General features: G+C 45.9%; 3 protein-coding genes and 1 pseudogene across 5 annotated transcripts; 3 read left to right on the forward strand and 1 right to left on the reverse strand.

Annotated features, from left to right (window-relative positions):
* Positions 1-4,446: 4,446 nt before the first annotated feature.
* Positions 4,447-5,308, forward strand: LOC109779579 (protein FLOWERING LOCUS T-like). The gene is made up of 4 exons (XM_020338217.3): positions 4,447-4,638; positions 4,747-4,808; positions 4,933-4,973; positions 5,082-5,308. The coding sequence occupies exons 1-4, from the start codon at positions 4,447-4,449 to the stop codon at positions 5,306-5,308; spliced, it is 522 nt and encodes a 173-aa protein (XP_020193806.1).
* A 27,688-nt stretch (positions 5,309-32,996) lies between these two features.
* Positions 32,997-36,629, reverse strand: LOC109744781 (G-type lectin S-receptor-like serine/threonine-protein kinase B120). 2 transcript variants are annotated; one of them, XM_020303928.3, is made up of 7 exons: positions 35,149-36,629; positions 34,744-34,839; positions 34,481-34,665; positions 34,150-34,360; positions 33,810-34,047; positions 33,532-33,682; positions 32,997-33,454 (listed from the first exon to the last, which is right to left on the reverse strand). In XM_020303928.3, exons 1-7 carry the CDS (start codon positions 36,404-36,406, stop codon positions 33,161-33,163), a joined length of 2,433 nt encoding a protein of 810 aa, XP_020159517.1. In that variant the 5' UTR covers positions 36,407-36,629; the 3' UTR covers positions 32,997-33,160. The 2 variants fall into 2 exon arrangements, with proteins under 2 accessions (XP_020159517.1, XP_020159521.1); XM_020303932.3 differs by having other exon boundaries at positions 33,595-33,682; positions 35,149-36,613.
* An 18,352-nt stretch (positions 36,630-54,981) lies between these two features.
* Positions 54,982-58,853, forward strand: LOC109744865 (G-type lectin S-receptor-like serine/threonine-protein kinase B120). 2 transcript variants are annotated; one of them, XM_073509637.1, is made up of 7 exons: positions 54,982-56,722; positions 57,039-57,137; positions 57,219-57,400; positions 57,522-57,732; positions 57,832-58,069; positions 58,165-58,315; positions 58,393-58,853. In XM_073509637.1, exons 1-7 carry the CDS (start codon positions 55,480-55,482, stop codon positions 58,684-58,686), a joined length of 2,418 nt encoding a protein of 805 aa, XP_073365738.1. In that variant the 5' UTR covers positions 54,982-55,479; the 3' UTR covers positions 58,687-58,853. The 2 variants fall into 2 exon arrangements, with proteins under 2 accessions (XP_073365738.1, XP_073365737.1); XM_073509636.1 differs by having other exon boundaries at positions 55,428-56,722; positions 57,216-57,400.
* A 34,890-nt stretch (positions 58,854-93,743) lies between these two features.
* LOC109744968 (receptor-like serine/threonine-protein kinase SD1-7) lies at positions 93,744-206,358 on the forward strand (annotated as a pseudogene).
* Positions 206,359-288,358: the final 82,000 nt, after the last annotated feature.

Raw genomic sequence — 288,358 nt, forward strand, 5'->3', positions numbered from 1 at the left:
AAGTGGAAAACATTGTTCATTTTTTAAAATGCTCGCATATTTTTGAAATGATCATAAATATTAAATTTGTTCATGAATTTTAACATTCTCTATGAATTTTTAAAACATTCATTTTTCCTAAAACAATATTCATGTATTTCAATGAAGAAAACGAAAATCTTTGTTGATTTCTAAAAATGCTTGCTTTTTCTGAAATGATCATAAATTTAATTTTTTTTCATAAATTTTAAAATTCTTTGTGAATATAAAAAACGTTCACAATTTTAAAAATATTCATGCATTTCAATAAAGAAAATTGAAACGTTGTTGATTTTAAAAAAGGCTTGAATTTTTTAAAGATATCATAAATTAAAAATTAGTTCGTGAAATTTGAAAGTCTTTGTGAACTTTAAGAAATTTTCTTGTATTTCAATAAAGAAAATGAAAGGAAAAGTTTAACAAAAGAAAGAAAATATATTAGAAAAAAGAACAAGAAAAAAAATCCAATAGAGAAAAGCACACAACAAAATTGACCGAAACAAGAAGAACTGTCTTATACATGGACTGGCCTAAGATAAGAGCACCTCTATCAGATCCCATACAAGCTCGTCGGCCCGTTAAATTCCGGTCGTTTCACAGGATTAAAAAAATGGACCGTTAAATTCCGGTCGTTTCACAGGATTAAAGAAAATGGCCCGATTAGATATTGTAAAAATGGCCTGGCCCGTAAAACGGCGGCGTATCCGCTATATATATCGAAACCCGGCCGTTTTAGGGTTTGCATCCGGCAAATCCCTTTTCTCCCCCGCCACAATTTAGCACCCTTCCGATGACAAATCGAGACCCTCCAGCCGTTGTTTGCCGCGCGCACAGACAAAAACAGCTGGCCCCGATGGCGAGCGTTGGACGCGGGTGGGGTGGCCAAGGGGGCCGCGGCAGCTCGCTGCCGCAGAAGCAGGCCCCCTCACCACGACGGGGCCGGAAGCTCCTCCCTCCGCCTGCCGGTGGAGGAGTAGCGCCGCGTGCAGGCACAGGAGCGCAGCGCCGGGAAGTAGTCATGGACGAACTTCCACCACCTCGACGGCATTTTCTGTCCGACGACCAAGCGCCTCCGGGCCGCGGAGCGTGAGTTCTTCGAGGCGAAGGAGGTGGTCACCGCAAGAGAAGAAGGGGCCGCCGCGCGGCTCGAGGCGACCAGGGAAGAGTATGTCTTCGCGCAAGCCCTCTCCAACTCCGCCATGGAGTATCATCTCCATGTCAAGAAGGATGATGAGTAGATTTACGTTTTTAATCTAGTATGTATGTTTAAGTTTGTCGTATGAACTATGTTTAAATCCAGGACAAGTATGTGGCGGAAACTAGTATGTTTAAATTGTGCAGGATGTGTTGAAGGATCTGATCTTTCGTGTTGTTTACGTAGGGATGCAGATGCGGGTCCCGCTACTCCTGCATAACATGGTAAGTTAGTTCAAAATAAACTGACAGCTCTAAACTCTTGTAATGAAGGGATGAGATTCTGCAAAGCTGGATGCAGGACGGGTCGGGCGCTCTGCACCCCTACGTTTACGGTACCGCAAATACGGTATACACTATCCCGTAAACGAAATTTGCGGTACCACAGTTTACGGGATCTGTTAGAGATGTTCTAATGACGCCCACGGGCAGTTTGCGTTTTCTCGACCCCCCATGGTGTGAGCGGAATAGGAATCACATCCCTCTCCTACAAGGCAATTCATCAAGGTTTCCATGGTGATGAAATTGGGACTTCATCAAATTCTGGTAAACTCTGTCATGAGAGTGGTCGTGGTGCCAGGCCCAGCCACGGAAGAGTTGTACGAGTGGTCGTGGTGCTGGTGCGTGTGCAAACCTTTTCAATCGCCATCAAGCGGGCCAGGGGAGCTGCTGCATGCCCGCGTGGACGCCACGCAGCGGTCACGTGATCACGCATCCTGTGCAGAACTATCGTGGTTGCGGCGCGCGGCAACATATATCCATCACCATGGCTCCATTTGCCCCTGCAGCCGCTCTCGCGCACGCGCTGACCCAATCACATAGTATCTCTTTTGTTGTTTTCGTCTGATCCGATACGGTAGATCGATCTAGCTAATCATTCTCTGTCGACATCGACATCACGTGCTTGTGTCTGGCAACGAAACTACTAGTACGTACCCTCGAAAAGAAAAGAACCACTCCCTCCGTTCCTAGATACAGTAAGTATTTGTCTTTTAAAGATTTCAACAAATGATTACATACAGAGTAAAATGAATGAATCTACACTCTAAAATATGTCTATATACATCCGTATGTGGTAGTCTATTTAAAATCTCTAAAAAGACAAATATTTATAAACGGAGGGAGTAGTTCGTCAGCACACACGCACGGAATACCGTCCTTGATTAGGTCTTTGGGTTTCCTTATGGGTTCAATATATATTAAAATAAGTTCCAAACTTTTAAAATATACTCTATTCAGAAAAAAATTGTGAGTTTCAAAATATGCTCGCCTTTTTCTGAAATGGTCATAAATTTAAAAATAATCCAATAGGGAAGAAACACACACAAAAAATGAACCGAAACAGGAAGAACTATCCTGCATGGACCGGCCCAAATAGCGTCCACAGCAGTGCACGTTTGCTCGACCACCCATGGTATGAGCGGAATAGGAATTGCATCGTCCTCCTGAAAGGCCATAAAGGTTTCCATGATGCTGAAATTGGGAATTCATCAAATTTTTGTAAACTCTGTCATGAGAGTGGTTTCAACGGTTTCTTTCTCCGTGTTATTTAATGGGGAACAAATTGAGTATTTTCAGCCTGCCAGGAATATTTGTCAAGGTGATCTCAACTCACCGTATTTGTTTTTACTAGCAACTGAAGGCATGTCTTGCCTTTTAAGGATTAGGGGGATGATGAAAACCTATGAGGCATCGTTGTGGTGCACTACGATAACTTGCTATTTTTTTACGGCAAATACCAGCGCGACACATCAGATCAATAATGTGTTTGAAATTAACTATCAGACCTCGGGACAGAGAATCAATCAAGACAAGTCATCTATTCATTTTAGCAAGGGCAGCCCAGAGGATGTTAGAGGAGAAATAAGAATTCTACTAAAGTTCCCAATGATGTTGGAGTTAGGAGGAACACAACGTTCAAATATCTCACTTATCGCATTTGGAAAGGCATCTAGGGTTTGATCGAGTAATCTTGTCAGCTACTGGGAAAGAAGTTCTTTTAAATCAGTAGCCCATGTGATTCCTACCTTCTCTATGTCTTGTTTTGTATTGCCAAGAGGCGTGTGGGCACATTAAGATTCTTAGCTTTTGGTGCAGTAAGAACGGACAAGGAAAACCTATGTATAAGCCGAATCCATTCTTTTTCGAAATCGATTTCGAAAAAGAACTGCTAATCCTTAAATTTTCGAGGAATCCTTCATCGGTGGTTATGAATGGCTGACATTTTCAATCATTTCGACCTTGGTTCCGTAGGCAAACAAGAAAGGTTGAGAAATAGAACCATCTGATTTGATTTGTTCCCAATAGCCATGAGATGGTCATCTGGATGATCCTTTTGTCAAAGGATGCTCCTATTACTCTCACAGTCTCTGAAGGATGAGAACCCACTATGTACTAGGTGATGATTGGTTCTGTGTGATCCTTTTGCACCGGTGTGGTCCTGTAACCTGCAAAACTCTGTATTACTCCTTATTTAATGAGATGAGGCAAAGCTTTTGCCTCCGTTTCCAAAAAAAGAAAAACCCACCCCAACAGGGAGTATAAGGCATCATCGGACACATGGCTACCCCATGGGATTGTTCTTTCTGGAATGCTTCAGACGATGACTTGCGTTATTTGCTTTTGGAATGTGCTATGGCTCACAGCGTTTGGGTAAGTATTGTCTCCATCCGGAAATACTTGTCCTAAAAATGGTTGTAGTAATACAACCATTTTTAGGACAAGTATTTCCGAACGGAGGGAGTAAAGTGCTAGATTGACCCTAAAAAAGGGAATTGCGTCCTGCTCCAAAAAGGGCCAGGAATCATGTCATACATTTTGTAAGTCCGTACTTGGTGCCAAGTGGAAATGATTCAGTCGCCGGATCGTAATGCGTACTCTATGGCGGCAATACTCTAGCCGTCCGATCAGAAATCAGGTGGGAGCAGCCACAGGTTCTCACGATGTCACATGTCAACACTTTATGCGGGAAACACACTTTTAATCCGGTATATCTTTCAAGCGCTGATTAGTCTAGGACTGGCGAAAAGGCACACCACACGTCGTATCCTTTGAACCATAATATGCGTGCGCCGGAATTTCACTGGGAGGCCTATAAATAGCATGTTACACCGCTGCATACGCCATATAACACCAAGCTAATTTCACGTACGGCAACACTGGCTAGCCACATCTACACCTAAGTGAGTCCTCAGCTCAAGTATATCAGGCGAGAGCGGCCGGCGGCGATCAAGCATGTCCTCGAGGGATCCGCTGATCGTCGGGAGGATCGTCGGCGACGTGGTCGACTACTTCGACGCGTCGGCGCGGCTCAGGGTGCTGTACAGCAACCGCGAGATCACCAATGGGTCCGAGCTGAGGCCGTCGCAGGTGGCGAACCAGCCGACGGTACAGATCACAGGGCAACCCGGATCACTCTACACGCTGGTGAGTGCTCATATATACGTTACCATAGATCATCATTCGTTTTTACCATGCATGCATGAATGCACCGTGCAGGCGTAAATAACGTGTGCCATGTTTATTTGTTACTAGGTGATGGTAGACCCTGATGTACCTAGCCCAAGCGACCCTTCCCAACGGGAGTACCTCCACTGGTACGTGCATCATCATGCACTACAAAAAAAAATCACTCACTTTTTCTCAAAAAAAAATCACTAATTTGTACTACCAGCTAGTTAGGCTAACTGACCCAGTTTAATTTCTTGCCTGCATATACAGGTTGGTCACAGACATACCAGAACGATGTGACGTGAGCTGTGGTAAGAAATTGATCTATCAAGGACATGTATATATCCTTGTCTTTTATAGTATGAAGGAAAAAAGCCACCCAGCCGGCATTAAAGACCTCTGTGTGTTTGTGCATGCAGGAACTGAGGTGGTGCCGTACGAGAGACCGCAGCCGACGGCGGGGATCCACCGTGTGGCGTTCGTGGTGTTCCGGCAGACGGCGCGGCAGGCGATCTATGCACCAGGGTGGCGCTCCAACTTCGTAACCAGGGACATTGCGGAGTGCTACAGCCTCGGCGCTCCGGTCGCCGCCGCCTACTTCAACTGCCAGAGGGAGGGCAGCTGCGGTGGCCGGAGGTACCGGTGAAGCAGCAAAGCTGGCTCTACGTACGTACGCGTGATCGCTCCATGCAGATGTGTCACACAAAATAAATAAGTAAATGGATAAATATGTGTCTAGGTAGCTGCTTCTCAAACTTCCTGTGTAGTACTGGCTATCTATCTGGACCGGCCGTATGTAATTGTCCGAATATATATTGTGCACTTGGTGCATGACCTAAACAAAACATTAAATAATTTTAGGGAGCGTCTATAACTCGTCTACACCTGCCATCATTGTGATTTGAACTGGATTTTTCGCTTCTCCTCTCCCTCGTCTACGTTGATTTTTTTTGGCTGGGCTAAGAGCATCTACAGCCGGGGCTTGGCAAATCCGACCCGCTGTACATCTGCGGACGCACCCGGACATGTCCGTGGACAATGACCGATAAGCCTTCATATTTTGTCCGCTACATCCAAATATCTCAAATCTATACAAACCCTGCAAAATAAACATCTACGTACTACATAGATATCCTATCTACCCTACACTACTCGCCACCGGAGATGTCCACGATCTCTGTGCTGGGTTCTGAGTAGATGGCCGCCTGCGGCAACTCCGGCTCATCATAGGACTCGGGACTCATTAGAGGCAAAGATTTCGTCGATCTCCGCCCCCTGCTGGCGGAGGAAGCGACGGTTAGCCGCCACTGCGGCCTTCGACTAGATGGAGTCCAAGATGGCTGAGGGAGTCCTGGACTAAGGGGTCGTCGGGCGTCTGGCCTATTATCCATGGGCCGGACTGATGGGCTGTGAAGACATGAAGGCCGAAGACCGTACCCGTGTCCGGATTGGACTCTACTTGGCGTAGAAGGCAAACTTGGCGACCGATTATGAAGAATCCTTCTTATGTAACCGACTCTATGTAAAACCCTAGATCCCCCGGTGTCTATATAAACCGGAGGGGTTAGTCCGGAAAGGACACACATTACCATAGTCATATAAGCTAGACTTTTAGGGTTTAGTCAGTACGGTCTCGTGGTAGATCAACTCTTGTAATACTCATATTCATCAAGATCAATCAAGCAGGAAGTAGGGTATTACCTCCATAGAGAGGGCCCGAACATGGGTAAACATCGTGTCCCCCGTCTCCTGTTACCATCGATCCTAGACGCACAGTTCGGGACCCTCTACCCGAGATCCGCCGGTTTTGACACCGACATTGGTGCTTTAATTGAGAGTTCCACTGTGTCGTTGATGAAAGGCTCGATGACTCGCCTTGTCCTTAAAGACAACATCACCGCCGGGGTAGCTCTTGTTGGGGAACGTAGTAATTTCAAAAAATTTCCTACGCACACGCAAGATCATGGTGATGCATAACAACGAGAGGGGAGAGTGTTGTCCACGTACCCTCGTAGACCGACAGCGGAAGCGTTATCACAACGCGGTTGATGTAGCCGTACGTCTTCACGATCCGACCGATCAAGTACCGAACGCACGGCACCTCCGAAGTTCTACACACGTTCAGCTCGATGACGTCCCTCGAACTCCGATCCAGCCGAGTGTTGAGGGAGAGTTTCGTCAGCACGACGGCGTGGTGACGATGATGATGTTCCACCGACGCAGGGCTTCGCCAAAGCTCCGCGGCGGTATTATCGAGGTGTAATCTGGTGGAGTGGGGCACCGCACACGGCTAAAATATCGTATATCAAGTGTGTCCATGGGGTGCCCCCTGCCCCCGTATATAAAGGAGCAAGGGAGGAGGAGGCCGGCCCTAGGAGGGGGCGCACCAAGTGTGGAGTCCTACTAGGACTCCCTAGTCCTAGTAGGATTCCACCTCCCATATGGAATAGGAAAAGAGGAAGGGAAAAAGAGAAGGAAGGAAGGGGGAGCCCCCCTTCCCTAGTCCAATTCGGACCAGACCAAGGGGAGGGGTGCGGCCACCCTTGAGGCCCTTTTCCTTCTTTCCCGTATGGCCCAATAAGGCCCAATACGTATTCCCGTAACTCTCGTGTACTCCGAAAAATACCCGAATCACTCGGAACCTTTCCGAAGTCCGAATATAGTCGTCCAATATATCGATCTTTACGTCTCGACCATTTCGAGACTCCTCGTCATGTCCCCGATCTCATCCGGGACTCCGAACTCCTTCGGTACATCAATATACATAAACTCATAATAAAACTGTCATCGTAACTTTAAGCGTGCGGACCCTTTGGGTTCGAGAACTATGTAGACATGACCGAGACACCTCTCCGGTCAATAACCAATAGCGGGACCTGGATGCCCATATTGGCTCCCACATATTCTACGAAGATCTTTATCGGTCAGACCGCATAACAACATACGTTGTTCCCTTTGTCATCGGTATGTTACTTGCCCGAGATTCGATCGTCGGTATCTCGATATCTAGTTCAATATCGTTACCGGCAAGTCTCTTTACTCGTTCCGTAATACATCATCCCGCAACTAACTCATTAGTCACAATGCTTGCAAGGCTTATAGTGATGTGCATTACCGAGTGGGCCCAGAGATACCTCTCCGACAATCGGAGTGACAAATCCTAATCTCGAAATACGCCAACCCAACAAGTACCTTTGGAGACACCTGTAGAGCACCTTTATAATCACCCAGTTACGTTGTGACGTTTGGTAGCACACAAAGTGTTCCTCCGGTAAACGGGAGTTGCATAATCTCATAGTTATAGGAACATGTATAAGTCATGAAGAAAGCAATAACAACATACTAAACGATCGGGTGCTAAGCTAACGTAATGGGTCATGTCAATCACGTCATTCTCCTAATGAGGTGATCCCGTTAATCAAATGACAACTCATGTCTATGGCTAGGAAACATAACCATCTTTGATTAACGAGCTAGTCAAGTAGAGGCATACTAGTGACACTCTGTTTGTCTATGTATTCACACATGTATTATGTTTCCGGTTAATACAATTCTAGCATGAATAATAAACATTTATCATGATATAAGGAAATATATAATACTTTATTATTGCCTCTAGGGCATATTTCCTTCAGTCTCCCACTTGCACTAGAGTCAATAATCTAGTTCACATCGCCATGTGATTTAACATCAATAATTCACATCACCATGTGATTAACACCCATAGTTCACATCTCTATGTGACCAACACTCAAAAGGTTTACTAGAGTCAATAATCTAGTTCAGATCGCTATGTGATTAACACCCAAAGAGTACTAAGGTGTGATCATGTTTTGATTGTAAGATAATTTTAGTCAACGGGTCTGTCACATTCAGATCCGTAAGTATTTTGCAAATATCTATGTCTACAATGCTCTTCACGGAGCTACTCTAGCTAATTGCTCCCACTTTCAATATGTATCTAGACCGAGACTTAGAGTCATCTAGATTTAGTGTCAAAACTTGCATCGACGTAACCCTTTACGACGAACCTTTTGTCACTTCCATAATCGAGAAACATATCCTTATTCCACTAAGGATAACTTTGACCGCTGTCCAGTGATCTACTCCTAGATCATTATTGTACTCCCTTGCCAAAATCAGTGTAGGGTATACAATAGATCTGGTACACAGCATGGCATACTTTATAGAACCTATGGCCAAGGCATAGGAATGACTTTCATTCTCTTTCTATCTTCTGCCGTGGTCGGGCTTTGAGTCTTACTCAATTTCACACCTTGTAACACAGGCAAGAACTCTTTCTTTGACTGTTCTATTTTGAACTACTTCAAAATCTTGTTAAGGTATGTACTCATTGAAAAAACTTATCAAGCGTCTTGATCTATCTCTATAGATCTTGATGCTCAATATGTAAGCAGCTTCACCGAGGTTTTTCTTTGAAAAACTCCTTTCAAACACTCCTTTATGCTTTGCAGAATAATTCTACATTATTTCCGATCAACAATATGTCATTCACATATACTTATCAGAAATGTTGTAGTGCTCCCACTCACTTTCTTGTAAATACAAGCTTCACCGCAAGTCTGTATAACACTATATCCTTTGATCAACTTATCAAAGTGTATATTCCAACTCCGAGATGCTTGCACCAGTCCATAGATGGATCGCTGGAGCTTGCATATTTTGTTAGCACCTTTAGGATTGACAAAACCTTCTGGTTGCATCATATAGAACTCTTCTTTAATAAATCCATTAAGGAATGCAGTTTTGTTTATCCATTTGCCATATTTCATAAAATGCGGCAATTGCTAACATGATTCAGACAGACTTTAAGCATAGATACGAGTGAGGAACTCTCTCATCGTAGTTAACACCTTGAACTTGTCGAAAACCTTTTGCGACAATTCTAGCTTTGTAGATAGTAACACTACTATCTGCGTCTGTCTTCCTCTTGAAGATCCATTTAATCTCAATGGCTCGCCGATCATCGGGCAAGTCAACCAAAGTCCATACTTTGTTCTTCATACATGGATCTCATCTCAGATTTCATGGCCTCAAGCCATTTTCCGGAATATGGGTTCATCATCGCTTCCTCATAGTTCGTAGGTTCGTCATGGTCTAATAACATAACCTCCAGAACAGGATTACCGTAACACTCTAGTGCGGATCTTACTCTGGTTTACCTATGAGGTTTGGTAGTAACTTGATCTGAAGTTCCATGATCATCATCATTAACTTCCTCACTAATTGGTGTAGGAGTCACAGGAACAGATTTCTGTGATGAACTACTTTCCAATAAGGGAGCAGGTACAGTTACCTCATCAAGTTCTACTTTACTCCCACTCACTTCTTTCGAGAGAAACTCCTTCTCTAGAAAGGATCCATACTTAGCAACGAATGTCTTGCCTTTGGATCTGTGATAGAAGGTGTACCCAACTGTCTCCTTTGGGTATCCTATGAAGACACATTTCTCCGATTTGGGTTTGAGCTTATCAGGATGAAACTTTTTCACATAATCATCGCAACCCCAAACTTTAAGAAACGACAACTTTGGTTTCTTGCTAAACCTCAGTTCATAAGGCGTCGTCTCAACGGATTTTGATGGTGCCCTATTTAACGTGAATGTAGCTGTCTCTAATGCATAACCCCAAAACGATAGTGGTAAATTGGTAAGAGACATCATAGATTGCACTATATCCAATAAAGTATGGTTATGACGTTCGGACACACCATTATGCTGTGGTGTTCTAGGTGGCGTGAGTAGTGAAACTATTTCACATTGTTTTAACTGAAGGCCAAACTCGTAACTCAAATACTCTTCTCTACGATCAGATCGTAGAAACTTTATTTTTCTTGTTACGATGATTTTCCACTTCACTCTGAAATTATATGAACTTTTCAAATGTTTCAGACTTATGTTTCATTAAGTAGATATACCCATATCTGCTCAAATCATCTGTGAAGGTGAGAAAATAACGATATCCGCCATGAGCCTCAATATTCATTGGACCACATACATCTGTATGTATGACTTCCAACAAATCTGTTGCTCTCTCCATAGTTCCGGAGAACGGTGTTTTTAGTCATCTTGCCCATGAGGCACGGTTCGCAAGCATCAAGTGATTCATAATCAAGTGATTCCAAAATCCCATCAGTATGGAGTTTCTTCATGCGCTTTACACCAATATGACCTAAACGGCAGTGCCACAAATAAGTTGCACTATCATTATTAACTTTGCATCTTTTGGCTTCATTATTATGAATATGTGTATCACTACGATCGAGATCCAACAAACCATTTTCGTTGGTATGTATGACCATAGAAGGTTTTTATTCATGTAAACAGAACAACAATTGTTCTCTAACTTAAATGAATAACCGTATTGCAATAAACATGATCAAATCATATTCATGCTCAACGCAAACACCAAATAACACTTATTTAATTTCAACACTAATCCTGAAAGTATAGGGAGTGTGCGATGATGATCATATCAATCTTGGAACTACTTCCAACACACATCGTCACCTCGCCTTTTACTAGTCTCTGTTTATTCTGCAACTCCCGTTTTCGAGTTACTACTCTTTAGCAACTGAACCAGTATCAAATACTGAGGGGTTGCTACAAACACTAGTAAGCACACATCAATAACATGTATATCCAATATACCTTTGTTCACTTTGCCATCCTTCTTATCCACCAAATACTTGGGGCAGTTACGCCTCCAGTGACCAGTCCCTTTGCAGTAGAAGCACTTAGTCTCAGGCTTAGGTACAGACTTGGGCTTCTTCACTTGAGTAGCAACTTGCTTGCCGTTCTTTTTGAAGTTCCCCTTCTTCCCTTTGCCCTTTTCTTGAAACTAGTGGTCTCGTCAACCATCAACACTTGATGTTTTTCTTGATTTCTACCTTCGTCGATTTCAGCATCACGAAGAGCTCGGGAATTACTTTCGTCATCCCTTGCATACTGTAGTTCATCACGAAGTTCAACTAACTTGGTGATGGTGACTAGAGAATTCTGTCAATCACTATTTTATCTGGAAGATTAACTCCCACTTGATTCAAGCGATTGTAGTACCCAGACAATCTGAGCACATGCTCACTAGTTGAGCGATTCTCCTCCATCTTTTAGCTTATAGAACTTGTTGGATACTTCATATCTCTCAACTCGGGTATTTGCTTGAAATATTAACTTCAACTCCTGGAACATCTCATATGGTCCATGACGTTCAAAACATCTTTGAAGTCCCGATTCTAAGCCGTTTAAGCATGGTGCACTAAACTATCAAGTAGTCATCATATTGAGCTAACCAAACGTTCATAACGTCTGTATCTGCTCCTGCAATAGGTCTGTCACTTAGTGGTGCATCAAGGACATAATTCTTCTGTGCAGCAATGAGGATAATCCTCAGATCACGGATCCAATCCGCATCTTTGCTACTAACATCTTTCAACATAATTTTTCTCTAGGAACATATCAAAAATAAACACAGGGAAGCAACAACGCGAGCCATTGATCTACAACATAATTTGCAAAATACTATCAGGACTAAGTTCATGATAAATTCAAGTTCAATTAATCATATTACTTAAGAACTCTCACTTAGATAGATATCCCTCTAATCATCTAAGTGATTACGTGATCCAAATCAACTAAACCATGTCCGATCATCACGTGAGATGGAGTAGTTTCAATGGTGAACATCACTATGTTGATCATATCTACTATATGATTCACGCTTGACCTTTCGGTCTCTGTGTTCCGAGGCCATATCTGCATATGCTAGGCTCGTCAAGTTTAACCTGAGTATTCCGCGTGTGCAACTGTTTTGCACCCGTTGTACTTGAACGTAGAGCCTATCACACCCGATCATCACGTGGTGTCTCAGCACGAAGAACTTTCGCAACGGTGCATACTTAGGGAGAACACTTTTATCTTGAAATTTTTAGTGAGAGATCATCTTATAATGCTACCGTCAATCAAAGCAAGATAAGATGCATAAAGGATTAACATCACATGCAATCAATATAAGTGATATGATATGGCCATCATCATCTTGTGCTTGTGATCTCCATCTCCGAAGCACCGTGCTCGTGATCTCCATCTCCGAAGCACCGTCATGATCACTATCGTCACCGGCGCGACACCTTGATCTCCATCGTAGTATCGTTGTCGTCTCGCCAACTTCTTGCTTTTACGACTATCGCTACCGCTTAGTGATAAAGTAAAACTATTACATGGCGATTGCATCTCATACAATAAAGCGACAACCATATGGCTCCTGCCAGTTGCCGATAACTCGGTTACAAAACATGATCATCTCATACAACAAATTATATCACATCATGTCTTGACCATATCACATCACAACATGCCCTGCAAAAACAAGTTAGACGTCCTCTACTTGGTTGTTGCAAGTTTTACGTGGCTGCTACGGGCTTAGCAAGAACCGTTCTTACCTACGCATCAAAACCACAACGATAGTTTGTCAAGTTGGTGCTGTTTTAACCTTCGCAAGGACCGGGCGTAGCCACACTCGGTTCAACTAAAGTGAGAGAGACAGACACGCGCCGGTCACCTTTAAGCAACGAGTGCTCGCAATGGTGAAACCAGTCTCGCGTAAGCGTACGCGTAATGTCGGTCCGGGCCGCTTCATCTCACAATACCGCTGAACCAAAGTATGACATGCTGGTAAGCAGTATGACTTATACTCACTTGTGTTCTACTCGTGCATAGCATCAACGCATAAAACCAGGCTCTGATACCACTGTTGGGGAACATACTAATTTCAAAAAATTTCCTACGCACACGCAAGATCATGGTGATGCATAGCAACAAGAGGGGAGAGTGTTGTCCACGTACCCTCGTAGACCGACAGCGGAAGCGTTATCACAACGCGGTTGATGTAGCCGTACGTCTTCACGATCCGACCGATCAAGTACCGAACGCACGGCACCTCTGAACACGCAAGATCACCCCGGTATCTGTTGTTGTATGTATTTTGCATGGGGAGAAGGGAGAAGGAGAAGGAAGATTTGGTTGAAGCGAAGCTCGCTCATGCAAAATACATACAACAACAGATACCGGGGTGATCTTGCGTGTTCGTAGGTGCCGTGCGTTCGGTACTTGATCGGTCGGATCGTGAAGACGTACGGCTACATCAACCGCGTTGTGATAACGCTTCCGCTGTCGGTCTACGAGGGTACGTGGACAACACTCTCCCCTCTTGTTGCTATGCATCACCATGATCTTGCGTGTGCGTAGGAAATTTTTTGAAATTAGTATGTTCCCCAACAGTGGTATCAGAGCCTGGTTTTATGCGTTGATGCTATGCACGAGTAGAACACAAGTGAGTATAAGTCATACTGCTTACCAGCATGTCATACTTTGGTTCAGCGGTATTGTGAGATGAAGCGGCCCGGACCGACATTACGCGTACGCTTACGCGAGACTGGTTTCACCGTTGCGAGCACTCGTTGCTTAAAGGTGACTGGCGGGTGTCTGTCTCTCTCACTTTAGTTGAACCGAGTGTGGCTACGCCCGGTCCTTGCGAAGGTTAAAACAGCACCAACTTGACAAACTATCGTTGTGGTTTTGATGCGTAGGTAAGAACGGTTCTTGCTAAGCCCGTAGCAGCCACGTAAAACTTGCAACAACAAAGTAGAGGACGTCTAACTTGTTTTTGCAGGGCATGTTGTGATGTGATATGGTCAAGACATGATGTGATATATTTTGTTGTATGAGATGATCATGTTTTGTAACCGAGTTATCGGCAACTGGCAGGAGCCATATGGTTGTCGCTTTATTGTATGAGATGCAATCATCATGTAATAGTTTTATTTATCACTAAGCGGTAGCGATAGTCGTAAAAGCAATTATTTGGCGAGACGACAACGATACTACGATGGAGATTAAGGTGTCGAGCCGGTGACGATGGTGATCAAGCACGGTGCTTCGGAGATGGAGATCACAAGCACAAGATGATGATGGCCATATCATATCACTTATATTGATTGCATGTGATGTTAATCCTTTATGCATCTTATCTTGCTTTGTTTGACGGTAGCATTATAAGATGATCCTTCACTAAATTATCAAAGTATAAGTGTTCTCCCTGAGTATGCACCGTTGCGAAAGTTCTTCGTGCTGAGACACCACGTGATGATCGGGTGTGATAGGCTCTACGTTCAAATACAACGGGTGCAAAACAGTTGCACACGCGGAATACTCAGGTTAAACTTGACGAGCCTAGCATATAACAGATATGGCCTCGGAACACGGAGACCGAAAGGTCGAGCGTGAATCATATAGTAGATATGATCAACATATTGATGTTCACCGTTGAAACTACTCCATCTCACGTGATGATCGGACATGGTTTAGTTGATATGGATCACGTGATCACTTAGAGGATTAGAGGGATGTCTATCTAAGTGGGAGTTCTTAAGTAATATGATTAATTGAACTTAAATTTATCATGAACTTAGTCCTGATAGTATTTTTGCAAATTATGTTGTAGATCAATATCTCGCGTTGTTCCTTCCCTGTGTTTATTTTTGATATGTTCCTAGAGAAAATTATGTTGAAAGATGTTAGTAGCAAAGATGCGGATTGGATCCGTGATCTGAGGATTATCCTCATTGCTGCAAAGAAGAATTATGTCCTTGATGCACCGCGAGGTGACAGACCTATTGCAGGAGCAGATGCAGACGTTATGAACGTTTGGCTAGCTCAATAAGATGACTACTTGATAGTTTAGTGCACCATGCTTAACGGCTTAGAATCGGGACTTCAAAGACGTTTTGAACGTCATGGACCATATGAGATGTTCCAGGAGTTGAAGTTAATATTTCAAGCAAATACCCGAGCTGAGAGATATGAAGTCTCCAACAAGTTCTATAGCTAAAAGATGGAGGAGAATCGCTCAACTAGTGAGCATGTGCTCAGATTGTCTGGGTACTACAATCGCTTGAATCAAGTGGGAGTTTATCTTCCAGATAAAATAGTGATTGATAGAATTCTCTAGTCACCATCACCAAGTTAGTAGAACTTCGTGATAAACTATAGTATGCGAGGGATGACGAAAGTAATTCCCGAGCTCTTCGTGATGCTGAAATCGACGAAGGTAGAAATCAAGAAAAACATCAAGTGTTGATGGTTGACGAGACCACTAGTTTCAAGAAAAGGGCAAAGGGAAGAAGGGGAACTTCAAAAAGAACGGCAAGCAAGTTGCTACTCAAGTGAAGAAGCCCAAGTCTGTACCTAAGCCTGAGACTAAGTGCTTCTACTGCAAAGGGACTGGTCACTGGAGGCGGAACTGCCCCAAGTATTTGGTGGATAAGAAGGATGGCAAAGTGAACAAAGGTATATTGGATATACATGTTATTGATGTGTACTTACTAGTGTTTAAAGCAACCCCTCGGTATTTGATACTGGTTTAGTTGCTAAGAGTAGTAACTCGAAACGGGAGTTACAGAATAAACAAAGACTAGTAAAAGGCGAGGTGACGATGTTTGTTGGAAGTAGTTCCAAGATTGATATGATCATCATCGCACACTCCCTGTACTTTCGGGATTAGTGTTGAAACTAAATAAGTGTTATTTGGTGTTTGCGTTGAGCATTAATATGATTTGATCATGTTTATTGCAATACGGTTATTCATTTAAGTTAGAGAACATTTGTTGTTCTGTTTACATGAATAAAAACCTTTTATGGTCATACACACCAACAAAAATGGTTTGTTGGATCACGATCGTAGTGATACACATATTCATAATATTGAAGCCAAAAGATGCAAAGTTAATAATGATAGTGCAACTTATTTGTGGCACTGCTGTTTAGGTCATATTGGTGTAAAGCGCATGAAGAAACTCCATACTGATGGATTTTGGAATCACTTGATTATGAATCACTTGATGCTTGCGAACCGTGCCTCACGGGCTAGATGACTAAAACGCCGTTCTCCGGAACTATGGAGAGAGCAACAGATTTGTTGGAAATCATACATACAGATGTATGTGGTCCGATGAATATTGAGGCTCGTGGCGGATATCATTATTTTCTCACCTTCACAGATGATTTGAGCAGATATGGGTATATCTACTTAATGAAACATAAGTCTGAAACATTTGAAAAGTTCATATAATTTCAGAGTGAAGCGAAAAATCATCGTAACAAGAAACTAAAGTTTCTACGATTTGATCGTGGAGAAGAGTATTTTAGTTATGAGTTTGGCCTTCAGTTAAAACAATGTGAAATAGTTTCACTACTCACGCCACCTGGAACACCACAGCATAATGGTGTGTCCGAACGTCATAACCGTACTTTATTGGATATAGTGCAATCTATGATGTCTCTTACCAATTTACCACTATCGTTTTGGGGTTATGCATTAGAGACAGCTGCATTCACGTTAAATAGGGCACCATCAAAATCCGTTGAGACGACACCTTATGAACTGTGGTTTGGCAAGAAACCAAAGTTGTCGTTTCTTAAAGTTTGGGGATGCGATGCTTATGTGAAAAAGTTTCATCCTGATAAGCTCAAACCCAAATCGGATAAATGTGTCTTCATAGGATACCCAAAGGAGACAGTTGGGTACACCTTCTATCATAGATCCGAAGGCAAGACATTCGTTGCTTAGTATGGATCCTTTCTAGAGAAGGAGTTTCTCTCGAAAGAAGTGAGTGGGAGGAAAGTAGAAACTTGATGAGGTAACTGTACCTGCTCCCTTATTGGAAAGTAGTTCATCACAGAAATCTGTTCCTGTGACTCCTACACCAATTAGTGAGGAAGTTAATGATGATGATCATGTAACTTCAGATCAAGTTACTACCAAACCTCGTAGGTAAACCAGAGTAAGATCCGCACCAGAGTGGTACGGTAATCCTGTTCTGGAGGTTATGTTACTAGACCATGACGAACCTACGAACTATGAAGAAGCGATGGTGAGCCCAGATTCCGCAAAATGGCTTGAGGCCATGAAATCTGAGATGAGATCCATGTATGAGAACAAAGTGTGGACTTTGGTTGACTTGCCCGATGATCGGCAAGCAATTGAGAATAAATGGATCGTCAAGAGGAAGACGGACGCTGATAGTAGTGTTACTATCTACAAAGCTAGACTTGTCGGAAAAAGGTTTTTGACAAAGTTCAAGGTGTTGACTACGATGAGATTTTCTCACTCGCAGCGATGCTTAAGTCTGTCCGAACCATGTTAGCAATTGTCGCATTTTATGAAATCTGGCAAATGGATAAACAAAACTGCATTCCTTAATGGATTTATTAAAGAAGAGTTGTATATGATGCAACCAGAAGGTTTTGTCAATCCTAAAGGTGCTAACAAAATATGCAAGCTCCAGCGATCCATCTATGGACTGGTGCAAGCATCTCGGAGTAGGAATATACGCTTTGATAAGTTGATCAAAGGATATAGTTTTATACAGACTTGCGGTGAAGCCTGTATTTACAAGAAAGTGAGTGGGAGCACTACAACATTTCTGATAAGTATATGTAAGTGACATATTGTTGATCGGAAATAATGTAGAATTATTCTGCAAAGCATAAAGGAGTTTTTCAAAGAAATACCTCGGTGAAGCTGCTTACATATTGAGCATCAAGATCTATAGAGATAGATCAAGACGCTTGATAAGTTTTTTCAATGAGTACATACCTTAACAATATTTTGAAGTGGTTCAAAATGGAACAGTCAAAGAAAGAGTTTCTTGCCTGTGTTACAAGGTGTGAAATTGAGTAAGACTCAAAACCCGACCACGGCAGAAGATAGAAAAATAATGAAAGTCATTCCCTATGCCTCGGCCATAGGTTCTATAAAGTATGCCATGCTGTGTACCAGATCTATTGTATACCCTACACTGATTTTGGCAAGGGAGTACAATAGTGATCTAGGAGTAGATCACTTGACAGCGGTCAAAATTATCCTTACTGGAATAAGGATATGTTTCTCGATTATGGAAGTGACAAAAGGCTCGTCGTAAAAGGTTACGTCGATGCAAGTTTTGACACTAATCTAGATGACTCTAAGTCTCGGTCTAGATACATATTGAAAGTGGGAGCAATTAGCTAGAGTAGCTCCATGCAGAGCATTGTAGACATAGAAATTTGCAAAATACTTACGGATCTGAATGTGACAGACCCGTTGACTAAAATTATCTCACAAGCAAAACATGATCACACCTTAGTACTCTTTGGGTGTTAATCACATAGCGATGTGAACTAGATTACTGACTCTAGTAAACCCTTTGGGTGATGGTCACATGACGATGTGAACTATGGGTGTTAATCACATGGTGATGTGAACTATTCATGTTAAATCACATGGCGATGTGAACTAGATTATTGACTCTAGTGCAAGTGGGAGACTGAAGGAAATATGCCCTAGAGGCAATAATAAAGTATTATATATTTCCTTATATCATGATAAATGTTTATTATTCATGCTAGAATTGTATTAACCGGAAACATAATACATGTGTGAATACATAGACAAACAGAGTGTCACTAGTATGCCTCTACTTGACTAGCTCGTTAATCAAAGATGGTTATGTTTCCTAGCCATAGACATGAGTTGTCATTTGATTAACGGGATCACCTCATTAGGAGAATGACGTGATTGACATGACCCATTACGTTAGCTTAGCACCCGATCGTTTAGTATGTTGCTATTGCTTTCTTCATGACTTATACATGTTCCTATGACTATGAGATTATGCAACTCCCGTTTACCGGAGGAACACTTTGTGTGCTACCAAACGTCACAACGTAAATGGGTGATTATAAAGGTACTCTACAGGTGTCTCCGAAGGTACTTGTTGGGTTGGCGTATTTCGAGATTAGGAATTGTCACTCCGATTGTCGGAGAGGTATCTCTGGGCCCTCTCGGTAATGCACATCACTTAAGCCTTGCAAGCATTGCAACTAATGAGTTTGTTGCGAGATGATGTATTACGGAACGAGTAAAGAGACTTGCCGGTAACGAGATTGAACTAGGTATCGAGATACCGACGATCGAATCTCGGGCAAGTAACATACCGATGACAAAGGGAACAACGTATGTTGTTATGCGGTCTGACCGATAAAGATCTTCGTAGAATATGTGGGAGCCAATATGGGCATCCAGGTCCCGCTATTGGTTATTGACCGGAGAGATGTCTCGGTCATGTCTACATAGTTCTCGAACCCGTAGGGTCCGCCCGCTTAACGTTACGATGACAGTTTTATTGAGTTTTGATGTACCGAAGGAGTTCGGAGTCCCGAATGAGATCGGGGACATGACGAGGAGTCTCGAAATGGCCGAGACGTAAAAATCGATATATTGGACGACTATATTCGGACATCGGAAAGGTTCCGAGTGATTCGGGTATTTTTCGGAGTACCGGGAGTAGGACTCCTCCTTTCCTTGTTGGAGTAGGAGAAGGGAAGGGAGAAGGAGAAGGAAGGAAGGGGGCGCCCCCCCTCCCTAGTCCAATTCGGACCAGACAATGGGGACTCCCCCCCTTGGCGCGCCCTCCTCCTAGGCCGGTGGCCTCCCCCCTTGCTCCTTTATATACGGGGGCAGGGGGCACCCCATAGACACAACAATTGATCCTTGAGATCTCTTAGCCGTGTGCGGTGCCCCCTCCACCATATTACACCTCGATAATACCGTTGCGGAGCTTAGGCGAAGCCCTGCGTCGGTGGAACATCATCATCGTCATCACGCCGTCGTGCTGACGAAACTCTCCCTCAACACTCAGCTGGATCGGAGTTCGAGGGACGTCATCGAGCTGAACGTGTGTAGAACTCGGAGGTACCGTGCGTTCGGTACTTGATCGGTCGGATCGTGAAGACGTATGACTACATCAACTGCGTTGTGATAACGCTTCCGCTGTCGGTCTACGAGAGTACGTGGACAACACTCTCCCCTCTCGTTGCTATGCATCACCATGATCTTGCGTGTGCGTAGGAAATTTTTTGAAATTACTACGTTCCCCAACATTAGCAACCATCGTACAAAAGTACAGCGCGATGGAGAGCGCCTGGGAAACTCGGGCAGCTCGCTGGGAACCGTCAGTCCCAACCCAACTCCCCCTACAGGCGAAAACGGCACACCCTCGTGGCACGCCCAGTCCAACAGTTAAGAAACACAAAGCCGCTATACGACACGGCACCGTTCTGGAGGGGTAGCTCGATGGCCCATGCAAAATACATACAACAACAGATACCGGGGCAACCCACAACCTTAGAGTATGTTGGATACTACGACAGGTATTCAAGAGCGGCGAAGACATCCTTATCAAGGACGCCCCGGAACAGCATCCCCCAGAAGACGACGACCCAAGAGTATTGACGGTCTTTGAGACATTCGCTTCAAACAACAAGCGCAAAAGGGCACTTCGTGAGCTCAACGAAGTCTGCCAAATTGTTGTAATAAACCCATGGAACGACACGGCTATAACATTCAATGCCGGTGACGAACCAAAGTACAGAGTAGTACGAGCGCCAGCCGCGTTAGTCCTCAATCCCATCGTGGATGGGTTTCGACTCACCAAGGTCCCCATGGACGGCGGCAGCGCACTAAATCTCATTTATGAGGATACACTCCATAAAATGGAAATAGACAGGAGCCGCATCAAGCAAAGTAACACAACCTTCCGGGAAATTATTCCTAGTCGGGAGGCGTGATGCGCGGGCAAAATCACACTTGACGTGGTATTCGGCACGCCGGAGAACTATCGGTCCGAAGAAATAACTTTCCAAGTGGCCCCTTTCAGCAGCGGATATCACGCCCTGTTGGGGCGGGATGCTTTTACACGCTTCCAAGCAATACCTCATTACGGGTATATGAAGCTCAAAATGCCCAGACCAAACGGTATAATCACTCTCGTAAGTGATCCGGACATAGCACTCCGCGCTGAAAACAAAACTGCATCCCTGGCCCTAGAGGCGCTGTCCGAAGCCCTCATGGCCGAAGAATTAACCGCACTACGCTCCACGATGGACAGGGACGATGTGATCCTCGACAAATGCCCCAAATCCACCTCATTCAAACCAGCAGAGGAAATAGTCAAATTCCAGGTCCACCCAATGGACCCCAAGAAGACAGCATCTATCGGAGCTCAACTGAACTCAACAGTTGACGCCGCACTACGAGAATTCCTGCGCGAAAACTGGGACATATTTGCCTGGCACCCTTCGGATATGCCAGGGATCCCACGCAAGTTGGCCGAACAGAGCCTCAACATATTAAAGGGATTTAAACCAGTCAAGCAAACACTACGGCGCTTTTCCGAACCCAAGTGATAAGCCATGGGGGAGGAGCTGGCCAAGCTTATCGAGGCCAGATTCATTAGAGAAATCAAGCATCCGGACTGACTGGCAAACCTGGTGATGGTACCAAAGAAGGATAAATCCTGGCGCCTATGTGTCGATTTCAAGGATCTCAACAAGGCTTGCCACAAGGATCCTTTTCCCCTTCCCCGCATTGATCAACTCATTGACGCCACCACATGACACGACTCACTGTGTTTCCTCGATGCATATTGTGGATACCATCAAATCAAAATGAAGGAATCCGATCAAGCTGTAACAGCATTTGTTACCCCATACGGGCCATTCTGCTTCAACACTATGCCCTTCGGGCTCAAGAACGCCGGCGCGACATACCAACGCATGATTCAGACATGCCTGGAGAAACAGATCGGCAAAACGGTCGAAGCTTACGTCGATGACGTCGTCATCAAAACTAGGCATGTCGAAACACTAATAGACGACCTACGTCTTACGTTTGACAACCTACGGGCATACAACATTAAGCTCAACCCTGAAAAGTGTGTCTTCGGCGTCCCCACTGGAAAACTGCTGGGCTTCACCGTTTTCACTAGAGGAATTGAAGCAAATCCGGCTAAAATTCGAGCTCTGTCACAGTTGGCTACACCAACAGACCTCAAACAGGTCCAAAAACTGGCGGGATGCGTGGCAGCACTAAGCCGCTTTATCTCCAGACTAGGAGAAAAGGCACTACCACTCTATCGCCTCTTACGGCGCACTGATAACTTTGAATGGACATACGCGGCGACTGCCGGACTGGAGGAAATAAAGACCCTCCTAGCAAGCAATCCAATCCTGGCCGCACCAAACGCGGGTGAACCCATGTTGCTATACATATCGGCAACACATCAGGTGGTGAGCGCCGTGCTCGTCGTCGAACGAGAACAGGACGGACACAAATTCCCACTTTAAAAACCAGTATACTATGTATCTACTGTCCTCACACCATGCAAATCTCGGTACCCCCACTACCAAAAGATAGCATACGCGGTCTTCATGGCATCCCGCAAGCTACGACACTACTTCCAGGAGTGTTCAATCACGGTGGCTTCTGAGGTCCCACTCAATGACATAATAAACAACCGCGATGCCACGGGACGTATCGCCAAATGGGCCATAGAGCTACTTCCATTCGACATAACATACAAGCCACGTCGAGCCATCAAATCTCAAGTACTGGCCGACTTCGTCGCCGAATGGACATAGGCCAAACTCCCTAAATTGTATGGCGCATACTCCAACTGGGTCATGTATTTTGACGGCTCCAAAATGTTGGCAGGACTAGGAGCGGGAGTCGTATTAACATCCCTCACTGGAGACGTCGTCCAGTATGTACTCCAGATATTATACACAGACTCCAACAACGCAGCCGAATATGAGGCCCTACTGCATGGTCTTCGGATGGCCACATCCATGGGCATACAATGCCTGGAGGTGCCCGGGGACCCGAACCTCGTGATATCTCAGATAAACGACGACTTTGACGCTAAAGATCCAAAGATGGCAGCTTATCGCAATGCCGTATTAAAAATGTCGGCTCGGTTCGAGGGGCTTGAATTCCATCACGTTGCCCGAGAAAGCAATCAAGCAGCGGACGTCCTGGCTCGCATCGGCGCTAAGAGCGACCCCGTCCCACCTAACATCTTCCTGGAAAGGCTCTTCAAGCCATCCGTGGTGTGGCAAGGGGAGGGCGGCGACCACAGTTCAGATCCGAACATAACCTCAAATGCCGAACATACAGACAGTGCCGGGGGCTCAGCCACCGAAGTAACATCGTCGGCCCATCTCATTATGGCAGTCATTGCCCCATGAACCGAACCCTTCTTGGCCTACATTAATAGGAAGGAGCTCCCCGACGACCAGAATGAGGCTCGCCGCATTGTCAGGCATTTGAAGGCCTACAAGGTTCACGACGGAGAGCTCTACAAGGAAAGCACTACCGGAGTACTTCAAAGATGTATCTCCGAAGAAGAGGGGCGGCAGCTTTTAGCGGAAATTCACGCTGGCCTCGGCGGACACCACGCCGCAGCTCGGGCCCTCGTTAGCAAAGCCTTCCGCACGGGGTTTTATTGGCCGACAGCCCGAGCGAACGCGCAGGACCTTGTCCAACGCTGCGTCGGATGCCAGCTCTTCGCCAACCAAAGCCACATGCCCCCAACTGCCTTGCAAACTATCCCCATTACTTGGCCTTTTGCAGTTTGGGGCCTGGATATGGTTGGACCCCTTAAAGGGGGAAGCCATAAGAAAAAATATCTGCTTGTTATGGTGGACAAATTCACTAAGTGGATAGAGGCTAAACCGGTCAAAACGGTTGAGTCCAGCCTGGTGATTGACTTCATATCCGGTGTGGTGCACCGTTATGGTGTCCCACACAGCATCATCACCGACAACGGCTCTAATTTCACAGCCGACAAGGTAAAGACCTGATGTACTAATCTGGGTATTAAACTCGATTACGCCTCCGTCTACCACCCACAAACCAACGGTCAAGTCGAACGAGCCAACGGTCTTATTATGAGCGGCATCAAGCCCAGACTAGTGCGGTCTTTGAAAGAATCAGACAAGCACTGGGTTTAGGAGCTCGACTCCGTACTCTGGGGGCTGCGAACCATGCCCAACCGTACTACCGGATACACACCTTTCTTTATGGTGTATGGCGCAGAGGCCGTATTGCCCTGCGATATTATTCACGAGTCACCTCGAGTGCGTATGTACGAAGGGAGAGAAGCCGAGCTTGATCGGCAGGATAGCCTAGATGCCCTGGAGGAGGAACACGATGTCGCAAAAGCTTGTTCAGCATTCTACCAACAGCAGGCTCGAAGATACCAAAGTAGAGAAGTACGGGCCAAGACTTACAATGTTGGCGAACTCGTTCTACGCCTGCCGGAGAAGAAAAAGGACAAACTCAAGCCCAAATGGGAGGGTCCCTTCATAATTGACGAAGTTCTCACCGGAGGAGCGTACCGTCTTCGTGATGCATCAGACAATCGCCTCGAGCCGAACCCCTGGAACGCGGCCAGACTCCGAAGATTCTATGCCTAGCGCCGAACTCCTTGTTCGTCCCCTTCTCCCCTGTGGTTTCCATTATTTTTTCTCTCTTTTCCGATTACTTTTTCATTCTTCACTTTAAAGTTTTGGTACGGCTAGACCGCACACCACTAACACATACATATTTAAAATATGTATGTCCATTATACCTGGGGGCTTCTTGGACAGAAGCTTTTTATCATTATTCCTCGAGCATCAAGCTCTTCACATATGAGTTTTAACCCAACTCGTGCACCCTCTCGGCAGGCTGATATCTTCCATAGTTAGATACGCCGCCGCGCTCCCTTGAGCAGCTCTACAAACTCCTCCATACTTCCTGAAGGGGAGGCGGACGGCCATAAGGCCTTGGCCACGCTCCGCCTGGCTAGCCGAGCATGCTCGTGCACTTGTGACAGCCTTTGCAGCAGATCACTTGATGATCCAGACACCTCCTCTTCAGGACGGCCCGTCAATATACCTGCAAACATGACTATATCAGTCCCATTTATCTATGAGCTACTTCAAAAATAGTTCGGACACATACTGAAGATGCCGCCCCGCAGTTTTTTGTTTTCCTTCACGGAATCAGCTAGCTGGACTCTAACATCTTTCAACTCTTCACCCAATGCAGTGTTGGAATCCTGTAGCTTGTTTTTCTCATCTCTGACGCGGGTCAGCACACGCTCGCCTGCGACATGTTGCCTTTTCGCCTCTTTTTCTCCCTCTTGGGCGACCTTGAACTTCTCTTCAAGTTGATCAGACGGCCCTATAATGCGAAATCAGCAGCAGCATTAGCGCAGTGGGTACACAATTATTGTTCCTCGGTGGAGGGGAACAATACCAGAGGACGACTTCTTCAAGTTTCCCAGTTCGGCGGTAGCAGCTTTTAGCTGCACCCGACACTGCTCCAGCTCTTGGGCTAGCAGGCCATTCTTCTCTACAAGAACCTGGTTGTTCAACGATCCTTAAATCAGTTGTGCCAACCTGCTTTCAGTCTCGGGGGCTACGGGCATATGGTTATCCTTTTTTTACAAAGAAAACTTACCTGCACATCTGTTAGATATTGCCTTGTGGCTTTTCTAAGCCCGTCTCGAGCAGCCCGGATGTATGCGTCGCCCGAGCTAAAGGAATTGAATGCCTCGTCCGAGAACTTGGGGTCTCGTAAAACAGCCCTGCAGCGCCGATGATTCATGGTGCTCTCTACCTCCGAGTTGGTGACGGACATATTGTCCGAACCCTCGGCCGAAGGACAGTCCGGCGTTGTTCCTACATTGGCCCTCGTCTCCCCGACTGGATCTAAATCCTGGTTGTTGGGAGCGCGGCCGGCCGGGCCCCCGGATATAGTTAGGCGAACCTTTTTCCTGTATCCAAACAAACGCAGAAGTCACAGACGGGTATGGTCGCTGAAAAGCATATTTTTCCGTACCTCCTCAATGAAGGCCCGGCTACGTTTTCACGGGCCTTCCTCTTCGAAGGCTTGCCCGACGCAGGAACCGATCTCTTCGGAATCGCCGAACGCCTCCCCTGTGGAGCATAATACAGTGCGGCGGGTGAGGCGGGATAAAAGCACCATTGTAGAGAAGGCGTTTCTGGATCACTTACATGTGAAGCAGGGAGAAGGCCAGGGTAGTCGGCGGTGATGGCCACTTCTGTGCCGTCATAGCTCGCCTGGTAAAATACCCCCTTTGCGAGTATCACGAATATGTCTGGATCCTCTTCAAACCCGGGATCAAGCTCCCGGTTGTGGTTCTCCGGCTGTGGGGCAGGACTATAAAGTCCTTCAGTGACCTTCCGCCAGTGCTGTCATAACAGACGGATTTGAAATTATTAAAAATAATCCGGAAGCAAAATGAGTGAAACAGAGGGGTTGAGGCTTACCCAACTGGGAGGATTATACATAGAATACCCATCTCTGCGCTTAATGCGAAGAAATTCCTCTTCTTCTCCTGTAAACAGCTCGGCCAATATCTTGGCCAAAGCGGCGGAGGTGTCCGGGCCTTTCCGGCCACAGCGGGAGGCGTCATCCTCTCCGTTATAGTGCCACATTGGCAGCCCTCTGTATTGAAGTGGCTGAACCCCTCGCACTATGGAAATCACCATAACTTCGACTATTGTAAGTCCAGACTGAGCGAGCGTCTTTATCTTGCTCAGGAGCTGACGAACTTCTGCGCTGTCATCCTCTTCAAGACTCCGGGGATGCCAACTGTGGCGTTTCTTCAGCGGAACACTCGCGAATTCAGGAAGACCCTTTCGAACCGGGTCAGGAAGTGCGACGTCCTCAATATAGAACCATTCAGAAGGCCATTCTTCAGATGCCTTCCTTGGTGTGCCGGACGGATATCCGGTATCGGCGATACGCCACACTTCGGCTCCGCCCACCTCAAATATAGACCCCTCATGATTGCGTGGGACAAGACAGAACAATTTCCTCCACAGCTCAAAATGGCTTCAATGCCCAGAAATAATTCGCATAAAGCGACATAACCCGCAATGTGCAGAATGGAGGCAGGGGTGAAGTTGTGCAGCTGGAGGCCATAGTATTCCAGAAGCCCTCGGAGGAACGGATCACTACTAGGAAAAGGCCTGCTAGTGGCACACCTGTTTTGGCCATTAATGGCGCACTACAGGTGCGCCACTAGCATCACGCCACTAGTAATTAATACTAATGGCCCACCCCTGGTGCGCCATTATTATACCAGATACTAATGGCGCACCAGGGAGTGCGCCATTAGTATATCACACGGTGCGCCATTAGTATACGAGATACTAATGGCGCACCACATAGAAGTGCGCCATTACTAACAATATTTTTTCAAATTTTTTTCAATTTTTTTTTCAAATTTCTTTTTTCGTTTTTTTCTTAATCTTGGGTCACCATGGCTTAATCTTGGGTCAATATGCTTAATCTCAAGTCAAATTGAACTCCGTGCTCAAACTTCCCGAAAGGTCATCCATCCTCACACTACTCCAGCCCAAGCACGCTTAACTTCAGAGTTCTATCCAACCCCAGCACCAGCTCACTTAACACGCACTTGTTGATATATCTAGCATATCAATCCTATTAAACCTTGTTGATGTCTAGGACTTTGTTCATGCTCATGAGTGTGCTGAAATTTTGAAAAAATATTTTAAACTTTCATTCATATTACGTATCATATTTTGAATATTTTTTAAAAAATATCAAAACTAATTTTTTTTCTGTTACTAGTGGCGCACCTAGCAAATGGTGCGCCACTACTAAGTTTGAATTTTTTTCCATTTTTCCCCTCTAGATCTTAAAAGCCCCGTAACTTTTTTCTGTTAGGTTTTTGGGGATTCTAAAAATGTTCAACGGGGTTCCCCTAATTGAATTAGGATGTAACTTTTCGAGTAGATGATTTTTCATATAAAAAACTTTTTAATCCGAGTTTGTATGCAAAAGTTATGCCCATTTTACAAATTTCAGAGAGATTTTCCAAAAAAAGTCGAAATTCATATTTGTAAATTTTCCCAACAACTAGACCACATATCACATACGAAAATTATTTTATTTTTTTGACATTTCTATCATTTTCTTTTATTTTTTTAAACTGAAAAGGCGGTCCACGGGGGAGGGGGGAGGGAGGGGGGTGCAGTCGGTGGTTTTTGGGCAAAACTAGTAATGGCGCATCGTGGGTGTGGTGCGCCATTACTAGTTAACCACACCCACGGTGCGCCATTACTAGTTTTGAAAAAAATAAAAAAAATAGTAGTGGCGCACCGAGGGTGTGGTGCGCCATTACTAGTTAAAACTAGTAATGGCGCACTATCCCCTGGTGCGCCATTACTAGTTTTGAAAAAAAAAATTGTTAGTAGTGGCGCACCGTGGATGTGGTGCGCCATTAGTATTTGGACACTAATGGCGCACCAACACATGGTGCGCCACTGCTATATAGTAGTGGCGCACCACATGTGTGGTGCGCCATTAATGTTCATATTATCTATAGGCCTTTTCCTAATAGTGGATGGATGGAAAATCCGACGCCTCTTAGCAGGTAGGGGATGAAATATACTCGCTCTCCCCCGGATGGATTGGGAAAGTCCTCTGCCTGAGTCTCACCGTTGAAAAAGTCTAGCCCCGCTCGGACAGGGACTAGATCTGCAGGAGAAAGAAATCCCTGCGTTTGCAACTTCGTCAATTGGATGTGGGACACTGAACACCTCTCCCACTCGCCTCTCTCTGGGCCGGAACGGGTGGAGGAGCTGGGGACGCTAGCCATCTGGAATGGTTTCTCTTGAACAATCTCCGGGGATTTTCTCTGGGTGGTGCCCGATGGATCTAGGATCCGATCTCTTTAATAGCCGCTCTTCCTTGCATGGACGGGGTGTTATCTGCAAAAATACCCTGACCTTCCACCTTCGCTTGACGCGTGGAAGACGAAGTTATTTAACGCACAGAAGCCGAGGGGAGCGACATTGGATCAATGGTCGAATACTTTACTTGGAGATCATTAAAGGAGGAACCCGTCTTGCAATCCCGAAGACAATTTGTGTGCTGAACACCTCGCTATTGAAGACTGGTTCGGGGGCTACTGAGGGAGTCCTGGACTAAGGGGTCCTCGGGCGTCTGGCCTATTATCCATGGGCCGGACTGATGGGCTGTGAAGACATGAAGGCCGAAGACTGTACCCGTGTCCGGATTGGACTCTACTTGGCGTGGAAGGCAAGCTTGGCGACCGATTATGAAGAATCCTTCTTATGTAACCGACTCTATGTAAAACCCTAGACCCCCTCGGTGTCTATATAAACCGGAGGGGTTAGTCCGGAAAGGACACACATTACCATAGTCATATAGGCTAGACTTCTAGGGTTTAGCCATTACGGTCTCGTGGTAGATCAACTCTTGTAATACTCATATTCATCAAGATCAATCAAGCAGGAAGTAGGGTATTACCTCCATAGAGAGGGCCCGAACCTGGGTACACATCGTGTCCCCCGTCTCCTGTTACCATCAATCCTAGACACACAGTTCGGGACCCCCTACTCGAGATCCGCCGGTTTTGACACCGACAATGGCCGCCTGCTCCGCCGCCTCCTCCTCTTGGGACATCTTGAACTCCGCCATGGCGTCCTCCATGGTGATGCCCATAGCCGCCTCCTCTACGGCGTGATCCTCCTCCTCCTCCAGATTTACCCCTCCATGGGTTGGGGGGCGTGCTCCACCTCCTCCTCCGGATCCACCCCCTCCATGGGCTGGGGGTCCTGCTCCGCCTCCTCTTTGCTCCTGCGGCTCCGTCGAGTCCAGAGGCAGGTCGGCTGTGATCCAGGCTTCGCTGCTTGCCCGGATCTCCTCGAGCAGCTGGAGGCACCGCTCCAGTGTGAACATATCATAGGTGGTCACTCTCTGTCAAGCCATGGTGTCAGCGGTCGGAGAGCAGAAAGGGAGAGAAGTAGATGCGGCTCGGGCTGGCGGCACCAAGAGGGAGGGAAGTAGATGCGTCTAGGGCTGGGGGTCACCGTCCGGCTTAAATATCACGATTTTGGCCCTCAGGCGGCGAGCCGGAGCGGCGCCACAGGGCTCAACCCCCTAGGAGACGCCCGTTGGACCATTGGATTTCTGCGTGTTTTCATGTGGAACCCAAACCAGTAGGCAAGAACGAGCGGGAGCCGAAGCGTATGAGCTGATAAAAAAACTAACGAAGCTGAGGGAGAGCGATTAAGAGATATGTGGGCCGGCCCAGATGGACGTCTTTCAGACGCCAGTTTTCCAATTGGGGCGCGACTATACCTCGCTTCTAGCGAGTCTGATGGAAGACTCACCTGAAGCGAGGAGCCAGATGGGCCGACCCAGGCGCACGGGAGGCCGAGACCTAATTTTTTTTGTTTTTTCATGTTTTTTGTTTTTGTTATTTGCTTTCATTTTTTTACTTTTATTTATATTCCAATATTCTAAAAATATATATTAAAAAAATCACTTTACGTAAAATCATTTGAGAAAAATATTAACCAAGCATTTGAAAAATATTTAATGCATATAGAGAAAATGTTTCTCATGTATACACAAAATATAAATGTGTATGGAAAAGGTTAATTGTGTATTTATAAAATGTTAACCAAGCGTTTGAAAAATATTGTACTTGAAAAATGTTAATCAAGCATTTGTAAAATGCTAAATGTGTATAGAAAAAATATTGACCATGTATTCATAAAATGTTAATCAAATATTTGAAAAATGTAAATATGTATAGAAAAAATGTTGACCATGTGTCAAAAAACTTTTTTTAATCAAGCATTTGAAGATGTTAAACGTGTATAGAAACAATATTGTATTCAAAAACTGTTAATCTTGTATTTAAAAAATGTTAATCTAGCATTCGAGAATGTTAAATGTGTATAAAAAAATCTTGACCATGTACTAAAAAATGTTATTCTAGCATTCGAAAATGAAGAATGTGTATAAAAAATGTTAATCTTGTATTTGTAAAAAGACAATTAAGCATTTTAAAAATGTTAAAATGTGTGTGGAAAAACGGTGATGATGCATTAAAAATGTTAATCTTGTATTCGAAAAATGCAGACGTCTATTAGAAAAATGTATTAGATATATACCAAAAAATGTGCAATGTGTATGAAAAAAAGAAGATATCCAAAAATATTAGTTTTCAAAAAATGTTAATAATGTATTTATAAAATTTCTAACATGTATATAAAATGTGTTTATGATTTATAAGAAAATGATGTATTTGTACGGAAAAAAGTTACCATGTGTTCTAGAAAAAATACCTGATGAAAATCGATGGAAAACAAATAAACGAAAAAGCAAAAGCGAAGAAAACGAAGAAAGAAACAAACAAAACCGAAGTGTAACTAACAATGAGAGAAAAGCAGAAGAAAACCAATGAAAAACAAAAGAAACCAAATTTATAATGAAGAAAAGTCAAAGAAAAAAAACCGAAGAAAAATGAAGAGAAAAAAAAGACTGAAGAATGATTAAATAAATAAAGAAAACATGTTTTTTAGTCTAAATAAAGAAAACAGGTGAAAACAATAAAACATGAGAAAAAAAGAAGAAAAATGGAAAACTGAAGAAAACCATTCAAGAAATAGAGAAATCTCGGAAGAAAATGAAAAACACGAAAAAGGAAAAATGAACGAACTAGCGAAGCGAAGGGGTTGAAAGGCAGCGAGCGTGGGAGCAACAAATGGGCCGGTCATTTACTGTAGTAAGCACGACGAAAACCCTTCAGCGGGCCGGGCATGCATCTCTCTGTAGGCGAGATATATACCTACCCCTAAAAAAAGGGCGAGATATATACCTGGCGCGTGATAAGTGCCGGTTAGGAGGTCTCTAAGGGATTGGCAGTGAAGTCGCTTCTGTCACGGCTTGACGAGCCGCGTGACGGTGTGGGTAGACTGAAGCCGGTCTCCCGCATCAAAGGCACCGCAACTACGGCGACGTGTTCCCCGGGCCGGATAGGAGGGCAGCAGGGGGACTCTGAAATGACACGGAGGAGCATCGGCTTCCCTTTGTGCACGCCATTCTAGGCCGTCGTCCAAAAACACTTTGAACTCGGGTTAGTCTGTCAGATAATAATCAACGAAAACAGATGATAGACCTCCTAACATTTCTACCGGTGCTGACGCAGTCCGCAAGTCTACGAGAGCCTTCAAGAATACTACGTATGTACGACCTAGAATGTTCCAAGGATACAAAGCCTTTTTTGAATAATAGAATGTGCCGCAAACATTAATTTATATTTCAAAACAATTCATGCCACACCATATATGATCACTAGAAAAGAGTGTTGCACAAGCTTGATGGATTCGTGAAATTTTCAAGCTAAATGCAGAAGAGGTAAAAGTACCATGTGATTATGTTCTGGAGGCACAATATCTGTTGCACTTAAACTATTAAAAGGATGATACAGTGCCTACAGTGAAGGGCAAGAGAGGCATTACCATGAGGAAAATCAGTAGAGGGATCTCGGACCAATAACATCAATGAGCAAGACACTGCAGATGCAAGAAAATCATTTGTTTGAAATAGAGCATTCTGAATTAAGTTGTTCTCGATTCACAGCCTTTCTGTTTACAACGCAACGGCTTACTGAAGAAATCGCATTCGAAATATCTGTAGATCGTAAAGTTTACGGCTTCAGATACTGAAATTTGCATATATAACGCTTAACGCCCCTCTACTGCTGTGATACTCACTGCATTCACAGAGTTTTCCCTTGATTCTTCAGTTTCGAAATTCTGTAGAGCAAAAAATGCAGGCTGCTTTGGTGCTGGGAGCAACGCACTTTCATTCTCCAGCATAAAAGTAACCGATGACATGAGTGGCCTATCATCCGGACGGTCTTGAACACACAAGAGACCGACTTGAATACACCGTACAACCTCATGAAGTGAATAACTCTCAGCAAACGAAGAGTGCACCAGTTCTGTTGCTTTTCCATCTGCCCATAGTCTCCATGCCTGAGCCAATAGAACCAACTGATGAGCAAGTTACAATGTTTGACATATTAAAATTCTGTTCATTTCTTTATACTTACATAAGTTGTGAGGCTAACAAAGTTCTCTACTAGTTGCGATGAGGTGATCTTCAAGCCACTTACAATCTCCAAGAGAAGAACACCGAAGCTATACGTGTCGGATTTTACAGAAAAGGCACCTCCCATAACATATTCAGGCGACATGTAACCACTGTTTAGGCAATTTTAAAAACAAATGTATAAAAAAAATTGCGGGAAAAAAACAAATGTATAATATGGGATAACTAGACAATAGAAATTGGAATATTGAAAGGTGGCCAGTTGCTTGAATTACTTACTATGTCCCAACAACCCGGGTAGTTTTTGCTTCTTGTTTGTTTCCACCAAAGATCCTTGCCATACCGAAATCTGATATTTTGGGAGTCATTTCGGAATCCAACAAGATGTTGCTTGGTTTGAGATCTCTGTGAATTATAGTTAATCTTGAATCTTGATGGAGATAAAGAAGACCTCTAGCCACCCCTTTAATTATTTGGAAGCGTGTAGGCCAATCAAGCACATATTGTCTTGTATCATCTCCAAAGATGAATAATACACGAAGTATATTATCATTAGTGATCTGTGATATCATTTTGGCTAATCGAAAACTTGTAATATGTATCAGAAGTCTGCACATACCAAAAAGGAAGGCGTCCAAGCTTTTGTTTGGTAAATATTCATATATAAGTAACCTCTCATCCCCAAAAATACAGCAACCAAGAAGTCTAACAAGGTTTTTGTGCTGCAATTTGGCAATCAGAATTATCTCATTTCTGAACTCCTGTATCCCTTGCCCAGAACCCTTACTAAGTCTCTTGATAGCAACTTCATTGTCCCCTTGAAGGATTCCCTGCATGATTGCATCATCCTAAATTGTGAAACAATGATAGCAATTTTTTTCATAGATAAAAGTGTTCTTTAAAAACAGAGTATTTCCTACTAAAATCGTGGATGCAAAGCGTTTTGTTACCTTGTAAACTTTGCCGAAACCTCCACTTCCGATTTGTTTAGAGTCAGAGAAATTATTGGTTGCAGTGGAAATATCTTCAAAGCTAACAAAAGGGAAGTCCACATGTTCACCTCCAATCTCATTAGACGAGCTAAGGTAACCTAGCATTGCTCCATTGTGGATTCCATACTTCTTTCGTTTGCTTGCTAAAGATCAATACATTGTTATTAACACTCACAAAATGAGGCGCAATTTTGAAAACGAGGGGCATTTTTTTATTATACCTCTGTATTTGAATATCCCGACAAGGAGGCATGCGAGTATCAACACGCAAGCCATGGTTGGGACTACAATTTTTACCAATTTGCTATTATTTCGAACTGCAAAAGAATCATGTATAAATTTAGCACATCGCTCTTTTTGAAGCGAAAATAATTTACAGAACCATGAGTGATCCGTGGACTGAATAAATGTGTTACCATGAGTATGTTGCATTATGCTCGTATAGAATAATTATATATCTACTGCTTACCCCCACACCAAATTATTGGAGGCAAAAAAGTATTTAGCGGTTACTGCTATACTGTTAAGTTCGTGTATTTAGTAGATGCCCCACGATTAAATGTTGGTGTTGATTTGATAACATTAAGTGCCAAGATAATAAAAGGTTAGAATGGAGTGGTGCATACCAGGAGAGTTGGCAAGCCGAAGATACAGGTTATCGTCATAGTTGCTATACTTCCCTGTGTCGACAAGCTCCCCTGTCCAAAGCAAGCACCTTGACTGGTCGGCCATAGCGCCGTTACTGCTCAAGTTTGTGTAGGAGTAAGCTGTACATGAGCAATTGTTGCTGCAGTCGGTCGTGCATTCGTCAAAGCTTCTGTTGAGGACATGTAAAAACTTGTCAGGGGCCTTCATCCTAGGCAAGGGCACGAAATGACTTGGCTTGCCGCATTTCAGTGCCTTGGTTCTTCTACATCCGCTCGAAAAGTTAAGACCAGCGGGTTCAAACCCATCGAGACAACGGCATGTTGCGACAGTCCCCATGCTGTCGCAATAGCCGAATGGGCCACATGAAGCATAGAGGTCACAGCTGCTAGCGGGGTGCTCGGTGACGGTCGCCCAAGATGAGCGGTTATTCCAGATAAGAAACCTGAACACGCCCATGTAGTCAAGCATAAGGCGTGAATAAGGTGAACCCTCATAGACGAGGAATTTATAGTAGAACCCGTCCCCTGTTCCAGTAACAACTTCGGTGAAGATTGTGTTCTGGTATATGCCACTGCCGACCGACTCATTATTTAGCATACTGAGGCGGCAGTAGGGCATGGTCCCCTGCCAAATGACGAACTGAAGGTTCGATTTGGGGTCAAGGCCCAAAGAAAAATCTCCAGTGGATGGGTCAATGGGCCCCTTCCAAGCAATTAGGCGTCTGACAACACGAGCCCTCTTGCTCAGGTAGATCCTCATACCGGGGAGAATGGTGTCTGTCGGGTAATCAAAACTCTGCCATATGGATGTGCCATTTGGAGACTGGAGGACAAAGTTCCCCGACGAACGCAGCACCGCAGTAACTCCCACGCCCGTGATGCCGCTCTTCACCACCCAACGAGTGTGACCTTGGGAGTCAGACAACACCAGGTCGGAATTGTTGGTGATGGCGAGCATCGGAGATGAAGTTGCGGCGATTGGATAGTCGCGGTTGGCGGTCCATACAACGGTGCGGCCAGGGATGCTGTTGTACCATATGCCAAGGTACAAGCTTGTGTTGGAGCTGTTCGGGGAGAAGAAGCCGAGCGCAAAGTCCCCGCCCTTGGAGACGAGCATGTCGCCGGCGGAGAGCGGTTTTGCATCTGTGAGCTGGTCATCGGATTGGCAGAGTGAACTCAGCAATGGGAGGATCAAAATTGGAACACAAGAAGTGCCCCTAAAGGCCATCTTCCACATCTTCCAGCAAGAAACCAGCAAGAAACTGATTGAGGGGTATGTGGTTCTTCAGACCAGTCCGGCTGCAGAGATGGAATTGGAAGATAAACTAGAAACTGGACAACCCATCGCATAGCTACAAGGGAGTAGTAATATTGTAGGCCAAGAAAGCAGGAGACCTGACTCCAAAGTCTCCCAAGGTCGCCGCACGCGCAAAGAAAAATGGCTGCCAGGCTTTCAGATTGGAGAGTGCGACAGGGGGGAAACCTCGCTCTGTAAACGCGTCGCTTGCCGTGGACCACGAGGAGGTGTTTGGTTCAGAATTCAGATAATGCCAACGCAAATGTTAACGAAATCAGAAGACGCTGATAATGGAAATGGGATGGGAAAAACTCAACTTTGTCTGTTTTATCAGAACAACAGCCATGCGTCGCCGCCACGAACACACACTGCAAGCACCGACACCGAATCCAAATCCAAAAGGCCGTGCAGCTGCTACCGTCGACGGCGGCTCGCTGCTCTTCGCAGCGTACTGCCGCCCCACGGGCGTCGCGTCGTCCTCCGGGACCGCCGCCATGAACGGCTCGCCGGCGCCGTCGGATAGGTCGAGCGACGCCGCCAGTTAGAGCCGCCTGGCCGGGTCGGCTGCTCTCGGCTCCCGCATCCCACGCGAACCCCGGCGCCCCCGCCTCCCGCCGGTGGACTGGAATCGGAACGACGCCGTAGCTCCCCCATTCGCGCCCGGATTGCTCGAGGAGTTCGATGAGCCGAGCCGAATGGATTTGGGGTGGCTGCTGCTGGTCCAGAATTTTCTTTTCGAGGGATTGGTTGCGTTTTTTTATTAGGGGGATCGGGGATCCTATTTGGCGCGCGGGTCGCTGCTTATCTATCTTGTTCCCGGTTTTGGGATGGTTCTCTTTTATTCTGTTTTTCCTTTCCATCTTTCCTTTATTTTTTCATTTTCGCTCGGAAAACACTGCCCTTCAGCCGGCGGATGCAGGCGCAGCGTCCGCTGCTTGCTTAGCCGTCAGATCAGTCCCGATCAAACGCCGGCCACAAGTTAGTCTTGCGGGCAGTTTTTTTTTTCTGTAACAAGGGTCTTGTTGAGAGCGGCGATGTAGCTCACGAGCTCGCCTGCTCCCGCTAGGCATGCGAATCGAACAAGGACGTGTGGTGCGATGCATTGAATGCGAGCGTAGAGGGTAGCAGTGGGCTACGTACAGTGGAACAGTGGTAAACGCTCAGGCGCCGTTTGATATGACGATGCCGTCACGGCACAGCGTGCACATGTTCCCACTGTACAGGACGCCGACGATTTAATCCGATCTCTGCACCACTCTGATTAAAACGCGTGGCTCAGTCATCATGACGTTAGCTTTTTGGTCATTTCCCAGCGTCTTGACTTTTAACTCCTTGGATCATTACAGTCAGCTAACACAAGTGTGATAGTACAGAGTCTAAGCATGCATGGTGCGACCAGCAAAGTATGATTCGGCCACGCTGCAAAAAAAGATGACATGTAAAAATAGTACTAATATTTATGGCCCGTGGAAAGGCAAGCATTGTATTGCTTGTAGTATTACGACGTCGAATGCCGAAAGGTTGTTGAAAATGGAATATCTAAAAACAAGCTTGGTGAGAAGGTATTAGCTGAAAATGTGAGTAATGGTAGGTTAGAAAAAATAGGACAAGCTTGGCAAGCATTGTGAAAATATTTTTCAAATGTTTCGAAACATTTTCTTGAATTGTCAACAATTTTGAAATCCGAATATTCATAAAGAGAAAAAAACACATTTTCAAATTCCAAACTTTTTTTCAAAAATGTGAACATTTTTGGGAATTACGAACATCTTATGAAAAACAAATTTTTTTTGAAAACATGAATCATTTTTTAAATCCCTGGACATTTTTTAAAGTGCTAACACTTCTAAAAAACAAGAAATTTTAGACGAACAAGTTTGGAACCTAAACAAAATTTTAAAGTGCGAACAAAAATTCAAAATTTGTTCCCATTCTTAAGATTTTCAGAAAGTGTTCGCACTTTAACATTTTGTTCAGGTTTAAAAAATTGTTCCCATTTTTTCAAAGAAAATGTCTATGTTTAAAAAAAATCGAGTTCTGAAAATTTGTTCGCACTTTAAGATTTTGCTCAGGTTTCATAATTTGTTCCCATTTTATCAGAAAAAGTTTATGTTTACAAAAATTGAGTTCTGAAAATTTGTTCCCACTTTAAAATTTTGTTCAGGTTTCAAAATGTGTTCCCATTTTTTCACAAAAATGTTTATGTTTGACATATGTTCGTGTTTGGAAAAAAAATTCGCACATCAAAATTTGTTCTGGTTTCAAAATATGTTCCTGTTCTCAAAAAATACTTGCGATGGTATGTCAGCTTTGTCAATTGCGGTGTTCATTTGTATTTCATTCAAAAATGAAAGCAAAAAAACAGACTTCCCATTCGGTGCCCTAAGTATTGCCACCTTTCGTAATGCTTGCTTGATCGCTGGTCTGCGCTCGGACTGACCAACTATGCATGTGAGAATACTACCTCCATGTGGCCACGACGTACAGTACCTCGACGTCCGTCCATTGTCCTGGCTAACGAGCGTCACGGCTATGTCCCATCCGTACACATTAACTGTCCCGCGTATACGGCTTAACTACGGCGACCAGTCCAGATCTCATCGCGAAACAACGCTTGGAGATACCGTGAGCACGCGTGGACGAGCACGCCAGTGGATTTTCGGGGTCTTATTTCATTAGATTTCTGCAACACAGAACTAGTTTCAGAAAGAGAAAAAACGATTTGGTGGTGAAGATTTTTTTCTGCGACAGGGGTCTTGTTTCAAAACGTTTCTGCAATAGACGTCTTGTTTCACGAAGATTAAAAATGGCTCGATGATGAAGTTTTTTTTCTTTTGCAAAAATGGCATGGTTTTAGAAACATAGTCCGAGTTACAGAAAGCGTCGGAGGAGCGCCTCATGTTAGATAGTGAGTGGTCAGACCTTGCAACATGATGCATGTTTCAGAAACATAGCTCCAGTTGCAGAAAACGCGGAAGGAGCGCCCGACATGAGAAGTCGTCATTGTGCTGGAGTGGAGCTGGCGGCTGCTCGCGGGTCTGAGGCGGAGGAGGAGCAACTCCGGCGAGCGGCATCGCCTAGGCGCGTGGCGTGTAGTCTCGACGGACCTTTGCAACAAGGTCCTTGTTGCAAACCCCCTAAGCACAACAGGGTAGTTGTTGCAAAGGTCCTCGACTAGCTAGGACGGTAGGACGGACGTCTATTGTTATAAATGTTTCGGCAACACCGCTCTTGTTGCAAGGAAGGTCATGCACGTGGATGGGTAGATCGGATGGCCATCCTCGCGTCCATCCAACGGCCAGTTAGGCGGCGGATATTTTTCTACTTATCCACCGATTCGTCGGCCAAATCCCCGCCGGTCGCCGCAATTATACTTCCTCCTCTACCTCTTCGGCAGAGTAATGCGGGCACGAATCGAATAAATAATTTTACCGATGCAGGGATGTACCGGTGAGCAATCCACCGTCCGTCGTTTTCGTCAAGATCCATGCAGGTTTATACTCTATTTTCAAATATCAGACTACACTAGTAGAAAAAGGGCCTATTGTCCCGGTTGGTAAGGGCCTTTTGTCCCGGTTTTTGAACCGGGACTAAAGGGTCGTTACTAATGCCCTAACCCTTTAGTCCCGGTTCTTACACGAACCGGGACAGATGGGCCTCCACGTGGCCGGTGCGGCGAGCCCAGGCAGGAGGGCCTTTGGTCCCGGTTGGTGGCACTAACCGGGACCAATAGGCATCCACGCGTCAGCATTTCAGGGGCTGGGGTTTTTGTTTTTTTGAAGGGGGGGGGGGGGGGTTGGGGATTTTGGGGGGTTAATTTAGGTGTTTCATATATTGTGTTAGCTAGCTAATTAATAGAGAGAAGTGTCCTCTCTTATCTCCGTGCTTGGTCGACGCTACGTACTATATACGTATGGAGAGGACTAGACACGCTAGCTAGTAATCAAATGAAGGAAACAGAAGATCGTCATGAACATATGCATACAGAGAGAAGTGATATCGACCACCTCTCCTTCTCCGAGAGATTGGTCGAACAACAAGTTCTCGTATATCTATCCGACACTACCGGCTACATATATACAATAATTATCTCTAACAATATAATCTCCTAATTAAATTGTAAGAACACAAGGTCCACATAGTATTCTCCGTTTTCAGCGATCACGTGGTCAAGGAAGAATGCCGCCAATTCCTCTTGAATTGCTCGCATACGATCTGGTGCTAGGAGTTCATCCCGCATCCGAAAGATCTAATTTGAAGAAGGGGGTCAATACATATATATATGAATAAATGAAACTCAACACAAATGATGGTAATAAAATAAAATTGTGAATATTATTGCTTAGGCACTTCATATTGTTCGTCAGAGTAGCCCCGCTCACAGGTCGTGTAGCGGATGGACTCGCAAACGTAGTATCCACAGTAATTATTCCCGGGTTCCTGCCACAACCACTTTACAAGAAATAGAGGTCAATCAAACTGATAAGCAAGCATGCTAAATGGTATTGATGAAACTAGCGCTTGAATCACTAGGAGATGCGCGGAACATGCTACTATAGTACTTACTTTCGGGTGTTTAAATTGCAGCTTCTTCGGCAGTCCCGGAGCTTTTTTGGTGAATTTTCTCCAAACCCTGCCAGACAAAGAAAACAATTACTTGATATCAGGAAATGAACAAAGTTGCTGATATGGTGGATAATGATCGATTTAACTTACTTCTCAAGCATTTGAGTCATGTCCGCATAGTCCTGGGGATCTTTTCGTCTCGAGTCTAAGACGGTTACTACTCCCTGCTCAAGCTTAATCTCTAGGAGAATATAGTGGAAGCTGCGCACGCATGCATAAGTCATCAATTACATTACTATAACCTGGACTAATAAGGGAAACCGAATATGCACAAGACAGTAACACTCACTTGAAGTTGTAAGGAAAGAGTATTATATCTTTGTTTTCATTTATTACCAACGATCGTAGCAAGTTGGCCTCGGTATTTTCGGCATGATATTTAACCTCAGTTGCATCTATGAGATTTGTGTTAATGAACCGAATATCACCGATTTGTCTTTTCTTCAATTCAGCGATCTTCAATCTGCATAATATAGTGAGGATAATTATAAATACATGCAATGAAAGAGCTGACCTATATAGAGAGACTTAATGACAGAAGTAATACTACTTACAGACAGTAGCAAGTGATCGTTGATTTATCGAGGGCCTTTTGATTGAAAAACTGGAATAACTCCTCAAATGGAACATTCAATAGTTCAATTCCAACGAGGTCATGCTCCGGTTTAACTCTCAGCGTCAAAGTATTCGTCCCCCCAGACTCTCTGCAGGTTTTCATGTACCAATCATGTAATCTTTGCATCATCGTTGTTAGAGACCTTTCATCTTTGACGAGAGGCTTCCCGTAATGGTATTTGTGTTCGTCCACCTCCAAGATATCATAATGTACATCGTCGGCCAGGTAATCTCCAAGATTGCTATAACCGGGCACCATCCTCGGATCATTAGAGACGATGTCGCTAGACACCTTGAGCGGGGGGCACGATTGGTTTGCTTGTTCGCCGAGCTGGGCAATTTTTTTCCCAGCTCGTCGTTCTTTTAACCTTTCATCACTGACAGTACTTCCCGACCGCTCCGCTTCGGCAAATGTCTTTGCAATAATGCGCTCATAGTTGCCTTTCGGCGGAGACTTTGGTGGTTTTGTCAGGGCAGCCAAAGTGCTCTTCGCTTTCACCGGATCTACCTTCTCCTCCGGAGGTGGATGTTTATTTGCTTTCACCCCTTCAAAGAAGTTCGTCACTTCGGCTCGCACGATCTTCGTGGTTTCCTCCTCGGTCCTCTCGTATGGTAACTTCTCTGGAGTCTTCAAAGAAGGACCAAATCTGTATTGCCTCCCGCCTCTGGCTGTACTGCTAGACGCCGGCAGAGCAGATGGAGCGGCTGCGGCTGTCTTCTTTCCTTGCTTACGAGGTGGAGGAGAAGGACTACGACGCGTCGGAGCAGCCGGAGCGGCGGCGGGTCTCTTCCGCCCTTGCTGGCGAGGCGGAGAAGGAGGTGGAGTGCCGCCACGCGCCGGAGAAGGAGGCTGAGTGCCCTGATCACTCGCCGGAGGAGGAGGCGGAGTGCCGCCACGCGCCGGAGAAGGAGGCTGAGTGCCCTGATCACTCGCCGGAGGAGGAGGCGGAGTGCCGCCACGCGCCGGAGAAGGAGGCTGAGTGCCCTGATCACTCGCCGGAGGAGGAGCGGAGGAGGAGGCGGAGTGCTCTTACTCGCCGGAGGCGTCCAGTTTGGAAGGTTGATGAGCTCCTTCCGCCATAGGCATGGAGTCTTCAGAGCAGAACCCAGCCGAGTCTCCCCTTCACCGGTAGGGTGGTCAAGCTAGAGGTCCTCAAATCCCTCCGTTATTTCTTCCACCATCACCCTAGCATATCCTTCTGGAATCGGCCGGCAGTGGTAGGTTGCGCCGGGTTCAGGAGGTAAAACAGAGCCAACAACCGCCTTGACTTTGAAGTTCTGCCATTGCGTCATAAGGTGGCAATGTGGAGACTCCATGATAGCATCCACGAGGTAGCTAGCAGGAGCCGTCAAGACATGCTCCGGCTGAAGCAGCTCGGTGGAAGCCATGCTGCTTCTCCGCTAAGATGGCGGGGTAGCTTCGGGGGTAGTTTCGGCATGTCGATTGCCGTCTCGTTCCTCTAGCGCTTGAACCGTTTCGTGCAGCTTCTGAATTTGGGTCAGCTCCACTTTCTTCCTCCTCTCCTGGCTTTTGTAACCGCCTGCGTCCGGAAAACCAGCCTTCCATGGAACGGAGCCTGGTGTGCCTCGTGTCCGTCCAGGGTGCTCAGGATTCCCGAGGGCCATTGTGAGCTCGTCGTTCTCTCTGTCTGGAACGAACGTCCCTTCCTGCGCTGCAACGATATAGTGCTGAAGCCTCTTGACTGGTATTCTCAAAAGCTTGTCCGTCCAAACACACCTCCCTGATACAGGGTCCAATTTTCCGCCAGCCCCGAAGAACCAAGTCCGGCAACGGTCTGGCCAGTTCATTGTCTGTGGTTCGATCCCTTTATCAAGCAGATCATTCTCAGTCTTGGCCCACTTAGGCCGGGCTTTGAGGTAGCCACCTGACCCCGTGTGATGGTGAAGCTTCTTCTTCGCAGCATTCTTCTTGTTTGTCGCTGACATCTTCTTACTCTTTTCTGATGTCTTGTGGGCCACAAATGCGGGCCAGTGATCTCTGATCTTCTCATACCGGCCGATGAATTCTGGTGTCTCTTCTTTGTTGACAAACGTTTTCAGCTCATTCTTCCACCTCCTGAATAGGTCTGCCATCTTCTTAAGAGCATGAGACTTGATTAATTGCTCTTTAACTGGCTTCTCCGGATCCTCCTCTGGCGGTAGGGTGAAATTTGCCTTCAGCTCAGTCCAAAGATCATCTTTCTGCATATCATTGACATAAGACACCTCAGGGTCTTCCTTCTTAGGCTTATACCATTGGTGGATGCTGATCGGGATCTTGTCCCAACAAGAACCCCGCACTGAGCAGCAAATGCATCCTTTGTCCGGATGGGTTCAACCGGTTGGCCGTCGCGCGCGATTGCTGTGATCTCAAACCTTTCATCCGAGCGCAACTTTCTCTTTGGGCCTCGTCTCTTTACCGAAGTTGTGCTCGATCCGGAGGGCTAGAAAAAAGAAGAAAGACGAGAGTTAATTAATATGTGTACATACCAAAATAATGAATGCATCAATTAGCTAGTCAGCACATGCTTAATTAACTAATATATTTACCTGGCCGGACTCTGTTCGGTCACCGGAGCCGTCACCACGGGCTCCTTCTTGCACCAGCATTGGGTCACCGGAGCCATCATAATCATGTCTTTCCTCCGCCACTCTTCGATCACCATAGCCTGCTTCTTCACCCTGTTCTTCCAGACCATCATTGTCGTTAAGATACGACAAGATATCACCTCCGGCTAAGATTATGTCCCCCAACACCTCTTCTGCTTCCTCGTCTCGTCCGTGCTCCATTGTTTCTGCAAATATTACAACATGGCAATTATTACACAAACATGACAGCAGGTGGATATATTAGTGCAAACGTAGACCTAGCTTATTCCGGGTTTGGGGTGGCCTCGGCAACGCTGCAAGGGTAGGGGCGCGGCGGGAGGGGGTAGGAGACCGACATCGTTTTTTTCTAGGGTTTGGGTGTCCTCGAGAGTATTGGTCGAGCGAGAGGGCTGGGGGGTGCTCCCATGGTATAAGTTATCACGGTCGAAGTTATCCGGGAGGGGGTTATATCGACAACGATGACATACATACATGGGAAAATAATGTTATCGGGGAGGGGGTAGGTTGACCCCCCCTCGTGTTGAAGTTATCGGGACACGGGGTATATCGACAACGACATATCCGATAAAAAAAATAAGAAGACGAAGAAGAAATAAAAAGAGGAGAAGAAGATATTAATAGAGGAGAAGATTGAAGAAGAAATAAAAGGAGGAGAAGAAGAAAGGAATAGAGGAGAAGATCGAAGAAAAAAAGAAGAAAAAAAGAGGAGAAGAAGGAAGGAATAGAGGAGAAGAAGAAAAAATAGAATACTTCTCCTCTATTCCTTTCTTCTTCTCCTCTTCTTTTTCTTCTTTTTTCCTCTTCTTTTTTATTTCTCTTCTTCCTCTCCTCTTCTTCTCCTTTCTTCCTCTTATTATTTTCGTTTTCCCACTCCTTCTTTCTCTTCTTCTTCCTTTCCTAGCTAGATATATAAAACTTTTCTAAAAATGTAACTTTTGCATATATAAAACTTTTCCATGGATCATCATTTCTCATATATATCCATCTATAGCCACATACATATATAAATGAAAAAAATGCTATGAACAAAAATACATATATACTTGGTAAATATTCTATGAACATCGTTTCTCATATATATCAATGCATACATCCATGGATCATCATTGCTCATATATCCATAGTCATATATAAAAACTTTCTGTATATGAACAAAAAACTTTCTATGAACAAAAAACTTTCTATGAACAAAAAAACATTTTTGACATATTTCGCACATTCTAAATTTTCCTAACTCTTTTACAACCACAAAAATTACTCCAACTTCATGACAGTACCCACACTCAAAGAACATATATAGATAAAACTTTTCTAAAAATCTAACTTTTGCATATATGTATTTTTAAAACATCATTACAATTGAAAAAATACATACATACATACAAAAAACATGTAAAAATACATACATACATATATGAACATACATAAAAAATACATATATCTAAAAAATACATCGGGGCATGAGCGGCGCGCGGCGACGACGTCGGGCGAGGGTGCGGCGACGGCGAGGGCGCGGGCGACGGCGACGATGGGCGCGGGCGCGGCGACGGCGAGGGCGCGGGGCAGGGGCGGCGCGCGTCGGGGCAGGGACGGCGCGCGGCGACGACGTCGGGCGAGGGCGCGGCGACGGCGAGGGCGCGGGCGACGGCGACGACTGCGGCGAGGGCGGCGGGCGGCGTCGGGGCAGCCTGGCGGCGTCGATGCCGTCGAGGGGTCGTCAGAGGCAACTGCGAGATGAAGATGAAAATTTTCACAAGTGTTGGTTATATACCCAGAGCTTTGGTCCCGGTTCGTGGCACCAACCGGGACCAATGCCCCCCTTTAGTCCCGGATGGTGCCACCAACCGGGACCAAAGGTCAACCGGAACCAATGCCCCCCTTTAGTCCTGGTTGGTGCCACCAACCGGGACCAAAGGTCTCTTTTCAGCAGCCCAAAGGGCGGGAAGCGGCGGCCTTTGGTCCCGGTTGGTGGCACCATCCGGGACTAAAGGGGGGCATTGGTTCCGGTTGGTGCCACGAACCGGGACCAAAGGTGTGCATTGGTCCCGGTTCGTGGCACCAACCGGGACCAATGTCCTGCGCCTGCCAAAGCCGCGGTGCGGTGGGATGTTTAGTCCCACCTCGCTAGCCGAGGAGCGGCATGACCTGTTTATAAGCCCTGCCCCGCCATCTCCATTGAACTCCTCTGAACTGCAGGCCTCTAGGCCTAATCTTGCACTGCTATGCCTGTGGGCCTGCTGGGCCTTCTGCGGGCCTGAATCCTGGCCCATGGATGGGTTTCTAGTCGTATTCAGGCCGTGGTGGCCCAGTAGGTGGCATTTTTTATTTTTTCCCAGTTTTTTGTTTTCTTTTTTGCTTTATTTATTTTATTTTGTTTCTACTTACAACAAAATACTTATTTATTTTATTTTATTTTGTTTCTAATTACTTATTTATTTTACTTTATGATAATTCTTTTTGCTATTAAAGTTTCTATCAAAAAAAGTTCTTTATGAAAATTCTTTTTTGCTTTTAATGATTTTGAACAGAAAATACTTCGATAATTTTAGTTGCATCAATTTTATATGATTTTAGTTTCAATAATACTAGAGGTTTCTTATAATGTTTTGAACAGAAAATACTTTGTTAATTTTAGTTTCATAAATTTTATTAAAGTTTATTTTATTTTGTTTCTACTTATATATTTTAATAAAGTTTATATTATTTTGTTTCTAATTACTTTTATTTTATTTGTTATTTTTCATGCACCATTTTTCATGCATTTACTAATTATTTTGAGCTATAAGACCCTAAAATTGAGAAGCATTTCAAATGAACTCTGAAAAGGTTGAAAGTTGGCATGGTATCATCATTTCATCCACATAGCACGGGCAAGAAATTTAAGAGGGTTACGGCAAAAACTAGATGCACTTCGTGTACAAAACGGACAATGGTATCATACTCGTCTGTTACAAAGTTGGCATGGTATCATCATAATAGTTGCGGGAGAAAGTCTTCACTTTTTCTTCGCTTGTGTCATTTGCTTATTGCGCCGTAACCATGGATAATCTTCATCGTTTATCAGGATGCTTGGGTCAGCCTTGACTTTGAAGGGAGGAATTTCATGAAACTTTTCATAATCTTCAGACATGTCTGTCTTGCCCTCCACTCCCACAATGTCCCTTTTTCCCGAAAGAACTATGTGGCGCTTTGGCTCATCGTATGATGTATTCGCTTCCTTATCTTTTCTTTTTCTCGGTCTGGTAGACATGTCCTTCACATAGATAACCTGTGCCACATCATTGGCTAGGACGAACGGTTCGTCAGTGTACCCAAGATTGTTCAGATCCACTGTTGTCATTCCGTACTGTGGGTCTACCTGTACCCCGTCTCCTGACAGATTGACCCATTTGCACTTAAACAAAGGGACCTTAAAATCATGTCCGTAGTCAAGTTCCCATATGTCCATTATGTAACCATAATATGTGTCCTTTCCCCTCTCGGTTGCTGCATCAAAGCGGACACCGCTGTTTTGGTTGGTGCTCTTTTGATCTTGGGCGATCGTGTAAAATGTATTCTCATTTATCTCGTATCCTTTGTAAGTCAATACAGTCGAAGATGTTCCCCTGGACAACGAGTACAACTCATCACAAACAGTGGTGTCACCTCTGAGACGTGTTTCCAACCAACTACTGAAAGTCCTGATGTGTTCACATGTAATCCAGTAGTCACACTGCTCCGGGTGTTTGGAGCGCAGACTGTTCTTGTGTTCATCGACATACAGGGTCACCAAGGTAGAGTTCTGTAGAACTGTGTAGTGTGCTTGAGACCAAGAATGCCCGTCCCTGCATATTATTGAGTCTGCTCCTAGCGTGCCTTTTCCAGTCAGTCTCCCCTCATACCGCGATTTAGGGAGACCTATCTTCTTAAGGCCAGGAATGAAGTCAACACAAAACCCAATGACATCCTCTGTTTGATGGCCCATGGAGATGCTTCCTTCTGGCCTAGCGCGGTTACGGACATATTTCTTTAGGACTCCCATGAACCTCTCAAAGGGGAACATATCGTGTAGAAATACGGGCCCCAGAATGACAATCTCGTCGACTAGATGAACTAGGACGTGCGTCATGATATTGAAGAAGGATGGTGGGAACACCAGCTCGAAACTGAGAAGACATTGCACCACATCACTTCTTAGCCTTGGTATGATTTCTGGATCGATCACCTTCTGAGAGATTGCATTGGGGAATGCACATAGCTTCACAATGGCTAATCGGACGTTTTCCGGTAGAAGCCCCCTCAATGCAACCGGAAGCAGTTGCGTCATAATCACGTGGCAGTCATGAGACTTTAGGTTCTGGAACTTTTTCTCTAGCATATTTATTATTCCCTTTATATTCGACGAGAAGCCAGTCGGGACCTTCATACTGAGCAGGCATTCAAAGAAGATTTCTTTCTCTTCTTTCATAAGAGCGTAGCTGGCAGGACCTTCATATTGCTTCGGAGGCATGCCGTCTTTTTCATGCAAACGTTGCAGGTCCTCCCCTGCCTCAGGTGTATCTTTTGTCTTCCCATACACGCCCAAGAAGCCTAGCAGGTTCACGCAAAGGTTCTTCGTCACGTGCATCACGTCGATTGAAGAGCGGACCTCTAGGTCTTTCCAGTAGGGTAGGTCCCAAAATATAGATTTCTTCTTCCACATGGGTGCGTGTCCCTCAGCGTCATTCGGAACAGCTAGTCCGCCGGGACCCTTTCCAAAGATTACGTGTAAATCATTGACCATAGCAAGTACGTGATCACCGGTACGCATGGCGGGCTTCTTCCGGTGATCTGCCTCGCCTTTGAAATGCTTGCCTTTCTTTCGACATTGATGGTTGGTCGGAAGAAATCGACGATGGCCCAGGTACACATTCTTCCTGCATTTGTCCAGGTATATACTTTCAGTGTCATCTAAACAGTGCGTGCATGCGTGGTATCCCTTGTTTGTCTGTCCTGAAAGGTTACTGAGAGTGGGCCAATCGTTGATGGTTACAAACAGCAACGCATGTAGGTTAAATTCCTCCTGTTTGTGCTCATCCCACGTACGTACACCGTTTCCATTCCACAGCTGTAAAAGTTCTTCAACTAATGGCCTTAGGTACACATCAATGTCGTTGCCGGGTTGCTTAGGGCCTTGGATGAGAACTGGCATCATAATGAACTTCCGCTTCATGCACATCCAAGGAGGAAGGTTATACATACATAGAGTCATGGGCCAGGTGCTGTGATTGCTGCTCTGCTCCCCGAAAGGATTATTGCCATCCGCGCTTAAACCGAACCATGCGTTGCTTGGGTCAGCTGCAAACTCAGCCCAGTACTTTCTCTCGATTTTTCTCCACTGCGACCTGTCAGCGGGTGCTCTCAACTTCCCGTCTTTCTTACGGTCCTCACTGTGCCATCGCATCAACTTGGCATGCTCTTCGTTTCTGAATAGACGTTTCAACCGTGGTATTATAGGAGCATACCACATCACCTTCGCATGAACCCTCTTCCTGGGGGGCTCGCCGTCAACATCGCCAGGGTCATCTCGTCTGATCTTATACCACAATGCACCGCATACCGGGCATGCGTTTAGATCCTTGTACACACCGCGGTAGAGGATGCAGTCATTAGGGCATGCATGTATCTTCTGCACCTCCAATCCTAGAGGGCATACGACCTTCTTTGCTGCGTATGTACTGTCGGGCAATTCGTTATCCTTTGGAAGCTTCTTCTTCAATATTTTCAATATCTTCTCAAATCCTTTGTCAGGCACAGCATTCTCTGCCTTCCACTACAACAATTCCAGTACGGTACCGAGCTTTGTGTTGCCATCTTCGCAATTGGGGTACAACCCTTTTTTGTGATCCTCTAACATGCGATCGAACTTCAGCTTCTCCTTTTGACTTTCGCATTGCGTCCTTGCATCGACAATGACCCAGCGGAGATCATCATCATCGGGCACTGGTTCCTCTTGATCTTCAGCAGCTTCCTCCGTTGCAGCATCATTGGGCACATCGTCTGGTTCCTCTTGATCTTCAGCAGCTTCCCCCGTTGCAGCATCACCGTATTCAGGGGGCACACAGTTGTCATCGTCCTCTTCTTCTTCGCCGTCTTCCATCATAAACCCTATTTTTCCGTGCCTCGTCCAAACATTATAGTGTGGCATGAAACCCTTGTAAAGCAGGTGGGTGTGAAGGATTTTCCGGTCAGAGTAAGACTTCGTATTCCCACATGTAGGGCATGGACAACACATAAAACCATTCTGCTTGTTTGCCTCAGCCACTTCGAGAAAATCATGCACGCCCTTAATGTACTCGGAGGTGTGTCTGTCACCGTACATCCATTGCCGGTTCATCTGCGTGCATTATATATAATTAAGTGTGTCAAAAACCATTACAGAACATCATGAATAGATAATTAAGTGACCAAATTAATAGAACACTAGTACAAAACAGGGCTTTCGTCACAGGGCAATTTTCACATTAGTCCCGGTTCAGTCACGAACCGGGACTAATGTGAGCATTGGTCCCGGTTCGTGCGGCTAAGGCATTAGTCCCGGTTCACCTGGGCCCTTTAGTCCCGGTTGGTGCCACGAACCCGGACTAAAGGGTGCGATGCCCATTAGTACCGGTTGGTGGCACCAACCGGGACTAAAGGTCTAACCTTTAGTACCGGTTGGTGCCACCAACCGGTACTAATGGGCTTTGAGGCATTAGTACCGGTTCATGGCACGAACCGGTACTAAAGGGCCCATTTTCAAACTCTACCCCTCCCCCCCCTGTGGACCGCCTTTTCAGTTTTAGAAAAAACAAAAGAAAATGATGGAAATGTCAAAAAAATAAAATAAAATAAGTTTCCCATGTGATATGTGGTCTAGTTGTTGGGAAAAATTAACAAATATGAATTTCGACTTTATTTGCAAAATCTCTCTGGAATTTCTTAAAATGGGCATAACTTTTGCATACGAACTCGGATGAAAAAGTTTTTTATATGAAAAATCATCTACTCGAAAAGTTACATCCGAATTTAACCGGGGGAACCCCGTTAAACATTTTCAAAATCCTCAAAAACCTAACAGAAAAAAAGATACGGGGCTTTTAAGATCTGGAGAGGCAAAAAAATTCAAAAAAATTCAAATTGTGGTCAAACTGTGGTCAAACAATGGTCAAACTAATTATTCTAGAATATTAGTGTTACTAAATAATTATTTCAGTTTTTTTGAATTTTGGTCAAATCTGGTCAAACTGTGGTCAAACAATGGTCAAACTAATTATTCTAGAAATATTAGTGTTAGTAAATAATTATTGTTTTTTAAAACAATAGTTTCAAACTCAAACAGTGAAATGTGTCACTTCATGCTCAAGCTAAATTCCTGAGGGTTAATAGAATTGACATCTTACTATTGTCAGGAAAACAACAAGTGCAGACTTGGAAACGAGGGAGAATAGAACCCGGAAGTTAAGCGTGCTCAGGCTGGAGTAGTGAGAGGATGGGTGACCGTCCGGGAAGTTAGATGATTTGGAATGATGAGGGGTGATTAGAGATTAGAGGATAAATTGAGCAGTGATGAGGGGTGGTGATTAGAGATTAGAGGTTAAAATAATTCAGAAATTTGAAAAAAAAAATTAAAAAAAATTCGCAAAAAAAATTTCAAAAAAAAATCATAAAATTTCCTTTAGTCCCGGTTGGTAGGTGGAGCTCCAGGGTGCGTCCACGTGGACGGCCTTTAGTCCCGGTTCGTGTAAGAACCGGGACTAAAGGGGAGAGGCATTAGTAACGACCCTTTAGTCCCGGTTCAAAAATCGGGACTAAAGGCCCTTACCAACCGGGACAAAAGCCCCCTTTTTCTACTAGTGGAAGTTCATCATCACATTAAAACCAAAGTACATACATAGTTCTCATCTAACAACATATAGCTCTCCAGAGCATCTAATTAATTAAACCATACATTGAAACTATGTAAAACATTTCAATGCGAAAACAAATGCGATCATAATCGCAACCAAGGTAACAATTGATCCAACGACATAATGATACCAAGCCTCGGTATGAATGGCATATTTTCTAATCTTTGTAATCTTCAAGCGCATTGCATCCATCTTGATCTTGTGATCATCGACGACATCCGCAACATGCAACTCCAATATCATCTTCTCCTCCTCAATTTTTTTTATTTTTTCCTTCAAGTAATTGTTTTCTTATTCAACTAAATTTAACCTCTCGACAATAGGGTCGGTTGGACTTTCCGGTTCAACCACCTCCTAGATAAATAAAATCTATGTCACGTTGGTCGACATAATTGTCATAAACAATAAATGAACCAAATAGTTATAAAAAGATAATATATACCACATCCGAATCATAGACAGGACGAGGGCCGACGGGGGCGGATACCAAAACCATCGCACTATATAATAAGAAGGAATAATAAAGGTAACAAAATTAGACAAGTATCTATCTGAAGTAAGAATTTTTTTCTTTCGAAAGAAGATAAGAACAAGAGGCTCACCATAGTGGTGCTGGCGACGAGATCGGCGCGGGCGATCGACGGCGGTGAAGACGGGGACGGGACGTGACGGACCGCTAAACCTAGACAAATCTCGGGGAAAATGGAGCTCGGAGGTCGAGTTTCGAGAGGAGAAAGATTAAATAGTGTGGCTCAGACATTTCATCGAACACCTCATGTGCATAGGAGGTGAGCTAGAGTACCCAAATGCCCTCCCCTCGACGGCCAGAAAAAATGAGCACTGTGGAGTGCTCTGCTGCGGCGATGGGGTATATATAGGCAGCTCATTTGTCCCGGTTCGTGGCTAGAACCGGTACTAAATCCGGGCATTCTGTCCCGGTTCATGCCAAGAACCGGGACCAATGGTTGTGGGCCAGGAGCGAGGCCCATTAGTCCCGGTTCGTGCCTCAAACCGGGACAAATGGTTCCATACGAACCGGGACCAATGCCCACGAGGCCCCGGCCGGCCCCCTGGGCTCACGAACCGGGACGAATGCCCCCATGGGTCCCGGTTCGTGACTGAACCGGGACTAATGGGCTTGCCATGCCCGAACGAAAGCTCTGTTTTCTACTAGTGCTACACATAGCAATACATGTACTAGTGTCAGATAGTGTCAGCTTTTACAGAAGAGAGAGAGAGAGTTAGAGTGAAGACAACGGTGCATGCATGCATTCACTCACGCCATACATATGACATGCATTTTATTTTTATCCTCATATTTTTAATGACTCATATCTTTTGAACCAAATGTCCATTATTGAAACTTTTTGTATATTTGAATTTGTGGTGACATGACCTTCATAACAAGATCAATTTCGGATATGTATTAAATATATTTTATTTTATATATTTCAATTATCTCCAAAATCACTTTCATAAAACACTAAATTGTTTCACTATTTCATAAAAGTTTTTTCTAATGTTTTGCTCATTTTCACAAACTGGAATATGGAACTCACAAAGATACTGATATATTTGATGTAGTAGTAAATTCAACACAACGAAACAAACCAAGTTCTCATATTTCAAATAACTAATTTCACATATTTTGGTGCGGGAAATAAGCACCTTGACAAACACACTGAAAAATTGAGTGAAATATGTGGACAACAACTTAGATGGTTTGAAATAGTCAATTTCACATATTTTAAATAACCTATTTCACTAATTTTTTATTTTTATATTTCAATTATCTTTTAAATCGCTTTTATAAAACATAAGATTGATCCGCTATTTCATAAAAGCGTTATTGACTGTTTCGCTAATATCAATTAAAAAACCATTTCACTCGTTTCAAAAATAGATTTCACACATTTCATAAAACACATTACTCTCATTTGCAAATAGCAATTTCACTGCAAATTTACGAAATATATTGAAATGTATTCCGCTCATTAAAACTATTAGTTTCAAACACTGAAAAATTAGTTTCGCAGCAAAATTTGGTTTTTTTATTTCACTTTTATTCAAATAACTTATTTCACTCATTTCAGAAAACACACTGCACTCATTTCCGAAATATAGATTTCACCCATTCACTAGTTTCAAAAAACACATTACACTCATTTTCAGAAAATGTATTACACTCATGTCACTAGTTTCCAAAATAAGTATTTCACAAATTTGAAACAACGCATTTCACTGATTTGGAAAACTGATTTCACTCATTTCGATAATTGATTTCAATCATTTCGAAAAATTTAATTTGTTATGAGTGAAATTAATATTTTGATATGACTGAAATAGAAAAATTAAACTAGTTTAAATATATTCAGGATTGGTCTCATTCTAAACATCTTATGTTCAAGAATTTGAATATATGAAAATTTTAAATAATAGAACAATGCTGTAAAAAATATTGGCCATCTAAAAATGTAAACAAAAATAAAATGCATGGACTTGTTTGAGAGAGAGGAGAGATGCTCCATGCATGCGTACATCTCACTGTAAAAAGTACTGCCACTCCTGACATGGGCCCTATTAATCTCACATTGATTTGACTATATATAAAAGATTAACTGTCACAATACATGATTATACATATGAATGGGCCCGGCTTAAAACACATCACAAAGCTGAACGGTAGATGGTTAGCCGGTAGCTCCCAGCACCGGTAAAAGAGACTTTGCGGGGCACGAATGGAGAAGGCAAACGGTAGCTCAGATTCCAATCGACCATGGCGTCGAGGAACGGCACCGGGACGAAGAGGCGACGGCGGCGTCCGCGGCTGCGGTGGTTGCCGCCTTGGCGGCGGCGGAAGGAGTTCGCCGTGGTTACCTTCATGGGTTGAGGGAGAAGCAGGAGCTCGCTGCCGTGGCGTGACCCTCCACCCGACGCACGCGTCCGAGGTTTCCCCTGTCGCACTCTCATTTCCATAGTCAAATTTCCCCGACGGAGACTTCAAAACTCAACACCTAGCTAGCAACGAATTATTCCTTGCGCAGACACATTTACTCGTCACGTCGTTGAAGACTTCAAAAGTCAAATGTCGTCGAGGACTTGTTCACGCAGACACATACTCACTACTCTTGCTCGCATTGTCCAATTTTGACTTGGCCGGAAGAAAAATCCCCAACTACAAAGTCCACTCCCTGCAACAGCCAGCCCAATTGTTCTCAAGAACTATGTAGTAGTAGTTTCCTTCTTCGCAGGAAGATGAAGCAGGCCGGCACGCCGTGCATTCCAGTTTTCATCCTCCTGTTCTTCGTCAGTCCATTCTGCAGATCCGATGACCGGCTGTGGCCTGCAAAACCGCTCTCCGCCGGCGACACCATCGTCTCCAAGGGCGGGGACTTTGCGCTCGGCTTCTTCTCCCCGGACAGCTCCAACACGAGCCTGTACCTTGGCATATGGTACCACAACATGGCTGGTCGCACCGTCGTATGGACCGCCAACCGCGACGATCCAATCCCCGCCGCTTCATCTCCAACGCTCGCCATCACCAACAGTTCCGACCTGGTGTTGTCCGACTCCCAAGGTCACACTCCTTGGGCCGTGAAGAGCGACATCAAGGGCAGCATGGGAGTTACTGCGGTGCTTCTTGACACGGGGAATTTTGTCGTCCAGTCACCAAATGACACATCCATTTGGCAGACCTTTGATCACCCTACGGACACGCTCCTCCCAGGTAGGACCATGTTGAGCAAGAAGGGCCATGTCGTTTGGCGCCTGATTGCTTCTAAGGGCCTCAATGACCTGTCAACTGGAGTCTTTTCTATGAGCCTTGATCCTAGCTCGGACCTTCAGTTTTTCATTTGGAACGGGGCTAGGCCCTATCGCCGCCGCATCTTCAACGGTGAGATGGCGGTTGGCACATTATACCAGAACACTGTCTTGTATGAAGCCATTATCAGGACAAGGGATGGGTTCTATTATGATTTTAGAGTTTCTGGTGCCTCGCAGTACGCACATCTTACGCTCGACTACATGGGTGTGTTGACTCTGAGCTTGAACAACCGCTCGTCATGGAGAACCATCACCGCACCCCCCGCTAGCTGCAACATCTACGCTTCGTGTGGCCCGTTCGGCTATTGTGACTACACGGCGGCTGTCCCGACATGTAGTTGCCTTGATGGGTTTGAGCCCTCTGGTCCTAACTTTTCAAGCGGATGTAGAAGAATCCAAGACCTGAAATGCAGCAAGCAAAATCATTTCGTGACCTTACCTAGGATGATGCTCCCCGACAAATTTTTACGTGTCCACAACAGAAGCTTCGGCGACTGCATGACTGAGTGCAGCAACAATTGCTTGTGTACAGCCTATGCTTATGCCAACTATAGCACTAATGATGCTACGGCCGACCAGTCAAGGTGCTTGGTTTGGACAGGGGAGCTTATCGACACAGGAAAGTTTAGCGAGTATGGCGAGAACCTGTACCTCCGGCTTGCCAACTCTCCTGGTATGCACCAACCGATTCTAGGCTTCTAGCCTAAACACTAACATTTAATCATGGGGCATCTACTAAGTTTATGAAGTTAACAGTATAGCAGTAATGGACAAATACTGTTTTTTGCATCTAACTACTTTGGTGTAAGCATAATCGATAGATCTATGACTATTCTATTGAGCCATAATGCAACATTAGACCTCTTTTTACAATAAGCCTAGCAGTAATTCTAGAGGGTTATGTATGTGTAGCACTTTTATTCGACCCATGGTTCACTCATGGCTGTAAATTAGCGATTTGCTAAACTTACACAGTATTCATTTTGCAGTTCAAAAGAATAACAAATTGGTAAAGATTTTACTCCCAACCATGGCATGCGTGCTGATACTTGCATGTACAGCCCTTGTCAGCATATGCAAATACAAAGGTAGACTGAAAAAGGACCCTTATTTTCAAAATTCTACTTCTTTTTACGAGTGTTAATAATAAAAGTATTAATCTTTAGCAGGCACACGGAAGAAGAAGGAAATACACAATGGACCGATGCTAGGATACCTTAGCTCGTTCAGTGAAATGGGCGGTGAACATGTGGAGTTTCCTTTTTTTAGCTTCGAAGATATTGCTGCTGCAACGGATAATTTCTCTGAATTTAACCAAATTGGAAGCGGAGGTTTTGGTAAAGTTTACAAGGTAGCAGAAAGCCTTGCCTCCTCAGTTGTAGTAGCACGTTCTCTGTTTTTGAAGAATAATTTTATTTGTGGAAACGATTGCTTTCATTGTTTAATAGTTCAGGATGATACAAAACATGTAGGGAATGTTGCAAGGTGACAAAGAAGTTGCTATCAAAAGGCTTAGTAAGGGCTCTGCTCAAGGGATAGAGGAGTTCAAAAATGAAATAATTCTGATTGCGAAATTGCAACACAGAAATCTTGTTAGACTTCTTGGTTGCTGTATTTATGGAGATGAGAGGTTACTTATCTATGAATACTTACCTAACAAAAGCTTGGATACATTCCTTTTTGGTATGTTCAAACTTCTGATGCATATCACAAGTTTTTGATTAACCAAAAGAAAATCACTCATTACTGATGATATATTTCATTTATTATTCATCTTCGCAGACGATACAAGACAACATGAGCTTGATTGGTCCATACGCTTCAAAATAATTAAAGGGGTAGCGAGAGGGCTTCTTTACCTCCACCAAGATTCAAGATTAACTATAATTCACAGAGATCTCAAACCAAGCAACATCTTGATGGATTCTGAAATGACTCCCAAAATATCAGACTTCGGTATGGCGAGGATCTTTGGTGGAAACAAACAAGAGGCAAGCACTACCCGGGTTGTGGGGACATAGTAAGTAATTCAATGCACTAGCTATGTCTCAAGGTTCCAATTTCTACCTTCTAGTTTATCCCAAATTATGCACCTCACTGAATTGTCTAAAACAGTGGTTACATGTCGCCTGAATATGTGATGGGAGGTGCTTTTTCTGTAAAATCGGACACCTATAGCTTCGGTGTTCTTCTCTTGGAGATTGTAAGTGGCTTGAAGATCACCTCGCCGCAACTCGTAATGAACTTTGTCGGCCTTACAGCTTATGTAAGCATGGATAAATGCGTAGAATCTGAATATATCAAACATAGTAAGTTGATCATAAGTTGTTTCTATTGGCTTAGGCATGGAGACTGTGGGTGGATGGAAAAGCAACAGAACTGGTGCACTCTTCGGTTATTGAGAGTTGTTCACTTGATGAAGTTCTACGGTGTATCCATGTCGGACTCCTGTGCGTTCAAGACTGTCCGAATGATAGGCCACTCATGGCATCAGTTACTTTTATGTTGGAGAATGAAAGTGCACTGCTCCCAGCACCAAAGCAGCCTGCATATTTTCCTCTACGAAGTCTCGAACCAGGAAAAATAAGGGGAAATTCTATGAATTTAGTGAGTATCACAACACTTGATGGGCGTTAGATGAGAAGCCGTACACTTTACCAGAAGCTGATACTTTATGATGTACAAATATGTGGAGTGCAAAAAACATTTAGTAGGTTGTTGTGTCATAGTGAAAAGGCTGTGAATTGGGAACTGACAAGGAATGTAGGCACTGTATCAGTATGTTAACAACTTAAATTGCAGCAGATATCATGCTCATGAACAAATCACCTGGTACACTGGTCTCTTTCTACATCTAACTCGGATTATCATTGTAGATGGAGACTATTTGCTTATCTCTCTTCTTAGTATGTAATGTTAGCCTAAAAGTTCCACAAATCAATCAAATTGAGAACACTATTATTAAGCTGCACTTTTGTCTGCTTGACAGATACATGCCTTTAGTCTTGTATTATGAACATGAAGTTGTCTTTACCCATATGAATGTTGGTCATGGTAAATGTAACCTGCTACATAATCTCCTTGTTGCCTTGATTTTGAGTTTTTGACATGTATTCCTGATGCCCTTTTTTCCTTTATAAAGAAGGTACTGTTTTCACATCTCCTATATCACTAACAACACGTTTGGCTCCTGTCATTTGACTCGGAATTCCGACCCTAACTTGTTTGGCTGCCATGGATTTAGACACAGGATTTCATTTGACAATTCCAGCGAATGCAATTGAAACTGGACCGAAATCCCTTCTCAGACCCCCCCCCCCCCCCCCCCCCCCCCGTCTTTATGTAACTGAACAGAACGAAGAAAAGAAGATCCTCGAGCAATGAAAATCTTTCTTGGGTGGTGCTAATAATGCAAAGGTTCGGTTTTTATGTAACTTTGGCTAGATTGTGATCATTTGATGTTGTTATGAACCTTTGCCGTATTGCAAAGATTAGCTTTTTACAAAGTCTCATGTTGAAGTTCTATGCATTCGCATGGTTCAGTTAAATGCAAAACATTGCTATGTGTGAACAAACAAGCTGTCAATGTTGACGCTGGTACAGATTTATTCATCCTATTTATTACTAGCACAAAGGCTAGTTCGTTGGTGCTGGTACAGTCTCATGCTCATCTTGGTTCTGGTACAGATTTAACCTCAAAATCCTAGTGGCAGCCAAACATCAAATTTGGATTTGGAATCTAGATTCAGCCAAATGAAATGAAATCAGGGAAAGCCAAGTGAGCTGTAAGCTCCGTGGGGAAAATCGCCAGGGAGCTAAGAGCATCTCCAGCCGTGCCCCCAACAGGCCCTCCTCAGGCGAATTTTTAGCATCGGCGGGCGAAAATCGGCCCAGTCGCGCCCCCAGGAGTCAGGTTTTCACCGGGTTGAGGCGAAATAACAGCCGGCACACCCGAGCCGAACCCGACGCGCTGGGGGGCGCCGACACAAGCGAAAAGGGATGTGGGGCCGCTCCGTCGGCGAGAGGAGGGCCTTTTCCCGCCGTTTCTTCCCGCTCCCCCCGCTTCCCTCCCATTCTCTCAATTCCTCCCGCCATTCTCCTCCTCCTTCCCTCGCAGCCGGCCGCCATGCCGCCGACGAAGTACATGTTCCCCCGCGCCGCGACGGGTGCGTCTGGCGCCGTTGCCCAGCCGAAGAAGAGGAAGCTGAGGGCGCCGCCGTCCAAGCCCCCGGGCATGTCCAGCGCTGACTGGAGGGTTGAAGTTCAGCGCCGGGAGGCTGTCACCACCGACCAGCGGAATAGGGCCAACGCCAAGAAGGCCCAGGACAGCGCAGCGTGGATCGCGGCTGCGGCGGCGGCGGAGCGGTCGGCCGACCAAGCCACGGCGGCTCGCCTGGGGATGATGAACCCGCCCGGCGACCACGGCCCGTACGCGCCCTGGAGCCAGCAAAGCGTCGGTTCTCCGGCCGGCTTCTCGTCGTCGCCGCAACCCTGGGGCTGCACGCCGTCGCCGGGCTACGCCGACGATGACGCGCACGGCGGGTTCAACCCCAACATCACCTTCCCCCATGGTCACCCGGCCCAGCGCACGCCCTCGCTGTTGGGGAACATAGTAATTACAAAAAATTTCCTACGCACGCGCAAGATCATGGTGATGCATAGCAACAAGAGGGGAGAGTGTTGTCCACGTACCCTCGTAGACCGTAAGCAGAAGTGTTATGACAACACGGTTGATGTAGTCGTACGTCTTCACGATCGACAGATCCTAGTACCGAAAGTATGGCACCTCCGCGATCTGCACACGTTCGGCTCGGTGACGTCCCATGAACTCATGATCCAGCAGAGTGTCGAGGGAGACCTTCGCCTGCACGACGGCGTGATGATGAAGCTACCGGCGCAGGGCTTCGCCTAAGCACTGCAACGATATGACCGATGTGGATTATGGCGTGGGGGGGGGGGGGGGGGGGGGGCGCCGCACACGGCTAAGATCAACTTGTGTGTCTATGGGGTGCCCCCTCCCCCGTATATAAAGGAGTGGAGGAGGGGGAGGGCCGGCCCTCTACTATGGCGCGCCCTGGGGAGTCCTACTCCCACCGGGAGTAGGATTCCCCCCTTCCAAGTAGTAGGAGTAGGAGAGAAGGAAGGGGAGGGGAGAGGGAAGGAGGGGGGGGCCCACCCAATTCGGATTGGGCTAGGGGGCGCGCCCTCCACCTTTTCCCTTCCTCTCCTCTATTCCACTAAGGCCCAATAAGGCCCATATACTCCCCGGGGGGTTTCGGTAACCTCCCGGTACTCCGGTAGATGCCCGAACTCATCCGGAACCATTCCGATGTCCAAACATAGGCTTCCAATATATCGATCTTTATGTCTCGACCATTTCGAGACTCCTCGTCATGTCCGTGATCATATCCGGGACTCCGAACTACCTTCGGTACATCAAAACACATAAACTCATAATACCGATCGTCACCGAACGTTAAGCGTGCGGACCCTACGGGTTCGAGAATTATGTAGACATGACCGAGACACATCTCCGGTCAATAACCAATAGAGGAACCTGGATGCTCATATTGGTTCCTACATATTCTAAGAAGATCTTTATCGTTCAAACCGCATAACAACATACGTTGTTCCCTTTGTCATCGGTATGTTACTTGCCCGAGATTCGATCGTGGTATCTCAATACCTAGTTCAATCTCGTTACCGGCAAGTCTCTTTACTCGTTCCGTAATGCATCATCCCGCAACTAACTCATTAGTCACATCGCTTGCAAGGCTTATAGTGATGTGCATTACCGAGAGGGCCCAGAGATACCTCTCCGACAATCGAAGCGACAAATCCTAATCTCGATCTATGCCAACTCAACAAGTACCATCAGAGACACCTATAGAGCACCTTTATAATCACCCAGTTACGTTGTGACGTTTGGTAGCACACAAAGTGTTCCTCCGGTATTCGGGAGTTGCATAATCTCATAGTCATAGGAACATGTATAAGTCATGAAGAAAGCAATAGCAATATACTAAACGATCAAGTGCTAAGCTAACGGAATGGGTCAAGTCGATCACATCATTCTCTAATGACATGATCCCGTTAATCAAACGAAAACTCATGTCTATGGCTAGGAAACTTAACCATCTTTGATTCAACGAGCTAGTCAAGTAGAGGCATACTAGTGACACTCTGTTTGTCTATGTATTCACACATGTACTAAGTTCCCGGTTAATACAATTGTACCATAAATAATAAACATTTATCATGATATAATGAAATATAAATAACAACTTTATTATTGCCTCTAGGGCATATTTCCTTCAGTCTCCCACTTGCACTAGAGTCAACAATCTAGATTACACAGTAATGATTCTAACACCCCCATGGAGTCTTGGTGCTGATCATGTTTTGCTCGTGAGAGAGGCTTAGTCAACGGGTTTGCTACATTCAGATTCGTATGTATCTTGCAAATCTCTATGTCTCCCTCCTTGACTTGATCGCGGATGGAATTGAAGCGTCTCTTGATGTGCTTGGTTCTCTTGTGGAATCTGGATTCCTTTGCCAAGGCAATTGCACCAGTATTGCCACAAAAGATTTTCATTGGACCCGATGCACTAGGTATGACACCTAGATCGGATATGAACTCCTTCATTTGCTGCTTCCGAAGCAGCTATGTACTCCGCTTCACACGTAGATACCGCCACGACGCTTTGCTTAGAACTGCACCAACTGACAACTCCACCGTTTAATATAAACACGTATCCGGTTTGTGACATAGAGTCATCCGGATCAGTGTCGAAGCTTGCATCGACGTAACCATTTACGACGAGCTCTTTGTCACCTCCATAAACGAGAAACATATCCTTAGTCCTTTTCAGGTATTTCAGGATTTTCTTGACCGCTGTCCAGTGATCCACTCCTGGATTACTTTGGTACCTCCCTGCTAAACTGATAGCAAGGCACACATCAGGTCTGGTACACAGCATTGCATACATGATAGAGCCTATGGCTGAAGCATAGGGAACACCTTTCATTTTCTCTCTATCTTCTGAAGTGGTCGGGCATTGAGTCTGACTCAACTTCACACCTTGTAACACAGGCAAGAACCCTTTCTTTGCTTGATCCATTTTGAACTTTTTCAAAACTTCATCAAGTTATGTGCTTTGTGAAAGTCCACTTAAGCGTCTTGATCTATCTCTATAGATCTTGATGCCCAATATATAAGCAGCTTCACCGAGGTCTTTTATTGAAAAACTCTTGTTCAAGTATCCTTTTATGCCATCCAAAAATTCTATATCATTTCCAATCAACAATATGTCATCCACATATAATATTAGAAATGCTACAGAGCTCCCACTCACTTTCTTGTAAATACAGGCTTCTCCAAAAGTCTGTATAACCGTATGCTTTGATCACACTATCAAAACGTTTATTCCAACTCCGAGATGCTTGCACCAGTCCATAAATTGATCGCTGGAGCTTGCACACTTTGTTAGCATCCTTTGGATCGATAAAACCTTTAGGTTGCATCATATACAACTCTTCTTCCAGAAATCCATTCAGGAACGCAGTCTTTACATCCATTTGCCAAATTTCATAATCATAAAATGCAGCAATTGCTAACATGATTCGGACGGACTTCAGCATAGCTACGGGTGAGAAGGTCTCATCGTAGTCAACTCCTTGAACTTGTCGAAAATCTTTCGCAACAAGTCGAGATTTGTATACAGTAACATTACCGTCAGCGTCAGTCTTCTTCTTGAAGATCCATTTATTCTCGATGGCTTGCCGATCATCGGGCAAGTCAACCAAAGTCCACACTTTGTTCTCATACATGGATCCTATCTCAGATTTCATGGCCTCAAGCCATTTCGCGGAATCTGGGCTCATCATCGCTTCCTCATAGTTCGTAGGTTCGTCATGGTCAAGTAACATGACCTCTAGAACAGGATTACCGTACCACTCTGGTGCGGATCTTACTCTGGTTGACCTACGAGGTTCGGTAGTAACTTGATCTGACGTTATATGATCATCATCATTAGCTTCCTCACTAATTGGTGTAGGAGTCACAGGAACAGATTTCTGTGATGAACTACTCTCCAATAAGGGAGCAGGTACAGTTACCTCATCAAGTTCTACTTTCCTCCCACTCAGTTCTTTCGAGAGAAACTCCTTCTCTAGAAAGGATCCATTCTTAGCAACGAATGTCTTGCCTTCGGATCTGTGATAGAAGGTGTACCCAATAGTCTCCTTTGGGTATCCTATGAAGACACATTTCTCCGATTTGTGTTCGAGCTTATCAGGTTGAAGTTTTTCACATAAGCATCGCAGCCCCAAACTTTAAGAAACGACAACTTGGGTTTCTTGCCAAACCACAGTTCATAAGGTGTCGTCTCAACGGATTTAGATGGTGCCCTATTTAACGTGAATGCAGCCGTCTCTAAAGCATAACCCCAAAACGATAGCGGTAAATCAGTAAGAGACATCATGGATCGCACCATATCTAGTAAAGTACGATTACGACGTTCGGACACACCATTACGTTGTGGTGTTCCGGGTGGCGTGAGTTACGAAACTATTTCGCATTGTTTCAAATGAAGACCAAACTCGTAACTCAAATATTCTCCTCCACGATCAGATCGTAGAAACTTTATTTTCTTGTTACGATGATTTTCCACTTCACTCTGAAATTCTTTGAACTTTTCAAATGTTCCATACTTATGTTTCATCAAGTAGATATACCCATATCTGTTCAAATCATCTGTGAAGGTGAGAAAATAACGATACCCGCCGCGAGCCTCAACATTCATCGAACCACATACATCAGTATGTATGATCTCCAACAAATCTGTTGCTCGCTACATTGTTCCGGAGAACGGAGTTTTAGTCATCTTGCCCATAAGGCATGGTTCACAAGTACCAAGTGATTCATAATCAAGTGATTCCAAAAGTCCATCAGAATGGAGTTTCTTCATGCGCTTTACACCAATCTGACCTAAACGGCAGTGCCACAAATATGTTGCACTATCATTATCAACTCTGCATCTTTTGGCTTCAATATTATGAATATGTGTGTCACTACTATCGAGATTCAATAAGAATAGATCACTCTTCAAGGGTGCAGACCATAAAAGATATTACTCATATAAATAGAACAACCATTATTCTCTAATTTAAATGAATAACCGTTTTGCATCAAACAAGATCCAGATATGATGTTCATGCTTAACGCTGGCACCAAATAACAATTATTCAGGTCTAAAACTAATCCCGAAGGTAGATATAGAGGTAGCCTGCCGTCCGCGATCACATCGACTTTGGAACGATTTCCCACGCGCATCGTCACCTCGTCCTTAGCCAATCTTCGCTTAATCCGTAGTCCTTGTTTAGAGTTGCAAATATTAGCAACAGAACCAGTATCAAATACCCAGGTGCTACTGCGAGCATTAGTAAGGTACACATCAATAACATGTATATCACATATACCTTTGTTCACCTTGCCATCCTTCTTATCCGCCAAATACTTGGGGCATTTCCGCTTCCAGTGACCAGTCCCTTTGCAGTAGAAGCACTCAGTCTCAGGCTTAGGTCCAGACTTGGGCTTCTTCACTTGAGCAGCAACTTGCTTGCCATTCTTCTTGAAGTTCCCCTTCTTTCCTTTACCCTTTTTCTTGAAAGTGGTGGTCTTGTTGACCATCAACACTTGATGCTCCTTCTTGATTTCTACCTCCGCAGCCTTTAGCATTGCGAAGAGCTTGGGAATTGTCTTATCTATCCCTTGCATATTATAGTTCATCACGAAGCTCTTGTAGCTTGGTGGCAGTGATTGAAGAATTCTGCCAATGACACTATCATCAGGAAGATTAACTCCCAGTTGAATCAAGTGATCATTATACCCAGATATTTTGAGTATATGCTCACGACAGAACTATTCTCCTCCATCTTGCAGCTGTAGAACTTATTGGAGACTTCATATCTCTCAATCCGGGCATTTGCTTGAAATATTAACTTCAACTCCTGGAACATCTGATATGCTCCATGACGTTCAAAACATCGTTGAAGTCCCGGTTCTAAGCCGTAAAGCATGGCACACTGAACTATCGAGTAGTCATCAGCTTTGCTCTTGCCAGATGTTTATAACATCTGGCGTTGCTCCTGCAGCGGGTTTGGCACCTAGCGGTGCTTCCAGGACGTAATTCTTCTATGCAGCAATGATGATAATCCTCAAATTACGGACCCAGTCCGTGTAGTTGCTACCATCATCTTTCAACTTAGCTTTCTCTAGGAACGCTTTAAAATTCAACGGAACAACAGCATGGGCCATCTATCTACAACAACATAGACATTCAAAATACTATCAGGTACTAAGTTCATGATAAATTAAAGTTCAATTAATCAAATTACTAAAGAACTCCCACTTAGATAGACATCCCTCTAATCATCTAAGTGATCACATGATCCATATTAACTAAACCATGTCCGATCATCATGTGAGATGGAGTAGTTTTCAATGGTGAACATCACTATGTTGATCATATCTACTATATGATTCATGCTCGACCTTTCGGTCTCAGTGTTCCGAGGCCATATCTGCATATGCTAGGCTCGTCAAGTTTAACCCGAGTATTCTGCGTGTGCAAAACTGGCTTGCACCCGTTGTATGTGAACCTAGAGCTTATCACACCCGATCATCACGTGGTGTCTCGGCACGAGGAACTTTCGTAACGGTGCATACTCAGGGAGAACACTTGTACCTTGAAATTTAGTGAGAGATCATCTTATAATGCTATCGTCGAACTAAGCAAAATAAGATGCATAAAGGATAAACATCACATGCAATCAATATAAGTGATATGATATGGCCATCATCATCTTGTGCCTTTGATCTCCGTCTCCAAAGCACTGTCATGATCACCATCGTCACCGGCGCGACACCTTGATCTCCATCGTAGCATCGTTGTCGTCTCGCCAACTATTGCTTCTACGACTATCGCTACCGCTTAGTGATAAAGTAAAGAAATTACATGACGATTGCATTGCATACAATAAAGCGACAACCATATGGCTCCTGCCAGTTGCTGATAACTTCGTTACAAAACATGATCATCTCATACAATAAAATTTAGCATCATGTCTTGACCATATCACATCACAACATGCCCTGCAAAAACAACTTAGACGTCCTCTACTTTGTTGTTGCAAGTTTTACGTGGTTGCTACGGGCTGAGCAAGAACCGTTCTTACCTACACATCAAAACCATAACGATTTTTCGTCAAGTATGTGCTGTTTTAACCTTCAACAAGGACCGGGCGTAGCCACACTCGATTCAACTAAAGTTGGAGAAACTGACACCCGCGAGCCACTTGTGTGCGAAGCACATCAGTAGAACCAGTCTCGCGTAAGCGTACGCGTAATGTCGGTCCAGGCCGCTTCATCCAACAATACCGCCGAATCAAAGTATGACATGCTAGTAAGCAGTATGACTATTATCGCCCACAACTCACTTGTGTTCTACTCGTGCATATAACATCTACGCATAAACCTGGCTCAGATGCCACTATTGGGGAACGTAGTAATTTCAAAAAAATTCCTATGCACACGCAATATCATGGTGATGCATAGCTACGAGAGGGGAGAGTGTTGTCCACGTACCCTCGTATACCGTAAGCGGAAACGTTATGACAATGCGGTTGATGTTGTCGTACGTCTTCACGATCGACCGATCCTAGTACCGAAAGTACGACACCTCCGCGATCTGCACACGTTCGGCTCGGTGACGTCCCACAAACTCACGATCCAGCAGAGTGTCGAGGGAGAGCTTCGTCAGCACGACGGCGTGATGACGGTGATGATGAAGCTACCGGCGTAGGGCTTCGCCTAAGCACTGCAACGATATGACCGAGGTGGATTATGGTGGAGGGGGGCGCCGCACATAGCTAAGAGATCAATGATCAACTTGTGTGTCTATGGGGTGCCCCCTCCCCCGTATATAAAGGAGTGGAGGAGGGGGAGGGCCGGCCCTCTACTATGGCGCGCCCTGGGGAGTCCTACTCCCACCGGGAGTAGGATTCCCCTCTTCCAAGTAGTAGGAGTAGGAGAGAAGGGGAGGAGAGAGGGAAGGAAGGGGGGCCGGCCCTCCACGCAATTCGGATTGGGCTAGGGGCGCGCCCTCAACCTTTTCCCTTCCTCTCCTCTATTACACTAAGGCCCAATAAGGCCCATATACTCCCCGGGGGGTTCTGGTAACCTCCCGGTACTCCGGTAAATGCCCGAACTCATCCGGAACCATTCCGATGTCCAAACATAGGCTTCCAATATATCGATCTTTATGTCTCGACCATTTCGAGACTCCTCGTCATGTCCGTGATCATATCCGGGACTCCGAACTACCTTCGGTACATCAAAACACATAAACTCATAATACCGATCGTCACTGACCATTAAGCGTGCGGACCCTACGGGTTCGAGAATTATGTAGACATGACCGAGACACATCTCCGGTCAATAACTAATAGAGGAACCTGGATGCTCATATTGGTTCCTACATATTCTAAGAAGATCTTTATCGGTCAAACCGCATAACAACATACGTTGTTCCCTTTGTCATCGGTATGTTACTTGCCCGAGATTCGATCATCGGTATCTCAATACCTAGTTCAATCTCGTTACCGGCAAGTCTCTTTACTCGTTCCGTAATGCATCATCCCGCAACTAACTCATTAGTCATTTTGCTTGCAAGGCTTATAGTGATGTGCATTACCGAGAGGGCCCAGAGATACCTCTCCGACAATCGAAGCGACAAATCCTAATCTCGATCTATGCCAACTCAACAAGTACCATCAGAGACACCTATAGAGCACCTTTATAATCACCCAGTTACGTTGTGACGTTTGGTAGCACACAAAGTGTTCCTCCGGTATTCGGGAGTTGCATAATCTCATAATCATAGGAACATGTATAAGTCATGAAGAAAGCAATAGCAATATACTAAACGATCAAGTGCTAAGCTAACGGAATGGGTCAAGTCGATCACATCATTCTCTAATGACGTGATCCCGTTAATCAAACGAAAACTCATGTCTATGGCTAGGAAACTTCACCATTTTTGATTCAACGAGTAGTCAAGTAGAGGCATACTAGTGACACTCTGTTTGTCTATATATTCACACATGTACTAAGTTTCCGGTTAATACAATTCTGGCATAAATAATAAAATTTATCATGATATAAGGAAATATAAATAACAACTTTATTATTGCCTCTAGGGTATATTTCCTTCACTCGCCCGCCTTCACCAGCGTACAGTATCCCCCGTACAACTACTCCCCGCCTGCGTACGCATCCTCCCCGACACCCCATCTCCGTTGTGGCGTGCTGCGCTTCTCTCAAGCATCCACGTCGCATCTCGGCGACACTGACGCGAACGAAGCCGACATGGACGACATCATCACGGCTGGCTCGGCCGCCGCCGCCGCGTCCCCCGGTACTACCCAGGACAACATAGTGGACCTCAACGGCGACATGGATGACGAGCTCGAGTATGGCGAGGAGGAGCCAGAGCCGGACGAGGAAGAGGAGGAGGAACCGGCGCATGCTCCGGCGAGGAAACGGAAAAAGAAGAAGGGGGCGGCTAGGACCGGCGAGCCACGCATCAAGTGGGCGTCCAAGGAGGACGAGTGCCTCGCCGAAGCGTGGAAAGTCGTCTGCCTCGACCCGATCACCAGCACGAACTAGAGCATCGAGACGTATTGGGACCGTATCAAGGCCGAGTTCGACGAGCGCAAACTCGTCGACCCCTACTTCAAAGGCATGTACATGCAGCGCGGGGCGAAGGCAATGGCGAACCATTGGGGGCTCATCCAATTGGCGTGTAACAAATGGCATGGGATCGTCGAGGAGATCGCGGCTCGCCCAGAGAGCGGCACCAGCATCGAGGATCAGGTACGCCGACCTCTCCCTTTTTCTTTTCGCCGGGCGCGTGCCGCTCACTAATAGTTCCTCGGCGCAGCTAGTGCGGATGTTCAGCATGTTTCGGCAGGACAACAACGACCAAGATTTCAAGTACCTTCACGTCTTCAAACGGATCAAGAAGTGCGACAAGTGGGCGGATGTCCGGCGCACCCTCACCAAGGCCAAGGAGACCTACAAGCCGGACGCGCTGACGCCGGGCGCGGGCGACGGGCACCCGAAGGCAACAAAGGGGCCAAGAAGGGGAAACACGCCGACTCGGCAACGGCGCTAGTGCAGGAGTCCATTGAGCACTGCCTCGCTGACGCGTAGGCCCGGGCCGCCCTGCATGAAGAGAAGACCGAGGCGCGGTGGTCGGCGTTGATGACGAACAACGCCATCAAACTCGACCTGCTCCGGACCAACGTTGGCGCGAAGAAGAGGAACACCAACCTGGCTTTCCTGTTGGGCGGGACGGACATGCTCCAGAGCAACGACGAGCAGGTCAAGGCATGGTACTTGGCGGAGCGTGGCCTCATCCTGAACCAGCTGCCGTCAACGGCGCCGCCAACTCCCACGCCCACGCCGCCGCCGCCGCCAAGCCCGAGCGATGATGCCTCCACGATGCCCAGTAGCACAGACGCCACGCCGACGCCGCCCAGCACAGAAGCAGCTTCGACACTGCCAAGCCTGCGCACGCCGACTCCGCCGACGCAAGAGGCCGACCCCGCCATGTGATGCCTTGTCCATGCGTCCTTTTATTTGTACGATGAACTTTCCATCCGATCGCCTAACTGGGACGCAGATCGCCGGACTTGCAGCATTTTTTTGTGAGCGGGAATAACCAAGTTTGAATTTGCCGTGACTTGGGGGGCGGCGCCTGGGGGCGTGGCTGGGAGCTAGATCACCCCCATGGGCCAATGTAGCGTCGGCTCGCTCCCAGGCGACTCTTTTTCGGCACCCTGGGGGGGGCAACGGCTGGAGATGCTCTAACGAGGCTATCGATTTTGCTAGATGTGGACGTGTTGGTGAGGTGGGCGATTTGTGGGTCCTTTTGTCAGCGGTGAAGAGGTATGGGCCTGGGCTGTCGATGCGTAAGGGCCTCCCCTGGGAGGCTTTTTCTGGTCAACATCGGCGTGGCTGCTGGGCCGTAGGTGGTCGCTCGGCTGTCTACAGAGGTTCGCCGTCGGGCCGGCGTCTACCACGCCCTGCTGGTGAGGCTGCCGTTCGAGGGGGCAGGTCAGTGCATGCGCTCCTGTTGGTGGAGCTTCGGCGTCCCTGCCGGTGGCAGCTTTGGAGGGGGTCTCCTCGCCTGTGGGGTGTTGGATTTTGGTGGGGTTTCCCGGATGGCCTATGATAATCCCCTAGTGTAGGGAATCATCGTAGCAATTTCCAAAGGTGGAAGTGATAAGTATGGAGTGTCGAGCCCACAAGGAACTAAAGGTAAGATCAATATTCTCTCAAGCCCTATCTGCCACTGATACGACTCTACGTACACCGAACGTTTGCTTCCAACTAGAAACGAGAAATAAAACTACGTTGTGGGTATGAAGAGGATAACTTTGCATGATATCGGAGAGCAAACATATAAAAGTAGTTGCTGTTATCATAAAGTTAGAATATTACTAAATATTATAAATAGCGAGTGTGGAATAATGATGGATCGGTGTGCGGAATTGTCCTAGGCAATTATTAACAAGACCGGTAGTCGTCATTGCAATTTCATATGAGGGAGAGGCATAAGCTAACATACTTTCTCTACTTGGATCATATGCACTTATGATTGGAACTCTAGCAAGCATTCGCAACTACTAATGATCATTAAGGTAAAACCCAACCAAAGCATTAAAGCATCAAGTCCTCTTTATTCCCATACGCAACAACCCCCTTACTCGGGTTTGTGTTTCAGTCACTCACCAACCCACTATAAGCGAATCATGAACGTATTGCAACACCCTACAGCGGGAATCCCTCACGCTTGCGCGACACGGAGGGCAACATAGGACAGCACCAAAATAAAACATACAACTCGTACCAATCTAGATCATCAATCAACCCAAAGACAAAGGATATCTACTCAAAACATCATAGGATGGCAACACATCATTGGATCATAATATGTGGCATAAAGCACCATGTTCAAGTAGGGATTACAGCGGGGTGCGGGAGAGTGGACCGTGTAAAAGAGATGAGGATGGTGATGTTGATGAAGACGGTCACCGCGGCGATGATTCCCCTCTCAATGGCACTCCCGTGCCACCAAGAGAGAGGAGGAGAGGTTCTCCCCCTTGTGCTTCCTCCTCCATGGCCTCCCCCCTAGATGGGGAAAGGTTCTCCCTCTGATCCTTGGCCTTCATGGCAATGATGGCCTCTCCGGGATACTCCTCCATGGCCACCGGTAATGATGGCCCCTTCCGGCAGGGTGCCGGAGAGGGCCTAGATTGATTTCTCGTGGCTACAGAGGCTTGCGATGGCGGAACTTCCGATCTAGGTTAATGTTCCGAGGTTTCTGTATTTATAGGAATTTTTGGCGTCGGTCTCACGTCAAGGAGGTGCCCGAGGCGTCCACGAGGCAGGCCCACGCGCCTGCGGGGGGGGGGGGGGGCACCCTCGTGGACGCCCCGGGACTCTCCTGGCCCAACTCTTCTACTTCGGGGTCTTCCTTTTCTGTAAAACTCAAAAACAAGGAAAAAACAGAAACTGGCACTGGGCACTAGGTTAATAGGTTAGTCCCAAAAATCATATAAAATAGCATATAAATGCATATAAAACATCCAAGGTTGATAATAATACTTCATAAATTATAGATACGTTGGAGACGTATCAGCATCCCCAAGCTTAATTCCTGCTCGTCCTCGAGTAGGTAAATGATAAAAGATATAATTTATGAAGTGTGAATGCTAGCAAGTGCATAAGTTTCATCAATAATAGTTTCGAACACTTTTTATAGCATCATTATATATCATAACAGTAGCTCATCTTCATAAAACTTTTCATGATCGAGTAACAAGCTATTCACATGTTAAATTATAGATCATAAACTTTCTTGAAACTAACAAAATATATTCTCAGTCATCAAACAATTGCAATTCATCTTATTTTCAGGAAGGGTCTATGTCAGAGCTTTGATTTAGCAAACTCCACATACTCAACTATCATTTAACCTTTCATAATTGCTAACACTCACGTGATATTTATGGGTTCAAAGTTTTAATCGGACACAGAGAAAGATAGGGGCTTATAGATTCGCCTCCCAACCTTTTACCTCAAGGGTAATGTCAACAATAATAGTTCATGATAACTTACATCCAATTGGATATATATATATATATATATATATATATATATATATATATATATATATATATATATATATATATATATATATATATATATATATTAGGATCTTTCCAACACAATGTGCTTGCCAAAGGATAAAATGTAAAAAGGAAAGGTGAAGATCACCATGACTCTTGCATAAGGTAGAAGATAAAAGTAAAAGATAGGCTCTTCGCAGAGGGAAGCAGAGGTTGTCATGCGCTTTTATGGTTGTATGCACAAAATCTTAATGCAAAAGAACGTCACTTTATATTGCCACTTGTGATATGGACCTTTATTATGCAGTCCGTCGCTTTTATTTCTTCCACATCACAAGATCGTATAAAGCTTATTTTCTCCACATTAATAGATCATACATATTTAGAGGGCAATTTTTATTGCATGCACCAATGACAACTTACTTGAAGGATCTTACTCAATCCATAGGTAGGTATGGTGGACTATCATGGCAAAACTAGTTTAAGGAATGTTTGGAAGCACAAGTAGTATCTCTACTTGGTGCAAAGAATTTGGCTATCATTAGGGGGAAAAGCAAGCTCAACATGTTGGATGATCCAAGACAATATACTTTATTTCGGATACAAGAAAACAAAACCCATTACGTTGTCTTCCTTGTCCGACATCAACCTTTTAGCATGTCATATTTTAATGAGTGCTCACAATTACAAATTATGTCCAAGATAGTATATTTATATGTGAAGTCTCTCTTCCTTCAATATTCTTTCATGAATTGTTCAAGTGACCAATTCTACGTTTGCTAACTTCCAATAAGTTTACTACCTATACTTATTCTATGTGAAGTCATTACTCCCCAAGGTATAAGCATATGAAACATATATAAATTCAGGTTTATGATATTTCAATTATTCAACCATTTACTCATAGGATATACGTGAAGCACGCGAGTAAATGACAAACTACTCCAAAAGATAATAGTGAAGGACACTGAGTAGTCAAACAATTAACTAGACATGGAGGATTCTTTTTCATTTGATAATTCAGATCCCATGATTTTATTCAAACAGCAAGTAAAAATTGAAAATACGCTCCAAGCAAAACACATATCATGTGACGAATAAAAATATAGCTCCGAGTAAGGTATACCGATAGTTTTGAAGATGAAAGAGGGGATGCCTTCCGGGGCATCCCCAAGCTTAGGCGCTTGAGTCTTCCTTGAATATTAACTTGGGGTGCTTTGGGCATCCCCAAGCTTAGGGTCTTTCCACTCCTTATTCTCCTCATATCGATATCTCACCCAAAGCTTGAAAACTTCAATCACACAAAACTTAACGGAACTTCGTGAGATAGGTTAGTATGATAAAGAGTGAACCATTCACTTTGGTACTGTCAAAGACAAGTTTCATAATTGTTCTCACACAATGCCTACTGTACCGTATCATTTCTACAATTTATATTGAGAAATATAAGCCATAGAAACTAGAAAACAAGCAAACTATGCAATGAAAACAGAATCTGTCAGAAACAGAACAGTCTGTAATGATTTGAACAGCAACCATACTTATGCTACTCCAAAAATTATGAAATAAATTGGTGGGCGTGAGGAATTTGTCTATTAATCTTCTGAAAAAAGAATCAACTCAAAAGCACTCTTCTGTAAAAAATGACAGCAAATCTCGTGAGCGCAAAGTTTCTGTTTTTTACAGCAAGATCACATTAACTTTCACCCAAGTCTTCCCAAAGGTCTTACTTGGTACTTTATTGAAAAAAAGCTATAAAACATGATTAATACAGTATATTAATCATGTAAACACACAAAAACATAAAGGGTAAATATTGGGTTGTCTCCCAACAAGCGCTTTTCTTTAATGCCTTTTAGCTAGGCATGATGATTTCAATGATGCTCACATAAAAGATAAGAATTGAAACATAAAGAGAGCATCATGAAGAATATGACTAGCACATTGAAATCTAACCCAATTCCTATGCCTAGGTATTTTGTGAGCACATAATTTATAGGAACAAGAATCAACTAGCATAGGAAGGCAAAACAAGTATAACTTCAAAACTTTAAGCACATAGAGAGGAAACTTAATATTATTGCAACTCCTACAAGCATATATTCCTCCCTCATAATAACTTTCAGTAGAATCATGAATGAATTTAACAATATAACCATCACATAAAGCATTCTTTTCATGATCTACAAGCATAGAAATTTTACTACTCTTCACATGAGCAAAATTCTTCTCATTCGGAATAGCGGGATCACTAATTCCTAAAGTTGACACTCTTCCAAACCCGCTTTAGATGATAGTATTATTCATACTCAAAAAGATATAAGTGAAGTTCATGGAGCATTCTACAATTAATATATACTAACCAATATCCAAGCTCAAACTATATAAGCGAAGCACACGAAACATTCTATAAAACCATACTCAAAAGATTTAAGTGAAGCACAGGTATCAATTCTATAAGGTCATACGTAAAAGATATAAGTGAAGCACGTGAAGTATTATATAAATTGATGAAGAGATATCTCATACTAGCATGGTTCTTAAAAAAAAGGAAAACACAAGGGACACAAATCATGTGAACAAAACAAAAACCGAGGTATACCGATAATTGTTGAAGAAGAAAGATGGGATGCCAACCGGGGCATCCCCAAGCTTAGATGCTTGAGTCTCCTTGAAATATTTACTTGGGGTGCCTTGGGCATCCGCAAGCTTCAACTCTTGCCTCTTTTTATTCTTCTCACATCGGTAACTCCTCGTTCTTCGAACACTTCATCCACAAAAACTTTGTGAGCTCTGTTAGTATAACAAAGCAAATCACTACTATAAGTACTGTTGCAAACCAATTCATATTTTGTTTTTGAATTATAGCTACAGTAATATAACTTTTCCATGGCTTAATCCACTGATAGAAATCGATAGTTTCATCAAAACAAGCAAGCAATGCATCAAAAACAGAATCTGTCTTAAACAAGACAGTCTGTTGTAATCTGGAAGTTTAGCAAACTTATGTAACTCCAAAAATTATGAAATAAATTTGAGAATTTGAAACATTTGTACAGAAGTAAGGTGCAAAAAGTTTCAGATCCATTTGACTTTCCAGTAAAAAATGTAAATTCATGCACTACAGCCAAAGTTTCTGTTTTTGTTCTGCACATAGTAAACAAGCAATCTAATCATCCTAAAACCAAAGCTTGGCACATTATTTTTATAATACAATGGATATATACAAGGGGATAATTATTTACAGAGAAACTTCCATGAAAAATTCTACATTGTTTCCGTGAGCATGAACACAAGTGCTCAAGGTCGACCCTCACGTCTTCAATGCATAACTTTCCAATCACTTCTCTTTTTGAAAAACTTTTTAGGCATGAGAGGCAAGTAATAATTTTTTTTGTATTTTCATTCTTTAATTTTTTTTGTATGTTTCACCCACAACTAAACAGAAACAAAAATGAAAAACAAAATCTACTTAGTGAAGAAAGCAAACAAGCTCACACGAGAATATCAACCCCACGCTATTGCTCCCCGGCAACGGCGCCAGAAAAGAGCTTGATAATCCCCAAGTGTAGGGAATCATCGTAGCAATTTCCAAAGGTGGAAGTGATAAGTATGGAGCGTCAAACCCACAAGGAGCTAAAGGTAAGATCAATATTCTCTCAAGCCCTATCTGCCACTGATACGACTCTACGTACACCGAACGTTTGCTTCCAACTAGAAATGAGAAATAAAACTATGTTGTGGGTATGAAGAGGATAACTTTGCATGATATTGGAGAGCTAAAGTATAAAAGTAGTTTCTGTTATCATAAAGTTAGAATATACTACTAAATATTTTAAATAGCGAGTGTGGAATAATGATGGATCGTTGTGCGGAATTGTCCTAGGCAATTATTAACAAGACCGGTAGTCGTCATTGTAATTTCATATGAGGGAGAGGCATAAGTTAACATACTTTTTCTACTTGGATCATATGCACTTATGATTGGAACTCTAGCAAGCATCCGCAACTACTAAAGATCATTAAGGTAAAACCCAACCATAGCATTAAAGCATCAAGTCCTCTTTATTCCCATACGCAACAACCCCCTTACTCGGGTTTGTGTTTCAGTCACTCACCAACCCACTATAAGCGAATCATGAACATATTGCAACACCCTACAGCGGGAATCCCTCACGCTTGCGCGACACGGAGGGCACCATAGGACAGCACCAAAATAAAACATACAACTCCTACCAATCTAGATCATCAATCAACCCAAAGACAAAGGATATCTACTCAAAACATCATAGGATAGCAACACATCATTGGATCATAATATGTGGCATAAAGCACCATGTTCAAGTAGGGATTACAGTGGGGTCCGGGAGAGTGGACCGCGTAAAAGAGATGAGGATGGTGATGATGATGGTGATGTTGATGAAGACGCTCACCGCGGCGATGATTCCCCTCTCAATGGCACTCCCGTGCCACCAAGAGAGAGGAGGAGAGGTTCTCCCCCTTGTGCTTCCTCCTCCATGGCCTCCCCCCTAGATGGGAAAAGGTTCTCCCTCTGATCCTTGGCCTTCATGGCAATGATGGCCTCTCCGGGATACTCCTCCATGGCCACCGGTGATGATGGCCCCCTCCGGCAGGGTGCCGGAGAGGGCCTAGATTGATTTCTCGTGGCTACAGAGGCTTGCGGCGGCGGAACTTCCGATCTAGGTTAATTTTCCGAGGTTTATGTCTTTATAGGAATTTTTGGCGTTGGTCTCACGTCAAGGAGGTGCCCGAGGCATCCACGAGGCAGGCCCACGCGCCTGGGGGGGTGGGCACGCCCCCACCCTCGTGGAAGCCCCGAGACTCTACTGGCCCAACTCTTTTACTCTGGGGTCTTCTTTTGGTGCATAAAAAATTGTCAAAAATTGGCACGTCAATTGGACTCCGCTTGATATTCCTTTTTTGTCAAACTCAAAACAAGGAAAAAACAGAAACTAGCACTGGGCACTAGGTTAATAGGTTAGTCCCAAAAATCATATAAAATATCATATAAATGCATATAAAACATACAAGGTTGATAATATAATAGCATGAATACTTCATAAATTATAGATACGTTGGAGACGTATCAGCCTCGCGTCGGCGAGCGCTGTGTTGGTGACGGGAGTCAATAATATGGAATCGTTTATGTGATCTCCTGTTAGCTTGCCCTCGAAATAGGCTTTCGCCCCGCTTTATAGATAAAACATACGTCCATACAACCAAGTCTCAACCATAGTCATAAAAGGAAACTGCTGGGGCCACAACACAAAAATGGCCAAACGAAAGAAGAAGAAACATAAAAAGGCCGCCAGGGCAAGCTACAAAGCAGACGAACGGTCGGAGAGCCGACGCGCAGAAGACAGCAGAGCGTCCAGATAGAGCTGAAGCCGGTCACCATCTCTCGGCCTAGCGAGCGGATGCCAGTGCTGCAAGAAGGCAAGAAATTTGAAGAACGAGTGAGAAGCACGCCGCGGGAATACCCGCTCAATCACCATCTTATTGCGAGTAGTCCAAAGAGTCCACATCATAGCCGCGAAGATAAGCCAGAATAGTCAGCGCTTACGGCCAACCTGAGTGGCCCTTACCTGCAGAAACTCTGCAAGGTCATGGGCCTCCCACTCCGGTCCGAGAGCCTCACGAACAAAGCACCAAAGTGCATGTGCTGCTACACACGAGAACAAAATGTGCGTTCCCGTTTCCGAGACGATTCAAAGGGGGCAAAGGCCATTGCCCGGACCATGGCGTTTCAGCAGCTCGGTCCTTGAAGGTAAACGATCTCTGAGAAGCTGCCACACAAAAATCTTGATCTTCAGGGCATCAGCGCCTTCCACAATGGGGATAACCACTTGAGAACTGATACGTCTCCAACGTATCTATAATTTTTTATTGTTCCATGCTAAATTATATTCTGTTTTGGATGATTAATGGGCTTTATTATACACTTTTATATTATTTTTGGGATTAACCTATTAACCGGAGGCCTAGCCCAAATTGCTGTTTTTTTGCCTATTTCAGTGTTTCGAAGGAAAAGGATATCGAACGGAGTCCAAAAGGAATGAAACCTTCGGGAACGTGATTTTCGGAACAAACGTGATCCAGAGGACTTGGAGTCCACGTAAAGCAATCAACGAGGAAAGAACGAGGTATGGGGGCACGCCCACCTCCCCCAGGTGCGCCCTCCACCCTCGTGGGGCCCATGGTGCTCTACCGACGTACTTCTTCCTCCTATATATACCCATATACCCTGGAAACATCAGACACGGTGCCAAAACCCTAATTCCACCGCCGCAACCTTCTGTACCCGTGAGATCCCATCTTGGGGCCTTCTCCGGCGCTCCGCCGGAGGGGCATTGATCACGGAGGGCTTCTACATCAACACCATAGCCTCTCCGATGATCTGTGAGAAGTTTACCTCAGACCTTCGGGTCCATAGTTATTAGCTAGATGGCTTCTTCTCTCTCTTTGGATCTCAATACAAAGTTCTCCTCAATCTTCTTGCAGATCTATTAGATGTAAATCTTCTTTTGCGATGTGTTTGTCGAGACCGATGAATTGTGGGTTTATGATCAAGTTTATCTATGAACAATATTTGAATCTCCTTTGAATTCTTTTATGTATGATTGGTTATCTTTGCAAGTCTCTTCGAATTATCAGTTTGGTTTGACCTACTAGATTGATCTTTCTTGCAATAGGAGAAGTGCTTAGCTTTGGGTTCAATCTTGCGGTGCTCGATCCCAGTGACAGAAAGGGAAATGACACGTATTGTATTGTTGCCATCGAGGATAAAAAGATGGGGTTTATGTCATATTGCATGAGTTTATCCCTCTACATCATGTCATCTTACTTAAAGCATTACTCTGTTCTTTTGAACTTAATACTCTAGATGCATGCTGGATAGCGGTCGATGTGTGGAGTAATAGTAGTAGAAATGCAGAATTGTTTCGGTCTACTTGTCGCGGACATGATGCCTATATACATGATCATACCTAGATATTCTCATAACTATGCTCAATTCTATCAATTACTCGAGAGTAATTCGTTTACCCACCGTAATACTTATGCTCTTGAGAGAAGCCACTAGTGAAACTTATGGCCCCCGGGTCTATTTTCCATCATATTAATCTCCCGACAACAAGCTATTTCTGGTGCCGTTTATTTTGCTTTCTTTACTTTTAGTCTTTATCATAAAAATACCAAAAATATTATCTTATCATCTCTATCAGATCTCACTCTCGTAAGTGACCGTGAAGGGATTGACAACCCCTTTATCGCATTGGTTGCGAGGTTCTTATTTGTTTGTGTAGGTGCGTGGGACTCGGGCATGGTCTCCTACTGGATTGATACCTTGGTTCTCAAAAACTGAGGGAAATACTTACGCTACTTTACTGCATCACCCTTTCCTCTTCAAGGGAAAACCAACACAGTGCTCAAGAGGTAGCAAGAAGGATTTCTGGCGCCGTTGCCGAGGAGTCTACGCACAAGTCAACATACCAAGTACCCATCACAAACTCTTATCCCTCGCATTACATTATTCGCCATTTGCCTCTCGTTTTCCTCTCCCCCACTTCACCCTTGCTGTTTTATTCGCCCTCTCTTTTTTCGTTCGCCTCTTTTTCGCTCTCTTCTTGTTCGCTCGTGTGTTGGATTGCTTGCTTGTCACTATGGCTCAAGATAATACTAAATTGTGTGACTTTACCAATACCAACAACAATGATTTTCTTAGCACTCTGATTGCTCCTCTTACCGATGCAGAATCTTGTGAAATTAATGCTGCTTTGTTGAATCTTGTCATGAAAGATCAATTCGCCGGCCTTCCTAGTGAAGATGTCGCTATCCATCTAAATAGCTTTGTTGATTTGTGTGATATGCAAAAGAAGAAAGATGTGGATAATGACATTGTTAAATTGAAGCTATTTCCTTTTTCGCTTAGAGATCGTGCTAAAACTTGGTTTTCGTCTTTGCCTAAAAATAGTTGATTCTTGGAATAAGTGCAAAGATGCTTTTATCTCTAAGTATTTTCCTCCCGCTAAGATCATCTCTCTTAGAAACGATATTATGAATTTTAAGCAACTTGATCATGAACATGTTGCACAAGCTTGGGAGAGAATGAAATTAATGATACACAATTGCCCTACACATGGTTTGAATCTTTGGATGATTATACAAAATTTTTATGCCGGATTGAATTTTGCTTCTAGAAATCTTTTAGATTCGGCCGCGGGAGGCACTTTTATGAAAATAACTTTAGGAGAAGCAACTAAACTCCTAGATAATATTATGGTTAATTATTCTCAATGGCACACCGAAAGATCTACTAGTAAAAAGGTGCATGCAATAGAAGAAATTAATGTTTTTGAGTGGAAAGATGGATGAACTTATGAAATTATTTGCTAATAAGAGTGTTTCTTCTGATCCTAATGATATGCCCTTGTCTACCTTGATTGAGAATAATAATGAATCTATGGATGTGAATTTTATTGGTAGGAATAATTTTCGTAAGAACGCGTATAGAGGAAACTTCAATCCTAGGCCGTTCCCTAGTAATTCCTCTAATAATTGTGGTAATTCCTACAACAACTCTTATGAAAATTTTAATAAGATTCCCTCTGAATTTGAGACTAGTGTTAAAGAATTTATGATTTTTCAAAAGAATTTCAATGCTTTGCTTGAAGAAAAATTGCTTAAAGTTGATAAATTGGCTAGGAACGTGGATAGAATTTCTCTTGATGTTGATTCTTTGAAACTTAGATCTATTCCACCTAAGCATGATATCAATGAGTCTCTCAAAGCTATGAGAATTTCCATTGATGAGTGCAAAGAAAGAACCGCTAGGATGCGTGCTAAGAAAGATTGCTTTGTAAAAGCATGTTCTTCTAATTTTTACGAGAATAAAGATGAAGATCTAAAAGTTATTGATGTGTCCCCTATTAAATCTTTGTTTTGCAATATGAATCTTGATAATGATGGGACTGGAGATGAGCCACCTTTACCTAGAAGGCGTTCCAAAAATTCGGAGTTTTTATATCTTGATGCAAAATTTGGTAAAAGTGGGATTGAAGAGGTCAAAACTTTAGATATCAATGAACCCACTATCTTGGATTTCAAGGAATTTAATTATGATAATTGCACTTTGATAGATTGTATTTCCTTGTTGCAATCCGTGCTAAATTCTCCTCATGCTTATAGTCCAAATAAAGCTTTTACTAAACATATCGTTGATGCTTTGATGCAATCTCATGAAGAAAAACTTGAGTTGGAAGTTTCTATCCCTAGAAAACTTTATGATGAATGGGAACCTACTATTAAATTAAAATTAAAGATCATTTATGCTATGCTTTGTGTGATTTGGGTGCTAGTGTTTCTACGATTCCAAAAACTTTATGTGATTTGCTAGGTTTCCGTGATTTTGATGATTGTTCTTTAAACTTACACCTTGTGGATTCCACTATTAAGAAACCTATGGGAAGAATTAATGATGTTCTTATTGTTGCAAATAGGAACTATGTGCCCGTAGATTTTATTGTTCTTGATATAGATTGTAATCCTTCATGTCCTATTATTCTTGGTAGACCTTTCCTTAGAACGATTGGTGCAATTATTGATATGAAGGAAGGGAATATGAGATTCCAATTTCCGTGAAGGAAAGGCATGGAACACTTCCATAGCAAGAAAATTAAATTGCCATATGAATCTATTATGAGATCCACTTATGGATTGCCTACCAAAGATGGCAATACCTAGATCTATCCTCGTTTTTATGCCTAGCTAGGGGCATTAAACGATAGCGCTTGTTGGGAGGCAACCCAATTTTATTTTTAGTTTTTTGCGTTTTTGCTTCTGTTTAGGAATAAATATTTGATCTAGCCTCTGGTTAGATTTTTTTTTGTGTTTTAATTAGTGTTTGTGCCAAATTAAACCTATAGGATCTTCTTGGATGATAGTTATTTGATCTTGCTGAAAATTCCAGAAACTTTCTGTTCACGAAAACAATTGTTAAAAATCACCAGAACGTGATAAAATACTGATTCCAATTGAAGCAGATCAATAAACAAATTATCTAGGTCGTCCAATTTTGGTAGATTTTTCTGAGTTCCATAAGTTTGCGTTAGTTACAGATTACTACAGACTGTTCTGTTTTTGACAGATTCTGTTTTTCGTGGGTTGTTTGCTTATTTTGATGAATCTATGGCTAGTAAAATAGTTCATAAACCATAGAGAAGTTGGAATACAGTAAGTTTAAAACCAATATAAATAAGGAATGAGTTCAATACAGTACCTTGAAGTGGTGTTTTCTTTTCTTTCGCTAACGGAGCTCCGAGATTTTCTGTTGAGTTTTGTGTTGTGAAGTTTTCGAGTTTTGGGTAAGGATTTGATGGATTATGGAACAAGGAGTGGAAAGAGCCTAAGCTTGGGGATTCCCAAGGCACCCCAAGGTAAATCTAAGGACACTAAAAAGCCAGAGCTTGGGGATGCCCCGGAAGGCATCCCCTCCTTCGTCTTCGTCCATCGGTAACTTTACTTGGAGCTATATTTTTATTCACCACATGATATGTGTTTTGCTTGGAGCGTCTTGTATGATTTGAGTCTTTTCTTTTTAGTTTACCACAATCATCTTTGCTGTACACACCTTTTTGAGAGAGACACACATGATTCGGAATTTATTAGAATACTCTATGTGCTTCACTTGTATCTTTTGAGCTATATAGTTTTTGCTCTAGTGCTTCACTTATATCTTTTAGAGCACGGTGGTGGATTTGTTTTATAGAAACTATTGTTCTCTCATGCTTCACTTATATTATTTTGAGAGTCCTACAAAACAGCATGGTAATTTACTTAAATTGGGAAATTAGTCCTAATATGCTAGGTATTCAAAATTAGTAAAAGCTTTCTTACGGGTGTGTTGAATACTAAGAAAAGTTTGATGCTTGATAATTGTTTTGAGATATGGAGGTAGTGATATTAAGGTTGTGCTAGTTGAGTAGTTGTGAATTTGAGAAATACTTGTGTTGTAGTTTGCAAGTCCCGTAGCATGCACGTATGGTAAACGTTGTGTAACAAATTTGAAAAATGAGGTGTTCTTTGATTGTCCTCCTTATGAGTGGCGGTCGGGGATGAGCGATGGTCTTTTCCTACTAATCTATCCCCCTAGGAGCATGAGCGTAGTGCTTGGTTTTTGATGACTTGTAGATTTTTGCAATAAGTATGTGAGTTATTTATGACTAATGTTGAGTCCATGGATTATACACACTCTTACCCTTCCATCATTGCTAGCCTCTTCGGTACCGTGCATTGCCCTTTCTCACCTTGAGAGTTGGTGCAAACTTCACCGGTGCATCCAAACCCCGTGATACGATACGCTCTATCACACATAAACCTCCTTATATCTTCCTCAAAACAGCCACCATACCTACCTATTATGGCATTTCCATAGCCATTCCGAGATATATTGCCATGCAACTTTCCACCGTTCCGTTTATCATGACACGTTCATCATTGTCATATTACCTTGCATGATCATGTAGTTGACATCGTATTTGTGGCAAAGCCACCATGCATATTATCATACATGTCACTCTTGATTCATTGCCCATCCCGGTACACCGTCGGAGGCATTCATGTAGAGTCATATTTTGTTCTAGTATCGAGTTGTAATCATTGAGTTGTAAATAAATAGAAGTGTGATGCTCATCATTCATAGAGCATTGTCCCAAAAAAAGAGAAAGGCCAAAAGAAGAAAAAAAAAGAAAGGCCCCAAAAAAAGAAAAAAGGGGCAATGCTACTATCCTTTTCCATACTTGTGCTTCAAAGTAGCACCATGATCCTTATGATAGATAGTCTCTTGTTTTGTCACTTTCATATACTAGTGGGAATTTTTCGTTATAGAACTTGGCTTGTATATTCCAGCAATGGGCTTCCTCAAATGCCCTAGGTCTTCGTGAGCAAGCAAGTTGGATGCACACCCACTTAGTTTCTTTTGTTGAGCTTTCATACATTTATAGCTCTAGTGCATCCGTTGCATGGCAGTCCCTACTCCTCACATTAACATCAATTGATGGGCATCTCCATAGCCCGTTGATTAGCCACGTTGATGTGAGACTTTCTCTTTTTTTGTCTTCTCCACATAACCCCCATCATTATATTCTATACCACCCATAGTGCTATATCCATGGCTCACGCTCATGTATTGCGTGAAAGTTGAGAAAAGTTTGAGATTGCTAAAGTATGAAACAATTGCTTGGCTTGTCATCGGGGTTGTGCATGATGAGAGCATTCTTGTGTGACGAAAATGGATCATGACCAAAATATATGATTTTGTAGGGATGAACTTTCTTTGGCCATGTTATTTTGAGAAGACATAATTGCTTAGTTAGTATGCTTGAAGTATTATTACTTTTATGTCAATATTAAACTTTTATCTTGAATCTTTCGGATCTGAATATTCATACCGCAGTTAAGAGAATTATATTGAAAATTATGCTAAGTAGCATTCCACATCAAAAATTCTGTTTTTATCATTTACCTACTCGAGGACGAGCAAGAATTAAGCTTGGGGATGCTTGATACGTCTCCAACGTATATATAATTTTTTATTGTTCCATGCTAAATTATATTCTGTTTTGGATGATTAATGGGCTTTATTATACACTTTTATATTATTTTTGGGACTAACCTATTAACTGGAGGCCTAGCCCAAATTGCTGTTTTTTTGCCTATTTTAGTGTTTCGAAGGAAAAGGATATCAAACGGAGTCCAAACGGAATGAAACCTTCGGGAACGTGATTTTCGGAACAAACGTGATCCAGAGGACTTGGAGTCTACGTAAATCAATCAACAAGGAGAGCACGAGGTAGGGGGCGCGCCCACCTCCCCCAGGCGCGCCCTCCACCCTCGCGGGCCCACGTTGCTCCACCGACGTACTTCTTCCTCCTATATATACCCATATACCTCGGAAACATCAGACACGGAGCCAAAACCCTAATTCCACCACCGCAACCTTCTGTACCCGTGAGATCCCATCTTGGGGCCTTCTCCGGCGCTCCGCCGGAGGGGCATTGATCACGGAGGGCTTCTACATCAACACCATAGCCTCTCAGATGATGTGTGAGTAGTTTACCTCAGACCTTCGGGTCCATAGTTATTAGCTAGATGGCTTCCTCTCTCTCTTTGGATCTCAATACAAAGTTCTCCTCGATCATCTTGGAGATTTATTTGATGTAAATCTTCTTTTGCGGTGTTTTTGTCGAGACCGATGAATTGTGGGTTTATGATCAAGTTTATCTATGAACAATATTTGAATCTCCTCTGAATTCTTTTATGTATGATTGGTTATCTTTGCAAGTCTCTTCGAATTATCAGTTTGGTTTGGCCTACTAGATTGATCTTTCTTGCAATAGGAGAAGTGCTTAGCTTTGGGTTCAATCTTGCGGTGCTCGATCCCAGTGACAGAAAGGAAACGACATGTATTGTATTGTTGCCATCGAGGATAAAAAGATGGGGTTTATATCATATTGCATGAGTTTATCCCTCTACATCATGTCATCTTACTTAAAGAATTACTCTGTTCTTTTGAACTTAATACTCTAGATGCATGCTGGATAGCGGTCGATGTGTGGAGTAATAGTAGTAGAAATGCAGAATCGTTTCGGTCTACTTGTCGCGGACATGATGCCTATATACATGATCATACCTAGATATTCTCATAACTATGCTCAATTCTATCAATTGCTCGACAGTAATTCGTTTACCCACCGTAATACTTATGCTCTTGAGAGAAGCCACTAGTGAAACTTATGGCCCCCGGGTCTATTTTCCATCATATTAATCTCCCGACAACAAGCTATTTCTGTCGCCGTTTATTTTGCTTTCTTTACTTTTAGTCTTTATCATAAAAATACCAAAATATTATCTTATCATCTCTATCAGATCTCACTCTCGTAAGTGACCGTGAAGGGATTGACAACCCATTTATCGCGTTGGTTGCGAAGTTCTTATTTGTTTGTGTAGGTGCGTGGGACTCGAGCGTGGTCTTCTACTGGATTGATACCTTGGTTAAAACTGAGGGAAATACTTACGCTACTTTACTACATCACCCTTTCCTCTTCAAGGGAAAACCAACGCAGTGCTCAAGAGGTAATAAGAACTGGTAGCCAGCATAGCGCCTGATAAGCGGAACTTATGGAGAATTCTCCCGAAGGAGAAAGACTCCAAGAAACAGTGTCAGGATCCTGGGACAAAGGAAGAGGTACTAGTTCCCTCAAGTTTGCCCATTCCTGCACCTCTGCTGGTCCGAATGAGCGGCAGAACGCAGTGTTCCATCCCTCATCCAAAGCAGCCGCAGAAACAAGAACAGCCGGGTCGTCACAAATCGCAAAGAGCCTCGGAAACCGCATGCGGAGAGGCTCCCCATCAAGCCAGGGGTCCAACCAAAATTGGGTCCCAGACCCATTACCAACCGAGAACCGCAAACCCAGCCTAATCTCATCCTTAATGGCCTGGACAGATTTCCAAAACTGGGACCTAGCCGAGTGCGAGCAAGCTAAGAGGGGCTGCTTGGACTCAATCAGTTGCAGCCACAAACCTCCATCTCCCCGCAAGATCTGCCAAACCCAACGAAGTATGAGCGCCACGTTCATACGGCGAGACGCAGGGATGCCCAACCCACCCTGTTTGCTCGCCCTCCATGGCCTCTGCATCATCCTCCACTGCTACCTCTTGAGCACTGCGTTGGTTTTCCCTTGAAGAGGAAAGGGTGATGCAGTAAAGCAGCATAAGTATTTTCCTCAGTTTTTGAGAACCAAGGTATCAATCCAGTAGGAGGCCACGCACGAGTCCCTCACACCTACACAAACAAATAAATCCTCGCAACCAACGCAATAAAGGGGTTGTCAATCCCTTCACGGTCACTTACGAGAGTGAGACCTGATAGATATGATAAGATAATATTTTTGGTATTTTTATGATAAAGATGCAAAGTAAGATAAAAGGCAATAAAAATAGCTAAGTGTTGGCAGATTAATATGATGGAAGATAGACCCGGGGGCCATAGGTTTCACTAGTGGCTTCTCTCGAGAGCATAAGTATTACGATGGGTGAACAAATTACTGTTGAGAAATTGACAAAATTGAGCATAGTTATGAGAATATCTAGGTATGATCATGTATATAGGCATCACGTCCGCGACAAGTAGACCGACTCCTGCCTGCATCTACTACTATTACTCCACACATCGACCGCTATCCAGCATGCATCTAGAGTATTAAGTTCATAAGAACAGAGTAACGCTTTAAGTAAGATGACATGATGTAGAGGGATAAACTCATGCAATATGATATAAACCCCATCTTGTTATCCTCGATGGCAACAATACAATACGTGCCTTGCTGCCCCTACTGTCACTGGGAAAGGACACCGCAAGATTGAACCCAAAGCTAAGCACTTCTCCCATTGCAAGAAAGATCAATCTAGTAGGCCAAACCAAACTGATAATTCAAAGAGACTTGCAAAGATAACCAATCATACATAAAAGAATTCAGAGAAGATTCAAATATTGTTCATAGATAAACTTGATCATAAACCCATAATTCATCGGTCTCAACAACACACCGCAAAAGAAGATTACATCGAATAGATCTCCATGAGAATCGTGGAGAACTTTGTATTGAGATCCAAAGAGAGAGAAGAAGCCATCTAGCTAATAACTATGGACCCGAAGGTCTGAGGTAAACTACTCACACATCATCGGAGAGGCTATGGTGTTGATGTAGAAGCCCTCCGTGATCGATGCCCCCTCCGGCAGAGCTCCGGAAAAGGCCCCAAGATGGGATCTCACGGGTACAGAAGGTTGCGGCGGTGGAATTAGGTTTTTGGCTCCGTATCTGGTAGTTTGGGGGTACGTAGGTATATATAGGAGGAAGAAGTACGTCGGTGGAGCAACGTGGGGCCCACGAGGGTGGAGGGCGCGTCCAGGGGGGTAGGCGCGCCCCCCTACCTCGTGCCTTCCTGGTTGATGTCTTGACGCAGGGTCCAAGTCCTCTGGATCACGTTCGTTCCGAAAATCACGTTCCCGAAGGTTTCATTCCGTTTGGACTCCGTTTGATATTCTTTTTCTGCGAAACTCTGAAATAGACAAAAAACATCAATTCTGGGCTGGGCCTCCGGTTAATAGGTTAGTCCCCAAAATAATATAAAAGTGTATAATAAAGCCCATTAATGTCCAAAACAGAATATAATATAGCATGGAACAATAAAAAATTAGAGATACGTTGGAGACGTATCATCCACGCGTGTGGCTGGGATGCCGCCGATATATAGGATGCGTTTGGTTTGAAGGACATGCTAGGGTGGCTATGGGCATCTCTATCCAGCAGGATAACGATAACCATATATTTTGTTTGGTTGATGGATGAGATTAGCCTATGTTTTGTTTGGTTTGAAGGTTAAATCTTGGCTAGGGATAGCCATTTTTCTGTTTGGTTGGTGGGTGAGGTTAGCCATTTTTCAATATGAGGCAATCAAATATGATATGTACAACAGCAAGTATAAGAACATTTTTAGAATCTTGAGCACCATACCAAAACAAACTCCAGCAAGTTATAATGCACGAAAAAATAAATTTCAGCAAGTTAGAATGCATGAAAGAACAAATTTCAGCAAGTTATAATGCATGAAAGAAAAAATTTCAGCAAGTAATAGAATATATAGCTTGACATTCCATAGAATACTAGATCAAATATATAGTTATACAACCCATGCATAGTTCAATGTTTTGGTTGTAATCAAAAGAACATGTCCATACAACCCATAGCTCCATTGTTTTGGTTGTCATCAAAAGTATAAGTCAAACTACCCATATAAACTCATCATGCTTTGGCTTCAGGGAAGGTACTCTTCAGATACCTAGAGACCCAAACCTTTCTCTGAACATCTCCCAAGACCTTGCCGTTGCAACACGAGGATTGTGAACCAAATAGGCACCAAAAAATGTTTCGCGGGCTCCCTTCGCGCCCCCCGCGCGCGTGGGATGCCCACATCCGCGAGATTTTCGCGGACCCGCGGAGCCGAGTTTTGGAGGAATATTTGAAGCATCTAGCCATCCCTATCCCAACTCGCCCGTGAAACAAACGACTGCTATCCACCTAAAAAACGCCTATCCTTGTCCCATAGAGGGATAGCCCAGCATCCAAACGCATCCATAGGCGAGGAGGCGACGGAGACCCAAACACAGAGTGGTCGCAGCTTGACCTGGCTGAAGCTGAGGCCTCCACGGACTAGACGACGCTAACCCCAGCAACATCCATCTTCTTGTGAGCGCCATGCTTCTCGCCCCCACTTGCTTAGGTAAGCGCATGTACATCCTTCACGTGATTCAGTCAGCAAACATGCATGCTTCCTCTGTACTTCAATTACTAAGGCTCTCTGTTTTTTTGAATCTATGTGTGGACAATTTCGTACACCAAGGCGATTTTAGTTCTCCCCTTTTAATCTCACTTTGGATAATTTCATACACAGAGATGATCTTACTTCTCGATCTTACTCACTTTTATTTCATCTCTATCCATCGAGTAATGGAGTAGTTGAAAATAATGTGCCTAATTACTAAGCTGCATCCATTGAATTTAGAATACTTATATGACAAACATCCTTTCCTGCACTGAATTGAAGGGTGAATAGTTAGCAGAAAAATGTTTGGGTGTGCAGTATGAAAATGAGTATTCAGTTTCATATACGTGGAATGTAGGATACAAATTATAGTTTTTTTCCTGCTTTACATAAACATGAAGAAACCGATACCTTAAATATGCAATTGGTGGTTTGGTACTCTGGAAGATGTTTGTGTAGGTATCTTTGGTAACCTGGCTACATGATAACAATGCCGGTCAGTAGGTGTATACCTCAACAGTGAAGCAGAGAACTCTGCAAGTTATCGAGATGAACTACTTTTGTACAAAGCGGATAATTGAAGTTGTGATGCCATTGTTTAAGCCTTCTCCATATGGTGTCCAGATAGTGAATGCGTGCTCGAGGCTTGGTAGGGTCAGTGGCAGGTGTAATGTAAGCATTATTGAAAACTTCCTGTTTTTCTGCATGATATTTGCATTTAACTACTTGTTGTTACATGAATGGTACCTATGTTTTTTCGTACTAGAGAATCGGTGATGCAAGCCTAACAAAGCAACTATTAACTGAAGACCATTTTATCAGAGGAGTTGATTGATGCGATGGCCATGAAATTTATTGAAAAAGTGATACAAGATAGTTGGTCCTCCGTTGAGTGGCCTCGGATGTACGCTAACTATTCCTTCTCAAAGCTTGCTGTTAAGACCTATACAACACTTCAACGAGCCTTTTGAACAAGTCTGAATTCACAGAGATTTAGATTAACTATTTCTGTTCTAGCCGGGTAAAGACTGCATAACTGGTTGGGAAGGGACATGTCTGCCAAAGAAGATGCCGATACTGGAGTATGGCTTGCTCCACGAACAACCAATGTTCTTTGCCGAGAGACGAGTGACGTGTTTCTAAGGGGCTTATTCTTTCCCTTGTTCTAGCTCCTACCTACAAGTTGGAGAATGAAACGACCCAGTGTGACGAGTAAATAGCATAAAATTACTACTTTACAAGCTAGGGTTCTAAAAAACTACAGTTTTTTAATTTTTCTCAGATAACTACCAAGTGGGTGGTCGGCTGTTTCAAAAAACCCAAAAAACCGTTGATTTAGAATTGATCCGATTTATGACAGATCGGGCCCGCCCCTAAACAAACCGTTTGTTTGACCGGTTGTTTACTGTTAGCTGACATCTGGGGCCCACATGTTAGCCATGGAGCAAATAATCAAAGACATTTGTTAAAAAGCCCCACCCATGCGAACAGGTGGAGGACGAGGACCAGATCGAGGGGGAAGAAGGACTACTCGATCCGCCGCCCGTCTGCCCGCCGCCGGTGATCACCGGGGCTCAACCCCGGCCATTCCTCCGGCCCACCTCCTTCTCACTGACCTCTCCACACCCAACACCGAGCCAGCGGCCGCCTCGTGTTGCGCTCGGCCACGCGTGGACGTCGCAGCATAGGCGACTCCCGAAGATGCGAGGCAGCGACACCTGGCGGGCGGCGGCTCCAGGGCAGGCGGCGAGGACTCCAGGCGTCGCCCCATTGTGGTGCATGGCAGAAGGCGGCGACCCCAGGCGGCGCCCCATGGTGGCCCGGCGTGGTGACACTAGGCGGAGCGCCATGGCGGCGTGGTGGCGACCCCAGGCAGAGCGGCGTGGCAGCGCGATGGCAGCGACTCCATGGCCAGGACATGCTGGCCGGATTGCTCTTTTAAAATGTCCAAGGACCAGATTGCTTTTAAAGATAATTATAAGGACTTGATTGCTTTTTAAAAATATTTGGAGGGGTTATTCTGTAAAAAAATTCTATGAAAGCGACACTGACATGTGGGCCCCACATGTCAGTTAACGGTCCAACACACGGTCAAAGAGACGGACTGTGTAAGTGCGGCCCGACCTGTTATAAACATGTTAAATTTTTAAACAACATGTATTTTGGTTTTTTTAAAACAATCGACCACCCATTTGGTAGTTATCTGAGAAAAATTAAAAATCGGTAGTTTTTTAAAATCCTAATATGTAAAGTAGTAGTTTTATGCTATTTACTCCAGTGTGACAGACCATTGCGCTGCTAAAATGACACCAAAAAGAGAACGCCGACACTAGTCCAACCTAGACAAAACTACAACCTATGGCCCTAGAAAGCAAGCATCCCAGCCATGAACAATCAGATACCCATGTAAGAAAAACGGCGCGGCAAGGCGTGCGACCGCTTCTAGTACTGATATATTGTGTGATATGAATGTTGATAGAACTTCTGATTTCATGCCAGTACAAATTAATTTGTGTAGCGATTTTATAGTAATTAGTGTGTATCATCCTGAGATTAATCTTGGTCAGACGCGATTTTAAGCGGACAGAAGAGAAGTCGCCACGCACGACGCAGCCAACAGCGTGCTATTATCCTCGTTTGTGCCGCAGCAAGCATACCCACATATGCCCGGCCGTGAGGTTTTTCCCCTGTCGCCCTCTTACTTTAAACTCCAAGCTGGACCTCCCAGTAGTGACGATTTTTCTTTGCATGAGCAGTACCATCAATGCTGACTTTGGGGTCTGCTCTCCTTTGTTATGGTCTAGGTCGACCTTGCTGTCTCATCAATACCAGTCCTTTCTAGATTGTACTATTGAGGTGCAATAAAAGTCCAGTCTAGATTGGAAGGACGAGGAAGTAGTTTCCAACCACACATCCACTCACTAAGCTGTTCCGAAGAAGAAGAAAACTGTCCCGAAGAACCATCACCTCAATTGTTATATTCTATAGCCGCGTGCTATTTTCTTCACTTCGGCACAAAGCATTTTCCGATGAATATGGCCACATCTCGCATCCCCATTTTCATCCTCTTCTTCCTAAGCTCATTCTGCAAATCCGATGATATATACTCTTACACATGCAAAGCCACTTTTTTCCGGCGACAAGCTCGTCTCCAGCAAGAGAGTGTTTGCTCTTGGCTTCTTCTCCCCAGCAAGCTCCAACACGATCCTATACCTTGGTATATGGCACAACCAGATCCCCGATCGACGCTTTGTGTGGGTCGCCAACCGCGATAACCCAATCACTACACCTTCTTCTGCCATGCTCGCCATCACAGACAGTTCTGACTTGAGGTTGTCGGGGCCCCAAAGCATCACTTCATGGACGGCGAAGATTAATATCACCTCTGGGGGAGGTGGAGTTGTTGCAGTGCTGCTGGACACAGGTAACTTTGTCCCCCACTTTGCAAACGGCACATATATTTGGCAAAGCTTCGATCGTCCAACCGATACCATCCTATCAACCATGAAGTTTCTTGTGAGCCACAAGGGACAAGTAGTTGGGCGCCTCAATGCTTGGAAGGGCCCGAATGACCCATCATCCGGGAACTTCTCCTACAGCGGTGCCCCAGCCTCCCCGGATCTTCAAATGCTCATTCGGCATGGGACCAGACCGTACTACCGAGGTGTATGGAATGGTCGAACAGTGTCCGTGTGAAACGAGTTGGGAAGCGTAGAACCCTTCGTCTGGGCCGCATTGCCTTATATAGAAGATATGCCATGGCTTACAAGGAAGGAGGGTCGATCGAGAAGAGGAGATCCAGACCCCATCGGTTATAGAGAGGAATAACAGAAGAAGGGATAGAGAGAAAGATTACTGGTTAAACTACCTCTCCTATCACTATACAACTCATTCTAACACTCCCCCTCAATCTGAACCGAATGAACTTTACCAAGGTTAAGATTGTTCTTGAACTCATTCAACCTTCCCGTAGTAAGAGGTTTTGTGAACCATCAGCAAGTTGATCTGCAGTTGGTATAAGACGAATATCAAGTAGCTTTCGAGCTACTCTCTCTCTGACAAAGTGGAAATCAACTTCAATTTGTTTGGTACGTGCATGGAAAATAGGATTAGCTGAGAGATAGATTGCACCATATTATCACACCATAATCTCGCAGCATGTGGACCCTTGATTCCAAGCTCATATAGTAAAGTCTGTATCCACATTACCTCAGCTGTAGCATTAGCCAGAGCTTTATACTCAACCTCTGTACTTGATCTAGAGACAGTAGCATGTTTTCTTGCACTCCATGACACAAGATTTGTTCCCAGAAACACAGCAAGACCACTTGTGGACCTTTTGTCATCAGCACACCCTGCCCAGTCGGCATCAGAATATGCAGTAACAAGCATAGATAATGACTTGGTAATCTAAAGTCCAAGGCCTTCTGAGAATTTAAGATACCTTCAAATCCTTTTGACTGCAGTCCAGTGAGTTGTTCTAGGTGCATGTAAATATTGACATACCTTATTGACAGAGTAAGAAATATCAGGACGAGTAAGAGTCAAATATTGTAAAGCACCAACAACACTTCTGTATTTTGTTGCATCTTCTGGTCCAATTACCTCTCCACTTTCAACAGTAAGTTTTTCTGAAGTTGAAATTGGTGTACTCACAGGTTTGCAATTTTCCAATCCTACTCTGCTGAGTATGTTAGTGGTGTATTTTCCTGTGTGAGAAGTATACCATCCTTTATATGATTAACTTCTATGCCAAGAAAGTAATGAAGATCACCTAAGTCCTTGAGAGCAAACTCCAACTTCAGATCTTTAAGCAAACAAGTGGTAGCATGTGAACTTGAACTAGCAACAATTATATCATCAACATGGACAAGCACAAATATAGTGATATAATCTCTATTGTAAAAGAACAATGAGGTCTTTGCTTTAGATGGTGTAAACCCAAGTTGTTGTAGTTGCATGTTCAATCTTGAGTACCAAGCTCTCGGGGCCTGTTTCAAACCATACAAAGCTTTATCCAACTTACAGACATAATGTGGTTTACTTTGGTCCTCATATCCTGGTGGTTGCCGCATGAACACTTCTTCTTCAAGAACACCATGAAGAAACGCGTTCTGAACGTCTAGCTGTCGTAAGCTCCATCCTCTGGAAATAGCAATAGACAGTACAAGTCAAATAGTAGCTGACTTAACAACAAGACTAAATGTATCTTCATAATCAATACCAAACCTCTGTTTGAAACCTTTGGCAACTAGTCTAGCCTTGTATCTGTCTATGCTTCCATCAGATTTTCTCTTTATCTTGTATACCCATTTGCAATCTATGACATTGTGACCCTTCCTTGGTGGTACTAAATGCCATGTTTTATTTTTCATGAGTGCATCATATTCATGATCCATAGCTTCTTTCCAATCTTTATGTGCAAGGGCATCATGCAAATGAGTTGGTTCACCAACACTACTGAGAAAAGCACGCTAAATTCTGTCATACCTGACCGTACCATCAGTGTATTCTTTGTCCTTTATAATACCTGACTACGATCTAGTGTGCCGACGAGAAGATTGATGAGGTACTGGTGTTGTAGGCGTAGAAGATCCCGGTGCAGGAGGTTCTGTAGGACCCGGCGCAGAAAATTTTGGCTCCCGATCCGAGGAAGATAGACGTGCAGGATCTGCAGGGGATCCTGGCTCGTGATCCGAGGGCGATCCTGGCCCTGCAGGCGCCCCGCTGTCGGCGGCTGGCTCGATCCGCGGGCTCCCAGCGCGGCGTGCGACGCATGGAGACGCATTCTATCCCGCGCGTGGGCTGGCGGGGTCCACCAGATGCGGGCTATCGGCCACATCCGTCTCGGGACCGGCTGGGTCCACGCTGGCGTCCACCTGATTGGCTGCATGGCGATCTAACTCGGATCGCTCAACAGCAAGGGCAGGCCTGGCGCGAGGATCAGCGCAGGATCGCGCGCCCCTGCCAGGTAAATCAGCCGCGGATTCTGTGTCGTTTTTGTCCTTTCCCGCACACATAAAATGATGACCCAAACCTGCACATACATCATCAGAACCACAATTTTTGATGGAATTTTGCACACAGTCAGTTTTATTTAATTCACCCCCGTGATCTGGAAGGAGTGCTATCTCAGCACGAAGAAGGGCTCCGGCGTTGGGATGAAGTTTGGCAAATGGAAAGAGGGTTTCATCAAAAACAACATCTCGAGAAATATAAACACGTCCAGTTGCAATCTCTAGGCATTTGTACCCTTTATGAAGATTACTATAGCCAAGAAAAACACATTGAGTGGAACAAAGCTCAAGTTTATGGCGATTGTATGGACGTAGATTGGGGTAGCAAGCACACCCAAATATTTTGAGATAATTGTATTCAGGTTTTTGATGATATAATCGCTCCAATGGAGTGGTGTTGTCAATAACTTTACTAGGGAGACAATTAATAAGATAGGTGGCAGAATGAATGCTTCATCCCAATTCTTGAGAGGCATAAAAGCATGAGCAAGTAGAGAGAGACCAACTTCAACAATGTGGCGATGTTTCCGCTCAGCGGAGCCGTTTTGTTGGTGAGCATGAGGGCAAGATACATGATGTTCAATGCCTATGCTACGAAAGAAAGAGTTGAGCTTCTCATACCCCCCTCCCTAGTCACTTTGGACTGTCAAATTTTTTCAGTCAAAGTGTCTTTCAACAAGTTTTTAGAACTCTTGAAACACAGAGAAAACATCAGATTTGTACTTAAGCAAATAAATCCAGGTAAACTTGTTGTAGTCATCAATGAAACTGACATACTATTTTTCCCTTCTAAAAGAATCTCTAGCATGACCCCATACATCACTGGAAATAAGTTCTAAAGGAGCATGAGATACACTATTTTACTTGGGATAAGGGAGTTGATGACTCTTGGCACATTGACAAGCTTCACAAATAGACTCACTAATTGGACTATGTGACAATGAGAGATTGCCTTTATTGACTACTTGTTTAACTATGATCGACGATGGATGTCTTAATCTTTTATGCCACCTTGCCAAAGAGGGCTTGATGACGGAGTAGACTTGACGACGCTTGCGACTAAGTGCTCCGGATGTGATGGGGTAGAGACCTCCAATGCATCTACCGTGATGGAGGAGTTCCCTCGTTGCCCGGTCCTTTGTACAAAAGTAACGAGGGTGAGTTTCAAAGAAGATATTATTATCATTGGCTAAACGAGACATGGATGCAAGGTTTTTGTCGGCTTGAGGAACATGAAGAACATGTTTTAAGACTATATCACGTTTAAGAGTACGGGAATTAATAAAAGCTTGACCAATGTGTCGAATATCCATACCTCCACCGCTTGTGGTGTGAATTTGATCATTGCCATGGTACTGTTCACGGAGGGCAAGTTGCTCTAGTTCACTTGTGACATGATCCGTTGCACTAGAGTCAACGTACCAAACTCCTTCTCCTCCTTGTTCACGCATGGCTGCAGCAACATGACGAGCATCGGGGACATAATTTTCATCATACCGGTGCCAGCAGTCCATGACTTCATGGCCCGCCTTCTTGCAGAGCTGGCATCGAGGACGTGCACGGGAGGAAGAGGCACGTCGGTTGTTGTTGTTGTTGTTGTTGTTGAAGCCGCCACCCCCTGCCCGGTAGTTGTAGCCGCTGCTGCCGCTGGTGTTGTTGTAGCCGCTGCTGCCTCCGGTGTTGTTGTAGCCACTGCTGCCACTGTTATTGTTGTAGCCCCCATCGTTGTTAACGCGCCCACGCCCACTGCTGTGTTGCCCCTGGTGACCGCGCCCACCGCCGCGGCCACGAGAGGCAGAGTTGGCGGAGGACTGGTGGATGTTGGCGCCGTGGAGGAGGCTGAGGCGGGCGTCGAAGCTCAAGAGCTGGCTGTATAGCTCCTGAACTGTGACCGGTTCCACCCGAGCAGCAAGGGCTGAGACCACAGGATTGTAATCCATGTCTAGTCCGGCAAGGATCTTGGACACAATCTCCGGATCAGAGAGCGCGGCGGCGGTGCAAGCTACTTCATCGGTAAGACTTCTAATTTTTCCAAGATATTTAGCCATGGTCGTGTTACATTTCTGGAGATTCGTGAGCTCGATGCGGGTGTTGATCGCTTGAGCTTGGCTTTGGGCAGCAAACATGGCATGGATGGCACGCCATACTTCGGCCGGCGTCGGAAGTGTCGCGACCTGTGCCAGGATCTCGCGGGAAAGAGAGCCCATCAAGAATCCTTGAAGTTGCTGCTGCTGTGCATACCAGAGGGATCATGCAAAGTTGACCACCTGTTCTTCCTTGGCGTCCTTGGTGATGGTGAGCGTCGCCGGCGGTGCCAAGCTCTTCTCGTCGAGGTGGTGTTCCATCTGCGCGCCCTTGATCTAGGGCAGCACGATGGCCTTCCAGAGCAGGAAGTTTCCCCTCGTCAGCTTCTCTTGGGGTGGCGATCCGAGGAGGGAGGTGTTGGTGGAGGTGGAGGATGAGGCAAAAGCGGAGGATGAGGAGGTAGTGAGCGCACCCATGGTGCTGGGGTGATGGCGGCGGAGGTGGTAGACATGTGCTCGGTCGCGGAAGGTAGCTAGATGCGATCTATTCCTGATCTATCGAGGAAGAGGCTCTGATACCATGTGAAACGAGTTGGGAAGCGTAGAACCCTTCGTCTCGGCCGCATTGCATTATTTAGAAGATATGCCGTGGCTTACAAGGAAGGAGGGTCGATCGAGAAGAGGAGATCGAGACCCCATCGGTTACAGAGAGGAATAACAGAAGAAGGGATAGAGAGAAATATTACAAGTTAAACTACCTCTCTTGTCCCTATACAACTCATTCTAACAGTCCGGTGGCATGTACTTGATTAATAGCAGCTCCATCATCGTCAAAACGACCATCGACCTATAAGGTGAACTCTACTTTATGTTCAGTCTCCGATGGATCACCATTCACCTTCTTCATGCTTGAGCACACTGGCAAGTTGACATCTCTAAGCTGGAACAATCAGTCATCCTCATGGGTACCCATTGCCTCCCACCCTGTTGCTGCATGTGACATCTACTCTTCATATGGACCGTTTGGATACTGTGACCTCACCGTGGGAGGGGAAACTTGCCGGTGCCTTGATGGGTTTGAGCCTAGTGGTCTTGACATTTCAAGAGGATGTCGGAGAAAGGAAACACTAACATGCGGAAAGCAATCTTATTTTGTGCCCTTGTCTCTGATAAAGGTCCCCGACAAGTTCCTGCATATACTGAATAGAAGCCTGGAAGAGTGTGAGGCTGAGTGCAGCAGCAATTGCTCGTGTACGGCATATGCTTACACATCTTTCAGCCATGATGTTGCTAAGGCCGACCTGTCAAGGTGTTTGGTTTGGACAGGAGAGCTTATCGACACTGAGAAGTATTCTGGCGACTCTTTTTTTACTCCAGGGAAATCCATTAACGCTGGCGAAAATCTGTACCTCCGGCTTGCCGACTCACATGGTATGCACCATCGCATCCTAGCTTCTTTTGTTTACCTTCTTTCAGATTCATTTTAGCTTATTTCTTGAGTTCATAGTGGGGGTTGTCCAGATGCTTTTCATGGACACTTTTCCCTTATACCAGTCTGTGGCAACAAACTAAATAAAACTAATGTCTAAACACTTACACAGTAACATTTAGGCATATAGGAATGCAAGACAAAAAATTGGTGTGAACTTACTCAAATGCACATGTGCTACTAGCTTTCCTGCACGCGCAATTAATGGATGTTTTTCACTGCAAATAATGCACGCCTGAATCAGCCACTGACTGAATGATTAAAAGAACGACACAACATTAACAGAAAAAATAGTTCCTCCAAAACCAACTTGTCGATGATTATTAATGTTCTTAATTGTATACAAAACATGCACACATTGAGTCACAATTAGACTCCGCCTGCTTTTTGTGTAACGTAGTTTTATCTCTTATGCTTCATGATTTACATATGTACACTGAGTTCCTTGGTTTGTGACTATACCGTACGTGGAAAGCTAACAATTGAGACGCAATCCGTATATTTTTGTTGGTGTCTTTATCTTTGGTTGCTCAGATGCCCAAATGAAGAAAAAAAACTATTGTTTAATTAGATTGTTTTGATACGCTGCATGGAGTACCTCAATATGTATTAGTCCCTCCGTCTCTAAAAAGAAGGCCTATAAGTTTTGTTAAGTATGCTTAGATTATTCTTGGTTAGCATACCTTCCTACATTATTCTCCAAGAATTACTTGTGTGCCAGCATTGGCATTAGATCAATTACGTCGTGAGCTTTAATGCCGCTCCCTGCCACAGCTAGCAAACTCACAATGCCATCGTGAGGTTTCCTCTGTTGGCCTCTCAGCTCCAAACTCCGATATGGAGCTGTAAAGACGAATTTTCTTCGCGCATGCAACACACTCGATGGAGAACTTTTAATGATATGAAACTATGTTTGAAGATCTTCTAATTATTGAGTGTGCTTTATTTAATGATATGGAATTTTCTTAATTGTTTGATGTTAAACTCGGTAATTTTTTTAATGATATGGAATTATTTTTCAAAGAAAATATAAGCATATCATTTTCAAGTACCAAATCTAAATACTTCTAATAGCATCAATAATTAAAGTGTTAGAAGTCTCATCTCCAAAACATGACGATTTGGTGAACCGGAGTGAGTAACATGGAAGATCCTTTGTATTAGGTAAAAATAACATTCCTTTTAACATCATTTTCGAAATGGCAGGATTCTTTCCTTCATTAAGAAAAGAGTTGTTTGGTTAAGTAGGAAAAATTGAGTGAAACCAGATTTCTTCTGGCCTTCACTTTTGAATGTGTTGACAATTCCTATTTATTTTTCATGTCTAAGATCTGAAATTGACAATAACCAATTAATTATTTCACTTGGATTGGTAGTTTCTATACGAGCATATTTGCAAGATCAATACCTTAAAAGAGGTAAAATATCACAAGCCTTGATAATTTGGGTTCTTAAATTTCGTTATAATAAGAGCTTAAGTAGCTTCATGGATCTCTATCATGGTATTTATGCTAGTGAATTACAGATTTCTGAGTAGTTGTTTTCTACAATTGACAAGAAGACCAATCTAGTAAAGATTGTACTTCCAACACTACAAAAAAAAGACACATCCGTGACATTTTGGGCCGAACGAAATTTTTTCCTGTCATACTTATGACACTTCTATGATGATAATTGTGACAAAACCCGGTATCATCATAGATGTGGTGGGGTCCTACTTCTATGACAAAAAATCATGACAGAAAATGGGCTTTTCGTCCTGGGCGGGCCGGAGACGCAGCTGCATGACATTCTTTGGGCCGTCCATGACGGAAAAAACCGTGGTAGAAGCGAGGGCGAGGAAAATATCAGGGTGTTCCCGGTTACGGTGGGTGGTCGGGGCCGAGCGATGCGCGTTTCTCTCATACACGCACGCGCGTGGGTGCGAGGCATTGGGCTCTAACTGAACCCGAGCGATTGCATTGCAGGCTACGTGTTACTAAACCCGATCGATCGATCGATGGCTGTTAACTGAACCCGATCGAGCGATTCCTTCGCTACTGCTGCTAACTGAAGCCGATCGATGCTACCTCTGGACGAATAGTGAGCGTAGCTGGGGGGGTTTGGATGAACAGTTCCTAGTGGGGGTGGATGAACAGGACCCCGTGGTGTTGCCTCTGGATGAATAGGACCCCGATCAGTCGAGCCAGTTGGGGCTGGATGAACAGGACCCCGTGGAGGGCTGGATGAACAGGACCACCCCGTGGAGGGCTGAATGAACAGTAGACGGTGGAGGGCTGGATGAACAGTAGCCCGTGGAGGGGTGGTTGAACAGGAGCCCGTGGAGAGGGCTGGTTGAACAGTAGCCGGTGGAGTAGCGCGCGGTGGAGGCTGGATGAACAGGAGGCCGTGGATGAACATTCGCAGGTGGAGGCTGGGGTAGGTCGACGGTGGATGAACAGTAGCCCGTGGAGGCTGGAGGGAGTCGATGGTGGAGATGAACAGTATCCCGTGGAGTCCCGTTTTGCGGTACGCCACACCCCTCCCGAAAAACAGGACCCCCGTTTCGACCGTAGCGCCCCAACACAAGTCTGTTTCCTCCGTTTTGCGGTACGCCACACCCCTCCCGATCAACAGGACCCCCATTTTGACCGTAGGAGGTCCGTTTCCTCCGTTTTGCGGTACGCCAGACCCCTCCCGTTGAACAGGATCCTGTTTCGACCGTGGCCGGTCGAACACAAGGCCGTTTCCTCCGTTCTGCGGTACGCCAGGCCTCGTTTCCACCGGCTGTTCCGTCCAAGCCCTCCCGATGAACACGACGACGTATTCCGTTCCGACCCAGCCGGTTGGCTCCCCATGAACACGACGACGACGCAGTTTCTCCGTTCCGACCCAGCCATGTACACAAGCCCTGGCCGTACGTATGCGCGAGTAGGCATTCGAGACCCTGCCCGTATGTACGTACGTGGCCGTATTTTCTTTCTTGCACACTGGCCGCTGTACGTACGTGTACATGCTACGTGCGCGCCTCTACTACGACACATGCGCGCCTCTACATCGACCAGTATGTACGTACACGTTCGCGACCAGAATGACAACGCTACGTACGCTTCGACCAGGTGGGTCCCGACTGTGAGGCACTTCCTTGCGTGCGAAGATGTAGCTGGTGGGTCCCAGCAGTCAGGGGGGCGAATCGTTTTTTTTGCCTGGACGCACTTCCTTGTGTGCGAAGATGTAGCTGGTAGGTCCCAGCAGTCAGGGGGGAAACGTTTTTTTCATGAAATACGGTGGACCGTCCGGTGGGTCCCCGCTGTCAGGTGCAGGAATAATTATTTTCCGCGTAATAAGGAGGCACTTCATTGCGGCTGCCATGGACCCAGCTGTCAGCCTCTCCACGTACAGTACTCTTCCAATAGAAGTCGGTCATTGACCATATTGACCACGCCGCGCCAAGAGCACCAAGGCGGTGGACGACGGCGAGGCCTAGGAAGGGGACGACGTGGAGCCAGGGAAGACACGACAGTGGATGCCCACGCGGAGAGGAGTACGAGGGTTCACTGGTTCGGCTGCGGTGTGAGGCTGTGATAACCCACAAGTATAGGGGATCACAACAGTTTTCGAGGGTAGAGTATTCAACCCAAATTTATTGATTCGACACAAGGGGAGCCAAAGAATATCCTCAAGTATTAGCAGTTGAGTTGTCAATTCAACCACACCTGGAGGACTTAGTATCTGCAGCAAAGTATTTAGTAGCAAAGTAGTATGGAAGTAATGGTAATGGTAGCAAAAGTAATATTTTTGGGTTTTGTAGTGATTGTAACAGTAGAAACGGAAAAGTAAATAAGCGAAGAACAATATGTGAAAATCTCGTAGGCATTGGATCGGTGATGGAGAATTATGCCGTATGCAGTTCATCATGTAACAGTCATAACATAGGGTGACACAGAACTAGCTCCAATTCATCAATGTAATGTAGGCATGTATTCCGAATATAGTCATACGTGCTTATGAAAAAGAACTTGCATGACATCTTTTGTCCTACCCTCCCGTGGCAGCGGGGTCCTAGCGTAAACTAAGGGATATTAAGGCCTCCTTTTAATGGAGTACCGGACCAAAGCATCAACACTTAGTGAATACATGAACTCCTCAAACTACGGTCATCACCGGGAGTGGTCCCGATTATTGTCACTTCGGGGTTGCCGGATCATAACACATAGTAGGTGACTATAGACATGCAAGTTAGGATAAAGAACTCACATATATTCATGAAAACATAATAGGTTCAGATCTGAAATCATGGCACACGGGCCCTAGTGACAAGCATTAAGCATAGCAAAGTCATAGCAACATCAATCTCAGAACATAGTGGATACTAGAGATCAAACCCTAACAAAACTAACTCGATTACATGATAAATGTCATCCAACCCATCACCGTCCAGCAAGCCTACGATGGAATTACTCACGCACGGCGGTGAGCATCATGAAATTGGTGATCGAGGATGGTTGACGATGACGACGGCGACGGATTCTCCTCTCCGGAGCCCCGAACGGACTCCGGATCAGCCCTCCCGAGAGAGTTTAGGGCTTGGCGGCGGCTCCGTATCGTAAAACTCGATGAATCTTTCTCTCTGATTTTTTTCTCCCCGAACACGAATATATGGAGTTGGAGTTGAGGTCGGTGGAGCTCCAGGGGGCCCACGAGGCAGGGGGGCGCGCCCCCACCCTCGTGGAAAGGGTGTGGGCCCCCTGGCCTTGATTCTTTCACCAGTATTTTTCTTTATTTCCAAAAATAATCTCCGTGAAGTTTTAGGTCATTCCGAGAACTTTTGTTTCTGCACATAAATAACACCATGGCAATTATGCTGAAAACAGCGTCAGTCCGGGTTAGTTCCATTCAAATAATGCAAGTTAGAGTCCAAAACAAGGGCAAAAGTGTTTGGAAAAGTAGATAGGATGGAGGCATATCAACTCCCCCAAGCTTAAACCTTTGCTTGTCCTCAAGCATTCAGTTGATAAACTGAAAGTGATAAAGAAAAACGTTTACAAACTCTGTTTGCTCTTGTTGTTGTAAATATGTAAAGCCAGCATTCAAGTTTTCAGCAAAGATTATGAACTAACCATATTCACAATAACTCTTAGGTCTCATGTTTACTCATATCAATGGCATAATCAACTAGCGAGCAATAATAATAAATCTCGGATGACAACACTTTCTCGAAACAATCATGATATGATATAACAAGATGGTATCTCGCTAGCCATTTCTGAGGCCGCAAAACATAAATGCAGAGCACCTTTAAAGATCAAGGATTGACTAAACATTGTAATTCATGGTAAAAGAGATCCAGTCATAGTCATACCCAATATAAATTAATAGTAATGGATGCAAATGACAACAGTGCTGTCCAGCTGGTGCTTTTTAAAAAGAGGGTGATGACTCAACATAAAAGTAAATGGATAGGCCCTTCGCAGAGGGAAGCAGGGATTTGTAGAGGTGCCAGAGCTCGATTTTAAAGCAGAGATAAATAATATTTTGAGCGGCATACTTTCATTGACAACATAACAACCAAGAGCTGGCGATATCTTCCATGCTACACACATTATAGGCGGTTCCCAAATAGAATGGTAAAGTTTATACTCCCCCTCCACCAACATGCATCAATCCATGGCTTGCTCGAAACAACGAGTGCCTCCAACTAACAACAGTCCCGGGGGAGTTTTGTTTGCAATTATTTTGATTTGATTTGCATAAAGCATGGGACTGGGCATCCCAGTGACCAGCCATTTTCTCATGAGTGAGGAGGGGAGTCCACTCCTCTTGAGAATAACCCGCCTAACATGGAAGATACGGACAGCCCTAGTTGATACATGAGCTATTCGAGCATACAAAACAGAATTTCATTTGAAGGTTTAGAGTTTGGCACATACAAATTTACTTGGAACGGCAGGTAGATACCGCATATAGGAAGGTACGTTGGACTCATATGGCATCACTTTGGGGTTTAAGGGATTGGATGCACAAGCAGTATTCCCGCTTAGTACAAGTGAAGGCTAGGAAAAGACTGGGAAGCGACCAACTAGAGAGCGACAACAGTCATGAACATGCATTAAAATTAATAAACATTGAGTGCAAGCATGTGTAGGATATAAGCCACAGTAAACATAAATATCGTGAAGGCTATGTTGATTTGTTTCAACCACATGTGTGAACATGTGCCAAGTCAAGTCACTTGAATCGTTCAAAGGAGGATACCACCCCATCATACCACATCACAACCATTTTAATAGCATGTTGGCACGCAAGGTAAACCATTATAAACTCCTAGCTAATTAAGCATGGCATAAGCAACTATAATCTCTAATTGTCATTGCAAATATGTTTATTCATAATAGGCTGAATCAGGAACGATGAACTAATCATATTTACAAAAACAAGAGAGGTCGAGTTCATACCAGATTCTCTCATCTCACTCAGTCCATCATATATCGTCATAATTGCCTTTCACTTGCACGACCGAACGATGTGAATAATAATAATAGTTCACGTGCATTGGACTAAGCTAGAATCTGCAACAAGCAAAAGAAGAACATGAACTATTTTTGGGTTTTCTTTTAATTATTACTACTACAGCAGGGAAATAAACTAGCTAAAAGCTATTACTATTTTTTTAGTTTTTCTTAAGGGTTTTCAAACACACAAGAAGAAAGCAAGAAAAAGAAAATAAACTAGCATGGATATTACAGTGAAAAAGTATGAGCACCGACAACTAGCATGAGTGTGTGAATATGAATGTAATGTCGGTGAGAGATACGTACTCCCCCAAGCTTAGACTTTTGGCCTAAGTTGGTCTATTGCCAGGGCTGGCCTGTCGGATATCCAAAGCTGTAGCTGGGGTCATACTGTGATGCAGCAGTCATTGCACTGTGGGCTGCAGCTTGGAGGCGAGCTATCTCAGCACTCCTCTCGTACTCAGTTGCCTCCTCCTCGGTTATGAAATATCTCCCCTTTGCCTGAAAGTCAAAGAAAGTAGAAGCAGGGAGAGCGACGTGATAGGTGCGTCGTCTGTCAAAGATTAGTCGGTACTGGAGGAACTGATCATTCCTCTGAACAAAACAATGGCGAACCATATCCTCATAATCCAAATAAGCAGAGGGCAACTCAATATCATCCTCACGTATGGGTATATCAAGAAAATTAGCTAGACGGGTTGCATAAATTCCACCAAAGAAATCTCCATTAATTCTATTATTATGCAACCTACGTGCAACAATGACTCCCAAATTATAATGTTTATCTCCTAATACAACACTCCTGAGAACACTGAGGTCAGGGACACACATGTGACATGCTTCATCCTTACCATTTATGCACCTACCTATGAAGAGAGCAAAATAATGTATAGCAGGAAAATGAATGCTCCCTATGGTAGCTTGTGTTATGTCTCTAGACTCCCCCACAGTTATACTAGCAAGAAAATCTCTAAACTCAGATTTGCGAGGCTCACTAGTGCTACTCCATTGTGGAAGTTTGCAAGCAGTATTAAAATCCTCCAAGTCCATAGTATAAGAATTTTCATAAAGATCAAACAGGCAGTTTGAGAATTGCGTGATGAAGAAAATTCAAACCTTCTCACAAAGGAATCAGTGAGATAGTGGTACTGACGGCACTTATCTGTCTCAAAGCTCTCAAGATCAGCGTTACGCACATATGTGTCAAATTCCTCCTTGATTCCTGCTCGAACCATAAGGTCCTCTGACGGCCATTCACAAGCCCGCACCTGAGCGTCCCTTGGTGGTTCATCGTCGGCATCGCGCATTGCGAGCCTGGGTCCTTGCTTCCTTGAAGCCACCTTGGTACATTTTCCTAAACATATTTCTTCCTCTGAAAAATTTCTGAAAATTTTAGTAACTTCAAATAAAAGTGAACCAAACTCAACAAAATTGATAGCAACAACTCCCACAAGTGCCTAGAGACTATATCATGCATTAGAACTACTTGGAACCATATAAATTTGACATGCAAGCTCAAGAACATGGTCACCTAGGAAGAACAAATTTGCAATGAATAAAGTACTAGAACAAAAACTAATTGGACCATTGGAGGAGTCACATACCAAGGAACAATCCCCCAAAGCAGTTTTGTGAGAGGTGCTTTGAGCAAGGAGATCGAAAATCGCAGCAAAATGAGCTAGAACTCGTGCTTGAGCTGGTTGGTGATTTTTTTGGGAGGAAGAAGGAGTGTGTGGGTGCAGGAATAAGTGGAGGGGGGCCACCATGGGCCCACAAGGCAGGGGGCGCGCCCAGGGGGTGGGCGTGCCCTCGACCCTCGTGGTCAGGTGCCAGCTCCCCCTGCTGTGTTCTCAGTGCCAGATATTCTCAAATATTCCAGAAAAGAAAAATCATATTTAAATTTCAGGATATTTGGAGAACTTTTATTTTCAGGGTATTTTTATATTGCACGGATAATTCAGAAAACTGACAGAAAAATAATATTTTTGGTTTATTTCAACTAAGTAACAGAAAGTAAAAGGAGGGTACAGAAAGTTGTTCCTTCTAACTTCATCCATCTCATGCTCATCAAAAGGAATCCACTAACAAGGTTGATCAAGTCTTGTTAACAAACTCATTCCGAATAACATGGAACCGGAGAAATTTCGAATAACACTATGTTACCTCAACGGGGATATGCACATCCCCAATAATAAGAATATCATATTTCTTCTTGACGGTAGGTAGAGGAAATTCAAAACCTCCCAAAATAGTCGATGGAATTTTTCCAATAGAGTTTATACTATGAACTTGAGGTTGTTTCCTCGGAAAGTGTACCGTATGCTCATTACCATTGACATGAAAAGTGACATTGCCTTGGTTGCAATCAATAACAGCCCCTGTAGTATTCAAAAAGGGTCTTCCAAGAATAATAGACATGCTATCGTCCTCGGGAATATCAAGAATAACAAAGTCTGTTAAAATAGTAACATTTGCAACCACAACAGGCACATCCTCACAAATACCGACAGGTATCGCAGTTGATTTATCAGCCATTTGCAAAGATATTTCAGTAGGTGTCAACTTATTCAAATCAAGTCTACGATATAAAGAGAGAGGCATAACGCTAACACCGGCTCCAAGATCACATAAAGCAGTTTTAACATAGTTTCTTTTAATGGAGCATGGTATAGTTGGTACTCCTAGATCTCCTAGTTTCTTAGGTATTCCACCCTTGAAAGTATAATTAGCGAGCATGGTGGAAATTCCAGCTTCCGGTTCTTTCTTTTATTAGTAACAATTTCTTTCATATACTTAGCATAAGGGTTCATTTTAAGCATATCAGTCAAATGCATACGCAAAAAGATAGGTCTAATCATTTCAGCAAAGCGCTCAAAATCCTCATCATCCTTTTTCTTGGATGGTTTGGGAGGAAAAGGCATGGGTTTCTGAACCCATGGTTCTCTTTCCTTACCGTGTTTCCTAGCAACAAAGTCTCTCTTATCATAACGTTGATTCTTTGATTGTGGGTTATCAAGATCAATAGCAGGTTCAATCTCTACATCATTATCATTGCTAGGTTGAGCATCTTCATGAACATCATCATTAACATTATCACCAGGTTCATGTTCATTACCAGATTGTGTTTCAGCATCAGAAATAGAAATATCATTTGGATTCTCAGGTGTGTCAGCAACAGGTTCACTAGAAGCATGCAAAGTCCTATCATTTTTCTTTTTCTTCTTCTTAGAAGGACTAGGTGCTTCTATATTAGTTCTCTGAGAATCTTGCTCAATTCTCTTAGGATGGCCTTCAGGATACAAAGGTTCCTGAGTCATTTTACCAGTTCTAGTAGCCACTCTAACAGCAAAGTCATTATTCTTACTATTCAATTCATTGAGCAAATCATTTTGAGCTTTAAGTACTTGTTCTAGTTGAGTGGTAACCATAGAAGCATGTTTACTAATAAGTTTAAGTTCACCTTTAACTCTAGACATATAATCACTCAAGTGTTCAATCATATAAGCATTGTGTTTTAATTGTCTACCAAAATAAGCATTGAAATCTTCTTGCTTAACCATAAAATTATCAAACTCATCCAAACATTGGCTAGCAAACTTAGTAGGCGGGATTTCAGCTTTATCATATCTATAGAGAGAATTTACCTTTACTACCTGTGTCGGGTTATCAAGACCATGTGTTTCTTCAATAGGTGATGGATTAAAATCATGTATTTCTTCAACAGGCGGTAAATTAAGACCATATATTTCTTCAATAGGAGGTAAATTCTTAACATCTTCAGCTTTTATACCTTTTTCTTTCATAGATTTCTTTGCCTCTTGCATATCTTCAGGACCGAGAAATAGAACACCCCTTTTCTTCGGAGTTGGCTTAGGAGTTGGTTCAGGAAGTGTCCAATTATTTTCATTGGTCAACATATTATTCAATAGAATTTCAGCTTCATTTGGTGTTCTTTCCCTGAAAACACAACCAGCACAACTATCGAGGTGGTCTCTGGAAGCATCGGTTAGTCCATTATAAAAGATATCAAGTATTTCATTCTTCTTAAGAGGATGATCAGGCAAAGCATTAAGTAATTGGAGAAGCCTCCCCCAAGCTTGTGGGAGACTCTCTTCTTCAATTTGCACAAAATTATATATTTCCCTTAAAGGAGCTTGTTTCTTATGAGCAGGGAAATATTTAGCAGAGAAGTAATAAATCATATCCTGGGGACTACGCACACAACCAGGATCAAGAGAATTAAACCATATCTTAGCATCACCCTTTAATTAATGAGAACAGAAATATTTTATGGATATAATAGTAGCGAGTTTTCTCATCATTAGTGAACAGGGTGACTATATCATTTAATTTAGTAAGATGTGCCACAACAGTTTCAGATTCATAGCCATAAAAAGGATCAGATTCAACCAAAGAAATTATATCCGGGTCAACAGAGAATTGATAATCCTCACCAGTAACAAAGATAGGTGAAGTAGCATAAGCAGGATCATACTTCATTCTAGCATTCAGAGTTTTTTGTTTCAGCTTAGCTAATAATTTCTTAAGATCACTTCTATCATTGCAAGCAAGAAAGTCTCTAGCAATTTCTTCATCCATAACATAGCCCTCAGGCACAACAGGAAATTCATATCTAGGGGGAGAATCTTCATCATCACTTTCATCAATATTATTAGTTTCAATAATTTCATTCTCTCTAGCCCTAGCAAGTTGTTCATCAAGAAATTCACCAAGTGGCACAGTAGTATGAAGTATAGAAGTAGTTTCACCATAAGTATCATGCATAGAAGAAGTGGCATCATCAATAACATGCGACATATCAGAATTAATAGCAGAAGCAGGTTTAGGTGTCGCAAGTTTACTCAAAAAAGAAGGTGAATCAAGTGCAGAGCTAGATGGCAATTCCTTACCTCCCCTCGTAGTTGAGGGATAAATTTTTGTTTTCGCGTCTTTCAAGTTCTTCATAGTGACCAGCAGATATAAATCCCAAGTGACTCAAAGAATAGAGCTATGCTCCCCGGCAACGGCGCCAGAAAATAGTCTTGATAACCCACAAGTATAGGGGATCACAACAGTTTTCGAGGGTAGAGTATTCAACCCAAATTTATTGATTCGACACAAGGGGAGCCAAAGAATATTCTCAAGCATTAGCAGTTGAGTTGTTAATTCAACCACACTAGATAACTTAGTATCTGCAAAAAAGTATTTAGTAGCAAAGTAGTATGGAAGTAATGGTAACGGTAGCAAAAGTAATATTTTTGGGTTTTGTAGTGATTGTAACAGTAGCAACGGAAAAGTAAATAAGCAAAGAACAATATGTGAAAAGCTCATAGGCATTGGATCGGTGATGGAGAATTATGCCGGATGCGGTTCATCATGTAACAGTCATAACATAGGGTGACACAGAACTAGCTCCAATTCATCAATGTAATGTAGGCATGTATTCCGAATATAGTCATACGTGCTTATGGAAAAGAACTTGCATGACATCTTTTGTCCTACCCTCCCGTGGCAGCGGGGTCCTAGCGGAAACTAAGGGATATTGAGGCCTCCTTTTAATAGAGTACCAGACCAAAGCATTAACACATAGTGAATACATGAACTCCTCAAACTATGGTCGTCACCGGGAGTGGTCCCGATTATTGTCACTTCGGGGTTGCCGGATCATAACACATAGTAGGTGACTATAGACTTGCAAGAAAGGATCAAAAACTCACATATATTCATGAAAACATAATAGGTTCAGATCTGAAATCATGGCACTCGGGCACTAGTGACGAGCATTAAGCATAGCAAAGTCATAGCAACATCAATCTCAGAACATAGTGGATACTAGGGATCAAACCCTAACAAAACTAACTCGATTACATGATAAATCTCATCCAACCCATCACCGTCCAGCAAGCCTACGATGGAATTACTTACGCACGGCGGTGAGCATCATGAAATTGGTGATGGATGATGGTTGATGATGACGACAGCGACGGATTCCCCTCTCCGGAGCACCGAACGGACTCCAGATCAGCCCTCCCGAGAGAGTTTAGGGCTTGGCGGCAGCTCTGTATCATAAAATGCGATGAATCTTTCTCTCCCCGAACACGAATATATGGAGTTGGAGTTGAGGTCGGTGGAGCTCCAGGGGGCCCACAAGGCAGGGGGCGCGCCAAGGAGGGCAGGCGCCCCCCCGCCCTCGTGGAAAGGGTGTGGGCCCCCTGGCCTTGATTCTTTCACCAGTATTTTTTATTATTTCCAAAAATAATCTCCGTGAAGTTTCAGGTCATTCCGAGAACTTTTGTTTCTGCACATAAATAATACCATGGCAATTCTGCTGAAAACAGCGTCTGTCCGGGTGAGTTCCATTCAAATCATGCAAGTTAGAGTCCAAAACAAGGGCAAAAGTGTTTGGGAAAGTAGATACGACGGAGACGTATCAGGCTGCCGTCGCCGCAGAATAACAGGGGGTGTGGGTGAGTAGAGGGATGGCCTGGCCAGCGGTGGGAGTAGTAGGGGGCGGTGAGGCCTGCGCGGCATCACAGTCGGCCACGGGAGGCAGGAGCATGCGGCACGACCGGCGCTGCTTTGGGCTGCTGGAGCGAGAAGACCAGAGGTTGAAGAAGCACTACGGCCGTTGGATAGACATCGTACGGTCACTGGAGCTAGAATCGTTCATATTGACTAAGTTGACAAAGCACTCCATCCCCGTCAACTTAGTAGGCCCTCAAGTCAGCCTCCCACCAAGGTGGGTCCCAACTAGCAGGGGGAGTGTTCATTTTTTTGTGCATAATAAGGAGGCACTTCCGGTGGGTCCGAGCTGACAGCGGGGGGAACATTTTTTTTCGCGAAATACGGTGGCCCGTCCGGTGGGTCCCAGCAGTCAGGGGGGAACTTTTTTTCACCAAATACGGTGGTCCATCCGGTGGGTCCCTGCTGTCAGGTGGAGGAATAATTATTTTCCGTGTAATAAGGAGGCACTTCCTTGCGGCTGCGGTGGACCCAGCTGTCAGCCTCTCCACGACAGTACTCTTCCGATGGAAGTCGTTCCTTGACCACGTTGACCACGCCGCGCCGAGAGCACCAGGGCGGTGGACGACGGCGCGGCCTGAGAAGGGGACGACGCGGGCTCGGGGAAGACGCTGCAGTGGATGCCCACGCGGAGAGGAGTACGAGGGTTCACTGGTTCGGCTGCGGTGTGAGGCTGCCGTCGCCACAGAATAACAAGGGGTGTGGGTGAGTAGAGGGATGCCCTGGCCAGCGGTGGGAGTAGTAGGGGGCGGTGAGGCCTGCATGGGAGGCGGGAGTAGGCGGTCCCGCCGGCGTTGGATTTGGCGGCTGGAGCAAGAAGATCAGAGATTGAAGAAACACGATGGCCGTTGGATTGACATCCAACGGTTACGTCTGCTAGAATCGTTTGTTGACGTATATAATAACTAAAAAAATCTTGCATACGCGTCAACTTAATAGGCCCATAAGTCAGACCATTCCCTCTTTTTTTAATAATTTATATATAGCTCATTGCGACTTCTTATGCAATTTATTGCAGTCCATTTTTTGGTTGGCCAGGGCCAATTTCGCATATTTCTATGGGTTCCAATCTATTTTTAATAGCGAAGTGTCGAGCCAGATTTAAAGTACTTTGAAGATATATTTAAATTAGGTTAATGCCCAGTGAAATAGGAATCTGAAAATGTGAAAAAATTCAGAAATTATAAAGTAATTGCCAATTTGTCATCTGTTTTTATATTTACAACCCATTTCATATTACTTTCAAGATTTGTAGGCGTCTTAAAAGAGTTGCAGCCCATCAGGGCGTAGAAAAATAAGTAGGCCTGGATTGGGTATTCTTCAGAAAAAATAAACTGGGCTCATTTTCACAAAGAAAAAATAGCTGGGCTAGTCACATTGTGAACATAAAATATAAGCCTGGGCTAGACGGGCCATAGCCCAGTTCAAACCCTGCTCCGTCTCAACAATAACAAAAAAATACTGCCCGAGCAGCTACGTCCCAGGTGTCAGCCGATCTTGTGCTGTTCTCTTGTCTATTGACTATATACGCTCACAATGTCGTGGGTCCCAGATGTCAGGAAAACACTGGGAGGAAGCATTTTATTTTTCCATACGCTGACTTGGTGGGCCCGTACTGTCATCCTCTCCACGTACTTCTGCCGATTCCTGTTGTTTGTTGACCATGTTGACAACGCGAGAGGGCGGCGCCGTGGCGAGCGCACCAAAGCGCGCAGAGGACGACGGCGAGGCCTCAGACATCGGCGTTAACGATTTAGGAGACGGTGGGGCGGCGATGCGTGCGCTGAGGCGCAGCCAGCCGTGGGAGGCGGAAGCAGGCAGCCCCGCCGGCGCTGGTTTGGTTTTGGCGGCTGGAGGAATACAGGACTGAAGAAACACGACAGACTGTAAAAGCAGCAGGACTACTTAACAACCTTAACTGAAACCAGCAGGGGCACTTAACAACCATAGCTGAAAGCAGTATGAGTACTTATACAGGTTCAATCGTATAAACCACGCCTGGAGCAGTGCTACTTTGCCTACAGTTAACCAAGGGTGAGGCCGCCAAGCCCCAGGACAAGGCCCAGGCGCCACCCCGCGCATCCACAACCTTCTGAAAGCGGCTTCATCTCGCAATGTGGTCAATAAACAGGATATTCGCTTTAGAGCCATCGAAAAGCAGGAACATAATCTTCTGTCCTATTCTCTAAGATGGATGGGCCTTCATTATTTGAGACCACCCATGAATAAGTATCTTTTCACCTCCAAGGGGAATGGAGTAGGTCGACATAAACATCATGTTGTGACCAAGCGCAAGTCTGACTCGACCATGGTCAGGCATCTGTATAGGAACAATAGAACTGGGCAGTTTCTGTTTCAAGAAGATCACAGCTGTAAAACTGTGTATAAGCAATAGTTTATGAACAACATATATAACAGAAAATAGCTCGTACCATAAGTTTCTCGACACAGTTGGACCTGTTCAACGAGTGCAGTAGTGGCACACATATCCCACGTGGCCTTCCACCATCGAAACGCCCCACAAGGACCTCAAGACGATCAATAAAGTGTAGGAACTTGTGGATGTCATCCCAGTCAACTTTAGTGCCATCACTAACAGCCGAGTTGTTACAGAATAACAAACGAGCAGCTTGCTTAATTCTGAAAAAACCTACACGTGCCACCAATTATAAGAAAATATTAGTTAGAAGTAGCATCCTCGTGAGAGATTCATTGCTACTTCTAAAGTTAAATTGTGATTAGTTAGATAGAATAGGTGGATTAAGAAGTAATCGGGGCAACAAGCAAGAACCAGATACAAAACTAACATGGATGAACAATTGGAACGACGTCGGGCTGGAAGATCGCAGTGAAGATGAGACCAGGTTCTGCTATTTCCATCAACATTCGTGCGCCAACTTTCAGTCCGTAACACTTGAGAAAGTTTATCCAAGTTCGGCCATAAAAAAAGCAGCGATCTTCTTGGTTCATGAACCCAATTCGGAACTTATATCCATGGCTTGTCTTCATTGACCATTAAACTGGTGTATTCAGTTATGGCAAGGCCGAGCATCTTGAGTACATGTGTTCTGGCAGAGGTAATAATGCACTGCAGGAAAAATAATGTGAGAACACAATGTATTCCCTATCCAAATCTAGAAATAATTTCCTCCTTCACGTCAGTGTTGACCATTGTACTGGTAGTACCTTTTATCCAAATATAGCAATCCAAATTTCCAAATTAGTCGACAACATGTTCAAAAAAACCCCACCCTCCCGGATAGAAAAGAGGATTCTAGGAACATACTGTGCGCGTTTTAAAATCCTGTGTTAGGATGAGAAGGAACAAGTGTGGCGTCTCGCCGAGGGCACAGAAACCTGTAGGGTCCTCGCACTTTGGGCACTGCAAATGAAACACACTAGATTCAGTAGGAAGAAAAATGCATCAACGGCGACAACTACCATCCTAGGATTACCCGCGACCAAGGGACTTGGATTTATCGGGGATGGATGAAGAATTCGTACCTGGTTCTCCATGAGAAAACCCTATGCAATCGCTGAGAGGGGGTTTTCTTTGAACAAGCAGACGAGGGAGAAGGGGATTCAGGCCTAGTGAAATATTGCCGCTTCGTCCGTCCAGCTTACTGCTAAAGCTGGAAGGGGGGGGGTTTGTGATTTGACGGCTCATTGGGCATTCCCGCGGCGCTACGACCGGGGTGTGTCTACCGTGCAGTTGTGCACTCTAATTTGTGCATATGGCACGTGGACCCTGTTGCCGGATGCCCCACATATCAGCGAAAGGAAGTAGAAAGACAGGAGTAACTAGTTACACAAAAATATATTTTTGACAGAGAGATACTCCCTCTGTAAAGAAATATACAAATCTTTTATATCACAACTTTATACATAAGAAAAATCAAGGGGAATATATATATAACATATATAATTATTAAAAACAGAGTTGTTTTTAACACAGTATAGATGAGTTGGTGATGATGGTGTGCCTGCCATCCTGCAATATAGGCTGTCCGATTTATATCTGACGGATAGGAAGGAAACTATGTCAATTTTGCAAAAAGGTACCCACACACCTCTCCACATTTGCAAATAAGGCCTTCCCTCGTTCATCCTTTTCTCTCACAAGATAAAATACTCATACAAATGCATCTTGATGTTACGTGCAATGCACGGGCATTATGGGGGTTCAACTGAGAATATAATACTCAGACAGGCTCACAGTTCTGGACTTTGGGCCGCAGGCCCACCCTGCATGTTTGGGGGGCCCATGTGTTCTACCTCAGCGCTTTTCATATTGCAAGCGATTGGTACGGCGCTGGTTTTAGATGCTGTCACAAGGCGAATACACAAAATTGAATAAAGCACGCCAGCTGTTGGAATGAAATCGAACGACAGTACCTAACCAGCAATGAGAGCTGCAATTCTATCAATGATATACCATGTGATAAATAATACTGCCGTATTACTTATACACACAGGACACTTGTTTCACCATGCCAGATTATTACATCAAAATCTTTCGGAGGATAGATCAGTTCGGCAGTTGCGTGCTGCTACTGAAGAATTTCAAAGTTGATTTGGACCAGCTCTCCTTGCCGAGAAAGTTTGATTTTGAGATCATCCCCTACCGCAAGATATGATTTAGATTTGAACCTTGACCATCCTTTAGCATCAATCATCAATGCGACCATCCTTTGTACTTACGGTATATTGAGCAGGTTCATTCACACCAAGGCTGCGCATGGTAAGAGAAACTTGGCCGCTGTCGCCCGGATTGTTGAACGACTCCCTCGTTGCTCTAGGAATTCTCTTTTTTGCAAACAAGAAGACATACCCAAATAGTTAGATCAACACAACGAATCATGCGAAACAACATGGAAAGAAAAAAGAAAAAAACACTTGGGCGGCCAATGCTTACCAAGAAGGTGGACATGTCGGTTTTTGTAAGGACTTTGGTATATGAAGTGCGAACTGCAACCCAGTCTGTTGCTGGTGCAACTGCTCGTTCGGTTGCCGCTGCACAGGCCGGATCAGATGCAAGTGCAAGTGTTGGTGCAGGTGCCGAAGCCGCTACTGCTGCCGGAGATGGTGCTCCTTGTAGAGCTGGTGACGGTGTTGGAGCAGGTGCCGGTGTCGAAGCCCGATCCTCCGGTAGATCAGCCTGATCCGCTAACGCGGTCGGTGCCCAATCCTCAACTGGCTCAGATTGAGCTGTTGTCGCTGTCAGTGCTAGAGCAACTGTCGGTGCTCGATCTATTGCTGAAGGTGGTACCGATGTGCGAGACAGCGGCGATCGTGTCTGGTCTGCTATGATCAGCTTTCTAACTTGACTAGGCTTCGTGACCGTGATCCAGTTTTTTTCTTCATTTCTTTTAAACGCGAGAAGGACTAATTGTGGCATTTTTGTTAAACCAAACTGCAGTTCATCATAGGGATTCAGCTTGTACTCAGACAACAGACTGATCCAATTTTTTCCAGCAATATAAGTGATGGACAGTGCCTTCGTTACTGACACGACATAAGAAGTGAAACCTGCAAAAATAGCCATCGTAGAGCAAACCAAACGGTTTATTCTGTGATGAATGTCACATGGCAAAACCTGCATTGTAAAATTGCAGGAAAAGAAAGAAAACATGACATTAAATCAATAAGATTTAGAAAGTAAATCAATAAGATTTACTTGATGTGACACGAGTGAATCCTTACCAGGAAATCACTATGTTGAAGTACTAAACAGAAGATTGATCGTCCAACTACGGGTGGCGTGCAGTGGCCCCGCCTACTCCCACAAGCAGGACAATCCAAAGGTCGTGACAAATCGTATGGACCGATCATCCATGGGAATGGAAATCCTGGTGGGTGCGATAAACCTTGCAATGCATACAGATATTGGAGTGTAACCATAATTGATAAACCGTCCTCACAAAAAAGATGATCCAGATACTTCAAAATATACAGACTGAATTGAGTGGACAGACATTAACATAGACCATTCTCAGGACTGACCACACACCAAAAGCGGCAGTACTAATAAACAATACAGGGTTCACAAACACAAATCAAGTACTGAACAATAGTACTTACTAGAGACAAGCAAAGTTGTACTAATTAAACTCTGCAGACTATTTCTTGCCACCGACCTACGGGATGAACCCCGCATAACTGACTAGGCCATGGACTTCATGAGAGATGTCTACATGCACCATCACCATCTCGTCAACCTTGGAGAACCTAACAGAGTGGTCTTTCCACTCATAAACATGATCATGAAGACAGGCCGCATCAGATTTGTTGGGAAGCTTTACAAGAACCACACCTTCGTAATCGAAGGCATAGCCAGGAAATTGTTGTGGTCAAGTACAGCCTCGAGAACACGCCTGACAACAATGCTACAGGAAAACACTAGTTCAGGACACATGGCGACAAGGACACAGCAGCTGTATAGTTTTGCAGTAGAACTCATCCTCAGGTGTTCCAGTTCACAAGGCATGACTTTGAGAACTTCATCTCCACCGCGGACTTGGTTCTAATTCAAACAGAAACCATATTTTATTACTACCTCCGTTCAGAAATATAAGATGATTTTCGATATTATACTCCATATATGACTACATATACGCATAGAAATGAGTGAACAAAGACACTAGAACATGTCTTCAAAGGCATGAGAGCAAAGGGATTACTTGCAATATCCATAACACAAGTTACTGAGGCAAATATACCCTCTTCAAAGGTAGCATTGATGTTCATAAAGTACTCCCTCCGTCCCAAAATTCTTGTCTTAGATTTGTCTAGATACGGATGTATCAAGTCACATTTTAGTATTAGATACATCCGTATCTAGACAAATCTAAGACAAGAAATTTGGGATAGAGGGAGTAGTTGAAAGTAATCTATAAGAAATCAGTGTCAACCTCTCGCATGTTTTGGTCAAAAGAGAAATTTAGAACCGTCATTTGGCACACAAAAATCACATGCAAGATCACCCAGAAAGTTGTACTACTAGTACTAGTACTGCGTGTTAAATGAAAAAACACGATCAAGATCGAGAAAAAGATCGTCAAGAAGAGATATTACCTGGACTTGCTTAATGAGGGATCCCGAAGAGGGGGGCTTGGACAGGGCGATGGTTTTGAGCTTGTCTGCAGTAGTCTCGGCGGGGTGCTTGCGCTTCTTCGTACGATGAGCCTCGACGGTTTTGGCCAGAGCCATAGACATCACTTCGGCCGGTGCTCCAGCATCCATCAAGAAACTGTCAAATAGAAATAAAAGAAAATAAACCATAATCACAAACCCAAAAGAAGAAAAGAGAGGGAGTTATAGGATCAGTCTCGGGGTTGCAAGACCGGGCCTTGGCCAGAATCAACACCATTGATGCGCTCACCTTTCCTTCTTTGGGAGAGAAGAACAATGGCAGAAGCAGGTCGGGGTTTTCTTGAAGAAATGAGGAACAAGATGAGGGAGAAGCGAGTTGGGTAGAGAGGAAGCTGAGAGAGAAGAGTGAAATGATGGTTGCTTCGTCCGTCCAACTTACTGCTGGAATGGAGGGGGTTTTGTGATTTGACGGCTCATTGGGTATTACTGCGGCGCTTCGATCGGGGTAGTCTACCGTCACTCTACTACGGAGTAATTTCGTGTATGGCTGGTGGACCCCGATGCTGGTTGTCCCACACGTCGATGAAAGTGAGTAATTTTGTGCATGGCTGGAGGAGGATCCGCATGGTAGAGCGTGTCCACTGTGTTTCTGAAGAAAAAATGATTACAACAAGCGTTTCCACTCTGACGACGGAGGAGTGCGAAACACGACAGCCACTTGAACATACACAGTGCTCCTACTACTAGGCATGTGCAGTGGTTCATACGTTAGTACTACATAATCTTGTTGCTAGTGTAGTAAGATATGACGACAACAAATGATGTTGTGCGCATGTCAACTATATGAACAGTAATATAGTAACATAGTACCGCTTTCTCGACTGTCCGGTCGAGAATGAACGGTGAGATCAATGTTAACAGAACTAGGTCTACAGCGCACGGAGAGTACGGTGCTACAGTACTCCACGAAACATGAACCATATGAAGCACGAATAGTGTTAGGCAGGGTGTATGAATGGTGCACGGGATCGGAGCAAAAGTTCCCTTCTCGACCCACTTTTGGGTGTTTGGCAGAGTGCATGAAGGGTGCATGAGTCCACACTAGTAGGTTAACACAAATACATGAAGAGGAAACAACTATATTGAGATGAGAATGCAACCAAACACACCCACACGCTTTGTGCTACAGTGACTGATCTGCACCGTCTGAGTTTGATCCAATGGTCATGTTGTGCCGAGACATGGACATGCCCATGCAGAGGGCGCCTAAACACCACCGAAGTCCCTCTGCTTCTCGAGGCGCACGACGTTGGTGATGCAGGGGGCGAAACGGCTGAAAGGCAATGCAATCTACGGGAAGGCGTAGGGAGCCAGCCGAGGAGCAGGGAATCTTTTGGTTTTCACCATGGTAAAACACCAGTCGACGACTTCTCACATCAGGGAGCAGTGGGTTTTACAGGCGGAGTCATCGTGACTAATTGCTGCCGCGCCTAATCTCGTCAATCAAAAAATTAAAAATCCTGCTGCGCCTGCTCCCGTCAATAAAAAAATTAAAAATCCTGCCGCACTCAAACACCAGAGCAACGCCGTGGTGGATATTTAAATTTACCTGCCGGCAAGTAGATAAAAAAAGGGGTGAAAAAACAAATGTGGCGGCGGCCTAGCTAATCGGTCGAACTAGCCCAACTAGCTAGCCACCGTGCTTCACTGATGTACTCGGCGGGAAAAGTGTTGTTTCGTGATTTGACGACTCATTTACTTGCTTCGGCGAAAACGCGCGGTATGGCGTCCCACATCAGGAAGAATATATGCGTGCACCACCCGGGAGGACCCCGAAACCACGCGGTAGGGTGTGCCATGTCTCGGCACGGAGGAAAAATGTGCGTGTAAAAATTTACTGTATCAGACGTAGTACCTATGGTTCGACCTCGGGACCCAGCCAGTCGGTCAAAAACACCCCACTAGCCATAGAGCTTCATCATGCTAACATGGCACGGAGGATAGGTGTGGTTAGCTCCGTCTCGACCAGCCACAACATCTCTTGTTCTAGGCGATTCTTCTATTTTCCAAGCTTTTTTTTAGTTGTAATAACACCACGGCAAGCTAGCGCCGCTCTTCGTGTGTGCCCGTGCCAAGGTTAGACGATGGAGAGAAGAGAGAGATCGCAGACCTGGGACCCACCATTAAGTGAGTCAACGGTCATGCACGTGTTGATGACGCACTCCCTCTACTCTACTCAACGTAATACTGTATAAAATCAAGTTATGGGACAAAGCCAACAACCGTTGTTGTTTCAGGCTATCGACTTATGCTTTGTAGTCCAGGTTGCCAGTTCGAATCTCGTCTTTCAGATTTGTTAGGTTTAGGTCCAAATTTGATTAATGACAAATGGGACCCCCGTGTGTTGTTCCGATATTTCAGTGTAGGATGGTTTTTTTGAACAAAACACTTTGCGCGGTTAGACAAGTAACGGCACAAGTTACACGTATTTTGCAAGTTTACGAACAAAAATGACAGCGGCATAGAATATCACATCCACCCCGCAGCTTAGATGCTATGGTGATACGAGTTTTTACACCGTTGGAACTGAGATCCAATGGCTTGGGAGTAGTCTTTGTAATTATGCGCAATTTCCAAACTATCCAAAGGTTTTTTTGCAAATAAAACATCCAGGCCTCGTGTGTGCCGCTGCATCTTGGATCCAACGGATCCCCGTTGCTCATATTAGGTGCTCCCCATAGTTTAATTACCCGCTACAGTGATATGAGCATCTAGGTCGTATGATCAGTGATCAGATGGCACATGCGTAGTACTTGTACTTTCTGCGCAATTCCCAAACTCTCTCAGCCGTATATTGCAAAAACATTCAAACCTCCTACTGTGGGCCGTTAGATCTCCGTGAACTCGTATCACCATAGAATCTACGGTGCGGGAGCACCTCATATTCTCCCGTGCGAGAAAACATAAGGTGCTCTCGCAGCTTGGATGCTACGGTGATACGAGCTTCGAGGTCGTTTGATCTGAGATCCAATGGCATCTGAGCAGTCTTTGTGCTTGTAAGCAGTGGCCGAACTCTTTGGGGGCTTTTTTGCAAAAAACCATCCGAACCACCGAGGAGGTGTTGGGTCACAAATCCAACGGCTCCGAAGAGCTTGTATCACCAAAGCATCTAAGGTGTGGTAGCACATGATATTCTTACATACAGGAGAATATGATGTCCTCCTTCATCTTAGATGCTACGGTGATACGAGCTTCGAGGTTATTGGATATGGGATCCAAGGGCATCTGAGTAGTTTTTGTACAAATTGTGTGCAATTCTCAAACTCATCAAGGTTTCCTGTAAAAATATTAAGACATCATGTGAGCTGCTATATCTCAGATCTACAAGCTCCAAGCAACTCGTATCGGCATATAGCATCTAAGGTATGGGGGCACATGATATTCTCCCGGGGAGGAGGGGTGGGGGTGCACAACCAATCGGTGGTTGGGAGGGTGGGGACAAATATAATCTAAACAACCCTAAACAGAGCTTCACAATTTCATCTAAGGTCGAGGGGGTGACCCCCGACAATCATAGCTCCGCCTATTTAAACACAACATTTGCATGTACTATAGTACTAGATTTAATATTCATGTTTCAGTTTCATGTTCGTTTCAAATATTGAATTGAGGACCATGCATGTCTTACATTTTACTCCCTTTGTTCCTAAATATTAGTCTTTTTAGAGATTTCAAGTGGACTGGCACATACGGATGTATATAGACATATTTTAGAGTGTAGATTCACTCATTTTGCTCCGTATGTAGTCGCTTGTTGAAATCTCTAAAAGACTAATATTTAGGAACAGAAGGAGTATTTTTGAATTCGTGTCATACATGCATGGTTTGGAAAAATAGATGCACTATACTTATTGGATTGTTGTTGTGTTCGTGTGTGGGTGTCTCTCTTTGTGTGTGTGTGTGGTCATATGCTTGATACATACAAAGTTTTCTGACCTCCATATTGTTCATCTTTAAAATTCGAATTTGCATTGAAAAACTTACCAGGGATACCATGAAATGTGAAATCCACGTTGAGATCACTATATCACAAACTCACTCTAATTCAACAACTCGTGATAAATCAATTACCACATTGAGATTAGTATTTGCAAGGAAAATACGGGCATTGTAATACACATAGATTTGTTTGGCAATTTAAAAGGTTCCTTTCGTATTCTCGAATGGTAGGACCCAACGGCGTACCAGCCAGACCTTGGCTCGTGTTGATCCTAAAAAAATAAAAAAATAAAAACAAAACCGAGCTCGTGTCTTTCTGGTGGCGTGCGTGGTACGCACATTAGGCAACCCCAACCAGTCGAGCCTCCGCGTTTCGAGTCGAAATATCTGGCGGCCAGAATTCCAGTCCTAGGAAATTCCCCTCATGTCCCCGGTCCATAATGACTACCAATGAACAACGGAGGGATGCTTTAGTACCTAGACAACGTTACCTACCGTGCCGAGCACGGTTCAATTCCCTCGGTCGCCGCTCGCCAAGGTCACCCGTCAACTGCATTGCCTAGTACTACTACTACTACACCAGGATGAGCACATAATTGAGCCTGTTTGTTCGTGCCTAGTACTTGAGTTAATATATCAGGTAATGCACTTGTACGGAGGGATTATCCTTTTGCTCTGCATATATAACTTGTCTGAAGTCTAACTAAGCAAAATGTTTGACCAAATCCTTTCTTAAGAAATACAACAGGACAGATGTATGGCTTGAAAATTTATTGCATGATGCAGGTTATGATATTGTTTCGAATCCTGGATCTTAAATTTTAGAAAATCCAAAAGTGACCATAAATTCTTGAAACAGAGCATGGTCACGTGATATGGCACAAATATTACTTCATAATTTTTTTCTTCAATTTGAGACAAGCTGCTTATGACAAGTTGCACAAATGAAGAGCCAAGGTATTTTGGAACAAAGACCTGTCACGTTAAGGCGAACGCTTTCACTATTGAAACCGTGGGCGTTTACGTGCTGCCACGAGTCCCGCTTCTCATCGGCAGGTGCCGTCCGAGCACCGTGTGAGTTGACGGGAGGTGTGCGAGCAGACCGCTGGGCCGGCTGACAGGGAGGCGTGCGAGCAGACCGCTGTGCAGGCTCACCGGGAGGCGAGCCCTTTGACCAGGCTCCGCCGCCCACCTTCGTCCCAACTGCTCCCACGTTTAATGTCGCCGGTGCCGCAGTTTAGAATCAACCCCGCACTACCTGGTATCGCTACAATCTTCTCTCTTCCTCTCTGATTCTCCTGTCGTTTACCTCCAACCAGCCTGACCTAAACGTACGCCATGCCGCATCACGATGGTCTGCCCTTAGTCTTCCAGTTTCGTGAGGAAGACACCCAGCCGGAGTCTCAAGAACATAAGGCGCTTTGGGACGAGCTTGAACTGGACTTGCGGGAAGACGCCGCGCCTGTCCCCGCTCCCGTTCTGGCTCCCGTCGCCCTGACTGTGCCAGCGCCCATCCCCGTGGCATTGATGAGCTGGGAGCCCACATTGTCGCCGAGCTTGATGCCACGGGGTTCCACGAGGTCCCCGCCGACTTTCACGCGCCCGTGCACCTACCAGCGCATGCGCCTGCGCGTGCACTGACGCGCACGCCCGTGCTGGTGCCCGTGCACCTGCCAGCGCATGCGCCTGCGCGTGCACTAACGTGCGCGCCCGTGCTGGTGCCCGTGCACACGAATGTCTCCGCCGCGCCATTGATAGCGTCTGTCCCCGCACGGGTGCCAGTGCCCCCCCTCAGCGGCATGGATGGCCGCCGTCGACCGCTTACTTGCACCAACGCCAGTAGCCTCCTCCCGCCAGTTGACTCGCTCCGAAGTCCAGAACATTTTGGCCTTCCTTGAAGCTAGGCCAACGTCCAGGAGTACGCCAACAACGGCGCAAGGCGCCACCATCGCCGTCAGTCAGTGGCCCGACGACACACAGAGCACGGCAGAGGAGCCACTTCCCACCGCAAGACGCCCCCACCGCCGCCGCGTAATCTAAATTTGCCATGAAAAACGTTCGGATTGCCATGCTTAAAATCCGAACGTTTATCATTTCCGTTTATTTTAGATCGATCGTCGTATAATTTAAAGTCGGGTCAGACTAAACGAAATCTATGGTTTGATCGATTGAATGTTCTGCTAGAGCCGTATCAAATTAAATATAAAACGTCATCAAGCCACATGTATTCCTTGTCATCCAACGACCTAGACTGCTTCAATGTCGAGCGTTGAACACGTTTAGCGTGCAGTTAATTTCAAGCAAAAAATAGTGCTAATCACATAATAACATGCAAATAATATCCTACTTAATATCCGCATGCACTTAATATACTTCCAAATTAACGTGCATTGCACGTACACACTGACTAGTGCTGCTAGCATGTGAAACTGGTGCCGTAACTTGTGAACGCGTCCAGATATGGTCAACGGCAACATCGCCCGCGAGTTCTTCGTCTTTGCCCGTGCGTCTAAACGCAGAAGGGGAGGAGAGACAGAGAGCACACATGGAACCCACCAGTAAGTGAAGGCGAATAGTACTAAAAATAATATTACATGTTATCAATTAAATAGGTTGTGGTAATATAAAAACATTATGTGAACAAAGGGAGGTACAACAAACATTGATGTTCTACGTATGTTGCCTATTGACGTGCGGCTTGAAGGCCCTGGTCACATGTTCGATCCTCGTCCTTTATTTTCTTAATTTGTATATGGGTCCAAATTTTTTTCATGACATGTGGGCCCCTCGGTGTGTAGTCTGTAGCACTTTAATTTGTGTGTCGAAATTTGTTCCATTCCAAGTGGACTATCGGTGTGTAGTTTTGTAGCTTATTTATAATAATTAAAGAGAACAACATAGTTTTTTGCAATAATACCATGGTGCGACGTTGAAGGCGAGAAATGACGTGCGAGAGAGCGATGACCGAGCCAGAGGGAAATCAACTAGGGGAGTTGCGGGGGTTGCAACGGTGTTTCGAGTAGTTGTGGGCCAAATGCTACGGAAATATAATCTAAACCGACCGGAATAAATGCCTACATAAATTAATCCAAGTTTGGAGTGCCCCTCGCAATGTAAATAGCTCCGGCTTTGCGAGGGATGGAGAGGTAGCTTCAATGTGTGGAAGATACGGCGTGAGACAGCGAGGTCAATCAAGAGACATACAGATAGAGACAAAGTGAGTGTGGTCCGACATTCATTGAACAAATATATATGCTCTGGAGAGATATTGTCCGATTGAGCTTTTGGTAAGGGTGAGGGCTGTAAGATAGAGCTTGAGAGATGATCCAGTCACAGACGTGTAGATATATTTTGTGCGTGGGAGGAAGCAAGGTCAATCGATCACATAGGGTCGTCGTGCGATCAAAAGAGTGAGACGGGTTGGAGAGAGTGACCTAGATAGACAATGTGCGTGAGAGAGTATACAATGTGAATAAGTCGAATTGGGCTCAAACATGGTGATATATCATTTTTGTCCGAGAAAGAGCGAGGTCAATCGAGACATACAAAGAGAGAGAGAGAGGGAGAGAGAGAGAGAGAGAGCGAGCATGCCCCGCCATGAGGTTGAAAGAGTGGGGGCGGCTTTGATGGACGGACCTAGATAGACAATCTGCGTGAGAGAGTATAGAGTGTGTCGATCGAGGCCCGAACAGGGAGATATATCATTTGTGTGTGAAAGAAAACAAGGTTAAACGAGACTCAGATAAAGAGAGCGAGATTGAGCGAGTGTGGCCCGCCGTGCGGAAGAAAGAGTGAGACAGTCTCGAGGGAGTGACCTAGATAGACAATGTGCGTGCGTGCGCATGAGATGTTGGGGGGCTAGATAGGCAATGCATGTATTTAGCGCGAGAGGGTGAGAGGGAGAGGGGGGAGAGAGAGAGAGAGCTCGACATGGGGTGCAATGACGGGTGTGTGAGGTAAATACATTTCGTAACAGAGTGGAAAAAGGGGGTTGTGTAGTCGAGAGAGTTAGAGATCGAAAAATGGAGAGAAAGAATGGATGTGTGTTGGAAACTGATAGCTTCCTAAGGTGGTTAGGAGAGGAAGATTGACCGATACAGGAAGTATGTAGCGTGTGTGCGGGGGGGGGGGGGGGGGGGCTAAAAACAACATTTGAATGTAGATAGTACGAGACTTAATATCGATGTTTCAATTCGGTGTACATTGTAAGATTTGAACTGAGGACCATACATATGGGTAATTATTTTGAATTCGTGCCATACTAGGTTTCGAAAAGTTGACATTGACTCGATTTGTTGTGCTATTTTGTAGGTCATATGTTTGAATCCATCCAAAAGTTTTCTCACTACCATGGTGTTCATCATATACATATGAATTGTACTAAAAAAGTAGCATGGATATAGTGAAATGTGAAATCCACGTTAGAATTGGAGATCGCTATGTGACACACACTCTAATTCAAATAACTAATTATGTGACACACACACTCTCTAATCCACGTTAGCGTGGATACCGTTTCGATTTTTTTTCAAATAACTCCTCATTAATTAATTTATAGTATCTCGTTTCGAATGACTAATTGTTGCAAGGAAAACACGGGCATGGTAATACATACAGATTCGTTTACAAATGAAAGAAGATTCGTTTGCATTCTCAAATGTAGGCGCACCAGGCAGACCAGGGTCGTGTCGTGGTGGTCGCGTGTGTCGGACGGACGCTTAGCACCGAGCCACCCACCCCCTCCCCCCCAAAAGGATGATGACAAAATAAGTTCGCGCTTCCACGTTTCGGATTGAAATATCTGGCGGCCCCAATTCCAGCCCTGCAAAATCTCCCTTCTCCATCGTCCCCTTCCGCGCCCAGATTGCTCAAATCCCTAATTCGCCACCAACCCAAGCAAAGTTCAAATCGCCCCTCGTCTCGTCTCTTTCCCCACCTCTGTGCCGGATGACAACGACGAAGACGACGGTCGTGCTTCACCACCGCACCGGAGCTACCTCATCTACGCCCTCGTCCACTGCACCGGGTGGTCCCCGACAACGTCGGCCGCCGCAACCGACGTGCCTCACAGACACCGACTTCCACCGCATCAGGTGCGCTTCACTGACGCCATCTCCCAGCTCACAGGGGCTACTTCACCGAGCACATCGTCGCGCCTCCGCCCCCCGAGGCCGCTGGGGCTTCACCAACGGTCTCGTCCACCGCATCATAGCGCTCCGCTGCCACTCAAGATCTGCATCCATGCGCGGCCAGCCAACGCCAGCGCATCACCCTCAACGGCTCTGAAGTGACCCGCACTCTAGCTAGGCGAGCATGCCCAAACGCCGGCCCGAACTAGGTATCCACACATCACTCCCTTGTGCACTGTTCCGACGATGTTTGGATATCCTTTCACTGCTCTCTTAGCTTACACGCCTATCCAAATCTGACTTTAACTCTGATTTCTTCTGGAGATATCATCTGAAACAAGCAAATCCATTTTTAGCGAAGCATGACGGTGCTACGGGATCTGGTACACATCCTGCACACCCGTATAACCTTGTAAGTATCTGTCCTCCGGTACAACAGCAAGGTCGATTCCTCTTATTTGATCAGCCATTCGCCATGTCAAAAATGCAGAGGGGGATGCAAGGAGCACAAGGCCTGCACATCCAAGCAAGTGGTAACATGGACTTGTACATGGAACATCCCAAGCGCAAGTAGAGCTGCAGTGAGCCTGTACAACGAGCTAGCGAAAGTCCCTGCATTTCATTTAATTCATACTGGCATTCATGTATGATTTGTGTGCAGTGGCGGATCCACGAATTCAAGTTACCAGGGGCGAACATTTAACTTAAAAAATACGAAGGTACTTGCACTCCGGAAATCAACATAACTTGAGAAATGTGAAGCTACATGCACTTTGAAAACCAGCTAATGATCCAAAGTAGTTCAGATTATAAACACTAAACGATGCAAGCACCAAAAAACACAAAATGCAACATGGTGTACAAGGACGACAAACATGGTCTGTACCTGCTTGAATTATTTGTTCTCTGGCTGAAAATATCAAAGTGTAATTGCACCTATAACTAGTGCGCAAACTGCATATCAATATATCTATCCTGCACAAGTATGCCAATAGTTTCAAACAACAGATTAGAAAAGTATTTATGCTACGTTGTCATGATACGGGGACTTTCTGGTAGATTGCCTCGACGTTTCCTCAAGCCATGAAAATGCACTATAATTTGCTTGTCATCAATGCCTGCAAATCTCCATGTCTCTCTCAACATAGCAGATCATCATTAGACACTAAATCCTTCAATGGGAGCTTGCAAAATGCTTGCATTAGATGCCTCATTAGACACTATATGTTCATCACCAGGAGCATGTAAAATGTTTGCATCAAATCCTTCATTAGTAGTCTGTTCATTAGACACTTGGCCAGAAATTGAAGAGTTGAATTAGATATAATCAGGGATGTGATGTACCTGCTCATTGCGCATGCTACTCTTGCAAGCTGTGACTGTCCGTTTGCGCAAGCTCGATGCCATGCCCGTGCTGCCGCCGCTGCCTCCCACGCAGGCTACACCCAGGGTTGGATCTTCATCTTCTTGTCCTTCCGTTCGCTTGAAGCCCGACGACCGCCCTCCAACGAGGGCGCGAGGAAGTGCTGTGTTGGTCTGTCCAGCGGTGGCTAGGTTAGGAGCAAACCAGACTGGAGGCTGGAGCGGATGAATTGGGATTTTTCCTGCTGTCGATCGATATGGGAGGCGCTCGTTTGGGCCGCGAGCCTGCTACAAGGCCTGCCTTGCACTTATGTTATTGGCCTATCCAAATTGAAACATTTTTCTTCATTTCTTACATTGCCTGCTCATGCATTGGGACGAACAAAACTAGCCTGGGCCAACCTGGACGACTCAAACTAGGTGCACACTTTCAGGCCACCCGAGGCGGCCGCCCATACCAGCCCCTATGGTGGCGTCGCCCCTTTTTGCGTGTATGATAGGGGTAGTGAAAAATATTCCAGTGGCGCTTTTGATTTACCCACAGAATGGTTGAATTGCTTGTTTCTATGAACTGAGTTCGCCAATAATGTGAAGGATGCCAGTCTTTTCATCCTATTGTAGATTGCTTAGATCTCGATATGCCAAAAGTAATCGCATGAAATATATAGTAAAAGCCAGTGTGATGTGTGTGGCTACAACTAGTCTGACTACACGTCCTCATATAACATATCAAGGACGCACCATCTTACCAGATTAACCATTCGACTTACCAATGCAGTGTGGGAAGAAAGAAGTATTGGGACTGCGTATCCAAGCAATTGATGCCATGGACTCCTTCGTACAACCTTGTAAGCGAAAAAGAAGTTGCAGTGTGCCTGTACAAAGAACTAGCGTAAGTTCGGTTACCTGCTTCTCGGAATTTTAGTTAGCCACTTATTGCAAAATTGTTCAATTACGTTGCTTGGCTTAGTTTAATTTGCCTATTAATCCTATTATAGACTGCGCCTATCTATGTGTTTGATACTTACTGTTAAGAATTACCTATTTGCCTGAACTTAAATTGCTACTTGTTTGTTTAACTGCTTTGCTGCTGCAACAACGGGTTACAATGATGTTAATAACTACTTTTCAGCATCGAATTGAAACTCTTTAATTCCTTGTTTGTTTAACTGGTTTGCTGTTATAACTCCTAGTTGAGATGTTTTGCTAACTTAAACTTTTCTGAATCCAATTGGAACTTTAATGGCAAAACAGGTTAGCCCAAGATCAAAGAGCAAGGTCCCCATGGACGTTGTATCATCTCACAGCAGTGGCACCGACCTAATCGTGCATTATGAATTTCCAACTGCTGATGCTCTAGAGGCTAAACTAGTGGTAGAAAGAGATTCTGCTTCTGCACTTAGAGATGAAGTTGACATGTTGAGGAAGCAAACAGCACAATCAGTAGCAGTACTCAAGACAACCATTAAATATTTGGTGGATTTCAAAACGAAGAAAGCTGAGACTGACCACATTGTTAAGGTCCTGAAGGAAAAAAGGAAATTAAATTCCCACTTGGTAAATCATACGTGAAATGTTCTTTCCATCGTTGAATACCCTTTGTGTTGTTCGTGTAATCAATCAAACAATTTGTTTTAGAGATCATGTAATAATTGTTTTTTGTTTTTTGTTTTTTGTTTTTTGGTTTCTAATTTTATTTGAGCACAAGTCTGTATTAATTGATAAGACTCGGAGACATTTCATTTTGATTGCTGTGCCAGACCTACAAATGTGGCAATCGGGCTGAATGTGCATTCAGCAATAATAGTAGTATAGATGGACCATAAGTGGCACGCATCAGAAAGGGCCAAGATGCTATAGTAGCTTGGCTAAAAAAAGGATGTTGTTGTAGCAAAGAAAAGTACAGCGGCCTGGCTTATGTATGTTAGTTGATATTATTGATCCATATACTCTATAAGTGTTTATATGTTTGTTAGTTCTGTACATTCTTGGTTGATTGACTCGGTATTTGAATCTTGATACATCGCTTGTGTACATATCTAAATGGGAGTACACATTATGCTGCGTGTGACATTTGAGTTGGACATGAAGTGTTCAAAATATTCGAATTCACCTTAAACTGGATTCTAGCTTCTGAATTTGAGTATTGGCATTTGTAAACCATATTCATATATGACAGTGGAATACATCTTTGTCGTCCTTTTGAAGATATATAAAAACACATAGAATGATTTATAAAGATTCGTATAGGAATACAAAATGGATTCGGATTTAGTTGCCAGGGTAAACGTGGATGCTTATTGTCCCAAAATTCGAAAGAAGCGGCAAAATGTCCACTCCCACGTCGGCTGCCCGAAGCCAAGTGTTTGGGAGATGGAAATTACTGTCTACCCATTACACGGACAATCAATCGGCCCGATTTCCACTGCTCTAAATAGGGGTAGGGTAGTAACTTCAATTAGACGTGACACGACCGCCTCTGAGCCCATTCCGACATGGTGGGTGATAACCCACAAGTATAGGGGATCGCAACAGTTTTCGAGGGTAGAGTATTCAACCCAAATTTATTGATTCGACACAAGGGGAGCCAAAGAATATTCTAAGTATTAGCAGTTGAGTTGTCAATTCAACAACACCTGGATAACTTAAGATCTGCAGCAAAGTATTTAGTAGCAAAGTAGTATGGAAATAACGGTAACTGTGGCAAAAGTAACAGTAGCAGTTTTTTAGTAATCGTAACAGTGGCAAAGGAAAAGTAACTAAGAAAAGATCAATATGTGAAAAGCTCATAGGCATTGGATCGGTGATGGAGAATTATGCCGGATGCGATTATTCATGCAACAGTTATAACATAGGGTGACACAGAACTAGCTCCAATTCATCGATGTAATGTAGGCATGTATTCTGAATATTGTCATATGTGCTTATGGAAAAGAACTTAGATGACATCTTTTGTGCTACCCTCCCGTGGCAGCGGGGTCCTATTGGAAACTAAGGGATATTAAGGCCTCCTTTTAATAGAGTACCGGACCAAAGCATCAACACTTAGTGAATACATGAACTCCTCAAACTACGGTCATCACCGGGAGTGGTCCCGATTATTGTCACTTCGGGGTTGCCGGATCATAACACATAGTAGGTGACTATTGACTTGCAAGATAGGATCAAGAACTCACATATATTCATGAAAACATAATAGGTTCAGATCTGAAATCATGGCACTCGGGCCCTAGTGACAAGCATTAAGCATAGCAAAGTCATAGCAACATCAATCTCAGAACATAATGGATACTAGGGATCAAACCCTAACAAAACTAACTCGATTACATGATAAATCTCATCCAACCCATCACCGTCCTGCAAGCCTACGATAGAATTACTCACGCACGGCGGTGAGCATCATGAGATTGGTGATGGAGGATGGTTGATGATGACGACGGCGACGGATTCCCCTCTCCGGAGCCCCGAACGGACTCCAGATCAGCCCTCCCGAGAGAGTTTAGGGCTTGGCGGTGGCTCCGTATCGTAAAACGCGATGAATCCTTCTCTCTGATTTTTTCTCCCCGAACGTGAATATATAGTTGGAGTTGAAGTCGGTGGAGCTCCAGGGGGCCCACGAGGCAGGGGGCGCGCCCCCACCCTCGTGGACAGGGTGTGGGCCCCCTGGTCTTGATTCTTTCACTAGTATTTTTAATTATTTCCAAAAATAATCTCCGTTGATTTTCAGGCCATTTCGAGAACTTTTATTTCTGCACAAAAATAACACCATGGCAATTCTGCTGAAAACAGCGTCATTCCGGGTTAGTTCCATTCAAATCATGCAAGTTAGAGTCCAAAACAAGGGCAAAAGTGTTTGGAAAAGTAGATACGATGGAGACGTATCAACTCCCCCAAGCTTAAACCTTTGCTTGTCCTCAAGCAATTCAGTTGATAAACTGAAAGTGATAAAGAAAAACTTTTACAAACTATGTTTGCTCTTGTTGTTGTAAATATGTAAAGCCAGCATTCAAGTTTTCAGCAAAGATTATGACTAACCATATTCACAATAACACTTAGGTCTCATGTTTACTCATGTCAATGGTATAATCAACTAGCGAGCAATAATAATAAATCTCAGATGACAACACTTTCTCAAAACAATCATGATATGATATAATAAGATGGTATCTCGCTAGCCCTTTCTGAGACCGCAAAACATAAATGCAGAGCACCTTTAAAGATCAAGGACTTACTAAACATTGTAATTCATGGTAAAAGAGATCCAGTCATACTCAATATAAATTAATAGTAATGGATAGGCCCTTCGTAGAGGGAAGTAGGGATTTGTAGAGGTGCTCTCCAGCAGATGCTTTTTAATAAGAGGGTGATGACTCAACATAAAAGTAAATGGATAGGCCCTTCGCAGAGGGAAGCAGGGATTTGTAGAGGTGCTAGAGCTCGATATTGAAATAGAGATAAATAATATTTTGAGTGGCATACTTTCATTGTCAACATAAAAACCGAGAGATCTCGATATCTTCCATGCTACACACATTATAGGCGGTTCCCAAACAGAATGGTAAAGTTTATGCTCCCCCTCCACCAACAAACATCAATCCATGGCTTGTCCGAAACAACGGGTGCCTCCAACTAACAACAATCCTGGGGGAGTTTTGTTTGCAATTATTTTGGTTTGATTTGCATAAAGCATGGGACTGGGCATCCCGGTGGCTAGCCATTTTCTCGTGAGTGAGGAGCGGAGTCCACTCCACTTGAGAATAACCCGCCTAGCATGGAAGATACAGAAATCCCTAGTTGATACATGAGCTATTCGAGCATACAAAGCAGAATTTCATTTGAAGGTTTAGAGTTTGGCACATACAAATTTACTTGGAACAGCAGGTAGATACCGCATATAGGAAGGTATAGTGGACTCATATGGAATAACTTTGGGGTATAAGGGATTGGATGCACAAGCAGTATTCCCGCTTAGTACAAGTGAAGGCTAGAAAAAGACTGGGAAGCGACCAACTAGAGAGCGACAACAGTCATGAACATGCATTAAAATTAATAGACATTGAGTGCAAGCATGAGTAGGATATAATCCACCATGAACATAAATATCGTGAAGGCTATGTTGGTTTGTTTCAACTACATGTGTGAACATGTGCCAAGTCAAGTCACTTGAATCATTCAAAGGAGGATATCACCCTACTATACCACATCACAACCATTTTAATACCATGTTGGTACGCAAGATAAACCATTATAAACTCCTAGCTAATTAAGCATGGCATAAGCAACTAAAATCTCTAACTGTCGTTGCAAATATGTTTCTTCATAATAGGCTGAATCAGGAACGATGAACTAATCATATTTACAAAAACAAGAGAGGTCGAGTTCATACCAGCTTCTCTCATCTCAATCAGTCCATCATATATCGTCATAATTGCCTTTCACTTGCACGACCGAACGATGTGAATAATAATAATAGTGCACGTGCATTGGACTAAGCTAGAATCTGCAAGCATTCAATACTAAGGAGAAGACAAATACGGGCTCTTGGTTAAATCAACAATAATGCATATAAGAGCCACTTCAACATTTTCATTATGGTCTTCTCCTCTCGACCCCCAAGGAAAAGAAAAGAAATAGAACTATTTACACGGGAAATGTCCCAACAAGCAAAAGACGAACATGAAATCTTTTTGGGTTTTCTTTTTACTTATTACTACTACAAGCAAGAAAGTAAACTAGCTAAAAGCTACAACTAATATTTTTTATTTTTTCTTAAGGTTTATCAAACACACAAGAAGAAAGCATAAAAAGGAAGATAAACAAGCATGGATATTACAGTGAAAAAGTATGAGCACCGACAACTAACATGAGTGTGTGAACATAAATGTAATGTCGGTGAGAAATACGTACTCCCCCAAGCTTAGGCTTTTGGCCTGAGTTGGTTTATGCCCATGGATCAAACTTGTAGTTGGGGTCGTACTGAGATGCAGCAGCTATTGCATCGTGGGCTGCGGCTTGGAGGCGAGCTGTCTCAGTCCTCCTCTCGTACTCGTTCGCCTCCTCCCTGGTTATAACATGTCTCCCTTTTGCCTGAAAGTCAAAGAAAGTAGGAGCAGGGAGAGCGACGTGATAGGTGCGTCGTCTGTCAAAGATTAGTCGGTACTGGAGGAACTGATCGTTCCTCTCAACAAACTGATTACGAACCATAGCCTCATAATCTAAATAAACAGGAGGCAACTCAATATCATACCCACGTATGGGTATATCAAGAAAATTAGCTAGACGGGTTGCATAAATTCCACCAAAGAAATCTCCATTAATTCTATTATTATGCAACCTACGTGCAACAATGGCTCCCAAATTATAATGTTTATCTCCTAATACAACACTCCTGAGAACACTAAGGTCAGGGACACACATGTGACATGCTTCATCCTTACCATTTATGCACCTACCTATGAAGAGAGCAAAATAATGTATAGCAGGAAAATGAATGCTCCCTATGGTAGCTTGTGTTATATCTCTAGACTCCCCCATAGTTATACTAGCAAGAAAATATCTAAATTCAGATTTGCGAGGCTCAGTAGTGCTACCCCATTGTGGAAGTGTGCAAACAGTATTAAAATCCTCAAAGTCCATAGTATAAGAATTTTCATAAAGATCAAACAGGACAGTTTGAGAATTGCGTGATGAAGAAAATTCAAACCTTCTCACAAAGGAATCAGTGAGATAGTGGTACTGACGGCACTTATCTGTCTCGAAGCTCTCATGTTCAGTGTTACGCACATATGTGTCAAATTCCTCCTTGATTCCTGCTCGAACCATAAAGTCCTCCGACGACCATTCACAAGCCCGCACTTGAGCTTCCCTCGATGGTTCATCGTCTGCATCGCGTATTGCGAGCCTGGGTCCTTGCTTCCTTGAAGGACCACCTTGGTATTTTCCTAAACATATTTCTTCCTCTGAAAAATTTCTGAAAATTTTAGTAACTCAAAATAAAAGTGAACCAAACTCAAAAAAAATTAATAGCAACTACTCCCACAAGTGCCTAGAGACTAAATCATGCATTAGAACTACTTGGGACCATATAAATTTGACATGCAGGCTCAAGAACAGGGTCACCTAAGCAGCAAAAATTTGCAATAAATAAAGCACTAGAACAAAAACTAATTGGACCATTGGAGGAGTCACATACCAAAGAACAATCCCCCTAAGCAGTTTTGTGAGTGGAGCTTTGAGCAAAGAGATCAAAGATCGCAGCAAAATGAGCTAGAACTCGTGCTTGAGCTGGTTGGTGATTTTTTTTGGGAGGAAGAAGGAGTGTGTGGTGGCTGGAATAAGTGGAGGGGAGCCACCATGGGCCCACGAGGCAGGAGGGCGCGCCCAGGGGGTGGGCGCGCCCTGGACCCTCGTGGCCAGGTGCTTGCTCCCCCTGGTGTGTTCTCAGTGCCAGATATTCTCAAATATTCCAGAAAAAATCATATTTCAATTTCGGGGCATTTGGAGAACTTTTATTTTCGGGGTATATTTTTTCTTGCATGGATAACTCAGAAAACAGGCAGAAAATACTATTTTTGCTTTATTTAATCTAAATTACAGAAAGTAAAAGGAGGGTACAGAAGGTTGTGCTTTCTAACTTCATCCATCTCATGCTCATCAAAAGGAATTCACTAACAAGGTTGATCAGGTCTTGTTAACAAACTCATTTCGAATAACATGAAACCGGAGAAATTTTGAATAACACTATGTTACCTCAACGGGGATATGCACGTCCCCAACAATAAGAATATCATATTTCTTCTTGATAGTAGGAAGAGGAAATTCCAAACCTCTAATAGTAATAGTTGAAATTTTTCCAATAGAATTGATACTGTGGACTTGAGGTTGTTTCCTCGGAAAGTGTACCGTATGCTCACTACCATTGACATGAAAAGTGACATTGCCTTTGTTGCAATCAATAACAGCCCCTGCAGTATTCAAAAAGGGTCTTCCAAGAATAATAGACATACTATCGTCCTCGGGAATATCAAGAATAACAAAGTCCGTTAAAATGGTGACGTTTGCAACCACAACAGGCACGTCATCACAAATACCGACAAGTATAGCAGTTGATTTATCGGCCATTTGCAAAGATATTTCAGTAGGTGTCAACTTATTCAAATCAAGTCTACGATATAAAGAGAGAAGCATAACACTAACACCGGCTCCAAGATCACATAAAGCAGTTTTAACATAGTTTGTTTTAATGGAGCATGGTATAGTTGGTACTCCAAGATCTCCTAGTTTCTTTGGTATTCCACCCTTAAAAGTATAATTAGCAAGCATGGTGGAAATTTCAGCTTCCGCTATCTTTCTCTTATTAGTAACAATATCTTTCATATACTTAGCATAAGGATTCATTTTAAGCATATCAGTAAAACGCATACGCAAGAAGATAGGCCTAATCATTTCAGCAAAGCGCTCAAAATCTTCATCATCCTTTTTCTTGGATGGTTAAGGAGGAAAAGGCATGGGTTTCTGAACCCATGGTTCTCTTTCTTTACCGTGCTTCCTAGCAACAGAGTCTCTCTTATCATAGCGTTGATTCTTTGATTGTGGGTTATCAAGATCAACAACAGGTTCAATTTCTACATCATTGTTATTACTAGGTTGAGCATCAACATGAACATCATCATTAACATTATCACTAGATTCATGTTCATTTCCAGATTGTGTTTCAGCATCAGAGATAGAAATATCATTGGGATTCTCACGTGTGTCAACAACAGGTTCACTAGAAGCATGCAAAGTCCTATCAATTTTCTTTTTCTTCCTTTTAGAAGGACTAGGTGCATCAACATTAGTTCTCTGAGAATCTTGCTCAGTTCTCTTAGGGTGGCCCTCAGGATAAAAAGGTTCCTGAGTCATTTTACCTCCTCTAGTCATAACTCTAACAACATTATCATTTTCCTTACTATTTAATTCACTGAGCAAATCATTCTGAGCTTTAAGCACTGATACGTCTCCAACATATCTATAATTTTTAATTGTTCCATGCTATATTATATTCTGTTTTGGACATTAATTAATGGGCTTTATTATACACTTTTATATTATTTTTGAGACTAACCTATTAACCAGAGGCCCAGCCCAGAATTGCTGTTTTTTTGCCTATTTCAGTGTTTCGCAGAAAAAGAATGTCAAACGGAGTCCAAACGGAATGAAACCTTCGGGAACGTGATTTTCGGAACGAACGTGATCCATAGGACTTGGACCCTACGTCAAGACATCAACCAGGAAGGCACGAGGTAGGGGGCGCGCCTAACCCCCCTGGGCGTGCCCTCCACCCTCGTGGGCCCCATGTTGCTCCACCGACGTACTTCTTCCTCCTATATATACCTACGTACCCCCAAACTACCAGATACGGAGCCAAAAACCTAATTCCACCGCCGCAACCTTCTGTACCCGTGAGATCCCATCTTGGGGCCTTCTCCGAAGCTCCGCCGGAGGGGGCATCGATCATCGAGGGCTTCTACATCAACACCATAGCCTCTCCGATGATGTGTGAGTAGTTTACCTTAGACCTTCGGGTCCATAGTTATTAGCTAGATGGCTTCTTCTCTCTTTTTGGATCTCAATACAATGTTCTCCCCCTCTCTCGTGGATATCTATTCGATGTAATCTTCTTTTGCGGTGTGTTTGTTGAGACCGATGAATTGTGGGTTTATGATCAAGTTTATCTATGAAAAATATTTGAATCTTCTCTGAATTCTTTTATGTATGATTGGTTATGTTTGCAATTCTCTTCGAATTATCAGTTTGGTTTGGCCTACTAGATTGATCTTTCTTGCAATGGGAGAAGTGTTAGCTTTGGGTTCAATCTTGCGGTGTCCTTTCCCAGTGACAGTAGGGGCAGCAAGGCACGTATTGTATTGTTTCCATCGAGGATAACAAGATGGGGTTTATATCATATTGCATGAGTTTATCCCTCTACATCATGTCATCTTACTTAAAGCGTTACTCTGTTCTTATGAACTTAATACTCTAGATGCATGCTGGATAGCGGTCGATGTGTGGAGTAATAGTAGTAGATGCAGGCAGGAGTCGGTCTACTTGTCGCGGACGTGATGCCTATATACATGATCATACCTAGATATTCTCATAACTATGCTCTATTTTGTCAATTGCTCAACAGTAATTTGTTCACCCATTTATGCTCTTGAGAGAAGCCACTAGTGAAACCTATGGCCCTCGAGTCTATCTTCCATCATATTAATCTTCCAACAGTTAGCTATTTTTATTCCCTTTTATTTTACTTTGCATATTTATCATAAAAATACCAAAAATATTATCTTATCATATCTATCAGATCTCACTCTCGTAAGTGACCGTGAAGGGATTAACAACCCCTTTATTGCGTTGGTTGCGAGGATTTATTTGTTTGTGTAGGTGCGAGGGACTCGTGCGTGGCCTCCTACTGGATTGATACCTTGGTTCTCAAAAACTGAGGGAAATACTTACGCTGCTTCACTGCATCACCCTTTCCTCTTCAAGGGAAAACCAACGCAGTGCTCAAGAGGTAGCAAGAAGGATTTCTGGCGCTGTTGCCGGGGAGTCTACGCAAAAGTCAACATACCAAGTACCCATCACAAACCCTTATCTCCCGCATTACATTATTTTCCATTTGCCTCTCGTTTTCCTCTCCCCCACTTCACCCTTGCCGTTTTATTCGCCCTCTCTTTTTCGTTTGCCTCTTTTTCGCTTGGTTTTCGTTATGGCTAGTCCCCTATCTTCTCCGTTGTCTCCCGAGAATGAAGTTCTTAATTTTAAGCAAAGGGAGGGAGAAAATCTAGAAGACGCTAGGTATAGAATTTGCAATGCTCAAAATAGATCTACCAGGAAGCAATCTACTTCCGTTCTTCTCCGCAATTTTTATGTAGGCGCTACTCCTTGGTACAGATATATCCTCCATACCATTACCGGAGGGAATTTCTTGGGTGGCTATACTTTTGATTCTTATAATGCCATGATAGATTTGTTTGGCTCACCACCTCTTTTGGTTAATGGAACTATGTTAACTTTGGAGCATGTAATGCAAAGACTTGAAATCATTGAAAATAAAGTTGCTACCATAGAGTTAATTGAAAATTTGGATAAAAAGATCCACAACCAAATTACCCAATATGGATCTAAAGTAGGAGTCACATTGAAAAACATTAAGGAGAAGGAACCCATAGTTAATGAAAGAATAAATCCGGATTCCACTAGAATCGATAAACTTGAGGGTATCATTACCAACTTGGGAACCGCTTTTTCTCCCGTAAAGAATACTCCAAGTCCTCCAACTAAAATTGCCAAGCTTATGTATGTTCCTAAAAATAAGGGTGAATCCTCTAGTAAGGAAACTGCGGATCTCAAATCTATAAGTATTCATCCCAATCTTTTTGCTATGATTAAGGAACCATTTGCTACAAATGAATTTTTAGGTTTTGTGCCTAGAAGTTTGATAACTAATAAAAAGAAAGAAACTCCTAAGGGTAATAGATGTCTCATTGAAGAATTGCCTACCAAAGATGGCAATACCTAGATCTATCCTTGCTATTAGCTAGGGGCGTTAAACGATAGCGCTTGTTGGGTGGCAACCCAATTTTATTTTTTTATTTTTTTGCTTTTTGCTTCTGTTGAGGAATAAATATTTGATCTAGCCTCTGGTTAGATGTGTTTTTATGTTTTAATTAATGTTTGTGCCAAGTTAAACCTATAGGATCTTCTTGGATGATAATTATTTGATCTTGCTGAAAATTCCAGAAACTTTCTGTTCACCAAAATAATTGTTAAAAATCACCAGAACGTCATAAAATATTGATTCCAATTGCTTCTGATCAATAAACAAATTATATAGTTCTTCCTATTTTGGCTGAATTTTTGGAGTTCCAGAAGTTTGCGTTAGTTACAGATTACTACAGACTGTTCTGTTTTTGACAGATTCTGTTTTTCGTGTGTTGTTTGCTTATTTTGATGAATCTATGGCTAGTAAAATAGTTTATAAACCATAGAGAAGTTGGAATACACTAAGTTTAAAACCAATATAAATAAGGAATGAGTTCAATACAGTACCTTGAAGTGGTGTTTTGTTTTCTTTCGCTAACGGAGCTCACGAGATTTTCTGTTGAGTTTTGTACTTACATAGCGCACCAGATGCAATAGTGCAGGATCCGTCTCGTGATCTCCATTGGCAACCTGGGGTGGCCTACCATACCCGTCACGGCTGGGGTGGAAGTAGAACGAGCGACAGTTAACTCTGGGCGACAAGTGCCGGAGTTTAACTATAGCCTCTCGGGCAGCTAGTTGGATGGCTTGTGGCTCAATGGAAGTTGTCCTTCCGGTGAACCTGTAGGGGCGTTCTGGAGATAGACCCCTACCATAGATGTGCACTGTGGCCCAGAATTGAAGGCACTCACCGCTCATGGGTCCTTGATACACAACATACTCCGGGGGCCCTTCTAATGCAAAGGCACGGCGGGTGAGGTTTGCTAGCACGGTCACAAAACCTCCAAGGTTGTTTGCCGTGGTTTCATTGTGCACGACGGGGCCAATATAGGTGTCGGTCACTAGCGCGTGATCGATAGGCTAGGCTGATAGGTTGGGCACCGACTGCCAAAGGTGTCGGGGTCACTGTGTGGCTATCTTACACGAGAAGCTTGGCCAGGGTTAGGTTAAGGTCTGGTGGGTTGGTTAACCTAGGTTTTTCGACCTGGCTAAGATAGGATTAGCCAATGGTCAGCCTGGCTCTGATACCAAGTTTGTCAGGACCGGTTTTCGGGATATTAATTTCCCAGAAAATGGCCCTTGTGCTCACCAGCCCCAGGATTACTGTTAGCTGATGAGGCACCAACTTGATACAGAAATTCCAAGCAAAGTACAAAATATGTAGTACAAGACCATTGTGGCCAATGAGTACAACAAATGGTTTCTAGTGGTTGATGGCGGAAGCGGTTTGCAGAACATCAGCGCCCATGGGACTCAATTTCCCCCAGGAACAGCTGACCTGGATAACTCCTATCTTCGCGAGGCTGCTATCACCGTTGCTTAGGTTCCGGGGCTGTCATCGCAACGCTCCTCTCCAAGCAAGAAATCTGGCCAAGACAATAGCCAGGGACAAGCCAGTGAGTACTTTTGAATGTACTCGCAAACATTATGAACACGGGTATAATACAACGAAAGATAATCATGCTCTGAAATATTCTATGATCACAATGTCAGTCACGAAATAAACAAAATCCATGATGCACGCATGCAGGTTGTTCATATAAAACATGCCTATGCAATCAGAGAATAGAAATAGAATGCACCGATCGGGTGTCTGAAGCGACGCCTCGAAAGGTTAATAGTATAAAGCATGCCTCAGTCCGGCGTCTGAGCGACACCACATAAAGGGCTTATAGGTAAAATAAGTAACAAACATGCCACAGTCGGGCGTCTGGGCGACACCACATAAAGGGCTTATAAAGTAAACAGATAAATAGCATGCCACAGTCGGGCGTCTGAGCGACACCACATAAAGGGCTTATAAAGTAAACAATCAACAAGCATGCCACAGTCGGGCGTCTGAGCGACCCCACATAAAGGGCTTATAAAGTAAACAATCAACAAGCATGCCACAGTCGGGCGTCTGAGCGACACCACATAAAGGGCTTATAAAGTAAATAATCAACAAGCATGCCACAGTCGGGCGTCTGAGCGACACCACATAAAGGGCTTATAAAGTAAACAATCAACAAGCATGCCACAGTTGGGCGTCTGAGTGACACCACATAAAGGGCTTATAAAGTAAACAATCAACAAGCCTGCCACAGTCGGGCGTCTGAGCGACACCACATAAAGGGCTTATAAAGAAAGTAACCACCTTGAATATCCAGGAGGTAGAACCATCCCAGGGATACTCAATAATTCAAATAATATAAAGAGTTGGTCCATAATAATAATAATAATCATAATCATCACAAATCACAAGTCATAATCCATGTTCTGGTTTAGCAGTTTCTCCTCCGAAGACCGACACTAAGACCGACACTTGACCCATCCCAGACTGTAGTCCTGAACCATAGACATGGCTATTCGAATAGATATAATCTCTGCAGAGGGTGTACTCTTTACCCACGAGTAACGGATTTCTTTAGTCCATCGGGACTAATTCCGTCTACGGTCTTTTAATTGAAAACACACCTAACTGCACACACCAGCCTAACTTACCGGTGTCTGGAATTACCCACGACACCCGTTAAGCGAAACTCTAAGTGGGGAGGCTACAACCTCGATTAGCATGGGATCACAAAATTTATACCGCGCGCAAACTAGGGGAGCTACCCCTTTCGGCTCCAACCGAAAACACCCATGCCCCCGGACCAGGTGGCATGCCTACCGGCTGCAGCCGGTATCTTCCACCATGGCCTCTCTGTACGGTGTGTGCTAGAAAGGGGTTGACAACTTACTGAACCGTACCCTACATATGGCAGGGACAAGTGGTAGTACAAAACAAGTATGGGGGTTACTGGAACAAGACTCGATCTATGGTCGACTCAGGAGGTTTAAGTATTTCCTGCATGATTAGCATAACAAATATATTTCAACCAACAGACAGAATCACCACTCAGCATACCTCATCCTGCCATACCGGACACAATCGTCTCGACGAGGAACTAGAGACAAGCTCGTGTCTACCCAAGACAGAGGCTTTCTTGGAGTCCTTTTGATATGCATGAAAGGCATGCGATGGTGATTACTATCACAACGCATCCATTTCCAACAGCAAAGAATCTTCATTATGTACTCATGCGTATGATCATATCATTGCATAAAATAATGAAAACTCCGAGACGAGGGGTGTTGTAAACATATCACACAACACACAAAAATATTATGCCAGGGTTCAGAATGCTTGCCTTCAAGTTGTGGAGAGGCAGGGTGCATTCCAGAACTTTTGAAAGTTTTCTCCTCTCTCCAAAAATCTTTGCATTTACGCCTCCACTTACGCCAGCGTGGACCGGACCGTGGTCACTGACAGTGGGTCCAGGGGGCCCACTGGTCAGGTTTGCCTGGTCGCCCGCGCCTCCTTCCTCCTCAGGCCGAACAGAGGCGGGGCTCCGGCGATCATCGCCGGCGATTGGCGGCTCCTCGCGGGGTTCCGAGGGCGGGGATGGATTCGCTAGTCTAGGGCGGTCCTCCCGGTGGTCGAGGAGGTGGCGGGGATGGAGGGAGTCGCCGGCGGCGAGCTTCGCGGCGGACGGTGGCTTCGGGAGATTTGGGGCTTTGGGCTACGGTGGCTCCCCGTCGAGTTGGAGGTGCTGGGTGGCTCCGCGAGACCGAGGGGAAGAGAATGGGAGCACTGGATGGACGGGAGGGGTTCTGGTTGCGACTGATTGGACCGGAGGGCGGCGGCGGCTGTACTGGCCGGAGATGGGGGAGATGGCCTCCCATCGTCGATTGCTGGCTATGGGGGCCCTAGGGCATGGCACGAGGTTGCTTGAGGGTCGGACGAGTTCCGGGGGGGCCTCCATTGATAGTGTAGCTAGGTCGGTTCCGCGGCCGAGGATAAGAACGCCGCCGAACCGCCGTTCTGTTGCAGCAGGGGGACGTGGCGGCGACGAGCGCTTGCAGACGAGCTTGTGGATGAGTTCGGACTGCTCCAGAGGGCAGCTGGCGCACGCGTGTGGCTCGGGCGGCGCCGTCCATGGCAGCAGCTGCTGTGGCCGGCCGCTAGCGGCCACGGCCGACCTGACGGCGGCGCTGTGGAGCTCCAGGAGCGGCTCTGCGGCGAGGGAGGAGTCGGGGCATGTCGGCTGCGAGTGGGAAAGGGCCAGAACGAGCGCGGAGGGGCGGCAGTGGGACGCGGAGACTCATGCGCACGCACGTGCAAAACGCGTGCTCTGGGCACGCCCAGCGCACGGACGCTACGTGCTCGACGCAATGACAGGGCGTGCTAGAGGATAGGATGAGGCTGGGGATTAGCAGGCCTGGGTTAGGGTTAGCTACGAGCTTAGTGGACAAGCTTGTTGGGTCAGAAGATCAAGTTTACAATGCAAACAAAAGATCATGCTAAAACTGTGCATGCACTCAAGGTGTTTGACAGAATGCCAGGTGCATCTAGGCAACTCTTGGGGTGGCCAAAAACTCCACATCATAGTCTCTTTGGATGATAAAAAGAGGGTGGCAAGGTTAGTTTGTCAAAAACAAAAACTTGTTAGTGCAAGTTTTTGAGAAAACCAAATCTGGACAGAAACTAAAGGCTGTAATTGCATGAACCAAACATACTCCAATGAGTCCACTCTCCTGGACTTAAGGGTTTTGTAGGGTGGTTTATGAGCAGGAAAAAGAATCATGGGTATTAGGGCAAGTTAAAATATGGTTGTAGTAGAAAACACCTCGCTGGACCAGAGAGTAAAAGAGGATGTTTTGCTCAAATTTTTCAAACAACATCAATGGGTTTTTTCATAAAGTTGAATATTATACTCCTATTAACATCCCCTAATTTTGGTGGAAGTTTTAACGGAATATTTAAATAGGTTGTAGTGCAAAAGTGCAAACTGGACCAGATTTGAAAAGTTGGGGTAGAGCTCAAAATATCCAAATGACTAAAAGACATTTTTGCACAAAAGTGATGTGGAAACATCACATGACATCCCCAAATTTTGGTGAAAATTTTAAATGCATTTATCAAATGGTTGTAGTGCAAAAGAGGCTCTAAAGCTTATAAAAATCATTTTTAAAAGAATAAAGTTCAGGAAAAACAATTATGCAAATAAATGCACTGATAAAAGAAATGTTTTCTTGAGAGGGTATACAAGTCCAATAATATTTTTGGAAAGTTTTCACTTGGGGTAAAAACTCCACAATATCAAAGAAAAGAGAGGTTCTGAAATCAAAAAATAAATCCAGAAAATAAAAATTTAATTTCCTCGCAAATTTTTAATTGATAAATCATGGTTAAATTTTTGGGGTGTTACAACACTACCCCCCTAAGAAAATCTCTTCCTCGAGATTTGCTAAGGGCCGGTTTGAAAATATTACTGTGGGTGTCGCCGGGGTTGGTTTTTGGTAGCGACGCCCGGACTTAAAAATGCAATCATACACCAACATACTTATGCATGGCTACTATTTAAAATAGGGGCGCACAAGCAAATAGCATTAAATTACGGCGATACAGGATCACACAGTTACAGGGCGTGGACATACTAAGACTCGGTACTACTCGAGCGACTTAGTCTACTTCGTTCATATCTAGGCGGGCATGCCTTGTGGACTTTGAGGTTTCTCCACGGGTTTCACCGTCGGGATTAGCTGGAGGGGGTTGAGGGGCTGCAGAGTCGGGGTAGCGATGATGACCATCGCGGGGGTTGTTGGCCACAATCCCGTTGGAGCGTGTTCCCAAAAGGCGACGAAGCCCTTCTGGGGACATCAAAGTATTTTGGTCGATGGCTGGGGCTGTCCTCAGGGACTCGATCGGTTGTCCGAACAGCACGACTGGGTTGTCGGCGTCGGGCTCATCTTCTCTTCTCACCGGGGCTCGGCGAACCAGTTCTCCACGAGCTGCGGTCAGATCAAGGGTGATTTGATCGAACAGTTCCTCTAGTGCACTTACATAGCGCACCAGATGCAATAGTGCAGGATCCGTCTCGTGATCTCCATTGGCAACCAGGGGTGGCCTACCACACCCATCACGGCTGGGGTAGAAGTAGAACGAGCGACAGTTAACTCTGGGCGACAAGTGCCGGAGTTTAACTATAGCCTCTCGAGCAGCTAGTTGGATGGCTTGTGGCTCAAAGGAAGTTGTCCTTCCGGTGAACCTGTAGGGGCGTTCTGGAGATAGACCCCTACCATAGATGTGCACTGTGGCCCAGAATTGACGTCTCTCGCCGCTCATGGGTCCTTGATACAAAACATACTCCGGGGGCTCTTCTAATGCAAAGGCACAGAGGGTGAGGTTTGCTAGCACGGTCACAAAACCTCCAAGGTTGTTTGCCGTGGTTTCATTGTGCACGACGGGGCCAGGCATTATAGCTCGGTTTGGGAAAGAGGGTGTGCTGTGCTGTGTTGAGGTTAGCGTGCCCTTTTTATAGAAAAAGGAGACGGAGCCTTCCTTCGCACGCTTGCGAATGAGACAATATAGGTGTAGGTCACTAGCGCGTGATCGATAGGCTAGGCTGATAGGTTGGGCACCGACTGCCAAAGGTGTCGGGGTCACTGTGTGGCTATCTTACACGAGAAGCTTGGCCGGGGTTAGGTTAAGGTCTGGTGGGTTGGTTAACCTAGGTTTTTCGACCTGGCTAAGATAGGATTAGCCAATGGTCAGCCTGGCTCTGATACCAAGTTTGTCAGGACCGGTTTTCGGGATATTAATTTCCCAGAAAATGGCCCTTGTGCTCACCAGCCCCAGGATTACTATTAGCTGATGAGGCACCAACTTGATACAGAAATTCCAAGCAAAGTACAAAATATGTAGTACAAGACCATTGTGTCCAATGAGTACAACAAATGGTTTCTAGTGGTTGATGGCGGAAGCGGTTTGCAGAACATCAGCGCCCATGGGACTCAATTTCCCACAGGAACAGCTGACCTGGATAACTCCTATCTTCGCGAGGCTGGTATCATCGTTGCTTAGGTTCCGGGGCTGTCATCGCAACGCTCCTCTCCAAGCAAGAAATCTGGCCAAGACAATAGCCAGGGACAAGCCAGTGAGTACTTTTGAATGTACTCGCAAACATTATGAACATGGGTATAATACAACGAAAGATAATCATGCTCTGAAATATTCTATGATCACAATGTCAGTCACGAAATAAACAAAATCCATGATGCACGCATGCAGGTTGTTCATATAAAACATGCCTATGCAATCAGAGAATAGAAATAGAATGCACCGATCGGGTGTTTGAAGCGACGCCTTGAAAGGATAATAGTATAAAGCATGCCTCAGTCGGGCGTCTGAGCGACACCACATAAAGGGCTTATAGGTAAAATAAGTAACAAACATGCCACAGTCGGGCGTCTGTGCGAACACCACATAAAGGGCTTATAAAGTAAACAGATAAATAGCATGCCACAGTCGGGCGTCTGAGCGACACCACATAAAGGGCTTATAAAGTAAACAATCACCAAGCATGCCACAGTCGGGCGTCTGAGCGACACCACATAAAGGGCTTATAAAGTAAACAATCAACAAGCATGCCACAGTCGGGCGTCTGAGCGACACCGCATAAAGGGCTTATAAAGTAAACAATCAACAAGCAAGCCACAGTCGGGCGTCTGAGCGACACCACATAAAGGGCTTATAAAGTAAATAATCAACAAGCATGCCACAGTCGGGCGTCTGAGCGACACCACATAAAGGGCTTATAAAGTAAACAATCAACAAGCATGCCACAGTCGGGCGTCTGAGCGACACCACATAAAGGGCTTATAAAGAAAGTAACCACCATGAATATCCAGGAGGTAGAACCATCCCAGGGATACTCAATAATTCAAATAATATAAAGAGTTGGTCCATAATAATAATAATCATAATCATCACAAATCACAAGTCATATTCCATGTTCTGGTTTAGCAGTTTCTCCTCCGAAGACCGACACTTGACCCATCCCAGACTGTAGTCCTTAACCATGGACACGGCTATTCGAATAGATATAATCTCTGCAGAGGGTGTACTCTTTACCCACGAGTAACGGATTTCTTTAGTCCATCGGGACTAATTCCGTCTACGGTCTTTTAATTGAAAACACACCTAACCGCACACACCAGCCTAACTTACCGGTGTCTGGAATCACCCACGACACCCGTTAAGCGAAACTCTAAGTGGGGAGGCTACAACCTCGATTAGCATGGGATCACAAAATTTATACCGCGCGCAAACTAGGGGAGCTACCCCTTTCGGCTCCAACCGAAAACACCCATGCCCCCGGACCAGGTGGCATGCCTACCGGCTGCAGCCGGTATCTTCCACCATGGCCTCTCTGTACGGTGTGTGCTAGAAAGGGGTTGACAACTTACTGAACCGTACCCTACATATGGCAGGGACAAGTGGTAGTACGAAACAAGTATGGGGGTTACTGGAACAAGACTCGATCTATGGTCGACTCAGGAGGTTTAAGTATTTCCTGCATGATTAGCATAACAAATATATTTCAACCAACAGACAGAATCACCACTCAGCATACCTCATCATGCCATACCGGACACAACCGTCTCGACGAGGAACTAGAGACAAGCTCGTGTCTACCCAAGACAGAGGCTTTCCCGAAGTCCTTTTGGTATGCATGAAAGGCATGCGATGGTGATTACTATCACAACGCATCCATTTCCAACAGCAAAGAATCTTCATCATGCACTCATGCGTATGATCATATCATCGCATAAAATAACGAAAACTCTGAGACGAGGGGTGTTGTAAACATATCAAACAACACACAAAAATATTATGCCAGGGTTCAGAATGCTTGCCTTCAAGTTGTGGAGAGGCAGGGTGCATTCCAGAACTTTTGAAAGTTTTCTCCCCTCTCCAAAAATCTTTGCGTTTACGCCTCCACTTACGCCAGCGTGGACCGGACCGCGGTCACTGACAGTGGGTCCAGGGGGCCCACTGGTCAGGTTTGACCGGTCGCCCGCGCCTCCTTCGTCCTCTGGCCGAACAAAGGCGGGGCTCCGGCGATCGTCGCCGGCGATTGGCGGCTCCTCGCGGGGTTCTGACGGCGGGGATGGATTCGCTAGTCTAGGGCGGTCCTCCCGGCGGTCAAGGAGGTGGCGGGGATGGACGGAGTCGCCGGCGGCGAGCTTCGCGGCGGACGGTGGCTTCGGGAGATTTGGGGCTTTGGGCTACGGTGGCTCCCCGTCGAGTTTGAGGTGCTGGGTGGCTCCGCGAGACCGAGGGGAAGAGAATGGGAGCACTGGATGGACGGGAGGGGTTCTGGTTGCGACTGAATGGACCGGAGGGCGGCGGCGGCTGTACTGGCCGGAGATGGGGGAGATGGCCTCCCACCGTCGATTGCTGGCTGTGGGGGCCCTAGGGGGATGGCACGAGGTTGCTTGAGGGTCGGACGAGGTCGGGGGGGGGGGGGGCGCCTCCATTTATAGTGTAGCTAGGTCGGTTCCACGGCCGAGGATAAGAACGCCGGCGAACCGCCGTTCTGTTGCAGCAGGGGGACGTGGCGGCGACGAGCGCTTGCAGACGAGCTTGTGGATGAGTTCGGACTGCTCCAGAGGGCAGCTGGCGCACGCGTGTGGCTCGGGCGGCGCCGTCCATGGCAGCGGCTGCTGTGGCCGGCCGCTAGCGGCCACGGCCGACCTGACGGCGGCGCTGTGGAGCTCCAGGAGCGGCTCGACGGCGAGGGAGGAGTCGGGGCGTGTCGGCTGCAAGTGGGGAAGGGCCAGAACGAGCGTGGAGGGGCGACAGTGGGACGCGGCGACTCGTGCGCACGCACGTGCAAAACGCGTGCTCTGGGCAGGCCCAGCGCACGCACGCTACATGCTCGACGCAATGCCAGGGCGTGCTAGAGGATAGGATGAGGCTGGGGATTAGCAGGCCTGGGTTAGGGTTAGCTACGAGCTTAGTGGACAAGCTTGTTGGGGTCAGAAGATCAAGTTTACAATGCAGACAAAAGATCATGCTAAAACTGTGCATGCACTCAAGGTGTTTGACAGATTGCCAGGTGCATCTAGGCAACTCTTGGGGTGGCCAAAAACTCCACATCATAGTCTCTTTGGATGATAAAGAGGGTGGCAAGGTTAGTTTGTCAAAAAAAAAACTTGTTAGTGCAAGTTTTTGAGAAAACCAAATCTGGACAGAAACTAAAGGCTGTAATTGCATGAACCAAACATACTCCAATGGGTACACTCTCCTGGACTTAAGGGTTTTGTAGGGTGGTTTATGAGCAGGAAAAAGAATCATGGGTATTAGGGCAAGTTAAAATATGGTTGTAGTAGAAAACACCTCACTGGACCAGAGAGTAAAAGAGGATGTTTTGCTCAAATTTTTCAAACAACATCAATGGGTTTTTGCATAAAGTTGAATATTATACTCCTATTAACATCCCCTAATTTTGGTGGAAGTTTTAAAGGAATATTTAAATAGGTTGTAGTGCAAAAGTGCAAACTGGACCAGATTTGAAAACTTGGGGTAGAGCTCAAACTCTCCAAATGACTAAAAGTCATTTTTGCACAAAAGTGATGTGGAAACATCACTTGACATCCCCAAATTTTGGTGAAAATTTTAAATGCATTTATCAAATGGTTGTAGTGCAAAAGAGGCTCTAAAGCTTATAAAAATCATGTTTAAAAGAATAAAGTTCAGGAAAAACAATTATGCAAATAAATCCACTGATAAAAGAAATGTTTTCTTGAGAGGGTATACAAGTCCAATAATATTTTTGGAAAGTTTTCACTTGGGGTAAAACCTCCACAATATCAAAGAAAAGAGAGGTTCTGAAATCAAAAAATAAATCCAGAAAATAAAAATTTAATTTCCTGGCAAAATTTTAATTGATAAATCATGGTTAAATTTTTGGGGTGTTACAATACGCTCTTTCACACATAAACCTCCTTATATCCTCCTCAAAACAGCCACCTTACCTACCTATTATGGCATTTCCATAGCCATTCCGAGATATATTGCCATGCAACTTTCCACCGTTCCGTTTATCATGACACGTTCATCATTGTCATATTGCTTTGCATGATCATGTAGTTTATATCGTATTTGTGGCAAAGCCACCATTCATAATTTTTCCATACATGCTACTCTTGATTCATTGCTATCCGGGTATACCGCCGGAGGCATTCATATAGAGTCATACCTTGTTTTAGTATCGAGTTGTAATCATTGAGTTGTAAATAAATAGAAGTGTGATGATCATCATTCATAGAGCATTATCCCAAATAAAAAGAGAGAGAGAGAGAGAGAGAGAGAGAGAGAGAGAGAGAGAGAAAGGCCAAATAAAAAAAGGGCCCAAAAATATATATAAAAAGGGACAATGCTACTATCCTTTTTTTCCACACTTGTGCTTCAAAGTAGCACCATGATCTTCATGATAGAGAGTCTATTGTTTTGTCACTTTCATATACTAGTGGGAATTTTTCATTATAGAACTTGGCTTGTATATTCCAACAATGGGCTTCCTCAAATGCCCTAGGTCTTCGTGAGCAAGCAAGTTGGATGCACACCCACTTAGTTTCTTTTGTTGAGCTTTCATTCATCTATAGCTCTAGTGCATCCGTTGCGTGGCAATCCCTACTCCTTGCATTAACATCCATCGATGGGCATCTCCATAGCTCATTGATTAGCCGCGTTGATGTGAGACTTTCTCCTTTTTTGTCTTCTCCACATAACCCCCATCATTATATTCTATTCCACGCATAGTGCTATATCCATGGCTCACGCTCATGTATTGCGTGAAGGTTGAAAAAGTTTGAGATTACGAAAGTATGAAACAATTGCTTGGCTTGTCATCGGGGTTGTGCATGATGAGAGCATTCTTGTGTGACAAAAATGGAGCATGACTAAACTATATGATTTTGTAGGGATGAACTTTCTTTGGCCATGTTATTTTGAGAGGACATAATTGCTTAGTTAGTATGCTTGAAGTATTATTACTTTTATGTCAATATTAAACTTTTATCTTGAATCTTTCGGATCTGAATATTCATACCACAATTGATAGAATTACATTGAAATTATGCCAAGTAGCATTCCACATCAAAAATTCTGTTTTTATCATTTACCTACTCGAGGACGAGGAGGAATTAAGCTTGGGGATGCTTGTTACGTCTCCAACGTATCTATAATTTTTGATTGTTCCATGCTACATTATATTCTGTTTTGGACATTAATGGGCTTTATTATACAATTTTATATAATTTTTGGGACTAACCTATTAACCGGAGGCCCAGCCCAGAATTGCTGTTTTTTGCCTATTTCAGAGTTTCGCAGAAAAAGAATATCAAACGGAGTCCAAACGGAATGAAACCTTCGGGAACGTGATTTTCGGAACGAACGTGATCTAGAGGACTTGCACCCTACGTCAAGACATCAACCAGGAAGGCACGAGGTAGGGGGCGCGCCTACCCCCCTGGGTGCGCCCTCCACCCTCATGGGCCCCACGTTGCTCCACCGACGTATTTCTTCCTCCTATATATACCTACGTACCCCCAAACTACCAGATACGGAGGCAAAAACCTAATTCCACCGCCGCAACCTTCTGTACCCGTGAGATCCCATCTTGGGGCCTTTTTCGGAGCTCCGCCGGAGGGGGCATCGATCACGGAGGGCTTCTACATCAACACCATAGCCTCTCCGATGATGTGTGAGTATATTACCTCAGACCTTCGGGTCCATAGTTATTAGCTAGATGGCTTCTTCTCTCTCTTTGGATCTCAATACAAAGTTCTCCATGATTCTCGTGGAGATCTATTCGATGTAATCTTCTTTTGCGGTGTGTTTGTTGAGACCGATGAATTGTGGGTTTATGATCAAGTTTATCTATGAACAATATTTGAATCTTCTCTGAATTCTTTTATGTATGATTGGTTATCTTTACAAGTCTCTTCGAATTATCAGTTTGGTTTGGCCTACTAGATTGATCTTTCTTGCAATGGGAGAAGTGCTTAGCTTTGGGTTCAATCTTGCGGTGTCCTTTCCCAGTGACAGTAGGGGCAGCAAGGCATGTATTGTATTGTTGCCATCGAGGATAACAAGATGGGGTTTATATCATATTGCATGAATTTATCCCTCAACATCATGTCATCTTGCTTAAAGCGTTACTCTATTCTTATGAACTTAATACTCTAGATGCATGCTGGATAGCGGTCGATGTGTGGAGTAATAGTAGTAGATGCAGGCAAGAGTCGGTCTACTTGTCTCGGACGTGATGCCTATATACATGATCATACATAGATATTCTCATAACTATGCTCAATTCTGTCAATTGCTCAACAGTAATTTGTTCACCCACCGTAAATACTTATGCTCTTGAGAGAAGCCACTAGTGAAACCTATGGCCCTCGGGTCTATCTTCCATCATATTAATCTTCCAACACTTAGCTATTTTTATTCCCTTTTATTTTACTTTGCATATTTATCACAAAAATACCAAAAATATTATCTTATCATATCTATCAGATCTCACTCTCGTAAGTGACCGTGAAGGGATTGACAACCCCCTTTACTGCGTTGGTTGCGAGGATTTATTTGTTTGTGTAGGTGCGAGGGACTCGTGTGTGGCTGCTACCTCTTGAGCACTGCGTTGGTTTTCCCTTGAAGAGGAAATGGTGATGCAGCAAAGTAGCATATTTCCCTCAGTTTTTGAGAACCAAGGTATCAATCCAGTAGGAGCCACACACGAGGAGACAAAAAGGAGAAAGTCTCACATCAACGAGGCTAATCAACGGGCTATGGAGATGCCCATCAATTGATGTTAATGCGAGGAGTAGGGATTTCCATGCAACGGATGCACTAGAGCTATAAGTGTATGAAAGCTCAAAAAGAAACTAAGTGGGTGTGCATCCAACTTGCTTGCTCACTAAGACCTCGGGCATTTGAGGAAGCCCGTCATTGGAATATTCAAGCCAAGTTCTATAATGAAATTTCCCACTAGTATATGAAAGTGACAAAATGAGAGACTCTCTATTATGAAGATCACGGTGCTACTTCGAAGCACAAGTGTGGTAAAAGGATAGTAACATTGTCCCTTCTCTCTTTTTCTCTCATCATTTTTTTATTTGGGCATTTTCTCCTTTTTTATGGCCTCTTCTCTTTTTTTATTTAGTCCGGAGTCTCATCCCGACTTGTGGGGGAATCATAGTCTCCATCATCCTTTCCTCACTTGGGACAATGCTCTAATAATGATGATCATCACACTTTTATTTACTTACAACTAATGAATTACAACTCAATACTTAGAACAAAATATGACTCTATATGAATGCCTCCGGCGGTGTACCGGGATATGCAGTGAATCAAGAGCGACATGTATGAAAGAATTATGAACGGTGGCTTTGCCACAAATACAATGTCAACTACATGATCATGCAAAGCAATATGAAAATAATGGAGTATGTCATGATAAATGAAACGGTGGAAAGTTGCATGGCAATGTATCTCGGAATGGCTATGGAAATGCCATGATAGGTTGGTATGGTGGCTGTTTTGAGGAAGATATAAGGAGGTTTATGTGTGATAGAGCATATCATATCACGGGGTTTGGATGCATCGGCGAAGTTTGCACCAACTCTCAAGGTGAGAAAGGGCAATGCGCGGTACCAAAGAGGCTAGAAAATTGCGGAAAGGTAAGTGTGCGTATAATCCATGGACTCACATTAGTCATAAAGAACTCATATACTTATTGCAAAAATGTATTAGCCCTCGAAGCAAAGTACTACTACGCATGCTCCTAGGGGAAGGGTTGGTAGGAGTTAACCATCGCGCGATCCCGACAGCCACACGAAGGAAGACAATCAACAAATACTTCATGCTCCGACTTCGTTACATAACGGTTCACCATACGTGCATGCTACGGGCATCACAAAATCCAACACATGTATTTTTCAATTCCATAATTACTCAACTAGCACAACTATGATATTACTACCTTTATATCTCAAAACAATTATCAAGCATCAAATTTATCATGATATTAATTAAAGCAAATTGCCACGCTATTTTAAGACTCTCAAAATAATATAAGTGAAGCATGAGAGATCAACTGTTTTTATAAAACAAATCCACCACTGTGCTCTAAAAGATATAAGTGAAGCACTAGAGCAAAAACTATATAGCTCAAAAAATATAAGTGAAGCACATAGAGTATTCTAATAAATTCCGAATCAAGTGTGACTCTCTCAAAAGGTGTGTACAGCAAGGATTGTTTTGGTAAACTAACAAAGACTCAAATAATACAAGATGCTCCAAGCAAAACACATATCATGTGGTGAATAAAAATATAGCTCCAAGTAAAGTTACCGATGGAAGTAGACGAAAGAGGGGATGCCTTCCGGGGCATCCCCAAGCTTTGGCTTTTAGGTGTACTTACATTATCTTGGGGTGCCATGGCATCCCCAAGCTTAGGCTTTTTCCACTCCTTGTTCCATAATCCATCAAATCTTTCACCCAAAACTTGAAAACTTCACAACACAAAACTCAGCAGAAAATCTCGTAAGCTCCGTTAGCGAAAGAAAACAAAAGACCTCTTCAAGGTACTGTAATGAACTCATTCTTTATTTATATTGGTGTTAAACCTACTGTATTCCAACTTCTCTATGGTTTATAAACTATTTTACTAGCCATAGATTCATCAAAATAAGCAAACAACACACGAAAAACAGAATCTGTCAAAAACAGAACAGTCTGTAGTAATCTGTAACTAACGCAAACTTATGGAACTCAAAATTCAGCCAAAATAGGAAAACCTAGAAATTTTGTTTATTGATCAGCAGCAATTGGAATCAATATTTTATCACGTTCTGGTGATTTTTAACAATTATTTTCGTGAACAGAAAGTTTCTGGAATTTTTAGCAAGATCAAATAAGTATCATCCAAGAAGATCCTATAGGTTAAACTTGGCAGAAACACTAATTAAAACATAAAAACACATCTAACCAGAGGCTAGATAAAATAGTTATTCCTAAACAGAAGCAAGAAGCAAAAAAAAAATGAAATTGGGTTGCCTCCCAACATGCGCTATCGTTTAACGCCCCTAGCTAGGCATAAAAGCAAGGATAGATCTAGGTATTGCCATCTTTGTTAGGCAATTTCTTAATGGAGTTATGCTCGGTGATGTTTTGATCTAAAGTATCCAGCCGCTTATTGCAAAGTGTAATCAGATTATTCATGCGGTTGATATTCCCACCAATACTTTTAAGAGGTTCAACAACTTTTTGTAACTCACATAATTTATCTAGGATTTGAGTCTCTTCTTGGGTAAAGGATGATACTTTTTGTAGGGGGAGAACTCCCACTATCCCCTCTATGATCTCATAAGTGAAGCTAGGATCAGTATCGATAAAATTGCCTTTGACGGAAAATCGAGGAGTTGTCTATGGGGCAAGGTTAGCCCAACATAAAAATTGTGAAGAAAAATTTTAAGATCTCCCTCTATATTGCAATTACGATAAGATTCGAGCATCCTGAACCAAGCATCTTTTAAATTTTCCCCTTGTCTTTGCTTGAAGTGGAGGACTTCAAAGTTGGGAGATGAAGGGATAAAGACCGAGCTAGCCATAACGACAAGCAAGCGAGAAAGAGGCGAACAAAAAAGAGAGGGCGAATAAAACGGCAAGGGTGAAGTGGGGGAGAGGAAAACGAGAGGCAAATGACAAATAATGTAACGCGGGAGATAAGGGTTTGTGATGGGTACTTGGTATGTTGACTTTTGCGTAGACTCCCCGGCAACAGCGCTAGAAATCCTTCTTGCTACCTCTTGAGCACTGCGTTGGTTTTCCCTTGAAGAGGAAAGGGTGATGCAGCAAAGTAGCGTAAGTATTTCCCTCAGTTTTTGAGAACCAAGGTATCAATCCAGTAGGAGGCCACGCACGAGTCCCCCGCACCTACACAAACAAATAAATCCTCGCAACCAACGCGATAAGGGGTTGTCAATCCCTACACGGTCACTTACGAGAGTGAGATCTGATAGATACGATAGGATAATATTTTTGGTATTTTTATGATAAAGATGCAAAGTAAAATAAAAGGCAATGAAAATAGCTTGTTGATGGAAGATTAATATGATGGAAAATAGACCCGGGGGGCATAGGTTTCACTAGTGGCTTCTCTCGAGAGCATAAGTATTACGATGGGTGAACAAATTACTGTTGAGAAATTGACAAAATTGAGCATAGTTATGAGAATATCTAGGTATGATCATGTATATAGGCATCACGTCCGCGACAAGTAGACCGACTCCTGCCTGCATCTACTACTATTAATCCACACATCGACCGCTATCCAGCATGCATCTAGAGTATTAAGTTCATAAGAACAGAGTAACGCTTTAAGTAAGATGACATGATGTAGAGGGATAAACTCATGCAATATGATATAAACCCCATCTTGTTATCCTTGATGGCAACAATACAATACGTGCCTTGCTGCCCCTACTGTCACTGGGAAAGGACACCGCAAGATTGAACCCAAAGCTAAGCACTTCTCCCATTGCAAGAAAGATCAATCTAGTAGGCCAAACCAAACTGATAATTCGAAGAGACTTGTAAAGATAACCAATCATACATAAAAGAATTCAGAGAAGATTCAAATATTGTTCATAGATAAACTTGATCATAAACCCACAATTCATCGGTCTCAACAAACACACCGCAAAAGAAGATTACATCGAATAGATCTCCATGAGAGAGGGGGAGAACATTGTATTTAGATCCAAAAAGAGAGAAGAAACCATCTAGCTAATAACTATGGACCCGAAGGTATGAGGTAAACTACTCACACATCATCGGAGAGGCTATGGTGTTGATGTAGAAGCCCTCCATGATCGATGCCCCTTCCGGTGGAGCTCCGGAACAGGCCCCAAGATGGGATCTCACGGGGTGGAATTAGGTTTTTGGCTCCGTATCTGGTAGTTTGGGGGTACGTAGGTATATATAGGAGGAAGGAGTACGTCGGTGGAGCAACAGGGGGCCCACGAGGGTGGAGGGCGTGCCTGGGGGGGGGGGGGGGGGGGGTAGGCGCGCCCCCTACCTCGTGCCCTCCTGGTTGATGTCTTGACGTAGGGTCCAAGTCCTCTGGATCACGTTCGTTCCAAAAATCACATTCCCGAAGGTTTCATTCCGTTTGGACTCCGTTTGATATTCTTTTTCTGCGAAACTCTGAAATAGGCAAAAAAACAGCAATTCTGGGCTGGGCCTCTGGTTAATAGGTTAGTCCCAAAAATAATATAAAAGTGTATAATAAAGCCCAATAATGTCCAAGACAGAATATAATATAACATAGAACAATAAAAAAATATAGATACGTTGGATACGTATCAGTGGCCTCCTACTGGATTGATACCTTGGTTCTCAAAAACTGAGGGAAATACTTACGCTACTTTGCTGCATCACCCTTTCCTCTTCAAGGGAAAACCTACGCAGTGCTCAAGAGGTAGCAAGCACTTGTTCTACTTGAGTGGTAATCATAGAAGCATGTTTACTAATGAGTTTAAGTTCACCTTTAACTATAGACATATAATCACTCAAGTGTTCAATCATATAAGCATTGCGTTTTAATTGTCTACCAAAATAAGCATTAAAATCTTCTTGCTTTAACCATAAAATTATCAAACTCATCTAAGCATTGGCTAGCAGACTTGTAACGAGGAATATCACCTTCATCAAATCTATAGAGGGAATTGACCTTTACTACCTGTGTCGGGTTATCAAGACCATGTATTTCTTCGACAGGCGGCAAATTAAGACCATGTATTTCTTCCATAGGAGGTAAATTCTTAACATCTTCAGCTTTTATGCCTTTTTCTTTCATAGATTTCTTTGCCTCTTGCATATCTTCAGGACTGAGAAATTGAATACCCCTTTTCTTTGGAGTTGGCTTAGGAGTTGGTTCAGGAAGTGTCCAATTATTTTCATTGGTCAACATATTATTCAATAAAATTTCAGCTTCATCAACAGTTCTTTCCCTGAAAACACAACCAGCACAACTATCCAGGTGGTCTCTGGAAGCATCGGTTAGTCCATTATAAAAGATATCATGTATTTTCATTTTTCTTGAGAGGATGATCAGGCAAAGCATTAAGTAATTGGAGAAGCCTCCCCCAAGCTTGTGGGAGATTCTCTTCTTCAATTTGCACAAAATTATATATATCCCTTAAAGCAGCTTGTTTCTTATGAGCAGGGAAATATTTAGCAGAGAAGTAATAAATCATATCCTGGGGACTATGCACACAACCAGGATCAATAGAATTAAACCATATCTTAGCATCACCCTTTAATGAGAACGGAAATAATTTAAGGATACAATAATAGCGAGTTTTCTCATCATTAGTGAATAGGGTGGCTATATCATTTAATTTAGTAAGATGTGCCACAACAGTTTCAGATTCATAGCCATAAAAAGGATCAGATTCAACCAAAGTAATTATCTCAGGATCGACAGAGAAATCATAATCCTTATCAGTAACAAAGATAGGTGAAGTAGCATAAGCAGGATCATATTTCATTCTAGCATTCAGATATTTTTCTTTCAGTTTAGCTAATAATTTCTTAAGATCACTTCTATCATTGCAAGCAAGAAAGTCTCTAGCAGTTTCTTCATCCATAACATAACCCTCAGGCACAACAGGCTAAGGGGAGAATCTTCATCATCACTTTCATCAATATTATCAGTTTCAATAATTTCATTCTCTCTAGCCCTAGCAAGTTGTTCATCAAGAAATTCACCTAGTGGCACAGTATTATCAAGCATAGAAGAAGTGGCATCATCACTAACATGCGACATATCAGAATTAATGGCAGAAGCAGGTTTAGGTGTCGCAAGTTTACTCAAAAAAGAAGGTGAATCAAGTGCAGAGCTAGATGGCAATTCCTTACCTCCCCTCGTAGTTGAGGGATAAATTTTTGTTTTCGCGTCTTTCAAGTTCTTCATAGTGACCAGCAGATATAAATCCCAAGTGACTCAAAGAATAGAGCTATGCTCCCCGGCAACGGCGCCAGAAAATAGTCTTGATAACCCACAAGTATAGGGGATCACAACAGTTTTCGAGGGTAGAGTATTCAACCCAAATTTATTGATTCGACACAAGGGGAGCCAAAGAATATTCTCAAGCATTAGCAGTTGAGTTGTTAATTCAACCACACTAGATAACTTAGTATCTGCAAAAAACTATTTAGTAGCAAAGTAGTATGGAAGTAATGGTAGCGGTAGCAAAAGTAATATTTTTGGGTTTTGTAGTGATTGTAACAGTAGCAACGGAAAAGTAAATAAGCAAAGAACAATATGTGAAAAGCTCATAGGCATTGGATCGGTGATGGAGAATTATGCCGGATGCGGTTCATCATGTAACAGTCATAACATAGGGTGACACAGAACTAGCTCCAATTCATCAATGTAATGTAGGCATGTATTCCGAATATAGTCATACGTGCTTATGGAAAAGAACTTGCATGACATCTTTTGTCCTACCCTCCCGTGGCAGCGGGGTCCTATTGGAAACTAAGGGATATTAAGGCCTCCGTTTAATAGAGTACCGGACCAAAGCATTAACACTTAGTGAATACATGAACTCCTCAAACTACGGTCATCACCAGGAGTGGTCCCGATTATTGTCACTTCGGGGTTGCCGGATCATAACACATAGTAGGTGACTATTGACTTGCAAGATAGGATCAAGAACTCACATATATTCATGAAAACATAATAGGTTCATATCTGAAATCATGGCACTCGGGCCCTAGTGACAAGCATTAAGCATAGCAAAGTCATAGCAACATCAATCTCAGAACATAATGCATACTAGGGATCAAACCCTAACAAAAATAACTCGATTACATGATAAATCTCATCCAACCCATCACCGTCCAGCAAGCCTACGGCAGAATTACTCACGCATGGCGGTGAGCATCATGAAATTCGTGATGGAGGATGGTTGATGATGACGACGGCGACGGGTTCCCCTCTCCGGAGCCCCGAACGGACTCCAGATCAGCCCTCCCGAGAGAGATTAGGGCTTGGCGGCGGCTCCGTATCGTAAAACGCGATGAATCCTTCGCTCTAATTTTTTTCTCCCCGAACGTGAATATAGAGTTGGAGTTGAGGTCGGTGGAGCTCCAGGGGGCCCACGAGGCAGGGGGCGCGCCCCCACCCTCGTGGACAGGGGTGGGCCCCCTGGTCTTGATTCTTTCGCCAGTATTTTTTATTATTTCCAAAAATAATCTCCGTTGATTTTCAGGTCATTCCGAGAACTTTTATTTCTGCACAAAAATAACACCATGGCAATTCTGCTGAAAACAACGTCAGTCCGGGTTAGTTCCATTCAAATCATGCAAGTTAGAGTCCAAAGCAAGGGCAAAAGTGTTTGGAAAAGTAGATACAACGGAGACGTATCAGTGGGCGCCAAACATGGGCGGCAAAACACATTGGATTCAAGCTCGTCCGAAAGACCTCTGTTTCTCCCTCCATTTCCCCATTCATACACGGTGGGCGGCAAAACAAACTCGACTCGGCCGAAATCGATGTAGGCAAATATTTTCAATAGGGGCAGGTTTGTAACTTCACTCACACGTGACACAACCGCCCTACCTGTCAGCCCCGTTCATACATCATGGGCGCCAACCATGGGCGCCAACCACCCTCTCCTCGCCCGAAATCGCTTTGGGCAAATATTGGCGAGATGCGAGATTACCGTCGTATCCCCAACCGATGAGACGTCCAAATTTTAAACGGGGGCTAAGTTTGTAACTTTCCCATATTTCAGACAGGCGCGTCCCAAAAACATGGTTCCCCATACCTCTCCCTCCATTTTCCCATTCATACGCCGTCCGCACTAGAACACCATCCCCACACCAGCCTCCGTTCGCCACCCCATCCATCGCCGCCGTCCTCCACCACATCCATCACCGTCGTCCTCCACCACATCCATCGCCACCGTCCTCCACCATGCCGGAGCGCCTACCAAGACCGCATCGTCGACTGCTAGAGATGGACGTTTCTCATCCACAGTGACGGACCAAGAGCCTTCCATCACGTCCTCTCGCTTCATCGGTGCCGTCGTCCTCTTTGCCGGGGCCACTCACACGACCTTCTCTTCCACCGCAACGGGACTTATCCCCCGATGCACCCGTCTACCGTCGCAGATATGCTGCAATGCCACCGACAGCCATCGCACCCCCGATGCCTACACGGCGCCGCAAGAGTGGTGGTACTTCATATCTCCTCAACTTTTTGATCTCAACCAGAAAATAGATCTTAACTTGGTTACTCTAATTTCTTTTCATCTCTTAGAATTTAGTTCTTAGTTCGAAGCAAACAATGGCTGCTAAATATCATTTCTCCGGTTTCCCCCTTTTATGATCACTATACGATCAGAATACGTGCTTCGTGTCATAATAGCACTGCTCGACCCATCAAGCTAAACAAGCTTAGTTGTTCAAATATGAATCTGATATTATTAAAACAGATTTGTTTAATTGGTCAGCTAAATGTTCCTAAATTAGTTTCGAAAATGCATGTTCGCCGCTCGGGTGTGTATCTCTACAGGGTGCCCATAGGGGCCGGCCCACCCTAGGATTATGGGTCATCCCAGGCCCCGATTCCCCTCTGTTCTGCCGCGCGCTTCTGATCTCTACTCGCCCTCAGCCGCCTGCCTCGCCGGTGACTTGCTGTCCCCGGACGGCATGACTCTAGGAGGAGACGCCGGACTAACAGGAGGTCAGGAGCCGCTCGCCCAACAGCGTTACCGCTGCCCGGGCGCGCCGCCGTGCCTACCTTCCCAATCCGTTCAGGGCTCAGGCGTGCAGCACCCACTAAGCCAACCCGATTTATCCTGAGATAAGTCCTCAGCACTCAGCAACCACTCCTCATCACCCATTTTCTAATTGATTCATTACTCATTAGGCAGGACTGTCATTAGGGTTTGTTGTGTGCTCAGTTCTACCTAAACTTAATGGTTCAGATGTATTTCGGTAATCTTTAGTATCAGTAGAGTTCACAGGGTTTTCAAAATTCCGGCCCTAGGAACAGACACTAGTCATTTTGGATTGTTGGTCGTAGTGACATTGACCCAGATTACTACTGCAAGCCAGGTTTGTTGACAATTTTACTTGTCTTTCTTACTCATTTGATATAATATCCAATTATTCACGTTGATTAGTTGCAAACAATAAGTGCTAGACAAACTTCTTGATTCAGATTTTGGACGGTCTCTTACTGCAGTTACAATTCTGCATACTTGTCCTAGTAAGCTCACAAGTAAATGATTGATTCACTACATCTATGCTTGCATTGTCATATTTGTTGTCAATATTCTTTTAGGGTGGACCACCCTGTTTCTAAATACTGCAACCGTAGACATGAGTGAATAGTATTTCTCTATGTGATCTCTTCCATCATGTGTGGGCAACGAACACTGCAATGTATAGAAAGAAAGTATCATTTCCAGCTTTTACATAGGCTTCGATCTTTTACATGGAATACAATCTGCCTACTTGCTTTGTGTCGCACTACCAACACTCCACCCTTGAAGCTAAACATTATGCCACTCATAATTCCTTAGTTTATTTGTTCAAATACGAATTTCATATGATTCTAATGTTCCTACTTCCGTTTTGAAATGTGTGTCTGCTCGTTATAGAGACATAAGGGGTTTGTATTTCTGTGTGTGGTCTAGTCAGCACGGTTGGGGGGGGTGAACTTTGCATATGCAGGGGTGTGACGCCCCCGATTCAACCATACACTAATCATACACGCAAATGTGTACGATCAAGATCAGGGACTCACGGGAAGATATCGTAACACAACTCTAGACACAAATAAAACAATACAAGCTTCATCTTACAAGCCAGGGGCCTCGAGGGCTCGAATACAGATGCTCAAAACACAAGCGTTAGCGGAAGCAACAATATCTGAGTACAGACATCAAGTTAAACAAGGCTGCCTTAAGAAGGCTAGCACAAAAATCAATGATCGAAGAGGCAAGGCCTCCTGCCTGGGACCTCCTAACTACTCCTAGTCGTCGGCGGTCTCCATGTAGTAGTATTCGTCGGTGGTGGCATCTGGCTCCAGGGATCCACCATCTGGTTGCATCAACCGGAAAGAAGAAGGAAGGGGGAAAAGGGGGAGCAAAGCAACCGTGAGTACTCATCCAAAGTACTCGCAAGCATCAGATCTAAACTAAGTATGCATTGGTATCAAAAGGAAGGGCTGTATCTGCGGACTAAACTGCAGAAAGCCAGAATAGAGGGGAAGGCCTAGCCTATCGAAGACTAGCATCTTCAAGCAGCTCCAAGCATCTTGCAGCATGTAGAAGAGTAAAGAATAGCAGTTTATATTTAACAACCATGTTGTAACATCAACGCCCAGAGATCCTTCCTCGACTCCCTACGAGAAAGTAATCTCGGAGCCACATATCCATCACATATCTCAAGTATCCATTTCTAGTTATATAAGATCCGGATACAAGTCTGAACGTCCATTACCGTGGACACGGTATTAGTATATATATATATATATCTTCCCTGCAGGGGTGCACCACGTTACCCAACACGCTCGATCACTCTGGCTGGACACACCTTTCTGGGGTCAATGCCCGGCCTCGGAAGATCAACACCTCGCAGCCCTACCTAGGCTCAGCAGAGAGGTCCCCGCCGGTATACATCCTAAGTGCCCCGGGGTCTTGGGCCCATCGCCCGTTGCACTCCGGCTCGTTGCGAGTAGGGTGGATACCAGCACCGCCTCAGATGGCCAGCATGATCCGACCATGCCGCAGTGCTGAACTGGACGTCTGACAAAGCTTCAGCTGATACTGCGACGTCGAGGCCCATATCTATTCTCGCGTGGTGGTTAGTGCGCAAAGGCCAAAGGCCAACTCAGAACAAATACCCAAACTCATTAGTGCATTGGGGGCTCGCGGAGACGAGCAGAGACTCACGATAATGTGACCCCGTCGCCCCGTCTCATGGACCTATGGCAAGGGCCCAGACTGCCCGGCCGTGCCATGTAGAAAACTCGCGGGTGCTCAAAGGGCCCGCCCGACTTTCACATCAACTCGCGGGTACCCCTCAGGGCCGACCCGACTTCAACAAAGGTCTCAAGTAAAGTCAAGGTAACCGTGTGTCCAAACATCAAGGGGAAAACCCGAGGAATCACCGACGGAGGATTCCACTCGATGTAGTCATCAAGGTGAACGTAAGAGGGTCCACCCTCGAGGTTCACACTTGAGGTGTTGCACGATATAGCCGTATCGGGAATGGTGAAAGAGGAAATCACCCTCGATGACCACGACTGAATAGCTACACTACAGAATTATCATCAGGAGTGCCTTTTGAGGGATCACCCTCGGCACTCGATAGTAGCTCTGCAGAGTCGAGCAGCAAAAAGGGGGCGTGATGTGATGTGAGGTGTCGGGCTCTGGTCGTCGATCACGTTGATCGAGTCATCGATGATGAAGCAGGGGCAACAAGGACAAGGTGGGGGTCACTGATGGATCACTAACCAACCTATACTAAGCAGTTTAGGATAAGCAGGTAAGGTACAATGAGCAGGTTACAAAAGCAGGCTATGCATCAGAATAGGAGCAAACAACAACAGTAGCAAAATCTAATGCAAGCATGAGAGGATGGAATGGGCGATATCGGGATGATCAAAGGGGGGGGCTTGCCTGGTTGCTCAGACAAGAAGGAGGGGTCGTCGGTGACGTAGTCGATCACAGCGGCATCGGCAGCCGTCAAGGGGTCTACCGAAGAGAAGAGGGGGAAGAAACAGTAAATACAGAGCAAACAAGTGTATAACATGACAATACGCAGAGTAGGGGTATTCTAACGAAGTGTTACACGATACCGGCGAAGGGGGATAACGTCCGGAAAGTTTTCTCGGAGTTAGGCATTTTCGGACAGACGAACCGGAGGGGAAAAGTTCGATGTTCGCTATGCTAGGGGCATGTGACAGATGAACGGGGAGCGTATTCGGATTCGTCTCGTCATTCTGAGCAACTTTCTTGTATAAAGATTTTTCATCCGAGCTACGGATTATTTTCTACGATTTATTCTTGTTTTAGCCATTTTCTAAAATTATTATCAATTATTAAATTCGATAGAAAATGAATAATTATGTCAGCATGAGGTCAGAGTGATGTCAGCAGTCAACTTTGACCTGTTGACCAGCCAAACTGACAGGGGTCCCATTGTCATAGAATGTTAGCTAGCTTAATTAGACAGGTTAATTAAGTTATGTTAATTAATCTAAATTAATTAAGTTAATTAATTCGTTGATTAATTAATTAATCTATTTAACTAATTTTAATTAATTTTTTTAGGCCAGGGCGCTGGGGCCCATAGGCCAGTGGCACAAGGCCAGCGGGCCGGGCGGGTTAACGGGTGGGCGCCCGTGCCCGAGGGGCGCTACGCCCGGGCGAGGCCATGGCCTCGACGAGGCCAGCGGGGGCGCCGGCGCGGCGCAGCCAGGGGACGCAACCGGCCGCGAGAACTGCGGCAGGCGAGCGAGGCGCGATGAGCGCGAGCGGCGCTAGCAGGAGGTGGTGGGTAGGCGCGGGGTGGGGCTGCGCGCACGGCGATGCAGCGAGGCACGCCGGGCCGATGCGGGCTGTGGCAGGCGTGTGGGGGGAGCAGGGCAGGGCACGCGCGCCTGCGATGTGAGCTGCGGCGGCGGCTTGACCGGGAACGGCCGGAGACAGCGACGGCGAGCGGCGAAGGCGGCTCCGGAGTTCGGGCATGGGCGGATCTGGTGATACACGACACGGCGGAGCGAGCTAGCTAGCGCTACGGGGCCCTACGCGCGTGCTGAGCACGACTGCGAGTTCAGACGAGCTCATCGGCGAGCGTGGCCACGACGAGGAGCTCGACGGAGGCGTTGTGTTCGGCCATGGTGTCGGGACCCCGATTCCAAGTCACACCGATCTAGCCTGTAACACCTCATATCACTTTGCGGCCTCACGCACGGTACTCCCACGGGTGTCGCCATACCATGGCCCGGGACCGTTTGCGCCTTTTGGCTCGCGTATATGACAATGTCGCTAGCATCCATATGACAGAGAACCCGGGCCGACATGGCTAGTCGTGAACCCAAAGCGGCACTAACGTATGGGGACAGGCATACGTGAATCAACATCGAACGTGTCGGTCAGCAGCGTGAGAATCCGGGCTGTAGCACTGGGCTAACAGGACTCCGGGAACCCGGGCTGTAGCAGGCTAGGCAGGACTCCGGATGTCACCGCGTGACATTTCCCCGAGGGGACAGACACAGGAACGATATGAAACACATGCCGGCCAGTCAAGTGTCCAGAGCAGTAGTGCTGGGCTAGCAGGACTCCGGTGAACCGGGCTGTAGCGGACTACTATGGCTCAAGGAGGCACTAGACTACATTTCCCCATAAGAGAGGCTGCTAAGGATAGACAACTAGATTGTCGAATCCCACACATACCAAGCATTTCAATCATACACACAATATGCTCGATATGTGCAAATACAACATGGCATCACAACAAGACTCTACGACTCAGAGTATTTATTCATTAGGCTCCGAAGAGCCAGATATTACAAACATGGGTCTCATGACCCAACATTCAGAGCATACAAGTCAAGCACATGCGGAAGCTTAACATGTCTGAGTACAGACATCTACAAATGAAAAAGGCTGAGAAGCCTGACTATTTACTAGATCCTGCCGAGGGCACAAGATCGTAGCTGAGGTATCAAGCTAAACGTCGAAGTCCACACGGAACTACTAGCGAGACTGACGTCTCTCTGCAAAACATAAAATAAGCAAACGTGAGTACAAATGTACCCAGCAAGACTTACATCAGAACTATCTACATATGCATCGGTATCAACAAAGGGAGTGGTGGAGTTTAACTGCAGCAAGCCAGCTTTGACTCGGTGGCTATCCTGAACTATGACTGCAAGCAACTCTTTTGAGGGGGCGCACACGAGTCCACATATTCACCATATCAATACTCCACTATGGATCCGCTCCCGTCTCCCTACGAGAACGCCATCCATAGCACTCACGCTTATCTTGCGCATTTTAGAGTATCCACTTTCACTTGTCTATGAACTGTTATAGGCAACCCAGAAGTCCATTTCCGCGGACACGGCTATTCGAATAGATCATATTAACCCTGCAGGGGTGTACTTCGTCACACACGCTCTCGCCACTTACCACCATGTACACGTCGTGTACCTCGGCAACCTTCAAGCGGAAGCCTGGCGAGGGAGTCGGCCACAGCCTACCTAAACACTCAAGTCTCTAGTCCAGGTTTATCGCCTATTCAGGTTCCATCCGCAGGGAGTCCGGCCGAGGTTTCCACATACGGCCCCGAAGGATGTGTGCAGGGTTCCCGAGACACCAAACGGGCGCCCGGTACACCGTGCCACGTGCCTACCGCATCACAGCCCACCCCTCGGTCAGCGCTGTCCACGGCCTCCAGCATACTACAAACACCAGAAACTACTTGCAACTCCTGGACAGAGGACAAGGGTGATTAAGAAGCCGAGAGGGTCCATTGGTTTCGGGCCCAATGCGTGGTAGTAACTGTATCATGGATCACAAACACAGAACTCAGTTCCTGAGGACGGCTTCAATGAGACAACCCACCATGTACTCCTACATGGCCTCTCACCGCTACCTTTACCAAATCGTGTTCACACACTTAGCTCACACACAGTAGGACATGTTCATCACCATTCCAATTCATCCCCGATGAATCAGACCCGACTCAACTCTAAGCAGTAGCAGGCATGACAAACAAGCATGAATGAGTAGGCACATCAGGGCTCAAACAACTCCTACTCATGCTAGTGGGTTTCAACTATTTACTGTGGCAATGACAGGTCATGCAGAGGATAAGGGGTTCAACTACCGCAGCATGTACAGTTGAATCGTTGTTTTCCTAATGCAGTAAAGAGAGCAGGAGCGAGAGAGTGGGATTGTATCGGAATGAACAAGGGGTTATGCTTGCCTGACACTTCCGAAGATAGCATTGAGTCTTCATTAGTGTCATCGAACTCATCGTCGGAAACACGGCTATCGAGAGGGGACAATACCGGCAACAGAGAGGAAACACAATCAATGCAATGCACAATATGATGCATGATCATGACATGGCAATATGAATGTGTTTTGAGCTAATGCAGCTAGCAACATATTAAATGGAGTTGGTTTGAACCTTAGGTTCAAATTCAAACTCCATATAAGACATTTCAAATGCCATTTATTCAAATTGTCATATACAGTGGCTGTAAGTTGTTCAAACATGCATGAGGATGCCATAAACAGATTCTTTGGATTTTTCTGATAATTTTTCATATATAAATCATTTCATTTGGAGCTACGGTTGAATTTCTATGAATTTTAGAAGTTAGGGCATTTTCTAGAATTTTCTTAATTATTTCAAAACCAGAAAATGATTAACTGCGTCAGCATTAGGTCATGCTGACCTCAGCAGGTCAACGGACCCGTTCCAGGTCAAACCTGACCAGTGGGGTTCACTGGTCAGTGAGACAGTCACTAATCCCGCGTTGACTAGCACTTTGACCTGCTGCGGGGCCCATTGTCAGTGGCTAAGGGCGGCTGAGCTGGCAGGGATTAGCGCTAATGACTGCGCCACGTCGGTCCTCGCCGGAGTTTCGCCGGCGACAACCAAAACTGCGGCGGCAACTCGCCGGACTTGAGCTACAGACGGCGGTTGAACGCGCGGGAACCACCAGGAGGTAGCCCACGCTCTTCCGCATCCAGGGGAGGTGTCAGAAGGTCGCGGGGTGGCCTGGTTCGCCGGCGGCGAGCACTTGGGCGGCCGCCGGAGCTCGGGTGGGTGCGGGGGTTAGCGCTGCGGCTTGCAAACAAACGGGCTATTGCGCTAGAGTTGCTCTACGGAACGTCGCGAGTGCAACGGACGCACGCGCGGGGCCATTTGGTCGCCGGAGCCACGACGGCGACGAGCTCATGCGGCGGCGAGCTTCGGGCACGGTGGCTAGTCTAGCTAAAGCTCGCAATCGAGCCTGGGAGTAGGGGGAAACGGTTCAGGGGCTCACAGTGATCTCAAGGGAGGACTCAGCGGGCTCGGGGACGCTCTGGTCGAGGCGAATCGACACCGGCGATCTCCGGCCAGAGGCGGCGGGGACAAGCTCGATGGCGACGCTTCCGGGCGTCGGGGCTTGCTTCCTTCGTCGAGGAGACGTAGGAGACGATGGCGGTTCCTCTGGATATCCTAGCTAGGCGAGGGGGGGCTCGGTGGCCACGGCAACGGCGACGGTGGCGACGGCTCCGTTCGGTGGTGCTGTGGGGAGAGAGACAGAGGGCGAGGGAGAGAGCAGAGAGTGAGGGAGAGGAGCGAGGAGCTTCGGGGCGTCGTCGTGGCATCGCCAGGAGGGGCCGGGGAAGCAGGAGGTGGCGCGGGCGCGTGCTCGGCGGCGGTGCGCTGTCCCCCTCCTCTGCCTACTGGCAAAGGTGGGTGGTGACTGGCATGGGCCAGGTGGGCCGGCCCAGTCCAGGTAAGCGCCAGGTAATACTCCTTTCTCTCTCTTTCCTTTAATTGTTTCTGTTTTCTATTTATTTGATCTATTTTGAATTAGTAAAAATACTAACTCATTTTGTAAAATCCTGATAAAAATTGTGGGCACTTTTGAAAATATTTCCAACAGCCCTCAACTAGTTTCATAATTATTAGAGCATTTAAAATATTTATAGGATTTAAATGCCCCAATTCAAATACAATATGAGTTAATTCAAAAATCCAAAAATGACCTAGAAATATGTTTATCATTTTTGGCAGAGGTTTTTACCTTTATCGAAAATCATGAACTTTTCTAAAGGGCATTTGGGTTCATTGAAAATGTTTTTAAGTTGAACCTAGTTGAGTTCTTTTGGGTGCTAGGGATTGATCACCCCTATTTCAAGTTTAAGCAAAATTTAAACATGATGCATGAGGAACAAGCAAAGTCAGACAAGGGCTGATCTGGGGCTGTGACAGCTCACCCCCACTAAACAAGAATCTTGTCCCGAGATTCAAGACGTGAGGTAAGAAGACAGAGGGTACAAGCTAACACCATCTTCATTATCCAATTGCTCTTCGCGAAGATGTTGATCCGTTGCTTCAATTAATGTTGACGTCTTTGCTTTCGAGATCTTCATCCAACACGATGACGACAAGGGAAAACTCTATAGAAATCGATCTCCTTAAAGATCGAGCAACTCACGATCAACTCACGGAATGCGACGTTGAGTATCTCTTGAGCTGAGACTCAACACATACATCGAGAGAGGGATGAAGTGAAACAGAGAACGAAGATTCAAGTTGATAAGCACAATTCCACGCTGAATAAGACGGTGCATGGTTTCAAAGTAGCGAGGAGATAATTGCCATGATTCCATAGAGGCACCTTAGGGAAGGTGACTTGTAGAAATATTCCCTTAAGTGGCAAAAGGAATTACTTTTGATATAAATATCATTGAAACTCTTTATGCCAGCCTAAGGCAATCACAAACGATCGTTCGAGGGAGTTCGGGAGAACGACACACTCGGGCTAGGATGGATGATGTGGACTACCTTGTTGAAGACAACACAAGGGGTGATTTGCTTATCACCGGAAATGGTCGGAACCCCTGGTGGGACCACTTTTGAAGATGGTCCTTATCAGTAATTACTGGGAAGGGTAATCCAAGGTAGGATGGCACAATGACGGTGCAAGCTGGGACAAAAATGCAAATGCTAGGAATGATTCTAGTAACTGGGGAGGAGCTCAACAGTAGAGAGTGAATCTACTGTTTGAAAGGTTTAGCATAACCGAAGGAAACTGGGAGCAATTCCAGTTAGTGCCGATGATAACACCTAGAGCTTGTGCGTGCTCTCAGGAACTTGAGCATTTCCATATTCATCAAGGTTTTACCAACATCCGTGTCGAGGATCCTGGCAACACATCATACTACCATGATGAATGGTGATGGAGGATGCAGGTGCAAAGGAGGACAACACTTTCTCAGATTTGACCTTAGCGAAGCCAAGGGAGCAGAATCTGGATGATCGACCGAGAGACATTTAGCACTCCGCTTCTAATGTTCTCCTTGATGTTCTAGCGTAACCCATTAGATGTGGCTTGGAATCTTGAACATCAAGTAGTAGGTCGGACTTCGGGTGCACAAGAATCCATAGGGAATCACTAGTGGAATAAATCCTAAGAAATCCTTATGGGGAGGTGGCAAACTTCCTCAATCAAGATACTACAATAATAGGCCTTCCGGCTGGATGTGTTGGCCACGACATCCACTTTACCGGTTATCGAGAGGGCAATATTATAATTCTTGGGAAATGTTCCCACCATCACATATGCCCGAGATTCAGTTCTGGTTGGTGGCAGGATATTCCAGACTCATCGAGTCTAGGAAGAAAAATGAAGGTTTGCAACACAAATCGACGAGATGACGTTGCGAGATTCTCAGGGGATGAACTACGATAGCAAGCTCCAAAACATGAGCTGGTTCTGCTACAACATGTGAACACGCTGTCCCAGACAAGCATGATCACATGGTAGTCTTATAATAAAACACTACCGAGTTCAGGAGGGGAACCATCATCGCAGGTAATGAAGTTCTCAATTAAGCCCGGGTTAGCTCTTAAAAGGAACTCCTTCTCCTGGAACAAATCAGTCAGTGGCTTGGTGTGCTAGGAACACATATAGAACGAAGGTTGCAAGTCTCCGAACCACAGAATACTACGCACGTATGCATGACCGATTTTGGGATGATTCCAAAAGAAGCAACATTGACTTTCTCAAATCCACGATGGCAACTTGCATCAGATGCACGTGAATTAGAGGAAGTCACTACTTTCATCCAAACATATGCTTCATGAACGGAACACGAAGATAATGCTTATAAAGTTTCCAATACTAGCTGGATGTTCAACACGAGTCATGGAGAAGGTAGCAGTGTTGCTGATGGGCTCAACAACAATTCATCCAGGTTTCCATGGAGATGGAATTCCATAATTATGTGAACAAGTGATAGCATTGGTCAGACCCAAAAGATATAATGGTGTATGCTCGAGGGATCAACCACGAGTAAGACAACATCATGAACATCGTTGGTTCTGATTTGATTTGATGATAGCCCATACTCAAATCAAAGTCTTGATACGACAATAGGTCCAACAACTGGTCATAGGGACCAATCGATGAAGATATCATCTATCTTCAACACACGGAAATATATCCCTTGAAATGAACTAAGCTGGCAAGCTTTTATCTTCCAACTCTCCAAGTTGTTGTTTGGCTTAACCAACTGGCTCAGGGGTATCCAACACAGATTCTTGGAGAAAGAGTGGCTTATTGGAAAACCAACTTGATCACGAACTCAACATATCGGTCAGGGACAACCTGGTGGTACTTCCAAGAAGATATTTGGAAAATCACGATCCACCGACATGTTATTAAGATCGAGAACAATCTTGCTTTTCAGAGCAAGACGATATGACCGAATAAGCAAGGACTGACACTATCCTAACTCATTGATCGAATAGTGCACCGGAAATAAGGACTGGTAGCACGATCAATCTTAGGATGATGATTCAATAACCAGCACGATAGGAATGAGAGTATTGTCCATTAACTACCAAGCAACGGAGTTGCTAGGAGTATAGATTTCACACATCACAGTTCGCTTGTCGGTATTCCGGTTATAATAACACGGAGACCGAGGAATGAATAACGATGGCCAGAAGTATCACTGCAACAAGAATTTATAAGGGTTGGTGCAATCCTCATGACATTCCTGACATAAAGAGGGTAATACTCGTAGGTAGAACAGAACAAAAGCTGGTTGGGCATTTGATCTGCGGAATACAACTACTTTGACCCAATCCCAGAGATGGACGAGGTACTGGAGTTTGTTTCTCCTAGTCATTCCGGATTAGAATGGCTTGACAGACCACAAGAATAATAGGCATCGATAACACAAATGCACAATTACTCCTGACTATCAATTGATAGACGAGGGCCAGAAAATAACTAAAGAGAGACAACTCAAAGGAACATATGTTTTTCTGAGTTGTGGATGCATAGATTAGTATGTCGAACCAAGTCCAACAAGTTTCTTCTAGATAACCCATGCAGAAAGGTAGGACTGGCAGAGTCACAATATGAATGGAGTACTCCTCAAGAGCACTCTAGTTGTGATCTTTCGGTTCCGCGAGGAACTTCTTCCATAAGCAGTTCATGATATTTGGAAGAAGGATATACCATGAACCTCGAGGACTATCACAAAGGTTACTAATATCCTAAAGGAACGAGCAAACACTATCAACAGGAAGTAAGTGGAGTGAATCTCGAGTTTAGAAACCCGGGAATAGAATACCTACTAACTAAATGGCATCACGGGATGCTTTCGAGAATAGTGGCCAGAATCATCACACTGGGGATGCAAGCATTGCTAGATTACTAAGTGGTCCTCTAAGACACCTAGGGTCATAATAATAACTCCAACATATATGTCAAGGCAACAGAGTACCTCAACTCAACGATTAGTGTGGTTAATCTGGCCCAAAGGAACATCGAGAACGGAAAGAAAGGATTGCAAATGCATCGGACTATTTAGAAACCTGGGATGACTTGGACAGCATAACGGCTGTAAATGCTCAAAGGATTTGAGACATCCTGCAAAAATGGTGGCATAACCACTTAGAAGCACAATATCAAGGTTCCGAGACCAACTATGAACACACGGAAATAGTAGAAACTGAACTGAGGCTTAAATCCATTAATCCTATTAGTCTACGGATTAGTAACACGTGATCCTGATAGAAGATGAGAAAGCCTAGTTCTTAATCCCCGTAGAAGAGAAGAGGGTGACTCAGATCAGAAAGGCATAAGGTAAAGGAGTAAAAGAGCCTTACGTTCCCTCCCACAATCAATTCCCTTATATAACTAAAGCATTTCTAGACTCAACTTCGACCAGTTTGGCTTGGTAATCCTACAGGCAGTCAGGCTCTGATACCAACGCTGTCGGGACCCCGATTCCAAGTCACACCGATCTAGCCTGTAACACCTCATATCACTTTGCGGCCTCACGCACGGTACTCCCACGGGTGTCGCCATACCATGGCCCGGGACCGTTTGCGCCTTTTGGCTCGCGTATATGACAATGTCGCTAGCATCCATATGACAGAGAACCCGGGCCGACATGGCTAGTCGTGAACCCAAAGCGGCACTAACGTATGGGGACAGGCATACGTGAATCAACATCGAACGTGTCGGTCAGCAGCGTGAGAATCCGGGCTGTAGCACTGGGCTAACAGGACTCCGGGAACCCGGGCTGTAGCAGGCTAGGCAGGACTCCGGATGTCACCGCGTGACATTTCCCCGAGGGGACAGACACAGGAACGATATGAAACACATGCCGGCCAGTCAAGTGTCCAGAGCAGTAGTGCTGGGCTAGCAGGACTCCGGTGAACCGGGCTGTAGCGGACTACTATGGCTCAAGGAGGCACTAGACTACATTTCCCCATAAGAGAGGCTGCTAAGGATAGACAACTAGATTGTCGAATCCCACACATACCAAGCATTTCAATCATACACACAATATGCTCGATATGTGCAAATACAACATGGCATCACAACAAGACTCTACGACTCAGAGTATTTATTCATTAGGCTCCGAAGAGCCAGATATTACAAACATGGGTCTCATGACCCAACATTCAGAGCATACAAGTCAAGCACATGCGGAAGCTTAACATGTCTGAGTACAGACATCTACAAATGAAAAAGGCTGAGAAGCCTGACTATTTACTAGATCCTGCCGAGGGCACAAGATCGTAGCTGAGGTATCAAGCTAAACGTCGAAGTCCACACGGAACTACTAGCGAGACTGACGTCTCTCTGCAAAACATAAAATAAGCAAACGTGAGTACAAATGTACCCAGCAAGACTTACATCAGAACTATCTACATATGCATCGGTATCAACAAAGGGAGTGGTGGAGTTTAACTGCAGCAAGCCAGCTTTGACTCGGTGGCTATCCTGAACTATGACTGCAAGCAACTCTTTTGAGGGGGCGCACACGAGTCCACATATTCACCATATCAATACTCCACTATGGATCCGCTCCCGTCTCCCTACGAGAACGCCATCCATAGCACTCACGCTTATCTTGCGCATTTTAGAGTATCCACTTTCACTTGTCTATGAACTGTTATAGGCAACCCAGAAGTCCATTTCCGCGGACACGGCTATTCGAATAGATCATATTAACCCTGCAGGGGTGTACTTCGTCACACACGCTCTCGCCACTTACCACCATGTACACGTCGTGTACCTCGGCAACCTTCAAGCGGAAGCCTGGCGAGGGAGTCGGCCACAGCCTACCTAAACACTCAAGTCTCTAGTCCAGGTTTATCGCCTATTCAGGTTCCATCCGCAGGGAGTCCGGCCGAGGTTTCCACATACGGCCCCGAAGGATGTGTGCAGGGTTCCCGAGACACCAAACGGGCGCCCGGTACACCGTGCCACGTGCCTACCGCATCACAGCCCACCCCTCGGTCAGCGCTGTCCACGGCCTCCAGCATACTACAAACACCAGAAACTACTTGCAACTCCTGGACAGAGGACAAGGGTGATTAAGAAGCCGAGAGGGTCCATTGGTTTCGGGCCCAATGCGTGGTAGTAACTGTATCATGGATCACAAACACAGAACTCAGTTCCTGAGGACGGCTTCAATGAGACAACCCACCATGTACTCCTACATGGCCTCTCACCGCTACCTTTACCAAATCGTGTTCACACACTTAGCTCACACACAGTAGGACATGTTCATCACCATTCCAATTCATCCCCGATGAATCAGACCCGACTCAACTCTAAGCAGTAGCAGGCATGACAAACAAGCATGAATGAGTAGGCACATCAGGGCTCAAACAACTCCTACTCATGCTAGTGGGTTTCAACTATTTACTGTGGCAATGACAGGTCATGCAGAGGATAAGGGGTTCAACTACCGCAGCATGTACAGTTGAATCGTTGTTTTCCTAATGCAGTAAAGAGAGCAGGAGCGAGAGAGTGGGATTGTATCGGAATGAACAAGGGGTTATGCTTGCCTGACACTTCCGAAGATAGCATTGAGTCTTCATTAGTGTCATCGAACTCATCGTCGGAAACACGGCTATCGAGAGGGGACAATACCGGCAACAGAGAGGAAACACAATCAATGCAATGCACAATATGATGCATGATCATGACATGGCAATATGAATGTGTTTTGAGCTAATGCAGCTAGCAACATATTAAATGGAGTTGGTTTGAACCTTAGGTTCAAATTCAAACTCCATATAAGACATTTCAAATGCCATTTATTCAAATTGTCATATACAGTGGCTGTAAGTTGTTCAAACATGCATGAGGATGCCATAAACAGATTCTTTGGATTTTTCTGATAATTTTTCATATATAAATCATTTCATTTGGAGCTACGGTTGAATTTCTATGAATTTTAGAAGTTAGGGCATTTTCTAGAATTTTCTTAATTATTTCAAAACCAGAAAATGATTAACTGCGTCAGCATTAGGTCATGCTGACCTCAGCAGGTCAACGGACCCGTTCCAGGTCAAACCTGACCAGTGGGGTTCACTGGTCAGTGAGACAGTCACTAATCCCGCGTTGACTAGCACTTTGACCTGCTGCGGGGCCCATTGTCAGTGGCTAAGGGCGGCTGAGCTGGCAGGGATTAGCGCTAATGACTGCGCCACGTCGGTCCTCGCCGGAGTTTCGCCGGCGACAACCAAAACTGCGGCGGCAACTCGCCGGACTTGAGCTACAGACGGCGGTTGAACGCGCGGGAACCACCAGGAGGTAGCCCACGCTCTTCCGCATCCAGGGGAGGTGTCAGAAGGTCGCGGGGTGGCCTGGTTCGCCGGCGGCGAGCACTTGGGCGGCCGCCGGAGCTCGGGTGGGTGCGGGGGTTAGCGCTGCGGCTTGCAAACAAACGGGCTATTGCGCTAGAGTTGCTCTACGGAACGTCGCGAGTGCAACGGACGCACGCGCGGGGCCATTTGGTCGCCGGAGCCACGACGGCGACGAGCTCATGCGGCGGCGAGCTTCGGGCACGGTGGCTAGTCTAGCTAAAGCTCGCAATCGAGCCTGGGAGTAGGGGGAAACGGTTCAGGGGCTCACAGTGATCTCAAGGGAGGACTCAGCGGGCTCGGGGACGCTCTGGTCGAGGCGAATCGACACCGGCGATCTCCGGCCAGAGGCGGCGGGGACAAGCTCGATGGCGACGCTTCCGGGCGTCGGGGCTTGCTTCCTTCGTCGAGGAGACGTAGGAGACGATGGCGGTTCCTCTGGATATCCTAGCTAGGCGAGGGGGGGCTCGGTGGCCACGGCAACGGCGACGGTGGCGACGGCTCCGTTCGGTGGTGCTGTGGGGAGAGAGACAGAGGGCGAGGGAGAGAGCAGAGAGTGAGGGAGAGGAGCGAGGAGCTTCGGGGCGTCGTCGTGGCATCGCCAGGAGGGGCCGGGGAAGCAGGAGGTGGCGCGGGCGCGTGCTCGGCGGCGGTGCGCTGTCCCCCTCCTCTGCCTACTGGCAAAGGTGGGTGGTGACTGGCATGGGCCAGGTGGGCCGGCCCAGTCCAGGTAAGCGCCAGGTAATACTCCTTTCTCTCTCTTTCCTTTAATTGTTTCTGTTTTCTATTTATTTGATCTATTTTGAATTAGTAAAAATACTAACTCATTTTGTAAAATCCTGATAAAAATTGTGGGCACTTTTGAAAATATTTCCAACAGCCCTCAACTAGTTTCATAATTATTAGAGCATTTAAAATATTTATAGGATTTAAATGCCCCAATTCAAATACAATATGAGTTAATTCAAAAATCCAAAAATGACCTAGAAATATGTTTATCATTTTTGGCAGAGGTTTTTACCTTTATCGAAAATCATGAACTTTTCTAAAGGGCATTTGGGTTCATTGAAAATGTTTTTAAGTTGAACCTAGTTGAGTTCTTTTGGGTGCTAGGGATTGATCACCCCTATTTCAAGTTTAAGCAAAATTTAAACATGATGCATGAGGAACAAGCAAAGTCAGACAAGGGCTGATCTGGGGCTGTGACAGCTCACCCCCACTAAACAAGAATCTTGTCCCGAGATTCAAGACGTGAGGTAAGAAGACAGAGGGTACAAGCTAACACCATCTTCATTATCCAATTGCTCTTCGCGAAGATGTTGATCCGTTGCTTCAATTAATGTTGACGTCTTTGCTTTCGAGATCTTCATCCAACACGATGACGACAAGGGAAAACTCTATAGAAATCGATCTCCTTAAAGATCGAGCAACTCACGATCAACTCACGGAATGCGACGTTGAGTATCTCTTGAGCTGAGACTCAACACATACATCGAGAGAGGGATGAAGTGAAACAGAGAACGAAGATTCAAGTTGATAAGCACAATTCCACGCTGAATAAGACGGTGCATGGTTTCAAAGTAGCGAGGAGATAATTGCCATGATTCCATAGAGGCACCTTAGGGAAGGTGACTTGTAGAAATATTCCCTTAAGTGGCAAAAGGAATTACTTTTGATATAAATATCATTGAAACTCTTTATGCCAGCCTAAGGCAATCACAAACGATCGTTCGAGGGAGTTCGGGAGAACGACACACTCGGGCTAGGATGGATGATGTGGACTACCTTGTTGAAGACAACACAAGGGGTGATTTGCTTATCACCGGAAATGGTCGGAACCCCTGGTGGGACCACTTTTGAAGATGGTCCTTATCAGTAATTACTGGGAAGGGTAATCCAAGGTAGGATGGCACAATGACGGTGCAAGCTGGGACAAAAATGCAAATGCTAGGAATGATTCTAGTAACTGGGGAGGAGCTCAACAGTAGAGAGTGAATCTACTGTTTGAAAGGTTTAGCATAACCGAAGGAAACTGGGAGCAATTCCAGTTAGTGCCGATGATAACACCTAGAGCTTGTGCGTGCTCTCAGGAACTTGAGCATTTCCATATTCATCAAGGTTTTACCAACATCCGTGTCGAGGATCCTGGCAACACATCATACTACCATGATGAATGGTGATGGAGGATGCAGGTGCAAAGGAGGACAACACTTTCTCAGATTTGACCTTAGCGAAGCCAAGGGAGCAGAATCTGGATGATCGACCGAGAGACATTTAGCACTCCGCTTCTAATGTTCTCCTTGATGTTCTAGCGTAACCCATTAGATGTGGCTTGGAATCTTGAACATCAAGTAGTAGGTCGGACTTCGGGTGCACAAGAATCCATAGGGAATCACTAGTGGAATAAATCCTAAGAAATCCTTATGGGGAGGTGGCAAACTTCCTCAATCAAGATACTACAATAATAGGCCTTCCGGCTGGATGTGTTGGCCACGACATCCACTTTACCGGTTATCGAGAGGGCAATATTATAATTCTTGGGAAATGTTCCCACCATCACATATGCCCGAGATTCAGTTCTGGTTGGTGGCAGGATATTCCAGACTCATCGAGTCTAGGAAGAAAAATGAAGGTTTGCAACACAAATCGACGAGATGACGTTGCGAGATTCTCAGGGGATGAACTACGATAGCAAGCTCCAAAACATGAGCTGGTTCTGCTACAACATGTGAACACGCTGTCCCAGACAAGCATGATCACATGGTAGTCTTATAATAAAACACTACCGAGTTCAGGAGGGGAACCATCATCGCAGGTAATGAAGTTCTCAATTAAGCCCGGGTTAGCTCTTAAAAGGAACTCCTTCTCCTGGAACAAATCAGTCAGTGGCTTGGTGTGCTAGGAACACATATAGAACGAAGGTTGCAAGTCTCCGAACCACAGAATACTACGCACGTATGCATGACCGATTTTGGGATGATTCCAAAAGAAGCAACATTGACTTTCTCAAATCCACGATGGCAACTTGCATCAGATGCACGTGAATTAGAGGAAGTCACTACTTTCATCCAAACATATGCTTCATGAACGGAACACGAAGATAATGCTTATAAAGTTTCCAATACTAGCTGGATGTTCAACACGAGTCATGGAGAAGGTAGCAGTGTTGCTGATGGGCTCAACAACAATTCATCCAGGTTTCCATGGAGATGGAATTCCATAATTATGTGAACAAGTGATAGCATTGGTCAGACCCAAAAGATATAATGGTGTATGCTCGAGGGATCAACCACGAGTAAGACAACATCATGAACATCGTTGGTTCTGATTTGATTTGATGATAGCCCATACTCAAATCAAAGTCTTGATACGACAATAGGTCCAACAACTGGTCATAGGGACCAATCGATGAAGATATCATCTATCTTCAACACACGGAAATATATCCCTTGAAATGAACTAAGCTGGCAAGCTTTTATCTTCCAACTCTCCAAGTTGTTGTTTGGCTTAACCAACTGGCTCAGGGGTATCCAACACAGATTCTTGGAGAAAGAGTGGCTTATTGGAAAACCAACTTGATCACGAACTCAACATATCGGTCAGGGACAACCTGGTGGTACTTCCAAGAAGATATTTGGAAAATCACGATCCACCGACATGTTATTAAGATCGAGAACAATCTTGCTTTTCAGAGCAAGACGATATGACCGAATAAGCAAGGACTGACACTATCCTAACTCATTGATCGAATAGTGCACCGGAAATAAGGACTGGTAGCACGATCAATCTTAGGATGATGATTCAATAACCAGCACGATAGGAATGAGAGTATTGTCCATTAACTACCAAGCAACGGAGTTGCTAGGAGTATAGATTTCACACATCACAGTTCGCTTGTCGGTATTCCGGTTATAATAACACGGAGACCGAGGAATGAATAACGATGGCCAGAAGTATCACTGCAACAAGAATTTATAAGGGTTGGTGCAATCCTCATGACATTCCTGACATAAAGAGGGTAATACTCGTAGGTAGAACAGAACAAAAGCTGGTTGGGCATTTGATCTGCGGAATACAACTACTTTGACCCAATCCCAGAGATGGACGAGGTACTGGAGTTTGTTTCTCCTAGTCATTCCGGATTAGAATGGCTTGACAGACCACAAGAATAATAGGCATCGATAACACAAATGCACAATTACTCCTGACTATCAATTGATAGACGAGGGCCAGAAAATAACTAAAGAGAGACAACTCAAAGGAACATATGTTTTTCTGAGTTGTGGATGCATAGATTAGTATGTCGAACCAAGTCCAACAAGTTTCTTCTAGATAACCCATGCAGAAAGGTAGGACTGGCAGAGTCACAATATGAATGGAGTACTCCTCAAGAGCACTCTAGTTGTGATCTTTCGGTTCCGCGAGGAACTTCTTCCATAAGCAGTTCATGATATTTGGAAGAAGGATATACCATGAACCTCGAGGACTATCACAAAGGTTACTAATATCCTAAAGGAACGAGCAAACACTATCAACAGGAAGTAAGTGGAGTGAATCTCGAGTTTAGAAACCCGGGAATAGAATACCTACTAACTAAATGGCATCACGGGATGCTTTCGAGAATAGTGGCCAGAATCATCACACTGGGGATGCAAGCATTGCTAGATTACTAAGTGGTCCTCTAAGACACCTAGGGTCATAATAATAACTCCAACATATATGTCAAGGCAACAGAGTACCTCAACTCAACGATTAGTGTGGTTAATCTGGCCCAAAGGAACATCGAGAACGGAAAGAAAGGATTGCAAATGCATCGGACTATTTAGAAACCTGGGATGACTTGGACAGCATAACGGCTGTAAATGCTCAAAGGATTTGAGACATCCTGCAAAAATGGTGGCATAACCACTTAGAAGCACAATATCAAGGTTCCGAGACCAACTATGAACACACGGAAATAGTAGAAACTAAACTGAGGCTTAAATCCATTAATCCTATTAGTCTACGGATTAGTAACACGTGATCCTGATAGAAGATGAGAAAGCCTAGTTCTTAATCCCCGTAGAAGAGAAGAGGGTGACTCAGATCAGAAAGGCATAAGGTAAAGGAGTAAAAGAGCCTTACGTTCCCTCCCACAATCAATTCCCTTATATAACTAAAGCATTTCTAGACTCAACTTCGACCAGTTTGGCTTGGTAATCCTACAGGCAGTCAGGCTCTGATACCAACGCTGTCGGGACCCCGATTCCAAGTCACACCGATCTAGCCTGTAACACCTCATATCACTTTGCGGCCTCACGCACGGTACTCCCACGGGTGTCGCCATACCATGGCCCGGGACCGTTTGCGCCTTTTGGCTCGCGTATATGACAATGTTGCTAGCATCCATATGACAGAGAACCCGGGCCGACATGGCTAGTCGTGAACCCAAAGCGGCACTAACGTATGGGGACAGGCATACGTGAATCAACATCGAACGTGTCGGTCAGCAGCGTGAGAATCCGGGCTGTAGCACTGGGCTAACAGGACTCCGGGAACCCGGGCTGTAGCAGGCTAGGCAGGACTCCGGATGTCACCGCGTGACATTTCCCCGAGGGGACAGACACAGGAACGATATGAAACACATGCCGGCCAGTCAAGTGTCCAGAGCAGTAGTGCTGGGCTAGCAGGACTCCGGTGAACCGGGCTGTAGCGGACTACTATGGCTCAAGGAGGCACTAGACTACATTTCCCCATAAGAGAGGCTGCTAAGGATAAACAACTAGATTGTCGAATCCCACACATACCAAGCATTTCAATCATACACACAATATGCTCGATATGTGTAAATACAACATGGCATCACAACAAGACTCTATGACTCAGAGTATTTATTCATTAGGCTCCGAAGAGCCAGATATTACAAACATGGGTCTCATGACCCAACATTCAGAGCATACAAGTCAAGCACATGCGGAAGCTTAACATGTCTGAGTACAGACATCTACAAATGAAAAAGGCTGAGAAGCCTGACTATTTACTAGATCCTGCCGAGGGCACAAGATCGTAGCTGAGGTATCAAGCTAAACGTCGAAGTCCACACGGAACTACTAGCGAGACTGACGTCTCTCTGCAAAACATAAAATAAGCAAACGTGAGTACAAATGTACCCAGCAAGACTTACATCAGAACTATCTACATATGCATCGGTATCAACAAAGGGAGTGGTGGAGTTTAACTGCAGCAAGCCAGCTTTGACTCGGTGGCTATCCTGAACTATGACTGCAAGCAACTCTTTTGAGGGGGCGCACACGAGTCCACATATTCACCATATCAATACTCCACTATGGATCCGCTCCCGTCTCCCTACGAGAACGCCATCCATAGCACTCACGCTTATCTTGCGCATTTTAGAGTATCCACTTTCACTTGTCTATGAACTGTTATAGGCAACCCAGAAGTCCATTTCCGCGGACACGGCTATTCGAATAGATCATATTAACCCTGCAGGGGTGTACTTCGTCACACACGCTCTCGCCACTTACCACCATGTACACGTCGTGTACCTCGGCAACCTTCAAGCGGAAGCCTGGCGAGGGAGTCGGCCACAGCCTACCTAAACACTCAAGTCTCTAGTCCAGGTTTATCGCCTATTCAGGTTCCATCCGCAGGGAGTCCGGCCGAGGTTTCCACATACGGCCCCGAAGGATGTGTGCAGGGTTCCCGAGACACCAAACGGGCGCCCGGTACACCGTGCCACGTGCCTACCGCATCACAGCCCACCCCTCGGTCAGCGCTGTCCACGGCCTCCAGCATACTACAAACACCAGAAACTACTTGCAACTCCTGGACAGAGGACAAGGGTGATTAAGAAGCCGAGAGGGTCCATTGGTTTCGGGCCCAATGCGTGGTAGTAACTGTATCATGGATCACAAACACAGAACTCAGTTCCTGAGGACGGCTTCAATGAGACAACCCACCATGTACTCCTACATGGCCTCTCACCGCTACCTTTACCAAATCGTGTTCACACACTTAGCTCACACACAGTAGGACATGTTCATCACCATTCCAATTCATCCCCGATGAATCAGACCCGACTCAACTCTAAGCAGTAGCAGGCATGACAAACAAGCATGAATGAGTAGGCACATCAGGGCTCAAACAACTCCTACTCATGCTAGTGGGTTTCAACTATTTACTGTGGCAATGACAGGTCATGCAGAGGATAAGGGGTTCAACTACCGCAGCATGTACAGTTGAATCGTTGTTTTCCTAATGCAGTAAAGAGAGCAGGAGCGAGAGAGTGGGATTGTATCGGAATGAACAAGGGGTTATGCTTGCCTGACACTTCCGAAGATAGCATTGAGTCTTCATTAGTGTCATCGAACTCATCGTCGGAAACACGGCTATCGAGAGGGGACAATACCGGCAACAGAGAGGAAACACAATCAATGCAATGCACAATATGATGCATGATCATGACATGGCAATATGAATGTGTTTTGAGCTAATGCAGCTAGCAACATATTAAATGGAGTTGGTTTGAACCTTAGGTTCAAATTCAAACTCCATATAAGACATTTCAAATGCCATTTATTCAAATTGTCATATACAGTGGCTGTAAGTTGTTCAAACATGCATGAGGATGCCATAAACAGATTCTTTGGATTTTTCTGATAATTTTTCATATATAAATCATTTCATTTGGAGCTACGGTTGAATTTCTATGAATTTTAGAAGTTAGGGCATTTTCTAGAATTTTCTTAATTATTTCAAAACCAGAAAATGATTAACTGCGTCAGCATTAGGTCATGCTGACCTCAGCAGGTCAACGGACCCGTTCCAGGTCAAACCTGACCAGTGGGGTTCACTGGTCAGTGAGACAGTCACTAATCCCGCGTTGACTAGCACTTTGACCTGCTGCGGGGCCCATTGTCAGCGGCTAAAGGCGGCTGAGCTGGCAGGGATTAGCGCTAATGACTGCGCCACGTCGGTCCTCACCGGAGTTTCGCCGGCGACAACCAAAACTGCGGCGGCAACTCGCCGGACTTGAGCTACAGACGGCGGTTGAACGCGCGGGAACCACCAGGAGGTAGCCCACGCTCTTCCGCATCCAGGGGAGGTGTCAGAAGGTCGCAGGGTGGCCTGGTTCGCCGGCGGCGAGCACTTGGGCGGCCGCCGGAGCTCGGGTGGGTGCGGGGGTTAGCGCTGCGGCTTGCAAACAAACGGGCTATCGCGCTAGAGTTGCTCTACGGAACGTCGCGAGTGCAACGGACGCACGCGCGGGGCCATTTGGTCGCCGGAGCCACGACGGCGACGAGCTCATGCGGCGGCGAGCTTCGGGCACGGTGGCTAGTCTAGCTAAAGCTCGCAATCGAGCCTGGGAGTAGGGGGAAACGGTTCAGGGGCTCACAGTGATCTCAAGGGAGGACTCAGCGGGCTCGGGGACGCTCTGGTCGAGGCGAATCGACACCGGCGATCTCCGGCCAGAGGCGGCGGGGACAAGCTCGATGGCGACGCTTCCGGGCGTCGGGGCTTGCTTCCTTCGTCGAGGAGACGTAGGAGATGATGGCGGTTCCTCTGGATATCCTAGCTAGGCGAGGGGGGGCTCGGTGGCCACGGCAACGGCGACGGTGGCGACGGCTCCGTTCGGTGGTGCTGTGGGGAGAGAGACAGAGGGCGAGGGAGAGAGCAGAGAGTGAGGGAGAGGAGCGAGGAGCTTCGGGGCGTCGTCGTGGCATCGCCAGGAGGGGCCGGGGAAGCAGGAGGTGGCGCGGGCGCGTGCTCGGCGGCGGTGCGCTGTCCCCCTCCTCTGCCTACTGGCAAAGGTGGGTGGTGACTGGCATGGGCCAGGTGGGCCGGCCCAGTCCAGGTAAGCGCCAGGTAATACTCCTTTCTCTCTCTTTCCTTTAATTGTTTCTGTTTTCTATTTATTTGATCTATTTTGAATTAGTAAAAATACTAACTCATTTTGTAAAATCCTGATAAAAATTGTGGGCACTTTTGAAAATATTTCCAACAGCCCTCAACTAGTTTCATAATTATTAGAGCATTTAAAATATTTATAGGATTTAAATGCCCCAATTCAAATACAATATGAGTTAATTCAAAAATCCAAAAATGACCTAGAAATATGTTTATCATTTTTGGCAGAGGTTTTTACCTTTATCGAAAATCATGAACTTTTCTAAAGGGCATTTGGGTTCATTGAAAATGTTTTTAAGTTGAACCTAGTTGAGTTCTTTTGGGTGCTAGGGATTGATCACCCCTATTTCAAGTTTAAGCAAAATTTAAACATGATGCATGAGGAACAAGCAAAGTCAGACAAGGGCTGATCTGGGGCTGTGACACATGGCAGAAGCGGCGAGCTACGGGGCGCAGAAATCGAGGGGTAGGACGAGGGGAGCACGTGGTGCTCACCCCCGTTGCTGGGAACGCCCGTGGGATAGTCGAGGTGGCCGGAGTCGTTGGCGAGTTCGCGGTGGCCGAAGCGGAGAAAGATGGGTTGTCCCGGCGATGAAGGGGCTCCCTGCTCCTGCGCGTGGGCATGGACGACGGAGCGGATGGCGGCGGTCCTCCTGGGCCCGTCAGCGTGGAGAGGGGAGGCCGGTGGCCGCGTCGACGGTGGGGCGCGGCGACGGGCGTGAGCTCGGCTGCGAGCAGAGAAGGAAGGAGAGCGGGAGCGGGCAAGCGAGTGAGGTGGAGGGGGGAAGTGGACGAGGGGAGTGGGAGGGGAGCCCGAGGAGGCGTGGGGCTGTCGCCCTTATCCCCTCCCGGCGCTGCAGGCGAGAGGGTGCGGCGGCGACCGCGGGCGCTGTCGGTTGTGCCCGAGGAACAGGGGGTCTGGTGCGGGGTAGCTGGGCTGGCTGCTGGGCCGACCTGGTGGGTCGGGTGGCCAAGCGGCCAAGGGTGCGGGGGGTTCTTTTCGCCTTTTTGTTTTCTTTTCTTTCAAAAACTTTACTGTTTTATTTAACCTTAGAGCATTTAATCATTTTGTAAAAAGATGATTTCTCCACTAATATTACCAAATGATTATTTGCAACAACTTGAACATTTTAGTTTGCATGTTTGATAAATTTGAATCTTGACTTTAATTTGGATTTGAAATTTGAAAGATATTTGAAAGCCAGTGAGGATTAGCAACAGTAAGAGTGATGACATGGCATCATTAGCATGGGTTTACTGTAGCATAATTATCCGGGCGTTACAACTCTCCTCCACTAAAAGAAATCTCGTCCCGAGATTTAGGAGGTAGAAGGAAACAAAGCTGGGTATTCATCACGCAGGCGATCCTCGCGTTCCCAAGTGGCTTCGTCTTCAGAGTGATGCGACCACTGGACTTTGAGGAACTTGATCGCCTTCTGACGTGTGCGGCATTCAGCTTGGTCGAGAATGCGGACTGGATGCTCTTTATAGGAAAGGTCCTGTTGCAACTCAAGCACTTCATGATCCACTGCTCGGATTGGGTCCTTGAAGCAGCGGCGGAGTTGAGACACGTGGAGCTCATCGTGAACCTGAGAAAGGTTCGACGGAAGTTCCAACTGGTATGCCACTTTTCCACGCCTCTCGAGAATAGTAAAAGGACCAATATAGCGAGGAGCTAGCTTGCCCTTGATCCCAAAGCGGTGTGCACCCTTCATTGGTCTGACTCGAAGATAGGCCTTTTCACCAGGTTGATAGACCATGTCTTTGTGATGACGGTCATAATTACTCTTTTGACGTGATTGAGCAGTCTTGAGATTCTCGCGAATGACGCGGACTTGTTCTCCGGCGTGTTGGATAATATCCGGACCGAAGAGTGGACGTTCCCCAGTTTCTGACCAGTTCAGAGGGGTTCGGCAGTTTCGTCCATATAACACTTCGAAGGGAGCCATTCAGACTAGCTTGATAGCTATAGTTGTAGGAGAACTCAGCATACGGGAGAGATTCCTCCCATTCCTTGCTGAAGGAAATAATACAAGCTCGAAGCATGTCTTCGAGAACTTGGTTGACGCGTTCAACTTGTCCCTGAGACTGAGGGTGAAAAGCGGTGCCGAATGACAGATGAGTTCCCATAGCTTCTTGGGAACTTGCCCAAAATCTTGAAGTGAATAAGCTGCCACGGTCTGAGCTGATTACCAGTGGAATACCGTGGAGTGAAACAATTCTGGACATGTAGAGGGTTGCCAGCTGACTAGCAGTTATGGTTTCTTTGACGGCCAGAAAATGTGCAACTTTGGAAAGCTGGTCAATGACGACAATTATAGCATCATTACCTTTCTGCGATTTGGGAAATCCCGTGATGAAGTCCATTTCAACATGGTCCCATTTCCATTCAGGAATAGAGATAGGTTGTAGAGTTCTAGCGGGCCTTTGATGTTTTGCTTTGATACGACGGCAAATGTCACATTCAGCAACATAACGAGCAATGTCTTGCTTCATATTTGACCACCAGAATCTCTGACGAATGTCTTGGTACATCTTGGTACTACGGGGATGTATAGACAACGGAGTGTCATGAGCTTCTTTCATAACTTCCCGAGTCATATCCAGGTTGTCTTTTGAAGGAACCACTAGGCGACCTTTAAAGAACAAGGTGCCATCATCTTCAACAGTGAAGAACGAGGGCCTTCCTTCTGCGAGGTGGCACTTAATCTTCTCAACTTGAGAGTCATACTTCTGCAGTCTCTTGATGCTCTCCACGAGATCTGGTTCGACAACGAGGGTATTGAGGGAACCCTGGGGAACAACACAGAGGTTCATCTTACGGAACTCCTTAGGAGGGGGAGTGAGTGCACCCGGAGGAACAATATGGAGGTTCAGCTTTCTGAATTCTTCAACAAGCGAGGGCTGAACTTTGTGAACCTCGAGATGGTTACAATATGACTTGCGGCTCAAGGCATCAGCCATTACATTAGCCTTGCCTGGTGTATAGGAAATACCGATGTCAAAGTCTGCTACGATCTCCATCCATCTCTACTGACGGAGGTTCAAATCTTGCTGAGTAAACAGGTACTCCATACTTTGGTGGTCGGTGAAGATCTCGCAACAATTACCAAGAAGGTAATGTCGCCACTGTTTTAGTGCATGTATGATAGCAGCAAGCTCGAGGTCATGAACTGGGTAGTTCTCTTCATGAGGGCGCAATTGACGAGAGGCATAGGAAATCACTCTACGCTCTTGCATTAGGACACAGCCTAATCCTTGTCGTGAAGCGTCGCAGTAAATGACGAAATCCTTCTTAGTATCAGGCGGAGCAAGCACTGGGGCAGAAGTCAGCTTGTCTTTGAGTGCTTGGAAACATTCCTGACACTTTTCTGTCCACTCGAACTTGACGCCCTTGTGAAGCAAACCAATCAGGGGCTTGGCGATCTTGGAGAAGTTCTCGACAAATCAACGGCAATAGCTGGCGAGTCCAAGAAAACTTCTGACTTGTTTGACATTCTTCGGAGGAGTCCAATCAAGAATAGCCTGAACTCGTTCGGGGTTAACGGCAATACCATCCTTGGAGATGACATGCCCAAGGTAGGTCACTTCGGGAAACCAGAATTCACACTTGTAATACTTAGCATATAGTTGATGCTCTCGAAGTTTTTCTAGAACAAGACGAAGATGTTCAGCATGTTCCTCTTTGTTCTTGGAGTACACAAGGATATCATCCAGATAAACCACGACGAACTTGTCGAGGTATTCCATGAATATATAGTTCATCAAACAAGAGAAGGTGGCTGGAGCATTTGTCAAGCCAAAGGACATGACGGTGTACTCGTATGAACCATAGCGAGTAACGAAGGCGGTCTTGGGAATATCCTCTTCACGAACCCAAATCTGGTGGTAACCCAACCTCAAATCAAGTTTAGAGAATACTGAAGAACCAGCAAGTTGATCATACAGGTCATCGATTCTGGGAAGCGGATACTTGTTCTGAATTGTTGCATGGTTGATAGGTCGGTAATCTTGGACCAAACAATTAGTTCCATCCTTCTTCTTGACAAAGAGAGAAGGTGCTCCCCAAGCAGAGGAACTAGGACGAATGAATCCCTTGTGAAGAGATTTGTCGATTTCCTCCTTAAGTTCAAGGAGTTCATGTGGTGGCATCTTGTATGGCCGCTTGGCAATAGGAGTAGTACCCGGCTTCAAGTCTATGATGAATTCAACAGCTCTAGCAGGGGGTATTCCTGGAAGTTCTTCTGGAAAGACATCTTAAAAATCATGAAGGACTCGAATGTTCTCTATTCCCTCGAGAGGTGAAGCATTCAATGCATTTAGAACATATATCTGATTCTCGGCATCCTGGACCAGCTGAGTTGAGTAGTTGATCAACTGGCCAGAAGGATGAGTGAGCTGTACTGTCTTGGCGGCACAGTCGATCTTAGCTTTATGGGCGGTCAACCAATCTATACCAAGAATGATGTCTATGTTGGAAGGTCCGAGGACAATGAGAGAAGCCGGAAAAACTAGACCTCCAATCTCGATTTGATTGTGAGGGCTTACCATAGTGGTTTGCCACCTGGATCCCGGGGATTGAACCGTTAGAGGAGTAGGTAATTCTTCCATGCCTAGCCCGTGCATTTGAGCAAATTGTTGGGACACAAAGGCATGCGAAGCCCCTGAATCAAAGAGAACTGAGGCTGGTACTGAATTAACAGAGAGAGTTCCCAGCACGATAGTCGGTTCCTCCTGAGCCTTTTCAGCATCGACATGATTGGCATGGCCAAGTACAATAGCAGCCAGTATGATATTACGGTTTCTGAATCGGCGGTTTCGACAACTCTTTTTACGACTAACAGGAGGGTGTGGTGCATCCTGAGACTGGCCCTGGTGACAATCGAGGGTAAGGTGTCCTGACTGTCCACCCTGAATTGTTAGTTGTCTCAGTGGCGGAGGCAGGCGAGGTGCAACATAAGATGGTCTTGTTGTTGGAGCAGGTCGATGATGAACATTGTGTGGGATCCCGACTCGACGTTTCTGAGCAGGCTGACTCGAGGATGAGCCAACATCTCGAGTACGCTTGAGCGATTCCTGGTACTCAGTCATACCAGTTTCAGCTCGGAAAACTTGGCTGACAAGCGTCGCAAAGTCTGCGCAATCATGAGCAACAATTGCAAGTTTTATATCGGGACGCAGTCCTTCACGGAATTTCTCTTGCTTGTGAGCGTCAGTGCAGACGTCATCCGCAGCATAGCGAGATAATTCAAGGAACTTCCTCTGATATTCGTCCACAGTCATTGTGCCCTGTGAGAGTTTGCGAAACTCCTTCTTCTTCTGGTTCATCATACCTTGGGGAATGTGTCGTGCACGGAAGGCTAACTGAAATTCCTGCCAAGTCGTTACAGTCTCTGTCGGCAGCATACCCCTGTGGCTTTCCCACCATTGAGCAGCTGGACCCTTCAAGTGAAATTTCGCAAAGGTGACATAACTGGCAGGGGCAACATTAGCTGACTCCATCTCAAACAGGATGTCACGAAGCCAATCATCAGCATCCATAGGATTGGTGGAGTTACGAAAAATGGATGGGTTGAGGCGCACAAATTCTAGCAGTGTTATTGGGGCAGGCTGTTGATGAGCATTCTGGTTTGGAAAGTGGGCCATTACCCTAGTCATAAACTGACGATTTAGCTCAGACTGTTGCATCATTGCGGCAATATAAGGTGGAGGTGGAGGATCGTCAGCCATCCTGCTAAAAACATCAGGGAGTAGCTTTAACAAGAGGTTGGAGCAGGTGTATGGAGTCATTCATGATGTAACTTGAACAATGAGCAAAGGCGCAGTATGTACAAAACAGTAGTCATTAAAGACATACATATACATATACGGAGCCATTTACACGTTAGTATCAGTTCGGACAAGAGAATCATCCTAGACATACTAGGCGGCACGCTGGCACGCGATGGAGGGATACAACAACGAGACATAGCAAGGCTACATCCACGTCAGAGAAAAGCACTAGAGCAAGGAATCTGCAGGGGACGACGCAGGGTGCCCTCGATAAAAGGATCCTGCGGCCCGTGAACAATGTGTAGCAGATCCTGGCCCTCAATTCAAGAAAGGCATATTACAAAACTCCGGATGGATGTGATCACGAGAACCTAGGATAGAGTTAGCAAAATCATTTGACCCGAATAGAAGAGAGATCAGAGTCCCAGAGTATAGATGAGGAGTAAAAGATCATAATACCACCCAATGGCGACGTGGGCCCGTAAGCCACACAGCCATGTTAGTCAATCAATTTTTCAAAGACTAGACTCAACTTCGGCCAAGGGGTTAGAAAGGGGGGTTCCTACAGGCAGGCGGCTCTGATACCAACTTGTGACGCCCCCGATTCAACCGTACACTAATCATACACGCAAATGTGTACGATCAAGATCAGGGACTCATGGGAAGATATCACAACACAACTCTAGACACAAATAAAACAATACAAGCTTCATATTACAAGCCAGGGGCCTCGAGGGCTCGAATACAGAAGGTCGAAACACAAGCGTCAGCGGAAGCAACAATATCTGAGTACAGACATCAAGTTAAACAAGGCTGCCTTAAGAAGGCTAGCACAAAAATCAACGATCGAAGAGGCAAGGCCTCCTTCCTGGGACCTCCTAACTACTCCTAGTCGTCGGCGGTCTCCATGTAGTAGTATCCGTCGGCGGTGGCATCTGGCTCCAGGGATCCACCATCTGGTTGCATCAACCGGAAAGAAGAAGGAAGGGGGAAAAGGGGGAGCAAAGCAACCGTGAGTACTCATCCAAAGTACTCGCAAGCATCAGATCTAAACTAAGTATGCATTGGTATCAAATGGAAGGGCTGTATCTGTGGACTGAACTGCAGAAAGCCAGAATAGAGGGGAAGGCCTAGCCTATCAAAGACTAGCATCTTCAAGCAGCTCCAAGCATCTTGTAGCATGTAGAAGAGTAAAGAATAGCAGTTTATATTTAACAAGCATGTTGTAACATCAACGGCCAGAGATCCTTCCTCGACTCCCTACGAGAAAGCAATCTCGGAGCCACATATCCATCACATATCGCAAGTATCCATTTCTAGTTATATAAGATCCTACAAGTCTGAACGTCCATTACCGTGGACACGGTATTCAAATATATATCTTCCCTGCAGGGCTGCACCACGTTACCCAACACGCTCGATCACTCTGGCCGGACACACCTTTCTGGGGTCAATGCCCGTCCTCGGAAGATCAACACGTCGCAGCCCTACCTAGGCTCAGCAGAGAGGTCCCCGCCGGTCTACATCCTAAGTGCCCCGGGGTCTTGGGCCCATCGCCCGTTGCACTCCGGGTCATTGCGAGCAGGGTGGATACTAGCATCGCCTCGGATAGCCAGCACGATCCGACCGTGCCGTAGTGTTGAACTGGACGTCTGACAAAGCTTCGGCTGATACTGCGACGTCGAGGCCCATATCTATTCTCGCGTGGTGGTTAGTGAGCAAAGGCCAAAGGCCAACTCAGAACAAATACCGAAACCTGTTAGTGCATTGGGGGCTCGCAGAGACGAGCGGAGACTCACGATAATGTGACCCCGTCGCCCCGTCTCATGGACTTACGGCAAGGGCCCAGACTGCCCGGCCGTGCCATGTAGAAAGCTCGCGGGTGCTCAACGGGCCCGCCCGACTTTCACATCAACTCACGGGTACCCCTCAGGGCCAACCCGACTTCAACAAAGGTCTTAAGTAAAGTCAAGGTAACCGTGTGTCCAAACATCAAGGGGAAAACCTGAGGAATCACCCACGGAGGATTCCACTCGATGTAATCATCAAGGTGAACGTAAGAGGGACCACCCTCGAGGTTCACACTTGAGGTGTTGCACGACAGAGCCGTATCGGGAATGGTGAAAGAGGAAATCACCCTCGATGACCACGACCGAATAGCTACACTACAGAATTATCATTAGGAGTGCGTTATGAGGGATCACCCTCAGCACTCGATAGTAGCTCTGCAGAGTCGAGCAACAAAAAGGGGCGTGATGTGATGCGAGGTATCAGGCTCTGGTCCTCGATCACGTTGATCGAGTCATCGATGATGAAGCAGGGGCAACAATGACAATGTGGGGGTCACTGATGGATCACTAACCAACCTATACTAAGCAGTTTAGGATAAGCAGGTAAGGTACAATGAGCAGGTTACAAAAGCAGGCTATGCATCAGAATAGGAGCAAACAACAACAGTAGCAAAATCTCATGCAAGCATGAGAGAATGGAATGGGCGATATCGGGATGATCAAAGGGGGGGCTTGCCTGGTTGCTCAGACAAGAAGGAGGGGTCGTCGGTGACGTAGTCGATCACAGCGGCATCGGCAGCCGTCACGGGGTCTACCGAAGAGAAGAGGGGGAAGAAACTGTATATACAGAGCAAACAAGTGTATAACATGACAATACACAGAGCTAGGGGTGTTCTAACAAAGTGTTACACGATACCGGCGAAGGGGGATAACGTCCGGAAAGTTTTCCCGGAGTTAGGCATTTTCGGACAGACGAACCAGAGAGGAAAAGTTCGATGTTCGCTATGCTAGGGGCATGTGACAGATGAACGGGGAGCGTATTCGGATTCGTCTCGTCGTTCTGAGCAACTTTCATGTATAAAACTTTTTCATCCGAGCTACGGATTATTTTCTATGATTTATTATTGTTTTAGCCATTTTCTAAAATTATTATCAATTATTAAATTCGAGAGAAAATGAATAATTATGTCAGCATGAGGTCAGAGTGATGTCAGCAGTCAACTTTGACCTGTTGACCAGTCAAACTGACAGGGGTCCCATTGTCATAGAATGTTAGCTAGCTTAATTAGACAGGTTAATTAAGTTATGTTAATTAATCTAAATTAATTAAGTTAATTAATTCGTTGATTAATTAATTAATCCATTTAACTAATTTTAATTAATTTTTTAGGCCAGGGCGCTGGGGCCCATAGGCGAGTGGCAAAAGGCCAGCGGGCAGGGGCGGGTTAACGGGCGGGCGCCCGTGCCCGAGGGGCGCTACGCCCGGGCGAGGCCATGGCCTCGACGAGGCCAGCGGGGGCGCTGGCGTGGCGCGGCCTAGGGCCTGGCGCACGGCCAGGGGACGCGACCAGCCGCGAGAACTGCGGCAGGCGAGCAAGGCGTGACGAGCGCGAGCGGCGCTAGCAAGAGGAGGTGGGTAGGCGCGGGGTGGGGCTGCGCGCGCGGCGATGCAGCGAGGCACGCCGGGCCGATGCGGGATGTGGCAGGCGTGTGGGGGGAGCAGGGCGGGGCATGCGCGCTGGCGATGTGAGCTGCGGCGGCGGCTTGACCGGGAACGGCCGGAGACGGCGATGGCGAGCGGCGGAGGCAACGCCAGAGTTCGGGCATGGGCGGATCCGACGATACACAGCACGGCGGAGCGAGCTAGTTAGCGCTACGGGGCCCTACGCGCGTGCTGAGCACGACTGCGAGTTCGGACGAGCTCATCGGCGAGCGTGGCCACGACGAGGAGCTCGACAGAGGCGCTGTGTTCGGCCATGGCAGAAGCGGCGAGCTACGGGCGCAGAAAACGAGGGGTACGACGAGGGGGAGCACGTGGTGCTCACCGCCATTGCTGGGAAGGCCCGAGGGAGAGTCGAGGTGGCCAGAGTCGTTGGCGAGCTCGCAGTGGCCGGAGCGGAGGAAGAAGGGTTGGCCCGGCGGTGAAGGGGCTCCCAGCTCCTGCGCGTGGGCGTGGACGACGGAGCGGACGGCGGCGGTCCTCCTGGGCCCGTCAGCGTGGAGATGGGAGGCCGGTGGCCGCTTCGACGGTGCGGCGCGGCGACGGGCGTGAGCTGGGCTGCGAGCAGAGGAGGAAGGAAAGGGGGAGCGGGCAAGCGAGTGAGGTGGAGGGGGGAAGTGGACGAGGGGAGTGGGAGGGGAGCCCGAGGAGGCGCGGGGCTGTCGCCCTTATTCCCTCCCGGCGCTACCGGCGAGAGGGTGCGGCGGCGACCGCGGGTGCTGTCGGGTGCGCCCGAGGAAAAGGGCGTCTGGTGCGGGGGAGCTGGGCTGGCTGCTGGGCCGACCTGGTGGGTCAGGTGACCAAGCGGCCAAGGGTGAGGGGGGGTTCTTTTCCCCTTTTTTGTTTTCTTTTCTTTCAAAAACTTTACTGTTTTATTTAACCTTAGAGCATTTAATCATTTTGTAAAAAGATGATTTCTCCACTAATATTACCAAATGATTATTTGCAACAACTTGAACATTTTAGTTTGCATGTTTGATAAATTTGAATCTTGAATTTGATTTGGATTTGAAATTTGAAAGATGTTTGAAAGCCAATGAGGATTAGCAACAGTAAGAGTGATGACATGGCATCATTAGCATGGGTTTACTGTAGCATAATTATCCGGGCGTTACAAGAGGTTTATAGGGAGACACTCTTCGAGTTGAATCCGCAATGCATTCCATAGATAATCTGACTACTTTTTATGTTTTCATGAATCTCAGATTCTGAACAGCATCATAATGATTATGAGCTTGCACGCATGAAAGGAATAAAGCAGAACAATGTCATGGATGTCAAACTTGGCATTAAGGAACTGAAATCAAGTCTGGATGCAATGCAATGCAAACGCTCTCCACCTACAGATTCATGATCAGAATATGATCCTAACAGTGATTCTGAGCTAGAGGGATACCTAAGTCAATGTAGCTCCCTAGTGGAGGAGTTAGAGGAAGATGCCCTATCTTATTCACCCATCAAGGTGCTTGCTCTAACTTTCCAAGGTTATATTTGTTGCACATATCTTGCAACTGATGCTTTGCATTACTTCTACTTTGTTGAACTACCATTAGCTTAGTTTACACATCGTGTATGTGAATACGCCCCGCCTATCCATTTTCAGTACATATTCCATCTGTCATCATACCATATTTATCCATTCAAATGATGTTCTTGTGTATCAGACGTTCAAAAGGAAGAGGGCAATTGCTGATCGTGGAGAAGCACAAGCAAAGTATTTGGAAAAGGTAGTGGCACCTGATAAATCAAATAGCCCATTAGGTGTAGTTGCAATATCACCTGACCCACAAAACACCCCAACTCTAGCAGACTCTAGCCCTACTACACTGGTCATTTCTGATGCCCCAACTCAACAGACCCCAACTGCAGCAAACATTATGATTATGCCAATTGACATAGCACCAGCTCTACGACGCAAAACCCCCATTCTAGCAAAGAGTACACCAAATCCAGTTGTCAAATCCCTTTTTGAACCAGAGAGAGCCCCAATTGCAGCAAATAGGACCCATGTTCCATTTCTTCCCAGTTTAGAAGACAAAGCTTATATTGTTGTCAGGAACTTTCTGCGCATCTTTCCTTCATGGAAATATTATACCGCAGACACAGAACAATTTCTAGTCTTCCTCCGCAACTTACGCGTAAGTAATGTACTAATGTTATTCATGGTCATTACTGCATATGTTTCTGCTGACGGAAGACACAAGATTTCATTCTTTTAAATAGGCGAGGACCAAACTGGATTGTGAAGACGAGCAAGAGTTGGTTGCGCTTTTCAAGCACTCGTTGATGAAGTATCGTTCCTACTTGAGGCAAGCGCACTTCGATGGCAAGCCTCTAAACGGAATTTCTGTAAAGTTTCCGGTGCTACATTTATCTGACGGTGACTGGAATAATCTTGTTACACATTGGTCTCGGCTGCAGCGTAAGGTACTATCTATGATATCACATCACAATTTGAACTAAATTTCTGCATTTGCCTTAACGTCTCACTTGTACGAAAACTGTTAGCAGAAGAACATTCATTCTCAAGGGACCATAGAATCTCGCAACGATACTGCACACTGCATTGCTCTTGTGAGTACCTCTTGCCATGTATGACCATACTTACTTTCATAGTTGTTTGATTATGTAGCATCACTGCACATGTTAGCCTCGTTATCGTCCATTTGGTGGACATTATAAGATCCGTATGGACTCTTACATAAATTTAGAATCAACCCAATGCTTTTGAAGAGGTTTAGCTCTGCAGTCCTCTTGTAAGGACTGAACGTCGTCTATCACTATACATACATTAACAGCGACTCCCTCCGTCCCATAATATAAGAACGTTTTGTACAGTACACCAGTGTTCAAAACACTCTTGTATTATGGGAAGAGGGATTGGTTCATTGTTAGCATTCTGCATCTTATCTCCCTCGCCCACCATTTACTAAAAAGATCAGATCTATATTTAATCTTACCAAAAAGTAGAATACACAGACAATGCCAGTGCAGAAGTGTAGCCCATTGCTCTTGTCAGTACATTTTGTCCTGTGATGCTTGTACTTCCAGGGATTGGTTGTTGATTATGTAGCATCAATCTGCATCTTATCTTCATTATCCTCTATCCCTTCCAGTATTATCATATCTATAATTACTCTCTACACAATGTAGAGTACAGGCAATGCTTCTGAAGAAGATTTTGTGCTGAAATTCTTGAGTTATCCTTCCCTTGACATGGAGAAGGGCATTATAGAGCCGGTGTTAACTGTTAATGTAAGTCAGTCCTTCTAAAGCCTTTATCCTCAACTACTGTTTAATTTGCTCATACTCCCTATCGTTTACTGCTGTTTAGTTTGTTGTTTCTACTAAAATGCATGTTCGCAAGAACCGTAAGTTCTAAGTTTTACTTGTAAAACCAAATTCCTTATTCATAGCATGCACATTACTCAATACTCCCTATATGTATGCTTGTTTTTGTGGATCTATAATCCAGTGTGTGGTGAAGCAGCCCACGTTTGCACCTTGTCATCTCCTGTTTGATCTTACTGATGTGGCTGATGATATGAACAACATGCCATGCACATTAACCAAAATAGATACAATGATTTTCTTTGCCCTTCATCTATGCTTGTTATGTTGACATGGTAATCCAGTAGTGTGGTGAAGCTCCCTGCATTATGAACAATGCCAAATTATGCTATTGATATTTTGAACTTACTCTTTATTTTCTAATTTGAAATTGGATGGAATTGACAGCACAGTTATCATCTTTGTTTATACACGTGCAAAACCTGTCATCTCTCTGCTTTTTTTCAGGGTGATATGCCTGATGGCATGCACCAATCTGCTGAAGGTTGTGAGACAAACCCAACATATATTGCAGCAAAGAAGGCAAAACATCTTGAAGATAGCGAGACAACCCCAAAGTCTTGTCTTGATGTAGTGTTCAAGTTACTTGAGACTAGCAGTCAGACAAGTTGTCGGAATCAGTTCGACTTCTTCAGTCCGAAGTTCTAGCAGAAAGGCATTCTGCAACTCAACTTTGACTTGAAGTCCTATCTCTAAGAAAGATTGCGGTGAACACCAGTGAGAACCTCATCGCTAAACAGCTACACCTGGAAGCTATGACCGACATGCTAGGCCGGTCTCACAGCCTTGCTCAGCAGCTTGCGCAGCAGTTCCCGCGCAAGGCTAACCTTTCTTGAACTGTCTTGGAAGTGGTCTCGGTTCAGTATTATTTTGTTACGCTGCAATGGTGCCCAGTTTTTGTAATCCGCTTCTTCGTTGCGCATTATGATCACTGGTGGCGAACTTCGATGCCCAGTGGATGTAATATTCCATAAATCCTTTATTGTATAGTGTAGGTTTATTCTTAGTTACTATGCCATAATTTCTTTATTGTATAGAGTAGGTTTGTTCTTAATTCCTACTAGTTATTGCCATCATTCGCTATCTGAAAAAAAAATATGATGTAGTCGCCGAAACATTCGCCTCTAACGGGCCTGGTGTTTAGCGGGCCACAATTGAGCCGGCCTGCATCTTTCTTGGGCCCGAATTATTGGGGACTTCACACTTTGCGCGAGGCCCACAACTTACACCGGCCTATATTTTAGTTGGGCCTTTTCTAGACCCAGCGCTTAGTCTGGCCCAGGTAGCGTTGGGCCATTAACAGGCTGAATATTGTACTGGCCTGTTACGGCCGAGATTAAACCATGGGCCTTTAGCAGGCCGAAATGCATATTGGGCCTCAATTTTCACTAGTCGTCGACGGGCCTTCAGCAGGCTGAAATGTAGACCGGGCCTTTTTGGGCCCAGTTATATCACGGGCAGTTACCAGGCCGAAACATATCTCGGGCCTTAGTTGGCCCACTGATATCATGGGCGTTTAAGAGGCCGAAAGCTTAGTACGGACATTAACGGGCCGAATTATGCGACAGGCCTTTAACAGGCCCAAAGTCACGTTGGGCTTAACTATTGCCACATTTATCACGAGCCGTTTGTGGGCCTGATGTCCCGTCGGACCATATATGGCCCATGGGCAGCACAGGCCATTCCCAGGCCGAAAGTCACACCGGGCTGAAATGGGCCATGTCTACATCGGGCCACTAACTGGCCGAAAGTCACTGGGCTGTTATTGGGCCCAAATATTTGGCGAACAATTAATGGGCCAGATCTGGCTTTGGGCCATAAATGGGCCCAAATATTTGGCGAACAATAAACGGGCCAGATCTGGCTTCGGGTCGTAAACGGTCCTTTATTAAGCAGGCCGTTATTGGGCTGGCCCACTAGTACCTGAGTAAGTACTACGGGACATTGACTGGCCGCTCTTTTTAACCTATATGGGCCTCTGTTGGGCCGTGCCACGTGTCGACGTATCATAGGCGCTTTGGGTCCAATGAGTGGATGACATCTGTCCCAACCGTGAGCCGACATGTGTTTCCTCCAGCCAATCATGATTTTACACGTGGAAAATCCCCATTGGTCGGGGCTGTTAACGGGTTATCGGATCCAAAACCGGACCTGATAGCTTAACGGCGTTCCGTTACGGTGGATGCCACGTGTCGGTCACCCTTGACGAAAGCACTTCTTTTTGACATATGACATTAGTACAGGAAGAGTTAAGAACAATAATGGATGTCCTAAACAACAAGCAAATGGTGAAAGAAGGAAAATCAGAAGAAAATGATGCGAGGATACTTTAGCACATCAAACAGACTTGAAGGTGAAAATACAGAGATTCCACTTGTTAGCTATGAAGACATCCTTTTAGCAACAAATTCTTTCGTTGATTACAACTTTCTTTGACGTGGAGGTTTTGGCAAAGTTTACAAGGTAGTTGAAAGTGATACTTACAATAGAACATGTTTATGATAGAATAGGGAACAAACATAATTACCTTTCAACTAGTATCTGACTCAAGAAAGCCCCCTTAACTCTCAATATGCTTTGTTTATCCAAATCTAAAAGTGCTCCAAAAATCAATGTGGATGATGTGGCATCAGTTGGATAAGTAGATGACTTAGGATCATCAAGAAAAAGATGATGACTTAGGCACTCGTCACCATCATCATTATCATTGTTGTTGTTTCCTAACAATAAACACATCTTCTAGTCGATGCCAAATTAATGAAAAATGTCCATCTTGATACCACATTGGCCCAAATCCACGTGGCTTAGGACGAGTTGAATATTTGCACTAGTTTTGATATCCAAGCTTACAAGCATTTTACAATTAAAAAATATCTCCTGGGCTAGAGTTAAAAGGGGCTAAATGCACTTCTTCATGTGAAAGGGTAATTAACTACATAAGTCAAAAAAGTTGGTTTCGAATTCGTGCTCAATTCATTAATATGCCCTCATGTAGGGCACACTGGAAAGTGGAAATGAGGTTGCTGTAAAAAGGCTTAGTAAGAGTTCCGGACAAGGTATAGTGGAGTTCAAAGAAGTGATGCTAATTGCCAAATTACAACACAAGAACCTAGTCAGACTTCTTGGGTGTTGCATACAGGAAGATGAGAAGCTATTGATCTACGAATACTTACGTAAAAAAAAGTTTGGATGCCTTTCTTTTTGGTATGTGCTTGTTCATTGATCACATACTATTAAATTCTTGCATTAACCAAATTGATACTCATAATGAATAGCCTTGTTTCATATTGGCCGTGAAAGATTCTGCAAGAAAACATGTGCTTGATTGGTTGACACGATTCAAAATAATTAAAGGAGTAGCAAGAGGCCATCTTTATCTTGATCGAGATTCAATATTAACAATAATTCACAGAGATCTTAAAGCAAGCAACATTTTATTGGACATAGAAATGGCTTCCAAAATATCAGATTTTGGTATGGCAAGAATTTTTGGTGCAAACCAGAACCATGCAAACACTACATGGGTCGTCGGTATTCGAAGTAATTGGAAGAGGCAAATGACAAGTAGTAGAATAGTTGTTCTCATTGATAGGATTTCTTACAATATATACATCCCGTAGGGATGCGATGATACAAAGGGACGCGAGAGCGTCGGGGCAAAGGACGCCAAGGGAAAGGGTGCGTCGGTTGCCATCAGGAAACTGTACAGCAGTTAACAAGGGGAGATTCCCTTCTAATTAAACATGCGTTTAATTCTAACAGTCGGGACATAGTAAGTAACCAGTGAACTAACAAACCCATAGAACTTTAGTTTTTACGATTATGTGCATAATACTATATACATTCCTTGCTGACTTGTTGCATGTTTTAAATAGTGGTTACATGTCGCCTGAATATGCAATGGGAGGTGCCTTTTCTGTGAAATCAGACATTTATGGCTACGGTGTTCTTATCTTGGAGATTGTTAGTGGCATGAAGATCAGCTCGCCTCATCTCAGATCAAACTTTTCTAGCCTTATAACCTATGTAATTATTATGGACGATGTGCAATTATCAATAACATGTTAGGCCCCTAAAAAATAGTAACATGATTTTGTTTTATTGGCCAGGCATGGATATTATGGGAAGAGGGGAAAGCAACTGAACTAGTGGACTCTTCAGTTGTTGCAAGTTTCCTACTTCATGAAGCTTTACGGTGCATTCACGTAGGACGCTTGTGTGTTCAAGACCATCCCAGTGATAGGCCACTAATGTCATCAGTTCTATCTATAAAAGAAAATGAAAGTGGACTAATTCCAACTCCAAAGCAACCTGTATATTTTACTATAGGTAATTGTGAAGGTGAAGAAGCAAGGGAGAACATTGAGAATTCATTGAATGCAATTAGTATCACAACACTTGAGGGCCGTTAGATGTTGTCACTTTTAGTGTGCATGAAATCTATTATAGCTGGTTGTATGGTTTATGAGTTTACTCTCTATGAACTGAATTTTGAATAAAAGGGTGTATTGGTGAATTTAGTGAAGGAAATATTCCCTCGAGGCAATAATAAAGTTGTTATTTATATTTCCTTATATCATGATAAATGTTTATTATTCATGCTAGAATTGTATTAATCGGAAACTTAGTACATGTGTGAATACATAGACAAACAGAGTTTCACTAGTATGCCTCTACTTGACTAGCTCGTTGAATCAAAGATGGTTAAGTTTCCTAGCCATAGACATGAGTTGTCATTTGATAAACGGGATCACATCATTAGAGAATGATGTGATTGACTTGACCCATTACGTTAGCTTAGCACTTGATCGTTTAGTATATTGCTATTGCTTTCTTCATGACTTATACATGTTCCTATGACTATGAGATTATGCAACTCCCGAATACCGTAGGAACAATTTGTGTGCTACCAAACGTCACAACGTAACTGGGTGATTATAAATGTGATCTACAGGTGTATCCGATGGTACTTGTTGAGTTGGCATAGATCGAGATTAGGATTTGTCACTCTGATTGTCGGAGAGGTATCTCTGGGCCCTCTCGGTAATGCACATCACTATAAGCCTTGCAAGCATTGTGACTAATGAGCTAGTTGCGGGATCATGCATTACGGAACGAGTAAAGAGACTTGCCGGTAACGAGATTGAACTAGGTATTGAGATACCGACGATCGAATCTCGGGCAAGTAACATACCGATGAAAAATGGAACAAAGTATGTTGTTATGTGCTTTGACCGATAAAGATCTTCGTAGAATATGTAGGAAACAATATGAGCATCCAGGTTCTGCTATTGGTTATTGACCAGAGATGAGTCTCGGTCATGTCTACATAGTTCTCGAACCCCTAGGGTCCGCACGCTTAACGTTCAGTGACGATCAGTATTATGAGTTTATGTGTTTTGATGTACCGAAGGTTGTTTGGAGTCCCAGATGTGATCACGGACATGACGAGGAGTCTCGAAATGCTCGAGACATAAAGATCGATATATAGGATGGCTATGTTTGGACATCGGAATGGTTCCGGGTGAGTTCGGGCATTTACCGGAGTACCGGGAGGTTACCGGAACCCCCCCCCCCCGGAGTGTATGGGCCTTATTGGGCCTTAGTGGGAGAGAGGAGGAGGCGGCCTAGGAGGGGGTGCCCCCCCCAAGCCCAATCCGAATACGTATGGGGGCCGGCCCCCCTTTCCTTCCTCCCTCTCCTACTCCTACTTGGAAGGGGGGAATCCTACTCCCGGTGGGAGTAGGACTCCCCTAGGGCGTGCCATAGAGAGGGCCGGCCCTCCCCCTCCTCCACTCCTTTATATACGGGGGAGGAGGGCACCCCATATACACACAAGTTGATCATTGATCTCTTAGCCATGTGCGGTGCCCCCTCCACCATAATCCACCTCGGTCATATCATTGCAGTGCTTAGGCGAAGCCCTGCGCCGGTAGCTTCATCATCACCATCATCATGCTGTCGTGCTAACGAAGCTCTCCCTCAACACTCTGCTGGATCGTGAGTTCATGGGACGTCACCGAGCCGAACGTGTGCAGATCGCGGAGGTGCCATACTTTCGGTACTAGGATCGGTCGATCGTGAATACGTACAACTACATCAACCACGTTTTCATAACACTTCCACTTACGGTCTACGAGTACGTAGACAACACTCTCCCCTCTCGTTGCTATGCATCACCATGATCTTGCGTGTGCATATGAATTTTTTTCAAATTACTACGTTCCCCAACAGTGGCATCCGAGCCAGGTTTATGCGTAGATGTTATATGCACGAGTAGAACACAAGTGAGTTGTGGGCGATAATAGTCATACTGCTTACCAGCATGTCATACTTTGATTCGGCGGTATTGTTGGATGAAGCAGCCCGGACCGACATTACGCGTACGCTTACGCGAGACTGGTTCTACCGACGTGCTTCGGACACAGGTGGCTGGCGGGTGTCAGTTTCTCCAACTTTAGTTGAATCGAGTGTGGCTACGTCCGGTCCTTGTTGAAGGTTAAAATAGCACATACTTGACGAAAAATCGTTGTGGTTTTCATGCGTAGGTAAGAACGGTTCTTGCTCTGTCAGGACTCCGATCCTAAGCCACATCGATCTAGCATGTAACACATCATATCACTTTGCGGCCTCACGCACGGTATTCCCACGGGTGCCACCTTACCTGGCCCGGGACCGTTTGCGCCTTTTGGCTCACGTATATGATAGTGTGGCTAGCATCCATATGACAGAGAACCCAGGCCGACATGACTAGTCATGAACCCAAAGTGGCACTAACTTACAGGGACAGGCATACATGACCCAGCAACGAATGTGTCGGTCATCAGCGAGTGAATTCGAGCTGTAGCAACTGGGCCAGCAGGACTCCGGGAATCCGGGCTGTAGCAGGCTAACAGGACTCCGGAAGACACCGCGTGACATTTCCCCGAAGGGACAGACACAGGATCGAAGAAGGACACATGTCGGCCAGTCTAAGTGTTCCAGAGCAGTAGCAACTGGGCTAACAGGACTCCGGTAAACCGGGCTGTAGCAGACTACCATGGCTCGGTGGAAGCACTAGACTACATTTCCCCATAAGAGAGGCTACCAGGGATAGACAACTAGGTTGTCGGATCCCACACATACCAAGCATTTCAATAATACACACAATATGCTCGATATGTGTAAATACAACATGGCATCACAACAAAACTCTATGACTCAAAGTATTTATTCAATAGGCTCCGAGGAGCGAGATATTACAACCATGGGTCTCATTACCCAACATTCAGAGCATACTAGTCAAAGCACATGCGGAAGCTTAACATCTCTGAGTACAGACATCTACAAATGAAAAAGGCTGAGAAGCCTGACTGTCTATCAGATCCTACCGAGGGCACAAGATCATAGCTGAGGTATCAAGCTAAACGTCGAAGTCCACATGGAACTACTAGCGAGACTGAAGTCTCTCTGCAAAAACATAAATTAAGCAAACGTGAGTACAAATGTACCCAACAAGACTAACATTATCAACAAAGGGATGGTGGGGTTTAACTGCAGCAAGCCAGCTTTGACTCAGTGGCTAACCTGAACTACTACTGCAAGTAACTCTTTGAGGTGGCGCACACGAGTCCACATATTCACCTTATCAATACACCACTATGGATCCGCTCCCGTCTCCCTACCAGAACGCCATCCATAGCACTCACGCTTATCTTGCGCATTTTAGAGTATCCACTTTCACTTGTCTATGAACTGTATAGGCAACCCAGAAGTCCTTTACCGCGGACATGGCTATTCGAATAGATCATTTATAACCCTGCAGGGGTGTACTTCTTCACACACACTCTCGCCACTTACCACCATGTACACGTCGTGTATCTCGGCAACCTTCAAGTGGAAGCCTGGCGAGGGAGTCGGCCACGACCTGACTAACCACATGCTACCTCTTGAGCACTGCGTTGGTTTTCCCTTGAAGAGGAAAGGGTGATGCAGTAAAGTAGCGTAAGTATTTCCCTCAGTTTTTGAGAACAAGGGTATCAATCCAGTAGGAGACCACGCTCGAGTCCCACGCACCTACATAAACAAATAAGAACCTCGCAACCAACGCGATAAAGGGGTTGTCAATCCCTTCACGGTCATTTACGAGAGTGAGATCTGATAGATATGATAAGATAATATTTTTGGTATTTTTATAATAAAGAGAAATAAAGATGCAAAGTAAAATAAATGGCAATGGAAATAGCTAAGTGTTGGAAGATTAATATGATGGAAAATAGACCCGGGGGCCATAGGTTTCACTAGTGACTTCTCTCAAGAGCATACGTATTACTGTGGGTCAACAAATTACTTTCAAGCAATTGATAGAATTGAGCATAGTTATGAGAATATCTAGGTATGATCATGTATATAGGCATCACGTTCGCGACAAGTAGACAGAAACGATTTTGCATCTACTACTATTACTCCACATATCGACCGCTATCCAGCATGCATCTAGAGTATTAAGTTCAAAAGAACAGCGTAATGCTTTAACTAAGATGACATGATGTAGAGGGATAAACTCATGCAATATGATATAAACCCCATCTTTTTATCCTCGATGGCAACAATACAATACGTGCCTTGCTGCTCCTGCTGTCACTGCGAAAGGACACCGCAAGATTGAACCCAAAGCTAAGCACTTCTCCCATTGCAAGAAAGATCAATCTAGTAGGCCAAACCAAACTGATAATTCGAAGAGACTTGCAAAGATAACCAATCATACATAAAAGAATTCAGAGGAGATTCAAATATTGTTCGTAGATAAACATGATCATAAACCCACAATTCATCGGTCTCAACAAACACACTGCAAAAGAAGATTACATCGAATAGATCTCCACGAGAATCGTGGAGAACTTTGTATTGAGATCCAAAAAGAGAGAAGAAGCAATCTAGCTAATAACTATGGACCCGAAGGTCTGAGGTAAACTACTCACACATCATCGGAGAGGCTACGGTGTTCATGTAGAAGCCCTCCGTGATCAATGCCCCCTCCGGCGGAGCACCGGAAAAAGCCGCAAGATGGGATCTCACGGGTACAGAAGGTTGCGGCGGTGGAATTAGGTTTTTGGCTCCTGTTCTGATAGTTTGGGGGTACGTAGGTATATATAGGAGGAAGATGAACGTCGGTGGAGCAACGTGGGCCCCACGAGGGTGGAGGGCGCGCCCAGGGGGTAGGCGCGCCCCCCTGCCTCTTGCTCTCCTGGTTGATTTCTTGACGTAGACTCCAAGTCCTCTGGATCACATTCGTTCCAAAAATCACGTTCCCGAAGGTTTCATTCCGTTTGGACTCCATTTGATATTCTTTTTCTGCGAGATACTGAAATAGGCAAAAAAACAGCAATTCGGGCTGGGCCTTCAGTTAATAGGTTAGTCCCAAAAATAATATAAAAGTGTATAATAAAGCCGTTAATCATCCAAAACAGAATATAATATAGCATGGAACAATAAAAAATTATAGATACGTTGGAGACGTATCAAGCATCCCCAAGCTTAATTCCTGCTCGTCCTCGAGTAGGTAAATGATAAAAACAGAATTTTTGATGTGGAATGCTACTTTAGCATAATTTCAATGCAGTTCTTCTTATTGTGGCACGAATGTTCAGATTCAATAGGATTCAAGATAAAAGTTTAATGTTGACATAAAAACAATAATACTTCAAGCATGCTAACTAAGCAATTATGTCTTATCAAAATAACATAGCCAAAGCAAGATATCCCTACAAAATCATATAGTCTGGCTATGCTCCATCTTCCCCACACAAAATATTCATATCATGTACAACCCCGGTTTTAGCCAAGCAATTGGTTCATACTTTTTAACGCGCTTCAGCCTTTTCAACTTTTACGCAATACATGAGCGCAAGCCATGGATATAGCACTATGATGGAATAAGGTATAATGATAGGGGTTATGTGGGAAGACAAAAAAAGGAGAAAGTCTCACATCAACGAGGCTAATCAACGGGCTATGGAGATGCCCATCAATTGATGTGAATGCAAGGAGTAGGGATTGCCATGCAACGGATGCACTAGAGCTATAAGTGTATGAAAGCTCAAACAAAAGAAACTAAGTGGGTGTGCATCCAACTTGCTTGCTCATGAAGACCTCGGGCATTTGAGGAAGCCCATCATTGGAATATACAAGCCAAGTTCTATAATGAAATTTCCCACTAGTATATGAAAGTGACAAAACGAGAGACTCTATCATGAAGATCACGGTGCTACTTTGAAGCACGAGTGTGGTAAAAGGATAGTAACATTGTCCCTTCTATCTTTTTCTCTCATTTTTTATTTGGGCCTTCTCTTTTTTTTGGCCTCTTTTTTTTAGTCCGGAGTCTCATCCCGACTTGTGGGGGAATCATGGTCTCGATCATCCTTTCCTCACTTGGGACAATGCTCTAATAATGATGATCATCACACTTTTATTTACTTACAACTCATGAATTACAACTCGATACTTAGAACAAGATATGACTCTATGTGAATGCCTCCGGCGGTGTACCGGGATATGCAATGAATCAAGAGCGATATGTATGAAGGAATTATGAACGGTGGCTTTGCCACAAATACGATGTCAACTACATGATCCTGCAAAGCAATATGAAAATGATGGAGCGTGTCATGATAAACGAAACGGTGGAAAGTTGCATGGCAATATATCTCGTAATGGCTATGGAAATGCCATAATAGGTAGGTATGGTGGCTGTTTTGAGTAAGATATAAGGAGGTTTATGTGTGATAGAGCGTATCATATCACGGGGTTTGGATGCACCGGCGAAGTTTGCACCAACTCTCAAGGTGAGAAAGGGCAATGCACGGTACCGAAGAGGATAGAAAATTGCAGAAAGGTAAGTGTGCGTATAATCCATGGACTCACATTAGTCATAAAGAACTCATATACTTATTGCAAAAATTTATTAGCCCTCGAAGCAAAGTACTACTACGCATGCTCCTAGGGGAAGGGTTGGTAGGAGTTAACCATCGCGCGATCCCGACCGCCACAAAAAGGATGACAATCAACAAATACCTCATGCTCCGACTTCCTTACATAACAGTTCACCATACGTGCATGCTACGGGAATCACAAACTCCAACACAAGTATTTCTCAATTTCACAATTACTCAACTAGCACAACTATGACATTAGCACCTTTATATCTCAAAACAATTATCAAGCATCAAATTTCTCATGATATTATAATTAAAGCAAATTGCCATGCTGTTTTAAGACTCTCAAAATAATATAAGTGAATCATGAGAGATCAATAATTTCTAAAAAATACAACCACCGCCGTGCTCTAAAAGGTATAAGTGAAGCACTAGAGCAAAAACTATATAGTTCAAAAGATATAAGTGAAGCACATAGAGTATTCTAATAAATTCCGATTTGTGTGTGTCTCTCTCAAAAGGTGTGTACAGAAAGGATGATTGTGGTAAACTAAAAAGCAAAGACTCAAATCATACAAGACGCTCCAAGAAAAACACATATCATGTGGTGAATAAAAATATAGCTCCAAGTAAAGTTACCGATGGAAGTAGACGAAAGAGGGGATGCCTTCCGGGGCATCCCGATGCTTTGGCTTTTTTGTGTCCTTAGATTATCTTGGGGTGCCATGGGCATCCCCAACCTTAGGCTCTTGCCACTCCTTGTTCCATAATCCATCAAATCTTTTACCCAAAACTTGAAAACTTCACAACACTAAACTTAGCAGAAAATCTCGTGAGCTCCGTTAGCGAAAGAAAACAAAACACCACTTCAAGGTATTGTAATGAACTCATTCTTTATTTATATTGGTGTTAAACCTACTGTATTCCAACTTCTCTATGGTTTATAAACTCTTTTACTAGCCATAGATTCATCAAAATAAGCAAACAACACACGAAAAACAGAATCTGTCAAAAACAGAACAGTCTGTAGTAATCTGTAACTAACGCAAACTTCTGGAACTCAAAAAACTCTACCAAACTAGGACGACCTAGAAAATTTGTTTATTGATCAGCAGAAATTGGAATCAATATTTTATCACGTTCTGGTGATTTTTAACAATTGTTTTCGTGAACAGAAAGTTTCTGGAATTTTCAGCAAGATCAAATAACTCTCATCCAAGAAGATCCTATAGGTTTAACTTGGCACAAACACTAATTAAAACATAAAAGCAAATCTAAACAGAGGCTAGAACAAATATTTATTCCTAAACAGAAGCAAAAAGAAAAAAAACTAAAATAAAATTGGGTTGCCTCCCAACAAGCGCTATCGTTTAACGCCCCTAGTTAGGCATAAAAGCAAGGATAGATCTAGGTATTGCCATCTTTGGTAGGCAATCCATAAGTGTCTCTCATAATTGATTCATATGGTAATTTAATTTTCTTCCTAGGAAAGTGTTCCATGCCTTTCCTTAACGGAAATTGGAATCTAATATTCCCTTCCTTCATGTCAATAATTGCACCAATCGTTCTAACGAAAGGTCTACCAAGAATAATAGGACATGAAGGATTGCAATCTATATCAAGAACAATAAAAATCTACGGGCACATAATTCCTATTAGCAACAATAAGAACATCATTAATTCTTCCCATAGGTTTTTTAATAGTGGAATCCGCAAGGTGTAAGTTTAAAGAGCAATCATCAAATTCATGGAAACCTAACAAATCACACAAAGTTTTTGGAATCGTGGAAACACTAGCAACCAAATCACACAAAGCATAGCATTCATGATCTTTAATTTTAATTTTAATAGTAGGTTCCCACTCATCATAAAGTTTTCTAGGGATAGAAACTTCCAACTCAAGTTTTTCTTCATAAGATTGCGTCAAGGCATCGACGATATGTTTAGTAACAGCTTTATTTTGGCTATAAGCATGAGGAGAATTTAGCACGGATTGCAACAAGGAAATACAATCTATCAAAGAGGAATTACCATAATTAAATTCCTTGAAATCCAAAATAGTGGGTTCATTAATATCTAGAGTTTTGATCTCTTCAATCTCACTTTTACCAATTTTTGCATCAAGATATATAGACTCCGAATTTTTGGAACGCCTTCTAGGTAAAGGTGGCTCATATTCAGTCCCATCATTATCAAGATTCATATTGCAGAACAAAGATTTAATAGGAGACACATCAATAACTTTTAGATCTTCATCTTTATTTTCATGAAAATTTTCTGGTTTAGCGGCCATCTTATTAACTAAGGTGGCCTGCTTATCCGAGATTTCAGCTATTAATTTTTCGAGATGAGCAATCTGAGATTTCAAACCATAAAATTCCTTAGACATATCATCGAGCTCTTTATTCATATATCCCATAAATCTTTTTTGTTTTTAAGCTCGTTCCTAAAGAAATTATTGTGCTCAAATTGTAAAGTCATAAAGCTCCTGATGTTGCTTTCGATCTCTTCTAACCTTTTAAGGTGAAGATCACCAAATTTAGGTAGAGCCATCGTGACAAGCAAGAAATCCAACACACGAGCAAAGAAGAAGCAAGCGAAAAAGAGGCGAACGGAAAAGAGAGGGCAAATAAAACGGCAAGGGTGAAGTGGGGGAGAGGAAAACGAGAGGCAAATGGCAAATAATGTAATGCGAGGGATAAGAGTTTGTGATCGGTACTTGGTATGTCTTGACTTGACTTGACTTGGCGTGAATCTCCCCGGCAACGGCGCCAGAAATCCTTCTTGCTACCTCTTGAGCACTCCGTTGGTTTTCCCTTGAAGAGGAAAGGGTGATGCAGTAAAGTAGCGTAAGTATTTCCCTCAGTTTTTTAGAACCAAGGTATCAATCCAGTAGGAGACCATGCTCGAGTCCCACACACCTACACAACCAAATAAGAACCTCGCAACCAATGCGATAAAGGGGTTGTCAATCCCTTCACGGTCACTTACGAGAGTGAGATCTGATAGATCTGATAAGATAATATTTTTGGTATTTTTATAATAAAGAGAAATAAAGATGCAAAGTAAAATAAACGGCGATGGAAATAGCTAAGTGTTGGAAGATTAATATGATGGAAAATAGACCCGGGGGCCATAGGTTTCACTAGTGGCTTCTCTCAAGAGCATAAGTATTAAGGTGGGTGAACAAATTACTGTCGAGCAATTGATAGAATTGAGCATAGTTATGAGAATATCTAGGTATGATCATGTATATAGGCATCACATCCACGACAAGTAGACCGAAACGATTCTGCATCTACTACTATTACTCGACACATCGACCGCTATCCAGCATGCATCTAGAGTATTAAGTTCAAAAGAACAGAGTAATGCTTTAAGTAAGATGACATGATGTAGAGGGATAAACTCATGCAATATGATATAAACCCCATCTTTTTATCCTCGATGGCAACAATACAATACGTGCCTTGCTGCCCCTGCTGTCACTGGGAAAGGACAATGCAAGATTGAACCCAAAGCTAAGCACTTCTCCCATTGCAAGAAAGATCAATCTAGTAGGCCAAACCAAACTGATAATTCGAAGAGACTTGCAAAGATAACCAATCATACATAAAAGAATTCAGAGGAGATTCAAATATTGTTCATAGATAAACTTGATCATAAACCCACAATTCATCAGTCTCAACAAACACATCACAAAAGCAGATTGCATCGAATAGATCTCCACGAGAATCGTGGAGAACTCTGTATTGAGATCCAAAAAGAGAGAAGAAGCCACCTAGCTAATAACTATGGACTCGAAGGTCTGAGGTAAACTACTCACACATCATCGGAGAGGCTACGATGTTGATGTAGAAGCCCTCCGCGATCAATGCCCCCTCCGACGGAGCGCCGGAAAAGGCCCCAAGATGGGATCTCACGGGTACAGAAGGTTGCGGTGGTGGAATTAGGTTTTGGCTCCTGTTCTGATAGTTTGGGGGTACGTAGGTCTATATTGGAGGAAGAAGTACGTCGGTGGAGCAACATGGGCCCCACGAGGGTGGAGGGCGCGCCCCCCTGCCTCGTGCTCTCCTGGTTGATTTCTTGACGTAGGCTCCAAGTCCTCTGGATCACGTTCGTTCCGAAAATCACGTTCCCGAAGGTTTCACTCCGTTTGAACTCCGTTTGATATTCTTTTTCCGCGAAACACTGAAATAGGCAAAAACAGCAATTCGGGCCGGGCCTCCGGTTAATAGGTTAGTCCCAAAAATAATATAAAAGTGTATAATAAAGCCCGTTAATCATCCAAAACAGAATATAATATAGCATGGAACAATCAAAAATTATAGATACGTTGGAGACGTATCACCACACAAGTCTCCAGTCTAGGTTTATCGCTTATTCGGGTTCCATCCGCGAGGAGATCTGGTCGGGGTTTCGCTCACAGCCCCAAACGATGCGTGCATGGTTCCCGAGACACCAAACGGGCGCCCGGTACACCGGGCCACGGTGTATCCACCGCATCATAGCCCACCCCTAGGGTCAGCGCTACGCACGGCCTCCAACACATATCCTACAAACACCAAAAACTAGTTGCAACTCCTGGACAGAGATCAAGGCGAATAATAAGTCTAGAGGGTCCATTGGTTTCGGCCGCAATGCGTGGTAGTAGCTGTTCATGGATCACAAACACAGAACTCAGTTCCTGAGGACGGTTTCAATGAGACAACCCACCATGTACTCCTACATGGCCTCTCACCGCTACCTTTACCAAATCGTGTTCACACACTTAGCTCTCAACAGTAGAACATGTTCACACACCTCCAATTCATCCCCGATGAATCAGACCTAACTCAACTCTAAGCAGTAGCAGGCATCACGACAAGCATGAATGAGTAGGCACATCAGGGCTCAAACAACTCCTACTCATGCTAGTGGGTTTCATCTATTTACTGTGGCAATGACAGGTCATGCAGAGGAAAGGGGTTCAACTACCGCAACATGTAACAGTTGAATCATTGTTGTCCTAATGCACTAAAAGAGAGCAGGAGCGAGAGAGTGGGATTGTATCGGAATGAACAAGTGGGTTTTGCTTGCGTGGCACTTCTGAAGATATTATAGCTCTTCATCGGTGTCATCGAACTCATCGTCGGAAGCACGTCTATCGAGAGGTGACAAATACCGGCAACAGAGAAGGAAAACACAATCAATGCAATGCACGATATGATGCATGATCATGACATGTCAATATGCTGTGTTTTGAGCTAATGCAACTAAAACCAGAAGGGTTTGGGTCATTTTGAACCAAAGGTTCAACCCCAAATTCAAATTATGATTTTAGCTAGTGCCTTATCATGTTTTGCACTAAACAGCAAGGTTAAGTTGATTAAACATGCATGAAACTAGTACAGATGGAAAGATTGGATTTTTCTGATCATTTTCATATATAAATCTTTGCATTTGGAGTTACAGATTAATTTCTATGAATTTTTTGAAGTTTGTGATATTTTCTGGAATTTCCTGAATAAGAATAAATCCAGAAAATACTTATTGCGTCAGCATTGCGTCGTTGTGACGTCAGCAGTCAATGGAGACGGTTCTGGTCAAACCTAACCTGTGGGTCCCGTCGGTCAGTGACTAACCTAACTAATCTAATTTAGTTAGCGTAAAATTAACACTAATCTAGTTTTGCTAGTGGCCTGGGGCCCACACGTCAGTGACCCAGGGGGGTCAAACTGGGGTCAACCCGGGTCAAACTCGCCGGAGTTGACCCGGGGCTCGTCGCCGGTGAGGGAGTCCTGGATAAGGGGGTCCTCGGACAGCCGGACTATATCCTTTGGCCGGACTGTTGGACTGTGAAGATACAAGATTGAAGACTTCGACCCGTGTCCGGATGGGACTCTCCTTGGCGTGGAAGGCAAGCTTGCCAATACGGATATGTAGATCTCCTCCCTTGTAACCGACTCTGTGTAACCCTAGCACCCTCCGGTGTCTATATAAACCGGTGGGTTTAGTCTGTAGGACAACAACAATCATACCATAGGCTAGCTTCTAGGGTTTAGCCTCTACGATCTCGTGGTAGATCAACTCTTGTAATACTCATATCATCAAGATCAATCAAGCAGGAAGTAGGGTATTACCTCCATCGAGAGGGCCCGAACCTGGGTAAACATTGTGTCCCCCACCTCCTGTTACCATCCGCCTTAGACGCACAGTCCGGGACCCCCTACCCGAGATCCGCCGGTTTTGACACCGACATTGGTGCTTTCATTGAGAGTTCCACTGTGCCATCATCATAAGGCTGGATGGCTCGCCTTCTTTTCAAGGACAACATCACCTCTGGGGGAGCTCTGGCTGTAGGCCAAACTCTCCGACTAGGCGGTTTCGTCATGACCGCCTGTTCGGCCGCTGCGCCGACGATGACTTCTCGGGTCATCCAAAACAGCCTCCACTTCAGCTCGGGACTCTCCGAGCAGTTGGATCCAATAGAGCTCTCTTCTTTGAACGAGCTCTTGGATCGCATCGCCGCTTTGGGAGTCGCTACGGACTATGATCAGATCGGGCTTAAACCCGACCAAAGGGAGATCGACTCCCCGATGGTCACCCATCATATAGCGGTGGTGGAGCAGTGCGGCGATTCTTCCTCTATCTTGAGGACAAACTATGTCCGGATTCCCGAGCTCTCTGAGCCGGATACCCGTCTACGGGAGGACATCGCCCAAACCCTGAACCTAGAATCAGGCAGCGGGCCAGACCTATTGGGCAACATCCCGGAGCCCGAACTGCCAAGATCGGAAACTCCTCCGCCCCTGGGTCTCAGATCGGGTCAAGGTTCGGACTTAAATCCACCCATCCACCCAGATATAAACGATCTTTCCCACATTAGACAAGAGCCCCGGGAGACAGTACATCACTATTCGGCCAGATTCCTCCTTGTAATGAACAACGTCACGGACTATCGCGAGGAAGACGCAATTTCATTCTTTTGCAATATTGCACGGCAAGGGAATCCTCAACGCCATAAGTCGCAGTGACATAGCACACTTCGCTGACTTGGCGGCCATAGTACGGAAGTACTATGCGATGGAAAGCGCCTGGAAAACCCAAACACAATTTTGGGATAATCCGGCTATGACAAAACCCCCAGTCCGAACTAAAAGGGTGCACTCTCGTAAGTCACCCGACCCAATTACAAAGAAGCAAAAGCCCACTACAGGGCGTAGAACCGTATTGGAGGGATGGCTTAATGGGCCATGCAAAATTCACAGTACAGCGGATACCATACCAACACACAGCCTTAGAGCATGTTGGGTACTCTGGCAGGTGGCCCAAGAGTGGTGAGGATCTCCTCATTAACAATACTGCAGAACACCATCCCGTGGAGAACAACAATATAGTATTGACAGTCTTCGAAACCTTCGCCTCAAATAATAGGCGTAAACGAGCACTCCGCAGCCTTGCCGAAGTCTGCCACGTGGCAGCAATAAATCCATGGAACGACGCGGCTATCACCTTCAATGCCAGTGACGAACCTAAATTCCGAACAGCCCGAGCACCAGCCGCCTTGGTCCTTAGTCCAATTGTGGATGGCTTCCGGCTTACTAAAGTGCTCATGGACGGCGGCAGTGGATTAAACCTCATCTATGAGGAGACTCTTCAAAAAATGGAAATAGACAGAAACCGCATTGAGCAAAGCAGCACGACCTTCAGAGGAATCATCCCTAGTCGGGAGGCATGATGCGCTGGGAAAATCACACTAGATGTGGTATTCGGCACGCCGGAGAATTATATGTCCGAAGAAATCACATTCCAAGTGGCCCCATTTAGTAGCGGATACCACGCCCTTCTAGGGCGGGAGGCATTCACGATCTTCCAAGCCATACCCCATTACGGGTCCATGAAGCTCAAAATGCCCGGGCCCAATGGAATCATCACTCTAGCTAGTGATCCGGACATAGCACTCCGCGCCGAAAACAAAACAGCCGCACTGGCCCTCGAGGCATTATCCGAAGCCCTCGTGGCCGAGGAATTAACTGTGCTGCGCTCCATAGTGGATAGGGACGACGTGATACTCGATAAAAGATCCAAGTCCACCTCTTTCAAAGCAGCGGATGAAATAGTCAAATTCCAAGTCCATCCAACGGACCCTACAAAAACAGCATCCATCGGGGCACAATTAAACCCCACAGTAGACGCCACACTACGGGAGTTCCTGCGCGAGAATTGGGACATATTCGCCTGGCATCCTTCAGACATGCCAGGAATCCCACGCAGGCTGGCCGAGCATAGCCTTAACATTCTAAAGGGATTCAAGCCGGTCAAGCAGACTCTTCGGCGTTTCTCTGAACCTAAGCGACAAGCCATGGGAGAGAAGCTAGCCAAGTTACTGGAGGCCGGATTCATTAGAGAAATAAAACATCCGGACTGGCTAGCAAACCTGGTGATGGTACCAAAGAAGGATAAATCCTGGCGCCTATGTATCGATTTCAAGGACCTTAATAAGGCTTGCCCCAAGGATCCCTTCCCCCTCCCCTGCATCGATCAACTTATCGACGCTACTGCAGGACATGACTCATTGTGTTCCTCGACGCATACTCCGGATACCATCAAATTAAGATAGCGGAGTCCGATCAAGCCGCCACGGCATTTATCACTCAATACGGCCCCTTCTGCTTTAACACCATGCCTTTCGGGCTCAAAAACGCCGGTGCGACCTATCAACGCATGATTCAGACATGCTTGGAGACACAGATCGGCAAAACAATGGAGGCCTACATAGACGATGTGGTCATTAAAACCAGACACGTCGAATCCTTAATAGATGACTTGAGGCTCACGTTCGACAATCTCCGAACATACGACATTAAGCTCAATCCGGAAAAATGCGTCCTCAGCGTGCCCGCCGGAAAGCTCTTAGGATTCATTGTATCCAATAGAGGAATCAAAGCGAATCCGGCTAAAATCCGAGCTCTGTCACAATTGGCTATTCCAACAGACCTCAAACAGATCCTGAAATTAACTGGATGCGTGGCTGCTTTAAGCCGCTTTATCTCCCGATTAGGAGAGAACGCACTGCCTCTTTATCGCCTCCTTCGACGCACCGAACACTTCGAGTGGACGGACGCAGCCATGGCCGGATTAGAAGAAATAAAAGCCGTTTTGGCCACAAACCCAATCCTGGCCGCACCTAACGTCGGCGAACCAATGCTGCTATATATAGCGGCAACACACCAAGTTGTAAGCACAATGCTCGTCGTCGAACGAGAGATGGACGGACATAAATCCCCGCATCAAAAGTCGGTATACTATGTATCCACTGTCCTCACTCCATGCAAATCATGGTACCCACATTATCAAAAGATAGCATACGTGGTATTCATGGCATCCCGGAAATTACGACACTACTTTCAAGAGTGTTCAATTATGGTGGCCTCGGAAGTACCACTCAACGACATAATAAACAACCGCGATGCCACGGGCCGGATTTCTAAATGGGCTATCAAGCTCCTCCCGTTCAACATAACATATAAACCACGGCGAGCCATTAAGTCGCAAGTACTGGCCGATTTTGTCGCCGAGTGGACAGAAGCCGAACTCCCTAAAGAATACGGCGTGTACTCCAATTGGATCATGCACTTCGACGGCTCTAAAATGCTGCGGGTCTGGGGGCTGGTGTCGTCCTGACATCCCCCACCGGAGATACAGTCCAGTACGTACTCCAAATACTATACACATAATCCAACAATGCGGCAGAATATGAGGCCCTGTTACACGGTCTCCGGATGGCAGTCTCCATGGGCATTCAACGCCTGGAGGTGCGGGGGGACTCGAACCTCGCAATATCTCAGATAAATGGAGACTTCGACGCCAAGGATCCGAAAATGGCGGCTTATCGTAACACCGTCCTCAAAATGTCAGCTCGGTTCGAGGGGCTTGAATTCCACCATGTGGCTCGGGAAAACAATCAGGCGCCGGATATCCTCGTCCGTATCGGCGCTAAGCGCGACCCTGTCCCACCTAACATCTTCTTGGAAAGGCTGTTCAAACCATCCGTGGTATGGGAAGGGGACACCGGTAACAATAGTCCGGACCCGGCCACAACACCAGATACCGAACATTCTGACACAAGCGGAGGCTCTGCCACCGAAATAACACCTTCAGCCCACGTGATAATGGTTGTCATCGCCCCTTGGACAGAACCATTCCTGGCCTACCTAACTAGGCAGGAACTATCCGAGGACCAAAATGAGGCACGCTGCATAGTGCGGTGGTCTAAAGCCTACAAGGTCCACGAGGGAGAGCTTTATAAGAAAAGCACTACCAGAGTCCTTCAAAGGTGCATCTCCGAAGAGGAAGGGCAGAAAGTTTTGGCAGAAATTCATGCTGGACTTGGTGGCCACCACGCCGCAGCTCGGGCCCTTGTAAGCAAGGCCTTCCGTGCAGGTTTCTACTGGCCGACGGCCTGAGCAGACGCACAGGACCTTGTCCAACGTTGCGTCGGTTGCCAGCTCTTTGCAAACCAAAGCCATATGCCGCCTACCGCTCTCCAAACAATCCCCATTAATTGGCCCTTTGCGGTCTGGGGGCTTGATATGGTCGGACCCCTCAAAGGGGGAAGCCATAAGAAAAAATACTTATTGGTCATGGTGGATAAATTCACCAAATGGATAGAAGCCAAACCAGTTAAAACGGCCGAATCCGGACCAGTGATAGACTTCATATCTGGGGTTGTACACCATTATGGCGTCCCCCACAGCATCATCACCGACAACGGCTCAAACTTTACAGCCGACGAGGTAAAACTTTGGTGCAGCAACATGGGTATCAAGCTCGATTATGCTTCTGTCTATCACCCGCAAACTAACGGTCAAGTCGAGCGAGCAAATGGTCTTATCATGAGCGTCATTAAACCCAAAGTAGTGCGGTCCTTAAAGGAATCAAACACGCACTGGGTAGAGGAGCTCGACTCCGTACTATGGGGGCTGCGGACCACACCGAATCGCACTACCGGATACACACCGTTTTTATGGTGTACGGCGCAGAGGCGGTACTGCCCTGCGACATAATCCATGACTCACCTCGAGTGCGCATGTATGAAGAGAAAGAAGCCGAGCTTGATCGGCAGGACAGTTTGGACACCCTGGAGGAGGAGCATGACGTGGCAAAAGCCCGTTCCGCATTCTATCAGCAACAGGCTCGAAGGTATCAAAGCAGAGAAGTACGGGCCAAAACCTATAACGTTGGCGAACTCGTTCTACGCCTACCGGAGAAGAAAAAGAACAAGCTCAAGCCCAAATAGGAAGGTCCCTTCATTATTGACCAAGTTCTGACCGGTGGACCGTACCGTCTGCGGGATGCATCGGATAATCGACTCGAGCCAAACCCATGGAATGCAGCCAGACTCCGAAGGTTCTACGCCTAGTGCCGGACTCTATGTTCGTCTCCTTACCTCCGTCAATTTTTTACATATCCGTTATCTGTCTTTCATCTCTTTCTTTTTTCCTTTTTCTTCGAGGCCTTAAAAGGCTCAATTGTGTCCTAACTACACAATCTTGACGCGCTAACCGCGCTCATTATACCTAGGGGCTTCTTATACAGAAGCTTAATATAACTATTCTCCGAGCTCTATGCCCCACACATGTGTTATTCTTCCACATGTACCTTTTTTCGCCATTATATGCATCGATATGACTTAAGTTTTGGCCAAGCTGGGTTGCCTGGCTCTTGTGTTTATGTCCTACGTTCCCATTAATTTGGCTAGGGCATAAGGGGAGCACCTCTGCGATTGTTACTGCCGGGTCAGCCGGATGTGTACCACAGACTGGGTGAAGCCGGAAGCTAGCGTTCTTAAGGGAATACTCGGTCGGTGAACAAAAGATGACTTTTATTTATTTTATTACATGCCCCCAGATATTTATAGCCTGCGTCTCTTTTCGCAGTTCGGACATGCACATTAGGGCATGCGTACCCAAGGAAAGGAACCCTTAACGGAACTATTCTCCCTGGAAGATGTTTCTTACTATCCATGTAATATAACATAGCTAGTTGGGTACTTGTGTGTTCAAGCACTTATGACCCCTACGCCTGGTTTCCATGCATACCCCGGTTTTTACATAACTGAGCGGGTATTCGGATACACTCCGGACTGTCGGGTCCAGAGGTTGAAGTGAAAAGGTCCGCCATGACAAATGATTTACAATCCGGCTAGAGACAATACATGTCACTTGAAGTACATAGTCACTTAGACTGACTAAATTCTTGTTCTATACAATCCAACAGGCTGTCTAGCCTACAATCCTATTGGGTATACTTTGCGGCTAATTCTACTTGGTCATACACCAAACTGACGGGGATCTCTTTCCCATCGGGCCCCACAGAAGTGCCGCCGCGCTCCCTTGAGCTTCTCTACGAGCTCCCCCATGCCTCCTGGCAGGGAGGCGGATGGCCACAAGGCTTGGGCAATGCCCTGCATCACCTGCCAAACTTGTTCGTGCAGTTGTGAGAGCTTTGGCATAAGATCACTTGCAGACCCGGGCATCTTCTCGGCGGGACGACCCGTCAGCATACCTACACATATAACTCTGTTAGCCGGCTTCTTCATCGAACTCTTTAAAAGTTCATTCAAGCACTTACTGAAAATGTCGCATCGAAGCCGCTTATTCTCCTTTACGGAGTCCACAAGCTGGGCTCGAACATCTTTCAGTTCCACGCCCAGCTGGATATTGGTATCTTGGAGATTGTTTTTCTCCTGCCTAACCTTTTTAAGCACGCGCTCACCAGCCTTTAGCTGTCGTTGGGCATGTGGCTCGTTCCCTATCACGACCTCCAGATTCACTCCGGAGTCATCTGCAGAATCTATTGTTAGATTTGCATGCATGCCGCATACTATCTGGTACCTTTCATTCTTTGCAATAGAGACAAGTGTTACCAGAGGGGGCCTTCTCGGACTCCTTCAGCACGGCAACTGCGGCCCGTAGCTGGGCTTTGCACTCTTCCAGCTCTTGAGACAATTTGGTATTCTTCTCTGTAAGAACCTGCACAAATAATGATCCTTAAATCAGTTGTGTCAACTGTTTCAAGTCTCAGGGGCTACTGATATATATAATTATCAGATTTTCTTACCCGTATATCCTTTACATACTGGTCCGTGGCTCTGGCAAGACCATTTTGAGCAGCACGGATGTACGCGTCTCCTGAGTTGAAGGCAGCAAACGCCTCTTGGGAGAAACAAGCGTCACGGAGTACGGCCAGGCGACGCCTGTGATTCATAGCGCTCTCCACTTCGGAATTTGTAGCGGATAGCCTATCCGCATCCTCTGTAGGAGGAACATCCGGCGTTCGCCCCGTGTTAGCTTCCGCCTCTATGTCCGGCCTTGGAGCCCGACTGGTGGAGGCGTGATCGGGAACCTCTCCGGATATAGTCCGGCGAGCGTTTTTCCTACTAGGAAACGTGGATGTTATTATATTTTAAAAGACGACAACCACGAAGCGAGGTTCTGTATCATACCTCTGCGACGGCGTCTCAGTCCTGACCGCCTTCCTTTTTAGCCTACCCGGCTTCGGTGCCCCTTGTTGGCGAGTCACTGCGGGTTCGGCATGGCATCCCGAGGGCCTTCCCTGTAAGACACCATATGTCTACGGTAGGTGAAGTGCAGAAAAAGGGATCCTTCTCGGAAGTTGGGACTCCGGTTTTACTTACATGCGATGCAGGGAGTATCCCAGGATAGTCGGCTATGATGGCCACCATGGCATCATCGCAGCTCAATTGATAGAATGTCCTGTCGATCAGCTCCACAAATATGTCCGGATCCTCTTCGAGTCCGGGATCGAGGGCCCGGTCAGGGTCCTCCGGTTGTGGAGGCGGGCTGTGGACCTCCCTTACAGCTTTTCGCAGTTCCTGCCATGAAACGGCAAGGTAAGTACTTATGACGAAGAATGCGGGAAGGTTGGGAGTAAAAAAGTGACAGCTCACCCAGCTTGGAGGGTTGTACATGGAGAATCCATCCCGTGGCTTAATGCGGATGAACTCCTCTTCCTCTCCTTTGTACAAATCGGACATGATTTTTGCTAGAGCAGCAACTGAGTCCGGTCCCTTACGACCGCAGCGGGTGGCATCATCTTCTCTGTTAAAGTGCCACATGGGATGCCCTCGATATTGAAGTGGTTGTACCCCACGCATTATACATATTGACATAACCTCGATTATTGTTAGTCCTGATTGAGCCAGCATTTTTATCCTGCCCATCAGGTAAAGGACTTCTCCGTTATCTTCCTCCTGAGGGCTCCGAGGGCGCCAGCTACGGCGTTTCTTCAGGGGAGCGTTGTCAAACTCAGGGAGGCCCATCCGAATAGGGTCCGGAAGGGGGACGTCCTCCATATAAAACCACTTCGAAGACCAGTCCTCGGATGTCTTCTTCGGAGTACCGGACAGGTATCCGGTCCCGGCGATGCGCCATATTTCGGCTCCGCCCACTTGGTACAGTGACCCCAAATCGGAGAAATGTGTCTTCATAGGATACCCAAAGGAGACTGTTGGGTACACCTTCTATCACAGGTCCGAAGGCAAGACATTCGTTGCTAAGAATGGATCCTTTCTAGAGAAGGAGTTTCTCCCGAAAGAAGTGAGTGGGAGGAAAGTAGAACTTGATGAGGTAATTGTACCTGCTCCCTTATTGGAAAGTAGTTCATCACAGAAATCTGTTCGTGTGACTCCTACACCAATTAGTGAGGAAGCTAATGATGATGATCATGTAACTTCAGATCAAGTTACTACCGAACCTCATAGGTCAACCAGAGTAAGATCCGCACCACAGTGGTACGGTAATCCTGTTCTGGAGATCATGTTATTTGACCATGACGAACCTACGAACTATGAGGAAGCGATGATGAGCCCAGATTCCGCGTAATGGCTTGAGGCCATGAAATCTGAGATGGGATCCATGTATGAGAACCAAGTGTGGACTTTGGTTGACTTGCCCGATGATCGGCAAGCCATCGAGAATAAATGGATCTTCAAGAAGAAGACTGACACTGACGGTAATGTTGTTGTCTACAAAGCTTGACTTGTTGCGAAAGGTTTTCGACAAGTTCAAGGAGTTGACTACGATGAGACCTTCTCACCCGTAGCGATGCTTAAGTCCGTCTGAATCATGTTAGCAATTGCTGCATTTTATGATTATGAAATTTGGCAAATGGATGTAAAGACTGCATTCCTGAATGGATTTCTGGAAGAAGAGTTGTATATGATGCAACCTGAAGGTTTTATCGATCCAAAGGATGCTAACAAAGTGTGCAAGCTCCAGCGATCCATTTATGGACTGGTGCAAGCATCTCGGAGTTGGAATAAACGTTTTGATAGTATGATCAAAGTATATGGTTTTATACAGACTTTTGGAGAAGCCTGTATTTACAAGAAAGTGAGTGGGAGCTCTGTAGCATTTCTAATATTATATGTGGATGACATATTGTTGATTGGAAATGATATAGAATTTCTGGATAGCATAAAAGGATACTTGAACAAGAGTTTTTTCAATGAAAGACCTCGGTGAAGCTGCTTATATATTGGGCATCAAGATCTATAGAGATAGATCAAGACGCTTAACTGGACTTTCACAAAGCACATACCTTGATAAAGTTTTGATGAAGTTCAAAATGGATCAAGCAAAGAAAGGGTTCTTGGCTGTGTTGCAAGGTGTGAAGTTGAGTCAGACTCAATGCCCGACCACTGCAGAAGATAGAGAGAAAATGAAAGGTGTTCCCTATGCTTCAGCCATAGGCTCTATCATGTATGCAATGCTGTGTACCGGACCTGATGTGTGCCTTGCTATTAGTTTAGCAGGGAGGTACCAAAGTAATCCAGGAGTGGATCACTGGACAGCGGTCAAGAACATCCTAAAATACCTAAAAAGGACTAAGGATATGTTTCTCGTTTATGGAGGTGACAAAGAGCTCGTCGTAAATGGTTACGTCGATGCAAGCTTTGACACTAATCCGGATGACTCTAAGTCACAAACCGGATACGTATTTATATTAAACGGTGGAGCTGTCAGTTGGTGCAGTTCTAAGCAAAGCGTCGTGGCAGGATCTACATGTGAAGCGGAGTACATAGCTGCTTCGGAAGCAGCAAATGAAGGAGTTCATATCCGATCTAGGTGTCATACCTAGTGCATCGGGTCCAATGAAATTTTTTTTGTGACAATACTGGTGCAATTGCCTTGGCAAAGGAATCCAGATTTCACAAGAGAACCAAGCACATCAAGAGACACTTCAATTCCATCCGCGATCAAGTCAAGGAGGGAGACATAGAGATTTGCAAGATGCATACGGATCTGAATGTTGTAGACCCGTTGACTAAGCCTCTCTCACAAGCAAAACATGATCAACACCAAGACTCCATGGGTTTTAGAATCATTACTGTATAATCTAGATTATTGACTCTAGTGCAAGTGGGAGACTGAAGGAAATATGCCCTAGAGGCAATAATAAAGTTGTTATTTATATTTCCTTATATCATGATAAATGTTTATTATTCATGCTAGAATTGTATTAACCGGAAACTTAGTACATGTGTGAATACATAGACAAACATAGTGTCACTAGTATGCCTCTACTTGACTAGCTCGTTGAATCAAAGATGGTTAAGTTTCCTAGCCATAGACATGAGTTGTCATTTGATTAACGGGATCACATCATTAGAGAAAGATGTGATTGACTTGACCCATTCTGTTACCTTAGTACTTGATCGTTTAGTATATTGCTATTGCTTTCTTCATGACTTATACATGTTCCTATGACTATGAGATTATGCAACTCCCGAATACCGGAGGAACACTTCCTGTGCTACCAAACGTCACAACGTAACTCGGTGATTATAAAGGTGCTCTACAGGTGTCTCCGATGGTACTTGTTGAGTTGGCATAGATCGAGATTAGGATTTGTCGCTCCGATTGTCGGAGAGGTATCTCTGGGCCCTCTCGGTAATGCACATCACTATAAGCCTTGCAAGCAATGTGACTAATGAGCTAGTTGCGAGATGATGCATTACGGAACGAGTAAAGAGACTTGCCGGTAACGAGATTGAACTAGGTATTGAGATACCGACGATCGAATCTCGGGCAAGTAACATACCGATGACAAAGGGAACAACGTATGGTGTTATGTGGTTTGACCGATAAAGATCTTCGTAGAATATGTATGAACCAATATGAGCATCCAGGTTCCGCTATTAGTTATTGACCAGAGATGAGTCTCGGTCATGTCTACATAGTTCTCGAACCCGTAGGGTCCGCACGCTTAACGTTCTGTGACGATCGGTATTATGAGTTTATGTGTTTTGATGTACCGAAGGTTGTTCGGAGTCCTGGATGTGATAACGGACATGACGAGGAGTCTCGAAATGGTCGAGACATAAAGATCAATATATTGGATGGCTATGTTTGGACATCGGAATGGTTCTGGGTGAGTTCGGGCATTTACCGGAGTACCGGGAGGTTACCAGAACCCCCCGGGGAGTGTATGGGCCTTACTGGGCCTTAGTGGGAGAGAGGAGGAGGCGGCCTAGGAGGGGGCGCGCCCCCCAGGCCCAATCCGAATTGGGAAGGGGCCGGCCCCCCTTTCCTTCCTCCCTCTCTCCTCCTTCCTTCATCTCCTACTCCTACTTGGAAGGGGGGGGAATCCTACTCCCGGTGGGAGTAGGCACTACAAAAAAAATACACTTCCGTGATGATACGTGTTTGTCACAGTAGGTCGCGTTTTTTGTCATGCATGTACATCCATGACAAATTTATGACAGAATCAAGATAGTCATACCTGTGCTGTCGTAGAAGTGTTCCATGACATTACCAAAATTATCATCACGGAAGTGTCCACTTCCATGACGATAAATCGCGCGTCACAGAAGTGCTTTCGTCAAGGGTGACCGACACGTGGCATCCACCGTAACGGAACGCCGTTAAGCTATCAGGTCGGGTTTTGGATCCGATAACCCGTTAACAGCCCCGACCAATGGGGATTTTCCACGTGTAATATCATCATTGGCTGGAGGAGACACGTGTCAGGTCCGCGTTCGCATAGGTGTCACTCATCCAATGGGCGAGACGCGCCTATGATATGTTGACACGTGGACCAGCCCATCAAGTTTAAATGGGCCGGCCCAACGGAAGGCCCACAAGATTTTGCGGACCATAATGGGCCGACCCAGCTAAAGGCCCCCGAGATTTTGTGGACCATAATGGGCTGGCCCAGCTAAAGGCCCACAAGATTTTGCGGGCCATAATGGGCCGGCCCAGGTAAAGGCCCACAAGATTTTTGTGTGCCATAATGGGCCGGCCCAGGTAAAGGCCCACAAGATTCTTGCGGATCAATGGGCCGGCCGAGCTAAAGGCCCACGAGATTTCGCCGATATTAATGGGCCGGCCCAGCTGTAGGCCCACAAGATTTTGAGGACCCTAGTAGGCCGGCCCATTAACTGGCTGCCATGTTTTGGGCCAAATGCCGGCCCATATTTGATCCGGTCCATTAATGGCCTGCCACGCTCCGGGCCTAATAGTGGCCCATATGAGATCCGGCCCGTTAAAAGCCTACCACGTTCTGGGGCAAATTACGGCCCAGATCAGGTCCGGCCCTTTAAGAGGCTTTGGGCTCAATTATGGCCCATATCAGATTCGGCCCGTCAACTGGACACTATGCTTTTGGGCCCATTTGCTAAAGGCCCACTTAGTAATTCGGCCTGATATTAGTTTTGGCCTGTTAAGGGCCCGTTTAACATTTCGGCCCTATATTAATTTCGGCCTGTTAGAAGCCCGTCATATAGTTGGGCCTAACTACGGCCCGGTTTGCATCCGACCTGCTCGCAGCCGATATCTGATTGGGCCAAACAAGGACCGAGACAATTTTGGCATGTTAAAAGCCCGTGATTTGATTCACACAATCATGGGCCGGGGTTCATTTCGGGCTGCTGCCGGCCCGTGAGCTGTTCGGCATGTTTCAGGCCCAACCTACATCGTGATTGCATGACGGCCTGATTATGTACCATAATTTTACGGTTTGGCCGGTTTACTGCGAAGACAGGATATATATACAGTAAAATAACTGCAGCATCGTGAATAAGAAAAAACCTAGACTATACAATAAAGAAATTACGGCATATTATATCCACTGGGCATCAAAGTTCACCACTATGATAATAAAGCACAAGTAGACAGCAGATTACATACACTGGGCATCAAAGATCGCCACCAATGCAAATAAACACGCCGACAAAATAATATACAAAGCCGATAGCACTTCAATAGGGTTCAAGAAAGGTTAGCCTTGCTGAGGAGCTGCAGCGCAAGCAGCTGAGCAAGATGATGAGACTGAGCTTGTTCAACACTTATATGTTCCTCACTCTGAAAGATAAACAAGTAGACAGATGACAGGTTTTGCACATAAAAGTATCATTGCTGACAATTCATCACATTTGTTACTGACGAATAAAGTGACACAGTTTAAAATTGCATTAACACAATATGGTATTGTTCAGGTCAAGACATGGCAGGAAATGACATTGTGAAGGAGTTGGCAGCTTCACGACACCACTGGATTACAGATCAAGAACTCATAAGTATCAATGGTTAGTGTGCTGTCAATTTATACCATTTCAGATTGGCAAATAAAGAGACGGTTTAATAATAGTAGAATGATATGACATTGTTCATAGTTAAGACATTGCAGAATATGACATTGTGCTGTAGTGGGTAGGTTCACCACACCACTAGATTACGGATGAAGAACAGAAGCATACATGCAGTGCAAAAGAAGATCACTTGCTCTGTATAGTTTAATTTACATGGTATGAAGAAGGAACTTGGTTGTACAACTGAAAACTTAAATTGAGAAAGGACAAACTTTTGTTTATGAACTACATAATAAACTTTAAACAAGCAATTTGATGCAAACACCAAAAATAAACAGCTGTTGCAGTCATGCCTAACCAAATATATACAACAAAGTTTGAAGGCTTGAGATGGACAAACTTACATTATTGGTGAAGACAGGCTCTATAAAGGCCTTGTCCATGCTTATGGGGGGGCAATTCAAGAAGTTTACCACAGAATCTTCTTCAAAAGCATTGCCTTTATTCTACATTTTGTTAAGAGTAAATATAGATGTGATAATATACGAAAAAATGGAGAATATTTAAGATAAGATGAAGAGTGATGCTACATAACCAAGTAGCTATAAATGTAAGTGCAGCGATACCGGCAAAAGGTATAGCCAAGAGCAATGCACAGCTAAACTTCTTCAGTACCAACCTTATGGTAAGAGTAAATATAGATCTGATGTGTAGAAAATGGAGGGCAAAGGAAAATAAGCTGCAGAGTGATGGTACATGAAGAACTACCTGTCATTATAAGTACACTGATAAAGGACAGCATGTACTTACAAGAACAATGCAGAGCTAAAAAAACATTGGCATTGGATATATTCTACACTAATGTAACCATTCATACAGATCAGATAATTTGGAGCAAACAATTGATAAGCAAGCTATCATGCATACTGCTGTCACATAATGAACCAGGTATGTATGCAAGTACAGTGATACAGGACAATAGGTACTAACAAGAGCAAAGCAGCGGGCAGCATATTTGCGATATCCTGTCGTTCTTGTCAAACCGGAATTCTTCTTCGAGCAGATTTCCTGCAAAAAAGATCCATAAGGCACATGCGGAAAAGTAGAAGTTCAAATTGTCATGTGATTTCATAGACAGTACCTCATCCTGGGAACGAGACCAGTGCATAAGAAGGTTTTTCCATTCAATGTCTTCTAAATTTAGCACAGGAGACTTCACCGGAAATTCGTTTATAGACTTGCCATCAAAGTGTGATTTCCTCAGGTAACACCGATACTGCTCCAATGCTTCCTTGAAAATCACAAGCAAGCTTTGCTCGTCATGACTATCCAGATTGACCCTCGCCTAGTTACAACAATGTAATGTAAATCATTGATGTGTTCAATTAGCAGAAAACAGGAAAATAATAACCATGAATAATAGCACTTACACGTAAGTTGGATAGGAAGATGTGAAAATGGTGTTTGTCTTCACAATAATCTTCCCATGATCGGAATATATGCACGTAGTCCCTAACAACATTGAAAGCATTGTCTTTTAAACTGGGAATAAATGGAATGGGGTTCCAATCTGCAGGATTTGGCCGTCTCTGCAGTTGGGATAGGTCTTCGACCAGTGGACTTGCTGTACTTTTTGCTGGAGTGGGATTTTTTTGTGGTACAGCTGGTGCTATGGCAAATGAAATCGGTATACCTTTTGCTGGAGTGCAGGTCCTGTGTGGTGGGGCTAGTGGTGTGGCCAGAGAAGTATGGGTACAGTCTGCTGGATTCGGTCCTACGTTTTGTGTCACTGGTTGTACAGCCAATATAAGTGGGGTGTTGTCTGATTTCTCCGGCACCACCACGTTTTTCAAGGACTTTGCTGGTGCTCCTTCAGGTTCGGCAATCACCCTCTTCCTTTTTGATGTCTGATGCACAAGAACAGCATTTGAGTGGAAAAACATGGTATGATGACAGATGGAATATGTATTGATAATGGATGGGCATGGCATCTCGACATATATGATGAGTAAACTAAGCAGATGGCGGTGCAACAAAGTAGAAGAAATGCAAGACAACATACGCAAGATAACCGCAATCAATAAAACATTGCCAAATTAGAACAGGCACCTTGATGGGTGAACAGGACAGGCCATCTGCCTTTGACTCCTCGAGGTTAGAATAGTCATTAGGATCATATTCTGAACAAGAATCAATAGGTGGGGAGCGTATGAGTTTAATTGCATCCAGAATGGCACTCAATGCCTTGGTGCCAATTTTGTAATTTATTGCAGTGTTTAGCTTCAAGAGTGGACTGCTGCTAGTGAGACACAAAGCAACTACACAGATCATAGTGTAGATATAACGGGAAAACCTTAAGCATCAGAGTAAAATCAGCAAAGTGGAACTTGCTGGAATATATGTGCTAGTATTGCCGGTACGGCTAGAAAGGCTTCGGATACCAGCTCTCTTCAAGTGAAGGTGCGGTACTGTTAATATCAGTGTAACTCTCAAAGGCGACACAGCTCCCCACATTTCCTTGCTATTCTTATAGGATTCAAGTGGGCAGGCCACTACAAATCCTATTCCTATGTTTACAAGATCCTACGAATCAAAGAGGCTCAATGTGTCCATCACAACCGACCGTATAGACCTCTACACTGCAAATGTCCCTGCTCATGTTCAGTACAAGGAACATACTGTACTACTATCATACTCTCTCCGTTCCAAAATATAAGTCTTGGTAGAGATTTCCACTATGGATCATATACAGATGTATCCAGATACACTTTAGAGTGTAGATTCACTCATTTTGCTCCATATGTAGTCCATGGTGGAATCTATCAAAGACTTGTATTTAGGAACGGAGAGAGTACATATTAAAGAAGAACGGAAGAGGAACATGGTAAAGAAGAGCAAGCAGATTTTGGATAATAAAATGTTGGTTGCGCAGTGCCCACACATGATGAACCAGAGCACATTAAGAATGCAACTCCCAGCTGTCTCTCGACCATTTCAGGCGGTTGGATGAAGATCCTATGTCTCCTAACCCTTCTTCTTCCTCGTCTCTGATTCTTCCCATACAGAACACCGCACGGGCCGCCGGCCGGACCACCGGCCCCCACCGCCTGTGTTCCTTTGCCACCCCCACCCCCACCCCCGCCCCAACCCCCACCCGGGTCGAGTTTTCTTCGTTCGGCGAGGCCCCACAACCACCCGAGCCCCTTCGATCGCACCGGCGAACTCCGGCGAGCTCAGAAAAATCGACTGACCCAATTTTGAAATTTAGTCTACTTTGATTTAACTAGTGTGGAATAGAAAAGGGGAAAACCATAAGCATTGGGAGTATAGTGTTGAGCGTGCCATGGCGGATCTGAAGGTGCAAACCGGACAAAGGCAACTTCGCAACCAAGACAAGAAATCAGAGTAAAGCAGTGGCGATCTATTTTCTTGCTGCGATAAATAAGTTGAGCAGATACGAAAGAGTACCGCCTCTGGTGCGGTGCCGTGTACGCATCTGCTGAGAATTTGATGGTGCTGCGGTAGCGATGGCTGTCAGCGGCGTGGAAGCAGATCTAGGAGGGTAGACGGTGGCGGTGGGGCGCGGTGGACGAGACGGTTGTAGGAGCGGCGCCGGCAAGGTGGACGACGGCGGGGATGAAGCGAGAGGACGGGATGCAAGGATCCCGGTCCGAAGCCGTGGATGAGAGAGGTCGATCTCTTGTAATGGACGGCGGCGTCGGGGTATCAGCTCCGGCATGGTGGAGGAGGACGGCGGTGGATGGGGTGGCGGACGGCGGCGGACGGAGGAGGGTGGGGTGGAGAGGGTGTTTTGGCACCCACGGAGTACGAATGGGGAAAAGGGAGGTAGAGAGGAAGGGGGAACCATGTATTCAGGGCGCGCTTGTCTCAAATGCGAGGAAATTTACAAACTTAGCCCTCATTTCAAATTTCTACTACATCACAGCAACATTAGTCGGTTGGGGATAGGACGGTAATCTCGCATACACCGAATATTTGCTGACGAGAGTTTGTTTTTGGCGCCCACCGTGTATGAATATGAGTCGGGGAGGGAGTCGATTTCGGCCGAGGACACACTGTGTTTTGGCGCCCACCGTGTATGAATCCGGGTGAGAGGCGGTTACGTCACGTTTGGGTGAAATGACAAACCTACCCCTATCAAAACCTATAGAAATCCAGCAGATAGGCTATGCGTGGCAGGGATAGGCAGTAGTGATTTCCATCTCGCAGATTTTGGTTTCGGGCGGTTACCGCAACTTTCCCTGCTTCGTTCAAATTTTGCAGAGTGCACGTTTACCGTGCCAACTCAATTCGAATTCCATTTGTATTCTATTTTTTTCGGGCGGGGTCCATTTTCAATTGGAATTACATTCTATATACATCATTTTTATATATACTTTCAAAAGCACAACAAAGAATTCTGCTCCTTTATATGTATAATATGATTTACAAATACAACGATCTCGAAGTCTTAAGGTTGAATTCGAAAAAAATTAACCAAATTATGTTCTACTAAAATGTATGGATCAGTAATATCTACATATTAAATAACATAGATGTGCGTGAATTCATATGAGTATGCATGTTTGATAGATCAATTTTGGTTCGAGTATGGATTACATGTATCATCATCTCGAATTCAAATATTTGAATCCCTTTTTTGTTCACTCCTTTCACGCCCATCTCTCTCGCATGCATGCTCCTTCAGGTAGCTATCACTCTCTTTTCTCCAGCTCACCCGCACGCTCACTTCATGTTTCTCCTATCCTCGCAAACATGGTCTCTCGACGTCTCCCTTGAGAAATGTCACACTCTCCCTATCATTATGCATTACACGGTTTTCATTATCTCTCACGTCTCTACTATTCTCTGGTATCACTCGGTACCTAAGCTTTCTTTTTCACCGCCACACACACAGTCTCCACTCGTCTTTCACTTTGTCTTTCTCTCTATGGGATTCTCTCACACACCCTATATGTCTCTACATATGACTCATACCACTAAAATTACACTCTCTCTCTTCTGTAGACACAACATTTGTTGTGGTCTCCTTTTCGTCTCCATCCCAGACTAACATTATTCATTTGTTTACCGATCAGACAACCCCGACTATCGTCTCCTCTCTCTCTCTCTCTCTCTCTCTCTCTCAGACACACACACAACTCCTGCTTCCACTCCCTTCCCGACTACCGTCTCTCTCTCTCACACACAAAACTCTCGCTTTTGCACCCCGACTCGTATTTCTCTCACAAACATTTATCGACTAGCTAGCCTCTAGATAGGTTTATACACCCGCACACTCGTGCTTCCACCATCGCATACATGTCTCTCTCCCGCTCCTTGTATCTATGTAGATTTTTCTTCCATCTTGAGACACGCCCTCTATATCGTGCACACACACACTATCGCCTCATTTTAAGCTGATACCTATCGCACACACACTCCTTGTGTCTTTGTCACACATGCACTCCGTCCTCCTCCACTCTCCCTCTCTCTCACACACACATGGGCTTTTTGCAACAACTAGCAAGATGCCCATGCGTTGCACGGAACATCAAGATGCATTTGTATGAGTAGTTTATCTTGTGGGGGAAAAGGATGAACGAGGGAAGGCCTTATTTGCAAATGTGGAGAGGGGTGTGGGTATCTTTTTGCAAAATTGCCATAGTTTCCTTCCTATCCGTCAGATATAGATCGGACGGCCTATATTGCAGGATGGCAGGCACACGATCATCACCGACAATGCTTTTTATAAGAGTAGGGATAAAAAATAGAGTTGGTGATGATGGTGGGCCTGCCATCCTGCAATGTAGGTTGTCCGATTTATATCTGACGGATAGGAAGGAAAATACGGCAATTTACCCGCACTCTTCACCACATTTGCAGATAAGGCCTTCCCTCATTCATCCTTTTCTCCCACAAGATCTTGATGTTCTGTGCAACGCACGGGCATCTTGCTAGTAAGAGTAGAAATTATACATATACCACTTCTCGAATCTTGAAACCAACAACATTCCTCCCTTATCTCATCAAAACCGCCAAAGGAATATATTTTGAGTGAAACATAACATATTTTTAGTGATATACGTATTTCAAAACTAGACTTTTTTTCTATCAAATCGGTGAATATGTATTAATCTACTTTGATCGTGTAGCAACACATTGGCACATTGCTAGTAGTTATTATAATTTTTTGGACACCAGACAAACGGTGGAGTACATATACGAAGAGAAGAGGCGCACGCACGCAGTCGGCCTCTCGCTGTCTTGCACACATGAGTGTTACGTAAAGGTGACGTTAACAAATAAACCCTAAAACCCTAGGTGCACGATTGCTGCATTCACGGGTACCGGGTACGTGGTGGAGCACCTTTGTAGGAATAGTCAGCTCGCGTGATAATTTGATCCGTAGGGGTTTATGGTCGGGACCACAGGTGAATGACTTGGAGCGCGGTGGCTCGCCAGTTGCCGCAGATCGAGTAGCCACGTTTAAAATATCATGTTTTAGCGGGGTTAAGAGTTCCGATTTTCAATGGCGCATTATAAGTAGTAAGTAGTTTTTAGAACGATTGGTATGGAGCGAAAATGGAATTCATAGTACTACGTACCTCCTTGGCGTATGGTTGTATGGTTTCTTTTTTTTTTGCGATGGAGGTTGTATGGGTTTATGTTGCGAGATGTTGAACCTGGTAGTTCTAGGGCAAATACTATGGTTTAGATTTAGATGCTGGTTTTCAGTAATGAAAATCGGAAGGGGGAACCCTTCTTTGATTAAAAAAACTACTACCTCCATTCTGGTTTACTAGTCCCCATCGTACTTTGGGTCAAAGTTTGTCCACGAATTTTACTTGTAAAATGTGAATGGAAAACGAGATTTTGTTATACCCAAACAAAAAAGGACTGGAGGGAGTGATTGCTCTGACACGGACGCGACCTCTCATAGCGCAGGCATTGAACCGGCGCACCGGCCAAGAGGGCCGCACTAGCTGCAGGCCTGGCTGAGCACGCCTCCTCGCCGCGTGCAACCAGCTTAAGACTGCCCCGCCTGCCTTCATTGAATCCGCGCGTGTGCCGGCAACATGTCCTTCCGCGAGCCGGCATGCATTTTAGAACACAAAAAATGACTAAAATATAATTAATTTACGCATGGTCTTGACTTGTTGTGCTCGCACTGGTAGCAGGAACTAGTAGAGGATTTTCTTTATTTATAACTCTCCTCACATTTTTTTGGCTTTGAAGTGAATCATGGTTGTGGACATTATGTATGAATGTGCAGATATCTGTGAACATGAGTTTGATGTGGAAGTTGAACTTGGAATGTCGGGCTTGCGCATGAACTATACCATGTCCAATGCTTCGTTTGTTATTGTTTGGAAAGTAATTGCTGTTATTACATGACCCAAAAAAAATTTTGTGCCACATCAGTAGATGCACGGACATCACAACAGGCATGCTGACTGGATAAACATTTGAACCTAGCTATTATGAAGGAAATTTTGTATTGACAACAGTTTTAGATAGCAGGAGACGCCTTGCCTGCTCTGCCTCTGCTAGCTTATTTCTGGCTTCTTCCATCTCTTCTTTGGCTTGGGTGAAGAGAGCATCTGATTGCTCTTTTCGCTTCTTCAGGAACTCAGCTACATTCTCAAGGGCTGCTGCACGCTTTCTTTCAGCCTTTACTAATGCCACGAGGACACGAACAGCTGACGACTCCACCTGGCTTGTGTGTAATCCAGCATCATCTGGGAATTTGCACCTTGTGTCTAATCCAGCATCATTAGGGAACTGGCACCTTGTGTGTAATCCAGCCTCATTTTGGAAACATGATCTCGAGGTTGACCATACTTCCCTCCTCGCAGGAACTGCATCCTGACATGAAGTTACTTCTTTTTTAGATCAATACTTAGAGAAACCTAGATCCATTTAGTAGAAGCCAGATAAACAGAACTCGGAGAAGTGAATTCAAAAGGAAAAAAATAAAAACAGACTACAAGGTGAGAACACCCACTTCCTACATCAAGCTAAAAGCGAAAGCATTAGGACGATTAAGACTCTTCTTATTACACATCGAAGAACACCACGCTTAAGAGAAACAGAAACTACAACATATACACATCGAAGAACACGAGACTACACGAAAGTAATTGAAAGGGTGTTACTTACCAAAGCTCGTTTTACAGGTTTGGTGCAGCTCCTCTTTAACTTGCCACGCTCCTTGAAGATGTCCCGAATATCCCGTGTTTGGTCTTCATTGCTCCTCTGCATGTTCGCACTCGTGGTTTTAAAATCTCAACATGGCAAGAAAAATATACTACTAGTAATACTCGCGCATCTTGTGGGCAACATTAAAGCACTCGCCTGCGATGTTAGAGCATCTCCAACAGAATCGCAATGCGCGGCACTTTTAAAAAGCGTTTACAGTGCTGAGATCGAGAAGTAGATACTAGAGAGTAGAGGATAGTTCTCAGCATAGATAGATAAAAAAAGATAATTCAACTACTCCTCGTCGTCCGACTCCTCCTCGGTGATGTCCTCCTCCGACGTCTGACTGTAGGCGTGAAGATACCGATCGTCGTCGGATTCCCAGGGCGACGCTGCTCCTAGCCTCATGTTGAATTGAGCGTCCGCTTTTCGCCTACGCTTGTCCTCGCGATAGGCGGCTCGCTCCGCCCTCCTCTTATCCCTCTCCGCCCTCCTTTGCGCGTAGAACTCGCGCTCTTTGATGATGTCCTGCGGGAAGTGTTGGCGCCACAGCGCCATGGCTTCCTCGTCCATCTCGGCGATGCCAAGACGGTGCTCCCGCCTCCGGTTGTCGCGACGATCCTCGTCGGTGCTAAGCCGCGGCAGAGGCGCGAGCTCTTGCGCCCGCTCCCGCGTCGGCACGTTGGGGAAGTTCAATGTTCTATGAGGCCACCGGAGGCGCCACACCGCCGCGTCGTACGCGCGGGCGGCCTCGTTGGCAGTGTCGAAATTGCCGAGGCCGAGGCGCATCCCGCAGAACCGGATCTTGGCGGAGAAGCCGCCGGAGGGGCGCCCGCGGACGCCGCGGTATCCCCAAGTTTCCCGGCGACGCGGCGGCATGGTGGCGCGGAGGCGGCGAGGCGAGAAAGATTGGGGAGAGAGCGGTGGCGAGGCACAGAGCGGGGAGAGAGCGGTGGCATGGCACAGAGCAGTGGGAGGGCGTTGGATTTTATAAAGCGCGCCGGACGCCGCGCGCCAAAACTAGCGCACGCCCGGCCGCTTTTTCCCGCGCGCGCGCGATCCTTTCCCGACGTCTCTGCTATCTCTACTCTCTTCTCTACTGTTATATTTATTTTATATTTAATATTTAATATTTATCTCTACTTCCTTTACTGTCTACTTTTTTCTCTATACTTTTTTTCTTGCAATATAGGCCGTCCGATTTATATCTGACAGATAGGAAGGAAACAAATGGGAATTTTGCAAAAAGATACCCATACCCCTCTCCAGATTTGCAAATAAGGCCTTCCCTCGTTCATCCTTTTCTCCCACAAGATAAACTACTCATACAAATGCATCTTGATGCGTGCAACGCATGGGCATCTTGCTAGTTCTAAAAACCCTTCCATCATTTCCCACACTACTGGTTGCAGATGAAAAACCTACCCAAGCACAGCATGATATAGGAGCGACGCACAATTACAAGCTGATATTCTGTTGGACAATGGAGGCTATAACCAATTACTTTTACGAGAACAATAGCACCCAGGAAATTTAAAGGGTAGGTATGAACAAAATTGGAACTGCACACGTACTGCTAAGTGATTCAATACACACATTACCAACCGAGGAGGAGAACGATGGTCGCGGCGGCCTCTGTGAGTCATGGTCGGCAACAGGAGTCAGTTCATTGTCCATGACGGTGGTACTTCTGCGCTTGGCGTCGGCTTCCGGGAAGCAGATCCGAGACCGTGGAAGACGATGCCGGGGAAGAGGCTCTGTGTACGACGACGACGGTGGACCGGCTCCAGTGCGGCATACGAGGTCGTCGATGAGGCAGATGCGCTGTGGTGGATGAGTGCGCCGATGTAAAGGGGAGGAGCACGAAGGCTGCGGTGCCGTGGAGAAGTCTATTTTGCGATGGGGATAGAAAATGGGGAGTATTCAGGTGTACTACTCTGGGTGCCGGGGTGGGGTTGGCTGGGTAGGGTGAACCTGAAGTTACGAAAACTGCCCCCTACCAAGCGTCATCCGTAGGCCTGTTCTGAAGGCTATGATGGTAACTTCCCACTGCTCGAATCAGGGTCGCGGGAGATTTTCCCGCCGACCTCAAAATTTTGTGACACTGGAGTCCCCGTGTGGCGTGTTGAGTGATTCGGCTAAGCAACTAGCGAGTAGTAGTAGTAAACTCTGCATATTAGGTTTGACCGAAGTCAAACTTCCTAAAGTTTGACCAAGTTTATAGAAAAATATAAACATTTACCATAACAAATATGTATGTTGTGAAAGTACATTCAATAATGAATCTAATGGTATTTATTTGTTATTGTATATGTTAATATTTTTTGTTATAAGCTTTCTGAGAGTTTACAAAACTTGACTTTGACCAATGCTAATACGCGGACTTAAATAAAAACGGAGGGAGTACACATTTGTTTTCGTAGTTTGTAGTGAACTAATCATTTGTTGAAATTGTGAAATAAATATATTAGGCTATTGACTTCGAATGTAATGGTCTATACAATTCAATAGTTACAATCATTGTCGAATCCAAAGATGTATACAAGGTCTATAGTACTTCACAACATGCTCAAACTCACACACACACACACATACAAAGTAAACTAGAAGACCGTTCTCTCATGTATATACAACGTATCGGCATCTGTCTATGTCTCACTCATGCATGATCATTTGCACATTCACACCTCTCTATGTCTGTATCACACGCACACCGTCTCCACATTGCCCTTCCGCCACAACACACATATGGACACATACACACGTTCTCTCTCAGCCACACACACAAAATCAGTATTAAAAAAACTAGGGCGCACCTAAAACATCCAAATCCAAATAAACACGAACTGGAGCTAAATTCAAATATATGGAAATATTGCAGCGTCAAGAACTTTCACAGGAAAAAAAAGTTGAGTAATATTCGAGGATTGTTTTCACACACACAAAAAGGTTCGGTGGATGTCCTTCGAGCGCGACACGGTGACGCACCGTTCGATCGACCGCGCGGCCGCGGTTCACGCGCTTGCACAGGATTCCGTATCGTGGCTGTGGTACTAACTAATAAAATTGCTACCTAAGTCTAATGTTTATGTGTACTAGTACGGTTTTCTTTTAAGTTTGACCAACCTTATATATAAAACTAAAGTAAGCTCCCACACGTGCACTCATCAATATGCCGCCGCCGCCGTTGCGCATGCCGGCGCCCGCCTGCTCCGGCCAACAATTTCTTGCCCATCACCGCCGTGTCGCCGCCATCCCTGTGCCATGAAGCCGAAGGCTCGCCCGCTCACGTCGTCTGCAGTCCCTCCTCGCGATGCCGCCGCGCTGCCAAGCACGCGAGCAGCTGGTGGAGCCGTGTCTATGCATGCAGCGTACGAAGAGGAGGACGAGCGCGTGCTCCAGCACGCCGGCGAGGAGGAACTAGCGTGTCATTGTCGTCTCCGCTCGCACGGAGGAGGCGCGCATAGTGGCTGTCGTGGTGGAAGCCGGTCGCGCGCGCGTCGAGCCCGCAAACCGGGTGCGGACGCGGAATCTACCTTCGAGACCTTGAATGCCACGTGGATCCTGCAATCTGAAGGAGCAATTTGGGTCAGTCGACTCATGTGAGCCGTTTGATGCAACATGGATGGCTAGAGGGGCTTCTTCCACCTCTTCTGTCGTCTTCTTCCTTCGCTCCGTCGAACTTCTTTCACAAATCGACTGACCCAAATTATACTACTAGTACGAACGTATTAAGTACAGTAGGAACACAAAGATACGAGCAGTAGTACCAACTGCAAAAAGAACAGTAGTAAGACATAGTACTAGTACTACTGTATGTACTAAAGAGTTCAAATAACGAGAAAGAACATAAACATAGTTCTGCTGGGGCCTCAGCACAACACACCCTTGAAAATAAACTAAGCAACTAGTCTGCTTGACACTGCAGTAGAACTAGCATGAGCGACGGCACTGCCACCTACTCGGACTCCGAGTCCACGTCCTCGACTTTGTCCTCGTCCCTCTTCCTCTTCCTCTTCGCCGACGCTTCTTTGCTTGAACCGGACACTGGGCTCTGCTTCTTCATCCAACCCTTGTAGATATTTAAACAAAGGTAGGCATCCATTGCTGCGTACAGGATGTGATCTTCATCTAATGTCTTTGACTCCCATGCATGATGAAACTCGTGAAGAGGTTTCTTTAGTTTAGCGTACGAAGGATCAATCATGGCTGCTGCCAGGGTCAGCATTGAAGGTTGAGAGGAGGACACCAGGCTTGCCTTCTGGAGATCGAAGGGCTGGCCTACAACAAGACCTATCCGACGCAGGACATCCCTATCGTTCTTAAAGCCTACAGTAACGAATTTCACTCTTTTGTCCTTGAGGAAGTTCTTAAAATCCTGGCACTCAACGTCGGCATGGCATATGTGGTAGACCAAGCAAACGTTATGTACGCAAACCTGGATCACGGCAGGCTTCTTCCTCTCTTCGTCCTTTAGATCCTTCTCTCGTCCCAGGACTGTGGTGTACTCAACATCTAGCCCAGTGACCCACTTGTCAGGTGGTTGGTGCAACATATGCCAATGGATGGCTTATCTGAGTGGGAGCCAATAGAACGTCGCCGGTGCCTGGAAACGGGATGAGGCGAAGACATGCACGCTAGCAGATCTTACCCAGGTTCGGGGCTCTCCGAGGAGATAACACCCCTAGTCCTGCTCTGCGGGGTCTCCGCATGATCACTAGATCAGGAAAGGTAGCTACAATCGCTCCTAGAGCTGTTTTGGGGTTCAAGGGAGAAGAAGAACAGGGCTAGCTCTATCTTCTCTCTATCTATGGTGTGTGTGTGTTGTGTTTAGAAGCCAACTATGCTCAGAGGCCAACCCTTTGCATGGGTGCTCGGGGGGGTTTATATAGGCCTACCCCCCGGGGGTACAATGGTAATCCGACTGGGCTCTGGTCCCAGCCGTCAGTGTCTACGCTTGCCGGCTTCTCCGCTGGCAATTGGGCCCCACCGGCTGGTGGGTCCCGCCGGCTGCCGGCTTCTTGGTCGACAGGCCGGCCCCACCGCTTAGGGTCTTGTCGGCGGCTGCTTACTGTAGCCTCGCCTCTGATGACGAGGGCTTTGTTGAGGTAAGCGTGGCTACAGTGGGCCGCCTTGGGGGCTCTCACTGTAGCCTTACCTCGTCTTGTCTCCTTAATGGGGCTCCTGCTTCGAGGAAGGGAGTAGCCGACTTCTGGAGGCCGGCTACGCTCTTGGCCGACTGGGAAAGGCCGGGCCGCCTTCATGCCTCTCTCTGGCTGAAGGGGCCCGCCGCCCGTGGGCCGTACGGGAGTCGGTCGTGGGTGACATCGAGGCTAGCATGGCTACAGTGCCGAGCCGCACGGGAGACGGCCGTCCCGTAGCCATGCCTGCCTTGGGCTTCAGGGGTAGTGGGCCGCACTGTGGCCACACCCCGTCGTGTCGCCGTTATGTGGAACAGCTTTGGTGGTTATGGTCTTGGCCAGCTCCTAGGAGTCGGCTTCCTTCTTGGCCGGCTTCTTGGAGTCGGCCACCCCGTAGCCGTCCTGGGGAGGGGTTGTTTGAGGCTGGGTCGCCTCCCGGGAGTCGGCTTCAGAGGTAGCCGGCCAGGGAAGGCGGCCCAAATGCTTGGAGTGCTTGAAGGCCCAAAGGCCTGATAAATTTTCTGAAGAACCAGGGGTAGTCGACTAGGCTACCCGTGGCCATTATCTCCGACAGTAGTCCCCGAAGCTGATTGGGATTCGAGGTGGAATAGGGGTTGAGAAGCTCGATCAGCTTCCTATCATGACAAGCCGGCAGCTGGGAGCCGGCCTTGGTCAGGCGCGCCGCCTGAGTCGAAATCTTCTGGAGTCGGAGTGCGGGAGCCCGCCGGCACGTGCACCGGGCCATGGGCCGTCTGCGAACCACGTGGCCGAAAAGCCTGCCAGCCCACGCGCGTGACGGGACGTCGCCGCAGGGAGGGGGCCCGCCACGTCCGCGCCCCGCCCAGGCGCGGATCCTTTGTATCCCGAAACCGCCCGCACGTCCCGTGCGGCAGTTTCGGCTCGCATTTATGCGCAATAATCGCGAGACGTGGGGGGAGTGGGCGCAGTTAATCCCACGTCTCCCCCCACGTCCGGCCTCTTCGGCCTTGCCTCGCGAGGCTATAAGTAGGGGGAGGTGGAGGGCGGCAGGCCTTCGCACGCTCCTCCTACTTCCACCGTCTTCTTCGCTCGCCCGCTCTCGCGACAGCGCCTCGCCGCCGCGCTCTTCCACTGCGCATTCCTCCGCCGCCGCGCTAGCTTTCGCCATGCCTCCCGCCACGGAGCAGTATGGCGGGGATTGGGACGGCTCCAACGTCCACGACGACCACGTCGACTTCCTCCGCGACACGAGGCGGCTGCCCACCGCGGACAAAGTGGAGGTCCGCCTCGCGCCGGAGAAAGAAATCAGGCCGGAGCCGCAGGAGGGCGAGCGGGTGGTCTTCTGCTCGCACTTCTTGCGCGGCTTCGGCCTGCCAGTGAGTGCCTTCTTTCGTTCCTGGCTTGACTTCTACCAGCTCCAGCCGCACCACCTCACCCCGAACGCGGTGGTGCTGCTGTCCGCCTTCGTCACCCTGTGGAGGGCTACCTTGGCGTCCTCCCCACCCTTGAGCTCTGGGGGGAGTTCTTCCAGTCGAAGCTGGGCACGCGCATGCGGGGCGTGCCGGCTCAGACTAGCGCCTTCATCGCGTCGCGGAGATCGGTCGCCGACAACCCCTTCCCCGTCATCACGCTGATCCAATCGGTGAAGAAGTGGCAGAAGTCGTACTTCTACGTGCGGAACATCGCTCCACGGGGCGACTACATCAACCTGCCGGCTTACGTAGCCGGCCCACCGGTGGGCAGGCTGCCCCAGTGGTCCTTCCGGGCGGTGACGCTGTCGCCGGCTGGAAACGCCGCCGTCGCCCGACTGCGGGAGATGGTCCAGTCGGAGGGCCTAACGGGGCCCGATCTTCTGGCCTCGTTCGTCATGCGCCGGGTTCTTCCGCTCCAGAGCCGGCCTCATCTGATCTGTCAGATGAGCGGCCAGCTCGATCCGAGCCGAATGTGCACCAAGGAGATGCCGCGTGAGGAGGTCGCCTACATGGTGAACTACCTTGCAAACTGCAAACTCACCGAAGAGTGGCAGTTCGGTAAGGAGCCATATAGCCGAGCCAATCCTCCGCCTACGGTATGCTCCCCTTGTCTCTTTTTCTCTCTCTTTGATTTGTTGCCAAGCACCTCTTGGGCGACTCTGACTTAGTCGGCTTGTTCGTCAACAGAGCTCTCTGCTTCGGCCGGCCGGCGGGTCAGACGCGGAGCGCCGATTCGCCCCTGACCGGACCGAACACGACCTGGAGGACCCCGACCTGGGGGCGGTTCAAATGGACGACGACGTCGAGCCGGGCGGAGGCCAAGCCGGCGGCGAAACAGGCGGCTCCGGGTTCACTGCCACCTTTGACGACTGGCCGGACGACGATGAAGCTGAAGCCGTCCCGCGCCGCCAGCCGGCATCTGGACGCGGCGCGGGCTCCTCCGCCGCGCAGCCTGCTCGGGGTGGAGGTCAGAAGCGTCACGCCGCCCAGGGCTAGTTCGGCAGCCGAACGAAGAAACCCAGAGGCGGGGCGGCAGCCACCAGGCGGGAGGAGGCGGCCACGAAGGCGGCTCGTTTCCACAAGGTGGTGAAGCAACCGCAGACCGTGTCGGCGTAAGTTCACTTTCTTTGTGTACTCTCTTTCTTTCTTTGGTGGTTCTTGAACTCTCGTCTTTTTCTTCAACGATCAGAGCTCCGTTGTCACTTGAGCGGGCGGCTGCCGGCTCCGTCGTTGAGTCGCCAAGGGGCTCTGGGAGCACCACCCGCCGCGTGGATCCCTGCGCCGACCTCCAGGAGGCGAGAGAAAGGAACGCGCGGGAGGCGCGGGTGGAGCGAGAGGCGCGGGAGGAGGAGGCGCGGAAGGTGGCCGCCGCCCAGGCGGCACGGGAGGAGGAGGCGGCGAAGGCGCTCGCCGATGCCGCAGCCAGGGCCCAAGCAGAAGCTGAGGCCGCGGCGGCGGCAGGGGAGGTTCTGATGGTTACCCCGCTGCGCGTCATGGCGCCTGGGGACATGGAGCCCTCGCCAGGGGGAGCCAGCGGCGACCAGCCGGGGCTGGGGGAAGCGGCGACGACGTCATCATCTTGGAAAAGGCGTCGGAGCCGACCCCGCCAACTGGGGTGGCCCAAGGCGGCCGGCCTGATCCGCCGCCTGCACAGTCGGCAGAGGGCGAGCCGGCCGCGAGGGCTGAGGTGGCGGTCCGGGTGCCGCCGAGCTGGCGGGCGGGGAAGGCCGCGTCGGAGCCACAGAAGGCCGCGTCGGAGGCACAGCCGGCCATGGGCTCCAGCTCATCGGCCCAAGACGCGGAGGAGGCCAGCGCTACCTCGGGGTGGACGCCAGGCGGAGGGACAGCCGTAGTGATCGTGGCTGCACAAGACGTCCGGACCCGGCTCCAAAGCCAAGCCGCGGCGCTGAGGCAGTTCACCGACGAGTTCCTCGCAACACGGGCGGCCATCCGGGTTAGTATTCCCGTCTTGTTTCTTCTTGATCTCGATTTCTCCTCTTGATCTTGATTTCTTCCGTGGGGGCGCGTCAGCGCACCCACTTGGTGTAGTCCCCGGGTTCCGAGTCGGCTGCTGAGCAGGCGGCTTGGAACTTCTTGGAGGTTTTGTCTTTGCTGTTTTTGTTCTCACTTCGGTCTTCTGTCCATCTTGCAGGACTACCACAACCTTCGAGCGGCCGCCTTCAACTCCCAGGCTCGGGAGCTGACTCAGAAGACCGCCGACCTTACTGAGAGCCGAGGTACGTGATTTGTTCTTTATCTCATGTGGGGGCGCGTCAGCGCACCCACTGGGTGTAGTCCCCGAGATTCGGGCCGACTGCTGAGCAGTCGGGTCAGATCTTCCTTGACGACTTCTTACTTTTTTTCTTCTTCCGTTTCTGCAGCGGCCAACGCCAGTCTGAGGGCACAGCTGGGGGAGTCCCAGACTGCTCTTCGTGCCAAGGACGCCGAGCTCGCCGCCTTGGTGCAGGAGCGCGACCGCCTGGTCAAGAAGCTGGCCGACCAGGAGGAAAGCCATAAGGCGGCACTGAAGGCGGCGCAGGACCGTGAAACCACTCTCCAGGCCGAGTTCAAGACGGAGGCGGCCGGCTGGGCAGAGGCGAGGCAGACTCTGGTCTCCGGCTATGGCCAGATCGAAGATCTGGTTGACGGTAAGCTGTCTACCTCTTCGTCCTTTCTTGCCATCTGCCGCTTTGGCTTGTTTTCTGATTTTGGTGTTCCTTTCTTCCTTTCTTCTTCTTCGCTCAGAGTATTTCCCTGGCTATTCGACTGCCGCCAACCAGGCCATCGAGGCCCGTCGCCAAGCGCGAAGGCAGGCTGGCTTTGAGATCTCGCCAACCGCCGGCCGCTCGCTGGAGGAACAGCTCCTGGCGATCCAGGCTCGCATCCAGCCGGCTCACCGGCTGCTCCGCCGGCTTCAGCATGCCGGGACACAGGTCTTGGCCGCCCTCTGGCCCGGCCAAGTGGTCCCTCGCACCCCCAGTCGGACTGCCGACTGGCTGGAGGTGGCAGTCGGCCGCTTCGAGGCTTGGAAGGCCTCGGCGGCTCGCTCCGGCGCCAGGCGGGCGCTGGAGTTCGTCAAGGCCTGGTATCCCGGCCTGAGCCTGGACCAGCTGGCTACCTGGCGGCAGCAAGCTGACACGGAGCTGGAGCCGGCGCGGCCGGCCATCAGTCGGCGGGCTTCGGCGATCGCCGACTACACCGACACTAGCGTCTTCGCCCCCGAGGTGGACGACAATGGAGTCGCCCAGCCGGAGGAGTGGTTCGGGCTGGACCCGGAGCATGGCGAAGACTCGGCGGAGGAGATCGACTCCATCGACGACGATGAAGAAGAGGAGGAGGAGGGTGAGGACGCCGAGCCGGCTGGTGGAGCAGCCGGTCAGCCTCAGCCTGACTGCACCTCCAGCACCACGTCACACGCGAGTGCGTCGCCTGCCGTAGGTGGTGGTCAAGCCGAGACCCGCTAGGCGGCCGCTCCTTCAGCCGGCGAGGCCGCCTTCACCGACCAGCTCGGCCTTCATGTTGCGCCCTAGTCTGCCGTCTTTTGCTTTTCCTGTCTTGTTACTCTTTAGAACAATGTTTGGTTAAATTTGCACAATTCCACCCACTGGGTGTATTCGAACTTATGTCTGTTGCCGGCCTGTTGGCGGCTTTTATGTATATAACTTGTGCATTCGGCCTTTCCTTGTGCTTTGCTTTTTGTCCTTCTGCTTTTTCCTTTGCCGCCCTCCCTTGGTTGCCGCCTCCCCAGTCAAACAGTTGCTCTGCAATCTCTAGCCGGGGAGTGCCTGGCCGATTGGGGAGGGGGAAGTACTTTAGCTCTGCTGGACTAAAGCTAAGTTTTTTAGGAAGCCGGCCAGCCGGCGGCTTTGACAGCCGGCAGGCATATTTGGAGGCCGTCTCTTTGCTATATAGGTTCGTTGTTCCTTAGCCGTTTTTCGTGTGGGCGTCCTTTCTGTCTTTCCTCTTGCTAGTCGGACAGTCAGTTCTTTGAGCTGCGACTTTCAACAAGAGAGGACTCGGGAGCCGGCGCACTACTTTGCTGACTTCAGGAAGAACTTTCGATATAGCTCAAGGCGGCCAGTCCCCGGGCCGACTAGTCGAACCCGGTGCCGGAAAAGAATTCGAAATGTAATAATACATTCATGGATATGACACTTGTCATTCATAGATAAATAAAAGGCAGTCCCCGAGTACTGTTCGGGGGGGCTGTTGGTTTGTACTTAATACAAAAGGGTAGCGTGATACATACTGCTTTTCAGCTGTAAAATCGTCTTAGGAGGTTTGCGTTCCATGGTCGCTCCGACTCCTTGCCAGAGTCGTCTCTCTTGCGTGCTCTTGGTTTTTGCGCGTTGATCAAGTAGTAGGAGTCGTTGCCGAGTGCCTTGCTGACGACGAAGGGGCCTTCCCAAGGGGCCGAGAGCTTGTGCTGGCCGGCTGTTCGCTGGATCAGCCGGAGCACAAGGTCGCCCTCTTGGAAGGATCTCGGCTTGACCTTGCGGTTGTAGTAGCGACGCAGCCCTTGCTGGTATTTGGCGGACCGGCTGAGTGCTAACAGCCGGCCTTCTTCCAGTAGGTCCACGCCGTCTTCTCTTGCTTCTTTGGCTTCCTCCTCCGTGTACATGGTGATCCGAGGTGAGTCGAACTCAATGTCAGTTGGGATGACAGCCTCGGCACCGTACACGAGGAAGAATGGAGTGAAGCCGGTTGACTTGTTGGGTGTAGTGCGCAGGCTCCAGAGGACAGCCGGCAGCTCTTCGAGCCAGCAGTCGGCCGACCGCTCCAGTGGTACAACCAGTCGGGGTTTGATGCGGAGAGGATGAGTCCATTTGCTCGCTCGACCTGGCCGTTTGACTGCGGGTGGGCAACGGACGCTAAGTCCAGTCGGATGCCCTGCGTCTCGCAGAAATGTGCCAGTGCTCCTTTGGCGAAGTTCGTGCCGTTGTCGGTGATGATGCTGTGCGGCACGCCGTACCGAGTAGTTATGTCGGTGATGAATGTCACGGCAGTCGGCCCGTTCAGCTTCTTAATCGGCTTGGCTTCGATCCACTTTGTGAACTTGTCCACAGCAACGAGTAGATGTGTCAGGCCGCCGCGGGCTGTCTTGAAAGGGCCCACCATGTCCAGTCCCCAGACGGCAAAAGGCCAGGTGAGGGGAATGGTCTTGAGTGCAGAAGCCGGCAGGTGTTGCTTGGAACTAAAAACTTGGCATCCTCTGCAGCTCTTGACTATTTCTTTAGCATCCTCCAAGGCAGTCGGCCAGAAGAAACCATGGCGGAAAGCCTTGGCCACAAGGGATCTTGAGGTTGCGTGGTGGCCGCACTCGCCTTGGTGGATGTCTTTGAGGATTGCCACTCCTTTTTCTAGTTCGACGCAACGCGGGAAGACTCCAGTGACGCTGCGCTTCACAAGCTCTCTGCTGAGCCCATGAGGGAGCTGTGACTTCTTCTTCTGTTAATGTGGCCATCATGACTCGGGTGGGTGGGTTTGGCGTTGAATTGGAGTCGGCCACCGCTTCTTGTGTCGTTGCAGTCCCCGGGCCAACTGCTGCAGTCCCCGGGCCGGGTTCTGAAGTCCCCGGGCCGGGTGCCACTACAGCACTCCCCGGGCCAGCTGTCGAAGTCCCCGTGCCGCCTGCGGGATTTCTCCAGTCGGATCCGGCTGTATCTGGCGCAGGCGGTACGAAGATGGAATCCGACTCTGGAGACGGCTTGATGGACGGCTTGAGGAGGCGCTGGAGGGAGACGCCAGTCGGTATGGCTTGTCGGGTGGAGCCGATCCGTGCTAGGGCATCTGCTTGGTCGTTGTCGGCCCTTGGCACGTGAAGGAACTCGCACCCTTTGAAGTATCCGCTTATCTGCTGGATGAGGAAACGGTAGCTCGCCATGTTCGCGTCCTTGGCGTCCCAGTCGCCAGATGATTGCTCGACCACCAAGTCTGAGTCGCCGTAGCACAGGATCCGGCGTATGCCGAGTTCTTTGGCTAGCCGGAGCCCATGTACGAGCGCCTCATACTCGGCGACGTTGTTGGAGGCGGCGAAGTGGATCTACAGCGTGTACTTGAGCTTGTCGCCTTTGGGAGAGGTGAGGATGATGCCGGCTCCCAAGCCGGTGCGCATCTTGGACCCGTCAAAGTGCATCCGCCAATGGGTAGAGTCGGGAGCCGGCGGTAAGTACTGGGTCTCGGCCCAGTCGACGAGGAAGTCGGCCAATGCTTGAGACTTGATGGCGGTGCGGGGTTGATAGAAAATCGTGTAGGGCGCCAAGGCAATGGCCCATTTGGCCACCCGGCCGGATGCATCCCGGCTGCCTATGATCTCGGCGAGCGGGGCAGTGCACACGACCGTGATGGGGTGCTCTTGGAAGTAGGGCTTCAATTTCTTGGCAGCGAAGTACACCCCATAGCACATCTTCTGGTAGTGCGGGTAGTTTTGCTTTGAGCTGGACAGTACTTCGCTGAGATAGTAGACCGGCCTCTGGACTAGCTGGGCTCGGCCTTCCTCCGGGCGCTGGACCACAACAACAGTGCTGACGACTCGGCTAGTCGCGGCGATGTAGAGGAGCATGGGCTCCTTCTCAGTCGGCGCAGCCAGGACAGGCGGAGTGGTCAGCATTTTCTTCAACTCATGGAAGGCTTGGTCGGCTTGATCATTCCACTCAAAGTGAGTGGACTTCTTCATGAGTCGGTACAGGGGGAGGGCCTTCTCTCCTAGTCGGCTGATAAAACGATTCAGGGAGGCTAAGCAGCCAGTGAACTTCTGCACATCTCGCAGCTTGGTGGGAATCTCCATCCTCTCGATGGCCTTGATCTTGACGGGGTTGCACTCAATGCCGCGTTCGGAGACCAGGAAGCCTAGCAGCTGGCCGGCTGGGACTCCGAACACGCACTTCTCGGGGTTGAGCTTGATCTGGAATCGGCGCAAGTTGGCGAATGTTTCTTTCAGGTCTTCCAGGAAGGTACCGCGCTTCTCTGTCTTCACCACAATGTCGTCTACGTAGACGTGGGCATTTCTGCCGAGTTGTTTCAAGAGACATTTCTGCATGCAACGCTGAAAAGTGGCACCGGCATTTCTCAAGCCGAATGTCATTGTCAGGTAGCAGAAAGCTCCAAAGGGTGTGATGAAGGCAGTCTTCAGGCGGTCAGCCAGGTCCAACTTGATCTGATGATACCCTGAGTATGCATCCAAAAAACTTAACAGCTCGCATCCGGCTGTGGAGTCTATCACTTGGTCAATCCGCGGCAGAGCAAACGGATCCTTTGGGCAGGCCTTGTTCAAACTCGTGTAGTCTATACACATACGCCACTTGTTATTCTTCTTCAGGACTAGAACTGGGTTGGCAAGCCATTCTGGAAAGAATACTTCCATGATAAAGCCGGCGGCCAGGAGCCGGGCTATCTCTTCTCCCACAATTCTTCGCTTCTCTTCTGACAGTCGGCGGAGGGGTTGCTTGACCGGCTTCGCATCAGCTCGGACATGTAATTTGTGCTCGGCGAAATCCTTCGGGACACCCGGCATGTCCTTTGGGGACCATGCGAAGATGTCTCGATTCTCACGGAGGAAGTCGACAAGCTCGCCTTCCTATTTACTCTCCAAGTTCGCCCCAATGACAGCGAACCTCTTCGGGTTCTCCGGGTCCAGAGGTATCTTCTTCGTCTCTTTGGCAGGCTGGAAGGAGCCCTGCGCATCACAATCCTTGGGGTTGGGGGACAAGGCCGGCTGCTTGCCGGCCATGGCCACAACCCGTTCCAACATCTTCTTCTCTTCGGCCACCACGAGGGACTCGACCAGCCGGCTACTGGCCATGGCGCACTCGATGGACTTCTTGTAGTCGCCGGCTACCGTGATGATCCCCTTCGAGCTCGGCATCTTCATCTTTAGGTAGGTGTAGTGGGGCACCGCCATGAACTTGGCCAAAGCAGGTCGGCCAAGCAGTGCATGATAGGGGCTCTCTAGATCCACTACCTCGAACCATATTGCTTCCCGGCGAAAATGATCTTTGTCTCCGAAGAGAACATCCATTTTGATCTTGCCGATTGGAGAGCAAGATAGGCCGGGTACGATACCATGGAAGACGGTACGGCTTGGCATGAGCTGCTTCGCTTTGATATTCAGCTTCTCCATGGTATCGCGGTACAGTATGTTGATACTGCTTCTGCCGTCTATCAAGACGCGGGAAAATCTGGCAGCTCGCCTCTCCGTCGCGAGGGTGACATCCAAGACCATTGCATAAGAGCCAGGCGAAGGCATCACCTCTGGGTGGTCGGCCTGGCTCCAGCCGATTGGCTTTTCTAACCAGTGCATGAACTCGGCGGTGCTAGAGGCGACTGCGTTCACTTCTTGGTGCTGTCGGCGTCGGCTGCGCTTGTCGTCGGCTTGACTGGTGAAGACGATGTAGGCGGCGTGCTCTTCAGGAAATTCGTCTTGGATGGCGCCGACTGCCGGCCGAGCCGCCGGCTGCTGGGGGGCTGGAGGCGGCGGGCCGGGAGGCGGAGGCGGCAGGCCGGGAGGCGGAGGCGGCAACATTCCCTCACCCTTGGTGATGCGGGTGAGCCAGTGGCATTTCCGGGTTGTGTGGTTGGACGGCTTCGCGCCGCTGTGGAACTTGCAGGGGGCGTCTAGGGCTTGTTCGTAGGAGAACGACGGCTGCCAAGGCGGCCGGCCACCCTTCTTCTTGGGAGCGGGCCGTTCTTCGGGCTGCTCGTCTTCAACTGTGGCCACCTGCCGACTGGAGGAAGTCGGCATGGGGCCCTTGCTCTTGTGGTCGTTCTGGTAGGGGCGCCGATTTGGGTCGCCAGCCGGCGTCTTGGGAGCCGGAGCAATCACTTTCCCCGAGGCGTCCACTCGGAGCTCGGTCTTCATTGAGGAGTCGGCGGTGGCGTATTTGTCGGCGATGACCAGCAACTCATCGAGGGTATCCGGCTCGTCGCAGAGGAGTCGGTGCTTGAGGAGGGTGCCCTCTCGGCACCCGGCAGTGAAGTACTCGATGGCCTGGACCTCGTGCACTCCCTCGCAGGAGTTGCGGAGCTCGGCCCATCGCGTGAGGTAGTCGCGCGGCGACTCGTTGGGCCCCTGGACGCAGAGGGAGAGCTGGCGAGGCTTGGGAGGCCGCTTGTAGGTGCTGGTGAAGTTGCGGACGAAGACTTTCGGTGAAGTCCAGCCAACTGTTGATGCTGTAGGGCTTGAGGCTGTTGAGCCATGTGCGCGTCGTGCCTTGCAGCATCAGGGGGACGTACTTCACGGCGACGCGCCGATTGCCGTTGGCGATGCTGACGGCCGTGGAGTAGTCGATGAGCCAATCTTCCGGCTTCACTGAGCCGTTGTACTTGGGCGTGTCTCTGGGGAGCGAGAACCCTTTAGGGAAGGGCTCGTCGCGGATGCGGGGGCCAAAGCATGGCGGGCCGACATCTTCTTCGTCTTCTAACGCCAAGGATCGAGCAAGGCGGTCGATCCTGTGGCGGGCGTCGTTCTCGCCGACTCCTTCTCGGCGGCCGAACCGGTCGCCAAGAGACGGGTGTGTGATAGGCGGCGGAGTGAGGCGTCTTTCTCTTCGAGGCGGGGGAGGAGGCAGATTTCCTTGGTGTTCAACCGCTCGAGGGCGGCCTTCCGCGTCGCGCTCGATGGTAATGCGAGTCCGGCTGCGGCTGGCAGCCGGCTCCTTGTCTTTCTTCTGGCGCGCGCCGCTCGCAGTCGGCGAGCGGGACGTCGCGGCGTGCTCCCGGCGCAGGGGATGACTATCAGCACGGGCGCCGGCTTCGTGCCGTTCTGCAGCCGCGTCGATCAGCTGCTGGATCCGTCTTGTCATGTAGGGGAGCTCGTCGGCTCCCAGCCCATTGAGCTCCTCTGCAGCCGCCTGAGCGGCTCGCAGATTCTCGAGCGGGGTGGCGTAGACGGGGCGATCTGCGCCCAGCATGCTGGCAACGGCCGCGCCGCGCTTCTGGACGAAGCCGGCTCGGCTCGGGCTGCTAGGCGGCGGCGTACCGAAGGCGGCGCGGTCGACTTCGCGCTGGTGGGCCTCGATGAGGCATCTCATGGAGGCTATCTTCTGGCCCTCCGCGATGAGGGCGAGGCGGCGTGCCTCCAGGGTCTCGGCGTCGGCATCGGCCGGGATGGGGACGGAGAGGTCGTGCATTGCCGCTTGCAGGGCATCGTGGGCGTTCTCGCCCGAGTTGGCGACGTGGCTGATGACCAGCACTTCGGTGACAGCGCTGCTGCCACTGTCAGCTCGAGGGAGGGGGTCGTCGAAGACCACCACGTCGGAGGTGTAGGCGTCAAGCGATGCTGTGTCGGAGTCGATGAGCATCGGGTCGGTGGAACCGACCGACTCCATGTCTGCAGCAGGCTCGCTGGAGACGTGGAGCTGGTCGAGGAGGCTGACGAGGCGGCTCTCGGGGTAGTCGGTGCCTGCGTCGGACGCAGGCTCGTCGGAGATGCGAGTCTCGCCGAGCAGATCGGCGAGGCGGCTCGCTGCGCAGGCGTCGTCGACGCCTTGCAGCGCGTCGAGGCAAACGCCATCGGGCGCAGCAGGCTGGCTCCGCTCGCGGGGGAGGAAGAGGGTTCCCGTCCAGAACAGGTCTCCGGACAACGGTGCACCTGGCCCCACGGTGGGCGCCAAATGTCGGGTGGTTGGTGCGACATATGCCAACGGATGGCTTATCTGAGTGGGAGCCAATAGAACGTCGCCGGTGCCTGGAAACGGGATGAGGCGAAGACATGCACGCCGGCGGATCTTACCCAGGTTCGGGGCTCTCCGAGGAGATAACACCCCTAGTCCTGCTCTGCGGGGTCTCCGCATGATCACTAGATCAGGAAAGGTAGCTACAATCGCTCCTAGAGCTGTTTTGGGGTTCAAGGGAGAAGAAGAACAGGGCTAGCTCTATCTTCTCTCTATCTATGGTGTGTGTGTGTGTGTGTTGTGTTTAGAAGCCAACTATGCTCAGAGGCCAACCCTTTGCATGGGTGCTCCGGGGGGTTTATATAGGCCTACCCCCCGGGGGTACAATGGTAATCCGACTGGGCTCTGGTCCCAGCCGTCAGTGTCTACGCTTGCCGGCTTCTCCGCCGGCAATTGGGCCCCGCCGGCTGGTGGGTCCCGCCGGCTGCCGGCTTCTTGGTCGACAGGCCGGCCCCACCGCTTAGGGTCTTGTCGGCGGCTGCTTACTGTAGCCTCGCCTCTGATGACGAGGGCTTTGTCGAGGTAAGCGTGGCTACAGTGGGCCGCCTTGGGGGCTCTCACTGTAGCCTTACCTCGTCTTGTCTCCTTAATGGGGCTCCTACTTCGAGGAAGGGAGTAGCCGGCTTCTGGAGGCCGGCTACGCTCTTGGCCGACTGGGAAAGGCCGGGCCGCCTTCATGCCTCTCTCTGGCTGAAGGGGCCCGCCGCCCGTGGGCCGTACGGGAGTCGGTCGTGGGTGACGTCGAGGCTAGCATGGCTACAGTGCCGAGCCGCACGGGAGACGGCCGTCCCGTACGGCCTCCTGTAGCCATGCCCGCCTCGGGCTTCGAGGGTAGTGGGCCGCACTGTGGCCACACCCCGTCGTTCGCCGTTATGTGGAACAGCTTTGGTGGTTATGGTCTTGGCCAGCTCCTAGGAGTCGGCGTCCTTCTTGGCCGGCTTCTTGGAGTCGGCCACCCCGTAGCCGTCCTGGGGAGGGGTTGTTTGAGGCTGGGTCGCCTCCCGGGAGTCGGCTTCAGAGGTAGCCGGCCAGGGAAGGCGGCCCAAATGCTTGGAGTGCTTGAAGGCCCAAAGGCCTGATAAATTTTCTGAAGAACCAGGGGTAGTCGGCTAGGCTACCCGTGGCCATTATCTCCGACACCACTCATCCGTTGAACTGTTGAACATGCGTAGGAAGCGAGCAAGCCATGCTTTCACCGTCTCGGATCCACGTGTGTAGATGATGATGAACTGATCGCCGGTGATGGCTCTAGCCTGGTACTCAGCGGCGACCATGGAGATTTGGGAGGCCATGGATTTTGGAGGAGGGTTAGGAGAAGTTGAACTGTTGTACCCCGCAAAAAAACTGGGAGCGAACTAATGTGAAAGGACGGGACGACTGGGAGCGAACTGTTGTAAGGTAGAAGACGGGGACGAGTAGGGCATGCGAACGGCGTGGGGTTGCTGGCATGCCCGGTGGATAAACGGCTGCAAGCCCCCAAAGAGTTCTCGAGAACTATGCGGGACCCACTAGATGTCATGTCTACTAGACCCATATCGTAGGCCTGACGGTATAGCTTCTGCCTGTTCGCACGCCATGCCGGGGCGTGGATGTGACTTCACTTAATTCCGTCAAACGTCGCGCCTCCCACGACCTTCGCCTCCCTCGCGCGGTCGCGCCCTTTGAGACTTCGACCGGCTATAAATGAGCAATTTTTTTTGCCTTTTTTTTAGACAAGCAATTTTTTTTGCCTACTCCGCATGCATGATACTCCCTCTGGTCCTTTTTACTCCCGTCAACCGTTTGCAAAGTGTTTGACCAAATTTATACTTTTTTTAACACCACCTTATATTAATTAACCAGCCACACCAGTACACTCATTCGATACAATATTCACCACACAGGGCGGTACGTTATTTACAAGAATACCATCTAATCTATTGTCAAAGCTATACTTAGCGATTAAGTGTGCCACCTTATTGGCCGAACGGCTAATCTTTGACAATTGAAGATTGTTGATCAACTTTGAGATGCTCAACGCTTTCATCTTCAGGTCACGCATAGCGGACCTGTCATAGTCCCCCGATGCAAGAGACGCTACCACAAAAGCGCAATCAGTCTCTAAAATTATAGGATTATGAAGAGAAATACCTATGTAGAAGCCGGCAATACAAGCCCTAAGCTCCGCTTCCTCCACGCTTTGACAGGCATCAATGAAATCCCACGACCAAATTTATACTAAAAATATCAATATCTACAATACTGATTATAATGAGTATAAGAGAGAGATGATTATAGTAACATAGGTAGATACCGTAACATAATAAATGTGATGCTACTATGTGTCATGCATGGCAATAAATGAGACCACCTATGATACTAATCTATGATACTATGCACTATAGAGGTAGTAACATAGACTAGTAACATATGCATGTTACTAGTCTAAGTTACTCCCCACTATGACCAGCCTTAGAGTACCACTACCTCCCTTCTAGTTTAAAGGGCTCGATTCAAAAATTTCACCTACTCTTAGCAAGATAGTAGAGGCGGTGGAATAGTTTTTGAAGTCTGCAAAAGTACTCAACTAGTGCTGTCGTTCTTCACAAAAAAATGTGTTTACCAATGCATGCATGAACACTAGTTACTCTAACCCCCCTCTCTTCTTTAATTCTTTGCCACATCAGCATGTTTGCTATTCCCGTGTGCATGATACCAGCTAAGATACCACCATTATGGCCAGCCTTAATCATCGCATGCAATAATTTAGTGCACCTTGAAATATGAACATGTGTGGGGCGTGTATGTTTTTAATGACTTGAGACTATACCTAGCCCGGCATGCAAGATGACTTATTATGCACCGTTCCCCATACCTGCAGGAAGCCCGTTCGTCTCCAAATCTTTTCCTCTCCATGTGTGGAAACAATATGCCTGCCAAACTCTCCTTCTCCCTCCGGCGGTCCCACCACTCCACCCCGTGTGAAAAAATCTGCATGCATGACTCTCCTCCCCCCACGCTCGTCCAATCCGTTGTGACCAGCAATATTTCCACCCCTTCGCTCCCCCGTAATTTACTCCAACAAATATGCCCACGTAACTGTTACTTAACTGCAGGTGCATTGGGTCGCTGACATATGGGCCCAACAGGGATCTGGCCCACATGTTAGTGACGCAACTGGACCTGCAGTTAAGTCAGTGTAGCTCAGTCCATATCTTACGTAGGTGTGCCATTGCTCGCTATAAATATTGCGCCTCTCACGACATCGCTATCTCCTCCCCCTCACGTTCACGTTCATCGCTATCTCCTTCCCCTCCCTCTCACGTCGACCACCATGGCATCGCCCCTCCCAAGCCCTAGGAGCCCCTCGCTGCACTGCGCGGACGGGCACGTGTCGCCGTTCCGTTCCTCGCCGCCACTAGTCGAGCAGGATGCGTCGGTGTTCCGCTCCTCGCCGCTACGCGACGCGTCGCCATTCCGTTCCTCGCCGCCACTAGTCGAGGAGGACGCGTCGGCGTTCCGCTCCTCGCAGCGACGCGACGCGTCGCCGTTCCGTTCCTCGCCGCCACTAGTCGAGGAGGACGCGTCGGCGTTCCGCTCCTCGCCGCGACGCGTCGAGGTGGACGCGTCGGCGTTCCCAGTCTCGCCAGCACGCGTGCCGGAGGACGCGTCGGCTCCCCGCTACGAGGAGAACGCCACGCTGCCCGCCGAGCCCCCCAGCCTTGAGGAGCTTTGGAAAGAAATGGATGTCGCCTTGTGGGAGGCTTTGCCTCCAGCAGAGCGCGCCAAAATAGAGGCGGAGAAGAAGGCCGAGGAAGAGAAGCGCACCATGGAACAAGCTGCCTGGGAGGTCTATGTCGTGTCCGAGAGAGTCAGGCAATTGGCTCTTTGGCAGAAGGCTCGTGCGAGGGCCGTGAGGGTGGCGGAGGATGCCCGTGCCGACGCCCTAAGTGCAGTCGGGCCCAAGCGCCTCATCTACGCTTGGCGGTACGTGGACCGTGTTGGAAATATTAGCACTTTTTCGACTAATCTAATCCACGAGTAAACAGTAATCATGGCAAATATGGTATGCATCTCGTACCGATATCTAAGCATGTGAGCACGTACAGTACATAGAACCGAAACATCTAGGAACAACATATATACGGCTAGCGCATGAACGAGCAAATAAGGGATGAACGAGTCATACCCTCCGGTTGGCCAGGCCAACGCGGCGGCGGCGGCGGCAGCCTCGGCATCGGCCGAGGCCTTCTTCTTTGCGGCGGCGTCGTCAGCCATGGGGTCGATGCAGGGGAAGTAGTGGAAGCAGAGGCGGACGGAGACGGGGACGGATTGGGAGCAGTCGCGTCGAGACGCTCCCCAAAAACCTTTTTGCCATTCTCCCGGGCAGGATCTCAAACGACAGGGTTCCGCAGGCACCTGCTCTCCCGACCAACCGTTCACGCGGTCGTCGGGATGGGATCGCCGGAAGCAGCACAAGGAGAGGAACAGTAGATGACGGCTAGGGTTGTACGAGAGGGAGTGAGTGAACTGATTTAGGGTTCACTCCACTGGCCAGAGCCTTCTTATATAGGTCGTCAGGTAGATGGGCCTGTGCCAGGCCCACGACCGAGTCCGCGAACAGCCCACAGTCCAACGTCTCGGACAGTGGCGCTTCCGTACACGACTCGTTAATTTATTAACAATTAATTAACCATTCCTGAGCGGCAAAAATAAGCTTCGGCTTGGCTCATTCCCGCAACCCGCGGCGCGCGCGCGTCGTGACGAGGCGAGGCGGGCGGCGGAGGAGGAGGAGCGCGCGTGTACATCTCCTATTCCCAAGCTCCCAATAGCAAGTGGTAGAGCAGCCCTTATAAAGAGGTCTCACTCTGCTTACTGTAGCAGTATGGGACTAAACTTCCCACACTTCCCACCACTTGCCGTACACATGCATGGGCCTTAGAGATTAACTAGGAATTATTGTCTTATATGGGCCTAAGCCCATCCATAATCCATCAATCCCCCACCAGATCTCGAGGCACATAAGTTTGTCAACTGTTCCAAACAATGTTTGATATACCAGAATTTTCAGTGGAGACTGTTAAGTTGAACTTCCACCTAGAGCAATAGGATTAGACTTCTTCACAACTGAACAATGGACTATGCCTTGAATTGTCAGTCTGGCGTGCAGAAGTTTCGCCTATTGTCAGCTGATACGTGGTTGCCGAAGGCTAAACCCCATGGGTGGAGCTTATTAGTCATACTCCATACCTTCTCATGAGCTTCCTAGAGATCACCCAATCTCATAGACTGTGACCAGCAGTCGGGCTCACATAGGTGTGTTCCTCCAAAGAATGCTCTGTAGGTTAGCATCTTGCTTACATAAGCTTTGGAACACATTAAGACAAAAGTCAGCCTGCCTTACAGAGTTATTATTGCATCTCCAACGGAGTGGGATAATTAAGGATACTCTCCTCAGTTGACCGCTGGATTGTTTTTCCAGGTCCTAATTCACGGGATCTCCGATCACATAGGTTGGGTTACCCCCATGGCAACTTATGTGGGTCTCATACCCATCTCCCTCGATGCATTTTCTATCACAATCCGTGATAGCCCTTTCGTAAAAGGGTTTGCCAGATTCTTAGCCGTCTGGATATAATCCAACGCTATTACTCCAGAGTTTCTTGATTTTCTGACAGATTTTAATCTTCTTCTTATGTGCTTTGTGGATTTCAAGTTGTCTTTTGAACTCTTAGCCTTGACAATCACCGTTTGATTGTCACAGTTCATAAGGACAGCCAGGACTGGTTTATCAACCACCGGCAAATCCATCAAAAGCTCTCGAAGCCATTCTGCTTCGACGCATGATGTGTCTAATGCTGTGAGTTCTGCTTCCATAGTCGATCTGGTTAAGATCGTCTGCTTGCAAGACTTCCAGGAAACAGCACCACCACCAAGTGTGAAGACATATCCACTTGTGGCTTTCATCTCATTAGCATCAGATATCCCGTTAGAATCACTATACCCCTCAAGTACCATCGGGTACCCAGAATAGTGAATCCCATAGTTCACAGTACCTTGCAAATAGCGCATCACTCACTCAACAGCATGCCAGTGCACATCTCCCAGATTGGAAACAAACCGGCTCAGTTTGCACACAGCAAATGAGATGTCAGGGCGAGTAGCACAAGCTAGGTACATGAGTGAACCAACCACTTGAGAATATCTCAATTGATCTACAGCCGTGCCTTCAAATTTTCGAATCCGCACGCTAGGATCATATGGTGTTGTAGAAGGTTTGCAGTCCGAATATCCAAAACGGCTCAAAATCTTCTCAGCATAGTGGGATTGCAAAAGTGTAATTCCACCCTCAGTATTTCTCAGTAGCTTGATGTTCAATATAACATCAGCCACACCCAGGTCTTTCATCTCAAAATTATGAGATAGAAAAGCCTTGACCTCCTCAATGACCTTGAGGTGGGTCCCAAATATCAGTATGTCATCGACATACAGACACAGTATAACTCCTTCGCCCCCACCATAGTGATAGTATACACATTTGTCAGCTTCATTAACAACAAAGCCAGCAGATGTCAAAGTTGTATTGAACTTCTCATGCCATTACTTAGGCGCTTGTTTCAGGCCATACAAAGATTTCACTAGCTTACACACCTTTCTTTCCTGACCATTTACAACAAAGCCATCCGGCTGTTGCATGTAAATTTCCTCGTCTAGCTCTCCATTAAGGAAAGCCGTCTTAACGTCCATCTGATGAACGAGAAGACCATGCGAGGCAGCCAAAGCGAGTAACACTCGAATGGTTGTCAGCCTAGCCACAGGTGAGTAAGTGTCGAAGAAATCCTCTTCTTCCTTTTGGGTATAACCCTTGGCCACAAGCCTAGCCTTGTACTTCTCAATAGTACCATCGGGCCTTAGCTTCCTCTTGAACACCCACTTACATCCCAATGGTTGGCAACCATAAGGACGATCAGTGATCTCCCATGTTGTTGGGGAACGTAGCAATAATTCAAAATTTTCCTACGTGTCACCAAGATCAATCCAGGAGATGCTAGCAACGAGAGAGAGGGAGTGCATCTTCATACCCTTGAAGATCGCTAAGCGGAAGCGTTACAAGAACGCGGTTGATGGAGTCGTACTCGCGGCGATTCAAATCACAGAACATCCGATCTAGCGCCGAACGGACGGCGCCTCCGCGTTCAACACACGTACAGCCCGGGGACGTCTCCTCCTTCTTGATCCAGCAAGGGGAGAGGAGAAGTTGAGGGAGAACTCCAGCAGCATGACGGCGTGGTGGCAATGGAGCACGTGGTTCTCCGGCAGAGCTTCGCTAAGCACTACGGAGGAGCAGGAGGAGTTGGAGGAGGAGAGGGCTGCGCCAGGCAAGGGGTGCGGCTGCCCTCTCTCTCCCTCACTATATATAGGGGAAGGGGTGGAGGAGGCACCCTAGGGTTCCCTAGGAGAGGGCGGCGGCCACAGGGGAAACCCTAGACGGGTTTGGGCGCCCCCACCCCTGGGAAACTTGCCCCCCAAGCCGGGAGGGGTGGCTGCCCTAGGGGAGGTGCCCCCACCTCTCCATGTTACGTGAGAGGGGTTGGGGGGCGCACAGCCCCTTAGTGGGCTGGTGTGCCCCCTCCCCTTGGCCCATAAGGCCCCCCAACGCTTGCCGGGGCCTCCGAAACACCTTTCGGTCACGCTGGTCGTCACCCGGTACTCCCAGAACAATTCCGGACTCCAATACCCTTCGTCCAATATATCGATCTTCACCTCCGGACCACTCCGGAGTTCCTCGTCACGTCCGGGATCTCATCTGGGACTCCGAACAACCTTCGGTAACCACATACTATTTCCCATAACAACTCTAGCGTCACCGAACCTTAAGTGTGTAGACCTTACGGGTTCGGGAACCATGCAGACATGACCGAGACACCTCTCCGGCCAATAACCAATAGCAGGATCTGGATACCCATATTGGCTCCCACATGTTCCACGATGATCTCATCGGATGAACCACGATGTCGGGGATTCAATCAATCCCGTATACAATTCCCTTTGTCCATCGGTATGTTACTTGCCCGAGATTCGATCGCCGGTATCCCTATACCTTGTTCAATCTCGTTACCGGCAAGTCTCTTTACTCTTTCCGTAACGCATGATCCCGTGGCTAACTCCTTAGTCACATTGAGCTCATTATGATGATGCATTACCGAGTGGGCCTAGAGATACCTCTCCGTCATACGGAGTGACAAATCCCAGTCTCGATTCGTGCCAACCCAACAGACACTTTCGGAGATACCTGTAATGCACCTTTATAGCCACCCAATTACGTTGTGATGTTTGGTACACCCAAAGCATTCCTACGGTATCCAGGAGTTGCACAATCTCATGGTCTAAGGAAATGATACTTGACATTAGAAAAGCTCTTAGCAAACGAACTACACGATCTTGTGCTATGCTTAGGATTGGGTCTTGTCCATCACATCATTCTCCTAATTATGTGATCTCGTTATCAATGACATCCAATGTCCATGGTCAGGAAACCATAACCATCTATTAATCAACGAGCTAGTCAACTAGAGGCTTACTAGGGACATGTTGTGGTCTATGTATTCACACATGTATTACGGTTTCCAGTTAATACAATTATAGCATGAACAATAGACAATTATCATGAACAAGGAAATACAATAATAACCATTTTATTATTGCCTCTAGGGCATATTTCCAACAGTCTCCCACTTGCACTAGAGTCAATAATCTAGTTCACATCACCATGTGATTAACACTCAAAGTTCACATCGCCATGTGACTAATACCCAAGAGTTTACTAGAGTCAATAATCTAGTTCACATCACCAAGTGATTAACACTCAATGAGTTCTAGGGTTTGATCATGTTATGCTTACGAGAGAGGTTTCAGTCAACGGGTCTGCAACATTCAGATCCGTGTGTGCTTTGCAAATCTCTACGTCATCTTGTAGATGCAGCTACCACGCGCTACTTGGAGCTATTCCAAATAACTGCTCTACTATACGAATCAGGTTTACTACTCAGAGTCATCCGGATTAGTGTCAAAGTTTGCATCGACGTAACCCTTTACGACGAACTCCTTTTCCACCTCCATAATCGAGAAAATTCCTTAGTCCACTAGATACTAAGGATAAGTTCGACCGCTGTCATGTGATCCATTCCTGGATCACTATTGTACCCCTTGACTAACTCATGGCAACACACTTCAAGTGTGGTACACAGCATAGCATACTGTAGAGCCTACGTCTAAAGCATAGGGGGCGACCTTCGTCCTTTCTCTCTCTTCTGCCGTGATCATGTCTTCAGTCTTACTCGATACTCACACCTTGCAACACAGCCAAGAACTCCTTCTTTGCTGATCTATTTTGAACTCCTTCAAAATATTGTCACGGTATGTATTCATTTGAAAGTACTATTAAGTGTTTTTTGATCTATCCTTATAGATCTTGATGCTCAATGTTCAAGTAGCTTAATCCAGGTTTTCCATTGAAAAACACTTCTCAAATAACCCGGTATGCTTTCCAGAAATTCTACATCATTTCTGATCAACAATATGTTAACAACATATACTCATCAAAAATTCTATAGTGCTCCCACTCACTTCTTTGGAAATACAAGTTTCTCATAAACTTTGTATAAACCCAAAATCTTTGATCATCTCATCAAAGCGTACATTCCAACTCCGAGATGCTTACTCCAGTCCTTGGAAGGATTGCTGGAGCTTTGCATACTTGTTAGCATCTTTTAGGATTGACAAAACCTTCTGGTTGTATCACATACAACCTTTCCTCAAGAAAATCGTCGAGGAAACAATGTTTTGACATCCTATCTGCAAGATTTCATAAATAATGCAGTAACTGCTAATATAATTCCAACAGACTCTTAGCATCGCTACGAGTGAGAAAGTCTCATCGTAGTCAACTCCTTGAACTTGTCGGAAAACATCTTAATGACAAGTCGAGCTTTCTTAATGGTGACACTTACCATCATTGTCCGTCTTCCTTTTAAAATCCATCTGCACCCAACAGCCTTACGACCATCAAGTAGTTCTTCAAAAGTCTATACTTTGGTTTTATACATGGAACCTCTCTCGGATTTTATGGCCTCGAGCCATTCGTCGGAATCCGGGCCCACCATCGTTTCTCCATAGCTCGTCGGTTCATTGTTGTCTCGCAACATGACTTCCAAGACAGGATTACGTACCACTCTAAAGTAGTACGCATCCTTGTCGACTTATGAGGTTTGGTAGTGACTTGATCCGAAGTTTCATGATCACTATCATAAGCTTCCACTTCAGTTGGTGTAGGTGCCACAGGAACAACTTCCTGTGCCCTGCTACACACTAGTTGAAGTGACGGTTCAATAACCTCATCAAGTCTCCACCATCCTCCCACTCAATTCTTTCGAGAGAAACTTTTCCTCGAGAAAGGACCCATTTCTAGAAACAATCACTTTTGCTTCCAGATCTAAAATAGGAGGTATACCCAACTGTTTTGGGTATTCTATGAAGATGCATTTATCCGCTTTGGGTTCGAGCTTATCAGCCTGAAACTTTTTCACATAAGCGTCGCAGCCCCAAACTTTTAAGAAACGACAGCTTAGGTTTCTCTAAACCATATTTCATACGGTGTCATCTCAACGGAATTGTGTGGTTCCCTATTTAAAGTGAATGCGGTTGTCTCCAATGCCTAACCCATAAACGACTGTAATTTGATAAGAGACATCATGGTATGCACCATATCCAATAGGGTACAGTTATGATGTTCGGACACACCATCACACTATGGTGTTCCAGGCGGTATTAGTTGTGAAACAATTTCCACAATGTCTTAATTGTGTGCCAAACTCGTAACTCAGATATTCATCTCTATGATCATATCACAGACATTTTGTCCTCTTGTCACGACGATCTTCAACTTCACTCTGAAATTACTTGAACCTTTCAATAATTCAGACTTTTGTTTCATCAAGTAAATATACTCAGCATCTACTCAAATCATCTGTGAAGTAAGAACATAACGATATCCACTGCATGCCTCAGCACTCATTGGACTACACACATCAAAATGTATTACTTCCAACAAGTTGCTTTCTTGTTCCATCTTACTGAAAATGAGGCCTTTCAGTCATCTTGCCCATGTGGTATGATTTGCATGTCTCAAGTGATTCAAAATCAAGTGAGTCCAAACGATCCATCTGTATGGACTTTCTTCATGCATATATACTAATAGACATGGTTCGCATGTCTCAATCTTTTCAAAAACGAGTGAGTCCAAAGATCCATCAACATGGAGCTTCTTCATGCGTTTTATACCAATATGACTCAAGTGGTAGTGCCACAAGTATGTGGTACTATCTTATATCTTTTGGCATGAACATGTGTATCACTACGATCGAGATTCAGCAAACCATTCATTTTAAGTGCAAGACCATTGAAGGTATTATTCAAATAGATAGAGTAACCATTATTCTCCTTAAATGAATAACCGTATTGCGATAAACATAATCCAATCATGTCTATGCTCAACGCAAACACCAAATAACAATTATTTAGGTTTAACACCAATCTCGATGGTAGAGGGAGCATGCGATGCTTGATCACATCAACCTTGGAAACACTTCCAACACATATCGTCATCTCACCTTTAGCTAGTCTCCGTTTATTCCGTAGCCTTTTATTTCGAGTTACCAACACTTAGCAACCGAACCAGTATCTAATACCCTGGTGCTACTAGGAGTACTAGTAAAGTACAGATTGATATAATGTATATCCAATATACTTCTGTCGACCTTGCCTGCCTTCTCATCTACCAAGTATCTAGGGTAGTTATGCTTCAGTGACCGTTCCCCTCATTACAGAAGCACTTAGTCTCGGGTTTGGGTTCAACCTTGGGTTTCTTCACTAGAGCAGCAACTGATTTGCCGTTTCATGAAGTATCCCTTCTTTCCCTTGCCCTTCTTGAAACTACTGGTTTTACTAACCATCAACAATTGATGCTCCTACTTGATTTCAACTTTCGCGGTGTCAAAACATCGCGAGTTGCTCAAGGATCATCATGTCTATCCCTGATATGTTATAGTTCATCACGAAGCTCTAGTAGCTTGGTGGCAGTGACTATGGAGAACCATCACTATCTCATCTGGAAGATTAACTCCCACTCGGTTCAAGCGATTGTAGTACTCAGACAATCTAAGCACATGCTCAACGATTGAGCTATTCTCCCTTAGTTTGCAGGCTTAACAAACTTGTCAGAGGTCTCATACCTCTTGACGTGGGCACTAGTTTGAAATCCCAATTTCAGTATTTGGAACATCTCATATGTTTTGCGACATTTCAAAAACGTCTTTGGCGCCTCAATTCTAAACCGTTAGCATTACGCACTGAACTATCACGTAGTCATCAAAATGTGTATGTCAGATGTTCGCAACATCCACAGACGACGCTCGAGGTTCGGCACACCGAGCGGTGCATCAAGGACATAAGCCTTCTGCGCAGCAATGAGGATAATCCTGAGTTTACGGACCCAGTCCGCATAATTTCTACTATCAACTTTCAACTAAATTTTCTCTAGGAACATATCTTAAACAGTAGAACCAAAGCGTAAGCTATGACATAATTTGCAAAGACCTTTTGACTATGTTCATGATAATTAAGTTCATCTGATTATTTAATGAACTCCCACTTAGATAGACATCCCTCTAGTCATCTAAGTGATACATGATCCGAGTCAACTAGGCCGTGTCCGATCATCACGTGAGACGGACTAGTCATCATCGGTGAACATCTTCATGTTGATCGTATCTACTATACGACTCATGTTCGACCTTTCGGTCTCTTGTGTTCCGAGGCCATGTCTGTACATGCTAGGCTCGTCAAGTCAACCTAAGTGTTTCGCATGTGTAAATCTGGCTTACACCCGTTGTAGGCGAACGTTAGAATCTATCACACCCGATCATCACGTGGTGCTTCGAAACAACGAACCTTCGCAACGGTGCACAGTTAGGGGGAACACATCTCTTGAAATTTTAGTGAGGGATCATCTTATTTATGCTACCGTCGTTCTAAGCAAATAAGATGTAAACATGACAAACATCACATGCAAATCATAAAGTGACATGATATGGCCAATATCATCTTGCGCCTTTTGATCTCCATCTTTGAGGCGCGGCATGATCACCTTCGTCACCGGCATGACACCATGATCTCCATCATCGTGTCTTCATGAAGTTGTCTCGCCAACTATTACTTCTACTACTATGGCTAACGGTTAGCAATAAAGTAAAGTAACTACATGGCGTTTTTCATTGACACGCAGGTCATACAATAAATTAAGACAACTCCTATGGCTCCTGCCGGTTGTCATACTCATCGACATGCAAGTCGTGATTCCTATTACAAGAACATGATCAATCTCATACATCCCATATATATAATTCATCACATCCTTTTGGCCATATCACATCACATAGAATACCCTGCAAAAACAAGTTAGACGTCCTCTAATTGTTGTTGCATGTTTTATGTGGCTGCTATGGGTTTCTAGCAAGAACGTTTCTTACCTACGCAAAAGCCACAACGATGATATGCCAATTGCTATTTACCCTTCATAAGGACCCTCTTCATCGAATCCGACCCGACTAGAGTGGGAGAGACAGACACCCGCTAGCCACCTTATGCATCAAGTGCATGCCAGTCGGTGGAACCTGTCTCACGTAAGTGTACGTGTAAGGTCGGTCCGGGCCGCTTCATCCCACAATGCCGCCGAATCAAAATAAGACTAGTAACGGTAAGCAAATTGAACAAATCATCGCCCACAACTACTTTGTGTTCTACTCGTGCATAGAATCTACGCATAGACCTAGCTCTGATACCACTGTTGGGGAACGTAGCAATAATTCAAAATTTTCCTACGTGTCACCAAGATCAATCTAGGAGATGCTAGCAACGAGAGAGAGGGAGTGCATCTTCATACCCTTGAAGATCGCTAAGCGGAAGCGTTACAAGAACACGGTTGATGGAGTCGTACTCGCGGCGATTCAAATCGCAGAAGATCTGATCTAGCGCCGACCGGACGGCACCTCCGCGTTCAACACACGTACCGCCCGGGGATGTCTCCTCCTTGTTGATCCAGCAAGGGGAGAGGAGAAGTTGAGGGAGAAATCCAGCAGCACGACGGCGTGGTGGCAATGGAGCACGTGGTTCTCCGGCAGAGCTTCGCTAAGCACTACGGAGGAGCAGGAGGAGTTGGAAGAGGAGAGGGCTGCGCCAGGCAAGGGGTGCAGCTGCCCTCTCTCTCCCTCACTATATATAGGGGGAAGGGGGTGGAGGAGGCGCCCTAGGGTTCCCTAGGGGAGGGCGGGGGCCACAGGGGAAACCCTAGATGGGTTTGGGCGCCCCCACCCCTGGGAAACTTGCCCCCCAAGCCGGGAGGGGTGGCTGCCCTAGGGGAGGCGCCCCCACCTCTCCATGTTACATGAGAGGGGTTGGGAGGGGCGCACAGCCCCTTAGTGGGCTGGTGTGCCCCCTCCCCTTGGCCCATAAGGCCCCCCAACGCTTGCCGGGGTCTCCGAAACACCTTTCGGTCACGCTGGTCGTCACCCGGTACTCCCAGAACAATTCCGGACTCCAATACCCTTCGTCCAATATATCGATCTTCACCTCCGGACCACTCCGGAGTTCCTCGTCAAGTCCGTGATCTCATCCGGGACTCCGAACAACCTTCGGTAACCACATACTATTTCCCATAACAACTCTAGCGTCACTGAACCTTAAGTTTGTAGACCTTACGGGTTCGGGAACCATGCAGACATGACCGAGACACCTCTCCGGCCAATAACCAATAGCGGGATCTGGATACCCATATTGGCTCCCACATGTTCCACGATGATCTCATCGGATGAACCACGATGTCGGGGATTCAATCAATCCCGTATACAATTCCCTTTGTCCATCGGTATGTTACTTGCCCGAGATTCGATCGTCGGTATCCGTATACCTTGTTCAATCTCGTTACCGGCAAGTCTCTTTACTCGTTCCGTAACGCATGATCCCGTGGCTAACTCCTTAGTCACATTGAGCTCATTATGATGATGCATTATCGAGTGGGCCCAGAGATACCTCTCCGTCATACGGAGTGACAAATCCCAGTCTCGATTCGTGCCAACCCAACAGACACTTTCTGAGATACCTGTAATGCACCTTAATAGCCACCCAATTACGTTGTGACGTTTGGTACACCCTAAGCATTCCTACGGTATCCGGGAGTTGCACAATCTCATGGTCTAAGGAAACGATACTTGACATTAGAAAAGCTCTTAGGAAACGAACTACACGATCTTGTGCTATGCTTAGGATTGGGTCTTGTCCATCACATCATTCTCCTAATGATGTGATCTCGTTATCAATGACATCCAATGTCCATGGTCAGGAAACCATAACCATCTATTGATCAACGAGCTAGTCAACTAGAGGCTTACTAGGGACATGTTGTGGTCTATGTATTCACACATGTATTACGGTTTCAAGTTAATACAATTATAGCATGAACAATAGACAATTATCATGAACAAGGAAATACAATAATAACCATTTTATTATTGCCTCTAGGGCATATTTCCAACACTTGTCCCGTTAGCCATGATGGAATCCATCTCGCTACGGACAGCATCCTTCCAGTAGTCAGCATCCGGAGATGCATAAGCTTCTGAAATGGAACTGGGACTGTCATCATCCACGAGGTACACGAGGAACTCATCACCAAAAGACTTTGCAGTCCTTTGTCTCTTGCTCCTAACGGGAGCTTCCTCGTCATCCTTTGATGAACTTTCATCAATTTTGTGTTCATAATATTCCATCGGAATGGCAGGTTCAGGAGTCTCATCAAATTCCAGTCTAGAAGTGCTTTGCATGTTTCTCATGGGGAACATATCCTCAAAGAATGTAGCATCCTTAGACTCTATAATTGTACCAACCTTCTGGTCGGGTACCTCAGATTTCACCACTAGAAATCTATAGGCAACGCTATTCTTAGCGTAGCCCAAATTAACGCAGTCCACGGTCTTTGGTCCAAGCTTACGCTTTTTGGGGATCGACACATTGACTTTCGCCAAACAGCCCCAAGTGCGCAAGTAAGAGAGTGTAGTTCTTTTCTTTTCCCATTGCTCATAGGGAGTAGTCTCATTATCCTTCGCGGGAACTTTATTCAGGACATGACATGATGTCAATACAGCCTCCCCCCACCATGCCTTGGATAAACCCGATGTATCTAACATGGCGTTAGCCAAATCTGTTAGAGTACGGTTTTTCCGTTCGGCAACCCCGTTTGACTGGGGTGAATAGGGAGGCGTCCTCTCATGAATAATACCATGTTCCGCACAGAATAGATCAAACTCACTAGAAAAGTACTCTCCACCACGATCAGACCGGACTCATTTTATTTTCTTCTCAAGTTGGTTCTCAACTTCAGCCTTATAGATTTTAAAGTAGTGTAGAGCCTCATCCTTTGTATTTAACAAATACACATAACAGAATCTAGTGGAATCATCAATCAAAGTCATGAATTATTTCTTTCCACCTTTAGTCAACACACCATTCATCTCATAGAGATCTGAATGTATGAGCTCTAGTGGTGCCAGGTGTCTCTCCTTCGCAGGCTTGTGAGGCTTATGAGGTTGCTTTGCTTGCACACACGCATGGCACTTAGAGCCTTTGGCTAAAGTGAAACTTGGGATTAGATTCATCTTAGCTAGCCGCGTCATACAACCGAAATTTATGTGACAAAGACGTGAATGCCAAACCTCACATTCGTTCACATTAGAATGAATTTGGTTCACAACTTTATTACAGAAATCCTCCATGGAAAGGCGGAACAAACCACCACAATCATATCCTTTTCCAACAAATAGTCCATATCGAGATACGACTACTTTGTTAGACTCAAATACTAACTTAAACCCTTCTTTACATAGAAGGGAGCCACTAACGAGATTCTTCTTGATAGCGGGGACATGTTGCACGTTCTTCAGTTGCACGATCTTTCCCGAAGTAAACTTCAGATCTACCGTGCCAACACCATGAACAGAAGCATGCGAGCCATTCCCCATCAGGACGGAACAATCTCGTGTGACCTGGTAAGAAGAAAACAAAGACACATCAGCACACACATGAATATTGGCCCCAGTGTCAACCCACCAATCGGTGGACTGACAAACTGAAAGTATGGTAAACAGATTACCATACCCTGATGCCGCATCATTGTTGCTTAGAGTCACATTGACAGACTTTGTGTCCTGTCCTGGCTTCTTATACTTGTTTGGGCACTTGTTTTCCCAATGTTCATCTGAACCACAAGTGAAGCAGCCATCTCTCTTCTTATCTTTCTTCTTACCCTTCTTCTTGAAGGTGGTATTCTGCTGGACAGAGTTCTTTCCCTTGAACTTGTGGGAGTTCTTCTGCACCACATTGGCGCTAGAAGAACCCTCTGCCCCTTTCACGTGTGATTCCTTTGCTCTCGAGTTCTGCTCAACACTTAGATGACCGATGACATCCTCAACAGAGAATTCACGTCTCAAGTGCTTGAAAGAAGTAGCAAAGTTCCTCCATCCAGGAGGGAGTGTTGCAATAATGCAACCCGCGACAAACTTGTCCGGTAACTCACACTTCAGGAGCTCCAGCTCCTTGGCAATGCATTGTATTTCATGAGCCTGGTCCAATACAGGACGGTTATCAACCATCCTGTAATCATGGAACTGCTCCATGGCATACAACTCACTACTAGCATCGGTTGCGCCGAACTTAGCTTCGAGCGCATCCCACAAATTCTTGGCAACGCGCATATGGAGCTATGCGTTGACTAGCTTGTCTCCGATCACAGTAAGAACGGCTCCAACAAAGATGGTGGTTGCCTCCCTAAACGCATTCTCCTGTTCAGGAGCAATCGTTACCGTGGGAGACACACCACCAACCTAGAACACGTTCATTGCTGTGAGCCACAAGGTAGTCCTCGTCTGCCAACGCTTAAAATGCGTTCCAGTAAACTTTTCCGGTTTCAGAGTAGCGGCGAAGCCATGAGTCGAAAAGTGCCTAAAATAAGGTTTTTGGATTGTTGGAAATATTAGCACTTTTCCGACTAATCTAATCCACGAGTAAACAGTAATCATGGCCAATACGGTATGCATCTCATACCGAAATCTAAGCATGTGAGCACGTACAGTACATAGAACCGAAACATCTATGAACAGCATATATACGGCTAGCACATGAACGAGCAAATAGGGGATGAACGAGTCATACCCTCCGGTTGGCCAGGCCAACGTGGCGGCGGCAGCCTCGGCATCGGCCGAGGCCTTCTTCTTTGTGGCGGCGTCGTCAGCCATGGGGTCGATGCAGGGGAAGTAGTGGAAGCAGAGGCGGACGGAGACGGGGACGGATCGGGAGCAGTCGTGTCGAGATGCTCTCCAAAAACCTTATTGCCGTTCTCCCTAGCAGGATCTCGAACGACAGGGTTCCGGAGGCACCTGCTCTCCCGACCAACCGTGCACGCGGTCGTCGGGACGGGATCGCCGGAAGCAGCACAAGGAGAGGAATAGTAGATGACGGCTAGGGTTGTACGAGAGGGAGTGAGTGAACTGAGTTAGGGTTCACTCCACTGGCCAGAGCCTTCTTATATAGGCCGTCAGGTAGATGGGCCTGGGCCAGGCCCACGACCGAGTCCGCGAACAGCCCACAGTCCAACGTCTCAGACAGTGGCGCTTCCGTACACGACTCATTAATTAATTAACAATTAATTAAGCATTCCTGAGCGGCAAAAATAAGCTTCGGCTCGGCTCATTCCGCAACCCGCGGCGCGCGCGCGCGTCGTGACGAGGCGAGGCGTGGCGAGGCGAGGTGGGCGGCGGAGGAGGAGGAGCGCGCGTGTACAGCTCCTATTCCCAAGCTCCCAATATAAAGAGGTCTCACTCTTCTTACTGTAGCAGTATGGGACTAAACTTCCCACACTTCCCACCACTTGCCGTACACATGCATGGGCCTTAGAGATTAACTAGGGATTATTGTCTTATATGGGCCTAAGCCCATCCATAATCCATCAGACCGGGTGCACGCTTCCAGCGAGGAGGAGTACCTGTTGGCGCCGGATCACCACACCGGTGAGATCGCGCTCGCCCGCCGGCAAGCCGCCAATCAGCACCTCGCGAGTTGCGAGGCTGAGGAAGAGGCGTTGTGTCGGCGCGCTGGGAAACGGCCGCGCACCAGGGCACTCGTGGCGCGCCGCAAGCGCTCCTGCGAGCGCCATGGCTTTTAGGAGGAGTATAATTTTTGTTTCGTAAGGCGGTCTCATTAGTTTTGGGACGCAAATGAGAAATCCCGAATGTTCAGGAATTTTTAGCGTCCTTAATTAAGTATGTGAAAGGGAAAGTTTGGAAACCTTGTGTATTCGTACGCATTTTGCAAGTACGTGCATATAGCACAAACTTTACTATATACTATCGCACTACACGTCTCTCTCGATATATGCTTGCAGACTGTGCTACTCCCTCTGTCCAGGTCAATAAGTCATCTTTGGTTGTGCACCGTGACAAAGAAGGAGGGAACACTTATACACCTAGACGGAGGGAGTACTACTATTACTTATGTACGTGCAAATGCACGTTTTAACATTACGATGCGGTTTTTGAAAAGGTAGAAAAACAGCACTAGTCAAGCTTGTGAAACGATTCAATGCAAAACAAATGCAAAAATGCTCGTTTGATTGTTTACTTTTAGCTTCCTTCTCTGTGGTTATTTCTCTGTCGTACTTTGTACGGAGTATCTCACTGGTTGGAAAGGCATGCAAATTCCCAAACCGCTTCCTACACCATGTATCGAATTTTTTGCCTAACAAGTTGTGCCGTGCAATTGGAATTCCAACTTGAGTACTACTACTAGTAGGAGTACCAGGGGCCAGTTCTTTTAGGCTTCTAGATTAGTAATCCCATAAGAGCAAGTACAATAGAGCTGAGTCAGCGGGCTATAAGAAATAAACTAGTATATTTCTGCTTAGTTGGAGGAAAGAGAAGAGGAAAGAGAAGGTAAGTGGGCTCTTCGTGAGGAGCCAGCTCTAGCACGTGCTCCTAGGCACTTTGTGAGAATGAGAAGTGGGCCACATAATAAAAAAGTAGTACACTCTTTTGATCTATTATTGTACATGTTGGCTATAAGATGGGCTGTAGATGACATGGCACTGGCTTATAGCCAGCAGCTGGCTATACTATTAACCATGCTCTAACTACTACCTCCGTCCTGGTTTATTTGTCCCCATTGTAATCTGTGTCAAATTTTGATCATAAATTTAACTAATGAAATGTTAGTGCATGTCACATGCACTACTCCATCCGTCTAGGTGAGTAAGTCATCTTAGGCTGTGCACCGTGACCAAGGAGGAGGAGAAAATGAGAAACGTTAATGTTTATTTGCCAATTAATAGTATTGCATGCAATGAACTAACCACTGCATGTCGTGTTTGATATCTCAAGTCATTAAAAGCATGCACACTCTTTATCTCTTATTGGTTGATATGTCAAGAAACAAGAAACGAGGTAGAAGTTAATGCACCGCGCCTAAGTGTTTTGGGATTATTTGGTTTTCGTAAGATGACTTACACACCTAGACGGAGGGATTACAATGGTGAGGAATAAACCAGTTAAATCTTTGGTCAAAATTTAGCACAAATTACAATGGTGAGGAATAAACCAGGACGGAGTAGTAGTTTAGAAGCCCAAATAAATGAGTGAGGCGCCTTATTGTTACTCTCCACTGTGACTAGTCTTGTGGGAAAAGCTGGGGAAGCCGCCAAAAGAACTGGCCCTAGGAGTAGTAGCTAGGGATCGAGTGTGCGAGATGAACCGGAGAAAGTAAATGCATAGAGATGAAATGCAAAAAAGACGGAGGGATGTGATGGTTGCTTGTCCGTTTATTTTACCAGGCCACTTATTACTGGGAGTGGTTGGGTTTTGTGATATGACGGCTTTACTGCCGCGCCACGAGCGGGGTGAGAGGTGAGACTCCCGTGCAGCGCCGCCCTCTACACTTGTACTACATCGGTCATGGTTTATTAGTCCCCCATTGAATTTGACTGAAGATTTAACTGACAAAATGTTAGTGCATGTCAACAAAAACTATATCGTTGGATTCGTATTTGAACATAGTTTTGAATGATATAATTTTAGGTGACATGCATCAGCATTTATCGTACTATATATAATGTTAGTTCAATTTTTGGTCGTACTAATCTATAGTAGTAAGGTGCCCGTGCGTTGCACCGAAGAGTGAAATGCATTGATCGAGGAGTTGTTTATTTTGACAAAGGATGTGGGGGTCATCTCATGTGTAACGGGTATCGATAGGTTTCTTCGGATATTATTTCATCTCTAGAGCTCACAAACATCCGGGTGAAATAGATAAAAAGGTATCTTTTGCAAACAAAAGCGTTCAACTGTTCAACCTGCATCCAAAACTTGTGAAGAAATAACACTTATTGTGCTTTGCAAGAAATGATCTTGAAGAATTAGTTTTTGAGTATCGATTGTTATACATGTTGGCTACAAATGACATGGCACTTTCTTATAGTCAACAGTTGGCTATACTATTAAGTAATATTAACCATGCCCTTATACACCTAGACGGAGGGATTAAATCAGGATGACTTGCAAGCGGGCAGAGGAGATGTAAGAAATGGTTCATCGTAAGTCTTTCACCAGTACTGTAGTAAAAATTCATACATGGAAGATTCTAGACTAAACCATAAACGGATACACTTTTATTCATGCGCGATACTCCAATAGAGCAAGATCCTGCATGGAAGTCTCCACATGCTTAGACAGCGGATTACATTGAGTGAAGACTAATGGTCAACATTTAACTTGATAATGCGTACTTCTAGGTGAACCTCCTTGGAGTCCCCGTGCACCGCGTCGGCGGGTAAAGGAGGCCATGGGTTTTCCAAGTCCACATTGGCGGGATAGTCCCAGCTCCCCAGAGTCCAAGTCCGTTCGATGAGGCCGGTGTCGCCGCCCACGTGACCCGGAGGGGTAGTAACACTGACCACGCACCCGTACATCGGCCTCGTGTCAGTGTCAGCGTCAGCGGCGTCGCCCCTGACGCACATTACAGAGACGGGGCGGGGGCCTGCGCGGGCCTCGCCGGTGCCCATGATCAAGAGGAAGACGCTGCCGTCCTCCTCCGAGACTAGCAGGCGGCGGTGATCCTCCAGCGACTCCGGCATGGTGAACGGGTAGCACGTCTCGTACTTGATGTTCTCCGCCAAGGGCCAGCAGTGACCGTGTGATGCACCATGTCCGCCGGCGAGCCACAAAACGGCATCGGGCACTCATAGCAGTGGACGAAGGGCTCCTTGGAAGCATCGACCAGGCCGTCAATGAAACGGGAGTGGCTGTAGGGGACGTTGCGCCAGTTGAATATATGAGCAAGTTACTACAAGATTTAATTCGAATAAGCACAAAATAAATCATGACGGCTATAACAGAGATGAAAATCATGTGGACTAGCATAGTAGTAGGATACAGAGTAGAAACATGAATTCTACCACGATTTCGAACAGGAAGGACAGAAACACAAACGGTGCAACGGGAGCAGCACCGTTGGCGTTGAGGTTGTCGCCCATGTCCAAACACCACGTAGACACGGTCTTTGAGCACGGTTCGTAGTCGTTCCACGCTCGGGCATTGAAGTTTGTAACTATTTTAGATTAGAATATACTACTCCTCCGGTGCTAGTAGTAGAGCAGAGTCCTACTCTACTACTCTACTCAAGCAAGTTAGGGCATAGCACTGTAGGGAGTACCAGTACAGTGATCACTCAAGCAAGTTGTCTGGCATCGACATGACCCTACGCTGCTGGTATGTGTCTTGTAACTCAAGCGGCGTGCTGTAGTCATCATCACCTGTCCACTTCCCGCAGCACATATTCGCTTCTCCATCTTTGTCCGCACATAATCTCGTCCAATCTTCCATCCCCGCTAACAATGGCAGAACCGAGCAGCGTCCGCCGAAAGAGTGGCTGGAATTCGCTCCCCACAGAGGTAATCAAGCTCATTGTTTCGCGTGTGGACAATCGCAGTACCATGCCGCTCGCCGCGTGCTCGTCGGGGCTGTACCGTTTACTCAAAGCCCTCAGGCCGGAGCATTTTAAGCCAGCTCCTTGCTTGCTGATGCCGCCTGATCTTCAGAAACGGTGTGTCACGCAGCATAATGATCATAGGGTGGCGAGCATCAACCCCCTTGACTGCGATCCGATCCCCGTCAGCCTCAACTACATTAACGGTATGTACTGGGTCAGCATGAACACGTCTTGTATGGTGCTCGTCGACGGTCGCGGCAGCTGGATGCTTGTGGAGGTCTACACCTGGCGATTGATCCCCCTTCCTTCGATTGACACTGCACTGCTTTGGCACCGCAGCCCAGAATACTCGGAATCTTATAGTAGCCAACATGATACCAAGTTTGATTTGCTCAAGGTTGTAATCTGCCAAGTGCCCACAAGATCTGCGAATTATAAAGACTTCAGGCTAATTGCGTTCTTCAACCGCGGTCTCGCCTATCTGACAGGTCACTGCGGTAAGTGGATAAATCTGCACGTCCATCGCAGGATCATACATCCTCCATGGTTCTCTAATGCCATTGAACACAAGGGCTTCATTTACGCTGCCGACTCCTTCTATGGCTGGACGTATTGTTGGCCTACTCCAGTCATCGCTACAAACGGCAGTTACAGCAGTATGTTACTTTCCTATGATATCATGATGGCTTGCTTATATTACTGTCAACATTTGCTGAAAAAATATTCATGCTCATAACATGCTGTTCTTAAGATTGACTAAATCAAGAGCCCTTTTTTATTTGACTCCAACTTGATATGATGTTGTAGGCCGCCTGGTGTCCCTGTTGGGGAACGTAGTAATTTCAAAAAAATTCCTACAAACACGCAAGATCATGGTGATGCATAGCAACGAGAGGGGAGAGTGTTGTCCACGTACCCTCGTAGACCGAAAGCGGAAGCGTTAACACAACGCGGTTGATGTAGTCGTACGTCTTCACGATCCGACCGATCAAGTACCGAACGTACGGCACCTCCGAGTTCAGCACACGTTCAGCTCGATGACGTCCCTCGAACTCCGATCCAGCCAAGTGTTGAGGGAGAGTTTCGTCAGCACAACGGCGTGGTGACGATGATGATGTTCTACTGACGCAGGGCTTCGCCTAAGCACCGCTACGATATTATCGAGGTGTAATATGGTGGAGGGGGGCACCACACACGGCTAAGAGATCAATAGATCAATTGTTGTGTCTATGGGGTGCCCCCCTGCCCCCGTATATAAAGGAGCAAGGGGGAGGCCGGCCGGCCCTTGTTGGCGCGCCAGGAGGAGGAGTCCTCCTCCTAGTAGGAGTAGGACTCCCCTCTTTCCTACTCCTACTAGGAGGGGGAAAGGAAGGGGGAGAGGGAGAAGGAAAGGGGGGCGCCGCCCCCCCCTCTCCTAGTCCAATTCGGACCAGAGGGGGAGGGGGCGCACGGCCCCTCCTGGCTGCCCCTCTCTCTCTCCACTAAGGCCCATAAGGCCCATTACTTCTCCCGGGGGTTCCAGTAACCCTCCGGCACTCCGGTTTTCTCCGAAATCACCCGGAACATTTCCGGTGTCCGAATATAGTCGTCCAATATATCAATCTTTATGTCTCGACCATTTCGAGACTCCTCGTCATGTCCGTGATCACATCCGGGACTCTGAACAACCTTCGGTACATCCAAACATATAAACTCATAATATAACTGTCATCGTAACGTTAAGGGTGCGGACCCTACGGGTTCGAGAACTATGTAGACATGACCGAGACACGTCTCCGGTGAATAACCAATAGCGGAACCTGGATGCTCATATTGGCTCCCACATATTCTACGAAGATCTTTATCGGTCAGACCGCATAACAACATACGTTGTTCCCTTTGTCATCGGTATGTTACTTGCCCGAGATTCGATCGTCGGTATCTCAATACCTAGTTCAATCTCGTTATCGGCAAGTCTCTTTACTCGTTCCGTAATACATCATCTTGCAACAAACTCTTTAGTTGCAATGCTTGCAAGGCTTAAGTGATGTGCATTACCGAGAGGACCCAGAGATACCTCTCCGACAATCGGAGTGACAAATCCTAATCTCGAAATACGCCAACCCAACAAGTACCTTCGGAGACACCTGTAGAGCACCTTTATAATCACCCAGTTACGTTGTGACGTTTGGTAGCACACAAAGTGTTCCTCCGGTAAACGGGAGTTGCATAATCTCATAGTCATAGGAACATGTATAAGTCATGAAGAAAGCAATAGCAACATACTAAACGATCAAGTGCTAAGCTAACGGAATGGGTCAAGTCAATCACATCATTCTCCTAATAATGTGATCCCGTTAATCAAATGACAACTCATGTCTATGGCTAGGAAACATAACCATCTTTGATCAACGAGCTAGTCAAGTAGAGGCATAGTAATGACACTCTGTTTGTCTATGTATTCACACAAGTATTATGTTTCCGGTTAATACAATTCTAGCATGAATAATAAACATTTATCATGAAATAAGGAAATAAATAATAACTTTATTATTGCCTCTAGGGCATATTTCCTTCAGTCTCCCACATGCACTAGAGTCAATAATCTAGATTACAGAGTAATGATTCTTACACCCATGCATGTAGCCTTGGTGCTGATCATGTTTTGCTCGTGGAAGAGGCTTAGTCAACGGGTCTGCAATATTCAGATCCGTATGTATCTTGCAAATTTCTATGTCTCCCACGTGGACTAAATCCCGGATGGAATTGAAGCGTCTTTTGATGTGCTTGGTTCTCTTGTGAAATCTGGATTCCTTTGCTAAGGCAATTGCACCAGTATTGTCACAAAAGATTTTCATTGGACCCGATGCACTAGGTATGACACCTAGATCGGATATGAACTCCTTCATCCAGACTCCTTCATTTGCTGCTTCCGAAGCAGCTATGTACTCCGCTTCACACGTAGATCCCGCCACGACGCTTTGTTTAGAACTGCACCAACCGCCACGACGCTTTGTTTAGAACTGTATCCGGTTTGCGATTTAGAATCGTCCGGATCAGTGTCAAAGCTTGCATCGACGTAACCATTTACGATGAGCTCTTTGTCACCTCCATAAACGAGAAACATATCCTTAGTCCTTTTCAGGTATTTCAGGATGTTCTTGACTGCTGTCCAGTGATCCACTCCTGGATTACTTTGGTACCTTCCTGCTAGACTTATAGCAAGGCATACATCAGGTCTGGTACACAGCATTGCATACATGATAGAGCCTATGGCTGAAGCATAGGGAACATCTTTCATCTTCTCTCTATCTTCTGCAGTGGTCGGGCATTGAGTCTTACTCAATTTAACACCTTGTAACACAGGCAATAACCCTTTCTTTGCTTGATCCATTTTGAACTTTTTCAAAACTTTGTCAAGGTATGTGCTTTGTGAAAGTCCAATTAAGCGTCTTGATCTATCTCTATAAATCTTGATGCCCAATATATACGCAGCTTCACCGAGGTCTTTCATTGAAAAACTCTTATTCAAGCATCCCTTTATGCTATCCAGAAATTCTATATCATTTCCAATCAGCAATATGTCATCCACATATAATATCAGAAATGCTACAGAGCTCCCACTCACTTTCTTGTAAATACAGGCTTCTCCAAAAGTCTGTATAAAACCAAATGCTTTGATCACATTATCAAAGCGTTTATTCCAACTCCGAGAGGCTTGCACCAGTCCATAAATGGATCGCTGGAGCTTGCACACTTTGTTAGCTTCCTTTGGATCGACAAAACCTTCCGGTTGCATCATATACAACTCTTCTTCCAGAAATCCATTCAGGAATGCAGTTTTGACATCCATTTGCCAAATTTCATAATCATAAAATGCGGCAATTGCTAACATGATTCGGACAGACTTAAGCATCGCTACGGGTGACAAGGTCTCATCGTAGTCAATCCCTTGAACTTGTCGAAAAACCTTTCGCAACAAGTCGAGCTTTATAGACAGTAACATTACCATCAGCGTCAGTCTTCTTCTTGAAGATCCATTTATTTTCAATGGCTTGCCGATCATCGGGCAAGTCAACCAAAGTCCATACTTTGTTCTCATACATGGATCCTATCTCGGATTTCATGGCCTCAAGCCATTTTGCGGAATCTGGGCTCACCATCGCTTCTTCATAGTTCGTAGGTTCGTCATGGTCTACTAACATAACCTCCAGAACAGGATTACCGTACCACTCTGGTGCGGATCTTACTCTGGTTGATCTATGAGGTTCAGTAATAACTTGATCTGAAGTTTCATGATCATCATCATTAACTTCCTCACTAATTGGCGTAGGTGTCACAGAAACTTGTTTCTGTGATGAACTACTTTGCAATAAGGGAGCAGGTACAGTTACCTCATCAAGTTCTACTTTCCTCCCACTCACTTCTTTCGAGAGAAACTCCTTCTCCAGAAAATTTCCGAATTTAGCAACAAAAGTTTTTGCCTTCGGATCTGTGATAGAAGGTGTACCCAATAGTTTCCTTTGGGTATCCTATGAAGACACATTTCTCCGATTTGGGTTCGAGCTTGTCAGGTTGAAGTTTTTTCACATAAGCATCGCAGCCCCAAACTTTAAGAAACGACAACTTTGGTTTCTTGCCAAACCACGGTTCATAAGGCGTCGTCTCAACCGATTTTGATGGTGCCCTATTTAACGTGAATGCAGCCGTCTCTAAAGCATAACCCCAAAACGATAGCGGTAAATCAGTAAGAGACATCATAGATCGCACCATATCTAGTAAAGTACGATTACGACGTTCGGACACACCATTACGCTGTGGTGTTCCGGGTGGCGTGAGTTGTGAAACTATTCCGCATTGTTTCAAATGAAGACCAAACTCATAACTCAAATATTCTCCTCCACGATCAGATCATAGAAATTTTATTTTCTTGTTACGATGATTTTCAACTTCACTCTGAAATTCTTTAAACTTTTCAAATGTTTCAGACTTATGTTTTATTAAGTAGATATACGCATATCTGCTCAAATCATCTGTGAAGGTGAGAAAATAACGATATCCGCCACGAGCCTCAATATTCATCGCACCACATACATCTGTATGTATGATTTCCAAGAAATCTGTTGCTCTCTCCATAGTTCCGGAGAACGGTGTTTTAGTCATCTTGCCCATGAGGCACGGTTCGCAAGTACCAAGTGATTCATAATCAAGTGGTTCCAAAAGTCCATCAGTATGGAGTTTCTTCATGCGCTTTACACCGATATGACCTAAACGGCAGTGCCACAAATAAGTTGCACTATCATTATCAACTCTGCATCTTTTGGCTTCAATATTATGAATATGTGTATCACTACTATCAAGATTCAACAAAAATAGACCACTCTTCAAGGGTGCATGACCATAAAAGATATTACTCATATAAATAGAACAACCATTATTCTCTGATTTAAGTGAATAACCGTCTCGCATCAAACAAGATCCAGATATAATGTTCATGCTTAACGCTGGCACCAAATAACAATTATTTAGGTCTAAAACTAATCCCGAAGGTAGATGTAGAGGTAGTGTGCCGACCGCGATCACATCGACTTTGGAACCATTTCCCACGCGCATCGTCACCTCGTCCTTAGCCAATCTTCGCTTAATCCGTAGCCCCTGTTTCAAGTTGCAAATATTAGTAACAGAACCAGTATCAAATACCCAGGTGCTACTGCGAGCATTAGTAAGGTACACATCAATAACATGTATATCACATATACCTTTGTTCACCTTGCCATCCTTCTTATCCGCCAAATACTTGGGGCAGTTCCGCTTCCAGTGACCAGTCTGCTTGCAGTAGAAGCACTCAGTCTCAGGCTTAGGTCCAGACTTGGGTTTCTTCTCCTGAGCAGCAACTTGTTTGCTGTTCTTCTTGAAGTTCCCCTTCTTCTTCCCTTTACCTTTTTTCTTGAAACTAGTGGTCTTATTGACCATCAACACTTGATGCTCCTTTTTGATTTCTACCTCCGCAGCCTTTAGCATTGCGAAGAGCTCGGGAATCGTCTTATTCATCCCTTGCATATTATAGTTCATCACGAAGCTCTTGTAGCTTGGTGGCAGTGATTGAAGAATTCTGTCAATGACGCTATGATCCGGAAGATTAACTCCCAGTTGAATCAAGTGATTGTTATACCCAGACATTTTGAGTATATGCTCACTGACAGAACTATTCTCTTCCATCTTGCAGCTGTAGAACTTATTGGAGACTTCATTTCTCTCAATCCGGGCATTTGCTTGAAATATTAACTTCAACTCCTGGAACATCTCATATGCTCCATGACGTTCAAAACGTCGTTAAAGAACCGGTTCTAAGCCGTAAAGCATGGCACACTGAACTATCGAGTAGTCATCAGCTTTGCTCTGCCAGACGTTCATAACATCTGGTGTTGCTCCTGCAGCAGGCCTGGCACCCAGCGGTGCTTCCCGGACGTAATTCTTCTGTGCAGCAATGAGGATAATCCTCAAGTTACGGACCCAGTCCGTGTAATTGCTACCATCATCTTTCAACTTTGCTTTCTCAAGGAACGCATTAAAATTCAATGGAACAACAGCACCGGCCATCTATCTACAATTAACATAGACAAGCAAGATACTATCAGGTACTAAGTTCATGATAAATTCAAGTTCAATTAATCATATTACTTAAGAACTCCCACTTAGATAGACATCCCTCTATTCCTCTAAGTGATCACGTGATCCATATCAACTAAACCATGTACGATCATCACGTGAGATGGAGTAGTTTCAACGGTGAACATCACTATGTTGATCATATCTACTATATGATTCACGCTCGACCTTTCGGTCTCCGTGTTCCGAGGCCATGTCTGTTATATGCTAGGCTCGTCAAGTTTAACCTAAGTATTCCGCGTGTGCAACTGTTTTGCACCCGTTGTATTTGAACGTCGAGCCTATCACACCCGATCATCACGTGGTGTCTCAGCACGAAGAACTTTCGCAACGGTGCATACTCAGGGAGAACACTTATACTTTGATAATTTAGTGAAGGATCATCTTATAATGCTACCGTCAATCAAAGCAAGATAAGATGCATAAAAGATAAACATCACATGCAATCAATATAAGTGATATGATATGGCCATCATCATCTTGTGCTTGTGATCTCCATCTCCGAAGCACCGTCATGATCACCATCGTCATCGGCGTGACACCTTGATCTCCATCGAAGCATCGTTGTCATCTCGCCAACTATTGCTTCTACGACTATCGCTACCGCTTAGTGATAAAGTAAAACAATTACATGGCGATTGCATTGCATACAATAAAGCGACAACCATATGG

The sequence above is a fragment of the Aegilops tauschii genome, chromosome 2 (genome assembly GCF_002575655.3).
Source record: "Aegilops tauschii subsp. strangulata cultivar AL8/78 chromosome 2, Aet v6.0, whole genome shotgun sequence".
Taxonomy (NCBI): domain Eukaryota; kingdom Viridiplantae; phylum Streptophyta; class Magnoliopsida; order Poales; family Poaceae; genus Aegilops; species Aegilops tauschii.

Coding starts and splice junctions, on each gene's coding strand:
- LOC109779579 (XM_020338217.3), top strand. CDS start 4,447: ATGTCCTCGAGGGATCCGCTGATCGTCGGGAGGATCGTCGGCGACGTG. Junction 4,809..4,932: donor CAACGGGAGTACCTCCACTG/GTACGTGCATCA, acceptor CTGCATATACAG/GTTGGTCACAGACATACCAG. Junction 4,974..5,081: donor ACGATGTGACGTGAGCTGTG/GTAAGAAATTGA, acceptor TTGTGCATGCAG/GAACTGAGGTGGTGCCGTAC.
- LOC109744781 (XM_020303928.3), bottom strand. CDS start 36,406: ATGTGGAAGATGGCCTTTAGGGGCACTTCTTGTGTTCCAATTTTGATC. Junction 34,840..35,148: donor TCGGCTTGCCAACTCTCCTG/GTATGCACCACT, acceptor ATTCTTTTGCAG/TTCGAAATAATAGCAAATTG. Junction 34,666..34,743: donor CGGGATATTCAAATACAGAG/GTATAATAAAAA, acceptor ATTGATCTTTAG/CAAGCAAACGAAAGAAGTAT.
- LOC109744865 (XM_073509636.1), top strand. CDS start 55,480: ATGAAGCAGGCCGGCACGCCGTGCATTCCAGTTTTCATCCTCCTGTTC. Junction 57,138..57,215: donor CAGCATATGCAAATACAAAG/GTAGACTGAAAA, acceptor ATTAATCTTTAG/CAGGCACACGGAAGAAGAAG. Junction 58,070..58,164: donor ACCCGGGTTGTGGGGACATA/GTAAGTAATTCA, acceptor TGTCTAAAACAG/TGGTTACATGTCGCCTGAAT.